The 288,358-nt window shown below is 44.2% G+C and overlaps 5 protein-coding genes across 10 annotated transcripts; 2 read left to right on the top strand and 3 right to left on the bottom strand.

The window, feature by feature from the left end:
- Positions 1-22,139: 22,139 nt before the first annotated feature.
- Positions 22,140-60,473, top strand: SPHK1 (sphingosine kinase 1). The gene is made up of 5 exons (XM_033139409.1): positions 22,140-22,813; positions 52,274-52,423; positions 53,800-53,894; positions 56,110-56,225; positions 59,274-60,473. Exons 1-5 carry the CDS (start codon positions 22,369-22,371, stop codon positions 60,106-60,108), a joined length of 1,641 nt encoding a protein of 546 aa, XP_032995300.1. The 5' UTR covers positions 22,140-22,368; the 3' UTR covers positions 60,109-60,473.
- A 2,610-nt stretch (positions 60,474-63,083) lies between these two features.
- On the bottom strand, positions 63,084-120,994 carry UBE2O (ubiquitin conjugating enzyme E2 O). Of its 3 annotated transcripts, none has more exons than XM_033139407.1 (19): positions 120,578-120,994; positions 95,942-96,001; positions 93,418-93,528; positions 92,032-92,129; positions 90,441-90,504; positions 88,299-88,442; positions 87,555-87,664; positions 86,899-87,049; positions 84,390-84,431; positions 81,184-81,692; positions 79,378-79,532; positions 78,305-78,417; positions 77,505-77,633; positions 76,447-76,536; positions 71,594-72,260; positions 70,484-70,620; positions 69,508-69,711; positions 68,628-68,685; positions 63,084-63,136 (listed from the first exon to the last, which is right to left on the bottom strand). In XM_033139407.1, exons 1-19 carry the CDS (start codon positions 120,977-120,979, stop codon positions 63,099-63,101), a joined length of 3,282 nt encoding a protein of 1,093 aa, XP_032995298.1. In that variant the 5' UTR covers positions 120,980-120,994; the 3' UTR covers positions 63,084-63,098. The 3 variants fall into 3 exon arrangements, with proteins under 3 accessions (XP_032995298.1, XP_032995296.1, XP_032995297.1); XM_033139405.1 differs by lacking the exon at positions 63,084-63,136 and adding an exon at positions 64,088-67,571; XM_033139406.1 differs by lacking the exons at positions 63,084-63,136; positions 84,390-84,431 and adding an exon at positions 64,088-67,571.
- A 939-nt stretch (positions 120,995-121,933) lies between these two features.
- On the top strand, positions 121,934-138,387 carry AANAT (aralkylamine N-acetyltransferase). 2 transcript variants are annotated; one of them, XM_033139410.1, is made up of 5 exons: positions 121,934-121,989; positions 128,105-128,180; positions 133,009-133,277; positions 134,599-134,753; positions 136,956-138,387. In XM_033139410.1, exons 3-5 carry the CDS (start codon positions 133,121-133,123, stop codon positions 137,259-137,261), a joined length of 618 nt encoding a protein of 205 aa, XP_032995301.1. In that variant the 5' UTR covers positions 121,934-121,989; positions 128,105-128,180; positions 133,009-133,120; the 3' UTR covers positions 137,262-138,387. The 2 variants fall into 2 exon arrangements, with proteins under 2 accessions (XP_032995301.1, XP_032995302.1); XM_033139411.1 differs by lacking the exon at positions 121,934-121,989 and adding an exon at positions 122,330-122,348.
- A 1,734-nt stretch (positions 138,388-140,121) lies between these two features.
- On the bottom strand, positions 140,122-164,246 carry RHBDF2 (rhomboid 5 homolog 2). The gene is made up of 17 exons (XM_033139412.1): positions 164,082-164,246; positions 162,627-162,757; positions 161,392-161,584; positions 160,733-160,945; positions 159,033-159,161; positions 156,251-156,381; positions 155,552-155,758; positions 155,081-155,192; positions 153,588-153,662; positions 153,042-153,203; positions 152,264-152,373; positions 152,070-152,133; positions 150,500-150,594; positions 149,904-149,979; positions 149,594-149,694; positions 148,622-148,775; positions 140,122-141,885 (listed from the first exon to the last, which is right to left on the bottom strand). Exons 1-17 carry the CDS (start codon positions 164,220-164,222, stop codon positions 141,466-141,468), a joined length of 2,514 nt encoding a protein of 837 aa, XP_032995303.1. The 5' UTR covers positions 164,223-164,246; the 3' UTR covers positions 140,122-141,465.
- Positions 164,247-219,470: 55,224 nt separating this feature from the next.
- CYGB (cytoglobin) lies at positions 219,471-271,730 on the bottom strand. Of its 3 annotated transcripts, none has more exons than XM_033139414.1 (4): positions 271,339-271,584; positions 248,434-248,665; positions 246,522-246,653; positions 219,471-222,111 (listed from the first exon to the last, which is right to left on the bottom strand). In XM_033139414.1, exons 1-4 carry the CDS (start codon positions 271,479-271,481, stop codon positions 222,037-222,039), a joined length of 582 nt encoding a protein of 193 aa, XP_032995305.1. In that variant the 5' UTR covers positions 271,482-271,584; the 3' UTR covers positions 219,471-222,036. The 3 variants fall into 3 exon arrangements, with proteins under 3 accessions (XP_032995305.1, XP_032995304.1, XP_032995306.1); XM_033139413.1 differs by having other exon boundaries at positions 246,490-246,653; XM_033139415.1 differs by lacking the exon at positions 219,471-222,111 and adding an exon at positions 246,323-246,392 and having other exon boundaries at positions 246,490-246,653; positions 271,339-271,730.
- Positions 271,731-288,358: the final 16,628 nt, after the last annotated feature.

Raw genomic sequence — 288,358 nt, forward strand, 5'->3', positions numbered from 1 at the left:
AAAGAATCTGAAACACATTCATGTTTGTGCCAGAAGGCAAAGATGTCAGAGAGAGCAGGAACAGTTCTTCCTTCTAAGGATCAGGGGTCAGGGAGGTGAGGCAGGGCTTGTTCCAGCAAAGTTCCAGCAAAGTTGCTCTTCAGGAGCAAAGCAACTAAACTAACTAAAACACTAATGGACTGTTTGAATTCTTCCCCCCCCCCAAATTCTAAGAAAATGTGCTCTCTCTGTACTCATGCAATACAACATTATTTCTATAAACCTAAATACGAGTTTAAATTAATAAAGCAGGGGCAACCATTTTACTCTCCTTTAATTGCATATCATAGTAATTTGACAAGTTGTATTTGCAGTGGGATGGCCAAAGCAAGGTCTGGTGCCTTTTCTGTCTTTAAGTACTGTATTTAAATAAAATATGTCAAGAGGGGGGAAATGTTGCATAGACTAATGGAACTAAGGCGTAACATTACTATTCATATTATTGGTGGAATTCAGTGTTGTATTAAGGTGTTCAATCCATCGGTGCAAGCATTTCAACTTGCCCAATGGAACTATATTCCTTCCATGTGCTCTCCTGGGGGTTCTCCCGACCCCACAGAACCAGTTTGAGGGACACAGAGGAGGACTTGTGCTGGCTCCTGCTAGCACAACTATAATACAGCCCATTATTATTATTAAATGTCTTTAAACTTTTTAACAGACAGAGCCAGGAAACATTTTCTTTTCTCTCTCTCTTTTTTAAAGACATTAAATATTCATTTCTGAAAAATTAAAAGGACACCACAAAAGAATCCAAAAGAGAACAAGAACATACCTTTTATCCAAATTGTGGGGAATCAACTCTTTATCTCTTGCAAAGCCACTTCTGGTCACAACTTAAGAAAGCTAGGCAAACACCATTAATATGTGGCCTAAATCTGTGACAGAAATCATAGATAGAGCCACTGCATACTTGACGATTCTTGCTTTGTAAAAGCACAGAGAAGAGAATGTGGGTCAGTAATTTAGAAAAGGAAAAGCATAGCATGAAGGCTATGAAACTTTATTGACTGGAAAGGCAATACATTGAAAATTCAGAGTTACATTTTGTTTTAAAGCATATTTGGTGGCCTGATTTTAGAAAAAGGACATAAAGTTGTCAGATCTTTTGAACAAGTAGATACAGACCCCCTTAGTTTTTTATTTGCTCCTCATTGCACTGTCTTACATAGTTACCCTAATGCTCACAACTGAGGCTTTATAGGTCCAGCATCTATGAATACAGTGGTACCTCAGGTTACATACGCTTCAGGTTACCCAGAAATAATGCTTCAGGTTAAGAACTTTGCTTCAGGATAAGAACAGAAACCGTGCTCTGGCGGCACAGCGGCAGTGGGAGGTCCCATTAGCTAAAGTGGTGCTTCAGGTTAAGAACAGTTTTAGGTTAAGAACGGACCTCCAGAACGAATTAAGTTCTTAACCCGAGGTACCACTGTACTTGTAATGGACTTAACTTGTTTGGTGTTCTGATTCTTCTGACCTGAAAATGACTCTTAAGCCATAATAAGATTACATGGTGAAACTAGAGCAAAAAAAAATTATTGGCATCAGATCTGAGGCATCACTGAGAAAGAATAGTCCGTCGAAAAAGCAGAAAAGCCTCCTTAATGCCAATTAATAAGCTGAGTGAAGGAGAAGTAAATTATTACTACAGAAGTAAATTATGAAGTCAGAATTCTCCAGCACATACACTTAATTAAAGTTACTTGGGGGGGGGGGGGAAATGAAGTGTATAGTTAAACTAGGAAACTCCGTCCCACAGGAGGCAGTGATAGCCACCAACTTGGATGGTTTTAAAAGAGGGTTAGGTAAATCCTTGGAGGAGAGAGTGCTATTGATGGTTACTAAACATAGTCCTCCAAACACAGTTGAAGGCAACAATGCTTTTGAATATCAGTTGGTGGGAGCCACTTGTGCCCCAGTCCTGCCTGCTGGTTTCTCCCTGTTCAGCCCCTGTAAGAATAGGATGCAGGACTAGATGGGCCATTGACCTGATCTAGCATGCTCTTCTTATGTTCTTATGAAGTGGTATTATCTTAGCTTTCAAATATGGAGTTTCAGAAGGACTCATGGCTGCAAGGCCATAGATACAGCCTCAGCACCTCCTGCTCTCTGTCATTTCCCTGAAGGCAGCAGCTTAAACTGATCTTTTAGATTAGAAGGAAAAGGTCATCAACAATGCTTGAGATGTAACGGTTTTAAAGGACCCCTCAAAGCTAAATTTCAAGTGCAAAATCTGAGCGCCTGAAATTCACAATGTTCAATTCAACTCGTGAAACGATGTTTTTTTTTTAATGATGCCTCATTTCTGCTGTGCTGCTTATCTAAGTATGGTCGCAGTACTGCAAGTTTATGAACTTTGGAGACAGTTCGGTTCCTTTTGCAATATGGAACAAAGAACTTGGTTACTTTCATGGGAATACCATTGTGTTGCCTGAGAAAGGAAAGAAAGAACAGGATGCCAAATGTAGAAAGACCTTTGTACCAAATGCTGTGACAAAAGGGAAACCAAGATCCATAGAGAAATTATGTCTAAAACTGGTTACTAGCTGCTTAACATCCAATAAGAAAGGTGACTCTGCAACAGGCGCAGAGGAAGCCTCTTGACCGCCCAGGGTGGCAGCGCGAAAGCACCCCGCTGGGGGCGGGTCGTTGTGACGTGACAACGCACATGGGATGCACTGCGCATGCCCGGAATTTCCGGCCCGGCACTGCTGTTCCTGCGGCAACCGGGCGAGCCGCTGAGCGAGCGGCGGCTCGTGGGGCTGCCCCATCTGTCCGTCCATAAAGCGGCATGGACGGGGCAGCCCCATGAGCCGCCGCTTGCTCGGCGGCTCGTTCAGTCACCATGGGAGCAGCAGCGCCGGCCCTGATGAACTGCACATGCTCTGAAATCCGGGCATGTGCAGTTCATTTGGACCGGCACTGCTGCTCCTGTGGCAAGTGGGCGAGCCGCTGAGCGAGCGGTGGCTTGTGGGGCTGCCCCGCCTGTCTGTAAAGCAGCATGGACGGGGTGCTGAGTGGCAGGGCTCGGTTTGGATAGGGGCCGCCGAGTGTCACCCCCTCCCCTGGAACCCGGGGCGCACCGCCCCTTACGCCCCTCCCTTCCTACGCCACTGCTCTGCAAGCAATAAAATGGATGGCTTGTCCTGGATCTGCTCCTGTCAACATCTACAAGGGTCAGACTAGGAATAGAGAAGGTCCCCCTGATCCTATTTTAATATGCTCCTGAGGGTGAAAAAGCATTCTATGTACATTTTGAGCTTTAGTCCGTAGTAGGAACTTACAGTTTATCTTAGGTGGTGTACGTGTTTTCCATTTCGTCCTCACAAAAGCCTTGCTAAGTAGAATAGGCTAAGCAATAGTGACTGGCCCCAGGCAACCTAGTGTAAGCATGATGTCTGAACAGGGATATATGCCTAGCTCTCCTGGTTTAAGGGATTGTCCACACTTCCACTTGCCCTGTGCTGAGAAACCATCTCAGTTGGCTGGGAAAGCCACAGTACTGTGTCAAAAGTTTGTTTCCATTACAGGAAAGTGTGATCAGATGCCTGGTTATTGTGTTGTCTTTCTTTTAATGATGCCACCTGCTGGACTCCAAGTATAAACGCTGCTCTACTGAGATGTGTTTTACGCTAAAATTTACATCCTTTTAAGAAGACAGTTGTGTCGAGCAATTTTATGAAACCCTGCCTCTTGTTTTAAAAATACTTTAAAAGGAAATAAAAAATAAAAAATTCCCTCCAGTAGCACCTTAGAGACCAACTAAGTTTGTTCTTGGTATGAGCTTTCGTGTGCATGCACACTTCAGAAGTGTGCATGCACACGAAAGCTCATACCAAGAACAAACTTAGTTGGTCTCTAAGGTGCTACTGGAAGGAATTTTTTATTATTATTTTGTTTTGACTATGGCAGACCATCACGGCTACCTACCTTTAAAAGGAAATGTTATGGCAGCTGGGAAATCACCCATGCTGATCCCTCACAGGGGCATCTAAAGTCTTGTGTAGGGACAGATTATCGCAGGGGAAGGGACCAAATATAGCACAGAATAGGAGAGGCAGGAATCTAGTACCAAAGGGGGCCCTAATGACATTTTTGCAGCATCAAGTGGCTGATATTGGAATTTATGAATATTCTAAATCGAATTTTATATATTCTAAAAGGACAATGCATTATAAGCTTACAAAATGTTAAGGTTATGTGACTGAGTCATTAATGTGATCTGATGCATATTGTGCAAATCCAGTCATTGGTAATAACCTGAGCGATTTTCTAGGCATGGATCCGAGTGGTTTTGCCTTAGCACTTTCCTCTGGAAAACCTGCTCTTTAGTGCTAAATTGGAACAAACAGCAATCTGCAGAAAACCTAATTGCCGTTTGTTCCAGTTCAGTGTTAAACTGTAGGTTGCTCTGTGCTAAGCAACGGGACAAGCAGAGGTGTGGATAAGCCCTAAAAATTATTACGAGTTTGTGGGGTCTGAGACACCCTAAATTCCTGGGTCCAATAAAAGTTAGAATTAACCAAGGTTTGGGGAGTTAAACTGTGTCAAGCACTGAACCTCTGGATTCAGGGCTTATGCTAAAAATACAAGCCAGGCTACCCTGGTGATCGCTGAGTATGAGTCGTTAGGAAAACAAAGCCTGAGAATGGCTGAGTTGTTACGCAAGCAAAGAGGCAGGGAGATGGGCGATTAACAAAGTAACTACTCTGTGCTGGACAGCTGAGGGGTGTGAGCCCCTCCTTCATGTAGAGAGGTAGTTAGCAGGAGACAAAAGGCCAGAGTATTTAGGATGGTGGTTGGCAGTGATGTGCTGGCAAGAAAACTGTGACAAGCTGTAAAAAGGAGACGGAGAGCATACCTGATTTCTGTTTCAGATCCAAGGCTGCTGCACCCATGGGAGAAGCAAGAGACCCTCTTGGAGTGTAATACTGGGAATGTCTCCATTGTAGGCTCAAGTTGTTTACAGTATATGTGTCAATAAACCATATATCATAAAGACACCACAGTCTCCGCTGTGCCTCATTTCCAAAGGAAGGCATTTTTCAGAATAGGCTAAAAACACACACCTGTAGGCTTTGGGGTCTTTGCTGCTTTGATTCCTACTGACAAGCAGTTAAATTATCCAGGTTCAGAAGTTGCATTGAAAATATTGTTTACCAGTACCTCTTATGAGAAGACTCTGCTAATTCACTTCCATGGGAGCAATATAACACAATATGGCATTTAATGCAGAATCTAGCTGATGTAAGAGGGATCTTGCAATCTAGGATTTTGTTTAAAGTATGGTTCTGTCCTCCAAGGATTCTGAGGGCAAAGGGAATGTGAAGACATGTTGGTAGGTCTTGAATGGAAGCAGAGAGAATTCTGAGATCAAGGGATTGGACTGAAACAATTTTCAGACCCTTACCCTAGAAGTGGGTCAACTAGGTGATTTTACCGTATACAAATGTTAAATTTGCATAATCTCCAATCACAGAGTGGGAATTTTGCAATTACAGGGTTTAGACTTGAGTGGATTTTCAATTCCAGAGCCTCTCCTCTTAAATTGTGTCACATCTCACATGGCTTACTTAAAAGAAATGCCCCTTTTCATCCTTTTCTCCCTATTTTTGGGAGGTGTTACATTCATGCATGATCTGCCTGATTTGAGCGATTCATTCCATCCCTGTTATTCCTTCATGTGTTTATTTATTCCACAGTGGCATGAAAATCTCAACTCCTTGTAGCTGTTGATCTGTTTTAGAATGTCTCAACAAACGTAACTGATTTGTAAAAATGTTACATGGAAAAAAATATGAGAGAGACATTACACCTATGTAAATCAAGAAAATCTTGAATAAAAATATTTAAAAATAAATAAATAAACCATATACTGTATCATTTTTTTTGAAAAAGCTGATGGGATCAGCTGCCCAGATTTGCCAGCTGCCTTGAAGGAGGAAACCACATGTTTAATAACTTGTTCTAATGTAGCCAGGCATCCCACACTGATTGGAGCTTTAGGGCAACAAGCAATGATAACCCTTGTAGCCAGCATGAATTGCTGTGCTCTCAGCTTGTCAGCTCACAGCAGTTGCCTTCGCATCTAGATCCTTCGGCATTTTGAACAGAGAAGCTTTCTGTGCCTGCATGCTACAATAGCTGCAAATGCTCTCATTAAAATACCCTAGTGTTATTTCACCCTGTACCAGAGCCCTCTCCTCTTGCTTTCCTTGTGCATAAGATGCTGTAATTAAATAATCCCTGTAACTTGTAATTTCTGATCTTCAAATAAAAAATGGGAGAGAAAGTTATTTATAGGACCACAAATGAGAAACAAGACTAGAAAGATTTTAGGCATGGCCTCTTTTGAACATCTGCCTTTCCTCCAGATGCACACAAGATCACATCCTGTTGAAAGATGCAACAGCCCCAATTTTTTTTTCAGGTCCATTAAGCTCTGTTCTTTATCAGCACTGCAGGCAATTTCATTCTCACATGACATCTTAATGCCCAGCTAGCTACCTCAACTTGCAGGCATCTTCCTCAAGGGGGCAGCAGCTCTCTCCAAAATAAGGCTGTGTATATGTTGCCAGCATAAAATGCAGGAAGGTGGTTCTTTTTCTTAATTTGGATGGAAGCTAATTTGGGGTGGGGTGGGGGGAACGGGACGACGACACACACATCAAAATGCAATATTTATTAAGAAACAAAGGATAGATATGGATTCTGGCTTATCATTTTTTTGTGTACACTGCTTCCCAAACAAGTGGTGAGAACACACTGGATGCAGAGTAAATGTGAGTGTGTAAACAGCTGGAGTACTTAGTAAGGCTAAATCAAGATGGGAATTGCTATTTTGGGGGAGTGACTCAAGTACATACCGGAATTTGCATTTGTAAAATGCTCGGTGCATTTTGTTGAACGCCTTATTCAGGGGCAGAAAGCAATTTTCCTAGTAATGCAAAATCAAGAGAGACTTTGTGTTCTTATGCCCTTGCAGCAGGTCTTCACTGGCAACTGTTGTACATTGTATTATTTGGTTGGATTTCATATATATTTGCCCCAGTTCCATTTCTTTGTGTTTGGGGCTGCTGCCTCCACATTTCTCTCTCCTTGGCAGCCCCACCTTGCTAGAGGGCTTCCCTTAGAGGTGGCACGCAGAGAAGAGCCTCAGAGAGCGATCTTAGAGTGCAGTACATGTAGGTTTATAGCAGGAGGGGGAAACAGTCCTTTAAATGTAGGTGTCTCAAGCTGTATAAGGCTTTTGGGGTCAAAACCAGCACTTGAAATTGGGCTGATAAAGCAAATTGGCAGTCAGAGAGAGAGAGAGAGAGAAGAGGTGTGTGTGAGAGAGAGGGGGGTGGGGGGAAGGAAGGAAGGAAGGAAGGAAGGAAAGAGAAAGAAAGAAAGAAAGAAAGAAAGAAAGAAAGAAAGAAAGAAAGAAAGAAAGAAAGAAAGAAAGAACCCACTAATAACCTCTTCTGGCTCAGCCCAAGGAACATTCCCCGACACTACCCAGTCTGTTCTAGGTAGGTGTGCCAGGTACACCATGCTTGCAACCATCCCAACCAGAAAATGGGAGTTAACACATACTCCTGGTCACACTATACATGTGGAAAGACACATGTAAACACGTGATATTAATGGAAGTGTGTTTCCTAAGCTCTCACACATGCAGCCACACCATTCCACAAAAAACTTGCTTTATGCACTTATACCAGTGGGAAATCAGCAGCAGGCAAAACAGAGAGTGGTTGATAAGTATTCATAGTATGCACAAAAATAGACATGGAGGCTATACAGATACAATGTGACAACTCACTTGATTAGTTTTGTAGAGAAGGAAGTCAGGCAGAGAAACAGACAGAGGCAACGAGAGGGAATTGTTGTTGCCAAATAAGAAGATGGGAGCATTCTAAGGACGTGGTAAGTTCTAAGGGAGGCCTAGATCCCATGAGGCAAACTTGGAATGTAAACGACATGAGGTTTTGACCATGTGCAGGGTAAGACAGAACATCAAAAGGAGCATCTTGTTGTTTCCAGCAACTGGTATTCAGACCACTTCCAACAATGAAGGTAGAAGATAGTCATCATGGCTAAGTGCCACTGAGAGCCTTACACTCCACAAATGTGTCCAATCCTCTTTTAAAGTCATCTCAGTTGGTGTCCATCCTTACCTCTTGTGGGAGCAAATTCCACAGTTTAACTATGTGCTATGTGAAGAAGTACTTTCTTTTGTCTGTGCAAGGCAGTATAACTGGCACAGAGTCCCATAATTTTTGCAGAGAACAGAAAGAAGTGTGTGCAACTGTGCATGGCGTCTTGAGGACTGTATCACATCCTCATTATGCCTTCTTCAGGCTGTTTGTTTGGAAAACTGACATGAGGAGGGGGTGGTAAAAGCTGTACTGCTGAGAAGTATCACAAAAGGAGACAGTCACTGGAAACGCTGAGGCAGAGTTACCACTTCTTAAAGGAGCATTGTAAGCCTTAATCACAGAGTAATTTGCGAATCACCACATTCGGCAGGGAACATTGTGGCTAGCGATAATTGTCTTGCTCAGTATGCTATACCTACTGCGTCCAAAGCTCTGAACCCTTAAGTAACCTTGTAATAATCTCAAATAATTTACTAGCAAGGACTTCCTGTTATTATTAGCTGCTTTGTTTCATTACTCAGGACATCATGACTTGGGAGCACTTAATCATAGCAAAAATAGCCAAATTGAAGAAAGTGCAAAAGCTTTTCCTCAACCGTAGTAGTATCTGATAGAATTAAACATGTTTAAACCCCCACTGTTGGACTTTACATACAGCTCCAATCACAAAGTTTTCTATACCACACTTTTAAATTGGTGAACACATAAATGTGTGTATTCATTGCTGAAACACTTGTATTTCATTAGCAGCACAAGTTTGGTCTTGCCAGTGAAGTGAAGAGGGCACAAGAAATAAATATTTTGCAAAAAGATCGAACCAAGGCTTTTCATATGTTTTGGGTTTGATCTTTTGAAGGAACCACTACAGACCACTTGAAAACTGCTGAGGATCTTGGCTTAATTATTTTTTTCCTGGCTTTTGCCGCTATTGTAATGCACTGTGTTAGGTGCGGCATGATTTTTAATGGTATTTTATTTCTTTGTTTCTTTTAATGCACAACAATTTTAATTCCACAGAATTCAAATTGCAATACAATAAAACACAATATAATAAATAAAAGGCACAATAAAACAATTAAAATCCATATGAATATTTAATGTGCTGGATGTGACATCTCCCACCTTCAACCAGAAACACACAGAGAGGATCCTCTGAATGTAGTTCACAACTCCCAGTTTGGGAACTGTGCCACAGGAAATGTGTGCTCCTACTACTTCTCCTGCCACCATTTCTCAAAATCCTACAGGAAGATTAGTCAGACTAATCTTTCGGGACAACCCAAAGCACATTTATTCAGAGGTAAGCCCCAAGGCGATACAAGTTTGGTTTGGACTGAAAATTTCAGTTATCCCTGCGATCGTTCCTTCTTCCCTGACACACTTTGGTTATGATTCTGCTCATTGCCCTACTCTGATATTAACGCTCATGATTTCAAAAATCTATCCAGGTGGTTGTACCTCATTATTAAGCCTCACTTCTATATCACACCCAGTTGTGAGGATGAGATGAGGAAAGAGAAGCATTCTGCCCAGCAGACATTCTTTCAGAATGTTCCAGAAACTGTATGCAAACAGCGCCCAAGTAACCGAGGCTTGGCATCATGTGGCTACACGGAGCTGCTTCTTCACTAATAGCTGTTACGGGCAGGTAATGCACTTTATTTATGTTTCTGGTACATATCACCGCCACATGCAGCCTCTATGTGGTGCTGACTCGTGGTCCAAGCTGGAAAGAATGAATTCCCAAGAAGCAGCCTAAGTCATGAGGAGAAGGTTCTGCAGGCCCCAGCTTTTAACTGGGCAACTTATAGACTATTTGACCACATGGGGAAAAAGCAGGGTGTCAAATTATTTGTGGCAAGGGTGGGGAACCTCCACCCTGTGGGTCTGAGGCAGCCTGCAGGGCCTACACCTCCAGCATGCGGCCTGCTCTTCTCACCTGACCAGACCACTCCGCACACGGCAGTTAGGTTCAAAACAGGCTTCCACTGGGGACAAAGGAGAGTCTGTTTTCAAACCTAATTGCCATGTGAGGGGCCACTGGGCTTTTGTTTTGAGGTGGAGGGGGGATCCTAGTGACCATAATATAAGGAGAGGAATCTGAGCCACCTCGTTTTAATTTCTAAATACAGACTAGGGTGTATTGGTGCCAAACGGTCATTATTATCCAACACAGCAGTTTCAGAACGGCCATGGCAAAGAAGACAACGTTGTTCATCTCTACAAATCACTTTAACCTCTTTAGGTACACTTCAGGATTTTTCTTTTGTTGAAAGCATAGTCTTTGCCCCCCAATCTCAAACAAAGATTTTTTTTTATAAAAAAATTGAAGTGACAGAAATCAGTTTTGGGCATACAAAACTGACTTCTGTCACTTCAGTTTAAAAAGATGGAACAATCCCCCTTTCCTCTTCCCATGCACTGTTCCAGGAGTTCTCATTTTTTTGGGTGGGGGGACATGGGGAGGTGCAGGAGTGGGTGGTAGCCCTGAATCAGGAGCTGGAGTCAGGGGACGGTCAGCAATAAAACACCTGGTGTCAGTGAAGTCAACTCTTTATTCAAATAAGACAAAACAGTGCAGGCCTAGAGGTCACAACAAGCCTTCCCTGTAGATCTTGCCCCTCTGAGGCAGTTGCAAGGATGAAGGTTCCCACCTTCCAACTTCTATCTAAGGCTCTTCCAGTTCCTTCCTTGTCTCTTTGCTCTGAACTCTTCATTTTTCTTGGTGTTCTGGGAGACCAGTGGGCAGGGGATCTGGTTACAGTGGGAGGGGGAGATTCCCTGGCTTCTTTTGCAGCCTGCCTCCACTCTTCCTCTTGACCCCCTCTGCTGCCGCCTCTAAGCCTAGACTGCTCTCTGCCACAGACGCTTCCCGCTCACTAAACCCCGTGGCCTCTTCAGCTTCCAACACCTCCTCCTTCCAGTCAGCTCCCTCTTCTCCCTCTGACCATGCATCATTGTCCCACCACCAATCCCCTGGCTCTGAGCCTTCACTGGGGATTCCCTTGGGGGTTCCCCAGCTGGTGCCTCCCACCACTTCTCAGCATCCTGCCAGTCCAGGACACCCTGTTGCACAAGTGGAAGTCCTTGCTTGGGGCTTCCGCTGACAGGACTCATTAGGTGAATCCCATCCAAAGCTTTTTAACTTATGGACGCAGGTTCCAAAATATTAGATAAGACATACCGGTTATGAAAAGGCAGCCCCTGCAAAAGGTCAACAAACCTTTTCTGCAGAAATTTGGCTGGTGTGCATGTGCGGCAATGAGAAAAGCCGAACTGCTGCCAATTACGTACAAGAGGAGTGCTGATTGTACTGCCAATCAGTACAAGAGGAGCTATGGGGAGTAAAGGCAAAAATTATCAGAACGAAAAAGGTCAAAGGTCAGAGACTTTTTATGTTCAATATCCAACAAGGTATAATAAATGACTTGGCACAGATCCACCCCCCCCCCCAGTGTATAAGTTCTTCTATTTCTGTTGCTTCCCTAAGAATACTGCTTTTCCTCCTCACATAGCATAGAAAATGTCAGATTCAAAAATATTGATATTTTCTTCACATTTTAGTAATAGACTCTGCATAGAAGATGACATCATTTTAGTAACAAGATCTTTATAGCAATAGCTAGCAAACTAAACACTGTTCTCAGCTGAAATCTGTATCTCTTACTAAAGTGCCTTCATGTTTACACTGAATGGGGGATATTTTGTCTTCATCTGTTTGCCACTAGAAGCTGAATTAAAGATTAACAAATGTTATTTCTGATGAGGCCTTGGAGACTTCATAGCTAGCAACAATCTTCCCCAGCTTGGCCACACCTCTGAATCAGCTCTCCAGGAGCTGGCTTCCTGGGTCATATTACAATTAAATCGTATTACAATTTCCTTTTTCTTGCTTATAATGTAACTTAAGTTCCAATTACCTTACTTTTCCGTGTATAAGACTAGGTTATTTTTACTGAAAAATTATGTTTGAAATAGACAGTTGTCTTATACATGGGTAGTGCCTGGGGGGGGATGTGAAATTGGCTGATGTCACGAGCTGGAGATGGTCTACAGCGTGCTATTGGTGTCTGAGGCAAGAGGTGGTGTTGATTGGGTGTTGTTGTGGCAATTGGGCAGGCAATAGGCTGCTTCTGTCAGCAAAGGGACAGATGTTAGAGGTTGTTGTGACGTGCGTGCATGTGTGTTAACGTTGGCCAGGCTGGTGAGTAATTTTTTGCAATTTCCCTCTTTAAAAAAGCTCAACAACTCTGGGCATTTCCCACTCATTTTCTTAATTTTTAGCCCCCCAAAATAGTGGGCATATTATACACGGGTGCGTGTTGTACACGGAAAAGTACAGTAATTATCCCGCCTCTCACTTGTTTCCACATAAGACTTCAAAAGGGCTGACTCTACCATTAGACAGAATGAGGGCAATGGACTCAGGAAGCAGATGATAGGGAAACTCGGCCCTCCAGATGTTTTGGGACTACAACTCCCATGATCCCTAACTAACAGGACCAGTGGTCAGGGATGATGGGAATTGTAGTCCCAAAACATCTGGAGGGCCGAGTTTGCCTATGCCTGCTCCTTGGCATATCTTTCTGGAGGAGGGCAGAGCAGTGTGTGACCTCCACACACCATGCATCTTCTAAACTAGCCTTGTTGCCCTCACGTAAAGTGGATGATGGTATCCCATTGCAGGCGATCAATGGGATGACTATATTCTACTTCCAATGTTGGGGAAATCAGAAGTGCTGTTGAACTCTGGTCCAGCTTGTGGGCTTCTTCCCACAGCCCTTGTCCCCAAAATTATACTTTTTTTTAAAAAAAAGGAAAGAAAGAAATGCAACCAAATTGTAAAATGTTCAGTGCAATTTTCCTAGTAAGGCAGCACCAAGAGAGACCTTACAGAGCAAGATGCATTCCATTCATCCAAACAGAAGAACTACCCACTAACATCCTGGATTGAGCTCCAGTCTGTTGGCTCTTATTCATCCTTTGCTTAGGCCAGGTACAATTGCAACAGATCCACTGCTACTCCTGCAGTGGCGAACCCTGGGGTCTCAAATTTCAGCAGCACTCTGTGTGACGCCAAAATTCATTGCCCCCTGCTTCTTGTGCTCCATTGTAAATCAGAGTTGCTGCACCCCCAAGACTCCACGCCCAGTGCAGTTCCAAGCCGGTTGTGCTCCCATGAATCCAACTCTGTACTCCTGCTTGATCTGTAGAAAAGTAGAGTTGTGTGTCATCAGTAGACTGATGGCAACACAAGTTGAATAAGCTCCCTTCTGGTGATTTGGGTTGTATGTTCAATTGGCCTTGCCTTATTCCAGTTGAAGGATGAATCAAATTCCTTTGACTTCAAGGACAAAAGAAAATTCTTTACCGTTTGACCATCACATTCCCTTAAGACATATGATAATAATACACATTTGTCAAAAGGATGATGGGAGAGCAAGCATCTCTATTACATTTACAGAGAAACTGGATGCCCTGGGAAAAAATTAGTTTACTTTGGGATACTGCTTCTTCTTCTTCTTCCTTCAGCAGTGCTATTTTTTAGGAGAAGAGGTGCCAGAACTAATCACAAACGCCTCCCTTGTTCTCTTAGAATGACATTGGTGCCTACCTGAGAGGCGCTGGAACTAAGGTCCAGCAAGTTCAGGCTGAAAAAAGCCCTGTCCTTCAGTCACATGATCCTGCAATTATCCCTCAACTATCAGTTCATCATGCTAGGCTTGCTCCTTGGTTCAAGAGACATAGCAATCCAGAACCTCTTATAGACCGTGCCATGCAGTTGTCATTCACTTTCCTTTGACTCTAAAGTAACTGATACCTTTAACCTAGGCCACTTACAATGCGGGTGCTTTCACAAGTGCTGCTAAGAAATTGTTTTAATGTAAACAATGTAAAGTAAGAGTATTTAACATGGGTTAGGAAGCAAGACAGAGAAATTTTAAACCAAATGCACATTTGAGCCAACAAAGGTTTTGCATTTGGAATGGAGATGTGGAAAAGCAAAAAGACAAATTTCAGCCTCTCTTGTGAAAGCAACCGCAATCTTCAGCTCAAGAATTGCATGTCCTGGCCTTGTTCTTCTAGTGTGTCACAGCTCTGCCCAGCTGGCTCACTTAATATGATTGCATAATCTGCTGTCCCTGAGAATCTTGCCCCTGGCTGGACAATAACAAACATGAGTCATAAACATGAACCAAGATATGTCACCAGGGGCAGGAGGAGAAAAGGGAGGGAGAAGGAGGAGAGGAGATGAGAAGGAGTTGTGCAGAATTGCTGGGCCATGTGAGAGATTAAGCAGCCTCCTCTGAGGCAGAAAGAGGGAAGAGGGAAAAGAAAACTATGAATGGCACATATCTCAGGATCTGAGTTAGACCTTGTAGCCCTTTCATTCAGCAGGACCAGTATTGCTCCAGAAACAGGGCCCTTGGATAAGAACTTGAGATTCTTTTTTTTAATAGATAAAAAGAAAACATGAAGGGGGAACAAATGAGCAGTACCACATTCTGAACCATCATTGGTATGAACTTTGGTAATATGAATCTCCTAATAACAGATATTGGTTGAATGGCTCACTTGAGTTTAAAAAGAAAGCCTGGTGTGTCCCCCACCCCAAGTCTCATGTCTTAAGCAAAACGCACCAATTCCTTGCTTAGGCAGAAAGCAATGTTGTTTATGGGCAGAATTTGTTCAGCAGGGAAGGGGTTTAAAGGCAGATTTGTGCACCTGAACTTATTCCAATCAGTCCTATCTTCGGTTTCCTAAAAAAAACACAAAACAACTGGGAATGGTGGTGGCAAGAGAATAGAAGGTTTCTGGAGGCAGCAAATGTGCTTTGAGAACAAAAGAGTAATTTATGTTGGTTAATGCATAGTGTTGCTTTGCTCACTGTTGTGTAGGATAATGATGAACTGTTGCAAGTTATACCTAATGAGATGTTTTCCAACTCCATATTTAATAAATGAAATGGTGTAACCAGGATTGTATCATGCCCACTGCATGACCCACATCCCTAGCATGCTGAGAGAACATTGTGGACTGAAGTGCACTACTTATTTAGTGAAAGCTCCTTGCACCACAGTAATTGAGAATATTGCATGATTCACGGCTACTCCCCAGTACACTCACATGCCTACAGTCCTGTGTAGGATTGTGGGGTGCTCAGTGTGTAAAGTTGGGGTTGCTTGTGGAAACAAAATTCTCCCCAGGACTCTCTTTTAGGTCATGAAACACTGAAAATCACCACCACCATTTGTTACAGGGTTACTTCCTTTTTAATATAGAAGAAACTCTTCCATGGGACCTCTAAATACTCTAAATACACACAACAGGGAACCCTTTGTTAACTAAGGAGGATTCAAAAATGCTGAGTAGGGGCCAAGGGGCAGAGTGAGTGGTTGGAACTTGAGTGTAAAATTAATCCCAAAGATCAGGGGTCCCCAACTTTTGGGGGCCCAGGAGCACGTTTGGAAACCTAAGGGACTGTCATTGATGCCACAACATACCAGTTTCACAGAAGAAAAGTTGACAACGCTCGAGTCAGAACCTCTCTCCAAAACAGCCAAAAAACTCTTCCCAAACAGCCAAACAACAAAACTCAGGAAAATGCCCCAGACTGAGCAAAAGAAAAAGCAGGCAAAATTTATGGGAGTTGTAGTGCAACAATACCTGGACTGCAGCATAAAAATATAAGTAGGTTTGTCAGGGAAGGCAAGAGTTTGCACACTTTCAAAAGATAGGGAAAGAACAATAAAACAGAAAGGTTCAAAAAGCCACAGCCAACTTCACACACAGGGCCGGCGCATCCATTTAGGCGAACTAGGCAATTGCCTAGCGCACCAAAATGGAGGGGGCGCTGTCAGGCTTGGCCAGGGGGGCGGGATGGGCTAGCAGCAGCTTCTCCGCTGTAGCGGAGAGGTGCTGCTTGCCCCCTACACCACCCCCGGTTCCCGCTAAAGCAGGCATTGGCAGGGGGCGGGTCAGGCGAGCAGCAGCTTCTCTGCTACAGCGGAGAAACTGCTGCTTGCCTCTCCACCACCCCCACCTCCCGCTAAAGCAGGCTTTGGCGGGGCGGGCGCCAGAAGGTGGTCTCGCCTAGGGCGCAAGAAGCCCTAGCACCGGTCCTGTTCACACACACACTTAGCTTGATGATCTAGCTGTCGAGTATGGAGTCTGATTTCAGATTATAGGAATTCAATCCTAGCCCATCTTTAGAAGAAAAACTGCTGCTGGCACAATGGTATCTGGCCCTGGTATCTTCAGCAAACAAAGGAGAAATCAGGGTGAGGAGGGAGGGGTTTTTCTCCTTCCCATAAGCATATTTAAGTATTCCTCCCAGAGGCAATGTTCCGAGCTTTCTCCTCTCCAGGGAAGGAACTTGCTGGGCAATTTCACCCCAATTATAGTGAAACCAGAACCGGGGAAGGAAACAAAATATGATTATTTTGGAGCAAAATGTTTCAGGCTATCACTTCTTGTGGTTACAGGGTGACACATTAGCTGGGCAATCAAGGGGAAGGATAAAACTATCTTACCGTACTTAACTCAGGGGAGATTTGGAAAGGTGTCAGCTAAATGGCAGACAGCTAATTTATGTGATAGAGAAACATGAGTAAGTGAGGTGTCAGGCTTCAAGCAGCAATAATGAAGAAAGAGTCCTCATAAGTCACAACCAAAGTTTGGTTCTTCCAGCTAACCTCTTACCCCCTGGAATGCTGTCCACAAAATTGAATTTGTGAAATGTCCCTCAGTGAATCGGTGTGCAGCATTATATGCTGTGCCATGAGGCAAGTCACAGAATAAAATTTTGCCACAGTATATATTATTTTTAAACAGGGATGCATGCAATCCTTCCTGGGCAATGTTTGCCAATGCTGTGTGTATAAAGGGAAGCCAAACTTAGGTCATTGCTGTGTGGGATGGAAAACCTCCACAAATAGCAGCAATTGACCCAAGGCTTTGCCTGACAATTAGTGGCTTCGGAAGAGCCAAAATAGGCTCTGAAATGTCATACCACCTAGTTGAAATGTATTCAAGTTTTTTCAAAAGCTGCTCTCCCACAGATCATAGCAGTGGCACCGATATGTGGATGTTTTCTCGCTGGACACCTTAGGCCAGATATCTTTTAAGTAAGAACATGGTTTTGCAGCCTAAAAATCAGGGATAGACAAAATGGCTCCCTCCAGATGTTTTGGGTTGCAACTTTTCTTATCATCCTTGGCCATTGACCATGCTGCTTGAAGTTGGTGGGAGTTGGTGTTCAACAATATTAAGATGACCATGGGTTTCCCCCATCCCTGGATTGCAGGACTGAAACCTAAGCTGGTTTCAAGCTGTTTCTGGCATATAGGACAGAAAAGAGGTAATTCCCTTAGCTGCAACAACCACCACCATACCAACAACAACAATAATATCCATCTAACATATTAGTATGAAGTAAGACTAGACAGGGCAGACTGGAAAATATATATAAAATGAGCAGAGTTTCCCTTCTTGCCCCCCGCCCCCCTGCCAAACAAATAGCTACAATATTTTTAGAACCGGAGAGAAATCTGATACAAGATCCAGTTTCAAGATATAAAGTAAATCCTTTGAGTAAGAAAACACGTGCATTCAAGGGGTTTTATGAGAGTTTATAAATCCTGGTTTAAGACTCCTTAGAGATCAGCCTTATCCCTTATTCAAAAAGCCAACATGTTGCACAGTCTGTTCCAAGCGACACATCTGATCAGATAGAGGAGCAGAAATTATGCATTGCTCATTCCTCCCTTCCACTGTTTTATTAAAACGCAACCAATGGTAGAACTACTCCCATTGATTTTCTTCTTAATGTTCCTATAATCTTCTCTAAACTGCTTGTCTTTATTACATCCATTGAGTTCATGTAGTGCTGGATTAGCTACCATACAAATATATAATGTCAACACCATACTGTATAGCTATCGGGAAAGCAAACACAAGCACACCCAGTAAAAGGACCCATTAAGATTCTTCGCTGCTTAGTACAAGGAGTGTGGTGACCACGTTCTCAATGTGTGGGTGCAGGAAATTTAAAGTACTGGTAGCTTGCCCAACAGAAGAAGCAGATGGACCATGTTATTTATAATGTGGCAGATTTCACGTGCAAGATCGGTAGCACATTCACCCTCAGTGAACCTTTCTTAATATGCGAACTGAGATATTTCAGAGACTCCATAGAGTCTTCATATACTGTGCAAAGTGAAAAGGATAGCCCTGTTAGGATAGTGTGCCCCTTATGGATCTTGCTACCTCTAGCACCTGCCCTGCCGTTGGGTCTGCCTCTGTGAACGGTTGTATGGCAAAAGCAGAGTAGAGTACTGCTTGAATGTTTCACAACTTATGATCTCACGGCCAGTGACAATGAAAAGGCTTCTTACTAATCTACCATGGATTTTAATAACCATTCAAAGAAACACAACCAAGTAAGTGCAGGTGAAGGGGAGCAGATAGCTAAAATACAGACAACTCAGTATTTGAAAAGTTCAGTATCTTTCCAGAGCTAAGAGATGCGAACAATATGTTTACAATTTTCATTTGGTGGGTGTGGTCTAGTGGGTGATCCTGCTCTTCCACTTCTAACAGCAGCCTCATATGCAGAAATTCAACAGATAAAGCTTTTCTTAGCATGCAGCTAAATAGTGGGGAAAGTACCTATCCACCATCAAAGTAACCAAGAATCCAGTTTCATTGTAGCATACAAACTTCCATGCTTAGAGTCCACTTCAGCAGCATAAGGTTTTGGATACTCCACAATTATTGGGATCCCATTTGGGATTTAAATTTTTTTTCCAAAAGTTTGTCATTAAAAATATGTTCACCTTTAAGGCTCCATAAGACTCTTCCTTCTTTTTTGCTGCAAAGACTAACATAGCTACCTAGTCAGAGGCCAGACAACTGAAGCCATGGCACAAGGCAGAAAAGGAGAAACCAGGAGGAGCAATCGATTTCAGAGCAAGCCAGAACTGGAGAGCAAGTAAGGGCTAGAGGAGAAACCAAGAAGCATAGTCAAATCACAGGTCAGACCCAGAAAACAAAACTGAGAAGCAGGGCAGAAGCAGTCAAGACCAAAGAACAAACCAAGTCTAGAGGGGCACACCATTTCTAATGATCACAACACTGGTGTGTAAGCATTCGTGTAAACAGGGGAGTGGGAATGCACTGCCAATCTTCCCAGCACGTCATCTTTATTTTTGCTTTCTTAAACCGGTGCTCAAACATTTTACCAGCTTTGTTTCCCCACCCAAGTGCCTCCTGTTTAGGAAAAAAAAAACATTTTTGGTATAATTTATGCATTTCTAAAAGCTGGAATTGTTGTCATCCCCCACCCAGCCACCCCAACATTGAATTTACATAAAATATTTGATTTGGCTGACTTTGTATCTTCCTTTTCCAAATTAGGTACCACAAGTAGAGAAGACTCCCTGCTGCAAACTGCATTGTGGCGGTTCACCACATGGGGGAGCTGCATGCATCTCCTGTGGCTCCTGACACTATCCCTCTAGTCTAGTTACTGGTAGTTGCCATAAAAAAAAACAGCAGCTGCTTGACACACTACAAAATTCTAACACAGAAACATATATTATATGTAGGTATTTATAAAACCAGTTCTGCCCCAATTTTTGGCCCTCAAGGGGCTCCCCAAGGCACCTGACAACATCAGTTTCTGAATAAGGCTAAAGGTAAAGGTACCCTGGCCTGACCGTTAGGTCCAGTCGCGAACAACTCTGTGGTTGTGGCACTCATCTCACTTTACTGGCCAAGGGAGCCAGCGTACAGCTTCTAGGTCATGTAGCCATCATGACTATGCCGCTTCTGGCGAACCAGAGCAGTGCACGGAAACGCTGTTTACCTTCCCGCCGGAGTGGTACCTATTTATCTACTTGCACTTTGACGCACTTTCGAACTGCTAGGTTGGCAGAAGCAGGGACCGAGCAATGGGAGCTTACCCCATCGTGGGGATTTGAACAGCTGACCTTCTGATCGGCAAGCCCAAGCTCAGTGGTTTAGACCACTGAATAAACATAACTAATAAAGCTCCATGGTTGGTTGCAACTCTAGGCATGTTTGCTAAGGACTGAGTCACATTAATCTCAGTGGGTCTAACTTCCTTTTTTTTAGTGTTATCATCACCTGCCACCTTTTACAAACTGGCCCTATTCTGCAGGGGTGGCTAGGGCGGTGCCACACTGTGCTCCCCCAATGGTGATGTCACTGCTGCTTTCTGGGATGGAGTGGAGCTGCTGCGAGTTCCAATCCTGTTGGTGCACCTGCACAGCCCTGACCTCACTTCCACTCTGCTCCATCCTGTCCCTGTAATCTGCAGTAATGCCGCTGTTGGGAGGCCTGCTGCCTGGCACTGCCACATCACTGCCTTCACAGGTGTCCTTTGGACACTTATCTCTCAGCCATACTTGGCCATGCTGCAAGGATAGGTAAGGACATGATGTTATAGCCTGTGCTTGGCACAAGGTGGGAAAGGAATCTGGAGCCAAACCCAGTCAAACATTAGGTTGTTCTTTTTGTCCCATGGGGCCATTCCATTGTCACGGGTGGGACACTTTGACCATGTTTTTTGGTATTCGCACATGTGTAACAATGTAAATATACATAAAAATTAACAACCAAAATTTAAACTATGTTCTTAATAAGATACTGAACATTTTACTAATTTATTATTATTTTTACGGATATTTTTGACAATTTTATTAAATGTTAAAAGTGTTGTCACGGGTGGGACAAAAAAAGGACATGGAGCTTGAGATAAGTTTGATTTATGGAAAAACTCTGTAAGTTGGGAGGTGAATCAATGATAAACTCAGCATATCTGTTTAAATCAATGTTTATTGGTTACAACTATGCAATCAGGAATTAAGTTTAAGAAATTTAACGATACAAAATTAAGGAAAAAATGCTGTCACGGGTGGGACAATCATCAGAAAACTTTTAACTTGAACACTTCTGTGAAGACTACATGGGTGGACTTTTGAAAAGAAGGTCCATAAAATAAACTTCTTTTGTCTTTAGCTTTTAAAAAAATGGTTAGACTGAACGTTTGGAATCTTCCTCACCAAAGTCCAGTGCTCATCTAGCATTCTTATCAGGCTCATTTTTCACGGAATGGCCCCATGGCTGATTCTGTGCAAAGGTTTCACCTCTTCCATGGCTCTGCAGCTGCCATGCCAACAGAGGCCATGCCATCAGAGGTACAGATGGGTGGGAGATTTTACAGACAGTGGGGCTTCTGTGAGAGCTGCCACATTGCTCAAGGGTTCAGCTCAGTGGGACTTGCCTCCCATTTTAACTGTGCAAAGGATCAAGCAGGGAGAACCCCCCGCCCCCTGCCCTTAAACAGCTTCCAGGCAGGCAGAAATCCAGCATTGAAACTTTTCTCACCCCCGCATCTCCACACCAGGGAAATACTCCGCCTGTGGCGCCTGGAAAAAGGAGACCAGCCCTATTCACCCAAGTGTTTGTAGGACATGATCACTACCGTTCTCACATGGCCGAGTAAGAAACAGTGGTGCTTGTTACCGTGGGCAGAGCAGAGCTTTCTTATTGGGCAAAGTCGGTGCCTGTCAAATGAAATGAAAAGCGCAGGTGGAAGCAATCCCCATTGCTTGACCGTGGAGTTTGGCCCTTGGATTCCTGTTCCCGGCAAAAAAAAAAAAAAAAAATCGTTTTATCTGCTTTGTAGGACCCGCCCCGCGTCCCTACATAGCGCTAGCTGTTGCCTAGCCTCTTAACCGCGTAGGACTGCACTTGGGTGTCCCGGGACAAAAGAGAAGTGGTAGGGCTTGTTACGGATTAATTCTCACGGGACTGAGTTTTGAGCAAGCACGTGCTAGACCGGTTCCTTGAGGTTCCCGAGCCGCAGCTCGGAAGAGCAAGCTCTTAAAAAAATATGTCCCTGCTTAACAACTTTATTTGATTATTGTGCGTTTGGAGCTTTTATGAATGAACTTGAAGTTGGTGTCGTTCCGCAGAGTCGCCGCCGGGTGGCAGCAGAGAGCAGAGCGCCCGAGCGCCGGTGTGGAAGCCAGCCCTCCGCCGCTCATTGATAAGCCAGGCAGCGAAGCCGCGCCGCCTGCGTTGCGCCCGGGCTCCCGGAGCAGCAGCGCCCTCCGTACGCGCCGGATCGTCCCCTCTCCATGAGGCTGCGGCGATGGAGCGAGGCTTGTCGGACTCCGGGGAGACCTTGCGCAGCAGCGGGCCTCCCCGCGAAGTTGTGCTCTCGGGGATTTTCTCGCTCGCCCCGGTGGCGCCCAAGTCGAGCTGCGCCCTGAGCCTCACCAGCAGCGCGGAGCTGCTCGTCCGCCGGCTGGACACGTCGGAGCCCAGCGGCTCCATCACGTCGCTCAGCCTCTCGGACTGCATCGGCTGCTACGCTTTCCAGAGGAAAGGCGCCCCGGAGCCGGCGGCCGCCTACTTCACCGTCTTCTGCTACCCCTTCAAGAAGGGCTGGTGGGTGTCCGGAGAGTCCCGGCACAGGGTGGCCAAGACTTTCCGCGTCTTGGATTCCCAGGAAGCCGAAGAGAACCGAAGCATCGCCGAGACGTGGGCTCGGAAGATCATGGAGCTGTCCGCGCCGTCCACCGTCAGCCTGCAAGGTGAGTGAGTGCCCCGCCCGGAAAGTAGCGGCTTCTCTACCGCGGGATGGAGGGAGGAGGTGAGCCGGCAAGCGCAGGCTCCGGTTTCACCTGCGCTCCAGGAGGGCGTCGCTGCGCGCTCCCGTGTATGTTTACTCGGAAGCAAGCCCCACTGTGTGTGTAGGAACCTCGACCTTGGTGGTTAGATCCCACCCAGTCAAGGCTGTGGTGGTCACTGTAGGGGGTTGGACTAGATGGCCTTTGAGGTCCCTTCCAGTTGTATGACCTCGAGGAGGAACTCCTCCCACGCCTGGCCCTCAGTTTTCAGTCTGGTGAAATGGGCATAGCAGGGGCTTGCCTTTTCCCTATGTTGTAAATCGCTTTCCAGATTTATCAGTTGTCTATAAAATGGTTAAAAATAAAAACCCAAAACTCTCCTTTACCTTTACCATGTGAGCCACAAATGCCTGAAACAGGCATAGTTCCCTCTGAAAGGGTCATTTCATTTTTGAGAAGCTCCTACTCAGAAAGCAATTATTCATGGGAAAGCATTTATATGTAGGTATTAACAAGTGCAGTCACTATTCTGCTTGTCTTGTGTAACAATCACTCCTATGTGCATTTAGTGGTGGGTGTGTGCACATGCACTTTGGGAAACAGTCACCAATTTATGCCGGCATGTTGTACATGCAGCAAAACGAACATAGGTCTGCAAGTCAGTTTGCAAGCGTAGACTTGCACATTGTAGATTTATTCCTGTGCATAACTTAAATGCTTTTCATACAGGAAATTCGTAACATGTGAAGTGTGCTGTGTAGTGTGGCTTTTTACTTGCTTACTCAGAAGCAAAAAGCTCACAGAATTAAATGGGACTTGAGCTGCAAACCTTAGCACAATTACTGGGGAGTAAACCCCATTAAACTCAGTGGGGTTTATTTCTGTAAACATGCCTAGGATTGCATGTCTACTCGGGAACATTGCTAGGTGCATGGGCACAGGCCTATCACTCAAATCTATATTAAGTTTGCATATGTTGTTGTTGTTGTTGTTCAGTCGTTCAGTCGTGTCCGACTCTTTGTGACCCCGTGGACCGGAGCACGCCTATCCTTCACTGCCTCTCGCAGTTTGGCCAAACTCATGTTAGTAGCTTCGAGAACACTGTCCAACCATCTCATCCTCTGTCGTCCCCTTCTCCTTGTGCCCTCCATCTTTCCCAACATCAGGGTCTTTTCTAGGGAGTCTTCTCTTCTCATGAGGTGGCCAAAGTACTGGAGCCTCAACTTCAGGATCTGTCCTTCTAGTGAGCACTCAGGGCTGATTTCTTTGAGAATGGATAGGTTTGATCTTCTTGCAGTCCATGGGACTCTCAAGAGTCTCCTCCAGCACCATAATTCAAAAGCATCAATTCTTCGGCGATCAGCCTTCTTGATGGTCCAGCTCTCACTTCCGTACATTACTACTGGGAAAACCATAGCTTTAACTATACGGACCTTTGTCGGCAAGGTGATGTCTTTGCTTTTTAAGATGCTGTCTAGGTTTGTCATTGCTTTTCTCCCAAGAAGCAGGCGTCTTCTAATTTCGTGACTGCTGTCACCATCTGCAGTGATCATGGAACCCAAGAAAGTGAAATCTCTCACTGCCTCCATTTCTTCCCCTTTTATTTGCCAGGAGGTGATGGGACCAGTGGCCATGATCTTAGTTTTTTGGATGTTGAGCTTCAGACCATATTTTGCGCTCTCCTCTTTCACCCTCATTAAAAGGTTCTTTAATTCCTCCTCACTTTCTGCCATCAAGGTAGTATCATCAGCATATCTGAGGTTGTTGATATTTTTTCCGGCAATCTTAATTCCGGTTTGGGATTCATCCAGTCCAGCCTTTCGCATGATGAATTCTGCATATAAGTTAAATAAGCAGGGAGACAATATACAGCCTTGTCGTACTCCTTTCCCAATTTTGAACCAATCAGTTGACAGAACTCTATTAGCCTTTGCCCTGCTTCATTTTGAACTCCAAGGCCAAACTTGCCAGTTGTTCCTTTTATCTCTTGACTCCCTACTTTAGCATTCTAATCCCCTATAATGAGAATAACATCCTTCTTTGGTGTCATTTCTATAAGGTGTTGTAAGTCTTCATAGAATTGGTCAATTTCAGTTTCTTCAGCACTGGTAGTTGGTGCATAAATTTGGATTACTGTGATGTTAAAAGGTCTGCCTTGGATTCGTATCGAGATCATTCTATCATTTTTGAAATTGCATCCCAGTACAGCTTTCGCCACTCTTTTGTTGACTATGAGGGCCACTCCATTTCTTTTACGGGATTCCTGCCCACAGTAGTAGATATGATAGTCATTCGAACTGAATTCGCCCATTCCTGTCCATTTTAGTTCACTGATGCCTAGGATGTCAATGTTTATTCTTGCCATCTCATTTTTTACCACATCCAGCTTTCCAAGGTTCATGGTTCTTACATTCCAGGTTCCTATGCAATACTTTTCTTTACAGCATTGGACTTTCCTTTCGCTTCCAGGCATATCCGCAGCTGAGCGTCCTTTCGGCTTTGGCCCAGCCGCTTCATCAGCTCTGGATCTACTTGTACTTGTCCTCCGCTCTTCCCCAGTAGCATGTTGGACGCCTTCCGACCTGAGGGGCTCATCTTCCAGCGTCATATCTTTTATATGCCTGTTGTCTTTGTCCATGGAGTTTTCTTGGCAGGGATACTGGAGTGGGTTGCCAGTTCCTCCTCCAGGTGGATCACGTTTGGTCCAAACTCTTCACTATGACCTGTCCATCTTGACCTGTCCATAGCTTCCCTGAGTAATTCAAGCCCCTTCGCCGCGACAAGGCAGTGATCCATGAAGGGGTTGCATATGTTACTTTATGTGTATACTGTAGATGCCTCTGAGACATAATGACAGTGGTGCCTGGCTGGGTCTCACCAGCACTGCACTTCGCAGTTGAACTTAGCGTAGGGTTACATCAGGGAAGAAGAACCTGTGGTCCTCTGCATGTTGCTGAACTACAACTCCCATCATCCTGACCATTGATCATGCTGGCTGATGGGGGTTGGAGTCTGGCAGCATCTGGAGGGCAACAGGTTAGCCATTCCTATGTTAGAGTTAGATGGGTTAGAAATAAATGTTGGTCTCATTATGAAGGCTCTTTAAAATTCTCTCGCACTCAAATGCTCAGAGGACATACACAGCTTCCCCCTCCAGCTTGTCCTCACTCACTGAATGATCAAACTGATGGGTATGAGAGGGTGATTTGCATCCCTATTAGCAGGCTGAACTCAGTTGAGCAGAGGGGATTACCTTCCAGGGGTGTGTCTACTAAATAATAATTCAAAAAGTAAAAAATTGGCCGCCACCGCCAAAATTAATAGGATCTTGAGGGCCAGAAATATTTGCTTGTTGGATCTGTGTGATCAAACCCCTGAAATGGGGGGTTAGTCACTCCTGCTTTTTTAGAAGCTTAACCCTCAAACCTGCAAACAGAGGATTTACTGTACTGACCTCCAGAGGTGGCACAAAAGGGGTGGGAGTGAGGAGGACTCTCTGACCACTAGCTTGCCCCCTTCACCATTGTTGGGTCCTTGTGGCTACTTGATTATAATTTAATCATCAACTGCAAATTGAAATAGCACCAATTAAAATTACAATTATCTGAAAGTTCATTCCATTAAAAACAACAACACACAACTACAGGTAACTCACAAGTTACACCAATTTAACTTGTGCTCATTCAGCTTTATGCACTTGGCAAAAACTATAAATAAATAAAAAGGGGGTGGGATTTCGGGAAAATGTCTTTGGCATTCACACGTGAACCCAGTGGGTTTTGACTATATGCGATTTTGGCTTTATGCACGATCTGCAGAATGTAACTCCCACAAAAGTGGAAAGTTGTCTATACACTATTATTGCTCTTTTAGAAAACAAACTGGTGGCGCAAAGCTCAGTTCCTCCACCCTCCCCCACAACAGTTTTTCTGATACAGTCACTGTGGAACTAGTCTAGTATTGCTCTGAAACAAATTGTGTGTGGACTGCAGTTGCAGAAGGTGATAACAAAAAGGAAATTTTCTTGTGCTTTTTAAAGAACATAAGTGAATTGCTGGATCAGCCTTAAGCCTATCTGTCTGGTCTCTGGTTTCCAAGAGCAGCCAAGTACATTTTTGAAGTTTCAGCATCTCCCATGGCATTTCTTATTTCTTCTTGCACAATATTTGCACCTGTGTTCCAAATCTAGTTGCACAGATCATTATGGAAAACCAACTGGTTATGTCACCCTGATATTTTTTTTTATCAGCAAAGTTGTCAGCTCAGATAATTTACTTAATTCTCCATATAGCAAAAATTGTGATAAAAGATCTTCAGCTTTCTTGTTTCTAGGCCTCATAAGGGAAAGATAGTTGCATGTATAACCCAAATTAAAGCCCCATATTTTAAAAGCAAAGTCACATAGGGATATTTACCTTCCTGCTAGAAGATATAGAAACTTACAGAAACATGTTGAAAAAGTTGGTGTGAAACACTTCACTGCGTGGGAAAGGAGATGGAAATCTCCTAGTTCATATTGCTAAACATTTGGTGAAAACCACAAGGACAAGTGTGCTGCTGAGTCTCTGTGAAAATGAATGAACTGTGGATGAAAGTGGGAGGACTAAGAGGGTGGGAAGTCTTTATCAGAGACAGGAAAGGGACATATGTGCTATGAGTAGGAGCACTTGGTTCAAATTCTGACCAATACAGTGGAAATCTTAGCAGAAGTGTCCCAGGTAAAGGTAAAGGTAAAGGTAAAGGTAAAGGTAAAGGTACCCCTGACCATTAGGTCCAGTTGCGGACGACTCTGGGGTTGCGGCACTCATCTGGCCGAGGGAGCTGGCGTACAGCTTCCGGGTCCCGGGTCATGTGGCCAGCATGACTAAGCCACTTCTGGCGAACCAGAGCAGCGCACGGAAATGCCGGTTACCTTCCCGCCGGAGCGGTACCTATTTATCTACTTGCACTTGGTACCACTGAGCGAATAGCTAGATGGTCTGCAGCACAGGACTGTGTGTTGCAATCAATGTCTCAAAGAGGCATGTTTCTCAACAGTCAACTCCCAAATCATCAGTTTCTGCCTGTGCAATAGGTTGTGCCGACTCCCAGCTCCAAACCAGTTTGACAAGGCAAGCCTGAGTATCCCGTGCGCCTGTTGACAAGGTGACAGGTGCCTCTTCCAAAGTTGTTGTGACACGCTCCCAAGTGACTGCACAATTCATTTGCACACACACCCTAAGTGATGATTTTTAAAAATCCATGTGAGCACCAAGAGCTGGCTGTGGCTAGATACAGGAGCGTTCAGTTGTGTGCAAAACAACTTCATATTTGTTTATTTAAGAGCTTCATATCAGGTCTCTGCAAGGATCAGAGGTTTTGCAGGTTTTTATATTGTTTTGGAAAGCTCCTTGACCAAGGGAAACAGTGGAATAAGACTATGGTGCCCCATGGGAAGCCAGGCTCTCTTAAGAACTATTGTTACTGTTTCATTCCTAGGTTACTCAAACATTGGTTTGCTTTTTGCTATTTTTCTGCATCATTGTCCAGCCTGTTGAATAATAAAAGTGGGACTTGTTTGGTGATCTGAGTCATCTCAGAAGCCTGTTGAAACATACTTTCCCAGAAATCAGCTGAATTTATTTCCCAAGACCATTATTGCTCTTAAGGTTGTAACAATGGCTATTTTTTGTTGTCAGCTGTCTTGGCAAATCCATTTCTTATAGTATATTCATTACATCTCGCAGTACATTCAATACAATAAAGGACATAGTATTCAGTATAATGCTAGCTCCTTTATTTCCCCCTTTGAAAACTCTGGCTTAGAAAAAAGAACTGGAATACTACATATCACAAAGCTGGCTAAACTTAGCCAGGAGGCAGTTAAAAGCACAGAGCTACCCTGGGCTATTTCCCCGACTACAACAACTTGTCCCTCCATAAACATGTCATTGCTGTTACTCAGTTACGAGACTATTCCAGGGATTGCCAACTTCACCACAGCTTGACTGGGCCTTACCATGTGTCAGTACTTGAATGATGGAAAGAGAGAGAAAGAGAGAAGCATTCTTAGAGAAATCCTCAAGACCAGTTCCAGAACTCCTTCCCAATCATGCTTCCCAGTAGCTGTCTAAAACCAGTTTTTTTGGGTGGAGGGCAGCACAAAAGGTACCGTAAATAAATGCCTGTGCCTTCCCTGCCTCTTCCCCTAATAAAGTGAACCGGCTTAGTCAGTTCTGGCAAGGTGTGGGCTAGGCCCATGTAAAACTGCACTCTGATGCCCACATACAAGCCCCCCCCCGCCTTAACCAAAGCTGCTCTATCCATAGCCCCCGCCCCATGAGCCAGGCTTGAGACTTGATACCAGAGTAAAACAGACTCAGGTTTATCTTGCAGGCCCCCTAAGTGGCCCAGTGTTCTTATAGTTGTACACGGGGACATTTTGCCTTCTCTATAAAACACTGGGTCATTTAGGGGTTATGTGTGGCAGCAGTCATGATGGAAGATGGGTGTATCTTGGATTGCTGATCCTGTTGGCGTTTCTGACAGTTTCTCAGTGAACTTCCTTGCTGAGCGAGCCTTTGAACCAAGGTCTCACCAGTCCTTGTCCAATACCCTAACCACTCTAAGCCATGTTAGTTCTCAAATGATCCCTTCCAGTGTGGTGCCTTCTAAAATCTTTATCTCAGTTGGATTAACTCTGTCTTGGATTTGTGTTGGTTTTCTGTATCTGATGTTGTTTTAAACTGCTTTTAATCTCTCTCTCTCTCTCTCTCTCTCTCTCTCTCTCTCTCTCTCTCACACACACACACACACACACACACACACACACACACACACAGATATTTTGTATATGCAGTTTTAACTATTTTAACACACACCACTATTTTTATATGTTACATTCTAAGTTGCTTCTGCATACCTCATAGGAAGCGATTCACAAATGAAAATATTAACCTCAATACAGTCATACCTCACGTTACGGCCAATGTGGGTTACGTCTTTTCAGGTTGCACTCTGCGCCGAACCCGGAAGTACCGGAATGGGTTACTTCCGGGTTTCAGTGCATGTGTAGAAGCACTAAATCTGTGGGAGCTGCCACATTGCTCAAAGGGCCTCAGTACCATTCAGCTCAGTGGGACATGCCTCCCATTTTAACTGTGCAAAGGATCAAGCAGGGAGAGCCCCCCTTTTGCCCTTAAACAGCTTCCAGGTAGGCAGAAATCCAGCATTTAGCGCAAAGCGCTAAATCACGCTTTGCGCATGTGCAGAAGCGCCAAATTGCATTATGCATGCACGCAGATGCAGCAGCATGGGTTGCAAACGCTGCGGGTTGCGAACGCGCCTCCCGTACAGATCGCATTTGCAACCCAAGCGTCCACTGTAATCGTAATAATAATGATAATCTCATAGCCAGAACTCACATGATCAGAGGTTGGGTCAAAGCCTATGAGGTTGGGTCATTCAACCATCTTCCTAGCTGCATGGAACCTGCTCCTGTAAAAAGCAGCTGCCATTTGGCTTGGGTTACATTTAGCAGGCCCCTTGTTGGCTGTTTCAGAAGAATATAAATGGACTCTTTGTCTGGAGGCAGGAGGGTGCTCTGATAAGATAATCATTCTGTGTAACCTGACTCACAAGCAGGAACATATCCCACCGTTCTGAAAAAAAATTCACGTGGATTGTGTGGACCAGCTCAATCTTTTTCTTAGGCATGCACCTGCAAAGGTGGGAAAAGTTACACGGCTTATTTAAGAAAACACCTGTTTCACAGTCAGTAAGGGAACACTACTTTAGTAAATTGAAAGGTTTTAATCCTGATTGACATTGCAGATCTAGTGGAGACCAGATCCTCACACTGCAAGCTGAATATACTACCCTGTGTGTATGTGTGCACATAAAGCCATACATACTTTTTTAAAGCTCTAATTGTAGGAAATGTTGACTGTCCCCTCTTGAAGCCAAAATAACTCAGTGACTTGTGAATTCTCAGGAGTGAGTCTTTCACTTTAGTTAAATCCTGTGTTGAATATGTTAGTCAGAGATGAATATGTTGGCCAGAGCTCCTATTCATCAGCACAGCTAGTCATCCATGGATCTACCATGTGACATCAGTGCATGCTACAGAGCTAGGCCGGAGGAATTTGGAAACCATGTGACCGCTTTGAGCAGCACGTCTGGCTGGGTCTTCCGTGTGGTGACTCAACACTCCCCCCCCCATCATTAGCGCTAAATGCACAAGAGGTGGGAGCAGCAACACAGTTGGCCTTGGAGAGTGAAAAGCATTCCTCCTATACAATTTCTGTTCTCCCTCTGCGTCCTAGGCAGGAGGGAAAGTAGAGCAATTATACCACACAGCTCCTCTCTCTGTGAGAGATCTCCCGGTGGGGGATGCTAAGAGAGAGTGACACTGGGAGCGATGGCAGCTGACTCTGTGGCCAGAATGTTGCTTTGTAATTCAGTTCGTGAACTGACAGATGAGGAGAAGTGGCGGGGAGAGATAGCCAGAAGACGCTTCTTCTTGGTTTGGTCATTTTGCCTAGAGAGAAATGGAGACCTGGCCTATAAGGAGCTTCCGCCCCAACCCCCCGCTGTTTAGCAGCTTGTCTATCTAAGGCCTCCAGAAACCTTCCTGTCCCAGGCAGATTTAATCTTATCTGTAGGAGCATATGTTCTCCCCTGCCCCACCTGCTCCTCCAAAAGTGGTTTGCGCTTTCTCCTCTGACCAAACTTCTCTGCGTTTTGGTCTGAAACCCTTTTGGGTACTTCTCAAAAACAGGCGAGTGGCTGTGCCAGAATTAATCAGGCCAACAATCCACATAGGTTTGCATTTGTGTAAATGGAATTGGTGTGAAGAGTGTCATCTAGGAGCAGGCAAAGTGTCTCCACTCCCTACTTTAGACATAGCCAGGATTTTTAAAAGATTGATGGACATCCTAGAACTCTGGAGCCCTATGCAGAATGGAGTTCCCTTCTTTTGAAGCCTTCCACTTTCTCTGAAATCTGTAGGTCAGGGACAAAATATCAAGAGCGTCACTGTATTTTGTAATTTGCTACACCATCTCTTGCTCTTGGCATGGGATCACAGAGTGCACTTCAATAAAACAGCCACAGGTACCATTGAGCATGGTGGTCACACCCATGTCAACAAAGGCGATGGCTGAACAAGTGTCTTGTTTTACTTTTCCAACATCTGTTGGCATACTTTGTTCTAGGTATTTTACAGAACTCCCAACTGAGGTCAGACATGCCTTTCGCTACTGAACTTTCAGCACCTATTCAAGACACTTACTGTATTTTAATTCCAGCGGCATTTTAATTGATGTTTGATTTTATTAGTTTCAACTGATTTTGTTATTTTTGTCTTGGATCTTTGTAAACTGCTTAGAAACTAATGTAGGTCAGCGGTATATAAATTGTTTTTTTTTTTTAAAAAAAAAAACAAAATAATGTATTTATTTATCCTACATTTATATCTCAACTTTCCTGTCATGGCACCTAGGGCAGGATGCAGGTTGTTCCCAGATCTGCTAGCCCACAGGACGGTGGTGGCCTCATGTGCCCTCAGACCAGACCCTGGGACATGTACAAGAAAGTGTGATCAGAGCCGGTGGCGGCAAACACAGATGGCCTGTATAAGCTGTCAGGCATATCTAAATGCACTGACTGCATGTCCTACTCTGTGGTGTAGCCAAGCAGGCAAAGTCCAGCTTAGGTAGGCATGGTTTAGGCAGGAAACAAGGCAAGGCTCAGGCAGTACTCTGGGGGACACAGAGCTCTGATGTTGCTACAAGATCAGGGCCGGCTTACCTATAGGTGCTAGGGGTGCAGGGCACCTGGGCACCAGGCTCTCAGGGGCGCCAGGCCGAGAGTCCAGGGGCAGGATTTGGAGTCTGGGGATTGAAGAGCCAAGCCAGCCGACAACCGCTGCCAAGTGTAGCAGAGCCCGTCGGAGCACCACAGGCTTTTCTGTTGTGGGTGCTGAGGGAGCCGTATGGCTCTGCCCTCCTGCGCGCCTGGGATTGGTGGGCCATCGAGAGGCCCGCCCAGTGCACGCATGCTGCTCACACGAGGTGTCCAGCATCCCTCCGAAGCCTCTGTGGGGGTTGCTCTCCTCCCGCAGTGGCATGGGAGAGAGTTGTGCGCCCGCCACCCATATGGCTGGATTGTGCACAGCTTCCCTCCCAAGCCTCTGCAGGGATTGCTCTCCTCCCTCCACCCGCAGCGGCATGGGAGAGAGTTGCGTGCCCCCCAAATGAGCTCAACAGCTCTGAGCTGCCCCCTAAACAACTTTGGCCTGCCCCCCCCAATTGGGGGCGCTGGGCAGTTTTTTTGCACCCTGGTGCTGCATATGCTAAAGACAGCCCAAGATGCGGCTTTATCCAGGTTGCCCTGGGTCTTTTGCAGTGGAGTTCTTTGAGTCAGAGGATGGCAGTGCCACTTACTTTTTGGGGTGGGGGTTGAGACCAGCCCTGCAGGTTCATCTGATAGCAGGGTGGCTCTGGGCCCCCTTCCCGCTTCCCAGTCAGATTCGTCACCTGCATCACCCAACGAAGAGGAATCTGACTCCTGGTCCCTGAGAGTGCCTTACAGAACATACGGTAGCTCCTGAAAAGTGCAGACACATTGCATCGTACCCTCTCACATCCTTCATTATTACTGGGGGGGGGGAACCCTTTATTGAAAAGATAAACCAACCTTCTTATGAAAACTTTGGAACAGAAGTGTTCCATCATGTGTCTTCCTGGCCCTGGTCCCAGCTCTCTAATCTTCCAAGATGTTCTTAAAATTGCTTCGAAGCAAAGAACAAAGGATGAAAGGAAATTGGGCAGTTCTACAGAAGTTGGTGTTACTGGCAAGCTGGGCAGCGGCGACAGGGGAAGGCAGGCCATCTTAACCTCAGAGCACAAAGAACAGGTCAACGCATAGTTTCTGTTCGCCGTAGATCAGATGGTGCAAGGTTATTTAGCACGAGAACACAGATTTGGATACTTGTAGATGTGTGACAGCCATGGCAGCCAGCCTATAGTAGCTTGACAGAATGCAGTGCCATCATTCAAATAAACTTGCATGGGGACAAAGCCACCGGAACTCTTCATGGTGTCCTCACAGGTCACTTCTAGTTTATTCCTAGACCTGGCCAAAGGTAGAATGGGTGACAAACAGGTCATGGTTATTTCCTGCTAGCCTTAAAGTACGTATGTCTTGGCTTATAGGCTTGCTTTTATGAGTTGTGCCACTTGTAAGCCAACATGATTGTGCCACATGCATTTTAATTCAAACTGGGTAGCTTGCAAAGGCACATGTTTGTTTACACTTTAATTCCATATTCTCTTCTTTCAGAGTTTTATCCAATATGGCTTTGGCTTACTGCATATATCTTTGAACTGCTAATTTAAGATTCATTGAGATGTGCCAGTTATTAATTAATGCTTGGTTGCAGTGATTAAAAATAAAATTAAAAAGGCTAAAATTACTGCCTCTGAAGAGGCACTTTCAGCACCCACTTGGCCTTGTGCTGGGGTGTGTGTTGTGTAAAATTGATTCCCGAGGCTAAAAGGCAAGTGTTCACTTCTTTAAAGGAGCCCTCCTCCCAGTTACAGCCAAATACTGCCATTGGTAAGAATCTTCCTTTACTGAATTTCAAATACTTTCCTCTCTATCGTCTTGCAGATGAATCCCTCCCAATTTATTTAGCAATGTCCCCCAGAACTTGATGCTTTCATTCAAATGTGGACCAGGTTTAGCTGGTCCCTTAGGTTAAAAAAACAAACAAACAAAAAACCCCAAGTCATCAGAGGGTGATACCTTAATTGTTGTTGTTGTTCAGTCGTGTCTGACTCTTCGTGACCCCATGGACCAGAGCACGCCAGGCACACCTATCTTTCACTGCCTCCCGCAGTTTGGCCAAACTCATGTTAGTCGCTTCGAGAACACTGTCCAACCATCTTATCCTCTGTCGTCCCCTTCTCCTTGTGCTCTCAGTCTTTCCCAACATCAGGGTCTTTTCCAGGGAGTCTTCTCTTCTCATGAGGTGGCCAAAGTACTGGAGCTTCAACTTCAGGATCTGTCCTTCCAGTGAGCACTCAGGACTGATTTCTTTAAGGATGGATTTTGTTGTTGTTGTTCAGTCGTTCAGTCGTGTCCGACTCTTCGTGACCCCATGGACCAGAGCACACCAGGCACGCCTATCCTTCACTGCCTCTCGCAGTTTGGCCAAACTCATGTTAGTCGCTTCGAGAACACTGTCCAACCATCTTGTCCTCTGTCGTTCCCTTCTCCTTGTGCTCTGTCTTTCCCAACATCAGGGTCTTTTCCAGGGAGTCTTCTCTTCTCATGAGGTGGCCAAAGTACTGGAGTCTCAACTTCAGGATCTGTCCTTCTAGTGAGCACTCAGGGCTGATTTCTTTGAGAATGGATAGGTTTGATCTTCTTGCAGTCCATGGGACTCTCAAGAGTCTCCTCCAGCACCATAATTCAAAAGCATCAATCCTTCGGCGATCAGTTTTCTTTATTACCTTAATTAGGACCAACTAAAATGTCACAAAGTAGCAAGCAAGTTTTCAAGATCTTAAATTTGACTGTATCTTAACCGGCACAGCATCTAGCAGCTGTAAAAGAATACTGTAGGTATTACGCCGGCTTAATTATTATTATTTATTAAATTTCTATCTCACCCTTCATCCGAGGAGCACAGGGTGGTTCACAATATAAAAACACAAAAATGCATAACATAGGAAAAAAACCAAAACAATACCATCCCCAACAGTTTAAAAGGCCATAGATTGTTTAATTAGCCAGATGATGATGTGAGATGAAGAATACTTTTGCCTGGAAAAACAGACATGTGGAACAGTTGAAGGAGTTGGGAGACTGAGAGGGGATATAATAGCCATCTTCAAATATCTAAAGGGCTGTCGCATGAAGGATGGGGTGAGTTTGTTATCTCCTACTCTGGAGGCTAGGACCCGAACCAGTGGATTCAAGTTACGAGAAAGGAGATTTCAACTAATCATTGGGAAGAACTTTCTGACAGTAACATCCGGTTGACAGTGGAACAGATTCCCATGAGAGGTGGTGGACTCTCTCCTTCCTTGGAGGTTTTTAAGCAGAGGTTGAATGGCCATCTGTCATGGATGATCTAGTTGAGATTCCTGCATTGTAGGGGGTTGGAGTGTATGACCCTTGGGGTCCCTTCCAACTCTACAATTCTGTGATCTACAATTCTACAATTCTTTGACAACCACCCATTAAAGAACCTTGCCCAAGAAGGGGAGATTGGCAGCTGGCTAGTAATTAGACTTTCTGAATCCAGGGCACGCTTCTAAAGGAGTGGTCTTATCACTGCCACCTTCAAGCAGGCAGGGACCACCCCCTCTTGTAAAGAGGCATAAATAACCTCCCTAGCCTAGCCAGCTATCTCCTCCTTGCTAGTTTTTATCAGCCAAGAGGGGCAAGGGTCCAGAACGCGAGCGGACATTAGACTTTTCCTCTGTGATCATCAGGCAAACTACAGTATAGAAATTGATTAGACAGGAGTACTTTGGTTGAAGTCCAATGTCATGTCCATTGGACTATGTCCAAAAATTCCTGTTTCACTCATTAGGCCATTCATCAACTGCAGCAGCCCTAATAAGCTGTAAAACTAGAATTTGAGACCCAAATAATATCTGCTTGTAAGGCATGTGGGGAACTGCTTTGCGGTGTGTGTATTGTGGTGCACAACAGTGCTTGCATTTCTAACAAGCTACATGTGCTGGCTCACATGAGCTAAAGGGGAAGCTGCGCATGTGTGCTTATTGCACTCCAGGTATTTTGAGCGGGAAATGGTCTCTAAAAAACAAGGAAGTAAATGCCACTCTGTACATTGGTGCATAGCCAGTTGGTGAGTTGGAAGATGGCACTGCCCTTCCCACTCTGTTATTGCTGCAGCTTACCTGGATGGGCTGGGCAGGGCAGCATTGTGGTGAGGCTGGGGCTGTGCAGGTTCACCAGTGGGAAGAAGGCATGTTGACTCTCAGCTTATGATTCCCAGTACCTTTCACACAGATAGGCAGAAGATCAGTAAGATATACAGCAGAGTGTACTCAAGATCCACGCCAAAGCACTTTGTAAATGATCAAAGTCCTTCACTTCCAGTGTGGGATTTTTTTTAGCACCAATCTTGTTTGGGGGTGTTTTGTACAGATGAACATCATTATAAGATTGCTTCCGTGTTACAAATAGGGAATATGTAGAAAAGATGGAAATAAAACAGTTCAGAATTATAAAGTAGCAATGGTCTGAAGGAGTTTTTCACATAATGTTCCCCCCCTCCCCCCCTCTCTCGTATGCATGTTATAATTCAGTGCGATGCCCTTTGCATAGACAAGTTGTATATATATCACAACTTTACACCTTTGGTGTGTTCAGAGAGATAAGAACAGTGTCATAGGATCACTGCAAGCATACGGTTTCTTTCAAAAATGGAACCAAAGTTTATTCTATAATTCCATAATTAAAGGCAGCATACTAGGCCCATGGGAAGTATCCTTTTAAAGACTGGCACCCAAGGCCATCAGGCTAGTGCTATTTCAATAGCATAAGCATTATCTGTTGAATGAGCTTTCTAATGGTAATGCCACTACAAATAAGCACCAGTCTTGCTCTACACAGAAGTGTCTTCAGGTATAGGTATCAGAATAACTTATGGACCGAGTGACCATGGATTCAGCAGCTCCCATAAACACAGCATTGCTTTATCCAGTTGCCATGATTGAGTGAGTCACTGCTATTAAGCAGCCACAGTTGCTCGATTCATACTGTATATTGTCTCTTAGCATGCTTTCACATGGATAATTAAGACAGCTTGCATGTAGAAGGAGACAATTTGAGTGAACTGGGGCAAGGCTTTGTGAGATACTAAGAGCATGCCCAGACAGGACCTTTCCATGCTTCTAGCAGTGCACGGCTGCCTGGCTCTACCACTAGGTAGAGTATGGAGGCTGCCTCAGGTGGCAGATTCTAGGGGGTGGGGATCAAGCTGAGGTAGTGGAGGATAGAGCTCTGTGTGCGTGCCACACTGTTTATCCCATGTCCGCTAAACTAGCCTGTTGGCCTCTGATGCAGTGGAAGACCACTCAGTCTGCCAGGCTTTTATACATGGAAGGGAGTTAGGGTGACACCCTATTCTTTGCCATAGGCAGGAAAATGTATTGTGCTAGCCCTGTAGAGTAGGGCTGTGGAAGATACCTGTAATGGTGAAGAAAGTGAAACACTGCAGAGAGAATACTTGGGTTGTTCCCTCTGGTACTATTGTTCCTGAGATACTTGCCACGTAGACAGTATAGTCCAAGATCTGTACAGCCCAAGGCACTCCACTTGGCTATGCTGCTATAAAAGCCACCATGACTTGCACTAATCACCAGCTTCCTCTTCTGGAGAAATGGGAAGGGTGAAATGTGAAAAGATGACACAGCAAGAATGTCAGCCTCCCACGAGTTGGCAAGTCTCTTGCATCACTCCATGCTGATTCACAGCTGTCTGGCCATAGCACAAACATCTGGCAAAAAAATTTGCAGCATGGTTCATTTTCTAGATGGGGCTTTGTGGTTTTCAAAATAAGCAAGCTTCACCTTCTGAATGTATCCAGACAATTGATTGGGCACCTTGGTTACTTGGATCAAAGTCTTCGGAGGTTTCATAAAAACCTAAAGAATTATCAAGTGATACAAAAGGAATCCATGGCTCAGTGTGAAGCTGCTAGTTTTAGAAAATCCTATTTATTATAGATCATTAGTACATTGCTCTGTTTTATTTAGGGATGTTATAAATAAATGTGCCAAGGCATTCTGGTTTTGGGGCTAGGTGTGCCGTTTGGGTGCCTGGGTAAGGGGAATTGCTCAGGGATTTGGGACCAGGAGCTTGAAAATTCTGACCTGGTTCAGATGTTCATATTCTGATCCTTTAAAACTTTCATTTGGGGAATTAGGACTGTGGTTCAGGATCCTCCTGTCTCTCCTGCAAATGTCAACTCTCCTCTCCCTTCCCCATTTTCTCTAACTTTAGTTTATCATGCTATCCAAATTGGATGAATCATGGTCAGTACTAATCAGGATTGCCTTCAACCTATGGTCTGGAAGGAATGTGCTAACCATAGTTTTAATAATGGTCAGAGGAAACCAGGAAAGGGAAGAGCAAATCAACAGACAAGTGTGGAAGGAGGGTCCACCGCAAAATCCCATCCCATGTTTTGGAACAATGGAAAGTGACATTTGAAACAAGCCTGTCTCTAAGTTGTTGGTTGCTTGCCAGTTTGCCAGCTCATATCCAGTCTTCCTCTGAAGGGCCCACATCTTTGTACAGTATATTTTTTCTCTGTGGTACATCCCTTGCTCAATAATTGGCAGAAAGCACAGAAGGGCATCAGAAGGCATTCTGTGGCACTGTCCCTACCATATTCACATGGCTCCTAGAGTTGACATGAGAGTGGAAGAAGAATTGGCATGCCTCTTAATCATTCATTTTTCTTCTATTGACTGTTGGAGGGTAGGTGGGGAAGGAAACAGTCTGTGACAGATAATGTGTCAACAGAAGTCAATAAATATATTGTGTGGGAGACATAAATATTGTGTGTGTGTGTGTGTGTGTTGCTGTTCTGAAATGGGGAGAGGAACAGCCACAAAACTTCACATGGAATTGATCACAACAGGCCTATACTCATAGTACTCATCCACTGTTGCAATGATAAATAATGACGCGTCAAACAGAAGGGTGAGAATGGAGGGAAGGCCTCGAGCCACGCCTGAGGCTCCCATTTATTGAAAACTTCACAGCTAAGTTAACCATTAACATACACAAACTCCAAAGACCAAATAAGGAATGGTGTGCCTTCTAATACCAAATATGGAAAGCCCCTCCTTTTGGCACACCCTTTTTCTCCCTTCATTGAGTACGTGACTTGATGCATGCTTACAGCTCTCTCACTCACCCCCTCCTCTAAACACCTCATGATCCCCCAGTACTTTTCCACCTATTCCTTTGTTCTCCTGCTCTACCTAAACATGTGTTTCCCAAATTGGTGCCCACAATGCCCACAGAGCCAAATGGTATGCCAAATGAAGGCTCTGTAGCTTGGCTAGTTAAGTGTGGTATGCCAACACTGTATATTAATTATTCTATCTTGACAGGGGCGTGGTATGCCAGCGCCTGGCTAAACTATAATTCCCACAATCCACACTTTTGCTTGACCTATATTTTAATCATGTCTTGTGTACCAATTAATTCCCGCAGGTCCAAGAGCTTTTCTTGTTGTCCACGGCTGTGCTTTGTGAAAATCCAACCTCGCCTGCTAAATTGAAGTTTTGTTAAGCAAAATCTCTTTAGATTTTCTGTGCATCTGATAAGACCTGATTTAGCAGGTAAGGTCAGATTTCCACAAGGCACAGCTGTGGAACAATCAGAAGAACTCGGAGCCAAGGGAATTAATTGGTGCATGATATGATCAAAATACAGGTCAGGCGAAAGTGCGGATGAGCCCACAGTGAAATTTATTGATAAAGGAATGGATCTAGTCTTAGTCATCCTGCTATTTGAAACAATGGGATTTAAGTTGGTCAAGACTAACAGTGGGTTACTCCAGGGATAGCTAACCCATGGCTTTCGAGATGTAGTCAGACTCCAACTCTCATCAGCCAGTATGGGTATTGGTCAGGAAAGATGGGAACTGGAGTCCATGAGTGAAGATGAGGGGGGGAATCATTCTCCAACAGAATTTAATGGGCAGGCATTGTGTTTTGAACTGAATAAACTTGTCAGTGAACTAAACAAAGCGAATGGAGAACATTTTATCCTCTTGCATGATGAGAGGATGACTCCTATAAAAAGGTTGTGTGGCAAGCTTACAGTGAACACAAGAAAGCAGTTGTAACACAGCACGAAGCTGAACTGTGTGGCTCACTCACAGTACCAGTATCAGAGTTCAAAAAATGACTACTCAGTAGAGTGGGTTTCAGCCCCATGTTGGGCAGAAAGACTTTTGCATTGCAGGGGATTGGACTAGATGATGCTCATCATCCCTTCCAACTCTAACTTCTATGATTCTATAGAAAGCTCTTAAAAGACACAAATTTCATTGAAGAGACATGTTCTAGTAAGCAAGTGGCTCTGTTCTTAAAGCGAACATCTCCTATGCCAGTGTGGTGTAGTGGTTAAGAGCTGTAGACTTGTAATCTGGGGAACCGGGTTTGCGTCTCCGCTCCTCCACATGCAGCTGCTGGGTGACCTTGGGCTAGTCACACTTCTTTGAAGTCTCTCAGCCCCACTCACCTCATAGAGTGTTTGTTGTGGGGGAGGAAGGGAAAGGAGAATGTTAGCCACGTTGAGACTCCTTCAGGTAGTGATAGTGGGATATCAAATCCAAAACTCTACTCTTGTTCTTCTATGATATCTCACCGAATTGTTTAATAGGTGCTGTTTTATCAGATATGTATTTGTGAAATTAGGGCAATACGTGCTGTGCACAATATTTATGGGCACAGACACAAGTACAACCCCATGCCCCTACGCACATTGGCTGGTAGCATGTACATACTAACCAGTCTGTAGCACAAAAATGTAGTTTTTCTCAATGTGGAATCATCATTGTTTGTCCTCAGAATGCTGCTTTTGATCTAGATGGATTCTAGATCCTGCTGTCCACAAGGATGGGTGTGTTGATGCTTGCTTGAAAACCCATCCCTTGATGAGCTTAGATGTGCCTTTTCCTCCCTGCACACACCCCACATCAATGAAGGAGGAAGTGGTGATTGTGAATTGGTCTGCACCCACGCACCATGCCATTGTGGAAGTGTGGATAGACACACCCCATTGCCAGGACTGCCTACATCCGTTTCCACCTATTTCCAAATGAACACACTGTGAGGTTACAAATCTACAATGAGCTTTTATTTTCAGAATGAAACCAGTTTCTCAAGAAGCACTTGTCAGAGGCAAAAAAAAAGATATGCAGTAGTTCTAGATTGTGGTGTGGACTTAGTAGAAAAACAAGCACAGTACTCGGTCTCCAGTGATTCCAGAATAAAATGTTAGGTGTATACAACCATTCTGATTACAGCAACCAGGCTTCTGTAGTCAGAACAATATTGTGTTTGTTTGGATGGGGGGGCATATGAAATTGAAACACTGAGTAAAGGAGAAGCTTTAATTCTGTCTTGTCTCTTCTGGCTAGTGTGGATGTGAATCTTTCATTTTTTATTTCTCTTCGTTTCTCAGTTTCCCAATCTTAAATTCAGTTCTCCACGTTTGTTTGTTTTTTCAAAAAAAAAAACCTCATGGAAGATTCAGCAGCATTTTAGCATAAAGTTCTTCTATTACAGTATACAGATTTTTGCAAGCCATTTTAAACCTAATGTAAAGCGTTTTTGTTTGTTATTTTCACTAAGATACTAATTTTTATGCACGTTTGCCCCCAAATACCTGTTTTTCTACACCCTGTTTGACTGGAGAACTGCACCACAAAGTTTGGTTAAGTGCAAACTTCAAAGGATAGCTGTGTTTTGGTTTGCATATTGCTTTGAAAAGTGCAAATTAGGTAATTTCTCCTTCAAATGCACACAAAACCAAATTTATCCCTAGTCTTGGAACTATCTAACACTATATCTAGCCTTTGCCTACTCTTCCTTCCCAGTAGCGTATAATCCTTAGGGACAGGCTGTTGTCATTTCAGAGCTTCCTGAGCTGCAGAACATGGTTTGCTTTCATGATGTCTGTGTGCTGCCCCACCCTCCTCTCAGACATGACCAAGCAAATATTTCTGGCAGCATCAGCATTTTCTCCTGCTCTGTGGTCGAGTCAGCAAAATCTTAACTTGATTCAGGGAGCTGGTAAGACCTAAAGTTGTATTACCATTTTCTGGAAAGCACTTTTTCTGCAAGATGCAAAGGAAGTAAGAGCAAAAAGAATCTGACAGTCTAGACATGTGAGGGGTCAGTCATCAGAGCTGTCATTCACTGGGTCATTTCCCTCCACCTCTAACAAGATTTATCCAAGGCAGTGTACCAAAAGCGGGCCATGTGGGTTGGGGCAGAAGGTCATCTAGGCCAGGCACGTCCAACAGGTAGATTGTGATCTACCGGTAGATCACTGGATGTCTGTGGTAGATCACTGGTAGATCACTGGCTCCCCCCAAAGAAGCTCAACAACTTTGGTTCCCCTAAAAAAGCTCATTTTTTTGCCCTGCACCCCCAAAAAACAAGGCTTTCCTTTTCCCTAAAAAAAGCTCAACAACTACTTTGATCTGAAATCCTAAAAAATGGGCCTTCCTCCTCCCCCAAAAAGCTCAACAACTTTAACCCCCCAAAAGGGGATAGATCACTGCCAGTTTTTAACTCTGTAAGTAGATCGCAGTTTCTTGGGAGTTGGCCACCCCGATCTAGGCAATGCAAGATCACAGGGAATGTAACTTCAGCATCCCTCAGAGATGACTGTCCAGCCTCTGCTTAAATGCCTCCAGGGAAGGAGGACCCATCTCCTCCAGAGGCAGTCTGCCCCATTGTCAACTAGCTTTTCCTGTTAGGAATGTTCTGCTAAAGTTATCCTGAATTCTGCTTCTATGCAGTTCCCTCCCCTCCAATAAAGAATTTAATTCTATTTCTGCCCTCTGGAGCAACAGAGAACAAGCCAGCTCCATCTTCTGTATGACCTCCCTTCAGATGGACCTATTGTTCCAACTTTCATGCAGAAATAGGCAATCTCTGAAGCTTCATTTCCTAATTGGCATAGCCAAGAGATATTATCTAGGTGGGACCGCTTTCATTCATTCGTTCCATCCTGCTTTGAACTCTGTTATATCACTTGATGTTGCAGACTCTGCCAGTTTCCCATTGGGTCGTGGTAGTGCTCTCTTCTTTCCTCACTACAATTGCCTCTTTATTTACCCTCCCCTTTGCCTTGAATGTGTGCCTTTGACTCCTGGCAGATGTATAACAAGGGATTGTGTGTGCTTGGTGTTAAAACTAAAATTCTGTTCCCAGACATTCTAAATTCTGAAGCCTGTAAATCACGCCAATTTGCATCTTCTGTGACTTAATTTTTTTAAAATAAAAAATATTATTCCAGCTATGAAACTCCACCCCAACTACTTGAAATCTTACTCCCCTTCCAACACTTCAGCAGGCATTGCCTGCTTACATTCAGGTATATCTTTGTGTCCACAAGGGCTGGAACTACCCTCCTCAAAATGACAGATTCTCAGGAAGCGCAATGCAACGGATGCCCCATTCTGTGCTTTTCCGGTGGCTGCGTTCATGTTGCAATTCTGTGGGAACCCAAAAAAAGAAAGAAAAAAAGCCCAGAATGTGACACTCGGTGCAAAATTCGGCTTCCTGAGAATTACAGCTTTCATTGCGAAAAAGGAAGTTTCTTTTTTAAGAACTGGCTGAGAGCAGACGCAGGTGGAATTGGCTTCGGTTTGTCAGGTGGAGAGTGTGAGTGCTTAATGAGTTTCCAGTTTTTGCTGCTGCTTTTTATCTGCTTTACACTCCTCGGTTTGTTGGCTCCTGCTGGTGCAGCCTGAGTTAATAGAAGTGTATGTGGGACCTGTGTTGATGGTTGTACACCACTGGTAGTATTTTGGGCAGGGCAGGGAACAGGGAGAGAGTGATGGTGGGCCTCTGGTGAGCTTGTTAAGGGGAACGGAAATTAGGCAGCTTTCTGCTATCTTCCCTTTCAGTTCATCCTCCAGTCTGAGAGATCCTGGTTGGCATGCCAGCAACCTGCCAGGTCCCTTGGTAGTGTTTCTGAATGTCAGGACCCGTGGCCAGGAAAACAAATGTCTGCCATCCAGGATTTGATTTGGGAGGAACACCCTGACCTGGCTAGTATGACTGAGACCTGTTTGGATTAACCCAACTTGGGTTTATTGCTGAAGCAACAGCAACTCTGGCTCAGTGAGCAGGTGGAGTTGAAATAATCTCTTGTGGTATCATCCCTCTTTTTTGCTCAGCCGTCTTCCCGTTTTGAGTGTCTAGTGCAGTGGTTCTCAACCTTGGGTCCCCTGATGTTTTTTGCCTACAACTCCCATCAACCCTAGCTAGCAAGACTAGTGGTCAGGGATGATGGGAATTGTAGTCCAATAACATCTGGGGACCCAAGGTTGAGAAAGGCTGGTCTAGTGGGTTATCAGGAGAGGCAAGGAGTTCTGCTGGTAGGGTTCCATTCATGCCACTATCTAAGAGTCTCTCTGCTGAGCTGCTGGTCTCAAGGGTGGCCCAGATATATTTTCTGGGGGATTCCAATGTACATCTCTGATGGTGAAGAAAACTCCTTTCTTTGCCACCAAGCATATCTACACAGTGTCACCCAGCAGAGGTCCCCCGCCCCCAGAAGCAGGAGGCCTTCAACAATCTGGGCTGCAAAAGGGGTTGGTGGAACCTGCGGTAGCCCAGTGTAACTATTTGCCAAACACATCACCGATGAATTCACCCTGATTTGAGACTGAACTTGTCTTGGTTTCCCTAGTGCAGCCTTTCTCAACCTTGGGTCCCCAGATGTTGTTGGACTACAACTCCCATCATCCCTGGCCACTGGTCCTGCTACCTAGGGATGATGGGAGTTGTAGTCCAACAGCATCTTGGGACCCAAAGTTGAGAAAGGCTGCCCTAGTGGATGAGGGACCTGTGAGTCTGTTGGTCCTTTTGGTTACCAATGGTGTTCAGCACCATCAATTATGGCAGGCATAGGCAAACTCGACCCTCCAGATGTTTTGGGACTACAACTCCCATCATCCCTACTTAACAGGACCAGTGGTCAGGGATGATGGAGATTGTAGTCTCAAAACATCTGGATGGCCGAGTTTGCCTATGCCTGAATTATGGTATCCTTTTGGGACTCCTTGGTGGACTTGGGCCATTGGACCATCTGTCTCCCAGTGGGTTAAATGCATAGAGATACGAAATAACATGGCAATAGGGTTGATCTACAGAACCCTGCAGCATGTTACCCAAAGTGTGTGTTTCTCCTCCAGCTGCCACCTTCTGGCATCATACTGTTGGAAAGGAGCAAAACCAGTCAGCCCCTGCACCTCAACCAGATGTTCCAGACAGTGGGATAAGAGTGTCGGGGGAGGGATCAAGAGGGAAGCATTCCCCCTCTCTATCTGTAGAAAAAGATTGATTCTGCCAGCTAAATCCATCTCCTTTCCATAATCAGGGCCAGAAGCCAGATTGAAAAGCATCAAGGAAAGAGCTGATACCATACTTCCCACCCCCTCTTCCTCACTTTTAAGACAACAGTAGACTCTGCTTTATTTCTCTCGCAGCCTTTAAAATAGCTTTTTAAAAAAGCTTTGGATTTATGGAATGAATGAATCACACCAAACCCAGGAACAAGGGAAATAATTGCAGTATGAACAAAGTTCCTATGGCATTCCAACAAATACAGGTGTTTCCTGGCTCTCCTTGCCCATGACTGTGACCCCAGGAATGCCTGCATGCTTCTAAATTCATCACTGCAAGGTTATTGTTCATCTAGGCTAAATGCAAAACCTGAAGGCCCTTAACCGAAGGCGCAGCCACCTTCTTGCTCTGCGCTTCAGGCAGTGTTCTCATTTTGCCGCAGAAACGATTGCTCACATCCCAGCACTCCCTGAGCAGCTTCTGCCAGTCTGAGTTACTTTTCTTTTTGTTATCGCCCTAAACACTCCCCAATTTGTCAGCTACGTATTACCTGCACTGCCGCCTCCTTGACCTTGATAATCTGTGGGCCCTAGGAGATAAATATGTCCTGACATTGTGAACTATGATCCTTGTGGTGGTTGGGGAGGGGGCGGGCTGAATTCTCTCTCCCCAGTTTTGCATGGGAAGAAAAGGATTGAGGAAAATGGAGTGCATGGTATTCTTCTTGAGGGGTTAGCAAGATTTCACACTCTCGAAAATGCAGCTTGAAAAACGTGATGATAGGCAGTGGAAGCTTAATCCCAGGGCTAGTCGCGCCGTTTCATGGAGAGGTTTGTGGCTGGCTGTTATACAAAGCTTATACTTATTTAGCTGAGGAAGAACTGGGTCAAAAGCAGTGTTCTGGTTTTGCTTCCCACCTGCCTGCTGAAGTAAATGCATTCAGCACCAAGGGCAGAGGAGGTCCTGAAGTCATAGATGCTGGCTACTTTAATGGGAGCTAATGGAACCAGCAGAATCTCTGCACTAGCTTTTAAAAATCATTGTTTCTAGTCCTCCCTGTTAAGCTACTTCAGGAGAAAAACAGGTTTAGGGGACATGGGAGAGGAGAGGGAAGGACTGCTTTGGATCAAACTCATCCTGTTTCCTTTGTACTGAAGGGAACAGGATGGAATAAAGTAACCACAATGTAATTGCGCAAATTACAAAAGTTATGTAATTTTGCCTAAGTAGACAGCGAGACGAATAAGTTCATTTTTGGTGGAAGATGAACTGCAGTGCCATTGAAACAGTGCTGTGTGGAATGGGAAATGATGTCTTCTTCCATCCTGGTGAGGCCTATTGCCTCAATTGTGATGGTAGAACAAGAGCCATGAGGTGTAGCTACTGATATCCGTATCCTCCATGTATTTGTCTTGTCTTTTAAAGCCATCCAAGTTGTTGGGTATCACTACGCCTTTTATGACATCCTTTTAACTAAGAAGCAGAACCTCCCAAATTGAATAAAGACCCAGTCAGGAAAATGAGTAAACTTGGATCTTTTTTGCCAGTTCTGTCTGTAGTTTGGCTTCCCCTTGGGACATGATAGTAGCTTCATTCGTAGCAATATGTATCAGGAAGATAAATGGGCTGGACTCTTAAGCTTTTGGTGTGGGGTAGGCAGGCAGGAAGAGGGAAAGGATGCGAAGCCATAAGCATCACTCTTCCGATTCTGAATCATTCATGTAGCTCAGTTTCTCAGCATTGCATTAAAATAACAGAAGCGGAGCCTGGGATGGCCCCGTTTTGCAGGGTAGCAGTCAAAAAGATCTAGCTAGCAGCCAACATGTTGGAAACTAATTGGCACGCATGGTTAATTGGGTCTGATGATACTTTCTGAAAGCAGCTGTAGTCAGTGTAGCCCTTAGCGTAGTTTCTGTGCCTGCTGCAGATGGGGGAAGGTGGTGATACTGCCTTTCTTTTGGGAACTGATATAATTAACTGCGCTATAGATGAACAGGTAGTGAGGTTGGCTCCTGGTTCTTGTTGAAGAACAATGCCACACCTGCCTGACATTAAACCAGCCTGTGCATTCAGACTTGGTCGGTAGTATTATTAGCTGTGCCAAAGATATTCTTTGAAATGAAAACAAAATAATAGTAATAAAAATCCATGCAGTAGCACCTTAGAGACCAACTAAGTTTGTTCTTGGTATGAGCTTTCGTGTGCATGCACACATGAAAGCTCATACCAAGAACAAACTTAGTTGTCTCCAAGGTGCTACTGGGAGGATTTTTATTTTTATTTGACTATGGCAGACCAACACGGCTTCCTACCTGTAACTGGAACTCTGAAATGAAGCATGAGAGCTCAAAGCACTGATGGTACATTTTAAAGCACAGCTTTTATTTCCTTACGTTGGCGTTGCCCCTACGAAACCTTTGATATGGTTTCCGAGAGTCCCTCTGCTCTCCTTCCCCACATGTTCAGTACCTAAGCTGTGTGCACATCATCGGCTTTAAACAGAGCTAGGTCATTTATTTTCCCAATTCAAAGCTGGCTTGGGTGAAAGGACTTCAAAACATAGCGTTTCCTAAGAAACAGTAAGTTAGATACAGGATAAATATGGATTGTGGCCAATGTTATGTGTACACTGCTTTCCAAACCAGCAGCGATAACTCACTGGATGCAGAGTAAACAACAGTCTATCCTGTTTGGGGTCTCATCTACCCGAGACATTTTGCTTGAGCCACTGCTGTTCACCAAGGGTGGCATTTCACAATTGAAACACACTACTTCAAAGGCATTTGAATTTGGAGTTACTTCCACCAGCCCCATCCGCCTCTTTTAATTTATGTTTTAGAGAACTTCGTGACTAACACCATCTCTCATCACAGCCCATTCTAACACCCAGCAAAAATATTTTAATTTTCCTACTTAACTTCCTTTCCTGCTTGCCAATCATGCATCATGTGAGACCCACAATACGCAACAGGAAGGGGGAGAGAGAATAGGGTGTGTTTGTGCAGGAATTATAATTATTTTTGCATCATTTGTGCTGAGTTATCTGCCGGCTCTGATTGCTGAGCCAGTCTACAGAACAGTGAGACTGGAAAGTTGATAACTGGGCAGACTACATTGTGAGAAGTCCTCTTTATGCTAGAGCAGGGGTGGCCAACTTCCAAGAGACTGTGATCTACTCAGTTAAAAACTGGCAGTGATCTACCCGGTTCAGGTCAAAGTTGTTGAGCTTCTTTAGGGAAGAGGAAAGCGACGTTGAGCTTTTTTTAAGGGAGGAAAGCCCTGTTTTTGGTGGTTCAGGTCATTTTAGAGGTGCAGGGCAAAGACATTGAGATATTTTTTAGGGGAGCCAGAGTTTTTTTAGCTTCTTTGGGGAGAGCCACTGATCTACTGGTGATCTACCACAGACGTCAAGTGATCTACCGGTAGATCACAATCTACCTGTTGGACATGCCTGTGCTAGAGCATACAGAGTGGAAGAGGAAGAGGAAGGCAAGGTTCTTTTGGTTCATTCGAGGCGTAATGTGCATGGTGAACTTGAAGAGCATGGCAAGTTGCCCACTGCAAGGAGTAATGAACATTGAAGGTATTTCCTCACACTTAGGAGAAAGACACTACCCCCCCCCCACCATTCTGCATAAAAAGTCTTCAGGTCAACTCAGAACAATTAAGTGGAAAACAACAACAACACCTCATCAAAATAACTAAAAGCAGCCGAAAATCTGCTTGAGAGTATGGCTTAGGTCCAGTATTTTTTTTATATAAAAAATGTGTTAAGTATTTTCCAATATGTACAATTGTGTTACAGCCTTTATTCCTTTTTTTAAAATAAATAAAGCAAAATCCTAACAAGTCCTTTCCCACCTGGGAATAGGTAGTTAGAAATTATATTTCTAAGCTGGGGAGCCAAGAGATTGATTTACCACCCAGTGGGACTCTAACCCTGCCCTAGCCATCTGTTTTGGTGGGTGAGCAGGAGGCGATTTGCACCAGTTGCAAGGGGTTACAGACCTGATACTTAAGATGAAAATCTGTAGACCAGTGCAAATAATAATTAAAAGATTATTTATTTAACATCTGTAATACTCTCCCCTCCCTTGGTTGGCAACAGCACCCACCTGACTGCTAGGCAATAGGCATTGGTCGGAAGGAAAAGGGACCAAGGAGTTTCTTCACCCCCTCTCTCAGAACTCTGCTTAATAACAGGCTGCATGCACACCATAAATTTAAATCACATTCCCCCTTCCAGAACAAAGAATCCAGGGAATTGTAGTTTGGTAAGGGTGGAGGGAACCATAGCTCTGTGAGGGGATAGACTGAAGTTCCCATGATCCTTTAGGGGGTGCTTAAAATGTATGTTGTGTAGACATGCATACCTGCATCTTTCAGTCTTCATCTATTTGCTAGGATTTGCTGGCATTGCATGCTGCTGAGTGACTGTTCCTTTCGTAGGAAAATTGGTTGCTGGATGCAAAGCACTGTTGCACTAATGTACAGCTTGCAGGCTTCCCAAATGCATCTGTTTGGGCACTGTGAGAATAGGATGCTGGTCTAGACGGGCCATTCGCCTGATTCAACAGGCTCGTCTTAGGTTATTTTGTTCTTGCAACCTCTCCTTAGTGGGAGTTAACTGAACACACCACCAAAACTTTGAGAAATTGATTCCCACCTCCACCCTCAAAGGAAGAGGCCTGATGTATGGCAGGGCAAGCGGTGGGCAGAATCTATTGGTCAATCTTCCTTTGCAAACCATCCATAGGTTGCTGTCTCTCAGTTGCTGAAATAAAGTTGACAGGGAACCCAGTAGTGGATTTCTTCTGCGAAAGGTTTGTGTGAGCGCCATTTTGGTGCAGACCACAACTCCCAATTATGTCAGGAAAGGAGGTCTGTAGTATTTTCTCCCCCAAAGGAAACCAAAGCTGAGCCTTGCTATCCTTGAAACATCTTTGCACATGGGAAGGTTGGGAGTGTGCAACAGGGAGAAGAGTTTTGCCTCCATTCCTGATGGTTGCATCTGCTTCTCCATTTAATTTCATTTATTCATTGTTTAAACTCTGGAACTCAGCTTGAGTGGTCAAGCAAATAAAAATATGTGGATTTTTTTTTTTAAAAAAATGTATAAGGCCAGAATAAGAAAAGTAGAGGCAGAAGCCTTAGTCCATGATGCTACACCCTTGTGCAAATTAATTGAAACAAACAATGTAGTTTCATTTTTTAATGGTATAAAACTCATATAATTGTACAAAGCTCACATATACGTACATTAGGAACCAATATGACCGCTACTATTTTTAAGCAGCATTTGAACACGGTTTGGCATGGAGTCTACTAGTTTTGAACAGTCACTGTTGATTTTCGGATCCCTGTACCACACTTGAATCAGCACCTGAATGAGCTTCTCCAGAGTCGTACAGTGTACAGCACGGAGGCAACTTTTGCATATAGCCCACAAATTCTCAATGCGATTTATGTCCGGGGAATTCCCTGGCCAATCAAGTACCTGTATTTGCTACAAAATAGAAAATTCTTTCCAGTAGCACCTTAGAGACCAACTGAGTTTGTTCTTGGTATGAGCTTTCGTGTGCATGCACACTTCTTCAGATACCTGCATGCACACGAAAGCTCATACCAAGAACAAACTCAGTTGGTCTCTAAGGTGCTACTGGAAAGAATTTTCTATTTTGTTTTGACTATGGCAGACCAACACAGCTACCCACCTGTAACTGTATTTGCTACTTTGTCATGAATTTTTACACCACTTTCAATGTGTGACAGGGGAGAGCCAGTGTGGTGTAGTGGTTAAGAGCGGTAGACTCGTAATCTGGGGAACCGGGTTCGTGTCTCCGCTCCTCTGCATGCAGCTGCTGGGTGACCTTGGGCTAGTCACACTTCTCTGAAGTCTCTCAGCCCCACTCACCTCAGTGTTTGTTGAGGGGGGGGGAGGAAGGGAAAGGAGAATGTTAGCCGCTTTGAGACTCCTTCGGGTAGTGATAAAGTGGGATATCAAACCCAAACTCCTCCTCCTCCTCTTCTTCTTCTTCTGCAATATCCCAGTACCATCAGGATACGTCTTTTCCAGCACTGGAATAACTTCCTTTTGTAGAACCTCAGTATATTGTGGTGAGCACATCATTTCTTCTATTGGCTGCAGGCTTCCGACACCATAATGATCAACTTACTTTTTGTGTTTGTTGTGAGTACAGGATTTTGAGTAAGATAGAAAACATGCTTTGTTTCAATTGATTTGCACAAGGGTGTAATTCCTGATCTCCCCACCTCTGTTGTCTCTGTGCAGAAGCCACCTTTGGGCTGCTCTCCCGGCCCTGCCAGGTGATGGTGTTGCTGAATCCACGCAGCGGGTCCGGCCAGGCACTGCAGCTATTCAAGTCCCAAGTGCAGCCGATGCTGACGGAAGCCAACATAGGATTCAGCATGTTTATAACCGGTAAGTCTTGTGCCTGAACAAGGCCACCATGAAAACTGCAGTCTCTCTCTGGAATGACAGAAGCCAATGCATGTCCTAAGATGGCTGGAGCCCCACAAAAGTGGTTGTGCTCAAACCTCTATGTACAGTTCTGCTCTGACACCCACACCCACACCTGTGATATTGCTGGCACTGCCAAACTGCAGGACACTCCTTTGCTCAACTGTCCGGGTAGCTAAAATTCTAAGGCAGTCTTCCCCAATCTGGTTGGACTCCCAACTCTTGCCATCCCCTGCCAGCCTGGCTGATGATTGGGATCTGGAGAGCACCAGGTTGGGGAAGGCTGATTTAGGAGCATCACAGCCTGCCCTGTTTAATTACAGTGCTGCCTACGTGTGAACAGAACAGTTAAAAATGCAGATATAGGCTTGACAAGGCTCTAATCTTGCATTTTTTGCAGGGAAAGGAAACCCAAATAACTCCTACCTCCAGCCCAACTCAGGTTGACCCTTTTCTGCAGTGCTGCTTTGTGAGTGTGGCTGTGATTTCACTGATTTCAAAGTGCAGCAAACTTTCCTGTAAAGGTCTGGCTGATCCTGTTCACCCCATTCCAAGAAGAGATGTGGGGAGAGAACAACTCCTTGTTACACACATTTTTTGAGATGCCCATCCCCTTCAGTTTGTAACCTAATTTGATGAAACATTGCTTCAAACCAGCTTGCCATTTCCATCAAATAGGACTGGCACAGGTAGCATTCCATTTGACATCAAATGATGGCCAGGGAGGACATATTTTGCCACCTCTTGGAGATAGGATTGTTCTGCCTCACCTGTAGTGTGAAGTACGGTCCTTCCACCAACTATTTGTTTTGCTTTTCTCAATTTTGTGTGTGAGGGGGGGAGGGGGGAGACAAATGTCATTCCCAGAAGGCTGACATTTGTGTCAGCAGAGCATGGAAACGGCGTTTACCTTCCCGCTGGAGTGGATCCTATTTATCTACTTGCAACTCTGGGGTTGCGGTGCTCACCTCGCTTTATTGGCCGAGGGAGCCAGCATACAGCTTCTGGGTCATGTGGCCAGCATGACTAAGCTGCTTCTGGAGAACCAGAGCAGAGCATGGAAACGCCATTTACCTTCCCGCTGGAGTGGATCCTATTTATCTACTTGCACTTTGATGTGCTTTCAAACTGCTAGGTTGACAGGAGCAGGGACCAAGCAACGGGAGCTCACCCTGTCACGGGGATTCAAACCACCGACCTTCTGATCGGCAAGCCCTAGGCTCTGTGGTTTAACCCTCAGTCACCCACGCCCCAATAGGAACCCTTAGAGAATGCAAAACTATATCCCCCTGGGACATAACATAAAAGTCATACATGCTCATTGTCTTTGTTGCTAGAGAAGAACAACCACGCTTGGGATCTGGTGAGGAAGACGGACTTATCCATGTACAGCGCCTTGGTCATTATGGCTGGGGATGGCTTGCTATATGAGGTAAGGGGGGCAAGTAGGATCCAGCTAACTATGGGCTCCCTTGCCTGTTGTGTCATAGCACCACAGTGTGCCTCCCATCACCAAGGACTGGATGCTGCCCAAGGTGGGCCCATGTTTAATAGTTGTAAAGGATTGTGCTACTTATTCCGATGAGAACCTTCTGGTCCACTGCAGTGCAAAGTGTCTGGGAAGGGGACTAGAAGCGGGTGGGAACTGGGAAAGGTTGCAAATCCAGTCTTGGACAGTGGAAGTCTGCAGGTCACGGTTACCCCGCTGTCTTGCAGTTGTTGAAATGTCCTCCTCCTGCTGCACAGTGGGAAACTGGTATGGGAACCCAATTCCATATTGACTCTGGTAAGTGTATGGCAGCACTGGCCAGAAAGGATTTAAACTGGAAGCAGGTTGTAAAGATAAATGAGGGAAGGCCTCTGATTTATGTTTGCAAATTTCATATGGGTAGTTTTTAAAATGTGGAAACTAATGCCTAACATTCACTTCAATTCACATTAAATATTTGCATGTCTCCCCTCCCCCACTAAGGTTTGCACCTTTGGTACTGGACCAGTTTGATTTGGATTCATGTTGCATGGCAGCAATCAAATGATAAAACCATAGTAAACTTTCAACCCTTTCCTTAAAGAGAGTTGTGGAAAATTTCTGTATGGTTGCAGGTTGTGCTGCACAAGGCAAAATCTAGTAGTTTCTGCTCCAGAAACTGATAGAAATACCCACTCCCCCCATTTTTCTTAAAGGGTCTTCCCAGTCTTCATGACTATGGAAAGAGATTTGAGAACAATAAGTAGCCTGCTAATGGCTAAGCGATCCAAAAGTTGCAATGTTCAACAGAAGTGCAGCTTAAATGCAGGTTCTGATGCAGAACTCTAAGATGCTCCTGTGTTCTTGTTTTGTGAATGTGGAGTGTATATGGTTTCCAATGGCGGGTTCAATCCAAGCATTTGACTACAGGGTCATTCCATATCAAGAGATCCAACTTCTTTACTTCATGACATCCAATTTTCTTAATATTTTGTATGCAAGCTTGTTGAATGATCAAAACTAAGTTGAGATATGTCAAATTTTGTTACATATGTATTTTGTTGCAATGTTCATGAAATGAAGTACTAACAATAATTCTTTCAAAATGTGCGTTCTATAAAGCAACAAGAAGCTATCACTCTGTTTTAGAACACATTTTTTTAAAAGAAAAGCCTGGCAAGCTTTTCAGATACCTTTTAATTACATAACTTTCTAAAAGAAATGCCTGAAGTAACTGATATTATAGTTTGAAGTCTTGTTTCTTCTGTTATATTTTACTCCAAGAAGACCCATTTATCCTAAATAGAAGCCAATAAGCCAGACATGTATGTACAAAATATTTTCCCCCAGTGTGATCCCATGATGAAATATTGCAGGTAGATCTTAGAAATATGAAATAAGCATTTTTTTAAAAAAAATCCATAATCCTATTCTTTAATCACTTTTTAAAAATTTGTAACCTTGTGAAATATCATATTTAAGCCCATGAACTTCTGAAGAGATTAGTGTTCTTGGTTTTGACATTTCTGTGTAGTCTGGCCAAAATTGTCATTTTTTTTTAAATTTCAGGCCCTCATAACTCAAAAATGGGATGAGATAAAAAGCTAAATTTTTAGATTTAAATTTAGTTTTGATCATTCAACAAGAGTACAAAACATTCAGATAAATGGATGACATGACGTAAAAAATTTGGATCACTTGATATGGAATGACCCTACAGTGAATTGAAAGCTTGACTATTTGAACTGGTAGAAGTTAGAGCATTCTGTCATTGGAAAGCTGGTCATACCTGACAAAAGTTTGGGGATAGAACTCTCACCTGTAGCATATGCTTTATTAATATCCTCTCATTTCAAATACTGCCTGGAGCACACACCTCTAATAACACAACCCTGTGCATGTCCAAGCAGAATCGAGTCCCATTGAATTCAGTGGGATGTACCCTTAGAAAGGTGTGTATAAACCAGCAGGTTTTGTGTGCAGATTTTCAGAGTTTGAATTGCAGTACCTCTGTGTACATAACCTAAGGCCTGACCCCACCACCCCTAAGACTGGAGTTTTAAACGGACTGGCCACTTCTGTGCTGACCAAGCCAAGTCAGAGGTGGAAAAAACAACCTTGTCCCCTTGTCTCTTTCCTTTCCAGTAAGCCTTTTTTCTACCATGTGTACTTTCTGTAGGTGATAAATGGACTGATGGAGCGCCCCGACTGGGAATCTGCTATCCAGAAGCCTCTTTGTATCCTCCCAGGGGGTTCTGGCAATGCCCTGGCTGCTTCTCTCAATCACTACACAAGGTAAGGCATCACTGGCGGTTGGACCTGTGGCAGCTCTGCATGTGTTTCCAGGCCGGCCCTACCATCAGACAGGGGGAGGTGGTTGTCTCAAGTGAATGCTGTGGGTCAAGGAGAAGCAGTGGCAAGGTGCTGGAGGAGGACAGGGTCAAGTGTGCCACATGGCTTGCCCTACATCTGCTCAACCAGCCCGACGTCCTCAGGTGAAATGGAGGATTCTGTTTCCTCTCCAATGCTGGGGGCAGATTCAGCCGCCAGTTTCACTGGCTTTGGCGCTAACAAATTGTGGAGTTTGGGTGTGTGCACCATCCAGCTTCACGCAGCAGAACGTATTGGGCTGGCCATGTACCCATAATTGCGTGTGTGAAGTTTGGGTCCTGGGACTGCTCCATCCTAGGAACCTCAGGCCTTGGGGTGAGGGTGCGTGAAACTACTTCACACCCATTTGGCTTATGGCACATGCTGAACTGGTGGTGTGCAGGTGCCACTACTAACAGAATCCTATTCGCGCACACCTGGCTTTAGTTGGCGAAAAGCAGGAAATTGTGTGTGTACGTGTGTGTGTGTGTAGTGGCACCAGCACATGGCTGATTTCTAGCAGCTACCACAGTTATGTTGAGTTCCAAGCAATGTTGGGAGTTTCCAGAACAGCCCCGCCACTTTCTCTCTTAATGCTGAATTCTCTTTCTTTTGTCAATCTAAAATTTATGATGTTTAAAAAGGCGCAGGAGCCCCAATTCAGTTCCCACATTGGAGGAAACATGAAAGGTGGGTCATAGGGGCAACATGATTTCAAAGGCTACATAGGGTGAGAGCGAGCAAAGGGCATCTCCCGGTCTCATCCAAAAAGCCAGCCCACATTCCCCACTGAGTGCTCAGGGCTGTATGTGAGCACCGAGGGGTTAAATAAAAACAGATCCTGCATGAAGGCTAAGTTGTGTGGTGCAACGGTAAGCTGCAAAGTTGCAGATGTCCTTTTGTAGGCTTCTATTCTGCAAGCCAGAGAGAAAGGCAGGGAGACATTCATGAAACTCTATGGGAACCATCGCCCTGCCTAGTCTTTTGCCAATTCTGAGATTCTACTGGGCCTTGCAGCTGGACCAAGATTGGTACCCGCACCTGCCCTGTTTATTGCACATCTTTCTGCTTAGTGGGGCTGGCAAGGCAGCTGCACTTGACAGACTTCCCTTGACAGCCAATGGTGTCTTGTAATCTCCTACCACTGCTGTCAAGGGGGGGGGGGGATGTGCATAACTCACAAAAGAAGCTTAATTACAAGTCCTCAGCTCAGGTTTCGATCCACTCCCTGCAATCACAACCAGCATCCCCCAGCCCTGGCCTCTGCCCCTTCCACAGCTGGCTACCTTTCCCATCTGCTCTGTGACTAATCCTCATTTCTTAGTGGGCTTCATCTTGAGGAGGGAGGGGAGGGGCAATGAGGTGGGTCAAGGGTGTCGCTAATGGTCTACTTTTCTCTCCCTGTCCTGCTGGCTCAGCCACCTGGCTCCTGCACCCCAACTAATGCTGCTGTGTAATTCTCAGAGAAATAGGGCTTTGAGATCATATCTGGGCCCAATCCAAGAGAGGAAAGCGAGTCATGCTTAGACTTTGCTCAGGCACTGACACAGGGGTAACCAAGCTGGTGCCTTCCAGATTTTGCAAGAAACACTTCAGGTCCACCATCTTGCTTGCTCTTCTTAAAAGTTATGAAGGGTGAGCAAAGCCACACTATTTATCTTACTGCAGAGACATCTACAGCCCCTTTGGGGATGATGGATTAAATGGCAGCAGGGGGAATTACAGGGTGTATAGCTCGATTCTCATAGAAAATGCCCTGTGTTAAATTCCTGACCTCTCCAGGCAAAACTGGGGAAGGCACCTACTTTGAAACCTTGCAGTCAGTCTATTGTCTATTGTCAATGCAGAAAATACTGAGCTAAACAGTCCAAACCTCTGATACCCTCTGTACGGAAACCTAGTTTTCTCCTGCCACAAAACGGCAACACTGACCTCTCCCTCCCTATCGGTTTTAAGTAGATGTCTTGAATCAGATGCCTGGAAGATGTTTAAGCACTTGATAATGGATATAAATGTTCAGTTATAAAACCTAGCACTGTAGAAACTTATTTGGGGCATTCTTTTTTTACCCTGATCTTCCACCAATGTGGTTCCCAGAGCCGCATTCATGAAATTGTCCTTTTATACTGCAAGCCTGCTGGTAGGGGCTAAGGGGGAAACCAGCAAACCCAGGCAGTAGTACTTAATGTTACGAAGTCCATATAATGAACGGCTTGAATGGAAATGCTTCAGGGTCAAGAACAGGTCAAGGGGAGCTAGTTTCTCCACAGAGCCAATGCCCTTGGCCCTGCTTCCTAACTCTCCCACTGCTGCCTCTAGGTGTCTTTGCCCAAAAGTGCATCAGCTGAGAAGCTATAATGGGACACCCACAAATCCATACTTGCGTGGGGAGCACTTTTGATGATTCATGTTGGTGGGGAGAGTCTAGTGCCCTCTGGTCACTCTGGCTAGTCTCAGCTGATGAAACCTGACAGCTGCAATATGGTGCTGCTCCCTTGTCCATCTGCTTTTTTACGCGGCTGCAAGGGGCGGGTGGGACAAGGGGCCGCCTACAGAATGCTTATCACGAACACCTTGAGAGAACAGAACCCTGATACTGTGCTTCCTGTGTGATGACCTAGCAGCTGAAACAAAACTGCCACTGTATGGTTGACTCCCACACCAGAGGTCACCTCCTCTGGCCATTCCAGCACGGGAGGCGGCGGCTCAGGGGTGGCATTGGGCTTACCTGTATGATTGTACTGGCAACACACAAGGACACCAAAGCAGGAGTCCGAAAACTGTTTTGTCCCAGCCCCCACCCTGTGGAAGAGGAGGGTAAATTGGGCCTTTGACTTTCAGGAGAGGAGACCTTTTGTGCAACCACTTATTTATTTGACCATATTCCAGTTCCAACTAGTTTCTGCACTACTCTTGGGCTGGCCCCTTCCGTGCCACTGTTTTCATGCGCTCCCTTTCTTTCTCCTGCTGCAGCAAGGGCCACTTCAACAAGGAGGAGCTGCTCATGAACTGCACTTACTTCCTCTGCAAAGGCCTGCACGCCCCCATGGACCTCATGTCCCTCCACACGGCCTCAGGCAAGCGACTCTTCTCCTTCCTGAGCTTTGGCTGGGGCTTCATCTCCGACGTGGACATTGCCAGCGAGAGGTACCGCAAGCTGGGAGGCGCCCGCTTCACCGTGGGCACGTTCCAGCTCCTGACGACGCTACAGGTCTACAAGGGCCGCCTCTCCTACCTGCCCTGTGATGACCAGAGCTCCAGCCCTGGCTCTTCGCCCTCCGCGGTGGGACACAGCTCCCCGTCGGCGCTGCGTTCCGAACAGTTCTCCTTCAGCAGCAAGAAGTCCCTGTACAGCTTCTTCCCGTCGGTCTCTTCGTGCACCAGCAGCAGGAGCTGTGTCCTCGAGGACTCCTTGCTGGTACCCTTTGAGGAGCCCATTCCTGAGCACTGGACTGTAGCCCCAGAGGAGGAGTTTGTCTCCATCATTTGCCTCCAACACTCCCACCTGGGAGCAGACCTTCTGTTGGCCCCCCAAGCCAAGCTGTACGACGATGCCATCCACCTCTTCTACGTCACGGCAGGGGTCTCCCGGCTTTCCATGGTCAAGTTTTTCATGGCCATGGATAAAGGGACGCACCTGGCTCTCAACAACCCCCATCTCCATTATGTGCCTGTCAAAGCTTTTCGGCTCGAGCCCCTGGTACGCAAGGGCTCCATGACTGTGGATGGGGAAGTGCTGCCCTGTGAACCCGTGCAAGGTCAAATGCACAGGCGGCTTGCCCGCGTTATTAGCAGCACAGGGAGTTGAAGGGGCGGGGTGGGAGGATCCCCAATGCTGCACATCAACACTATCTCTGGCAGGGATATTTCTCAGGGGAAACTTGGCTTGCAAAGCATTTTTTTGAAACTACAACACGAGTAATGGTGGAGCCTGTCCTCTGGTGGGCATAAGACACTCTTCCCTGCAGCTTCAATGTCTTCCTGCTCTGCACTGCCCAGAGGAGGTGGTGAAGCAGGTCTCCAAACCATAGCTCTGTTTTGCCTCTCCATCCAATATCAAACCTTCTATGCACACCAACTGCGACTGAAGCAGAGAACCTGCCGTCATCCCAATGCAGCGGCTACATGAATAAAAATGCCTCAGTCCAATGCCACTTTGGGGGCCACTTTTAATCCTCCTGTAATTTTTTTTAATAAGCTCACTTTCACACACACCCAAAATTGTAAGTAGCAGCAGATTATATTCTTAAGGAGAGATGGAATAAAGATTTATCTTTTTTTCCAAAAGAAGAAAAGCACTATCCTTTAAAAATTAAGGTTAAAATGATGCCAGCAGTAATCTTGATGCTAAGTTTTAGGTTGTTCTCTTGCAAAGGAAAGCACACCTTAACAAATCCTTTAGTCTTGCCTGCAAATGATGGGTGGGTAGGTAACACTGTACTAATGAGAAAGCTGCTACCTTTCTCCCATAGTGGGTACACCAACAAACTGACATGCTTGCCACTTTCCTACCATACTATGGCAAACTAGCACCTTAATTTGGACTAAACTGGCACCTCTGCTATTCTCAAGGTATCCAGTATATCATCTTGCAGACGCATGCTAGGATGGTAAAAATTTAAGAAATTTATTGTCAAAAATGGCTGAAATGATTCCTGTCCATATTTTCATAGTTATTCATTAGGTAAATGCAGACAAAATCAAAGTGGTCCATGAAGGGTCCTAACAGAAAAGGGTGATTTTTGTCAGAGGTACCCACACATGCAGGTGGAACCAACATTACTATACTTGCACACCAACTTAATGGTGAAAGTTAAGATTAATAGTACAACTGCTTTCAAAGCTGGTGTGTTCTCTCTCTCTCTCTCTCTCTCTCACACACACACACACACACACTCCTACCCAAAAAAGGAGACAGAAAGATTTATTGTTAGCTTTCAACTTGTGGTCCTAGTGCTAGCTGGGGCAGGTGGGAGTTATGAGTCCAACATCAGCTGGTGGGCCACAGGTTAACTATGTTTGCTAAAAAGCAAGCAGCAATACAGATCTCATGATGCAGCAGTCATACCTTGGGTGAAGTAGTCAGATGGGCAGTGAACCTGATTTAATAACTCTCAGAGCAGCTGTGAGAACCATCCCTTAAATATTTAGTATCAAATTGGTGGAATTGACACAAAAACAGTTATCAATGTTTTGCTACCGACTTCTGGGCACAGCAGTTTTAAGACTGAAATTGAACAAACTGGACATGTCCAGTGGAGGGGGCAACTGAGAGCTCAGGAGACCAAGTCCTTATACAAAAAAAGGTTGATGGCATTGGACAGGTTTATAGAAGAGAAAAATAAAGGACTACAATAGCCATCTTAAAATATTTGCAGGGCTGGCACATAAGATGATGGAGCAAGTTTTCTGTACTTGCAGAAGGTAGGACTGAAACCACATGCCCTGAATTTCAAGAAAGCGGCTTTGGACTAAACATTAGAGAACCACCTGATTATAAGCTATCTGACACCTATCAGGGATGCTGTAGTAGCAGGAAGTGGGCCCACACGGCCTTTGAGATCCCTTCGAGCTCTATGATGCTATGAAATCACATTTGAGTTTATACAGAATGTGTTTACATTAGTACATTACCATATTTGTTGTTTTTATCCTACTATTAGCTTTGATTGTACAGTGGTACCTTGGTTTATGAACTTAATCCATTCTGGAAGTCCATTCTTAAACCAAAGCGTTCTTAAACCAAGGTGTGCTTTCCCATAGCAGCGGGTGTCTCAATTTACAAATGGAACACACTCAACAGGAAGCGAAACATGTTCTGCTTCCAAGGCAAAGTTCACAAACCAAAACACCTACTTTTGCAGTGTTCTTAATCTAAGCTGTTCTTAAACCAAGGTACCACTGTAATAAAGAGACATTAAGCCAAGGTTTCATACATAAAGCTGTATGCTGTACAGCTTTTAAAAGGTTTGTTATAATTGAAGCCAGTGTATGGTCCTTGTGACAAGAGCCACAAATGGACCTCAACATTTTAACAAACCAGTCTGAATGCCTGGATTTTTCTGCAAAGGCAATGGCCTGGTCTCCCACCCTGCCCTATATTAAAACTGCTGGAGATTCTGCCCTTATGGTGATGGGGCCCAGGGTCTGGAAGCCTCTGCAACATATATTAGATATTGGATATAAGACATTGCCTTGAAGCCAGGCTGGTGCACATGATAGCACAGAATCCCAGGGGACACGGAGCATAAAAGATTATGCAGAGGCCAGATGTACAGCAGTATGTGCAGTCTCCACTCATACATTCTGCCTCTACAAAGAAAAAAAGGGTGATCAGATTGCAGAGCGTACATGGGTGGGTGGGTGGGTTGGGGTTTGCAATCTTACCACACCAGGCAACAGCGGAACGAATCTTCAGTGGACTGAAGGATGGAGATTGTGATGAAACTTATTGAAAGGTGGGGAAGAAGAGACACTCTTTCTTACCCGTATCGCTTATATGAAAACCCTTAAAAAACCATAGTCAAACTGGCATTGTTTTGTTAAAAAAAAACCCAGTTAAGACTGCAGCAGTTCTTACTTGAAAGCAATGAATGATGACTAGCTAGTTCAATTTACATGGACAAAAGTAAACATGATGCATACATAGCACAGTGCTGAGTGGCATGTTTACTGGAGCAAAGGAACTGGCTTATTTTCTTTGCTGGAACGCCTAGTTCTTTCACCCCAGATAACAATTTCATATGTTTGTGTCTGACCTGTATAACCACAGGAGTCATGTGGTTTGAATGATCCTCTTTACCTTGATTGCACTATCTGCCTCCTGACTCGTATTCCTGGAAGAGAACAGAAACTAGATGATCATAAAATGTGTAAAGAAAGAAAGAAAGAAAGAAAGAAAGAAAGAAAGAAAACCCTTCCAGATATTAGTTTTACATGGTCATGAATCGCTCCTACTAGGGTCAGCGAGTACCACCACAGATTTTTAGTCAACTGATATTTAATAATGCTGTTTACATTTGATGACCTTCCCAAATAACATTTTACTTTCTGCTCCAATGTGGGCCAGGGAGGCTGAGCGAGGACACAACATGGAATACTGAGAGTTGGACATTAGGATTTACATGTGTACAGGACTTGCTGTGTCCTGACATTCCTCTCATCAACTGGGCAACTTAAGATTACAGTTTCTATGGTTGAAGAGCTGAGGTGTGTGCCTGGGTTTTCAGAAAGGAGACCTATGAGAAGTTCAGACTAAGTCATTGTCACCATTCTTAAATGTACGTACACACAGATGTTGCTAACGATTTTCATGTTTTCTTTGGTAAGGCCCACCGCTGAGGGTTGCTGGTAGAACACACTTCCAGCTACATGACTGCACAGGTGGATGTGTCATTAGTGTGCAAAGTAACACTGAAACCACAGAATGCAGTGAATACAGTCGCTGCCTGAGTCACAACACATGATTTTGAGGGCTTCCTCAAAAATAATCAAGGAGCATAACACTGAAACACATACCTTAATAGGACAAGCAAGAATCAGACACCAGATATGCTTAAAAGGTCTCAAAGGGAAGGATTCCAGGGAAATATTGCCAGTGGGAGACACAGGTAGAGAGTGACTCACAAGCTTTAGGACTGGTCCCTCTTCCCTAGACTACATATAATAGATGGACTGGCAAAGAAGCTTCCTCCTTTCCCAGCCTACATCCCTCTTAGTTGCAAATGAGAATTCTAGTTTTATACAAATCTCGCCAGATGGACAGAGACACAGCAAGCACAACCGAACCTATTCACAGCGTCAGAACGTAATGGCAAGCCACTTTCTCTCTTTTATTACTACATCTTAGTTAGCCAAACAAAGTTTGCAAGTAAAAAAAGATTAATCACACAATACTTTATACATATATTGTAAGCAACCAAGCATTCACAGCTGCAAAAGTAACACACCTCTAAGCATTGCCCCAATATGACAGCTCCATCAGTTTTAAATACTGTACAGAAAGGCTAGAAATTCTTTTTTTTGTAATATTTCTTTCCCCACCCTCCCCAGCACTTAAACAGATAAGGTTTTAAATTTATACATCACAATCATGTAGCCCATCTCAAGACTAACAATGTGCCTCATGCTTTGGCTTCTTGGGGTGTTTTAAGCATTTGCCTCTTGGAAATTTCTTTTCACTCTTTTATTACGTACATACACCAAAAAGAAGTTATAGCTGCACGGTGTGTGCTCACCAGCAGCTGCATAACCTAGAGCTTCACATTATTCAAAAGCTTATAGAAAAAGAAAGTGTAAACTTCTGTGCATGCCTCTGGTGGGGCCCGACAGCAAGGATAAGGTTCAGTGCTGGATGGATGCAAAAGATGGCAGCAGATCCCGAGGAGGAAAGAGTAAGCAAGATCTTCCCATGATACAGCTTCACACAAAGCTCTCAGTTGCACTTTGAAAAAAGAGGGAGTCCCCTTGAAGCTCAGCTCTCTGCAGTCCATAGCACCATTTGCCTCCTCTTCTGTGGCTCCTCCCACCTTGCTCCCCTACTCAAAATGGAAGAGTAGCCACTTCTCAAAACAGGGTGGGCAGCTAGGTGACTGGTGGATTGGGAAAACTTGCTTGTTTTCTTTAGTGTGTCATCATAATAAAATATGTGGCTCATTCCTCTCTCTCTTGGGGAGAAGAGGGGCCGCGACCACATCTGCATGAGGAATGTGATGACACATAGAAACATAGACAGATCCCACCCCCCTCACTGTCTGCCCTTTCACACAATTAACAGAGTGTCTGGCAATGCAAGCAAAAAAGAAAAAAGGAGAAATCCTTTCCTGTCCCCGTCCTCAAAGGGTACTATGTCAACTTATTTCTTCTGCTGCTCTTTTACCAGCATGGCCACCAAAAATCGCATACTGCAGCCTCCCAACTGGAGAACCGCTACCTCTCAAATCTTAATCTGCAACACTAGAACAACTACCTAATATCCGAGTAAACACAAAATTCGTGTCACCCTGTTCAGCCTCTTCAACTAGATTATTCAAGTGGGAGGGTGAAAGAGGGGCACCCATGTCATGATCAGAGGAAAGGAAACAGAAGGGTGACTGTGACGCCTTGCAAAGATGGGAGTACGCTGAACAAGGAACAGAATGTAACCTCATCTAGGATGCAAAAATATGAATGTATCACCAGTCGTGATCCATAAAAGATACAGGGTTGGGCCTGCTGCAACTCCTGTTCTGTCACAGGACCACCGGGTCATGCCACAGCCGGCAGGGAGGTGGTGGTGGTGGTTGCACACAGCCTAGGATCAGGGGATAGGAAATAACAGTGACTTACAATAAAGGCTGCAATTGTAACTTAAGGATGCTGGACTAGGGACACCCATTGTCTATATTAGCGTGGAGGCTTGTTGCTATAAGGTTGGTATAAGTCCATGGAGATACAATGTTGGGCAGAGCTGCCACTTTGCAAACACCTAAGTGAAAGGCGAAACTGGAAAATGTGGGCTGCACCATGCAATTGTTCCAGCGCCATCCTGAGGTACCTTGGTGTACAGAGTTGAGTTGGTAGCAGAGTGTTCATGTATCCAGGAGAGTAGCAGGCTATGCTATATGCACTATTCCCCTCTCAAGGCAAAGTGGAAAGAGATATGCTGTTCAGAAGAAACTGTACATTTTAAGTAAGACAGCAGGTAATCCTCAGAAAGCCAGAGAGGAGGTTCTGAGTGTGGACCACATCAAGCACAGCTCACCTAGCACTTAGCTTCTGTCTCAAAGTGGCCCATACAGTCAGGAAAAAAAACCAAACACCTTATATTCACCACTGTGGCCCTGTTGCAGCAAAAGTCCAAGCCTACACCAATTTCCGGGGAATTTATCTCCTCAGCTCATAGCAGCAAACCAAATCAAGAAAGCGCTCAGGACTGGCACAGAGCTGAAAATGTGGGCTATTCAGGGCTTTCTAACTGACCGACTTTAGTGACATTATGTCTGAAGGTAGAGAGGAGCACTGCATCTTCCTCACATGATATAAAACCACAGCACTGCATCTTCCTCGCAAGATATAAAATCAAGGCTCTCCCCAGGCTTAAATCAAAAGCGTTCTCGACCATCAAGATCACCCATAGCACCCAAGAGGATCACCCAGGGAAGAGGGAGTGCCTTTGCACCAATAGGAGTTGAGAAGATCCAACGCCAGCTTCGCACAAGGTCTGGCATGGAAAGGTCACAGCTCCTTATTCTCTCAGGATCAACCTGGAAACAGGAGCATGGTGTGGGTGTGTGCATGTGGGTGTCGCTGTGCAGAGTTGCTCAACCACCCTGTGCACCTGGAATGTGGGAGGGGGGAAAGAGAGAGGGAGAGCCTAAAATGAGTTATGGAAGCTTCTGCTTTCTCTATAACAAACCAAGCCGAGGAGGAATGGGTGCACTGAGAGTCTATTTATTGTTAACAACTGTTGCTAGCTGCTTCCTCCTGGCTTCCCCTTCTTTTCTGTGCGTCTGTCTGCCCCTAACCTGATGTTTCATTTGTCTTCTGTCCACTCTGGGATGTTGGCCTCTACTAAGGCAGCCCGGTACTGCTGCAAGACTCCGCGGATGCTCTTTATAAACCCCTTGGACAGTGGGAAGAGGGGGAAGCCGATGTCAGGGTAGCCGCTCCTCTCCGGAAGAAAGCTCCTGTAGCTCTTTCTCCTTTTCTTTGGTTTCACACTAGGCTGAGCAGCAGAGTCTTGGGCAGCTTTACCCTCCTCTGTTGGGTCTCTGGCAAAGTGTGTTTCCCTGGCCTGGCCCATGCTCTCCAAGTCCGAATATTGACGGGCGTCGCTGGCAGCAAGCGTCGACATCGCACAACCAGAGTCTTCCAGCTCCTCCTTGCCGTCAGGCAACTGGCTAACTGCGGTGGTGGCAGCGGCAGCCCCTAACTCTAGCTCTCCCAGAGGCCCCATGCCATCTAGAGGGCTCTCCGCCAAAACACCACAGGCTGAATGCACAAAGGAAGGCTCTCCCAGGCCGGCATGGTCATGACTCCTTTCCACCAGCTCATTGGTCTCCACCCAGGACTCGATGCGGTGGACCAGGCGCCAACCGTTGCAGCAGAAGTGCTCAAAGATCTCCTGCTCAAAGACTTCCACCGGCTTGCGCAGCAGCTGCATCATCGACTGAACGACCCGGATCAGAGCCATCTCGTTGTAGCAGCGGCTGTTTTCGTAGCCCTCTTGCAAACCGCGGTCACTGTCAAAGCCAGCCTCATTGTAATAAGGCTCGTTGACTAGGATAAGCCCTGGTGTGAGAAAATGGAAGGGGAGGAAGAAGAGGGAGCAGGGAGAATAAAGAATTTAGAAGGTTGCAATGATGTGGGAAATGCACACGGCTGCCTTAGAGCAAACTATGGGACATGGCCGGAAAAGGAAAAAAAGGCAAGGAGTTAAATGTACCAGGAAGACGAAAGCACTATTTAGAATTTAAGGGAGGGGTGGAAGTAACCTCAGTTTTGAAAAAAAAACCAAACTAAAACCCTATTTATTCAGGCTTTGAAGCCCAACAATTACTCCAAATTTAAGGTGGTTTTAACACCCATTTCAGAATTGTAACCCAGAATTACTAGGCTCCTTATGTAATGAAGCTGAAACCCCCATCATGCAAAGTTTTGATAAAAATTAAAGCACAATTCTACAGGGTGACAGCACTTTTGGAAAGTTTTCTTTTAAGAAAAAAAACACCTCTATGGGGTTTGGCTGCCTTAATTACTATTCTAACTGAAAGTCTTCCTAGCTTCTGGAGAAAATGGTTATAGTCCAGGCACACCAATTATGTTAAATTATATTAGGGGACAGATAGCCCAACAATTTCTCATGAGAAGAATGCACTTCTTAATGTCTTCTACCTGAGGCCCATTGTCCCCTGAAGAGTACATCCTACACACAAAGATACTCATGTAGCTGCTCCAACCTGCCCCTGGACATGCCAGGTTGGGTGCTGAATCATATGCAACTGTGGCCCTTCCCTTGGAGCAAGTAGAGAGCGACCGTGATGCAAAATCCACCTATGCAAAAATAAACACTGCATGGGCTTTTAACGACCAGCCAAGCTCAAGGAGTTACTTGCAACTCCTTCTGCGAGCTGGCAGCTGTCTAGGTGGTGGTTGTGGTTTTCCTTTCAGGACATGAAATAGAAAGTAAATGCGTACGAGCGCCCACAATTATAGGGTAATGAAATTAGCCTACAAAGTCAGCTAGTTGTGGAAGAAATAGGTTATTCTACCTATTTTCTCATATTCCCTTGCTGAAGGATACTCTTGGGCCCCACCTTTCTCCCCTGCTCCAACACTGGAATTTACCTTGGATTGAGATGAGTACTTGGAGAAGGCTGGATTTACTGGTCCACCTCTCTGTGCCCTGGAACAGACAAACAAAAAAACAAGCCAATGTATTTAGTGTTATTTATTTTAAAGCTTCACGTGAGAACAATGAGTTCAATATCATGTGGATGGGCTGGGCATTCTATGTAATTATGGGTGTAACATCTGCATTATGTTAGAGGCAGCTTCCAGGACCTGCGCTGATGCTCAGCACCGTGGTGACGCCACACATGGCAGAGCGTCGCCTTCTAAGTTATGTGGTAAGGGTTGCCTGTAGCATTGCTGGGTCCAAATGAAGGCCAAATGAAGGCCAATGCAGCTGCAGAACTGGACACAGTCGCGACAAGGTATATAAGATCTGGTGGAGTGATTGTGTTTTGAGCCACAACAGATTTCAGTAGTGAGGTCAGCAGGGAAAGAGCTCCAAAGTGTGTTGTGAAGAAAGAAAGCCTTTTCTGACGAAAGCTTCTTGTGTCATTTTGCTACGTGCTGTTCCGCTTCCTTCATAAACTTAGGAACACTTCTCTTGAGCCATGGCTGTGACTATGGAAGCCCTTCCAGCAGAAAGGTATGGAGCCCATAGCTAAACCATTGGTTTAACACTCGCAAGCAACAGATAAGGGGCACATATATACTTCTGAGATATGTGCATGGGCAGCGAACTGTAGTTTAGAGTAGTATCTTCAAACTGCTAGCACGGCACCCTAACCTTGTCTTTTGAGAGGAAAAAATGAAGGAAATGTAGAGGAGGAGGAGGAGGAGGAGGAGGAGGAGGAGGAGGAATCTGAGGCAATTTATACAATGGTACTTGGAGGAGCCAGACCAACATCAATACGGAAATAGTTTGAAGTTGTATTACCTTGCCTATCCAGGTCCCCAAAAGGCTTACGCAGACTTTTCCATTGTCATACAAGTTGGGGTTCAGTCTCCCACTACACTGGGAGAGGTAACGGAAGAGAGGGGGGACAGCCGGGTAGATATTGGGAAGCTGGATGTCAAATAAAAAGAGGCCATCCTCATATGGTGTGCGCGTAGGTCCTTTGACGAGTGCCGAAAAGAGATCCTGTGAAGAGATCACAAGCCAAAGCATAATTCCATGAAGAAAAACCAACTTCAACTTCCGGGGAGCCTCTGCAGTTTTAACTAGGGAAATAGCTACATTACATTACATGGGCTGCATGCCAGATAACAGCACTGTGTTGGTAAAGCTATTGAACTTCCCCCCCTGCTCCCTCACTTGTTCCATTTATGAAAATATCAGAGCAAAAGTACTTAACAGTTATTTTACTTGCTGGTGTAAGAGAATGCAACATTGAAAGCATTTATTTGCTATTGCCGTGGCCAAAGAGAATGTCAGATTTCTTTTGCTGTGATAGATAACCCATCTCATTACTTACGGGGGCTATTTCAATCAATTTTGCAGGTCCTTAAGGAAGGTTTCTGGAATATATTGTCGTTTTTCTGCTCTTTATTCTTTTTTATGGCATTCAGTTATGTTTGAATGAATGCAAAGTTTCTATACTGTACTCTATGCAAAAGTGTGAGATGAGCACACAGGACACGGTAATGGGATTATTCACAACTGCTGTATAAGCCGAGGAAGTCAGAAGCAGAGATGCTAGTGACCGAGGGCTGCAGGAGGAAAATGAAATCCCTTTCTATCTGCCTGAAGGCTGGCCAACGATACGGTTCCTTCAACTAGGACGCATCTTAGACGATGGAGTCATTTTTTGGATCCTGGCTTGTGTTTCAATGGTGACAGCTCTAACAAGGACAAGGAGTACCAAAACACTCTTGGTGGGGTGACAAACACACACTGGGTTGTGTGAACTTACCATTCTGTCTTCAAAGGTTTTGACCATGATACCATCTGGCAACGAGGTTGCTAGCAGGGCCATTTCTTTCCTCACTGTGCTGAAAAACTTCTTGGCTTCTGGAGGCTGGAATTCCATTTTCTTAAAGGCATGGCTATCTAATGGGACAATGAAAAAACCAAGGCAGTGGGTTAAAAGAACCTCCCACCCCACACAACCATGCAATTATCCTTAAGGAGATTATGTTGCTTTTGCCTAATACTGGTCAGAAATTGCTTAAAATATGATGCTAGTTGGTGAAGGAGAAAGATATGGCTCTTATATTCTACCCTTCTATTCATGGTCAAAAAAGCTAGCAGGTGTTTCCTTCATACCTTTCCTCCCAGGCCAAATAAAAAGCTCAGCCATGAAAACACCTCTCAGAGACAAAGAAAAACAATCCATGGCCAGTTATCACACCAAGATACAACGTAAAAAGTCACTACTACCTGACTTTTACTAAACTAATTTTTACTCAATATATAATTATTCGTGAAAAACAGCAATGATAAAATACAATGCAAATTTGTAAAATGCAGGTAATTGCAACTATCTGACTTCTAGAAGACACCTGAAGGCAACCATGTTTAGGTTTGTTGTTTTATCGTGTTTTTAATATTCTGTTGGGAGCTGCCCAGAGTAGCTGGGGAAACCCAGCCAGATGGGCAAGGTATAAATAAATTGTTGTTGTAGCTGCCAAACAATGGGATAAAATGGCTTCTAAGTACAGTGGTACCTCGGTTACAAACGCTTCGGGTTACAAATGTTACCCATTAGCTAAAGTGGTACCTCAGGTTAAGACGTTTCAGGTTAAGAATGGACCTCCAGAACAAATTAAGTTCTTAACCCGAGGTACCAATGTACAGTAACAAAATGCAATGTGTTTTGAAAGTGTTGTTGTTTATTTGCAACAGGCCATTAAGTGCAAGAGACTGAATGCAAGTTGCGGCACATGCTGAAGTATAGACACAAATTCTGCAAAGTTTACCTTTATCTCATCTTTAAATACAGGCTTCTATAAAATGAAAGAGGGATGCTGCTGCTTTATTGTCCAGCACTGCCTTCCCTGAAACACGGTTGCCTGCCACTCACCTGGGGCACACTCCAGTACGGAGAAGACTTCCCCCTTGGCACTGGTGAATGTAACGCCAGGCTTGCCTCCATTCTGCTGGCAAAGCACAGGAGTCTCGCTAGGCCACTCTGATGTCACTGGGGTCTGCGTCTGCGCCTCTCTCTCTTCCTTCTTTTCTGCCTCTGCCATGGCCTCCATCTTTTCTTCTTCCACAATTGCTACGTTGTCCAGGGTCTTCTTCAGATTCTCCTGCAGCTTCTTGATATCGTCCAGGAACTTCTTCTCGCGGGTGGGCTTCTCGGGTTCGACCGTTGGAGAAGTTGGGTAGCCTGTCAACAGCTGCTCAACGGTCATGTTCTTCAGGCTCTCCAAGATCTTGATGGCTTCCTTCAACTCCCGGAAGCTCTTTGGGGTCCCTTCCTTGCCTGATTTATCAGCTGCCAAGTCGGCCACTGCCATTGCCACAGCACCTTGAACTTGCTCTTCTACCTTTTTCACTTCTTCCACAGGTGGCTCCTCGGGCTCAGCTTCCTCTGCTTTGGAGTGGTCATCTTCCATGAGGCCATTGTCTGTCTCCCAGCTGTCACTCTCATCTTCCCACTCATCTGAGGAGGCGCCACTCGTGCTGCCATCTATGGAATCAAGGTCTGTTTCTTCATCCATCTCGGATTCTATGTTATACAAATGCTAGAAGCCAGAGAGAGAGAGAGAGAGAGAGAGAGAGAGAGAGAGAGAGAGAGAGATCCATTAATTAAGAACAGGGTTGTCATCCCACCAGCAAAAGGGGATGAGCTACAGAAGCATTTCTTTACTCTAAGGACACATCGGAAGCAGACGCTGGGGGAGAATTTAGTTTGGTTTGCATTTTAATGTGAGTCTACCTGATGCTCACTTCCTAAAATAACACACGAACCAAAGCACAGCTATCCTACACTTTCTGAATGTTGTGATGCACTTCTCCAACCAAAAATAAATAAATAAATAAGAGGACAAAGTATATATTAGGGAAAGTGTGTGCAAAATACTTACATTAGTGAAAATAATGTACAAAAATGTTTTCTATTATAAGGGGAAGCTGCACCCCAAAACACAGCGCCAGATTCAACTAACCGGAAGCGTGAACAAGGACTTCTGCCACTGCAATGGGGCTTCCCCCTCCCGCAATTCGGCTCTATGGGGAATTTGGGAGAATCCCCAAAGAAGCGCTCAGGGGGAGGAGAGGGGAAATTGATGGAACAATCTGCTTAGTGCTCTGTGGAAACCTCCCACATATTTTAGGCAAAAACATGTATAATTTTCATGCGGACTTCAAAAAAATTTGCACGCATACTGATGTGGAAATGAGGAGAACTGCGATTGAAAGAAAAAACAAAATGGACAGATTTGCCCATCACTAGGAAAACTCTCACTGGACTGACTTTCAGGTGGATCCTACATGCCTCGACTGCAGATCTTATGCAATACCCGTCTACAGGATTCTGAATCAGCACTTTACCCTCAAAAAGTAGGGCACCCTGGGTTAACTGGAGCAGTTTATAAAAAGGCTACAGTGAGCTTGAAGATCTGCAGCAGACTAGAGAGCAGCATGCATTAACTCTGCTAGACGGAAGATCCCAGGATACTGAACTCCTCTTAACAAGTCTATTTACTCCATGCTGCCATTTATCACATTTCTCCCTTGACATTTTTGATAAGCTGCTTGATGTTTTTGCCGGAACAGGACCGAACCCTCCACTTTCAAAGTGACAACCTGTGAACTACATGGAAATGCGTATCACTTTCCTCCTGCACAGAGCTGTTCTTGTGATCCAAAAAATCCTCAAGTTGCTGCACTCCACAGCGCTCTGTTTCCACAGTGTGCCCCTCCGGATCTCTGTTGTGTATATTAGGGAAGTGACTTTTCAGAATAAGGCCCTCTTGTCCTCCACCACCCAGCCCAATTTTCTTTCTGCTCAAACTGCAGGGGGATTTAACAAAGATGTCTTGGAGGTTGCATGAGATGTACAGATACCCTTCTGCATATGGGCTTCAGTACACCTTTTCACAGATCCCTGTCATGATGGAGGAAAAAAAATATAAATATAGAAGCATTGGTAGCTGCAGTAGTAGTTTCCTGGGGAACCGCCGTTTGCTGTACACCTTAATCTACAACCACAAATCAAATTAACAGGTTTTTAAAAGCGGTATAAACTTTTATTATAGGTTGGGTGCAGAATTGTACAGAGACAGTTGTCCTTTGTGGAAGTGTACGCCAGACCTGTGATCTGATCGCATGTGACAGGAGTGGGAAGGGAGACAGCAGAGGGCTTTGTATCCCACTTCCATAGTTCAGGCACTGGACCATTCTGCTGCAATTAAAGGAGAACTGCTGGTTCAGAAAACAAAAGCCTCGAATGCCAAGCATTTATGCACACGAACAGGCTTCTGAGGCAAAAGCAAACCACTGCGGGTGCTGGCTATAGCAGAGACACAGCAGTTATCTGGAAATGAAGAGACCAGGCATGAGCTAAAAAGCTTTCAGTACTGCGGTCTCCTCTAACGTTGCTTTGGGACAAATTTAGCTGTAATGCCTCTCCCAGAGGATCTTTCTCCACCTAGAAACACCAGCTTATTCAAGGATGTTACACACACTCTGATCATCAGTTTTCTAGAAGCAGGAGAACTGGAAATGGGGGCAGGGAGCATGACTGCTGCACTGCAGATGCTCAAGCTAGTGAAATCCTTGGGGTAGTCAACAGTGTGCCCTCCAGATAAATGTTGGACTCAAACTCCCATAATCCTGGGCCACTGGTCATGCTGGCTGAGGCTGATGGGAGATGGAGTCTAACAGCACCTGAAAGTTGCCATGTTGCCTGCCCCATAAGCTTATTCCCAAACCGTTCTATTTCATCTGCTGCTCTTCCCTTTCTCTAATTCAACTAAGGGTATTATTTTACAATCGTTCATGCGTGTGGAGACATGCTAGGGCTGTGCTTTTCCATGAATCCCGGGCTTCCTTGAAAGCTCACCAGGAGTTCTGTCAATGAGATCCACTGTGTACAAGTGTTTGTAACATAGCTATTGGAAAAGTGTTTAGGGCATGAACTGAATGCACCCTACAATGTGTGACAATGTAGGCCAACAGTCCTTAACCAGGACCCCACTTCAACTGCGTGCATACCCTAGCACCTCCTCGCAATGAAAAGAATCTTCTGCAATATGTAGAGGTTCCTTGACATGCAAGTAAATATGAAAAATTAGAAAGCTGTTGAACTAGAGCAATGGGTTTCTCCTTTGGGGTTTATTTTGGAAAAATGTGCCTACCTGCACTTCATATTGCCCTCTATGCAAGCGTTGAGAGGGCTACATGCATGCTACACCTACTTTAACTCAGCAATTACCTTCAGGAGAATCAATGGCACAGATGCCATAGTTGAGGTTTTATTTTATACCTTCCATCCCATCAAGGTGGCTCCACAGAGCCCTCAAAGCAGCTAATCATAGGAGAAAATGAAAACGATGGCTTGGATCCAAATAGCCCTTTGCGCGCCATCCAAACAGGTCCTGCAAAGCTGCAGGAGTTGCTTCTGGAAGGACACAAAAGGGTCTGCACACCCAGGATGGTGAGAGCGGGGAAGCCCTATAGCATGAGTGGAACTCTGCTCGCAATTCCTTGGAGTGGGAGCATCTCCAGATGTTGGTGAACTCCATATCCCATCAGGCGCAGCCAGCATGACCACTCATCACCAGGGGCAATGGGAGCTGTGGTCCATCACCATTTGGATGGCCACATGCTCCTCTTCCCTGACTTAAGTTAAAAGCCAGCAGATAGAGTACAAGTCAGCAGCATCAGAAATCCCAAAAATCCATCTAGCAGTTCCAGCTGCTGCAACCTAAAGTTCCACATAACTTGTTAATCTACAGGTCTCAACATGCAAAGGCCCACTGAAACAAAAGAAGTCTTCATTGACCTTCTGAAAACGTGTGAGGTGTATGTCAGAGATGTGTGAGCAAGAAAAGGATGGGCTAAGGACAAAGGGGGAAATGCAGATTGCAGGCAGGAGCTACTAGCAAAACTCCTTTTGTATAAAATTTCCCTGCAAAGGCATTCAAAGGATCCTGGCCTTTGCAGAGAACGAAAACGGAAGCAGCAAGTTTAGACTGCAGAATGAAGAGACATCAGTAGTGCCACAAGTGGGTTTCATCAACAGCTTGCATCCAGAGCAGCAATCACCAACCTTTTAGGACCAGGGGGCACATTTTTAATTCTCTGAGTGTGCAGAGGGCTCCAGTCACAAAATAGCTGCTTTTGGGGTGGGTGTGGGGTGGCATAACACAAAATGGCTGCCACAAGCTGCATGGCTTAACCCAAAATTAGAGAGAAAGCCACTCCTGACAAGCTTATGCTTAACATGGGAAGTCAGCTATGTCCTGCTTGTGAGATCACACAATATTGATTTTACACACACAAATATAGATGCTGCCAATGTTTAATAGCAACAAGAAATGTTCCTCAGTACCAGGAAAAATATACAAAGTGGCCACACCATACTCACTCTCATGTCACAGGAATTGCTTAGAAGGTTTTGCCCTATAGCTTTCTTTCCAGGTGTGCTAGAAACTAGTTGTTTTTTTTAAATGAAAGCTCAGTCTTGGGCATCAGCCCAAGTGCACAAATAATAACCTTCATGGGCACCATGGTGCCCACAGTCACTGACTTGGTGACCCCTGACTTAGAGCAATCTATTTCCAAGGTTCAACAAATTCAAAGCAAATCTAAGAGCTGATGAAAAAGAAGAAACAAGCACTCCCAGTTTCAGATGAAATGCCCCCTCCTTGCTATAAAGGCATGGGGCCCAATGAACAACAGCCCCACCAAGTAGAAGCAGCTTACCTGTGGCAGAACGATTGTCCTGGAGTTATCAGCCCACACAACTTCCACTTTGCTGCTGAAATCCACACGGGCCACCTGACCCACAGAGGGCTATGGAAACAAAACACAACAAGCCTTAGAGCCAGCTGAACTCCACCTTCTAGAATATCAGCAATTAGCAACTACTTTCTCCAAGTGAGTGGAGCATGTAAGCAAGGAGGAGGATTGAAACAGAGTGAGCCAAGAGAAATTGCAATGATTCCTGCTGCTGCAATTGTACGGAGGGGGATGTCACGTGCAGGACATTTCCCAAACAAATCCACCTCAAAGACAGTGAACTGTACATTAAAACAACCTCAGTGCTAATCTCCAGTCTCTCTGAAGAATCCATTTCTAAAGTATTTGACAGGCCTGCCATCTTGCGGTGGATTGAGGAACTGGCGTTTGAGCCTTTCAAACCTTTTCCCCCTCGGCAGATGGCGTCTTTATGTGGTTTTCTCACAGAGATGATCCACGCTGAACCTGCCGTTGTATATATGCTGAACATGTTCACAATAGGCTGTCTCTGTCACTCTGTCAGCAATCTCCAATACGATGCTGGAGACAAGCCTTTAAAAAGCCCAATTAAAATTGTACCCAGAGCCGAGTAAGTGATATGTCGGTGTTCATAAGCTGCTTAGAAGTTTCAGGTCTGCAGATTTCTCTACACAGCTTCATTACTGAAGAAGGCAATTAGGAAGAGGCATGATGGCCTTTTAGGCCATTAATTCATGCATGTATCATCTCTCCACTCAAATTATGTAAGCTTTCCGCTTCTGCGGCTGATAGATTCCGATGACCTCATTGTTACGTTCTGGTTAGCTATTGCATCTGCTACAAGGGGAGGACCTTAGTTCTATGTATGTGCCGAAAGAGAAGAGCCTCCCTTCTAGAAAGTGTGCAAGGATGCATGTTTATTAGGAACACTAAGCAGGACAAGACGGCCTATCCCTTTTCAGTCCAAACCAAGGCACAGAGGAATCTGGCAACTGCATTTCCCCCTCCCGCAGTATTAGGCCCCAAGGACATGCAAGACCTACCTCATTTTCACCAACTGAAGCACCATCCTCAGCATTGCCAATGCGGATCACAAAATCAGTAGTGCGGAAGCGGAAGTCTGGGTGATCAGCGATGTCATACACACTGACATCCTCCTCCTCCCCAATCAGCTGGCAAAGAACACACCATGTTTTAAGACGAACCCTCGTTCAGATTTTCCATTTCCTAAATGCTCCCAAGAACGACATCCTGAAACTCAAGACATTCTGCATGTGTTGCTGCTGGGTTGAGATATCTGGTACAAGGCCTCATGCATATATAATCTTTAAAAGAGCTCTGAAGATTTGACTAAAACAGGTAGGCACCCACAACTTTTACCACACTGTGGTGGAAGATTCAGAACAGGAAACCTCTATGTGCATTTCCAAAGTGGCAGAGTCATGTGAAAGGAGGACTGTACAGTCCTGTCCACCTGCACCAAGCTCTAACCTTCTACAATACACTCATTCGGGGCTCCTGTTCTCCCGCACATGGCACCAAAACAGAGGATGAGAATAAATCAATCCGCCCAAGTTAATATTTAACATAAAGGAGGATCCAGTAAGAGGATCTTAGAGTATGAAAAACACACATTCTATTTTTTACTTAAGTTCTGACACCTAACCTTGATCTGGCATTGAAAAAAAATAAAATCCACATTAGGGTTTATTAGGGAAAAGATTGGAAAGAAAAAAAGTCAGCACAGTATCTATCACTTTTAAATACAGCTTTTCCAGGATACTGAAGTGTACAATGAATAAAAGTAATAAGGGCACACAAGACGAGGACCTTTGCTTCTTACCTCAACATCATCTCCACTAGGCCTCAACTTGAACCATTTCACCACACAGGTGCGGCCAACATGGTCACCTGACTGCACCACTCCATACATCCCAGGATCCTGAGAACCCTGTGCTATTTAGGATTGAAGAAAGAAGACTCCAATAAGAGAGAGCAGCATACTGAAGCGTCAAAACCTCTTTTTCTAGAGGCTTAGGCAAACAACAGTGGGAAAAGGACTAATATTCCACAAGGATTAGAATCATAGGATTGCAGAATTGGAAGGCACCCCAAGGGCCGCTCAGTCCAACCGTCTGCAATGCAAGAATCTCAACTAGATCATCCATGACAGATGACCATCCAACCTCTGCTTAAAAGCCTCCAAAGGAAGGAGAGTCCACCACCTCTTGTGGGAGTCTGTTATGGACTGGAAGTCTCTTAATAGATAAGCAGAAAGAATATTCAAACACTTACTTGCGCTACTCAGGTCATACTCAACATAGAATTAAGTGGATTGTTCCCCTCTCCTCCACCTGTGCACCCACTAAATCTGGTCTGAGGGTTCCCCCAACTCTCTGGAGCAGATTTGGGGATAGCATGGGGCACACATTGGGGAGGAGAGGGGGGAAATCACACTGCGCTAGTGCTAATCCTATTTAAATGAATACAGCCCCTTTTCCTTTCATCTACGGTCCACTAATTAAAATACTGTATGGAGACAGATTTTAGACACAAACTGAAGAGTGGATTATTCTCTTTGGAGAAATTCTATCTGCCAAATATAATAGGAACAGTTGCCATATCGGAGGACTGCCTGTATGTTTTTTTTAAAACACCAGGATAGATCAATTTACAATATGGTGAATAGGCAAAAACACCTTTCACTACTGCCCAAATACAAAGGGGTACCACATTATCCGATCTATTACTTTAACAATTGTGAGGGTCAAAGTTCATCAACAAAGTAAGATTCTCAGGAAAAATTCTAAAAGTGGACAATGCTGGTGTTATTATATTCAATGTTATTGGCAGTCTAAAGATCCAGACTCAAAACACAATTGTAAAGGTGAAAACAATGCGCATCACACCAATTACCTCTTTTGTCCACCACAAAATCCCCAGGGCAAAACTCGTTGTTGTCCAAGTGATGGACAGGAAACAGCTCATTGGAACGAATGGTTTTCTCCACTGTGCCATCCTGCCACATCACATCAGCTGAAGTCATCGTGGTCACCACTTCCACAGCAACCCTGTGACCAAAAAAGGCAGCGAATTACAGAAGACGCCTCCTACAGCAAGCGGAGTCAGACAAAATGGGGCCTTCTGATCGTACCAATAGCAATCACATCAGATTAAACTAGTTCCTTTCAACTATGTGCTTCAGCAGCTTCTGTTCTCATCAAGCACCATCCATTGTTCTATTGAACTGGGAAGAACAAGCGGCCCAAAATGTCTCAAGAATGATCTTGGCCAGCTGCTGCAGAAAACATCATGGGTACCATTTGATTCTTTGATTTCTAAAAAAGCTTTTATATCTATTTTTAGGCTTGAAGGACATGATTCAAGATGAACTTGCAATTTTATCTAATTGTCTGGAAGCAATGGGTAGTGACTAACAGATAACCTAGTTGTCAGTACTGTATGTACTTGATTTTAAACCACCTTATAGTCACTTGTAAACTTAAAATGGTGAGGCATGCCTATTGCCTCGCAGCTTAATTTCCCCCTCTTTTTAATGGTGGTAAAAGAGGTTGGACTGACATCTTACAGCTGAATGGGCATGATACTGCAGCTCATATACAGTACTTCTTAAAGCAGGAATGGAGAACCCTAGGCCCATGGTTTAAACGTAGTCCCCCAAGCCTCTCTATTTGCCCTTCCTTGGGACTCTTCACAGGCCTCTCTATCTCCCCTCCTCAGCCACATCCAGTACTGGCCCTTGACTCTGTTTGCCTGGATGGAATGCACCAACCAATGGGGATAATGCTTTTTCCTTCCCTTGATGGAGGATACATAGGAGTGTGGAGTGTATGTGTAGAGACTAGTGTCCTGTATAAAGAATAAGTGCTACCTTTCTTCATTGCTCTGCCCTCCTTGACTCCATTTTTGAGATGCAGGGATCTGGAGCAGAGCTCCCTCGCCCCACCCCCACCTCATCCTCATCTTCCACCCCTGCCAGCTGATGCCCTCTGCTTCATGCCTTCCATTAGCAGCGGCCCGGACAATGATACCGAGGCAGAGCTCCGAGTCACCGGCTGCAAGCTCATTCAGACCCCCGGGATCCTCCTGAGCCCCCTTTAGCATATTTATTGTGGCCTCTTTCTCTCTCCTGCCTGGTGGACTCGACTACCCACCCCGCTTGCTCCCCTCATTGGCCAAGGTGTGGATGAAGAAGCTGGAGCAGCTGCTGGTGGACGGGCTGTGGCACTGCTGGACTTCCCAGTTGGCATCTACACCAAGTGCAGCAGAAACGCCAGAATGGAGAAAATTCTCCTCTTTCCAAAAGTGTTTTTTTAATTCCCACATATATCGGAAGGCAGCCATTTATAAGGCTGCAGTAGAAACTGGGGTTTTGGGTTACTTGGTCCCAGAGAATGGGAAAAGGCAGTCAGACTGGTGTCTTTAATTGGGTTAATTTTATTCATTCTATAGAAATCTGTGAGGTCTGAATTCGAACACTTGCCTCATACTGGGCATCCATGGAGTCATCGCAGTTTGCTCTTTGCATTTCTCTTGAAACACAACCAAGGTGAACGTTCTACACAGGCCGTCAAACTAAAAACCCATCCTGATGAGGTTGCACAAATCCTTGTGCCACGGGCATTTTAAATACGCACTCACATTTGACTGTGAAAACTCAGAACTGGCAGGATTTAATGGCATGTTTAAGGGCAGCCTTACCTGTCGCCTGGCTTAAACTCCCGGGAAACCTTGGTTTTCTTCTTCTTATGCTTCCTCTTGAGGTTTTTGATGGAGAGTGGGATACTCTTCTTGCGCCCTGCGCCACTGCCACTTTGGGAAGAGGCTGTGGAGCTGGCAGAGGAGGTCACGGAGCTGGTGTCATCTGTGTCGTCTGCTGCTTCATCGTCAGCATCCTGTTCTATTGACTGGAGCTTGTAGTCTGAGGAGCCATCATTCCGTTTCAGAACAAATGGTGGTTGCAACTGCAGCCCAGCTGCTTCGCAAGGGACGCCTTTTCCTGTTCCATCAAGGTGCTCTTCCTTTACTTCTTGTAAGCTTACAGCATCATGGGCAGAGTCCTCTAGTTCACCTTTTAAGCCGGCTTTAGGTTCTTCAGATGGTTGGTCACCAGCTGCAGCAGATTCTGCTTCAGGGAGGTCAAGGGCACCCTGCGAGTCTGGGGATATCGACATGATCTTCACTATCTGCTTCTTCAACAATCTCCTCACCTACAGAAAATAAATGATGGTCAACAGATGCAGCCCAAGAGGTAGGAAGAGTTTTGCCAGAGCTAATCATGCTGCTGAGTTGAGCAGATGAACGGTTTTGTATTCTATGCAATCCTTGGACTCTATTTTCCTTTAGCATTTTGGCCCTTGAGTGAAGACTGCTTTGACTGGAAGACTGATGGGCAAGTCTTCCTTGCTAGCCTAGAGTTCTCTACAGGAGTAGTGACCACTCTATTGAGAAGCAACAAGCAACTGGGTTGCATCCAGCAAACGTGTCCCATTAGCACAACGACTTCTGCCTGTACAACTGGCTCAATTCAAAGGACTTCCTTGCCCAGAGCAGATATTGGGGGTGGGGCACATGGGGGAGAGGAGAGGGAGAGGAAGTCCTTTTGCATAGGTAGAGGGGTCCTTGTACCAACATTACTAAAACCCACAGTGGTTATGAATGGCTGACCCAGGAAACACCCCTGGCAAGTCATTTCTAGGTTTCTCCATCAGAGTGACTCAGTTCTGGATGTTGTCAAGCAAGTCCAGCCCACTAAGAAGAGCAATGAAGACAAGCCAGCATGACAACATCATGTCACTTCCAGGTATCCAAGGTGATGCGGATAAAAGCACAAGTAGCCAAAGGCCACAGAGGCCTTAAGAGGCCAGCAAAATACAGTAAGAGGAGAGTGTGGAGGAAGAGACTTTAAAAGTTCATTAGCTGTAAATGCACTGGCAAGGTGAAACACAACAGTTCTTGAGACGTTCTTAAGAAGGCCTTATTAATATACTATGTTGTCCAACTGGGACTCAGTTGCCCAGCCTTCTTTACAACGCACCTCTCTCACCAGGTTTTTTTTAAAATAGCACCATTACTATGGTTTTCTGTTCAAACTTATTTCTTAAGTATGTTTACTGGCATTTAGCAGAATTTTCACTGCAAAAAGTGGCAGGAACGAGTCTCCGAAGTTGTGAAGCTATCCTTGCTTTCTAGGAGGAAGGTTAACTTTTTCTTGGAGGACTTCATATCCCCAACACTACATCTAGCTTCATAACAATAAATCTAAAGCCATTAAAACTTAATGTTAAGTCATGGAGGGAATACAAAGATTCAGCTATGATTAAATATAAAACTAAAACCTTTTTCATTATTCAAAGCCAGCAGAGCACCATCCCCAACAACGATACTCCCCACCAGATTCTGTTCTCTTTCCACCCAAGAGCCACTCACCCCAACAGAAAGTTTAGTAATCAATTTATACATTTTAAAAATCCCCACAAACTCCTGTCACTCTAGTTTAGGGACTGAGAACCTCCAGCCTGTGGGCAATTTCCCCCAAATTGCATTCACTTGCCCCACATTATATGCGCAATCAGGTGTGCGGCAGGTATAGACATGGCTGGATTGGAAAAGCAACCAACTTTCCCAATGGGGAACTGCAGCTGATCCCTGCAGAAAGCAGGATTGAAGTCACTGCCCATCAGCTAATCTGTGGTGGCAAGGATCAATAGGGAAATATAAATTCTTGGGCTCATTACAGTCTACAATGTGTCATAACTGACACAAGGCAATTCAGAGTATTGTAATGTCAAACATACCAACACTGAGAGAAAAGTGAGGTTCCCAACTGTGTTTCCCTCATATTTGCAAATACAAAAGGTGAGGGGAAAGAGAAGAGGACGTGTAGGGGAGAATCAGCAAGCGGAATACTTAAAACTTTTTTCTGCACCGTCAGTTCTCCCCTGTAAATGTGCAACCCAGACGTTACTAACTGGTTCCCACATATATCCTGCCAAGTTTCAAAACCAGAAGTAAGTCCTGATGGAGAGAAGATTCCCTAGGAGGTACTTGCACAAGAGAACTTCCAGGTTTGGGAGGCAGTTATGCTCCCTTCCCTCCCTACTTTTTACCTATAAGTGTCCTCATGCCTGCAATCCTCTCACTGCAGCAAATAAGAGCTTAGGAACCTGGATGGTAATGTTTAGTTGCACTAACTGGAGTGGATACCATTTCTGTTGCCCCCATTGAGTTCTGTAACAAAGGAAATAAGCAGCATCTAAGGCAGCCATGAGAGGAGAAAACATGCCAATAATTCCAGACACTGCCATTGTCAAGGGCAGGCCATGCTCCTGTCCCCAGGTGATAATATGTTATCTACTTCTATAGCAAAAAGCAAAACACTGCAGTCAGGGGAGCAAGACCTGCCAACACCCCTTCTGGCTGGTGACCTCAACCTCCTCTGTCAGGATGTGGGGAAATAAGTGTAGCCGTGAATATTATACAGGTTTCAATTAAAACATGCACTTTCCTCCTGGCATATCTCTATCATGCAGACGGACATGAATCTTATTATTATTAATTTAGAAGATTATCAAAATTATACAAAATGACGTTAGAATTGGCTAAGCTGTTTTTTAAAAAAAGGTTAAGATAACCTTTCGCTGGAGGGGGAATTATGGCACTTAAAAAGAATGACACCTACAAATAGACCCTTCTTAAGCACTGTGGGTTTATCTAGAAAGAGATCAACAAATGTCAAAATCTGCTGATGAGTTTACATGGAAAAATAAGCTATTTAGAATATTAACAGCCTTTTAGGAGGAAGGTGGCATTTGCATGCTGAAATTGGAGACACTTAGCTACCATACAGGAGGAAGAAGTTCAAGGCTTTTTAAAAATAGATATAGAACAAGTGTTTAGTACAGTACCTTTTCAGGCTTTACGTTGGATACGAAACAAGGACAGGCCACCTGCAATATTAAACACCACAGTTTTGGTATTATTGATGAAAGCATGGGAATATTTAAAGAGGAAAATTGTGTCCAAAGAAACGATTCACAGTTTGATTGCATCTTATTCATATTTTAACCCAAAGGGGAGATTTAGAAAATTTTGGTTCCGTTTTCTTAGAAGTAAATGCTGGTTTTGTAGGGGGGAAAATACCACTATAGTGACACATGAAACCACTTACGCAGGCTGCTAACTAGCGAGCCAAGCAGACAGACAACCATGTTTCGTGACCTCAAAAAGATCACAAAACCAGGGGGTTAATTGAGCCTAAACCACTATTAATGCCTGTAGACTGTACTTGGTTGGATCTGCAAGCAGGATTAAGGAATGTAGTCCCCACAATTCTCATTAAAGAAATACTGTACTGAGAGACACAGACCTACCTGCTACTAACAGAGCTAAGCAAATTACACTAAGAACAGCTATAGTAAATTGTCCATAAACTAAAACTACAAGGGCAGAAATGAAACTTAGCACGTTATTACAACAAGACACTGGAAGACACTAATAAGCTGTCCTATCCTAGTTAAAGAAGAGCACTCTTTAGAAATATGTGAATTTCCACATTCTGTTCATTATTAACAAATATGTTGAACTCTTTTTCACTGTAAAAAGTAGCTGCTAGAATGGTATACATCTGATAATGGAAAGATACCAAAACCCTCAATATATTTGAATGGCTATTGAAGTGAAGGGATTTAGCAATTGTAAGTATTAAGAAGCTACAGTACATCACAGGCTAGGCAGGGGGGGGGGAAATAAATTCACTGAAACGTAAGTAGAGCAGAAAGGTACAAAAGTACTTCAAAAAGGAAGGAGGCAGCTATACACTTGGTAGAAGCAATATAAACATGCATGGGAGGGACAGAAACCATGATAAATGCATGTTCTTACTTGACCTAAGAGAGATGCTTGTTAAATTCAATCGATACACACAACTTTCTCTGAGCTAGCTACATTTTCCCTCACTGTGCATTGAAGTGAATGAATAATCTCAGAAAAAAATCCCATGTAGGTAATAAGCAACATGGGTGGAAGTTGTAGAGAGCCGCTGTGAAAATGCTTTTTAAAAAACGTTTTGAAAAATATATTGAATTTGCCATAAGCTCGCCATTGCCATCTAGTGTCACATTTGTATAATGCACTTAAAACACACGTAAAACGTTCTGTTTGCAGCTGTATAGCTAAGTCCCTGCTACACAAATAACACCAAGCCAAACCATGCCTTAGTGGGAATGTGCAGACTCTCAGAGAAGCAATTGTGGGTGCTTTTCAAATTCTCTGCTCCTGCTGTGCTGTTCTGAGCCAAGCAACGGTTTGGCTCCATCTTTTTGTCTGCACCCAAGGCTGGTGGTTTGTTTTGCTCTAGACAAGCATGAGCCCAGGTTTGGACAACACACTAAGCCAATATAATTGGTTTAGCTCAGAACAATAGCAAACAGGACCAGAAGAGGAGCAAAGCAGCTGGGACGTCTCCAGGAGCCTGTGCATTCATGCTAAGTCATGGTTTGGATAAATATTACATGAGAACATGTCTCAGAATGGTGGAATGAATATGTTGGATGGTTAAAACTAAAAAGAGAGAGATTTTTTTCTACTTGAAATCACTGAAAGAATTTAAACAACCACCTGCAATGTAGATTCTAAACAAATCTCCATCTCACATTTAGGATCACTGAAGGGGCCAATCAACAGAGATTTACTCTGAAGACAGCGCACCATCAGTGGAATGCATCAAAATTGGGTGGACATTCGTATGCCCCTGTTAACATATTTTTCACATAAATTGATTATAGGTTACAAATCACTTCTCAGTGACTGATCTTATCTAATGAATGCAACAGTTGCCAAATGAAGGCAAACTCATCCTGTAACAACTCTCTCTCTCTAGATCATTCAGCTCAACAAGTTCACATTTTCTCTGATCATCAAGTATATCTTTTGAGCCACAGTGCTACTGGCAATTTGCTTTCTTAACTGTGGGATCACACAGTTTCATTGGAGCCACTGTCTCCTTCCTGACATATATTTTAGGGAAACATGGACACCAGTAATGGAATTATGGTTAAGACTAAGCAGGTACTTCACTTAATTGGTGTTCTTCTGGCACCTGAAGATGGTTAAGAATATTGGTTAAGCAGGGAACCTACTCAAGCCCTAATTGCAATCAACACTGGTGCAAGTATTTCTCTTACGTGTGGGTAAAGGAAAACGTGCTCTTAATACAGAGGAGGCTGCAGAAGGAGTACAAGGGTGTGTAGTTCCCAAAAGCTCACTACCATTATCTTAATCACATCAGTGGATTATCATCTTAACAAGACTGTCAAAACAGTCTAGAGAAATTCTGAATAAAAGAACTTTCCAACGAAGTTTGATGTTCTGTGAAGCAGTTTGATGTTATCAGCCGAACGATGGCAGCATACATACCTTTTTGGCAACAGATCCATCTCCCAGAACACAGTTTCTCTCTGGGCACTCGCATGTGATTTTTGCTGGCTCCACTTTCTCAGGAAACACATAAAGACACCTTTCTCCAAGTTGCCGCTCAGCATGGTCAAAGCACCCCAGGCGCTTTACCCTGTCAAAAACAAGGTGACCGTGATACCACCTTACTGCTGGCTGATACAATTTCCCCCTAAGTCCTAGCACTGGCTGAGACCTCTACAGGGGCTTTCATGTACTTACAAGATAACTTTTTTTTGGTGGTGGTGGGGAACTGTTTAGGAGAGAATGACAGTACTTCCTCATTTTACATAGGTTTAGGCTTAATTCAGCAGCGCAAAAGTATTTGTTAATGCAGGACAAAGGGGAATGAAGCATACTGTGAAGTTTGAATGTGGAGGAGGAAAATAAGCAGATTGTTAAAGTCCTTTTGCTCTGTAACAGCACACAAACAGCTGTGCACATGCCATTTCATATTATTAGATCATTCACCATCCCACCTCAAATGTTTGCACCAAATGCTATAGCAGTAACTCTGTTTTCATCCAAGTAAACTATTGCTCTTCTGGTAGCAACCTTCTGGCAGAAAGCAATTTAATGGGGGTAGTGCTTTTAGGGTATTAATATGAAGAACTCCTTACCTAGACAAGTTCTCTTGGGTGATTAAAGATGGTGGGGGACTTATACTATCTGTACCTCCAGGACAGAAACTTTTAGTGATCCAAGTCACTTTCAACTCCACCACCTGCACCTAAGGAAAACAAGGCAGAGGAGAAGAGAACGGTTTTAGAAAATTCCACTAGATTAAATGTCAAGTAGCATTTAGTTACTGAAGTTGTTAAGACACTCATACTTTGTTATCTTTTGTCCAACTCACAGAATGCCTTTAGTTTGTCTAGGACTATAATCTTGGTTTTGGTGCTGCATAACTGTATCAGACCCAAGTAGCTATGGCATGAAGAAGCAGCTATTTGCTTTTTGGAAACAAATCGAACAAACCTGCTTTTTATCAAGCTGGCATCACTTACCAAGGATTGTTCTGTTCATATACCAACCTTGATACAATCTAAAATGAAGGCTATTTTCATCCTACAGATCATTCATGGCCGGGCTTGAATGGGGACTCAAATCAAAGAACCAATCAGGAAGTGGAAGTGAAAATGGGATCATTTCTAGTTTAACCGAAGCACAAATGATAGGTGAGGTCCTCACTCACAAGCTGTACATAATTTTAAAACAAATATCGATCCTAAACGTTTGTAGAATTTTTTTCCAGGAATATTTTTTCATCATGTTTGGTTCAAAGGACACAACACAGCTTGTTCTGTTGAAAACTCCAGGCAAGGCAGTGATCCCTTAACACAATCAAGTTCACTGAGCCATACCTCTTCCACCACCACTCTGAACTTGCTCTTTGTGCTAAGAACAGGTTTCACTCCTGAAAGCCACTGCACATTCGAGAAGACTTTTGACGGGCCAATGAGAACTTGCCCAGGGTAAAAGCCATATGAATCATCGAAGAAGAGGCCCTGAAAAGAAGAAGCAATACAAGAAAGAAGTGCAAGTCAGAGCCAGGTATGGTTAAGCCCACATTTTGTCCCTGTGGAATGAGACTCCTGCGTTCCAGTCCAATGCTAGTCACTAACGAAATACTTAGGCGAACAGAACTTGTTCCAAGATTCCTTGGTCTTGAAGAGCTCTTTCTCTGCTATAGTCAACCACAACAGCAGTTTCTAAGGCAACTAGGGAAATCTTAGGTACGCAGGATAATAAATAGTGTAAGAAAATGTCATAAGGTACTAGAAAGGAACAGCTCCTAGTTTCATTTGAATTACTTCAGTACCAAGTAGCAGAATCTCAAAGGTGGAAAATCTACCATGAAAATATGATTGAATTATCTTCAGTGACTTCTGGAGTTCTTGCATTCAATTGCTCTATTTCCCTAGTTATAAAGGTGGAAACAATTGTTCTTAACATATGAAATTTCAAACAGGCAAGGTGGACATCTGAACAGTGTGAGAGCTGTATATTTTCTGACATCCGTAAAAACAACAATGTGATGATAATAATTTATTATTTATATGCCGCTCATCTGACTAGGTTGCCCTAGCCACTTTGGGAGGCTTCCAACCAATTAAAAACATTAAGCACAGTAAAGCATCAAACATTAAAAACTTCCCTATACAGAGCTGCATTCTTCTTAAAGTCAGATAGTTGTTTATTTCCTTGACATTTGACGGGAGGCCGTTCCATTGGGGAGGGGGTACCACTACTGAGAAGGCCCTCCGCTTGGCTCCCTGTAACCTCACTTCTCGTAATGAGGGAACCGCCACAAGGCGCTCAGAGCACTTACTGACATTTTCTACTGATATCCAAACCATCTTTGCAAATTGCTAAATTCTTTGCTATAACATTTTCCTTTCGGTAAGGCGTTTCACAGCTCAGTAATCCTCAAATTAAATACAGACTTTGCTTTGGGGGCACTGTGACTCAGCCTCCACATTTTAGGCAGAATTTGCTGATTCGGGGGTTCTAAGTGTGGGCTTTTTCTTTTATACCTTCCCCTTCCCATATACTTCTCAAAAGTACTTTTACCCATCTTCTGTAACTTTTCCCATTCTCCTTTCACACTTACGCTACAGTGTGGTTAGGGGGCTGGGCTGTGGAGGCTGTGGTACTGAGGCCCACCATTTGAGGGTAAGCTGATCTGTTGATTTAGTCTGTGTTTGTGCTCTATATGGGGCTACTTTTGAAGGTGACTCGGAGGCTATAACTAATCCAGAATGCGGCCGCCAGACTGGTGACTTGGAGCGGCCACCAGGACCATATTACAGTACACTGGTCCTGAAAGAGCCACATTGAATTGTGCTCCGAAATGTACTTGGAGCCAAAATGTTGGTGCTGACCTTTAAAGCCCTAAACGGCCTCAGCCCTGTATACCTGAAGGAGTGTCTCCAACCCCATTGTTCAGCCCATACCATGAGATCCAGCAACGAGGGCCTTCTGGCAGTTCCCTCACTGCGAGAAATGCGGTTAAGGGAACCAGGCAGGAGGTCCTTCTCAGCAGTAGAACCCACCCTGTGGAATGCCATCCCATCAAATATCAAAGAGATAAGTAACTATATAACTTTTAGAAGACACCTGAAGGAAGCGCTGTATCAGGAAGTTGTTTATGTATGATGTTTCATTGTATTTTTTATAATCTGTTGCAAGCCGCCCAGAGTGGCTGGGACAACCCAGTCAGATGGGCAGGGTATAAGTAAGTAAGTAAGTAAGTAATAATGATGATGATGATGCTGGTGTACAGAAATTTGTGTACAAAATAAATATTCTTATATGAAAACATGTACTTTCTCTCATATAAATGGAAGGCTGTCAATCACTGTGTGGGGGAACACTGCTCCTTACCTTCAAATTCCCAACACTGGATAATCCATCAGATAGATGTGAACCCCACAAGTAGGGCCCATATGATAAAATGTATCTCTACAAACTGAAAAATATTCTAACAAAAAGGGGGAACTTACTGAGTCACTGACATGTGGACAGACATCATATAGCTTTGCTGCATCCTCTGTGCTCATAGAACACCTAAGGAAAAGCAATAATTGTTAAAAACACAAACACATATTTTGCAAGAATCAGCACTACTTTCTTAATGGCAAATATGTGTTAGCATGCTCTTATATCTAGATTTAACAACACTAAGCCATGCAGTTGGAAGATATTGGATATCATTCCATTTTAAAAGTACTATTCAATGTGTTTAACCTGGAATAGATATAGGGATGCTTTAAAAGAAGTATTACAGGTCAGGGGCAAACTATCATATTCCCTACAACAATTTTGTAGGATTTGCACAGGGAGCCTATATTAGGGGTGAGGAAGCTGCAGTCTGCAAGGCCTAATTAGGCCCATCAGTCCCTTTTGCCCAAGCCTCACCTATCAGCCCTTTGTATGATGTAATATATGACATCAGATGTAGGACCAGTAAAGCTGTAGCTGGATCAAAAGGGGGCTTTGCCGATGCAAAGTGTCACATACTTTGACACCCCCCATTATCAGCTGATTGTCTGTGCTTGAAGAAAGCCCTGCATGGCCAAAGCTTCAACAATCAACTGGAATTGGCTGTGGAAGGGAGTCCCCCCCCCCACTTTGGGATCTCCCTAGTGCTGTCGAGGGGACTGCAGGAAGCAGCTTAGATTCAAAGTGATTCCTGCAATGCTTTGAATGCAAACTGCTTTCTGTGGAAACAAACAAACAAACAAACAAACAAACAAACAAACAGACAGACAAACAAAAAATCAGTTTAAAAAATTGAGCTTTTTTTCGTTCCAGAGAAGGCAGTTTGCCTTCAAGCCAACGGAGGAAGCATTTTGAAGGTGAACTGCTTTCTCCACAGAAGGCAAGATGCTCCATTTTTAGGAACACTTTGCCCCCCTGCAGAGACTCCAAAGGGGCTCCCTGTCACCAGCGATCAGCTGATGGACAGTTGCAGCAACCTGCTTTAAGCTTTGTCAGGTGTCAATCACGTATTGCCATTGTGACATCAGATGATTCACTGGTGGGTGGTTCTGCCTAGCTGTTGAAGTTGGGCTACACATGTGAAGAAGGGGGAGATACTGATCAGGTTCACTGACCAAATCAAGGTATTCATACCTGGCCTGTATCTTACCATGTCAAATTCAAGGTGCTAACATTAAAGGCTTTATGAGTTAAAGATGTGGGACCTGGGTATTTGTTGCAGCATCTCTCCTCATACCAAACTACCTCATTTGTTGCAGCATCTCTCCTCATACCAAACTACCTGATGCTTGTCTGCATGGCTGAGCGCACAGAACTGCCCAGTCCTGTGAGTGTTTACGCAGACGTTCTATCAAGTTTAATGGGACTTGTCCCATGAAGTCAATGTGCACAGGATGATAGCTGAAATTTGCCACCCTTCCCCAACCCGGCGCCCCCTCCAGTTGTTTTGGATGACAACTCCCATCAGCTCAAGCCAGTATAGCCGAAGAGAATTGAAATAATAATAATAAAAAACACATATGGGAAGGCTGGCTTACATTTACTCAACCAAGAAATTAAAGGCATGCTCTGTAACAGAAGCAACAGGCATACCTGGCACCATTGGAGAGCTTCAGGATGATTTGGTTCTTTAAATCATACACTTTTCCAAGCCACCAGTCATAGGCAATGCAGTCACCGTACATGAAAGGCTGAGGGGTAGAAGAAAGTTATGGTGCCTGCTTCCTTGGTTCATTTAGTCACAACTAGAGAACGTTGTTCAGCTCATGGAATAAAATCAACTGAAGTTCAGAATTAGGGGACATCCGGCATATAAAAGAATTTAACACTTGTACATTTCCCTGATTACTGAAATAGGTTTGTTCCACCACCCTACCGTACTACAAGATTGGGGAGATGGAAAAGTGTTACTGACAAATTTTATGGCAAAGGTGAACAGTAGCATATCAAGTAAACTGGGTAAACTCCAGGGTAATCTCACAATCACAGTTAAGTGATTGAGGAAGCACAACTGCCCTTCTTTCTTACAATCAATTCAGAATTGCATCTCTCTGCCTTGTTAAGAATACCAGCAGAAATACTTATCTTCGTTTTGGAAGGATTCAGACTATAGCCAAAACCATTTTGTAGACCCATTCCCTGCCCCCTTTGACAAAAACAGTAAAAAATGAAATAAAGGTAGGAAATATCTAGAATGAACAAATGAACTCAGAAGTTACAGGCAGCCAGTTCCTGTACATTTTTATGTACATACTTTGTTCCTTTAAAGATTTTACTAACACCATGTTTTAACTGTACTGCAGCTCAGGATCACGCTGTTGCCATGGGACTGCCTTGATCAAGTGATCACCCCAGCTAATCACTATGCAGAAGCTTCTCACCCCATTTGTTATAGACTAAGCCTTTGCTCAGTCTGACAGAAGCTAGCAACATATTCAAAAAATAACTAGTGTGGCAGTAATGCAAGTACTGCATCATTTACTTCAAATATTTATATACCACCATTCAATATTAACAGTTCCAGGGCAGCAGTTTACAGAGATTAACAATTAAAAACAATTAGAAAGCATGACAGCAGATAAGGAACTCCTCAAAAATTAAGTTTTTTTAAAGGGCTTTTACTTTGTCTTTATAGTACCAGACAAATTAGGTTTGCTTGGCCCCAGGAAAGGCATCCCAGAGTCGGGATACTACAACCAAAAAGGTCATAATCCATATAAGAGAACCCAGGGAAGTGCCTTACAACTAACATCTTAATGCGCAGACAAGTTTATGTGGTAGTAAGCAGTCCTTCAGGTATCTGAATTGCATCTCATGTAGGGCTTAGAAGCATTACTCTCTCCAGAGAAGACTCTAGTCTTGTTAAAAGAAACCACTCACATTAGGGGATGTAACATCATCCCTGCCTGTTCCTGATTAAATCTGTTAAGTTGTTAGCTTTCCTGCTGTGTGAGGATAAGTAGTTTTAAACATGCTCACCCAGATATTCTGAAGATCTTTGCTGTTGACGGGATAAAGGATACAGTTGGTCCCTACCAGTTTTACGGCACACTCTATATTCACATCAATTACTGTTCCACACTGGCTGTCCTGGAAAGGTGAACAAAAGGTTTTTTAAACAGCAGGACACACAAGTTGTGCAGAAACAGACAGCCCTGAAAGTTTCACCTGCTATTTATCAGTAGAACACAAATTCAAGACCCAAGAAAAAAGCAAGTAACAGAGTTCCTATTATGCCTTCTTTCTTGAGAGAATTGTCAACTCTGCATTCTTTGCCTGCTTGACCTCCTGTCAACTTTCTTTGGAACCTAGTTTATATAGGTTCCTTTCCCTGTAAGTTGGGGACCCCTGGAGATCATCAGATAGTTTGCTTGCTTAACTAGATAGCAACTGCCTAGTAAGTAAGCTCTCAGACCAAGTTTGGTCTCTTCATTTTACCCACAAGCCGAACGAAAGTAATGTGGTAATTTCTGTAGAAAGTCGGCATTCTCTCAACCTCACTATATTGCTATGTGGGGATAAGACTAATGTAACAATATTCAGGTATCACACTCTTTCAAACACTTGAAATATGCTGTAGAAATGTCAGATATTTTGCCCGCTATCTGCAGAACAAGTATCAGAGCAAAGTATTAATTAATAAATAAGCCTTGTTTATTGTGTCGCTTTGAGCTTGTAAAGAAAAGCTGGGTAAAAATGCTCCGGATCAATGCTCAATTGTGCCTGCTTACTGTTTGGCTCGCTGAGGAAGAGGATATGAACCCAGATGCATCATTAACTCATAACTCAACTAATTCTTAGTCAACTGGCAGCTGCTGTAATAACGTATTTTTATTTATTAATGAGCATAGTCCATTACAAAATGCAGCTGATGGCTGAGTTCTGTAGCTGTTCCCAAACATCAGGGTCTATTAATGGAAACACACATAGACACACACACTTTGGAGAGTTGGCGCTTTATAATATATGAATTAGCTCACCAACCATATGATGACGCTTTTCTCCCTTCCTCCACCCACTGCTGAAACACATTTTAAAAATGGCTCTCATTGCTAAATAGGTGTCTTTGTTCATCCAGAAGGAGGACTCCAAAGGGGAAGAGTACAACCTTTATGATCTAGTGTGGCCCAGAAAGTCTTTGGACATTACATGCACGTGGGGTGGGGTGCGGAATGCTCTGAGTTTCTGGGAAATGGGTAGACTCCCAATGCTGGGCTTTTAACTTGTAATACAGGTCAACTGGCATATTAACATGCATTAACTTGTAATACAAGTCAGGACAGTGATTCAGAAAAGTACAAGCTTTTTTGTTATATGTATGCCACTCTCATTTTGATGATGCTACCAACATAATGCTTTGTATTTTGTTTCTTTAAAAGGTAATATACTCGTCGTTCCCTATATAGAATATCTTGCAGCCACTGAGAACACAATGAATACACACAAAAGTGCTAACTGCAACATAACCATGAGTTGGGGGGCTTTAAATCAGCTGGGGTTCAGAAATTCTCTTGATCACCAAAAGCAGTTGAAAGAAACATCAAAAAGGGTTCCAGGAAGAGTGTTTCCAATGTTAGCTACTACACATCACTTGTTTCGGCAAGTACAGACATACCCAAGCATCCTAGCACATGCATTGTTCTCTTCTTCATCTGAACACTGTGTTGCATGTCTTTAAAATAAATTATGATGGAAGGCAAGAATATTTAACTTCATACGTCTGAACTGGGGTGACAAAACAAGGCGGAGAGTGTTGAATCCAACAGTTCTTCAACAGTTCACAAAGCATCTCCACCATGAGAATAACAAATACTGGTTAGTGTTTGGTACCCTCAGCATTCATGCAAGGCAACTAAATGTGAAACTGAACTATGCAAATTAGCTACAAAGTGCATTGTGTCGCTCGGTGTCACCCCTAACTGCCCCCACCCAATCCAGTTGCATTTTCAATATTGAGTTTGTTATTGAGTTAAGAATCCATCAAACCCCCGACTCAGGATTTCATGCTTACATCTTGCCATGGAAAAGAGAACAAGAGTGTTTTACTAAATCCTGAATAAGTCTACTGATCGGACACAAACTGAAAGTGTATCATTAAATCTACCTTTTCATTTTATAGCTACATTTGTTCCAGGACTCTGAGTAATGGTGCAAACTGATCTATGCAGAAATCAACATCTGAGCCACAGCGTCGTTTGGAAAGGCTTACTTACAGCAATGCACCTCCAATGCTGACACTGCTATTCTGGCCAAAAGGTTCAACGCACAAGATGCATATTAATATGGCTGGCTTTGGCTGCAGCTTTTGCTGTAATGTGTTAAGACACTGCATTTGATTCTATAGAATGCCATGTGTGAAACACAGCAAATGTATTTTACAATACAGTCCGATGACATTCAAAGCCAAATATTTCCTATGTTGCAGATTCAGACTATGCAAAATTTACTACTGAAACACTAGGCACTGGTTTCTCGTGTCTATACACAAAACAGAAGCACCTACCCGTGAGCCCATGTGCCTGACGACATCCCGAGGTACCACTGACCGGTCTTCAAGCTTCAGCTGAGAGGGAGGTGGTGGGGAAAAGGCAAAAGAGAGAGAGAAGATAATTAAGATGGATCTTCACTATACCTTCATATGTACAACCTGATTTCTAATCAAGTGGACTACCAGGTTGGTATTTTTAAATTTTTTACACATATGTGTGTGTACACACACATTTTGTACCAATATAAGCTGTAGCTGCACAATGAAGTAATTATCTGTACATTCATACAATGCTGCTCATGTTCATAATTCCATTTTAGTGATGGACATGACAACAAGACAAGACTATATGGGGTTTTATTTTGTTATTCCATCACTTAATTTTGCTTACTTGTACCCCACCTTTCTTCCAAGAAGCTCAGACTTGCATAAATAGGTTCTCTGAACTTCTCCCATCCAGGTACTAGTATTGTTAGCATCAAAAATGGAACTTTGGGCTGCTCTTTGTATCTGGGATGAGTATCACTACATAGCATTTACTACTAGAAATGTAGTAGAAATCTTGCTCTCTATCTGATTCCTTAGAAAGAAACTACATGGGCCATTCTGATTAGCAGAGAGAAATATGTTTTACCTCTGCCCAGAGCAGAGACATTTCAAATCACAGAGGAATGTGGATCACACAACAAGTAGTAATTGACAGTGCTAGTTTGGAGCGTGTGGGTTAAGAGGAAGATTCTAGGACTCCTGCATATAAAATGGTATGCATGCTTGCTTGATCAGATGTGCCTCTATCTTCAGATTATTTTTGGAGCAATGCCATTTCCACAACATATTGTGCCAAATCTAAAATAATGATGATGATGATGATGATGATGATGAGGCACTACAGTCATGCATGCACAGAAAAATAAGATATAGGTGTTTTATTCAAAATATGCTGTGCAATTTAAATATTATCGATCTGCCAAATGAACAAGCAGATCAAAGCAAAGGGTACTTGCTTGTGGCCAAGTCATTCTGTCTAAGAAAAGGCTATCAGTTGTGATGGCAAATAAAGAGCATTTTTAAACCACTCGTCCTCCCACTGAGCTTGCACTCAATGACAATCAACACTATGACACAGCATCTGTATTATGAACACCTGCAGAAATGTGAAATAGCAGCTCTATAGATAAATGCTCACCTCACTAAACTTGATCATGCCTGCCACACAACCGTTTCTTTACAACAGTCTCATGCTTCTGCCCCAGTCAGCACATTCAGTTGCCTCCCTTCCAACACCGTCTTATGTATCCTCCTTTTCAGCTCACTAAAAATCTATAGCTAGAAGGGCTCCATTCTCACCTTGGCAGCGCAATGCTTGTCTGCAATATTTTCTTAGTTTGTCTAACAACCATAACAACAACAACAGCAGGGTATTATTTAGCATGAGAGAAACACAAGCTCTCATTGCATTCAACAGCATTCTCAAGCCTTCTTGGCAGTTTAGAGATAATCAGCTGCCTGGTTTTGAGAAACACATAGGTGTCACTGAAAGCTTTATGCATCTCAGAAAGCACCAGGATTAACTGTATACTGCAAAACTATGTTGATAGTGGATCTCTAGCTGTACAGTCAGCAGAATGAGGTTCACCAGCAGCACAGCAGATAATTGGATTGGGTTTTCTCAGCCTCTACCCTGAAAACCTATGTCTTTAATGAAATGGTGGGATGAAAATAAAGGGGTCATTTAGGCTTCCTTGAGATATTGAAGAGAACTTGCCCCATAAAGCTTATCCACTCCATTTCAGCCAGCAGGAAAATCTGGAGAAGGATCTCCAATACAGATTGGAGAGTATGGGATAGAACTGTCCAAGTTACAATCTATTTATAACTTTAAAAGCAATAACCATAACCTTGAATTGTGCCCACATATAAATAGTTTGTAGATGAAGATCACAAAGAAGCAGAGTAATATGTTTCCGCTAGCCAAGGAATCTGAACCTGTGTCTCCAGGTCCAATGCTCCTATAGCTACAAAACACTATCTCATAGGATACATTTTTTTGTGAGGTTTCCTTAATGTACCACCATGTACACTTGCACAACATATCAAGCAAAGATATCCACAAGATTGGGCTCAGTTCAATGTGCACAGCATTGCACCCTGAGGTTGTGCTAAATATTTCAAGGCAGCAATAGTTATTTGGTTAGATGCTGAATTCAAAATCACACTTGACTCTGAGGCATGCAAGAAATAATCTATATTTCACTAAGTCTTAACATCAAGCATTGAAGATGACACTTCCCTGAAATCCAGTTGCATTGTGTGTACCCAAGACATGCATTTAATTTCCCTGATAAACAGAAGAGCCACTCCCGTCGCTCACAATGCAGAAGGAGTGTGTGAAAGCTACTGGGACAATGCAGCACAACTGCATCACTGCCGGAAAACTCGGCTGCAATTTCTATTCACTGAGTTTTAACTCCCTCTCCTTTACAGTGATGCATGAGCTGTGGTGGAGGGATGGGGTTGGGAAGAGACATTTTCGAAGATATGCATAAGCCAAGCTGAGCTGTACACAGCACACCTGCCGCACTGAATACACACTGAATACCCCAGCAGCCACATTGCTCTGTATTCTAGAGATGCAATTCTCCACAAGGAAACTGGCTGAGGATAGATGAGAACATTTTGCAACCAAAATGGCTCACACGCCTTCATGCAGAAAAGCTGCATTTACTTTCAGTGTCAAGACAAGAGTCAAGTACAATATAAATAGTGAAATATCAGAGAATGGAACAATAAAGGGACTGAAAGCTGTAAAAACTGCTTGTTGTACAATTCTGATTCCAGACAAAATTCCCAGGACTCCCAAACAAAACTGAATTGCCTGAGGTGAGATATAGCTGAAACTTCATGTTTCTAGTGCTTTTTCCAATTTTAGTACTTTTTTAGCAAGACCACAGGAGCGGCTATCTACAATAGCTTCAGATGAAGATGCCAGCTATATAGGTTGAGGTAAAAGGTACCTTGCCAGCTATATATCTATATACCAATATCTTCCTTTAAAATCACCATCATTCACACACACACACACACACACACACACACTTTTATATCTTTTCTAGTCCACTTAAAGCAGTCAAGGCATATTGTTCTATGCTTAAAGATTACACACATAACAAAACTGGTCCAAGAGGCCTCTGTACTGGGAGATTATTTTTTAATTCCTGGAAGGGCTACAAATACTGTATGTTGTTCTGTAGAAGATGTGCTAGTGGAAATAAGAGAAGTATAAACTCTTGGAAAAGTAAACAGATGAAAATTCATATAGGAAATATTTTTTTCTTCATATTTACAGTACTGTATATGGCAACCTCTAGCCTTGCTTTCCTACTACAGTCAAAACTGTCTGTAGAAATATGATATGGGTCAGATCAGCATCATCATTTCAGCATTTTTCTTTAAATCAAGTTTCTAGTCCTTATGGTTATCCAGCCTAGCTTAAAAGTTCATTGGTAACACAGTAGGCGAGGTCACAGGGAGAGGCTATTTATGCATCTGGTAGCTGGGGCAAGATTATCAGCTCCATGCTTCTCTTCCTTCTTTCCTGGTTAGCAAAATTATGCAAACATTTTAAAAACACTTAAATCTATATGTATGTGTAAAAGAATGGGGCTTTACTGCCCTGAACTGCCTATGTATTATATAGAATGCATATTTTTGCTTGTTTATACTATGGGAATATATGTCTTGCTTGCAAGTAAGTAGGATCATAGGGGTAACTTGGAGTCCTAGCAAGTGCCCCACGCCTTTTAACATCAAGACGAAGGTATCCACCACAGCTGATGCACAGAGCTGCACATCTCTTGCTCCTGTAGACATTAGGGAGACTCCTTTCTTGTACTTGTTCAGATGCCTGCCAAAAACTTCAGTTATACTGTATGTTTGTTGATTTTAACGTAACTGTTTTTGTACAAGAGATTTAAAAATATTTTTAAAGCAAGTTATAAATTTTATTTTAAGAAATTATAATAGTTTGAAGTCAAAATGATGTTGCAAATTTTATTTACCAAGGTACCAAACCCATCCCTGCCTTGCACATATTGCACCCGCCTGTCCATGGATGCAGTCTGAGAAACTAATCAATAGCCACTCTATAAAGTGCATTTTGATACAGATGATGGGCCAGTTACCACTGAGGGGAAAGCCCTTTGCTTCTTACAAATCAGTAATGTGCTGGGAAATTTCTCCTCAATTAGGAAACAAGGCGGAGCTATGTGGTTTCACTCTGCAATCCAGATTTCTGTGACTGGAAGATCCAAAATCCACACTGCAGATTGGCCATTCTTTACCATTAGGTCACTGATGTGCCATAGACTGTGTAATTAACACAAATGGTTATTTTGGAATCTGCTGGACCTAACATCCAGTAAAAGTCTAGTGCAAGTTTGACTGGGTTCCAAATACAATTCACCAGCAACTCTACCTCTAATATTGATGACAGAAGCAGTATTAAGACAGTCAGTGTCCCTTCTGAACGACATAGTACTTAATAGTAGAGAAATCTGATTTATGAAGCATCTGTCAACTACAAATGTTATACGATCCTGTACCAAAATAGTAAAGATTACTCATATAAAGGCAAGGAAAAAAGCAGTACTGGCAATCTGGGGCGTATCCATGTAATTTTCTTTGTTATTATATTTGTACTCTCCTATAAGGTCCTGGAATAAACGGAATGCTAATTTATGAGCATCAGACACTCTCTACAACAACATATGGCCTAAAAATAGTGCGAGAAATGGTTACGATTGAAGTTTTACTTGTTTATTTACAACAATTATATGCTTCCCAAAATAAGTGCTCTCTGGGTGACTTACAGTTATCAAGGGGGAGGGGGGGGGAGAGAAACCAACCACAAAACATTAACACAACAAGGTTAACTCAATTCTAAGAAGATTAGTAAATTAGAAGAGATCTTTAAAAATCTTAAAATGCCTGGAAGGGGGTGGATTCCTTTATCTGGTGCTGAAATTAGGAGGAATTAGGTGAGCCTCCCTGGGAAGACTATTCCATAGCTATAGCACCATCACTGAAATAGCTTTCCACATAGTGGGCACCTATCATGCTTCACTTTGCAGGGGCACTTAGAGAACGGTGTCAGATGATGATCTCAAAGACTGGATAAGGAAAAATGGGAGGAGATGACCTTTCAAGTACCTTAGTCCCAAGGTGTTATGGGCTTTCACAGTGAAAACCAACACTTTGAATTGGCCTTAGAAATGGTCTGGAAGCCAGCACAGATGATGAAGCACTGACATAATACGTTCAATTGTCCAGTGCCTGTTAACCATCAAGCTGCCTCTTCCCAGGCTTACTGGTTCTGGACTGTTTCAAAGGAAACTCCACGTAACACACTATGGTGATCCAAACAAGCTACTAAAATGCGTTCCAAGCCACAGAGGCCTCTTGATCCCCTGCTTATCAAAGCTGGATCCATGAACACACCTAAATAGTGCACCTGATCATTTTAAGAGGAGTGCCACCACCTCCAGAACAGGATGACCACCACTCAACTAAGCAGTGCCTCTATATTGTCTGGAATGGGACTCATAGATAATTGGCCATCATCTGCTGATAAGTTCAAGAAAATAATCCCTCTCAGAGCACAGAATGATTGGGACCAAAAAGTCTCTTGGAGATTCATGCACTATTATTTTGCTTTTTTTTTAGTAAATTTCCCCAGCGTTGTATTGTACTGGATAGCAGCACCAGATTTCCTTTTCTATCTTGAGAAAAATGTCTTTACCGCTCTCACATCACCACAATGCCTCTTTCTACAGCAATTCCTGCACCGCAGGGCCAGAGAATAGCCACGTATTTTAACTAAAATTCCTAAGCATACATGCTCATATACAACCACCTCCACTAGTCCAATAATTTAAATATTCTTCTAAAGCATCTGCCAGGAAGTATTATTTGACTACTGCATTTATGTTAATGAATTCTTCAGATTCATTCAAAGCAAAGCACATTCCCTCTTCGAGGCAATGCCACCCCCTTCTCCCTTGTCATTCGCCAATGCATATTCATTTCTCATTACCCAAGAGCTATGCACGTTTGAGCTGCAGACAGACATATATGCTATGTCAGGTTTATCCTGTTAGGTACTTAATGGTGTCACACTTCACTGGCTTTCCCCCCACTTCCAGTTACTCTTGAAGGGTGGAAATGCACAAGAGAAAGGAGGCAGCAACACAGAACAGAGAATGCTTACGGTGCTAAGTTCCTAAACATAATTTATAGCAATGTGAAAGCCTGGGAATAAACCAGATTTTTTTTTGGGGGGGGGAGTTCCCCATTTTTGTATCCCCCCCAATTTGTTTTCCCCAAATGGCTGCCTCTTCTGCTTGCTATTGCATGCTCTTAAAGGCTAGAAGAAACTACAAATGAGACTACTCTGGCTACCAAGCCTGGCTTTGAAGAACCAACGCAGGCACCTGAGGTATCTTTGCATCAAGTGGTGAAAAGTGGAATAAGACACCCTTCCCCAACCTGGTGCTCCCCCATATGTTTTGGACTACAACTCCCATTCTCCCCAGCCAGTGGGGATGCTCACAGAAGATGCTTCGACTGGTTCAATGCCACTAGGAACACCAATTGCAAATCTACCATTGCTTTTAAATACATTATGTAAAAAATAAACTGAAAATGAAAGTATACTGTTCTCAACTGTCAGTCATCATAGGTATGGCAGAAATTGTGGTGATGAAAACATGGAAAACCCAAAGCCTTTAAGAAAAGAAAAAAGAAAATATTTCCTTGTACTGTACAGTGGAACCTTGGTTTTCGAATGTAATCCGTTCTGGAAGATTGTTTAGACTTGCAAAACGTTCGAAAACCAAAAACTGAAAGCGGAAGTCTCAATACAATAGGGAAACTCAAAACGGAAGCCGCATGGCACGTTTGGCTTCTGAAAATTGTTCGAAAACCGAAGCAGTTACTTCTGGGTTTTCGGTGTTCGAAAGCCGAAACGTTCAACTTCCGAAACGCTCGAAAACCGAGGTTCCACTGTACTTAGGCTAAGAAATATTGAATATTGACAAACGCACAAGATTCCTGTTTTCTATTGAAGGCGAGACTATCCAAGTGTACTTTTTTTTAAGCCGTTGAAACAATGTCTTCATGTAAATCTAATTTAGTAGACCGGATCACTGGGGTGGTGAACTTTTATAGCCAGCATGACTATTAGGAAAGAACTGCCTCCTGTTTTAAAGTGCAGCATGTAGCCTACTGTGGGGAATTGTAACAGTACTTTCCTTACTCTGCAGGCAGTGCATCTACCCAACTGATTCTAAGTATCAGGTTGCTAGTGGGGTGCACTACACTGCGCAAAGCTTTACATACTTAAAACAATGGGACCGTGAGAAAGTCAATCAGAAAGTACTGTACAGCAGACACTTCAGCAGCATTCTCCTTTCTGTATGCTACCCTTTGTTGCCAAAGCCCAGTATAGGGGGGGAAAAAAGGCTGGAAAACTTAAGAGGAATCTTATGAGATATTTTCTTTTTCTAAGTGGAGCGAATTTATGTTCACTGCATTACAGATGTTGTAACCAAACAATGAGCTTGCTAACTTCCCAAACCCACACTACAGCTCCTTTCCTTCCTCATTCAGGTGAATTCATTTCAGCTATGGCAAATTATGGTCTGTTTGCCCAAACTGAGGAAACTGGCATTTGAGGGGAAAGGGGGAACATGAACAGACAGAAAGCTTTGACCACATAGTTAAACCATGGTTTCTGCATGACACCTGAATCAGTCTACTCCTGGCCTGTCCAACCGGCCAATCACGATATACCGTTCAATCGTAGGATGTCCCTGGTCGTTCCTGGTCAATTGTGGTATCCTGACCACCCCCCTCCAAGAAGAAGAAGAAGAAGAAGAAACAGCTCCGGTCAATCTAATGGGTAGATCACTGCCAGTTTCTTTTTCTTTTGTAGTAGGAGTAGATGGCAGTCTCTTGGAAGTTGGATGTGTCTGGTCTACTCTAACATGTTAATAACTGCAATAGATTCAACACACACATACTATCAGATCAATCAAACCATATCCTTTATCACCTGAGGATAAGAGAGCAACAGCTTACTATTTGCATAGTGCACACAGCTTTTCCATCATTCAAACGTGTAATTATCTCTATTGTATTAATACCTCTGTGTCAAAGGACATCCATCTCCTGCTCTCGGCTTTTTTTTTGCCAAACCAAATATATCTCCCATCTTGAGGTTTTAGGGTTGTGTGTGTGTGTGTGTGTGTGTTTTAAGTGCTTTTGTTGCAGCTTTTCCGTTAACTTCCTTGAACAGGAGAGATAAATTGCATGTTTTATTCCAGGTCAGTTCCACCAACGCCTTAATATTTACTTAGCACCTATTATTAGAAGGCCTGACTTGCTACAAACCTGCGTTCTTTGTAGCTGCATCATTTTTTGTCATTTGGTCATTGTGCAATCCCCCAGGTCGCCTCCCAACACTCCCCTGCCAATTCTGCTGCTAGCTGATGAGCCCACAGGAGACGGCAGAAGTGCTTATTACTAGTCCCCAACTACATGACCTTACACTCTGCACTATCAAATTCCATCCAATTTCTAATTTTCTATTCTGAGGTCATGCATTACTTTCCTAATCCTTATTTGTATTGACTATGCCTATTGATTGCCAGTCATCAGCAAAATTTGGCAAACAGTTATCATACCTCTTAAGACATTAGAAACAATGAAACTGCATTTAGGCTAGACTGTCGCAATTGTTTCACTTTTAAAAACATGAGTTTAATCAATCAGATCTACTTTGCTTCCTTTTGTGTACTGTTTCAAACTCAGGCTCATAAAACAAATATTTTTTTTATTACCAATTAGTTTCATTTAAATACAAAAACAATGTCTATTCTGCTTTATCTGTCCCCAATAACTTTTGAAAGTTACAAAATGTTAGTATGCAACAAAACTAAGCTTCTCTTGTTCTTAGCTTTTCATAAATATAAAGAATTTAATGAGATCTATCAATGTGACTGAAATATACATTTTTAAAACCCATATGTCAGGGAATTGCCATCGGCAGGGCGGGAGGTCTTGTTGTAAGGTGTCCTGACACCTCCTCAGTAGTGAAACCTCTTCAAGTGGGAAAAGCAGCACCTCCTCCAGCGGGGAGGGGCAGGCTAGAAGCAGCCAGGCGAGACAAGGGCTTGGAGATGCTGCTGAGAGCCCCAGCACGCCTCATGAGTTTCACTCAGAGGGGAGCACGCCACTTCCGTCGTCCCAGTTGCGCAGAGGGGTCAAAAGGAGATTGGGGAGGCGGCGCTTTGGGGTGCCGAAATTCTTATGTTGGGGTCACAGCCGGAAACCGGCACTCCCGGATTCTGCGAGTGACTAGGACGGCCATGTTTTCATGTTCTCTGTACTGTAAATAGTCTGCACCAATAAACTGTTGAAAGACAGTTGAGACTCATGCCTGATTACTCGTGAGCAGCCCTAATGCAGACCTGACACCATAATTTTAATCTCTGCACATTTCAAGTCAAGTTCAAAACACACAATATTAACATCACCCAGGCCTCAATCACAGGGCCAAACTGGAGAAGAGGTTAGCAGATTCATGATGTGGCCTCCCTTATTTTTTGAAGATAAACTTAGCTAGGAAAACTGGATGAGAGAAAGAGGGGTGTGTGTGTGTTAATCTTTCCCTTTGAACTGTTTCCTTAATGTTAACCTCCCATGATGTGGAGGGTACATGTACCTGTATTTGCTGTGGAGCAAATAACTGCTGCTGAGAAAGGGATTTTAAGTGGGAAATGGCACCGGCATAAAGGGTTAAACCCTATCCCTTCAGGAATGCAGCCTTGATTTGATCCCCTCCCTCCCTCCCTCCCTTTTGGGTTGACTGACTACCAACATTTCCCCTAGTTTGGCTCTCACTGGGATGGGAAAGCCATGCATGCACTGCACCCGTTCAACTGCACCAGGGAACATCAGAAGAGCCACTGGCCCTTCTAGACCAGCATCCTGTTCTCATGGAGGCCAACCAGCTGCCTGTGGGAAACCCGCAAGCACTCACCCCTCCTGTGGTTTCCAGTAACTGGTATTCAGAAATCTAAGAAAGAATTAAATATGAGCCTATATGACATTTACATGCTATTTCTACTGGCGTCTTTAGTTCAACTGGCAAGAGTATGCTGTACCACATTCTTCTTCCCAGAAATATGCAGCACGTTGAGGACGGAATTTAGGTGCGGGAGTGAAGCAACTTGTGGTGCAAACACATGGTCTATAGTCTAATATACCTGAGTCTTGAAAAGGTTATGTCTGCAACTCTCTCATCGGGCATCTTTTAAACTGAAACTGCCAACTTTTACTGGCTGCCACTGCATCTCTGCCTGTTAACAAGTTCTTTGGGTGACATTAGCAGTGGATTACGTTGGTTCCTATACCCTCCAATCACCCTGGTTGATTTCTGCATATTGTATGGTTGTGAAAGGTACAGGAGAAGGCCCAGCTGAAGGTTTTCAGGTCAACTGGCAATTATCCTTTAAATAGGGAATTCAGCAACTAAACCAAGCATAGCCGCCCTAAAATCTCCCGCCTACCTTTCTTCCATGAAGTCTCTGCTGTGCCTACAAAAACTGCCTGCCAGAAATCCAGCTGCTGTGTACATCAAAAACATTTCCTGCTCTCCCACACTCTGCTCAAAACTATTTTTACTTACCGGTAAACCCTGTGATTTTTTGCGCTCATCTCCTTTAACACCTAACTTTTAACATCTTGGCCTACCTGAACTGTAAACTCTCCAAGGCCTAGTCTCTGAGTCGCAAGCTTTTATAGTTCTAGAGGCTAATATTAGATAGAAACCATTGCATAGACAGAAATAATTGCACAGCAGAATAAGCAAGTCTGTTGACCAACACTGGTAAAAAAAAATGCCCTTTTCAAATTATTTAACTGATTTTTGGTGAAGGTTTTTGCTTGTACCACTGCTATTTTTCTAGAATAAGAAGTTATAATAGCAATGTTGCCCATCAGAGAGGTGCTGGAACTGAGTTCCAGTGAGTTATGACTGAAAAGAGCTAAAACAAAACCAGAATGAAAGAAGAAAAATGCCGTTTTATTAAAAACTACAACCATGTTACAACACTCAGAGGTAAAAGGTGCATTCTAGATGTCCCCCACCCTTTACCTAAAACAACTCATTTTATAAAGCCTGCAATAGAAACTGAAATCTCTCCAGAAAAATCAGCCCAGCGACGTCTATGGGAGGAAAGCTTGCAATATCAGTCAAGAGGCCAGAGTCCCTCATCAAATACTTATCTCATTCAAAACAAGCAATTTCTTATAATTTCTACCCTGAATTTTGCAAAGATCACACAAATACTTTCCCTACCCTGCCAAGTTTCAAAACAAACTGCTGAGCCATTTTGAACTATAAGCCATAGAATCTACTGCCCTTCGCCCAATTTTTCATTGCGCCACTCAACCTTAACACAGGGCTATGATTATGACTTGAAGTTAATAATATTCTTAATAAATCAAAACAGAGGCATTTAATTTTTCTGCTCCTGTACCTACCCCCAGTACTACATATTTTTTTATATAAAATGCATTATAGCAGCTGAATTTCCATTTTAATTTCTCATGGACACAGTTTTGTACAATGCATCTACAGCAAAAAGAAACCATAGATGCTAAGGTGATAGAAGGGGGACACGGTCACTTCACAAATCCAGACTACTGAATTTTCCCACTTCTGCTCTACATCTAAACATACATTGCGCTAAGTTTTCTCCCTCATCTTCCTTTTCACATGTACAATTTAGTTGCATTTTCTGAAAGCAGAGATGTCAGTACATAAGCTCTCAAGGTTCGATTTTAGGCATGGTTATGATTTGCTGAATGTTTCCTATTAAAAATGTATAAAATGTATAAGTATACAACTGGTCAACGTGGTAGTAAAGAACTGGATTCAAAGACCTCATTTATTACTCAATAATGCAGAATAGATCAGCCCCATTCCACTTCTCCTATTACTACATTGAATTGCAACTCATTACCAAACTTAAAACCATGGAGACCTGGCCTGAACAAAGACATTGGATTCTTATCTTATTATACATGACAAAGCTATTTTTTGCCATCTCACCCCTTACTTTTTCCTGTAAGACCAATTGCAGTCGTTAACAGTCATCAACAGATTTTCCACACCTATCAGCCAATCACCCATTCCCACCACCCTTCTGAGTAATACCCCTCCCCACTCTCTCACTATATATAAGGGTCTGGTTACTTCTGTTTCAGTGTATCTGAAGAAATGTGCATGCACATGCAAGAACAAACTTAGTTGGTCTCTAAGGTGCTGGAAGGGATTTTTTAATTTTGTTTCGACTATGGCAGACCAACACGGCTACCTACCTGTAACTTCTATTACTACAATTACTAAAGTATTCCTGGCTATTAAAAAAATAGCATTTGTGAAGTAAAAGAATTATCAAATCAAAAACAGGACTACTTCTGAACTGCACAGAACGAAGTAGAATCAGCCCTTTAGCCTGGAAGTGAAAATGGGCAGCTGACAAATTAGCTTGCTTATCTAGATGGCTCCACAGATGTTCTGTAATACAGGTAGCCATTGTGCAAACATAAAAGCAATCCATTACGGCTGCAGTCATTATAATCCTCTCAAAAGGTCTTTGTTCTAAACATACCCATATTCTAATACTAGAAAGGTCTTTGAGGGCTAAGGAGTGGGCCAACACCACCATGCTCAAGCCACAATTTTTATAATGCATAATGCACTTTTAAACAGACATCCTGACAGCTTATTAAGTATGAGTCTTAGCCTGTATACTGGCTGCAAACAAGTGGTTTATTTTTTTTTAAAAAATGCTGCTAGTTATCAAATTACTTTGGCAATTGCTCAGCTACAGCTCCAGGCTTCTACAGACTCCAGGTAATTGTTAGTGGTTAGAGCTAAGCGCTTTCTTAGTAGTTAGCCCTTCTCATGAATGCGCCCCAAACCATAGCAAAATGTAGCATAGGCCCACTGGGTATGCCAAGGACCAGGACAACAACTTAGATGGCTCCATCACTACTTCTTACTCTGGGATTGCCACCCTTTATTCACCCATTTTTAAAATGGGGAATCCAGACTCTATTGTTGGGAATCCAGTGGTTTGACTTACAGTATCTTGTTTTTTTCTGAAGAAGTGTGCATGCACACGAAAGCTCATACCAAGAACAAACTTAGTTGGTCTCTAAGGTGCTACTGGAAAAATTTTTTTTATTTTGTTTTGTTTTTTCAGAATTCATTTGCAGTAGGGGTGGTGTTTGTTTGCAAAACAAATCAATTGCATTACCAGTCGCCCCTGGTGAAGAGGCAAGGCACTATTGTGTAATTGGGACTGCTATATTTATAGGGAAATATATCCACAGCTTTCTTCTTTCCTTCCCCCTTCCATTTTATCATTATTTGTGATGATTGAGCAGATTAGTGATATCAATTGTCTTAGTGGCAGTATCTGCTCAGCTGATAAAGAGGGTATAATTATTTCCTCTAATATTTTCTCGCAACAAAATAGCACTATTTTGCTATTAAAAAGTGAAAAGAGAAAAGAATGTAGTATGATCAGTATTTAAATCTTTCCCCTGTGGGGACAAACAGAGACTGATGCTAGGGCAATATGGGAGGGGGGACTTTTCTTGACTAATCTGGCAGCAATCAAAAGGAAGGAAATATGGACAGAATCTGAAACAGGAAACTTTTCATTAATACTGGAAATTACTTTTGAGTGTCACTTATAAGTAAACATTGTAGATGGATCTTTGCTATGGAGTAGAGCACAGTGCTATACTAAGTGTAGTGTGGAGTCTCAGTTTTAATAACATTTATAGCAAACTATAAAAGAACAATGCTGCACTAAAGTATGGAACCACCCTTAAAAAAAAGCAGACACTGCAATTCTCTTTTTCAGATAAATGGTGTTACCCTTCAGAATAGCAAGGGCACATGCTGCAAAGAGACAAATTCCTGCTCTTCCAGTAGCTGTATTTTTGGTACAAAAATTCTTATTGCATTATGGTGACGAAAATACTGCTTTGCTCCTCATCTTCTGCCTACTCCAAACAGTGCCTTGGGAAAATAACTGGAAGCCCCAAATCTCTCAACTGAGCAATGATCACATACCTTTATCTTACTGCAAGAATGTTATCTTTTCACCAGATTTAACATCAGCAGCTACTTTTAAAATTATTTACACATACAGTACTATTATGAAAGCTGAAGAAGTGATACTGTTTCACAGCATAAAACAGTAACTGCTAAAACCACATTGTTTCCAATAAACTCAAAACAGGAATCCAAGGCAGAACATTAAAAAGCAATAAAAAACATCTGTTTGCAGGTGTCCTCTGAAGTAAATGCTACAGAAAAAAGCATGAATAAGTTGCCCTTCATTCCAAACACCTTCCATTAAACACGTTTTTTAAAAAATATATCCAATACTTTTGCGCATTTTACAATATGGTAAGTTGCAGTTTAGATTACAAGACCAATATTAGAAAGCTACCATTTACAGCTGCTCAGTCTTAAAGCACAGTATCTCAACCAGGTCATTCACCTGTACAACAGATTAAGAATGATTACTTCTGATCTGACACTATATGATAAGACTAGAACCCTATTAAAATACATTTTATTCCACTGAAACACATGCAATAAAGTGCTTGCTTCTGTCCTTGGAAAAACCAAACATGTAAAGCACTTTAATTGTTTAATAATCTTCTATTATCACAACTTTTGGTTATACAGCGAAATCCAATGTTAGGCAGAGTAAACCCATTGAAATAATGGGACTTTAACTTACACCCATTAATTTTAATTGGTTTTAAGTTTTGTAAGTTATACTAAGGTGTAGTTTAATGCCAGACTTTTGAAAACATACACATTTGAGTTTTAAACATTATAATGATACGTTCATTCCTGGTTTTTGTCTCTTAGTCACACTGCTGTAGCCTAATCTCTGCCCCAAACAAGGAACCATACTGTACATTAGTTCTTGTCTGTATGGCTTATTCTGAATGCAGTGTGTTTTTTTTATGTGTTTGTGATACAAAATACATACCCTAGAGAAGAACTGTACCTGGAGATGAAGATATTCTGTTAGAGGAAGATGGACAATGCAAAAAATCTCCTCATGCTAATAATTCTGAATTCAAAGCATTTAAATGGAAAAAGGGGTAAAGCTATTCCAGACACATTAACAGCTGCCATCCAAATTACTTAACTTACTTGCTGTATACACATCTGTGCTTCAATTCTGATTCACAAAACAACCAAAACAACTGAAATAATGACTTGAGGAAAAAGAATTCAACAACAGAGAGGGCAAGGACTGAGATAGATTTTCCCAAACTGGGTGCTGTCAGCCTTAGAGCCTGCAAAATCCCTCACATAAATAGTCAAAACTATTTATATCAAAACTCAAGAAGGGGAAGAAGCTTTTCTCTATGCACTCATCATTTACTACCTCAGTTTCTTACATTCATAGATATGAGGTAATGCTTTGTAGAAACACACATTGAAAATAATGTGTTTAATTCAGTTATAACAAAAACGTTTTTAAGAGTGACACAAGAACAAAAGTAAAATATTTACTCTAGACAACTGATCAAAATAGTTTGCTACTAAGGCAAAATGCATATTTTCAAGAGGAGATGAAAATTAAGTGTCCCTATCTCCTTAGAAGGGACGCGGGTGGTGCTGTGGGTTAAACCAGAGCCTGGGGTTTGCCGATCAGAAGGTCAGCGGTTCAAATCCACGCAACGGGGTGAGGTCCCGTTGCTCAGTCCCTGCTCCTGCCAACCTAGCAGTTCAAAAGGACGTCAAAGTGCAAGTAGATAAATAGGTACCGCTCTGGCGGGAAGGTAAACGGTGTTTCCGTGTGCTGCTCTGGTTCGCCAGAAGCGGCTTAGTCATACTGCCCACATGACCCGGAAGCTGTATGCCAGCTCCCTCGGCCAATAAAGTGAGATGAGCACCGCAACCCTAGAGTCGTCTGCAACTGGACCTAATGGTCAGGGGTCCTTTTACCTTTACCTATCTCCTTAGAAGTGCTTTGTATATAGAACTTGTGCATTTTGGAGCAGTGAGGAAGCTCATTTACACCCTAAGTATTTTGAATACAGTACTTGCATAGCTACTGCTTAACTTCCCATTATAGTTTAAACATGTCTTTTTATTTTCTTGTTTTATCATCAGGTTATTGCTTTTTTAAAAATAATGTGCAATTAAATCTCTTGAGCAGCACTTCTTTGAAAAGTTATGGGATTAAAAAAAATGCAATGATCATCTTATCTCTCCTACAACACTGCAGCAGATTAGTTGATGCAGTTTGCGTTACAACTGCCTGCAGACAAAACAGAGACAATGACTCCTCATCCTAAAGGCATCTGGAGAGCAAGGAATACATACATTTGCTACATAGTAAGGTAAAAGACTTCCCTCAGGAAATATCAGTATACTTGGTGTTTTCACTACTTTCTGTATATTTTAAGACATTTCAATTTTAAGAATTCTATGTTTAAAAAAAATTCCCCCAAATCATTACTCTAACCATCCTTCCTGTTGCCCAAATGAATTCTACATATTATAACAAATGCAGCCATAACAAACTTTGTTTACAGTTTGCATATAAGTCAAATGTATCACATAACATCCCAGGAACCATTTAGGTAATGACTTAATCACTTGTCATTTTATTGGAGTAGAAGATATTTCTATTTCATTAACGGTACTTCATTTTGAACAGGGTATTAAAGAGATCTATTACTCGTTATGTATCCATGAAACCCTTACATAGAATGATCTAGAACTATAAGGTGAATAGAATTTGGTATGCTAATGAGACTTAGCTCTGTTTTCTACTTTTCATCAGACCCAGGTCTGAGAGTGGACATATTTGGGAATGTAATAAACTTTGGGGGCACCACACACACATGCTCTGCAACTATGCACACATCTTGCACTCTCACTCCCCCACCTCCAACACTTAGGCTTGAAAGTAGTCTTCTGTTGACTACACTTTCCCTCACCTTTTGCAATTAAGCTCAAAAACTAAACCCAACAGACTCTTTAAAATCTAATTGGGGAGTGATCTTCCTGGACAGTGCAACCAAGGAAAGGGCTAACTTTGTGCATTAAATCATCTCCTGTTGGAGCCAAATTTCAGGCATAATTGCTGAGGGCAAGAGGCGATGAGCCAATAGGTTTATTCCAAGCCTAGCAGCAGCTTCGCAAAAAAATTCATTAGGATGGGCACAGCTGGGGTGGGGACGATTTATATTTTCATCCCCAGTGGTGATTCCCCCCCCCAAATGCCCCCACATTGCAATTAGCCTAATATTCAGGACTAATATTAAAGAAGGGGAGGGAGTCACTGTGGGTGCCAGGACAGTTCTGACAGGAACACATACACCCACAAGCGCTATGTTAGTAGTTCCAAGGGTAGGCTGAGGAGGAACAAATCCAGATATAATGACAGGGAGACTTGGGGCTACCTCCCTTCATTCTCACAACAACCCTGTGAAGTAAGCTAGATAGAGCATGAACCATTTACTCAAAGTCACCCAGTGAGCTTCAAAAATGAACTGGTAGTTGAACTCTGATCTTGCTGACCCGAGTCAAAATTCTAACTACTACAATAAATTCTGGCCTTACTAAACTTGGAATACTTAGCTCTCACCTATGGCTCCTGGAAGCTGTCAGCATGTGACAGTGGCCACACCCTGGGAATGGCATTGACTGGCCAGCTAAACCAGGTGAGGGTAGCTGATGTGTCTCAAGCCCTCAGTGAGTTTGGGACTTCCCCTGTGAGACTCCAGCAGATTGAGCGGACAAGACCAATAGTGGGTTCAATGGTCAAGAAGGCGGTTTCTACATGTCCTGTAGAGGGAAGTGAGGGCAAATGGGGCTCGTCAATTTGGGAAGGCAGCCTATTTGGGAAGGAAGACTCTGATCCTAAACCTCCACTGTCTTGTGGGAAAAGGCTGAGGAGTAAATCCTACACAAATCAATAGTGGAGTCCCCAAGAGAGTTTTATGCCTCGTTCCAGCAACTCCTGCAGCCAAACTGGTGCCAAATGTATCGATCTGCTTTCCTTTGGACCACATTAGTGAGGTCGAGGATGGGGCTTGGTGTCTGGGCAGCCTAGGACCTCCATACACACTGCCAGGCTTGCACCCTGGGGAGGTCACTTCAGTGCAGCTAACACAGCGGTTTGACTTCACACTCAGAGGTGCACTCCACTGTCACTTGAGACGGATGGATGCTAACAACACAGAGTAACATTAGCTAACAAAATCCACACTAGCTAATGAACTTGGGTGTAAGGACTATCCAAAAAGATGAGATTCCAATCACTGCTCTGAGACAGGCTGCTGGAATTATTATTCAAGGAGACACTTAAAAATAAAGATTTCAAAAGCACAAGGCCCAAGTTTATACACTGAAATAAAATTAATCACAGACTTTAACCTCCAGAGCAAACTAAGGAAAGTAAATGGCGAGTAACCTCGCAATATATACAACAGTAATGGAGCAGGTTATCCATTCAATTCGACAGACCTACAGCAATTCCAGTAAGCCTTTTGCTTTCCTTCAGTCTCAAACCACTGTGAATGCCAGGTGGTTCCTAAGTAATCCCCCAAGAGAGTAAAATAAATGTCAAGAAGCAAGAGGTTTGCTAGATGTGGTTTCTTAGGTGGGTAACATAGAATAATGCTTCAGAACATTAAAAACCTAAGCTAATGCATCTTTCTGTTAATCTTTCTGATATCCTCTACATACTGAGAGATTTGAAATATATATTGACAATTATGACTCACATTAATGTTTGTAATGAATAAATGCTGATTGCCCTGAGAAAAGTTGAGAGCTCGGGATGCTATTTTAGCTGAAATGCACAACAAACTCAAAGGGGAAAAATAATACCAGCAGCATTTATTTTATTCTGTTGTACACCACCTTTCAACCCAAGTGTCACAGGGTGGTGAGCAATAAAATACAAGAAAACACGTGAGACTTCCCAAAGTCATTTGCTGAGCTGCAAGGGTATCATGAAAGGCTCAGGATTATTCTAACTGCCACAAACTTAAACAATCAGCACACAGGGTTCAGGGACAAGAAAGAGTTCAATGTTCTTGGCGTGAAATGAATTAAGAAACACTCATGAACATAGACATGTTTCTAGAAACAGAGAACACATCCACAGGACTCTATGTACCTCTCCACTGGCCTACATATTTGAACTGTTAGTAAGCAAACTCATCACCTACCTCTCCATCTATGAGGCTTCCCCAAACCACAATTTTCCTGCATTTTCTGCATGATATGCTTATACAATTCTGGTAGAACATAAGTTAGACCAAAGCTAGGGGCAGGTGGAGGAAGGGTGACAGCATTTTATACAGTTTCATCCAAAGCCCATGAAATTGTATAGTTTCGAGTCTTTTAGATTTATTAGAATACATTTTAAGACTTAAGAAGATAGTCTGTATAAGCTAAGACAACCTCCTGGTTAAAGACATCTTATTCAATAGAGTATGAGTTTTAATCAATTCACTTTGTATGTATGTACATAAATCCCACAGAATTGCTCTCCGGAAAGGGGTGCATGAACGAATCACAGCAAGTAGATGGAGAGGGTGTGTGTGTGTTTGTGAAATAAATACTTTCAACACCAATTCTTTTAAAAATCTAGTATTTGAAAAACTGAAGTGTGTACGATATTAAACATGAAACAGAACATAAAGAATACAAGTGGTGGAATTCAACATCAAGCTGTGCATTGCAGCTTGCCAGATGGAATGACCCCCCTCTCCCTCCTTGTGCACTGTTCTAAGGGCTCTTTTGACACACATACCCCAGCCAATTTCAAAGGGACACAAAGCAGGAGAAGGGGGAAAACCCTTACAGGGCTCCTTAGGTGAATCCAGCCCAAGGTTTGCAGGCTTTAGTATTGTGTACCTTTTACAGCAGGGGCAACTAACTTTTTCTGACCTGAGGATTATATACATCCTTGGCCAACTGTGGGGGGACACACACACATGCCAACAGGGATGCCACCAAACCTTCCTCCTCAGCTGATTTGTGCAGATTAACTGGGAAGGGGGCATTGACTTGATGAATGGGGAGGTGGCAATTTGTATCTCCCCAGCTCATCATATCAGTCATCTGATGAATGTAAGTCGCCGGACCCAGCTCATCACATGTTGAACCCGATACCTGTATCTGGAGGGGGCAATCTGCATTACCATCAGGGTGCTGAGCTGGGAAGAGAATACTGCATCTCCTTTGTTTTTTGTTTTCTTTTTGCTTCTTCCAGCACCAAAATCAGTTGGGCATTCAGTGCCAGATCAGGCCCCCTGGTTGGGAGTTAGTCACTTCTGTTTTACAGTATCATTCTTTAAGCAACAGTACATCTACCATTAGGTAAATACCACGTCAAGAGGAGGATACATCTCCAAATAAAATTCTGGACAATTGGCATCTGTACATTACCATGAGCAGTATTTACTTGCAAAATAAATAAAAGGAGCCCAAAATATTTCCAAATTAAACAGGAACACTGTTTTTATTTATCATACTCGTCAACTGAACACATGTTGCAACTGTAGTATAATGGAGAAACCAACCTACAAAGCAAGTTAGATAGCAACTAACCAACCTATGACCTATTCTTACATGCACTTACACAACCATAGCTTAAAATAAGCCTGAACTATGCGAAGCAAACCAAAGAAAAAGAACTTAGAAGAGATTTTTCAGTAATCTCATTTATGAGTCAGCAGGCAAGGGTAAGAAATCAATGGAACAAACCATAGGGGGAGAAAGAATGTGTATGCAACTTCTGGTGATGGATAGAAATTAATACCAATAACCCAGTAAGTCCTACAAACTGACATGAAATCAATAAAGTTTTCATTTTAAGAAAATTCGAAAAAAGAAATGGCTAAAGATATATTATTAATTCCAACTTATTGCAGTAATTGTATCTAGTTCTCCAAAATGCTGAGGATTTGCAAGTTTTACACAAAGCCACCACTAACAGCCTAGAAAGTATCTTTATTTTGCCAAGATACCTAACTGTTAATATGCAGAAACAAGTACCGAATTGGCCCGAATATAAGCCACCACTCCCAATTCTGACCATGTTAAAATGTGGCTTATATTCGTGACCTTACGATATAACTGCCAGAACAGCTGCCCTAGGTCTGCGGACCTGCCTTGCCTTCCAAGGCCGGAATGGAGAGCGTAGCCCCACCCAGGATACTATCACGAGGGCCGTGGGGATGCAGGACAAAGGCGCCTCTCCTGACCGCGGCTCCCAAGCCTCCCCTGAACCACTGGAAAGAAAGGGGAAGGCCGCCAGCAAAGCAGTACAGCCCCCCCCCCCCGGAAGCAGCCCAGAAGCATGTGGGCATAGTACCCGTAGGATTTTCCTCTACATTTGCTATTTACGGGTGTGAATGCCTGTGGAATTTTAAGGGAGTGGCTTATATTCGGGTATTGTCTCCCCCCCTTGAATTTTAAAGTTGCGGCTTATTTGTGGGTACGGCTTACATTTGGACCAATACAGCACCACCTCTTTTCTGTTTCTACTAATGCAGCTGCTATTTTACAATATGTGTATTCCTCACCCTAACAGACTTGAGACAAATGAAAATGAAAGAATTGGGTTGGGCTCTTTGCATTATTTGAAGTGTTATGATTGGATTAATGAGCGATAATTTTACAAAACTGCTCAGTAACACTTCATAACAAAGCAATGAACCACAACCTATGTATTATGTCCATTATTTCAGATATGGCTTCCTAAACTGCACCACCTAATTCCCAGAGGGGGAGGAGGAGGAGAAAAATGTGTAATGGGAAATGATTGTTTATATAGTCACCTGGCTTGCATGGGGCAGTACAAACCTGGTTGAAAGTATACACACAGATCTGGAAACATTTCCTGTGACACCGATTTATTGTGACAAAGACAGGAAACTCCAAAAATTACTGGCTAGTTGGTATACATTGTGAGATATGCTGGTGAGTTTTGATCCACTCCACCTCTACTTAGAGAGAAGTAAGAAATTCATGGTTGGTCTGAATCTGAGAAAGGGATTGGTCAAAGTTTTTTAAGCCTCTTATCTATGGAAAAAACAGGATGTTCACTCATGCAATTGTAATCCTATGGATTTTAAGCTATCTGAAACCTAAAATAAAATGTAAATTAAATTCACCCATTTGACACTCAAAGAATATACATTTTGGCATAAATACTGAGTAGTGGATTGCAGTGCTTATTTACTTATTACATTATATCCCACCCATCCTGTAAAAAACTAAAGGTGAAATTTATGGTTCTCATCCTCCCCTATTTTATTCTAATCTGTTGAAACAGGACAGTCACCATAACATAGCTCAGGCCAAGAACACTCAGTGAAGTTCTTGGCTATGTGGTGATTTGAACCAGCATCGCTATCATTTTATTATTTATAACCCACCCATCCGACTGAGTTTCCCCAGCCACTCTGGGCAGCTTCCAACATACTGTATATACCGGTAAAAACAAAATAAAACATTTAACATTTAACTATTTGCCTATCACCACACCACACTTATGGGCTTTATAGGCTGCCAAGGCTGCTGGAATTCCATGTAAAGTTGAATTTCTAGGACAGTATCACGTTGGGTGGGTGGGTCTGAATATATGGGAGCTATATATAAATTTAGAAAGGCTCTGTAATGAAGTCTACACGTACTATTTTGCAAATTCCATGATTTCTCACTGTGGGAATAAGGAAAACTAGATAGAATGCAAAATTCTGATGAAGAACCTAGAAATCACACGAAAAGGCTTCCAAGTTTATTGCTGCAAAGGAGAAAGCTCATACTGTATTTGAGATATGTGTCCATTTAGGTAGCAACAGAAGCCTTTCACTTTTAGGTTGTAGCTTTGAAGGTCTCCCCCGCCCCCAAGTGACGTTGTTATCTGCTCTGTACGAACTTAATGGACTGTGTTGCAGGGTTGGGGGTGGGGTGACTAAAAGTGACTTAAAACATGCCAATTTTAAAATTAATGCACCACTTCCTTTGAGAGGCACACATAATTTCCATATCAAAGGCACTGCTACTTAGAATTGCTTATAGTACTTCCACCCATCATAGCATGCAGTTCCTCTGTTACTTTATCACAAGCTTTTTGACCCATGAAACATTCATTTATAAGTCCTCTTGGTATTACTTTAGTGTCCATCCCTTCCCGCTAATCTCGTGCCTCATATGTATCACCACTCAATGAAATTTGAGAAGTAGTTACGAGTTCACTAGACATAAGGCCCTTGTCAACATTCCAAATAACATGTAGTTACTAGCATACAGATGCACTTGTGAGGGAAAATGTAGAGTCATGAACTCACTCAGGTCTGCAACCCCATGGGCATAAACAGGAACCTTTTTTTTAGGCCTCAACTTTGCGCTCTTTATGTAAGTTACACAGCACAAACACTTACCCATTTCCTATGTAAACAGGGGGTTGGGGAGGTTGCAGGGGTTTTTGCCCCTATGAATTCCTAGCCTTCAACATCTCACACTTGCAACATTCCCTTTGCTTATGCCACAAAGCAATGTCTAGTACAGTGTAGCAAAAAACTGAAAACAACCATATTAGTATAAAATATTTGTTTAGAGTTCAACAACAGATTGTGGAGAACAATATTAATATGTATTCTCATTATGTTTTAGCAAATAGCATTACAGAAACCTAAATTAATCCAAATGATTGCTAATGAAATGCACATTAAGTCATAATTATGCCCAGTAGCTTTCTGTACACCCCAAACAAGCTCCATCCCCACATATATTTGTAATCCTACAGCTTTACTGTATCCTCTGCTTAAAAAAAACAAACCAAACTGAATTTTATGCAGTTCCTCAGAACAAGAAACCCTCAGCAGATATCACTGCAGTTAGTCAGAGAGGCCACAATTAAGCTCAAGAACTAAGATTTCCAATAGATCACCTGAATTCCCACCCAATACATAATTGCAGGTAGATGCCCAGATCAGGAACAAGCAGAACTGAGATCCTATCTCTTGGGGAATATATCCACTATTGCGGAATATAAACCCAATATTTTCAGGAGCTACAAGCAAAGACAGAAGAATGTGGTTCTCTCTTTCCTTTGTGGTGCAGAGAGCATAATGGGTGGGAGAGAGGAGGCCTAACAAATAGAAAACCCGTTTGGTCCACAAGCTGCTGCGCATCCTTAACTGGTGCAAGGTGGGCCCCTGCAAGGCGTGATTGAGACACGAGGCCACGACGCAACCCCCGAGTCAGAGACCATGCCCAACGTTCGGGGGTGGGGGGCACCCCAAATACTACACCTACCCACCCACATGGCCTGGAGGCTCACACCCCACGGAAGCCCTGCCATTCCTTCAGAGTCCTGCCTAAGGAGCCCCCTCCCCAGCTACTATTCCCCTCCCTCCCTCGCCGCCGTGTATGCAGATGAGATGCAGATGAGATGCAAACGAGGCCCAGGGCGGCGGCGGCGGCGGCTTCTCCTCGGTTACCTTGGTCTCCTTGACGTGCTGCTTAATGCCCTCCGGGTACCACTGGACGCGCACGTAGCCGCGGCGGAGGGGGCTTCCTCGGCTCTCCTCCCCGCCGCAGGGGCCCCCGGACTCGGAGCCCCCCGAGCTGCCCGCTCCGCCTCCCCCGGGGCCGCCGCCGCCACTGCTCCCTCCGCCACCGCCGCCTCCTGCTCCGGGGCCTCGCCCCCCGTCGTCGTCCTCAGAGTCCGAGTCCTCGCCATGCATGACGCGGACGAGGCCGAAGCGCACCGAGCCCCGGTAGCGGCCTGACACCAGGTCGTGGGTGAAGAGCAGCCGCTGGGAGCCGGCCGTGGCGGCGGCGGGGAGGGCGGCCGTCGCCGGGGCTGCCGGCGGGGCAGCGGGAGCAGGCGGCTCCGCCATGGTGGTGGCTTGGCCGGCTGAGGCGGGGAGAAGGAAGGGAGGGGGAGAAGGAGGGAAGGAGGAGGAGGAGGAGAAGGAGAAGAAGAAAATGTGGAGGAGGAGGAGGAGGGAAGAGGAGGAAGAGGAAGAGGAAGGGATGGCGGCGGCGGCAGCAGCAGCAACGGCGGCCGCTTGGCCCACACAGCGCAGTCACCGTTCGGCGAGGGCGGGGCTACAACGGCCAGGCCCCGCCCCACTCTCCAAATAGAGGCAGGAGAGGGGCGGGGCGGAGGCCGAGCGCGGAGTGCGCCGGTGGGAGGGGCACTTGCGTGAGGGAGCGAGAAGGAGAAAAACGGTGGGGGAGGGGGGGAATAACCAGGGCAGGGGGGTGGGAAGGGTTTGAAGGAGGGCAAGGCCGGTGAGGTGTTGGGGGGACTTTGGCATAGGGACATAAGGAGGAAAGCGGGGGTGAAAGGTGAGGTGGGTGGGGAGCTGAGGGACGGAGAAAATGTGGACGGACGGACCAGGACACTGTCCACCCCTCCACAAAGAAAGGGGCCCGAGTTGAAGATGGAGGGAGGGTCAACAGATAAAACGGAAATAGTGGGGAGGTTGGGGGAGAGCATAGGAACCAACTCCTATAAAATATTTGAGAGGGCCAGTGTGGTGTAGTGGTTAAGAGCGGTAGACTCCTAATCTGGTGAACCGGGTTCGCGTTTCCGCTCCTCCACATGCAGCTGCTGGGTGACCTTGGGCTAGTCACACTTCTCTGAAGTCTCTCAGCCCCACTCATCTCACAAAGTGTTTGTTGTGGGGGAGGAAGGGAAAAGGAGAATGTTAGCCGCTTTGAGACTCCTTCGGGTAGTGATAAAGTGGGATATCAAATCCAAACTCCTCTTCTTCTCCTCAGTTAATGGACATTGCCATTCAAATAGGGTGTGAGTGCCACGTTATGTGATTATGAGGGGCGGGGCATACCCCCCATATTTTATTCACGTTGGCACCCCTGGGAGAGTGAAGAAGACACCAAGGTGGGGAGGGAAGCCCAGCCGGACTGAGCTGCTCAGATTTAGGGATGATCCGACTGTCGCCTTTTGGTTTTTCTTTTTCTTCTCCTCCTGTCATCGTCGGGTAGACTCATAGTGGACGAGCAGGATGGCAAAAGTGAGGAGGCAGGAGGGCCAGCGGGAACAAAGGGCGGTGGGGAAGGAGACCAGGAGAAGAAGATGGGGAAGGAAAAGAGGCTGGTGAAAAGAGAGAGAAGGCCCAAAAGAGACAGGATGAGAGATTGTAGTGCACAAAAGTAGGGGGGATTGAAGAAAGGGAGAAAAGTGGTTGAAGGAAAAAGTGGATCAGATGCAGCAGGAGGGAGTTAGTTGGAGACATGGAGGTAAGGATGAGAGGAACTTGTTTCTTTACTTAATAGGTACCATCTAGTGAACTCTTAATGACAGTGTTGTTTCTGCACAAGGGAAGGTCTTAAAGATCCTAGCAACAACCTGAGCGTCGGAACATCTTGTACCCACATAACCTTTCCGGCCACAGATTGCTGCCAGTTTAGATGAAAACAAGTCAAGGGAATCCATTGATGGCATGGAAGCTTAGAGGTAGGGAGGTCAACAAGGGAGTTGCTGGAGTTAACACCTCTCTTACCAGCAGGAAACTAGCGCTAGTCCTCATGAGGGAGGTTGAGGATAAAAGCCAGATAATTGAACTGGTTGGAGCATAGTGACAAATCTGGCCAGTGCAACTCTGTTGTTTGCAGAGCTAATGGGGATTACTCACACTAATAAATGGGTGTATTGCAGTCGTTTGAGTGTTTTATCATTTATGTCTTCCTTTTAAAAAGCAAAGTCCACTTGGTATATGAATGGCAGCAACAGCCATGCTTAAAATTAGTAAACTTTCAGCCCAGCAGCAAGATTGTAGTATAGATGGGGGGAGGGGGTACAAGACAATTTTTAAGACTCTTGGCAATCCACTTCTGAAGTTAGGAAGACAACCCATGTTTCGTACAGTATGGTACACAGGCGGTCTCTAAAGAAGATAGGAGTTTTTTGTTGCTAGGATACACACAGCTCAGGAAATTCCCAGGCGCTCAGCTTCATGGTGTACATTCTATGTTTACAGCAGCATTCTGCAATGTCCCATACTCTCATAAGATTGTACTCATGTTGAAAATCTTATACTCATGTTGATGGAATTTTGATGTACCTGTGTGGAATGTACGGTAATTACCCTGGGCTGGATGAAGGGACTTGAGTTCCTTATACAGAAGAATACTCTCCATCTTTAATCATAATGTACAGGTTCTCCATCTTTAATCATAATGTACAGGTTCTCCTTTTGCCAACACTTACTAAATGGGGTGGGGGCATGCAGACACACATGAGATTTCTCACTCCTGTTTCTTCCTCATGAAATCTCCTGCATACTTTTCTTATCCAATTAACTTGCCAAGTACTTGATTTCAATTTCCCCACTGCTTGGATCACAGCCACAATGAGGGAGAGGCCACCATGTCCAAGTTACTGGGCTTTTCTTTTTAAGAGTACAAACAGTAGGATAATACTGAGGCTTAGTTGATGTGTTACCTGTGATAATTTGGAAGATTGGTCTAGATCACTGTTCTTCAACCTTTGGTCACCAGATGTTGTTGGACTACAACTTCCATCATTCCCAGCTTAGCCAGTTGCCAGGAATGATGGGCATTGTGGTTCAACACCTGGGGACACATTGAAGAACAATGGCCTATCATTGGTGTGACTCAGCATAAGACAGTTCCTTATTTATCCCCTATTTGTTACCCATATGAAGCTTTCCTGGGCAAGATCAATATCACATTTTCATCGCACCCAGAACCTGCAATCTCACGGTACTAGGAGAGAATTTCTAGGTTCTAGGAGAGTAATTCTAGGAGAGAATTAACAGTACTGTAAATCAAGTTCAAAGTGATAAATAACTCTCAAAACGTTTGAATCATGCTTGTACATTTTTATGAGCATTTTTTCCTGCTTTGAGACACTTCAGCCAAACAATCAGGAGGCGAAACAAGAGGATGGATAAAATTACTCTAAAACGTTAAGCAAATATGTTACTTGCCAAAGCAGATTTGGAGTTCCTGAACCTCAGGTGCACCAAACTTGACCTGCCTGCCTACATTTCTGCTTATCTTATGAATGACTCTTGCTCCATCTTGTGGACATTTTGTTCAACTGGAAGCACTTTATAACGACTTCCACACCAGTTAGTGAGGGGAAATGATTCATGATGTTTACAGAAGGGGAAAAGTGACCAGGATACTTATCTATATTCCCTTGGAGTAAACATGGGAAATACTCAGTCACTTACATGTTTGGTGGTATCCGAGGAATAGGACTCTACTGGACAAAGCTGCTGCCTCATGTTCCCATGTTGCATTCCTCTATGCTGTTCAGACTCCAGAGGTGTCCTCAGGCCTGTGATCCTGGAGTTATTCTTTTTAAAAAATGCCCTTCAAATGCTTGGAAACAGTTTTTTTCTGGAAGCAAATGACAAAAAAGGAACACTAAACTTGCACTATATTCCGCTGCAGTTCCAGAAGCAGCTTTAATGTAGTGTGAAGGCTCAAATATAATGCAGAACTTAGCCATTAGGGAAGTCTTGAAAATGCAATAAACTGTGATGTGAATGCAGCCTGCCTCTCTCTCCCAGGTGGAAACTTGTGTGGCACTCATAGGTTTCTGAGATTTTGTGGTGAGGGAGCAAACTCAGGCTTTGAGTGGGGGGGATTAGACCCACTATGAGAAGATGGAATATGACCCGGGGGAACTCAGGATAGCTCAGTCGGTAGAGCATGAGACTCTTAATCTGAGGGTCATGGGTTCAAGCTCCACTTTGGGCAAACTATTCCTGCTCTACAATTCTATGGTTCTATGCCTTAGCACAGGCATAGGCAAACTCGGCCCTCAGATGTTTTGGGACTACAACTCCCATCCCTAGCTAACAGGACCAGTGGTCAGGGATGATGGGAGTTGTAGTCCCAAAACATTTGGAGGGCAGAGTTTACCTATGCCTGCCTTAGCATGTATGCAGGTTGATGATGATGTTCTTGTCTGGGGTGTGGGGGCGAGGGTGGTCAGACTGCATTAAGACATTTTGTAGTTGTTCCTGTGCTAGGTGAGCAGCCAAGCGTATAGTTTGGGAGTTGGGTATGTTGTTGCCATGATCAGTAGTGTACACAGGAGCAGGGCTGTTGCAGTAGCAGGAAGCTGACAGGCCAAGCAACAGGAAATAGGGTTAGACAGCATCAGTTTATCCTATTCCTGCTATTCTCTCCTAACTGGGATTTTTCTGGTTGTTGTGTCTATAGCCCCAGCAGGCCTTTCTTGATGTAGTACTGTTGACTGCCCAGTTAGCAAACAGGAAAACATACTCAGTACATCACTTTATGGCAGCTGTGGTGACTGGTACTTGAGATGCTGACATCAAGAAGCAGGTTTCTCTTATCACCATCATTTTATTTGCATGGCTCTTGTCAAGATCACAGCCATAGCAGCTTACAGCATTTCAAATGAACAGTCATAACAAGAAAAAGAAAGACACATAGGGTTGCATTCAATTAAGTTCTACTCAGGCAAGACCAGTTGGAATTAATGGGCTTGAGTCATCTGCCATCATTAATTTGAGTGGGTCTGTCTTGAGCAGATTAATGCAACCCGTAATAAGGACACTTACAAATAATGTAAGTAACTACATAATAATTAAAAAACAGTACCATCATAAACACAATAAGCAAAACAAATTTAGCAGCTTAAAACAAAGCTGGAGTGCGAATGAAGCCTAAGGCAGAAATAAAAATAGTAAAGTATAAGGCCAAAATGATCTTAGTTCCACGAAGGTTCTCCACTATTTACTTGCATTATTAGATGGCAGCCACACTCTTCACTTGTGGCAGCCTCCTCCCTGCTGTCACCAGCATCTCTTCTCTCAGTTCATTACTGGAGAGGTCAAGATCGCTCCTCCTCCTTCAAGCGCCACATACACTTGCAGTTTTGATATTGCTTCGTCTGCTCCTCTTTCAAGTGCTTTTTTCTCTCTGCATTGCCTTCTAGACAGAATGCTTTGTGAAGCTCCAGGAGAGGTGGGGCAAAGCTCTGTGGAGGTGGGAAAAGATGACTCAGCAGGCTCTGCAATCTCAGGCACAAACTCTACATGCCTGGTTCCCACTAGCTATTAAAGAATTCTAGAGAATGGGAAGCTCGGTGTGATCCACCCATATCCCAATGGATGCAATGTTCTGTAAACGCATGCCACTCTGTTTTTCTCCTTGATGTGTTTTGAAAAGATTAATTTCCTCCCAATTTCTTAAAATGTCAGTTTGGTGTATTTCATGTTTCCCAACAGATGGCGCTCTTTGACAATATAGCTTTGACTAGAGTAGATAGTACAGCACACAGTAAATTGTGCTAAACCCAGATATGTTAACAACTGCATTTTCAAGTTTCTGATATAATGTCCAAACTAACATTGCAATAAATATATTGAGCCTCAATCCATGAAGTACAGAGACAGCTGCTTAAAGCATCCTGCTATTTCTTGAAATATGTTGTTGGCATTTTTCTGTCTCGAGAGACAGTGGAAGAGGGCACCATCAGGGATAAAGTCAAACCATTGGAGAGTTACAGCACTTGCTGTGGCTGAAGAGTCCAATACGGGAGAGACATGTTTTATTGCAGCTGGGGTAGATGAAGGTGTCCGGTTTTGCTGTTATTGATGCACCATGGCATTTATTCTCTCTGTGCTCCTCTCTGCAGTCATTTATCCTCTGGTTACTGCTGTAGAAACACACCCTGTCTGTCTCCAGGCACTGTGGTCATTTGCACTGTGGTTGTTCCTGATTTGTACATTCAAAGGTCTAGATGTCTTTGCATGCAGAGTTTATCACACGGGCATGAAATGACGTAGATGACTCCTCCTCTATCGTAAGCCAAAAAAATCAGAAATGGAAGTGTTGCATTTTTTAGATTGTTTTGTCATGGCAATCATTTCTGCTTGCCAAATGGAACAATCCCCACCCCTTGTCTCTGGTTTTGTCCATAGCACCCAAAGGAATGTTTTACAATAAACGCATTGAATTACAATAAAGCGCAATGCTATCAGCAAGCGCTGGAGCCTGGTCCCCCCCCCCTTTTTAGTTCCCTTTCCCTCTTTGCTTATTTATTATTGAATAGTACCCTCTTTAAAATGTTCTGCAGATGGTTGTGTTTCACTTCTTGCCACCTAATAGCAGAGGAAGAAATGCACAGCAACATGAATTTGGGAAAGCAGTGTAACACTTGGCTCCCTAGGACTCTTACAAACAGTAAATTATCCAATTATGGCTGGCACTCCAGAAGCTGCAGTTTTTCTGGTATCTGGAAAAACTTTATCCTATCTGGTTCTTATTTTCTGGAGATGCCCTTTTTGAATTTTGTTAATGTGACCCAGAGGGGATCATGGAAGTTACAGGCTGGCTGCTGGTTAGCTTGGGAATGCTGGTGGAAAGCATTATTAAAGGTAGAATGATGTCCTTTGTTAACCTAATCATAGCAATATTTAGGCATTACATTTGGAAAAGAACTCCCCCCCCCCTTTTAAAGCAACTCCACAATATAACCATTTGCTGATGTGGCAGCTCTGGAGAATTAAGCTATGGGACACTGCAGCTCAAGGGCAAATCCAGGAGGGCAATTGCGTTTACAGTAATATTGACAGAGCTTTATTCACATTCAAGGAAGATACCATGATAGAGTTTATTGATCCAGTAAAAGCATGCAATGTGTTTCTGCTTCACCTGTTTTCTGTCAGCACCAATCGCCTGACGATTCACCTGTGGCTTGTACAATGCCCTTTGTATCTAGCAATCAGCTAAAACACTTTATCCCTCAGCAGAAAACCATGCCAAGAAAATAAAGCCTGCGGGGATCCTTTTGTTGCCATGTCACCTCCAAGTCCTTTTGCAAGTGTCTGTCACATGAGGGTTTAGAAACGTCTTAAGAGTACCATCACGTGCTTTAGAAATAACAAATATATAAGCTGCAGTTCCCGAAGTCTGTGCAGAATAAAAGCTAGAAGCGCATCAGGAGTCCCTACAGCCCACATTATCTGCTCTCTTCTTTCTGGCAGCAACTCTGCAAGAACCTCAGTCTGCTCTCCAGAGGGGGCCACGCGTTGGAATCTTGAAAGAAAACTTAATGCATAGGTAAGATCAGTTATTTCGGTTCTAACATCTGTGATGCTGGCTACCAAAGCTTTTACTTACTTACTTTATTTATTAAATTTATATACAGCCCTTCAGCCAATGATTTTTTTTTTTTTTTTTTTGGAATAGCTGTCACTTTGAACAATATCACAGAGTAATTGGAGGGCACAGTCCCCTCCACAGTTCTGTGTGTTTCATTTATTGCTAATCTGGAAACTGTGTCCCCACCCCAATTTTGGTTTGTATGTTTTAGCAAAAATCATAGCCATTTTAATTTTAATTTTACTATTACAGTATTTGTTACTATTAGACACAGTCTTGTTCATGGTTCCATGCAAATTTTATATACAATATAGGCACACATTATGTATGGAACGTAAGCTGAGTTAGCAGAGTCCAAGGCCGCAGCTTGCAATCCTAAACACTGCAGGTGGAATTCAGAGTTGCTCTCTTCCAAGCGTCCTGTCCGCACAAGGATTTCAGCTTGCCAGTTAGAATGACCTTCCTTCCCCCCCCCCCCCACTTCTGTGCTGTTTCTGGGGTTTTCCCAAGCCAGCCTGGGGTGGAGGTTGGAGAGTGGGGACCCCATTGCGCAAGCAGAAGTCCTTGTGCAGGGCGTCTCTGATGGGGCTGGGTTAGGTGAATTCCACCCTGTAGGTTTAAGATTGAGGTTTTAGTCTTGCTTTTAACTGATTGTTGGATTAACAGTTACCTAATATAAATATTACATAATGTCAAAGCAAATTATAGACAGGGATATTTGATGAAGGTTGCAGTTTAGGCAAATGATTTGTGGCCCTAATAATAATAATAATTGAGAAACACATTTTCTGATTCGTTATTCCCCAAACGAAAATGCTACCAGCACTGAAAACCTTCTGCAAGGGGGCACTTTTAATTGAAATCTGTATTTTTGGATCAGCAGCTAATCTTTTCTTACATATTTATTAATGCTTTCAAGTCTGGGGAAAAGGAAGCATGAAGGAATTCCCAGATCTCAACTTGTGGCTTGTAATCAGAAAGCACCCTCACATTTTCCAGTAGAACTAAATTAGCTACTCCAATGCAGATAGTTTGCGGTTAAATATACTAGGCATGTACATTCTGAGAGTGCATACGAGAGCCTATTCTGTGCACATAAATATGGATTGTACATATCTCTATCTAAAGATACAGCATATAATCTAGGGCATGATTATGAATGAGAGATGTCAATACCCATGGTGCCACATATGGTGTTGGCTTGAAAGACTGTTATAATTAAGTCAGGGACAGTCTGTTCTTTCTATTTGTGCCTTGGATAAAGGTCCGTGCTTCTGCTTGAATCACTTCCCCTTGTGTGAAAAGAGCATTTAGGCCCATTGGCTGCATCCAGTAGCACTTTCTGCACTTTTATAGATTGCAGCATCCAGTTAGCCCTGTAGGTTGCCTAAGAATTTCCCAGATCCCATCCTATGGGGTCTTCAGTACAGCTGGGGAGAAATCCTAAGCCTTGCATGGAAGTTACTGCTAAGGTTAAATTCAAATTCAGTCACTCTGCATTTAAAAAACATAATGCCTCAGAAATATTGTAGTTTGCTGGTGAAAATAAAGTCCCTCTTACTATTCAGCATCTGATGCTAGACAGAAAGGCTCCAGATTTTTGTCACCTACGGGGCTGCACCTATGCACCAGCACTTTCTCTCCCTGTGTATCTCCCCCCCCCAAAACCCCAAAATCTGCTCTGGAGGATTGGGGGGCAGAAAAGGTTAGGGGGGGTCACAGAGGTGTGTGCAGGGAGAAAAATTCCTGTTGCACAGGCAGAAGTGCTTACGTTAATGGGGCAATTTCATTGTATGCAACCCATAGTATGCTGCTGAAATCAGTTTCATGCTGAAGACCCCAAACCTAGCAGCCTTTTCCACCAACAGATACCCTCAGCTGAGTTCACAGCTCAGAAGGTGGACAGGTTATGGAGTGTGCAATAAGCCTATTTATTAAGGAAGACTTGAACCAGCCAAACTGGGCAGATTTGACCAAATTTGGAGTTACCCTCATCACTGCTGTCACTTCCTATTGGCTCTTATTTTGCCAACAACCACATACATTCTGTCCCTAGAAAGATAGCTGAGAGGGTTGCATAAGACGTCACTTGCCACGTCTATGCACTAAGCTCAAGGAGCTGTCATAATGAATGGGCTAATCTCCTTCACCTGACCTGTCCCTCAGTTCCCTTTCACTCTGCACAGCACATTGAGAAACAGCACACTGAGATGTCATACATTGAGCACAGGCACGTATATGGCATTCTCATTGTTCCCTAGGTGTTTGGGGGTCATCACCTCTGCAATGAAGCTGCGTCAAAAGCTCCCGCATGGGCACTCACAGGGCCGTAGGAGCACAAACCCTCACAATCCCAGGAAATGGCAGCACTCAAACAGCCCTGCCCACCCTTTTCAGTTCACCCACAGCTGCTAGTGCTGCAATTATTTTGTTTGGCTTTTACTTCAGATCCCATTAGCCACATTGCTAGCCTGCAATTAGATAGGAAAGTGAACACCCGTTAATTATCAGTAATGATGCAGCTATGCATCATTATTCTCTTTGCATGGAAACTTGGGAACTACATATCCATATGCCTCAGACAACTGGTCCATCTATCTCAGTGTTTTTCAACCTTTTTTGGGCAAAGGCACACTTGTTTCATGAAAAAAATCACAAGGCACACCACCATTAGAAAATGTTAAAAAAAAATTAACTCTGTGCCTATATTGACTATATATAAAGTAATTTTCCCACGGCACACCAGGCAACATCTCGCGGCACACTAGTGTGCCACGGAACAGTGGTTGAAAAACACTGATCTATCTCAATATTCTCTACACTGACTGACAGCAGTTCCCCAGGGTTTCAGACACCTTCTACTTGAAGATGCCAAGGGCATTTTGCATGCAAAACAGATGCCCTGCCACTGAGCTGTGGCCCTTCTCTGCAACAAATTGTGCTAGGCATATATCCCAAGTTGAGCAAAACTTCATGGAGGAAGCCTAACATGACGATTGGAGCCCGCGTTTGGTCTGACATCGTTAACACTTTCAGACCACAGGCCCCAAACCTGGCAGATTTTGCCCAAAATAGACATCATGAATCATGCATGCTCCTTGATGCCTCCAACTCGGTTCACAGCTTGGCAAGTGCTAGGTCTATAATGATTGCCCCAAATAGGCAATATGAATAAATCGTAAGATGCACCAGCTTGGTTTGGCTGCTGCTTTCCTGTAGATATTATAGCTCATTAGACATCTGCCCAAACCCACACAGGCCATTTGGTGTAAAATGTATGAGAAATATGCTTTGGGGATATAGCTGTTGATTTCAAAACTTGAAAGAATAAACAAGAGGTATCCTTGTGCATTAAAAAAAAATCAATTTTCGGAAGGACCCAGGCTTGCTAGATTAAAAAAAAATGGTAGAAACTGGGGAATCTCTTGAATTACAGTGTCTGGAATAAAGGGTGCTCCATGTAGCTTTTGGAGCCATCATAGTTGACCAGGGATGAGGAACCTGTGACACTTCAGATGTAGCTGGGACCACCACTTCCATCATTCCTGACCATTGATCAAGCCAGTGAGGGATGATGGGAGTTGGAGACTAACAACAGGTGGAGGGTCACAGGTTCTGTATCCCTACTGTAAAGTAATGGAAAAGGAAAAGACTTCTGTTCTCCCAGGATATTGGGTTGCATCCAATGGTGGTGCTCAGCTGATGGTAAAGCTTTGGTCAAAAATCCCCCCCTCCTTCCTAGATCTCTGGAGACTCCCCCAAACCTCTGGAGCATATTTAGTGGGTTGAGGGCTGCTAGGGAGAGAAGGAATCACCCAAAATATGTTCCTCCCCCATTCCTCTGTAAGGGGCACTTAAAACACCAGCCCAAAATGAAGGCAATACTTGGTGTTTATAGAAGCATAGGACATTCACAACAGAACAGGGCAACCAGGCAGGGAGCATCATTTCCCAACCCGAACTGGAACGTTTCACTGGCTCTCTTTGTCATTGGCTGGTGGGTTTAAGAAAGCTGATTTCTCAGTAAAGGGATTGTCTGCAGCAGCCTTTCCGCAAGAGCACCTGATTAACTTGCCCTTTCAAAAGATTAAGGTTCCCATCCTGGCTACCTCTTAAGAGCACTCTGTTGTACCTTTATTTTCCTTTGAAAGAAGAAACCCTCGTTCCCACAATTGCTTTCTTCTTCCAAAGGGAAAATAACTCTGGTCTCACATCTTTTGATTTGGCTGGCTAATTAACAATCACAGGAAAGCTTTCCAAAAGGCAGAAGATTGGTTTGACAGCATTAAGAGTCTGATTCTGTGCGGAGACCCAGCATGCTCTGCCCGACTCTGAGCTCTGTCTTGTGCCCCTGCAATCCGAGGCACCCAGCACCTAGCAGGAAGCAATCCGTATCTGTCAGGATTAGGTCCTAAGAGCGCTTTTGAGTCATCCAATCCAGCTCCTTGGTGACCTCAGAATAACTATTCCTTCACAGCCCACGTCAGTGTATTAACCCTGCCTATCTTGCCACTTAACCTTGCCAGCAAGCCTCCAAGCTATAAAAGCCACTTCTGATTCCGTCCCCCTGTCATTACTGCTCTAATGCACAGCATCTGGGCGTTTGCTGGATTTCTGCTTTTGTGAGCCGGAAATTAGCGAGGACCCACCCCTGCGACCTGACGGACCTTCCGTTTCCACAGCACTGGTGATGATGATGATGAGGACTAAGGTGCCTGAAGTCTCAGCAGATGTGTGTGCCTATATAAAGAGATGCAAGCGACTTAACTTGATATGCATTTTGCAGGTATTTTCAGCTGCTGGCTGACTGCTCTGGAGGTGGTGGACTGAAATAGCAGCGCGGCTACTCCAAAAGCGGGCAGAGCATTTACGGAAGGCACAGGAATAAACTAGAGAAGATGTCTGTGATCAGCGCCCTGCCGTTTCTTAAGCCCATCCACCTCAAACCTCCGCGGAGCTCCCCTGGGCGCCAACGCAGGCACACTCTGCCTGCCAGTGAGTTCCGGTGCCTCACCCCCGAGGATGCCATCAGTGTGTTCGAAATAGAGAGAGAAGGTAAGGCGCCAATTGATTTGTCTCCTATGTTTTCTGAACCGCCCTCCATCTCATCCCCCAAATAAATAAAAGGCACTTAAGTACTTATGAAGCACTGAGTTACTAAGGTCCTTTATTGAGGGCAGAGTAGGAGAGGAAAGAAAAGGCAGGGGGTGGAAGGGAAAACATCCATGCAAATGGGTTACACCACCCTGGGGCAGCCAACTTGCTTAACATGAGCAATTTTAACACCAAGGCACAGCAAGAGAGGGGCTGGAATGTCAGCCTTCTTGTGCCTCTCAGGCATGCGGCATTATGGGAAACATCCAGATATGGCTTACAGCCCCCAAGTGGTCAACGTGGTCAGTGTAAGATTAAATGCAGGAAGAAAGTAAAAAATGGACGTGTACAGTGTAGGAAGAATCACATTCCTAACCTCTCAGGTGAAAGAGTAATGGAAGCATTGAGATCATTGATAAAGTGGAGCATCAGTAGCACACTAAAGATCAGTCAGAAGCATTAGGGAAGTGGAGGCTGAGTGAATGTGCTCCTTATAGGCCACCTGGTCAAAAACTTTACAGATGGAAATTAATGTTTTCCACATCTGAATTTCAGTGGCAAGATCTGAACACTGGTGGTTAAATTCAGGTATCTTTATTCGTACTTGGGTGGCTAAATAAATCCCGTTATGGACATTTGAGTTTTGCAGCCAAATCTGAATATTCTGGAACTGAGTTTTTTTTAAAAAACAAACAAAAAACAACAACGAAGGAAGACAAAGGAAATAAATGTATTTGAATATGATGGTGTACTAAGTGCAAGGTCCGACTGGCAGCTGCTGAAAGAGAAATACTTGTTAGCATCAAAGGTATCCTAATAAGACAATAGATTTGTCCCACTGAGGTATGACTCAGCTCATCCTGCAATGGGAAGCTGAAGGTAGGCTCCTGAAGTTTACAAAATGGGAAGCTGAAGGTAGGCTACTGAAGTTTAGCTTAGAATGGGCTACCTTTCTCCTCTACCTGATGAAGAATTCTAATAAAAGATGCCACCAAGACATTTCACCACCAGTGGGAAGGGTGAAATGTCTGTCTTGCCCACCCCCAGGAACCTCAGCTTTCACGTATTGAACAGAAGCAAACAGAAGTCAAATAGGAATCAAATTACCCTGAAAACTGCAGTCCACTAGATTCAGAAATTCATTTCCAACCTCCCACCTAGTTCCATTTTTGAACCTTTGTTCTCAGGGCAGGTCTAACATCTCTCCAGCAACCAGGAAACTGCAGCCTGGATCTAGACAGCAGCATGACATTAACCCTTCTCTCTCTGTTGTCCTCTACAGCATTCATTTCAGTGTCGGGAGACTGCCCCCTCCACCTAGATGAGATTCGCCACTTTCTGAACTTGTGTCCGGAGCTGTCGCTCGGCTGGTTTGAAGAAGGCCGACTTGTTGCTTTCATTATTGGCTCTCTCTGGGATCAGGAACGACTCAGCCAGGTAGGAAACGGAAATCCTTTTAAATGCATCACTTTCCCATTATGTAACTGAAGGAGAGAGAACGTAGACAGACTCCGGCATATACGCACATCACCTGCTTATACTGATGGAGAGTACAGTGGTACCTTTGTTCTCAAACTTGATCTGTTCCAGAAGTCCATTCCAAAGCGTTCCAAAACCAAGGCACACTTTCTCATAGAAAGTAGTACAAAATGGATTAATCTGTTCCTGACTTTTAAAAACAACCCCTAAAACAGCAATTTAACATGAATTTTATTATCTAACAAGACCATTTCTGGGTTAGGGTTAGGGTTAATTTTAGGATTGGGTTAGTGATAGGGGAAGGATTAGAATTAGGGTTAGGTTCAGTGTTGTTTTATATTTTCTTGTGATTTTGATTCATTTGTGGTTGGTTTGCTTTTTTCAATTTGTTGTGTTGCTGCTTTTTCATGAGTTGCAAGTTTGTTGGCTTTGTGGTTTTCTGGATAGTTTCAGTTTTAATTTTAAATGCTCAGCTATGGAATGTGAAGCCTCCGCTTCACAGCTGAGAGATCCCCGCCTCGTCTTTGTGCTTGCACACGAGTAGGAGCTTGGATGGGGCTGCTCAGCTGGGGAGATGCAGGCTCTGTCACACTTTCCATTGAGGGGTTCACGGCTGGGGGCTCCTTTAAACTTCTCCCCTCAAGGAAAAAGTTTAAAGGAGCCTTCACGTCAGCATCAGAGCCCCTGCACCACTTGAAGGCAGCCAAGCAGAATAGTTGCTGGGGTGGCGAAGGTGGAGGCAGACCAGCAGCTGCATCTGAGAGCCCCTAAATTGCTGCTGAGGCAGCTGTTGGGCTGTCTCTGCATTGCCACTGATGCCCCTTTAAGCCTCTCTATTGAGGTGAATGCAGCTACGCACCCCTCAATGGAAAAGTGTGACAAAGCCTGCACCTCTCCAGGTGAGCAGCCCCATCCAGCTCCTACTCCGTACAAGCAGGAGCTGGGGCACTCAAAACGGAACAGTTCAGATTCCAAAAAAAGTTCGCAAACCAGAACACCTACTTCTGGGTTTGCAGCGTTCAAATTCCAAGTTGTTCGTGAACTAAGCTGTTCGAAAACCAAGGTACCACTGTAGTACATATGGCTTGGGAACTCTTCTCCTACTCTTCACATGCTTTGGGTGAATGGGCTAGTATCATGCTTGCCCCACACTTTAACATCCCTTCACTCAGCTGCTGAAGTTCATTCAGTTTTCACAAGCCAGTATGCTGTCCCACTGTGGAACAAATGTAATGGCGCTCCAACAAAACAATTTTTCATTACCCAACAGTGTCTGCTTTAAAAGTCATCATTGTTGTTGTTATATTTATACCCTGCCTTTTCCCCCGATGGGACTCAAGAGGATTTGGGATTTTTGCAGGCATGAGACAGTATGGTACCCGTAAAAACAGATAAATGCATTAATAAGAAATCACGTTGTTCTCCTTGAGAAGACTATGGACCAGGAGTCTTGCCCTGGAGCGGCTCTAAGGCAGATGCTGGATTCAGTGTGAAATGAGCATTTCACTTTTAAACATTTTGAATACTGGAGAGGCTGCACAGCTCGCTTTAAATTGGGAGTGGGTGAACCTGTGGCCCTCTCATAGTTGTTGGACTCCGACTCCCAGCAGCCCCAGCTAGCATGGCCAAGGGTTAGAAATGATGAGGCTTGCAGTCAAAAATGCCATAGGTTCTGCACTCCTGCTGTTTCACCTCTCTCTCCCCCACATGAATCTCATCACATTAGCCTAAATCAGGTCAAGTACAACGTGATTGGAACCAGTGACTTTCCCAATGCCTGCCAGCCAAGAAACCATGATTCACCATCACCACCCTATAGAACAGGGGTGGCCAACTCCCAAGATACTGCAATCTACTCACAGAGTTAAAAACTGGCAGTGATCTACCCCCTTTTTTTGAGGCTCAGGTCAAAGTTGTTGATTTTTTCAGGAAGGAGGTAAAATGTTGAGCTTTTTTTTAGGGGAGCCACAGTTGTTCAGCTTCTTTGGGGGGAGCCAGTGATCTACTGGTAGATCACGATCTACCTGTTGGACATGCCTGCTATAGAAGAAAGTTGTCCCTTGTCTACTATAAGTAGCAGAGTCAGTCTGCACTAGGGCATTAACAGTGGGTGGACCACATCTCTAACAACCATCTTCTCTCTTTCTCCTTCCTCGGTAGGATGCTCTGACCCTGCACAAGCCTCATGGCTCTACAGTCCACATCCATATTCTGGCAGTCCACCGCACCTTCCGCCAGCAAGGCAAGGGCTCCATCTTGATGTGGCGCTACCTGCAGTACCTGTGCTGCCTGCCGTACGTGCGTCGAGCCACACTGATGTGTGAGGATTTTCTAATCCCCTTCTACTCCAAGTGTGGCTTCAAGGCATTGGGCCCCTGTGAGATCACGGTGGGCTCTCTGAACTTCATTGAGATGGACTATGCCGTTCGTGGCCATGCCTTTATGCGCAGAAACAGTGGTTGCTGAGGAGGTGCCTCCCATTCCCATCCACTTCTGGTTGGTGTTCTTAGAGGTGGAGAAGCCCAGTTTCCCAGTGATTCCCACCAATGGGTCAGGGGAGTCAGATGGGTGGGTCACAAAGTTGCCAAGTTCTCTTCTCTGGGATAAGGAACTTCCACATCAGTGGTGAATTAGGCAAGTGAGCCTACACACACATATTAGTTACTGATGGGTCCCTTTTTAAGAAGTTTGAGAACCACTGCAATACACAGATTGATATGTTCACAATGAATTAACCCAAGCAACTCCTATCATAGCCATTGCTGCAAAGGCAACACAAATCTTAATGCATAGTAGCATTTTAGTAGCCAGTAATAGGTGTCGTAGCATTGTACCCTCACAACTGCCTTTAAAACTGGTAGCTAAAATGTAGCCCAGTTGTCCTCTCATTTGTCTCTTAGCTGAATTTGTGCCCTGCAGCATTGATCATTGTATACATGGGGCAATGAAAGGCAGTAACTGCTCCTTCCTCAATTTAGCTATGAAGATGACAACAGCATGACATGGTGAAGTTGTAGCTGCTAAGCATTATTCTCATCAACTGAGGGAACAATTAAGTGACTGCTGTCGCCAGTACAATATAGGTCTGCAGGTTAGAATTTGGCAATTTTCAGAGTAAACATTGACTGTCAACGAGGGCCCCAGCTGCCTTTCTGCCTTATGACATTGGTTACCATCACCCAACAAAATGGTGTCAGAAGACAAATGCTGCATCTATAACTATGAAGCAAGTAACAATATTGGCATGTACAAATGCTTTCAGAAATCAAGCTTTCTGTTCTCAAAAGTGTGGTTTCTGTTGTAGCAGGCTGCTTGCTTTTTTGGCCCTATACCACCTCCTGGGGCTAACAGAGCAATTAGGAAAAACATTACCTGAGAAGTAGAATCATTCAGTTACACCTGCCATTTTGCGGAATTACTGTTTGCCTTTGGAAAGGAGCAGCCGTCGCTGACGAGATTGTTCTCTCTTTGCCTGCAGTGGAGAAACTCCATGTCTTCTTACACTGGCTGCTCTGTTGTTGTGAAATGCATGGAATCTGTGCTTGTATATTCTGTAAAAAATATGTATATAAATGTGGTCTATGTGCTAAAACCAGAGCATGCTTCTTTCTTAGCTGAGTTCCTGCCCAGATAAGTATTTGCCTGACAGATAAATCCAAGTCCCTGTTGACAAGGGGCAACCCACATTTGCTTTAGGGTGTTCTCTTTCCCTTGCTGGCTTTGACAAGAGCTGCTCACAGCACAGAGGTCCAGAACCCACTCCCTCCTCCTCCTCCTGCTGCTGCCCAGGTGCAATGAAGGTCTACAACTAGCAGGAGCAATAGATTTGTTAAGTACTCGCTGCACAGCCTCAAATTTAACTCATTGCAGTTAATGTACTTGCTTTGAAATGCAGCGACTTACTGCTGAAGCCAAGGCACTCGAAGTGTGCCCCAAGAATGAGTATGTCCCTATGCCCCTGGGTGGACTGTGTGTCGATATTAGCAGGTGCTCATATGTAAGAGCTGATGATCATTCAAGGTGGTGGGAGCGGAGAGGACTGTTCATGTACACAATGCTCATCACACCCACAGAGATAAATAGCATAGAGTGGGTGGGTGGGGGGTCCAGCTGCTAGCACCCAATATGCTTCCTGACCCCCCTCATCCTTTTGATGTTTGGCGAGTGGGTAGGCATTTGCCATGTTTCCTGTCCCTTGAAAGGTAAATTGGCTCCTTCAGCATGCACTGGAAATCTGCATATCAGGACATATCAAGTTTAAGGACAGAGTCCAACATGCATCTTTAGTAATTAATCTAGTCTGCACTGAATGTGAGGAAGGAATGCCCCCACCATGAAACAAGGCAGGCCTAGGGAAATAATGTTTGGAAGTTGGCAACAACCACCCATGACACAGTTTTCATAGTTGTGTGCATTGTAACTCTATGGCTACAACTAAAGTAGAAATGCTTTTTCAGTTTAGTTATGGTCCAGTGCAGATATGGACATTCTCTTGTGCTAGATTACCTACACATTACAGTTGCGGTGAAAGTAAAAACTGAGGAGGAACAAGTTTTGGATCCCAAAGTGATCTACTTAAGATGGGTTGCTTATATGCCTTTCTCATGGCCAGAGCAGGTGCCTGTTTCTTAAAAGCTCTGGGGTTGGGGAAGGGTTTCAAAAGTGAAATAAGTGTAATCTGCTTGAGGTTATACTAACTGTAAAATAGCTGGATTGAAATGTACCGGTATGTTATCTTGGTGTCCAAGGCATGTGGGTTAGCCCTGCACGTTGCTCAACACTTGTAGCTCGTTCCACTAAGCAAGAAAAAGCATTTGTTTTCTCCACACCCTCACAACGCTTTGCATGCCATTTTTCACTTTGTTGAGTCAACAAATAAATAACTTGGTGGTTTTTTTCCCTAATGGGGTCTTGCTTTTTATACACCCTTCCTTCACCACTCCCAATTATGTAAACAAATCAGGCAGTGAGAAGATGGTGGAATGTAATTTTGTGCAGGCAATGGGGCAGGTTTAAGACCTGGATGGGAGGTGGAGAGAAAGGTTGCAAGAAGATAAAAATACTTATATTGCGATCAGCTGAAGGTCTGAGGGACATCCAAGTGGTATACAGAATGTGGCTGGCAAGGGCATAGGGTAATGCTACTTGGGAAATGGTTGGTTAGACAATGTGAGCAACATAGGGAGGCTAGGGCTCTTCCAGACATTGGCTGAATGACAGCTGTAGACCTAGATATACCTGCAATGGGGCCTTACCCCATGGACCTCCTGTGCAATCTCATGAAAACGTGCTAAATCTAGAGAACTGCAAGGAATTACACATTTAATAAAAGGGAGGGTTTGGGGTTTCTTTAATACATTTTTTCTTTGTAAACGCGTTCTAAAAATAAAGTCAGTCACTGGAGCAACAACATTTTGTAGATTTACCAACGTCTATTACATGGGGCCACTTACAAGACAAGCTATTTCCATCCCTGGCTAAAAGGTTTACACAAGGCACTAAATAAATCACATTTTTTAAAAACACACACATTTGCTTTCGATAAATTTAAATTTAATTTATTTAGACCAAAAATATCTTCCTCCACCCTCCACACAACAATCTCATCTGTCCCTACAGCGTGAGCCTGGCCTCTTTATCAGAGTGAAGTTATCCTTCAAGTTTGCTACAGAAATTTAAATTCACTCTGTATAAATACTGGAGGAGGTACTAGGCACTTCTTCCAGATGGCACAAGGTTTCTTTAAAAGCATCAATGCTACTTGCCAGAAAGTGTTTGGTAGCCGAGATCGCAAATGTAAAGAAGGGGCAGGGGAGAAGAGAAATGCATATAAAATATCCCTTGGGCAAAAAAGACCAGGTTGTTTGTTTTCACAGTACAATTCACAGTACCACAAAAAGGCACTAAGGCAGGGAAGATTGCCACAAAGTCCAAGCACCATCTTGTGCCATAAGGCATTAGGAAAGGGGCCCCCAAAACCAGGAGTTGCATAAAAGGAGGAACTTCAAGTAGGAAACCATAGATACAGGCAGACGGTAAATACGAGCAGTTCAACAGGATGTTGCCTCATCACTAAAGTGCTCTTTTGAAGTGACTGCCTCTCAGGCCTCCATCCCACGAAGGACCTAGTCAGTCCTATGGATGAAGGATGGCATTGGCTGCTTTGGCCGCTCATCGAAAAGAACTTGGCCTAAGAGGCAGAGCTTGTAGATTCTCTACTACATTCCAAATGGTTGGTGGTTATCGCAACATCAGAACTTCAGCAAAGATTGCCATCCGCTGCAGGCACTGTAGTGGAGACGCCTCTCGTAAGAGACTCTGACCCAATTGAGACACCAGCAGGGTGATGTTGCTTCAAATCTATACCTCTCAATGATGGCTGCTTGGTGCCCAGAACTGTCACAGAGGAACATACAAGAGACAGGTTGGCTTATGACTTTATCCCTTGCATTTAGGAGTTTTGCAAAAGGTAACAGGTGTTCTGCTTCAGCACTTGGAACGTGAATGTTTCACAAGTGGTACAGGGAATGCTGGAGAAGTGCAAATGTTTTGCCTTTTTTTTTTACTGCTAGTGTTGCCTCTGTCTATTCCACTGCTGCTCAACATCCGACAGGTATCCCAAGTTTAAAATCCTCTCCTGCAAGCCCCATTCCACAGCCTCCCAGCTCCATCAATGCAAGACCTGGTTCAGATCATACTTCTCGCAGAACCTGTCGGTGAAAGGAAGGCAGGTGAGGTGCTCAATCCAGTGCCAGTTAATAGGGTACACATAGAGCCAGATCACCAGAGATGCGAAGAGCCCGACAAAGACCAGCATCGAGACGATGATCATGACTCTCTTGCGGTACTTGTCCATCGTGCCAAAGGTGATGTAGGGCAGGAAGGCGAAAGAGAGCAGCAGGCCGCTGAGGAAGCCAAAGATGTGTGCAATGTTGTCAATCCATGGCAGGAGGCCGCAGAGGAAGAGGAAGAGGACAATCCCAGAAAGGTTCAGGAAAGCCTTCATGGGCTTCTCGAGGACCTGCCAGCTCTGGAAAAGCTCCACAAAAAGGCAGGCTAACAAGCCGAACTGGGATCCTGCAGGGCCCACCTAGAAGAGGGAAGGAGAAAAAAGAAACTTAAAAATAAATCACACAAGATGCATTCTGCTATTAGGCCAGCCAGGCTTTCTCCTCTTCTCCACAACAGAGAACCCTGGAAAAGCAAATGGGCAGCAGAGTCCCGGAAGCTGTTAATACAGTGATTTATTGTGCTGCGTGGTAAACTTACCGTTATTCTCATTAAACCTTAACGGTTGGTTTGTTGATCAAGGGGAATGAGTATCGGTTCTGCTGCAAGAACTTTGAGGTTCAGATCTTTAAATCCCTCAGATCACAGTGCCAAGAGCAAGTTTTGGCCTCTACCATCAAATGTCTCAGGTGGGGCACATATTTGTACACACACAAAGCACCACATTCAGTGGGAGGAGAGCTTAAGAACTTGATGTTGCCAGTCAGGGTCGAGAACACTGAGCTAGAGCCAAGAGGACAAAATGGGATGAAAGCAACTCATAAGGGCAACAAGACGGGAGGCTGGGGATTGTAATAAGCTGTACTTATGACCCACCCCTTTGACCCCCCAAAGCAGGGATGGAGAAAATCTCAAGCTCTCCAGGGGTTGTTTGGATTCCTAGCTGCCATCAACTCCAGTGGTCAGGGATGATAAAAGTTGCAGTCCAACAACATATGGAGGCCCACAGGTTCCCTTGCCCTGAAAGGCAACAGCTTTGTGTTGTGTTAATTCCAGATAGCACAAGCTTAAATGTGTATTCTATGAGTTTAGTTATATTCTCTCCCTATTACATGAGTTTAGGGTGGAAGTCTTCATCCTGGTTTTGCACTATAATCACTGAAGATCTTCAGATGAAGGGTAGTACAGTATATAAATTTAATAAATAACAGAAGAAGAAGGAGGAGGAGGAGGAGGAGGAGGAGGAGGAGGAGGAGGAGGTGGTGGTTCTGTTTTGCATGGAAGGGCCCTTCTGTTCTGTCCTAAAAGATTTCTCAATCTGTGCTAAGGAAAACCCTTTGGGGGGGGCAAACATGCAAGTTCGGCACTTGGGATCAAAGGGCATGTTGATCATTTTGCAAAAGATTGCATGCTTTATTCTCAATCTGATATTTGAGTTTTTGTAGGGTTTAAAAATAATAATTAAAAACAGCATTTGGAATTCATGAGATACAGGTACGGCTGACAGTCCCTACCTAAACACCAGGCCCTTTGCACGAACGTTTACCAAAAAAAATATTGCCCAACCATGAGAGCTAAACATTTCCTGTAGCCTAAAACAAAGGAAGTTTAGATCTCAAATCTGCATCACCTACTACTTTCTTTCACATGGGCTTTGACTTCTGCCATCATTCAGCAGCTAATCCCCACTGTGCAAGCCACCTTCCCTGTCCTCAAACAGAACTGGACAGTCACGCTGAAACTTTCCTTCCATCACAGCAACACTTAGAAACACCAATTCAGCTCATAGGTCTTGAGTAGAGCACAGAACTGCCGAGTCAAAATAAAGCATACTTGGGGTTCTTTGCCATGTTTTTTTTTACCTTGGCTTAGGCCCTAGAACTCATACAGCAAAGGGGAAAGGCCCAAGCCATGTTAAAACAAGAAGGGAAATTAAAGGTTATTCAAGGTATTCAAGGTTTACCTATAAAACGGTACCACATAGAAAGACTGTAAATGGTCTGCATACTAAAGTACTATTAAAAAAAAACCAAAAAATGAACACCACCCAGACAAGTAATTATACCTCTTCAATTATACGCTGCTTTCCAGCTGGCAGATCATTCTTTTTTTGAAAAAAATATGAACTTAACAACATAGGGCAGCCCCTAAAACCACCAAAGGCTACCACCCTTGGTGCAACCACCAAGTCACACAGGTTGCATTAGCTCATCCCAGTTTCCAGGCAAATACCCTATCCAGGTGCCCCCACCCCCCAACAAGGCTGGTGTGCCTAAGGATGGAATGAAGCTGCAATGCTTGAGAATCATTTCAGAAGGGGAAGGCTCAGGAACTTGCAGTGACTCAGCAGCCGGCCGCAGCCGCTGCCCCACAAGGCTGTAGGTGGAGAAGCTGCTGATGCGATCCAAGGGATTAGATGGGTGATCTCCTTTAGAGCCTGTCAGGACACCAGATTAGCCACCTGCCTGTTCCATCAAATATAAAAGGGGGTGGGGTGGGCACCATCACGTGTGAACAAATAGGGCAGCCAACATGTGCTGCTCCAGCACATGGAAACCAGAGCTGCAACTGCTAAAGCATCACTTCACTCCCACTCAAGAGAATAAAACCAGGGAGGGTGTCCACAACAGCCAGCCAAAAAGAGGCGCCGACATCTCACTGTCAGCATCCGCCTTGCTGCAAGCTTCTCAGTTTCTCATATAACGGCCTTTTTTTTTTTGCCAGGAGAGCTGAATTGCGTACATGCGTAGAATATCTATTTAAGTCTTTCCAATGAAATTACCTACAAGACAATATTCTTTGTCACTTTGCAGGTGCAGAGGTTTCTGCCATCCCTCTTTCTTCCAAACAGGAAGTCTAAAGTTCTGATCCAAAGGACATTTATCTTCAAGTCAAGGTCCATTGGGATTTTTTTATTTTTTATTTTTTACAACCCCACACTTGTAAGCTTCTTTCCCCATCTTCTGGAGGACTGAAGTGCAATTAGTTCTCAAAAGCGTTGATAAGACACTATACAGTTAAAGGCTAATTCACACTAATTTTTGAAGAGTCACCATCAGTGTTATAGCATAGATGACTCCCCCCCACCTCACAACATCCAAGCGAGTGTCTTGTGAAAGAGCTCTCATAGTAATATAAGCACACATATATATCCCCGTGCAAAAAGGGGTGGTGGAAAGATTGCTACACTTGCTCTCAAGGAAATTCTATGCCTCTGAATTGTGCACATCAGACAGAGCTTTTGTTTTGCATTTAAGCAACAGAATTTCTTGGGGACACAAACTCAATAATCCTGGCCAGCAGCCCCCCCTCTGGTGTTATCCCCCACCTCTTAAGTTATTCTGGACTTCTGTAAACCTTGGAAGGGGGGTCTCCTAAGTCTGCTGATACCTTCCTTCCTGTGCATGGATAATGCCATTTGAATAGGCACTCAAATAATGAGTTTAGTCTTAGTATAGATAGCAGTGGTGGTGAATCTTTCCCATCCCAAGGGTTGCATTCCATAATGAACAACTTTCTGGGGGCCGCATGCTGGGGTGGGTGGGGCCAGAGGCAAAACTAACTGGAGCCACAGACGTGATGTACAGTAGAGTACATAAACACCCCTCTATCATCCCATCCGGGGTGGGATGCAGGTGGCGCTGTGGGTTAAACCACAGAGCCTAGGGCTTGCCGATCAGAAGTTCGGCGGTTCGAATCCCCGCGACGGGGTGAGCTCCCGCCTCCCGTTGCTTGGTCCCAGCTCCTGCCCACCTAGCAGTTCGAAAGTACATCAAAGTGCTAGTAGATAAATAGGTACCGCTCCAGTGGGAAGGTAAACTGCGTTTCCGTGCGCTGCTCTGGTTCGCCAGAAGCAGATTAGTCATGCTGGCCACATGACCCGGAAGCTGTACGCCGGCTCCCTCGGCCAATAAAGCGAGATGAGCGCCGCAACCCTAGAGTCGTCCACGACTGGACCTAATGGTCAGGGGTCCCTTTACTTTTCATCCCATCCAGTCAAGCAAGAGGCACCACCACAGTTCAGGAACGCATTTAAGTCAAAAGCACTCATGGAGGGTTTGGAGCAGGGAAGTGGAAGGGTGTGGCCTGAGGAGAGGGTGTGTGGCCTGGAAGAGCTTCATGGGGGACACAGTGAGGCGTCTTGAGGTTTACTAGCATCCCCTCTGGCCTGAGTTTTCCCAGCCTTGGTACACAGGGGCTGGTCACTGCCTGCAAAGGGAAGGCTCTTCCAGCTTGAACACCACACTGAACCAGATCACCTTTGCTACAGAGGAACATTACATTGGAGAGATGCTTTATTACCTGACATTGGTTTGAGAGACACTCTGGGAGCCTTTTCTGTTGAAGAGTATGCAAGAACACATACATACAAATCGCGTGGAAGGGAAATTTAAAGCTTGAGTAAAAGGATAGCTCCACCTTGCTGTCTATAGTTATTTATGACTCTTTGCAAAATCTCCTTTCTCATAACTTCCTAAGCAAGCAAGCAAGCAAAGAAACCAAAGAAGTGCCTCATTTTTCTCTCATGTGCCTGTGCGACGCCAGGAGTCAGCTGGCAGCTGGCCAGGCAGCTCACTCAGGGCCATGACATCACTCACCTGCAGTAATATCACCTACACGTGGGCCAAGAGGAGCAAAGGAGGTGGGAGGATAAAGCTAAGGGAAAGCAGCTCCTGAAATAATCCCTCCAAGGCGAGGGAACGCAACAGGAGGCCAATTTGCCAGATGCAGCTCACAGATTTCCCTTTTAAAACCCCATTAGCCAGTTTGCTCCACAGATGTTTCCATGGAAGACGACAAAAGTCCACCTTCATTCCTAATTGGGTGTTCAAGCAACACATGTGGTGGCAGAGGATGTGTGCGCTTTGTCCAATATCCCAGTCCTGCCTGATCTTCCTGCATCAAGGATGAAGGCTGAAAGGGGCATCTAAGCATGCTCAGGTGAACACAACTTAAAAGTGTGTTCCGATGCAGGATTTCCAACCACATAGAGGTTTCCAACAGGGGGCTTCATAGATAGAAGCCCTATTTAGACCTTCACAAATTGATGCAAACGCTGGGGCAAGGGCTTGCATGCACAACCCCACCGTTTCTTTGCATTTTCTTTTCCAGGGATTCAAAGGGCTGTCAGAAGCAACTCAAGTTGTCAGCTGCCTATCAAAAACGAGTGCAGAAGAGGCCATTGACTCCGTAACGGCCAAGAGAACTATGGGGAGGCCTACTCAAAAATGCTGAAATATCAAATGAAACAAGCCCTCTTGGGACTGCCCACCTCCAGATATCAAGTGGGGAGCATATATTTCAATGTTTCCCAATGCACAGGCCTTTCCCCCTGTACACAGAAAGCCAGGAACTTGCCTGAAACCCTAGAGAGCCACTGCCAGTTACTATAGACAATACCAAGCTAGACGTACAAATGGTCTGACTCAGTAAAAGGCAGCTTCCTATGTCCAGTTTAGTTTCAATTACACTTGAGATTCAAACCAAACATGGCATTAGCACACCACTTCCATACAGGTACTTCTCTTTTTCTGGGGTGGCAAGAAATGTGAGAGCATGTGTGACTTCAGGAACTAAAGGGATTCCTCGAGTAGAGTTTCCAATAGGCAGACACGGTTCAGGAGGGTGCAGCCACCTTATTTACACTGTTCACGGGGTGCCTTCCCTAGTCTTTGTTATCTCCCCGCCCCCACTCAGCAAATGCTTCCCTCTTCTCTTTCCCAAATCTTTTTAATACCTGAAAATCTGATGCCAAAATCACAATGGCACCGTGCGGATCACACACACACTGCTCATTTCTGCACTGTCAATTTCAGAGCTTGTTGTATAGAGGAAAGGCATTCTTGCCGGCTACTCGAACCCCCTTCCCTTTAAACATAGGGATGGGGAAAACCTGCAGCCTGCCAGATCTCCAAATCACCTGCAGTCTCCAAATCCCCATCACCCTTAGACAGCATTAGGATTGGTGAAACTCAGCTATTGTCCGAGTACTGCAAATTTAGCTGATGTTTTCACAAAACCGTTAACCTTTCAAAGACATGAGGAGTTTTGTAAAGGGTTATCTCTTGTATAAGTTGATGTACTTGTTGTTTTCCACAGTGAACCAGCGCGAGAGGGGGTGTGGAGAGTATCAGAGCCTAAAGAGTTAAGTGCTCTGCTGTGACGCACTGGTCACTGTGTGGGCAGTTCACATACGGGCTTTTGGTCTTTGTGTGTGCTGTTTTTCCTTGGTTTCGTTTTCACCGACCAGAGCAGTCATGGAACTGAGCACTCCGGAAGAAGATTTATTGTTTTTGTAAATAAACTCAGCTAGTTAAGAAGACAACGCTTCTGTGAATTATTGCTGTGCTGCCTTGGCAGTTACACACAAGCTTTTGCTGTGGCTTTGAACTCTGCTAATAGCCAGGAGTTGCCAGGCACAGAAAGCAATGCAACGCAACGCAACGCAAGCATGCCGGACCCTGGTAAACGCTACAGATTGTGGAACACCCAATTTCACAATCTAGCAAGCAAATGGTCAGGGATGATGGGAGTTGTAGTCCTACCACATCTGCAGGGCTGCAGGCTTTAGGTCTTCCGGCACTTCTAATCCCATGGGCATGCCCAGTTCTGAATATAGCTGGGGCACAAGAGGAAGTCACATGTAGACAAAATGCTGCCGTATGGAGTGCTCTTGTTCAATTGGTCCAGCTAGCCCATGGGTAGGCAAACTAAGGCCCAGGGGCCAGATCCGACCCAATCGCCTTCGAAATCCGGCCTGTGGATGGTCTGGGAATCAGCATGTTTTTACATGAGTAGAATGTGTCCTTTTATTTAAAATGCATCTCTGGGTTATCTGTGGGGCATAGGAATCCGTTCATTATTACTTTTTTTCAAAATCTAGTCCGGCCCCCCACAAGGTCTGAGGTGCAGTGGACCGGCCCCCTGTTGAAAAAGTTTGTGGACCCCTGAGCTAGCTAGCCAGAACCTGCTGATATCTCCCTCTTGAGAGTGCATCCATAAGGACTGCTGCTCAGATAAGGAGTTCACTATTTAGTCACTCTCCAAAAAAAGGGGGTTCTAACCTCCCCACTGCATGAAGGGAAGGTGGCACTTACCTCCGCTCTGTACGGAAGGAAGATGGCACTCGCCAGATTGCCCGTGATGCCACTGAGGATGAAAATGATGGAGATTCTATGCCAGCCTGCCAGCTTCTCCAAATCCCTGAGGACTGTCATCTGAAAGATCACCGATACCAGGCAGTGGATAACCCTACAGGGCAAAGACAGACGGATGCTTTGCATTCGAGCTCCTCGTGGCATCGCAACAGCATTCCTTCCTCCCTTCTTATCTGTGTTCACACCACCCCGAGCAAACTCACAAGTAACGTCCGTCATGCTAAACGGGCCTTTGGCAATTTGAGAAACACCCCTGGATTTGCGCAAGTGTCTGTGAGGTCAATACTCAAAAAGGGACAGTTTGCCATGACTCAGTCACAGAATCAAAGGTCAAATTTAGAAGGGGGGGGGGCAAAGGCAAGATAAAGTCCCGAGCAACAAACCCAAGACCATTAATCCAGGCCACAACCAGAAGAGCCCCATTTAAACTGTCTGGGTCAGACTGACAGAAACAGGTGTGTCAGTTGTAATAACAAAATAGGAATCCAGGAAGGAAGGGGTGTCATAGGAACAAAGTTAGAAGGTGGAATGTCTTTAGAGCCTGATATTCCTAATGCAAAAGAAATTCAGGCAGATTTCAATCTATTCCTTGCAGCTTGACAGGCAAGGCGGGGCCCAAAGGCACCTGAAACCAGTGAGCAGCTAGAGCGGTGTCTAACAAGGACTAGGGAGACCAGGGTTCAAATTCTTAATCATCCACAAAGTTCCCTTGTGCCAGCCACCATCTCTCTGCCTGACTGACCAATGCAGCAGAGCGTTGGGGAGAAAATAACTGCACAAGGTCTTGAAAAAATGTGTGGAATATAAAAGCTTTAATGAAAAGGCTTTGACAAGCAAAACAAAAAAACCCAGCTCAAGAGCCCCAAAGGCTCAGACCCAAGGCACTTCACTCCCCACAATCTTCTCACATACCCTGCATGTAGAAATAAAGACAACCAGAGTCTATAAATCTGATCAGGACTCTCTGGGTTCCGAAACGGCAAGAGGCCGCACACCTCATCCATGCAGTGTACCTGGGGGCAGGGGGGGAGAGAGGGAGGGAGAGAGCATTAAAAGCATGTAGACAAATGGAACCCTCTGAACCCAGTTTTACTGTGATGGCATTGATGCTCGTTGACCTTCTTACTGGACTTTCCTAGCATGTAAGTGGTCATATTAACTTCAAGCAGGGGCCGAACTTTAAGAAAGATTTCCCACCTACAAACCATGGGACATTACTTGCCTGTGAACAGAGAGTTGCTTCTTCATGAAAGTAGCCATGCATGAATTCGCAGTACTCTCGAGTAGTGATCTGACAACTAGTACCAAGAGAGAGAAATGTAGTTATAGTGGTTTAGTTCCTGTGGAAAGTCTCAGTTAATATCCCCTTAACAATCCAAAATAAGACTGTTTGCTTTCCCTTCTCAGTCTCTCCTACACAGGCCATTATGCCACACACCCCACAGCAGCCGTTTTGGATTTACCACACCCCATGGCAGCCATTTTGTGACTGGTGCCCATGCCACTTCCTCAAAATTCCAAATCTACTCACTGGCCAAAAAACATTGGTGACTCCTAAGTTAAAATTATTTCTTCTTTTACCTACCTAAACCTAAGGAGCTAGATCTCAGGATTCTGATGATACAAGCTTTCTAAAAACTCAGCGCTGGTGTTGCTTAGTGTTCTTTGTAATTCAGCATGTTAAGAAAGGATAATTTCCCCTTAACTGACCTAGTATTGCTAAGAATCAAAGGCAAGCTCCTACCCTAATAAGAGAAGCAGGCATGTCTGTAGCTGCTAACACCATCACTTAGGGCCGCCTGAGACATGAGTACTTACCTGCCTTTGGTTCCAAGACAGCATGGCCTTCCTTTAATGTCACAGTCCATATGTAACAACCCAGTGTGGTTACTTTTGGCCTGATCAGTACATATCTGTAAATAAAAGGTTTACTATTAGAAGAAAAGGCTTTAAGTAAATCCAAGTGTAATTTACCTTCAGAATACTTGCCAGTTTTATCACTTAACCACTACTGTCAGTTACTACAATGACCTACCAGGCGACAGACAGACTGGAACACAACCAAGAGGATATCCTAAACCAGAGATTAGGAGCCCATAATGCACCCAACAATGCAGGGTTCTAATTCCCATCACCCCTGACAACTGGCTAGGTTGTCTGGAGCTGATGGGAGTTGGAAACTAACAACATTTGGTGGGGGGGCAGAGGTGTCCCTGTCCTAAACCAACAGTCCTCTTAAAATTGTTTGCACATCTAGTATAAACTCAGGTTCAGGGATTCCAAGACCCCTAGCTGTGTTCTCATGACTAGTTCTCCAGCCAGATAACATTATTTTCCAACAGGCAATCACCAAGCGGAAAGATTTGCTAGGAGAAATTTGCTTATTTATTACATTGCTATGCCTTCCTTCATCTGAGGATCACAGGACGGTTCACAATAGAAAAAACACACCAAAAAAATGCATAACATAGCAACACACAATACCGCCCACCAACAGTATTTAGTTTGGTGTGGGTTATAACAGAGAGGAATAAAAGAGGTTTGAGCAGTACCATTTCATGATCAACCAAACCAGGATTCAGCAATCATGAGTCATCAGTCAAGTGGGGGGACAGGACGGGACATGAGAACACTGCAGTTTATCCTTCCGGCAGGTACTACCTAACTACAGTGAGTGTTCGTGCCTTATCTTCTGTCCAAAATTTAATTGACAGCAACTAGGTGGAACATGTCCATGTATTTAGGGGTGTGAATCGTGATATCACCAAGTCCTTGGCTGTGATTTTTTTTAAAAAGCTTACTAGAGGTCTATAATCCTACACAGAGAAAGATTTAGGATCTGTTTCACTGGAAGGCAGGAAGAAAATGGAAGAAAGGATTGGGGTTTGAGTGTGTGCATTTGCATGTATGTGCACATGTAAATACATTCCTTAAAACACACACACACACACACACTGCACAGCTACAGCCTCCCTCCCTCTTCATCCACCTTTGCATGGATCTGGAATTAAAGGGGGAATCTCAAACCTCAAACCTATGCCTTTCAATAAGACCATCTCTGTTAAAGTTCAGCCTTAGATGCCATGCAAAAGACTAGTGTACCCAATTCTTTCCTTGCTTGAGTTTGAGGGATGCATGCATGCAGCTGCATGCAGGAAGGCTCCAATGCCTTCCTCAGTGGACAGTCCCATTCATAAGGCAGTCTCCATGAAGCAGCTTGGACTTCGCATTAGATAACAAGGCAGGCAAAAACAAATCACTTCTGTGCCAACCCCCCCCCCCCCGCGCGCGTAAAAGTTTCTAAAAGGACATCCACCTGTTTGCACCGTACAAATATTTTGCAAGATAAATTAGTGCCCAAAAAATTAAGGAAGGAAGGAATATTTACCGGCCACTTGGTGATGTCATCGGGCCAGATGTGTGGCAGATTAGAAGCCGGTTCCTCACAAGTCCTGTTGGGGGACAGATAGCCAACAAGTCATGATGGGTTACCATACACGGCATCACCTCCCCCAGCTCCACTATAGCTCTAAACATATGTACCCCCTCTCTCTCTCCCCCCCTCCACATGCCTCTTCTTACCTGGGATCCTGAGCGCACACAGCTCCTGAAATCCTCTTCCGACTGGAATTGTTGAGGTCAAAAGCTGGTGAATTATAATCCGGCCACTTTACAAAAGTAGCCAGTGTTTCCTATGTGAGAAACAAAGAAATGGCTTTCTAAATTTCTCTCTCATACATACATACATACATACATAATTAGTGTTCATATCTCAAGCACACACTTTTATTTTTCAAAGGAGCAGAATCCCACCAGAGAGGCCTGCTCATACAAATGTTCTCCTTGACATAGGAAATATTTTCTTAGTGGCCGGGGACATCACTGAAAATGTGTTACCTCAGGCCCGCCTCTGCCAAAGTACACCAATTTTAAGACATAGAGGGCATTAAAAAACAACACCTGCTTGGTCGTTTTAATTTTTGTATGGATAAATCCTTGTTTTCTGACTGACGGTTGAATAAAGTTTTGATGATGATGATGAAAAAAGCAACATCTACGTTAAGGGGGCCTTCTATGAATGGTTTTGTAAATCTGAAGCAATCATTAACTGTGGGCTCTGGCTGGCCACATAAACTGCAATTTATCTAACATGTGAGCAAACAATACCGATGATAAGGGGCCATTTTCCGGCTCAAGTAGTGCCTCTCTGCCTTATCATCCAGAGAACTGAGACCTCTCATGGCATGACAGATAAGGCACCATTAATGCAGGGCCATCAAGCCACAGATTGAAATATTATGCCAACGTTTAAAGGAGCTAGTTGCCGCTACCAGAGAAACCCTGAGGCAATTTCACTCACTGAGCAGTCCACCTGCAGAGTCTGAACACAACCAGAGTTGTCATTCTGGACGCAGCAACCTGACTCGCGTTCTTGATCCCTCTCTTTCTGGATCAACTTCTCAATCTGTTGGTCCTTCCTCATGCAGGGAGAGTACTTGGCTCCCAGGTGGATCAAGTCAATCTGAAACGAAAAGGGTGTGGCGGGGAGAGTCACAATGGAAAAGAAGTTTGACAGACTAACTTCTCAACGCTGCTGCCACCACCCCGGCATCATGTCGGCCTCGTCCATATATCAAGGCAAGCCAAAGTTACTCTCGGTCACTTTGCTCCTCCCTACTAGCACACAGGAGAAACAATCCAACATCCCTGTTTTAGTGTTCTGTCCAAACCAGCAAATCATGCTTCATTTCACTCCAGACACGCTATGGTCTAGTGTAAGGCAAGCTTTATGGGGGTGTGGATGATTCATGCACAAAGGCACTTTGAAGAGCCATGCACTGAATTTCCTTTAAGAAGCATGATCTCAACAAGAACAAGGCAAATGAAACAGAAGCACAGCATTTACCGAGCTTGGGCCAATCCAGAAGTTCTCTTGCTGCATGTACTTCACACTCTCATAGACGCCTTTGTTTCGCAGCACCTGTAAACATAGCAGAGAAATTCCCCAGCTAAGAGATGTGGCAAGCACCCAGAGAGAAGGGCCAGATTGGACTCTCCCCACTCCGCCATCAGGGAAGGCAGGTGGGATTCCATGCCAAGCTAAAGGAGGCCTAACCCAAAGCTTTAGCTGAACTGCATTTGTGACCACAGAGTCAGACATTTGGCAGGATACATTCAATCCTTGCTTGTTTAGTGTCATGTTATTCTGTTTAGATACGGTGGCATTTCTAGTTGCAATTTTTTGCAAAGTTTTTGACTCCCAGATAGCCAGTGATTCCTACTCTATGGGCAACTTGAAAATTGTTGAGGATCTTGGCAGACCACTTAAAAGGTTTTTTCTGCCTGTGGCAGCAATTGTAGTGCACAGTGCTAGGTGCTGTATGACTTTAATTGCTTCTTATATTTCTTGCAGATCACATTTTATTATGTTACAATTTGAATTCCGTAGGGTTAAATCTGTAATACAATTAATTAAAAGAAGCAATGAAAACACAATTAAATAATGTAAATATGAATACGGAATGTGATGGATGTGCCGTCTCTTGTCTTCAAGCACAAATCCGTAAATACTTAGCCAACCACCTTAATGAAGCTCACAGGCCATGGTTTGGGGTGTGTGTGTCCAGAGAGCACTGCTATTTGTTTCTGCCTGATAAGAGGGCTGCCTTGGTAGACTCTGGAAATGCCAGTCACTCCAGAATGTGGCAGCACTTGACCTGTCGTTTGCAGTTAGTTTTAGAAAAGCTGTAACATCCCTGCTGAAAGCCCTACACTGGAAGCCAGACAGATTCGAGGTACAATCCACAGTGCTGTTTTTGACCTTTCAAGTCCTAAGAAGACTGGGTCCAGGGTACATTGCAGAATGCCAACAATTGCTCATTTGCTTGTCTAATATTTGGCTGTTAAGAGAGGCAGAGCACTCTAAGTGGTGACTCCTTCATTATGAATATACTTCCTTAAGAGGTCAATGTTATCTCAGATCTCAGACTCTTTATTGCAGGGTTGAGGACCTGGATCTGGCTAGTGGATCAGATTTTTAATTTTCCCAGCTGCCTCAGGCCAACATTGGTTGACTGACAGCTGTCAACATTCAACAAGGTCACTGTAACCACTAATTAGCTCACCAGTGGTTGCAGCGGCCTCCTTTGAAGGCAGGCTGGTGAGATACCTGGTTGCAGCAAAACATTTAGAGGAAGTGCTTTAGATGCAATTGGTTTCCTGCAAATGGAAAAAGTGAACCTCCTCAGCTGCATTAGGAACAGCCCTACAGGATCACACCAGAGGCTCCATCTAAATTATTTGCATTGTAGTGATCTGATGTTTTTAATTATTATTAGCCACTCTGAGGCTTTTTAAAGGACACAACTGTAGAATGCCATTCACATAATTAAGACTCACCAATGCTGTTGTCAGATGCTGGGCAAAGCCAATGGGAGCAATCCCATAGGTGCAAATGATCAGAAGGGTGATGATGATATGGACAAAGGTGATCCAGTAGGTGAAGTAGGGTCTATTCACGACATGGAAGAAAAGGTGGGAGAGGAGACAAACACCACAGGCCATGGTTATTCCTAGAAGAGCTTTCATTAATAAAATACTCTTAGCAATGTACACCTTGAAGGACTTTGCCTGAGATATGCAGATACACATCTAATCTGACATATAGAACTGAAAGAATGCACAGCAGCTAGGAAACAATGAGGTGATGCAGGTATGTTCCTTGTCATTTAAAAAAGGGAAAAAAGGAACCACTGTGGAACCAGGAGGCTTTTTGCAAGATGGTCAAAGCCTTGTTCAGACTCCTGCAAGCAGATGATGGGTTATAGTGATGGTGGCAGCATGCTTTAAGTGAGCAAGTCATGCTCCCACCTGTGGCTGTCCGTGAGCTCCAGCTGGGAGCGCACCATGCTGCTGATGCTCCGCCGGTACGTCCTGTTCAGCCACTTGCCCACCACTCCCAGCCCATAGTATCGCTTCTTGCGGTCGAAGGCAAAGTGTTTCACCCGGGAAGCAATCCGCTTGCCACGTTTTGGACCAGCCGCCGCTGCTGGCAGACCCCGAGAAGGTCCGGCCCGCCTGAAAGAGAAGAAAGGGCTTATGTGATTTGAAGTACGGAAGCAGCACAGATACCCAAACTGAACCATTCCTGGATACCAATGATTTAAAATGCTTCTGTCCCCACTGCCCCCCATAAATATAGAGGGTTGGTTTCTTCTCCTGTATTTTAGGAGAGCACCCATTTGCTCATGCATCAAATGTGGTTTTGTTTTGCCTCCCCTACATTGCCCATTCCCACCCCCCCTATCTTTTGTTTTTTTTTGGGGGGGGGTTGCTGTTTCTGATATGACAAAGCAGGCACCAGGCAAGCCTCTCTGGCAAGAGGATCCCACAATCAGGGGGGCCACCACCAAAGAGGCAGCTTCTTGGCTAGCCAACCATCGCACTGTAGGCATTGAGGATAAGCATTTGGCTTCACTTCCATGCAATGCTGCTGGTGGCAATCTCTTAGATATGGCTACAGGCTGAAGAGACTTGCAGAAATGCATTGCTATGAAGATCTTGGCTTACTGAAATGGCTGCTCAGCTTCAGGTGACTTGCCATCCTCTGGCTGAGGAAGCCCTCGGAAGTAAGTGGCAGAGAGGGGTGGGGACTCAAACACATCATCTGGCATGGAGCACATCTCATCATGAGCGTCAACCTGCAAGAAAGAGGTATAGAAATGTTGGGTTATGGTATATCCAACACTGCTTCTCTCAGAACAACAGACTTCTGCTTGTGCAATGGAACTTTCCCCCTCCTCGACTTCCGGCGAGAACGCCATTGCCGGCGGCTGGGAGCTGTTTCGGCTGCGAGACAGCTCCGGTTTTCCCGGGGGCTAGGAGTCCCGCAACCGCTCAGCGGGCTCCGGCAAGCCGCGGGAGGGGCGTCCCGCGGTTTGGGCACTCCGGCGGGTCCCATTGCGTCGCCCCATTCTCGGGCTTCCCTTGCAAAAGGGAGGCACGAGTGAATGGGTAACGGCGCGGGGCTGTGGAGGCTGCCCCCAACCGGGAAAACCAAGCGGCGGCCGCCGCTGGCATTTGAGCGCCCCGTTCTTCTTCATTTGGAATAAAAAATAAGAAGAAACCTGTAAGCTGTAAGTACGGAGTTCAATTGGAAGCTAAATTTGTTTAATTGGCTTTAGGGGAGAAACGTTAAAAAGGAAGCCCGTTTCTCTCCCTTGCGACAAAAGAACAGTAACATCGGCTCTGGCTATTGCTACTTTTGGCTGATACATTGTTTTTGATTTTGTGTTTGATCTACTAAGAAACCCCTGTCAGGGGTAGACTAAGTACTTTGAGGTATTTCTTCTGAGAGACTGTGAATTACAAGGTGAAAAATTCTTACACTCTGATCAGGGGGAAATGGTGGCTGTAATCTGAGACTTGAAGATGGAAAAGTACTGAACTTTGTCGTTCCCTGCCTACCTCTACCCTTTTCTGGTTTCGTTTTCACGATGCCTCCAGACTCAACAATGACTCTAGGACAAAGGAAAATTCTTCTGAAATTAGAACTTTTGCAACAGAATGTCACCGAAAGATTTTCTGAAATTGGAATTGCTTTTAAGAACTTTGCCAAAGAACTTAAAGAAACAATCAGAGAGCAATGCTCAGGAATTCTATCTGAAGTAGAGAAGACCCATCTCCAAGAAGAAGAAAAGCTCTGTCGACGTGAGAGGTCCAGGTCTGGCTATTGTGATGTTATAACGGCTTTCTGGGGTGGGAGCCCAGAAATGCTGGAACAACAATTTTGGAAATTACAATTACAATCTGACTGGAAGACTGAAGTGGAGATGCCTGGTGGTGTTGTATTACCTCCTTTGAAGAGTTTGGCAAAGATACTTTGGGACAATGTTTCAGTTTTTGGATATCAAGGAAAAGATGACATTCTGGACAATGGTCTGGGTAAAGTTTGGGGAAAAGCCTGGTGGGTGACTGTGATGAGAGGAGAGAAAATGGCAAGAAGGGGGGTAGGGTGAAAGAATATATATGATTAATCAGGAAGGCTCATCACGGTACCCCGACGTCAGAGAGTAAAAATTGATCTGGATTAGAGAAGAAATACTTAGGTTTTTTATGATATTGTACTGATTTAATATTTTGTAAGGTATGATTTAGAAGTAATAATAGCAGCAGTTTTATGGAATTAAGAGAAAGAAAAGGTCATAAGAAGTTAAGATTTGCAAATGATGTGGTATTTGTATTTAGAAGTTAAATGATATAAGATATTGAGATAAAGAATAAGAATAATGATGGTGAATGAATAGTTAAAAGAATTAGAAAAGTTACTAAAGTAAATTAGAACTGAACGCAGGAGAGAGAGCGGGGGAAGTCCCCCCCGATAAGATTTGGAGTTTAACCAATAGATGGTGTGTTCCTGTGTGTAAGGTATGTATTTGTTTTCTTTTATTTTGTTAATGTTGTTTGTAGTATTTGTTTTTTTTCTTTGAATGATTGTTATTATCTGTTTTTTTTTAGTTGCATTTGTCTTGTTTGATGTGGAAAACCAATAAATTTTTGTAAAAAAAAAAAAAGGAACTTTCCCCCTCCTCTACTTTTCCCCTGAAGCCCCCGCTCCCCACACACCCTCAAAATCTGTTCCAGTGTGTTGGAGGAGCCTCCAGAGCAGATTCTGAGGGCAGATGGGAGATGGGGAGGTCACACTGGATACAACCTGCTGTTTGTGGCTGGGGAGACCCAGCCAGATGGGCAGGGTACAAATAAATTATTATTATTATTATTATTATTATTATTATTATTAGTCATTGTCTAGTTGGCAAGAATAAGACTCAGTCTTGTTAAATGACCAACATAGATAGCTGCCCAACTGTATGAGAGCCACTGGAGCAATGCTGGCTGCAGCACCATGTCATGATCAGGCAATTACAGGAAACAACATGATCACATTCCAGACACTGGGCAATTAAGTCCACCTTAATGGACGATGGGAAGATTTGTGGCTAACAGCAACACATGGATCAATTGTTTAAATGTTACATTATTTTAGCTGGCTGGTTTCAGTGAATGCATTGTGGCTGCTCCATGGGGGGGGGGGGGGAAGCAGCATGTGAAAATGAAAGAAGAAAACATCTTTGGCATCCAATTAGGCAAGAGGGGAGGGATGGGGGGCGGGGAACTCAGTAAAACTAAGATCCTCCTATAGCCAACAGAGGGGCTTCATTGAGAAATGGTCGCAGTTATTTCCCCATGAGAGATTATGGTGGTGGTGGTACTCCTGAGACATCATCAAAGCTGGGGGGGGGGTGGATCTTGGGATGGGGTGGAGCAGGGGAGGCCATGGAACCATGCTTGCCTTACTGAAGAACGAAGAGTCAAACGTATCCATGCCATCTACCACGTCCTCATCCATGAAGCTGGGATACATAAAGCTCTGCTTGTTGCACCTCCGCTTCGGTGCCGAGGGCTCCAGAACCGAACGTCCCTTTTCAGAGAAATCAAATTGGAACAGTGAGTGAGCAAGTTCGAAACACTTTCAATTAATAGTCGAGAGGTCCTGGTGTTTGTTACTGTTGTGCTGCCCTTTTGAAGATGGAAGGGGCAAGGTGAAGAGTTCACGTTGAGACTCTTGAACTTACAAATATGGGTTAACTGAGAACGACACACAAGAGCAACATAGCTACACCAGCATCCTGTTCAGTCAAGACTGTTGGGATACAAGCCAATTGCACAAATATCGGGAGGGTAGCATTGCACAGAGAAAAACCAAGCACTAATATTGAATGGCTTCCAAGCCGGTTGTTCTCAGTCCTAGCCTGCCTCACTTCTTCTGAGCCATGCAACAGCATCACCTGGTGGTTCTTCTGATTTACTATCTTCTTATTGATGGTTTGTAAACTGCTTTTTCAATGTTAGTGTATGGGGGAAGGGGAAATGCTTCAAATAAGCAAATAAAATTTATTAATTAATGGCTCGGGTTGGCCGCTCACGGGACTATGTCACAATCCATAGCCGTGCATCTGTCAGGATTTCCAATGCTTTTCTAAGATTGCTTTGAAAAGATCCACCAGTTACAACAACACAGAACAGCAGCAGCAGCAACCAGCTTACTTTTGAAAGTTCAGAATCAAAAAGCATTGTCATCCCATGCCATCTGGAGTAGTCTATTTAAGTACTGAATTTAAAAGTAGAAAAAAGGTTTCCGAGATGCCAAGCAATGCCCCCACCCCAAGGACTAACAGTGCAATCCTAACCATGTCTACTCAGAAGTACGTCAAACTGAATTTAATGGAGCTTACTTCTAGGGAAGCAGGGTTAATTGCAGCCTTAGTGTCTAATGCCTCTCCGTGCACAAGCAGAACGGATTTATGCTTGTACTTTGGGCTTCCCCTCATGCTCTCAAAAATCTGCTCTGGAGGGTTGAAATTATAACAACCATTAAAAAAGAAAAGGGAGCTCCATAGTCTGAGTGGAAGTGCAGTTGCACAACACTGGATTCTGCCCAATGATCGCTGGTTCTTGGGTCTCACTGAAATTAGGATTTGGTATCAATTTAGCACATTTTGCCAGCTAAAAGTACAGTATTATCAATGACATTGTTTGCAAAGTAGGAGCTTGTGTTGCTCCTACAAAACAAGTTTTTCTTTTCTGCTCACGGTGATTACAATGGTACCATTCCACCCTTTAAAAAGCATGTGTTGGGGTGGGCCTATGACATACTTTCATATTGACATATATCATATTTTAATCCATACCACACACAAAAAAACCCAACCCACTCAACCCCAACTTTATCCCACATGGAGCTTCACAGCCATGAGATCACAAAGGAATAAGATTACATGGAAAGGAACTGGAGAATACTAGGATTTCTCTTTATTTTGTTTTTCACCCAAATTGAAACTTCTGAAGAAGGACAACACAAGCTCCCCGTGTTTTCAGAGATCTGGTTGTACTGTTGCGGAGAAGAGGGCTAAGGAAACAGCACCCTCACACACACAAAGCATCTTCTACAGCAGTAAAGAAAGAGGAGCGGAACAAAACAAAACAACTCACTCTGATTATAGCTGCAGCTGCCTTGAAACTCATATGGGCCACAGATTCCCTCTTCCTGCGGGGAAGGCGGGCGTAGCCGGACCGTACGCTGCCAAACGATGTCAAGGACATGACGCCCGGGGTCACTGGGGCCAGGGCAGGGTGTGGAGTGCGTGGGCGATCCACCTCATCTGGGTGCCGGAAGGGACGTCCTCGGGCCAGGGGATCAACAATCTGAAAGACCAAACAAGTGCCCAAACGGCTGCCATTATCCAGTTTCCCCCTCCATGGAAGTTAAAAGGCACACAGCAGCCCTGTGACTTGCCTCACCTACCTCCACAACTAATATACAACTAAACAAACAAAGGAAGGAAGACTGCTGGAGAATTTAGCCTTGTATTTCTGTCTCCTCTGATGGGCAGTGGAGTTGCAGCATCTCAGGCAGAGGTCTTTCAAAATCACCTCTAAACTTGGTCCTTTCAACTGGACATGCCATGCATGGAACCTGGGACCTCCTTCATGCAAGGCACATGCTCTACCAGCCCTCCTCCAGCAAGCTCTATATCCAAATTGGGATCTAAATCCAGCTTCCCCCTCCCCACGAGCAAATCCAGGAGTAGCTGATCCACTTGTGCTCTGAAGCACAAGGCAACCACCTCCACCATCAGGGGGTGACCAACCTTGGGCATTTTCTGTGGCTTTGGAGACTCTGTGCCTTGGAAGGAAGGCACTTCCTGGCTGGGCAGCTCCATTTCTCGGTAGGCAGGTTTGAGCTTCCCATACCGCAGGCTGCAGTGCTGCAGGCTTTTGCGCTGCCAATGCTGCCGCTTTCCGTCACAGTCACTGCTGACTCCAAACCACTGAGCTGCCCCCCTGGGTGTAGGAAACAGAAAAAAGGACAACACACATGAAGAAGCCCAGCAAAGTAACCCAGGTTAACATTGCCTAGAAGATGCCAAAAGCCTGCACCCAGTCTACCAAGATCTTTCCTCCAGAAACTCTCCACCCTTGCCTTCCAAAATTGCTGCCCTCTGGGTGGGTTTCCACATGGCAGCGACTCTGGGGGAGAGGTGGCTTCTTATTCCTCGGAAACCAAACCAGCTAACCTGTGGCTTGACACATGAATATCCAAGTTGCCATACCCCATGGGCCTGAACTGCTTTTGTCCCCTTCCCCAATCACATGCTCTAGTGCAAGGTTTCCCAAACTTGGGTCTCCAGCTGTTTTTGGACTACACTTCCCATCACCCCTGACCACTGGCCCTGCTAGCTAGGGATGATGGCAGTTGTAGTCCAAAAGCAGCTGGAGACCCAAGTTTAGGAAGCATTGCCTGAGTGGCAATCCTCCCCACTTCTGCAAAAGCTTTCAGCACTGCCTCATTTAAAATGTCTACTGTGAGCAGAGTATCAGCTGTATTATTAGCAACCTGTCTTTTTCTAGCAAGTGCACACCACAGAAACATACACGCACTGTAGGGAGTCATAACTGATTCCCAACACCTAGGCTTATATTTATGGTTTGTACATAAGATGGAAAGAGTGGGGAAATGACATTTGTTCGTCTCATTTTATGCAGTATAAGAAGGCACTGACAAAATACTTAAAATGCATCTGCTTCCATTTTCCTTGTGTGAAGCAGATCTCAAGTCTTCTGAACAAAGCAAGGCCCCAAAAGTAACACCTTATCTTGAAGAATTCTTCTTGTCAAAATAATTATCACCATGAGAAAATTTTTGGAGTCCACAACATAGCCTGTTGTGAAAGCACATGATTATCTCAGTACAGACTCTGCCTTCAAGGCAAGGGACAAGAGAACCAAGCAGTAACTCTGCTCAATGCCTTCAAAGGTAACAACCCCCCCCCACACCTTTCATGGCCATCACCCCCACCCAATGCGGGCCTAAGCATCTCCTTACTTGCGAATACTGTGGGACAGTGAAGTTTGCCTGTGCAAGCCAGGATGTCTTTCAAAGTTGCTGTCCTGCCTTTTCATCCCAGACTCTTGGAGGCTCACACTCTTCTGATAAACCGGGTTTTTCTTCAGAGGCTAGAAGAAATGTTGAAGTCAAAGAAAGATTGTAAGGAAGATATGATTCAGACACAGAACACCCAACTAATGAATGGGCAATATCCTGAGGTCTCTCCTTGTTATGCAGCTCCCATAACTAAAAATCACACTCCTCAACCAGGGAGGCAGAAAACCAGAAGAATCTTCTCGACTACAGTTGTACCTTGGAAGCCGAATACTTTGGCATTTGAACGCTTTGGCTCCCAAACGCCACGAACCCGGAAATGAGTGTTCTGGTTTGCGAACGTTCTTTTGGGACCTGAATGTCCGGCGTGGCTTCCTGCAGCCAATCGGAAGCTGCGCCTTGGTTTCCGAACGTTTTGGAAGTTGAATGGACTTCTGGAACGGATTCTGTTCGGCTTCCAAAGTACCACTGTACTTGGGTAGGGAGCCTGGATACGTGGCCAGGAGAGCACTAGATACATACAGGTATGTAGGTATGGAGGCAGGTCGATGTGTGAAATCACACACCTTTGTGGAGCATCATGCATGTTTGATTACAAAACTTCATTTTTTATTTAGTTTACAACTTTGGGGGGTGCGACTGTGGAGGAGAGAAAAGAAATGGACTTAAGGTATGGCTGAAGGTTCTACACTATTCGTAACATTCAGGAAGTGTCTTGATTGAATATTTGGAATAAAAAAGAACTTTGCTGGAACTTAGGGCAAAGTAGGGTTCATGAAGAATGTCTACTACTATTCAGGAAGGGACTCTTATTTTCCCCTACCTCAAAGGTGCTGTGTGTGTGTGTGTGTGTGTGTGTGTGTGAGTGAGAGAGAGAGAGAGAGAGAGAATATATATATCTGGGGCTCAAACACAGCATGGTGTGAAGCTGCATTTTTAAGAAAACTCAATTGGCCAGTAATCTCTGACGGTTATTTGGTTTGGGGAAGAATGTTCCTCCCCAAGTCATAATGTGTATCCATAAAATGCAAGAGCTATACTTGAACCCCATGGGTCCAATTTAGTCCCAGTCTGTGAAAGCCACTCCCCAAAAGAGTGGGGTCTTGCAACATGCCTGAGGCGGCACACAATATTTGGTGAACTTCCAGAAAAGGCAGTCTAGAGGTCTACAGAGAAGCCACAAAGGATGCTTCTCTAAGTGCCAATGCACTGGTTAAATATCCATGGTCACATTGGAGATTGTGACAGGACATGGGCAAAAGCAATTTGGCAGGTGTGGTGGAATCAGATTTAACTTCAAGATCCTGACAGCAACTAACAGACACCCCTCCATACTCAAGTAACCATGGACATGAAACAGGCTCGTAAGCATTTAGGGAAAACTGTAGTCATTCATACCACTGTTTGGCTGTTCGCATCCTCGGCTGCTTCCACGGGTGGAATTGTGATGGACAGGTTTGGGGGCTTCTTGCTCTGTAGGCGACTGCTGCTGCTGCTGGTACTGGAGCGGCTGGTCCCATTCTTGTCACTGTCCGCCATCTTGAATTGGATTATTTATACAGCCTGATGTGAGGAAAGAAAGAAAAGTCAGGGTCCTACAGAGCTCCTGGGCTGAAGCCCAAAAGAAGAAGCACAAGAAGCTGCTTTATACAGAGTCCGACTTTTCTCAATATTGTCTGCACTAACTAGCAGTGGCTCTCCAGGGCTTCAGGCAGGATCCTTCCCGGCTCTCGCTGGAGATGCCAGGGACTAAGCCTGGGAGAACCTTCTGCAAACAAAGCGGAAAAATTGCTTCCTCTAAAGTAATTTTTTATTTTAAAGGCGAATTAAATATTGATGCTATCAAGGGGACCACTCTGTCTTATGTCTACTTTAACGATTTATCAGAACCTCTAAAGAGCTGCATACTATAGTTGCTTAAGAAGGGACAGAAAACTTGGAATGCATCCAGGACCAACGCAGAAACACATGAGTCAGTGGGAGAACTCCAGCTCAGCTGCATATCAATATTTATTATTAATTCATTGCTACCATGCCTTCGTAAACTCCCAGTAATAAAACAACGAAGAGGCAACAAATAGGTATAGTGTCTGTGCTGGTTACAGTGCCACAGCTGGTAGTCAGGCTGAGTTCCATTTTCAGGAAAACTGTTTCCTCTCTTATTGGCTTTGTAGTTCCACCTCCTTCACACACACACACACACACACACACACACTTGTGACTAGCAAAATTAGACCCATGCACAGTAAATGTTGCAGGATAACTTATGTGAAACAAGAAAAGGCATGTGAAGTTCATCAATCAGTGGCATGCATTTGCATAAGAGGCTTTGCAGATCTTGTTTCTCTTGTAAAATTTAATTGCCCGGATGTAGGATTTTTCCGGGATATTTTTTTTTTTAGGGTGACGTTAGCATAGAGGATATGCATGGCCCTAGCCACAATAATACACAAGACGTGGCCATAATGTTTGATGTTAGTATGTGCCATGTTTCTTTTTTATTAGTGCTTTTGGGCTTGAAAGCCACGCCTCCAGGTTCCCCTCTGCCCCTGCAGGGATTAGAACTTCATTTGTACAGAGTACATTGGAATTCCCCCAGCTTCCAAGCCAGATGGGGCTGCATTGCATCACCGCATGAAACCCCATGGGCAAAAACAATCAACATTCTTCCTGTCGCCAAGCCCAGGGTAGGCACCATTTGCTTGAATACCTTTAAGAACTGGTGCTATTTCCCAATCAGCCTAAGTGTGCTTACACAAGGGAGCCCCTAGCGCCTTCTTTAATAATCCTGGCTTTATTTGGGATGGCCAATGATCTCATCCTCTGCAGGTGCAAGGCAGAACATACAGCCAATTCCGGGAGTCACAAGGGGCTTCCCACACAATGAGATGGGAAGACTCTGGATGGGATTCATGCTGCAGAGTGGGTCAAGCCAGGGTTAACGATACAGCTCTTAAGTGGGCTCACCCACTCTGCGATTGAAGCTATGTAGGTTAGTCTGTCTAAGCCCAGAGATCGGCCAACACTAGCATGAGAAGGGTTAAATCCTCCAGACAGGTAGCAAAAGGAGGCAACACACAAAAGTGACAACATCTTATTGGTACAAAGTAGATGGTGATCCAGCTATTGTAGGCTTCAGGTCAGTGATCTCTCTCTAAAGCTCCATTCCATTCAAACATCCTAACCAAATCAACTACTGTTTGGAGTTAACCAGAATTTAAAAACGCACACCATGCCATGGTTTGAGCTACCAAATATACAAGCAAGCAAACCATGGTTTAGAGCTGTTTGGTTTGCTTTATGTTTGCTATGACCAACATCCCTCAACCAGCAAATGCCCTGCTATTTCAGGAGCATTCTATAAAAAAAAACACAAATTTCTCACTGGTCGGTGTGCTGTTCCTTTCTCCAGGATTAGCCTCCCCAAAATTCGTATATGCCTCCCACTTTTCTTTCTTATTGGAACTGACTGCATTTGTGCCTTCAATATTTCACCTTTAAGAAACTCCCTTTTCCTGACACCAGGGGTAAGGTATTTCAGATATGCCATATGGACACAGCAAGCAGTAGGCAAGGCAGATGAGATCTCTTTAGTTGAAAGCTTAAGCATTAGGAAAACATACTCTAAAAGTCCCTTTCACGCTCCACAGTCAAAAGTATATTATATTTCCTCCAGACATGGAAAGTTCTTCTCAAATGAAATGAAATGAAATAAAAAATTCCTTCCAGTAGCACCTTAGAGACCAACTAAGTTTGTTCTTGGTATGAGCTTTCGTGAAGAAGTGTGCATGCACACGAAAGCTCATACCAAGAACAAACTTAGTTGGTCTCTAAAGTGCTACTGGAAGGATTTTTTTTATTTTATTTTGTTTTGACTATGGCAGACCAACACGGCTCCCTACCTGTAACTCAAATGAAATAAATAGCCACAAGGTGGCGGCAGCACACTTTCAAAGCTTTCTTGGCTAGCCTACAAACAAACCGCAGTCTTTACTGTGTGGGTATAGAAGGGGAAAAAATTGTAAACAGTGAAACTAAAAGGCCACGGAATACAAGACATACAGTCTGTGACATTTCTACTCAAAGTTCAAAAGCACACTGACCATTCACAACAGCCATAATGGTCACTGCACTTCTCTTGTATACTACTAAACGTTACATGGAAATGTCACAGGCAGAACCCTTTGCATTTCGTGACCTTTCAACCCAACTCTGTACCCTTTTCTCCTCCACGTTCATATTCATGGGCAGCCATCTCTCTCTGCCAAGCAAGGATATAGCCAACTTCACACATCTCACAAGGCGAGCCCACAAAACCTCATGACGTCAATAAATCTGCTAAGTATTTTTTAACATGCCGTACAACTCTCCTGACAGTATTTTTTTTCCTGCAAGAGACATTGTTACTTATTAAATTTCCATACCACCCTTCAACCAAAGTTTGCAGGCTGGTTTGCAATATAAAAAGCATAAGCCTTTCCCATATTACATGCTCCCTCTTCCACTACATAACATCCTCAAAATAATTCAGCTTTAGGCTAAAACAACTCTGAAAAGTCCAGTCTACATCCAGTAGCAATGTCACACAGGAACCAGTGTTAGAAACTGAGATGGGAAAGCTAGGAGCTAAATGGCACCTTAAAAATAGGCTATGGAGGCAACAACGGAAAGCCTAGGCGCGCTTTTTTATAACACGAATACAAAGCTGGAAATAAATGAACTGCAGCTAAAATGTTGTGTTCATTTTTCACATGGCCCTTCCCCTGTTCAACCCCCCCCCCCCCCGGGCAATATTCTTAAGAGGGTCTCTTCTCCAGTCTTCAGAGTAGCTGGAAGTGGGGAGGCAGAAAAAGGTACTCCTTTCCTTCTACTCTGCACTTTTAATCTTGAAATCTTAGGCGAACTACTGCGCCCAGAGCTCAGCAACTGCTCGTGCTAATGAAATTCGCTGTCGCAAAATATGCCTAGAACAATGGGAGTTTTGAACGCGGACAGGAACGTCCCTCCCTCCAGAAGCTGCACCAGAGACTTCTTGTCCCTTGAGCCAGCTCTACAGCAACAGTGGAGGAACCACCGGCCAAAGAGCCAAATGTGGTTGCTCCAGCCAACCCTTGGGACTCTCCCTAAGACCACACTCCTTATCCCAGGCCACACTCCTCACCATCCCTTGCCCATGTCTTCCTTAAGTGCTTTTACCAGGCTGGAAGGTATCCGAGCTATAATGATGTTTCTAGCTTGCTTGGGTGGAGGTATGTGTGTACAAACCTATGGCACTTGTACAGCTGGAATGTAACCTCCTGCACAAAAGGGAAGAGTCACATCCATTGCTCCAGCCATGGAGGAATGTTGCCCTCAGGGTGGAAAGGATTCCCAGCTGTTGATTCACAGTATGCAAGAGGGCAGGTGGTTACTCAGGCTTTACAATTTTTCTTTTACATAATCGTTATTTAACAAAGTTTCGAATATTTTACTTTAAGCTGCCCTAATAACATATTTGAAGGGTGCGGTATAAATACAGACAGAAAGAAAATGAAAGAAAGACTATGGCTATCTTGCAATAAGATTCCCCTTATGTTCCGAGGCTTGGAAAGAGCAGCAGCTTCTGTAGCAAAGTATCCCACTGGGAGCGCATTACAGATACCCTCCATATATTTCAAGGGAGATGATGAGACCATAAATGTTTAAGGAGGTCCCTCTCAGCAAGAAGAGCACTGTAATCAATAACCCAGGACCAGGAGCATCCAGGGGGAATGAGCATCCTATCCGGCAATTCTCAAAAGTGCTTGAGTGGGCAAGCAAAGAGAGCTCATGTCAATGGTGCACCAAGGGAACTGGCGCCTCGAGCTGCTTGTGTCATCCATAATATGCTTTATAGCCAGCGCCATCTCCGAACTTCGAGGGGAAAGGAAATGTTTATAGTCCATTCAACCCACAAACAGGAAAGCAACATCAGCAAACAACAGAGGTGCTATTTAGCTATAATGGTGGTCACTTACATACTTTTCAACAGATGACTGCAACTATGTGGAGAGCCTGTTATTTATTGTATCCACACAGTCAGCAATGTACCACATCTGGGCAAGCAACCAATCAGGAATGAGTGCAGAGATGTTTTATGAGATAGAATTTGTCTCAGGGTACAGTGAGATGCCTGCCAAACGGATAGACAATCTGATTCTGAAGTTGTCCTTTGATGGGACCACTGCATGGCCTATGCTGTCCACTGTGGTCACAGAAACAGGAGAGCAGGAAATGTCCACAGCTGCCATGCACAGGGACATAAAGAAACAGAACAGAACTGTCTGTCTGCCCCCCGCCTCCATGTGGCCCCCGGGCACTGACAACCCACGCTATGCCAGTTCAGAAAGCATTAGAGTGAAAAAAACTCTATGAGCAGGAATTCATGTGCAATTGTTATGGAAAGAGACTGTCGTGCTCAAAAACTAGAGGGTCTTTTAGAATGTGACATCACCCCCCTCTTGGGTTACTGAGGCCATCCTGGCATCTGTCATATTCTATTTAACATGGTTGCCCGACACTGGTCTGCACATAATGCTAAGCCATAGTTTATTAACCAGTGGTTTATTATGTGTGACCTCCATCCTGTGACTTATCCAAACTTTGCTTACTGCCAACAAAATATAGTCTGAAACTATGGTTTCTTATAAACCTTGGTTTGTTTTATCTATGGCTAGCATTACATGTGAATCCAGGACCCTTCCTTAATCATGGTTTCTTTGGCCACTAACTTTTCCAGGTGAGCCTAAAGGTCACCGAGCCTAAAGGACATATGGCAAGAATAGATGGAAAACACCAGCCAAACTTTGGAGAAACAAGTCATTGTTTGTTTGAAAGTGTGTGGGGCAGCTTGTGGTTAACTTTAACGAATTATGGCCTAGCATTATGAGGGCTCTGCCACATAGGAAGTGGTTGGCCCTGAAAGTTTCAGTCACTAATACGTAAGTCTGGACCGTGGCCTGTAAACAAAGACCACATAAAGGAATAGTTTACCAGGCAATGTCACCATTATTTAGTCACTGCAAGGACAAATCAGGAAGGAATGTTATCAGGTTACATTTGAATTTAAATTCAACTTAAATTACATTAAGCACTCCCAAACAACTTTTTTATTTAAAATATTCCATTTCCCAAACTTCCTTCTGCCAAGACTTGTCAGCCAATGGAAAATTTATAAGCTTTACACATCAAGCAAAGCCATTTGGCTTGGCTCTATAATTTGAAAACTTAGATCATTACTGCACTGTGGTAGCAGAAATCCTTCAAAGCTGCCCGATCATGTAACACACACACACAAGAGAAACACTGGTGCTCTTTATTCAGTTTGCTTACATGTTTATAGCTAACACCTTGGAATGGATCCATCAGGCAAAAGAGAGGCTCAAGCTGGATGGCAAATTTCCCCTTCAAAGTCTCTGTGGGGAGTTAGGGGAGAGATTTATTTTCCCTCAGGAAGGGAGACAGCACACCAGCCAGACGTGTCAGTCGCAATATTCAACACCTTGGAGCAGCAGAGGGAGAAGGAGAAGGAGGCACTGAAAGCAAAACAAGTACAGTGGCACCTCGGGCTAAGAACTTAATTCGTTCTGGAGGTCTGTTCTTAACCTGAAACTGTTCTTAACCTGAGGTACCACTTTAGCTAATGGGGCCTCCCGCTGCCACCGCGCCGTTGCCACATGATTTCTGTTGTCATCCTGAAGCAAAGTTCTTAACCCGAGGTACTATTTCTGAGTTAGCAGAGTCTGTAACCTGAAGCGTCTGTAACCCGAGGTACCACTGTAAGAGATCGTGCAACGGTTTATTGGAACAAGGTCAGCAACAGCGGAACAGATGTCCAATATGTCTTTTGCCATGTTACCAACATTGCTGACATATCTCAGCTGGTTTCCATAACAATGCAAGGTCCTGCCCAGCTTGCCGTGCCAAACCAAGACGGCTTTCACGATGCCAGCTTATAAAGATGCCACAGCTGAGTGGCTGGGCTGGTGGGAGAGAAGCAGACATGACTCACTGGCAAGCCTAAGGACAATGAGTGCCTGAGATTTTTTTTTTTACCTACAGGAGGAACGAAAGCTTCAAAAGAAGAAGAGGAGGACATTGAAAGTGGCAAGCGAGAAGAACGCAGCCAGTGACCAGCCATTTCATGACACAACATGCGCATGCAGTCAGCCAAAATGGGAGGGAGACTGCAAGCCTTGAAAATCTAGAAAGCACAAAGTTACCTGTAAGGTTAGGTAGTATCAAGAGGAAAGGAGAGATGGAGACACTTGGAGGTGGCACAGAGATAGCTCTCCAAATTTTTAACTATACTTGGAATACAACCTCCCCTTCCCTCCTCCTTTCAAATTAAATGAATCTCCTGTATCCTTCACCAAGCAATAGCTTGTGAAGGGGCAACTGAGAACAGTGATGTCCTCTTGGTGGAACACTTGATGGGATGGGGATAATAATAATAATAATAATAATAATAATAATAATAATAATAATAATACCACCCTGCCCGCCTGGCTGGGTTTTCCCAGCCACTCTGGGCAGCTCCCAACAGAATATTAAAAGCACGATAAAACATAAAATATTAAAAACTTCCCTAAACAGGGTTGCCTTCAGATATCTTCTAAAAGTCAGGTAGTTGTTTATTTCCTTGACATCTGATGAGAAGCGTTCCACAGGGCGGGGGCCACTACCGAGAAGGCCCTCTGCCTGGTTCCTTGTAACGTTGCTTCTCGCAGTGAGGGAACCGCCAGAAGGCCCTTGGAGCTGGACCTCAGTGTCTGGTGTCCGATGGGGTTGGAGACGCTCCTTCAGGTATGCTGGACTACAACTCCCATCACCCCACACCACTGGCCATGGTGGCTGAGGCTGATGGGATTTTGAGGCCAACAACATCTGGAGGGCTTTATGGGTAATCCAACATCTTTATGGGTAATCCAACTGTAGGGGGTGGCTCCTCAATCAAAGACAATGCAGAGGGATGTATGTGTAAAAATCCCCAACAGCTGCCTCAGAACTGTCAGAGACAGTGTCAGAAAAACAGTGGGCTGAGAGTTTCTAGTTTGGAACTAACTGAAACTGAGCCTTGGGGTGGGGTCGGCTTAAGTAGCTCTCTGGGGATCTGCTGCCTGATGTAGGAGTGACTGTATGTTTCTACGGTGTACATTTGCAACTAAAAAAAGAAGAAGAGAAGATCTTCCAAAGAGGAAAAATAAACCCTTTAGCGCTATCCCCGAAACTTCTCGTTGCACAAGGAAGCAGGGAGCATGCACCATATTATTAAAGACTTCAGTTGCTACCTAAGGAAAACCGAGTTAAACATATACTTTGTCTCTAAGTTCTTTTGGTTCAAGGCCCCCATCCATCTCTTTGTATTTGAGAGAACCCAAAAGCCCCAGCTGAGACTCTTTCAGGGGCTGTGCCACACTGTATGCAGCAAAGGCCCCGTTCTCCCCCCACCCCACCCCACCCCCTCTATAATGCAACAGGGACATGGATAAAACCATTCTTCCTGAAATCTAGTTCTGTTCCATTTTTTTCTGGCTTTTAAAGATGCTGGAGCATACTACTGCATGAGCCCCTTTCTATAGGCTGAAGTGGTACAGCCCGGATGCAGGTTTGCCACAGTTTTATCACTGCCATCAACTTCCCAGTTTTTGTTCTAATTACCAGCTTTATTCCTCCCTGTCCAACAGCATTCAGGGTTACAGCAACATGCCACAGCTAGCAGCCACTTCCCACCCTTCTCAAATATATCCTGTCAAGCAGGTGCCAAGCCAAGAATTGAATCAGCTCCAAAAACAAAAAAAAACAGGACAGGGGCCAATCCTAGGAATGGGAAGCAGGCAAATTCTGAAGAAAAATACTACCTACCCTCCTAGCCTCGCCCCAAGGAATACATGGGGAATCCCTGACTACTGGAGAAGTTTCATTCAACAAGTCCCAACACAGCTCTCTCCGAAGCCTACCCAGGCAGCACCTGTTTGCACTGTTCGGTAGCCAGAAGGCTTAAGGGCAATTACAGGGTGACATTCCTTACTCATGATGGCCCAAGGACAAGGATGTTTCACAGCATCACATTACCAGAAGCAGCAAAGGGAGAGCATATTATTTTGAGCTGGAAACACATAATAAGAGGGAACAAAACCAACAATTCTAGGAAACAGCCCGGGTGTCACCTCTATTCCCAGTGAAAGCTGCCGTTGAACAGAGCCCACTTCAATTATGGAGCTAAATTAGCTGGTAGATTTACATTACACCTGTGTGCATGCGCACATAACACAAATACGTTTGTGTATGCATGTGCAATAAAAAATATTACACATATGTACTCAATGAAGCCAAAGGGCCATGCAGTGCAAGAGACTTAGTCTCAAACAGGTCTGGGCAAAACTCAAAAGTGTGTATACGAGTACGACGAGCCCCACCCTCACAAATGCAGTAATAGGCAATGAAATAAATTAGCAGAACAAAGATAGGATGATTATCATGAGTTATTGCCATTGTGAATAATCTCTGTGTGCTTGTTTACATTTGGGCTTTATGCAGATGTGGCACAATGTTACTGAAGGATTTAAAAGAAGAAACCCAGGACCTTGATATTTGATACTATGGTTTTAAATAAATAAAAAACTGATCAAGGTGAACTCTCCAGAATTAAAACAAAGACTGTGCTGCTGCAAACCTCACGGTGATCACAAAATTTCATTGTGTAATTAAATGAAAGTTTGTTTTTGTTTTCAATATCCTTCTCCATTTTTTGGTACGGTACTCCGACTGCACTTTCCAATGGAGTACTGTACCAGGGCAGAGCAGAGCAGGGCAGGGGTGGGTGTGGGTGTGAGGAGGGGGTAGGAACACACTCTTGATTTCCAGCATAAAGAAAAAAATAGAGCTATGAATTATTGACTTCCTTGTCCTGTAAAAAGGGACAGCACAAACTAGGGGGGGACAGCATTTCATTCTCTGCTATCCAAAAGACAAAATATGTACCATATTAAAATACACACAGCAGGTGGCATTTCAAGAGAGATTTAGCAAAGCTCCTTTAAACAGGAAGATGTGACCAAGTAAAAATAATAAATATCATATATTCTTCATTTGGTTAAGCCTTGCCCTTCAAAACTCCCAAGAGAAATGCCAGACACTGAAGTAACTTTTGGGCTGGGTGCTTCACAACTGCCTCACAACAGACCTCTAAGCAGCCTTGCCCCCCCCAACAAGAGAAGATACTGTGCTTAACCCCCTAAAGCAGCCCAAGACATCAAGGCTAAAGCACAGGTTGCCACTATCCAATACTGGGCCCTCTGCTCAGGAGAGACGTGTGGCTCAGGCGCGCTGTAGGCCCCACGGTGAGTGCCACCCGGCATTTTGTGTGTCCCCCCCCAGTGGTGACACCCAGGGCAGCCCGCACTTACCGCACCCCCTTCCTCCGCCCCTGCCTCTGCCCAGACCACTTAATTTGGATCTCCTTCATCTTCTTACCTCAAGATCTTTCTCCAAACTCTGCTTTTCAAGAATACTGTGGTACCTCGGGTTACATACACTTCAGGTTACATACTCCGCTAACCCATAAATAGCGCTTCAGGTTAAGAACTTTGCTTCAGGATAAGAACAGAAATCGTGCTCTGGTGGTGCAGCGGCAGCGGAAGGCCCCATTAGCTAAAGTGGTGCTTCAGGTTAGGAACAGTTTCATGTTAAGAACGGACCTCCGGAACGAATTAAGTACCTAACCAGAGGTACCACTGTATGTTCCTTGATCAGATACAGTTTGTACAGTGAAGATCTCCCCCGTTTCCTTACAAAATGGAATCCTGATACGAAATGGTTCAGATTTATATTTTCAAAGCGTGATAGGGAAGCATAAGGGTTAAAAGGCCAAAAAAACAACAATCCTGGTTTTGCATGACTAGGGACTTTCCTTGAGAGATTGATTGTTTTACTTTGAAAAGCAGTTTCTAAAATCCTCTGGGGGAAAGGACACTGGGTGGCAGCCAACTTTAGTTGTACTCCGAGTCACAGCGCTGAAATCAACGGACATGACTTAGGTCCATTAGTTTTAATGCATTTACAACCCACTGCAAACAAAACAAGCAGCTAGCAACAATAACTCGGGGGAAAGCTTTAAGACACCTTTGACAACTTATTTGGAACATATTTGGATACCTCTTTTATTTCCAAGCCCATAGCAAAGTGGCTATTGTCTAGGTCCAATCACCAGGAGGTCTAAGTTTGCATATGAAACCAACACCTGAGAGTCACAAAAACCAAGTTCTGTAACAGTTGTTTGCAGCCAAGTGGAACATGCACGATCTAATCTGATTTTTCTTCCACATATAAAAATCAAGTTCAAAACTGGCTGCCACCTGTGGGACACATCAATGAGAGCTGTGCCACAGAATAAAAACACCTAATAATAACATGGCTCTTAGAATTTTTTTAGCAACAGAATATTAAGACCTCAACCTAGAAGTCTCTCTAATGAGCTAGGAAACTGTGTGGAAGTGAGTACACTATGAACCAGAAGACAGAAGTGAGGGAGGCTAGACCAGCAGTGATGAAGGTGAGTTTCATAGATAGGTTTTCAGCTAACCAAAATCATTTACACCAGGTATCTAATAATCCAAACACCATAGAAACAATAAAAAATATATCAAATCAAATCAGTCATTGTTTTAGAACCAGCTGCACAGAGTTGAATGTAGGGTCCCAAAATAAATTGTATGATCCCAGCAGACTCCAATTGGAGAAACTAGGATCCCAATGCCCCAATAAAACAAGATAAGGAAGTTCAGCTTACTATTGCTGTCAAAACCTGGTGTTATGATGGAGACCAGTGCCTCTTGCCAACAGAGGCAATAAATTTTAATCCTAGATTGCTACTCCTGGTGCCCAGAAATAATAATAGTAATAACAAAACTCTGCCTGTCTTGTCAGTTTTAAATTGATGGTCATGCCTGCTCATTGCTAGTACCGAGGTCCAAATTCTGGAGCTCCCATCTGGCACCAGGGGACTGAAGACTTGTTTGAACACATTGAGGCAGGTTCTATTGTCCCCTTTCAGCAACAGACATTCTTTCTTTGACAACTGGCAGGTTGCAAAACCATCTCCACAAAGAGGAAGAGCAAAGTTTATTTTTTTAACTCAGCGTATGTTTTGCATACAACCCACCCTTGCCTCAGTTTGCTTGCATGAATGTATGAACATATGACAAATGCTGGGGAAAGAGTTCACACTTTTTTATCGGACCAAATGAGAATGCCTCATTGTGGCTTCTCAGCATATATTCCTTGTAGCTTCTAAAACTAAAAAAAGAAAAAGAAAAAAACACTGAACTTGAAAACCCAAATGAAAAAGTAGGCAAGGTAATAAAGATATCCTTCAGAAAACAAGGTTTTGGGGGAGGACTTTGAGGAAAGAACTGGGTTTTACACATTCAGGGTTTAAACTGGAATATTTGGAACAAAGCTTTCACTTGAACCACATTAACCATGGGAGATTGGGAAACTTCGACTGAAGAAGAAGGTAGGATTCCTTCCTTACTGCCATCCCAAGTGTTGAAAATGAGGCAGAATTGTCACGTGTTATTCAAAAGCTGTTAGCATTTTGCTACCTGAAGTGGAGCAGCAAAAGTGTCCCATCCCTGCAAGCGAAGGTGTGCATTATCTGAAACCAAGCCAAGTTATTTTGGTACCCCAGACAGAAAATCCCACAAGTGTCTCTCCCCCGCCCTGACAGTAAAAACACAACACCACAACAAGATAGCCAACCATTTACTACTGCCTTTTCATGGCACCCAAAATCAGCCACCAGAAGCGGCCACCTTACTCTATCTAATGCCCCAACAAAGCTCTTTCCCTCTCCAGCATAGGTCATCGCAAAGCACAGTTAAATACAGTCAGCACAAAGAATTGACCTTTTAAAAAAAAAGTAACTGACAACAGCTATTTCTGGAAGAATGAAATGTAGGAAGTGAACTCACATGCATTCATCACTGTTGTGCAATATGCCTGCAGCTGGTTTCAAAGAACTGCTTCTTGCCCAGTCTCCTTTCCTATCAAGCGTCTCCTTGTCACCCAGGCGTCATCACCAAGGTCCTATTCCCGATGATAACAGACTATCTGGGCGGCGGCAAGGCAGCCTCATCAAAGAAGGCTTTCAAATGCATATAGTGGTTTCTTCTTTTTTTCCAGGAAAGGGGGGGACCCATTCATTTGCAAGTTTCAGTGTGGTTAAATTTGTGGTAGTGGTGTCAGCGCTAGTGTTTCAACACACTCCTCCTAAGACTGTGTATGTACACATTTCTGGACACAGCAGTGTAGAAAACACAGAGGTGGGCAGGAACCATCCAATAAGAGAGAGAAGCTTCCTACCACAGTGTTGCAAAAGAAATTGGCAAGACTGAGTGACATAAATCTTTCTGGGCTCATGGAAAGGCCAACAAGGAGGAATGGTGGAGAGAACACCAGTTTCCAATCACCCATTCCCACCACCCTTCTGAGTAATACCCCTCCTCACTCTCTCACTATATATAAGGGTCTGGTGACTTCTATTTCAGTGTATCTGAAGAAGTGTGCATGCACACAAAAGCTCATACCAAGAACAAACTTAGTTGGTCTCTAAGGTGCTACTGGAAGGATTTATATTTTATTTTATTTTTTTGTTTTGCCTCTTCTCCTTAGACTGAAGCAAGAAGCAAAATTCCAGTAACTATTCCATGGCAAGCTCAAGGATACGCCATGCCTGCATTGCTGGTAGTGGCTCAAAGACTGCCAAGCCATGGCAATTCCACTGTTGCCCCAGTCTGCAGTTTTAAAAGGACCATTTCTTATTACAGGAGGAAGAGAGAAACCAAATAGAAGAGGAGTGGGCAAGCCTCCTGGTCCGGAAAAATAGGAAAACTTTTAATAATATATTAAATTGCTCAGCACATTTCCAGAGGAAGAACCTTCCTCAGAGACACAATAATTCAGTTTGTTGTTATTCTGGTAAGGCAAAATTGCTCAGCTAATTGAATTTTTATGCCCCCAATGAAGGTTTGCACTGAAACATTAAGGTTCTCTATATTATTTTTTCAGTACCATTTTGAGGATTGCCACTCCCAGCTCTTATTAAAGAACAATACAGCCACAAAGAGGACTCTATTCTCAGTGAACTCAAATCCGATACTCCCAAGACAGGGATGGTTTTATGCTTCTGAAGAGAATCTTGTGACAATGTCAAGGTCTCACTAATTCCTCCTCATCGGTAGGTAATTATCGGTATATTTTACACACACAGAGTTTTAACTCGCATCAACTTTTAATTGTTTTTAAATGGTTTTCCTCTCTGTTTTCAGCTATTCCTATTTTTATCTGTAAGCCGCCTCGAGTCCCTGTTAGGGAAATATAAGTATCTAATAATGATAATGCTAATGCCCTACTAGAATGCTGCCTGTTCCAAAATGCAGCTAGCAGCAACATGTTTGCTTAGCCACTGCCATCGCCTCACCCCCTGCTTCTGCTTACTGCAAAAACAAGACACAGCAGGAAATAGCCAAGAGATAGGATGAGAAAGATGACAGAGACATGGGAGTGGGAAGAAAAAGGTCCGAAACAACCCAGGCAAGGCCAGAGTACAGCAGAAGGCTCAGGGGTGGGGGGTGGGGGCAAAAAATGAGACTGGCTTATGTCTAACTTTGCCCTAATCAACAGAAGCCATGCCCCCAAAGGACAGCACATAAATGGAACCAAGAGGGAGCAGGAGGGAACCACACCAGGACAAAAGAGCCATCAAAGCAATGGAGTCTTTGAGGGAATCCCAAACAGCAAGCACTAAAAAGAGACCATCCAGCACTGAGGTGGGGAACCTTTTTCAGACGAAGGACCACATGGCGGCAGTGAAGGCATATGCCAGTGATTTATGGGCTGTGGCTGCTGAGGAGGCCAGAGACCATCTTGGCTGTGAGTCCTGGAAGACTGGCTCCCTGCCTTGCAGGCCTTTCCCCACTGCCCTTGGAGGCCAGGGGCCTGACTGACTGCAGCTACAATAGCTGAGGTTGGGGTGTTGTTTGGATTTTTTTTGGGGGGGGGGGGCGACGACAACGGAGGAGTCTGTTGTTATTTTATTTTTGTATCTTTATTTTAGACCTTGTTTTGATTTATGTGGAAACTGTTCGGTTTGGTTGCGTATCTTTAAAAGTTTCATTTATTGTTTACAACTACTTTCGTTACGTTGTGGCCACGTATTTGTTTCATGTTGTAAGCCGCCTTGAGCATGGTTTGAACTGTGGAAAGGCAGCATGCAAATAAAAATTATGTATGTGGGGCCAGAGGCAGAAGAGGTCAGAGCTATAAATGCGAGCTTTACCTGGGCACTCAGTGGGGTAATTCCTTAACACACACTCTCTCATACGCCTCCATCCTCCACCCAGGAAAGCAAACAGCTTTCTCAGATTCCAAGGACCCATTCTAGCCAAGGAGGCTGCAAAGAAGGGCTGGAGAGGGGGCAAGGCTCAGAGGGGTTCATCATTTGACTTCTGAGGGCCACAGAGAGAGGCCTGGAGGGCAACAATTGCCCTCTGGACCTGAGGCTCCCCATTGCTTCCCTAAAACTGCTAAGAACCATAAAATTGTAGAGTTGGGAAGGGACCACCAGGGACATCTAGTCCAACCCCCTGCAATGCAATAATCTTTTGCCCAATGTGAGGCTTGAACTCGCAACCCTGAGATTAAGAGTTTCATGCTCTACTGACTGAGCTATCCAGCAGCTGCAGAACAAAAACCATCTTTTCTCCCTGGACTCCAACTATTTGTAACCTGGAAGGTTATACCGTCCTACCTACTTACATTTAATGTGGGTTGGGGGGGGGGGAGAACAAGCTCACGTCTTTGCTTCACATTAAGAAAGGTAACAGATCATGGACATGGTGAGTGAATCAGCCGAGGAAGAAATTTTAATGAAGCCCAGTGGTGTGCAATACAAAGAAATGTTTTCATGGGAATCTGCTGCCATGCCAGAGTATTTCCAGAAGTATTCTCTTACAGGACAGGTAGCACATTTTCAAGTTTAGACGTACCTGCATGTTTTCAATGTCAATTCTCAAGTTATTATCAAAGGGTCAAGTTCAAAATAATAAAGAAGACTATAAAGCTACAGGATACAATGAAAAAATTGATAGAGTTAGCTGAAATTCTAGATAAAAAATACACAACACCAGTGTTTTCTTCTTGCTGCGGCTTCAAACATCTTGGCACAAGTTACAAACATAACACAAAGATCACTAGAAATGGTTTCTGCAGAATGATTTGCACCACCAACAGCCAAAGCATGCAATCTAGCAGGATGGCTATTAGCTACGATGGTTCTGCTCTGCTTTCACACCCGGAGGTGATAATGCTTCTGCATTCCAATTGCTGGAAAACCACCAGAAGGGAGACTGCTCTTGTTCTTGAATCCTGCTTGCAGGTTTCCCACGGGCATCTAACTGGCCACTGTGAGAACAGGATGCTGGACTAGGTGAGTCCCTGTGGCCTGATCCAACAGGCTCTTATGATGTTCTAAACGAGGAGTTCCAACAGCAGATGCAGTTCGATAACATCAAACTGAGTTCCATAGCACCTGGAGGGCACCATGTTGGCGAACCCTGCTCTACCAGGGACGAGAAACTCACCGGAGGAGCTCACATCTTATGACTGCAGCAAGGCTAAACTGCTCCCCACAGCTTATGGCCTGTTCTGCACTCTGACTCTAAAGATAGGCAGTTGTAGAGTGCGGTGCATATGTGTCAAAAGACCTTTGCAAGGCATTTGCTTTTTAAATGCCCCGTCATAACCTATAGTGCAAAGAAGTCAGGAAGAATGCCATCACTACTAACCCCAGCCTAGGGAGAAAAGGGAAGTAGGGGGCTGCCTGTGTAGACACAAAACCAAGCGTGTTTGTGTTAGTAAAATGACCCATGTTTGACCATGTAAATTCCCACCAGCATGGGACTCGTCTGCAGCAGGTGACCCTTCCCTAGGGCAACCTCATGCTAAGTTGTGGTTTGCTGCACAGCGAGCAGTTTCACCCCATACAGCCCAGTCAGGCTGGGAAATGCAGAAGTCAGAGCGCTCGGGCGTAGGACATCAAAGTCCTACCAGGAAACTGCCTTCCTCTTCTCATTGTTAAGGGTGGTGCAGGGAAGAAGAAAAAACAGGTCACAACTAGTATGAGAAGCGCTGCAAGATGACCATTCTCCACTTTCTGAGCTACGTGTAAGAAAGAATCAGCATATTTGTAAAGTAACCAGAGCATTATTACATGGAGGATAAGGGGAGGGGGAGATAGAAAATTCTGAAACCTTGTGCTCCAAATCATGCACACACTAATTTAATCTGAAATCAGTATATCACCATTGGTAAAAACAAAAACAAAAACTTTTCACACAAGGAAATGTAAAGAGCAGCAGTATCTGTTGGGAAATCATGGTCCTCCAGGTGTTGTACTACAACTCCCATCATCCCTGACCCTTGGAGTCTAACACCTGGAGAGCGACAGGTCCCCCATCTGTGATCTAGGTTACATTGATACCATACATTTAAATGACATGGCTTCCTCTAAAGAATCCTGGGAACTGTAGTTTGTTGAGGGTGCTCTGGTAGAGATAAATTACAGTCCCCAAGATTCTTTAGAGGAAGCCATGTGCTTTCAAACTACCTTAAGTGTGCTTTAAACTTGACCCTAATCGAACTAGGAAGAATGTAGACATCAAATACAAAATTTGACCGGAGTTTCAGAGTATTCTAAACAATCCCAAAGAACCTTTGGGAGAGGAAAGAAAATGCTGCACCATAAAAATTGACCAGAATCTGGATTAGACTCTGCCATCAATTAATCACATATAAAAATAGTTTAGACAAAAATAGCACTCAGGCCCTGTGTTTTGTAGTGACACGTTGGTTCCATTTAACGACATTTTCTAGGACAGAAGAATTCCATACACATTCAGCAGCCACATTGGAACTAACACACACATGTTCAACAGAATGATAAAGCTGAAAACACAGCAATTTTCTCCCCCCTGCCCCAAAGCAGGACAAGCAGTATCATTCAGCACCAGTTCCAAGGATACAACTGATAAAACAACTATTACCGTCATAGTTCTTTTTTGCTTTCCTTTAGTTAAGTTCTCCCTATTGCTTCCTCAAAGCAGAAAAACCTCTGACTATGTTATGGCCTCAGACTGGCCAAGATCTCCTTTTTAAAATATGAACACACATAACTCTAGAAGGGCTTACAGCATATGTATCTTTGTGAGCTACAAGAGCAATTCCTCTTTATAAATCCCCATCACTTCTCATTGAAATGTGCACCCTTTGTAATGAATGAATTCATGTTCCATTAAAAGTTCCTACAAGGAGATCAATCTCAACATAAGGGGTGAGGTGTGAAAGTCACGTACACCAAAGTTCAAACACTGTGCAAGACACCCCTTCGTCATGCAACTCAGGCAACACAGAGATTCTTCTGCACTGGGCATCTATCCCTGAAGAGCATCCCTGGACTGATCTTAAGGCAAGGCTACTAACAGTGCGTTTGTGTCATGTCCTCACCATCCACCCTACTATCTGATACGTATTAGTAGAACCATAACTCAATATGGTGTGATACTCTCTTTGCCTTGTCCAACAGCGGCTCAAGGCAGAGTCAGAAATACTGGGTCCTGGTAGAGGAACATCTCACCTGCTCACACAGAGAGCACCACCTTTCCTTTTGTCAAGAAGCCCAGCTCCTCAATCTTACATGATGTAGACAACTCACTAGGCCGCAAAGAGACAAAATAAAACTGGGCATTTCTTGGTACAGTGTGCCACTTGTCAGAATCGCCTCTACTACATTTCCCTCCATCCCAATGCAACAAGTGGCCACTTTTATTTTTTAATTACATTTATATCCCACTTTGCCTCCAAGGAGCTCAAGATGGCACCAATGGTTCTCCCTCTCCCCCTTCTTGTTTTCCCCACAACCACCCAATGAGTTATCTGAGGCTAAGGAGCAGTGACTGGCCCAAGGTCATCCAGTGAGCTTTGTAGCCAAACAGAGATTTGGACCCACTCCCCCAGTCTCCCTAGCCCAACATCCAAACCACTATTTCCCAAAATTCTAGCCTTCCAGAAAAAGTGAATGAGCTTCAGAGAGACTGCTCAGAACATTCTGGGGTGTCACACTGGAGCTGGAGGAGGGAGGTGGGGTTGGAGAAATAGGTAGGGGGAGAAGGAGCCTGTGTGGCAAGCTTTAACCATTACAGAAAAAAAGAGTGGGCGCAGAGAAAAACGGGTCTGACAATGCTATTCTTCAAAGGGCATATTTTCCATGAAAACTGCACAACTTCATATAGCAGCTTTCACTTCCTGCCCAGATTTAAAAAGTAGGCTGTTCCAGCAGAGGCAACCAAATCAGAGCTGGTCGGATTTACAGATAGCACATGACAATGCTTAGCCCAGAGCTAATAAAATAAGGTCACACTCATGTCAGAGCCAATATAATAAGGTCACATTCATGCCAGCCTATGAATTACAGAGATAATCTCAAATAATCCCCCAGCACCAACAACCGCGTAATAAAAAAAGTGTTTGACTGCGCAAGTTATGCCCAGACAGTTGAGGACGAACATGCAGCACATGACCCCCAATGTTCCTGGCTCAGTGATATTTGGACTAGTGAGGAGAGGTGCCTGAACCACCAAAGAGCTCAGCTGCCAACTGCCAGAGGCAGTACAGGAACATAGGGGTCCTCCAGATATCCTTTTTATTGTGCATTTGTGACAGTTTGTGGTCTTGATGGTATCAGGGAGGTTAGACGCAATCCCGCTTCCAATACTGTTTGCACCTGCAAATGCTTTGGGGCGGACATACTGCTTTGTTTCCCATCAGTGCACATCCCAACAATTTCAACACAATCCCACAGCTCAACCTACTTTTGCCACACCGGTGCAAAGCTGGCCAAAGCGCCGGAGCATTAAAAACAGTCCCAGCAGTGACCTATTTAACTCCCGCAAAGGGGCACCCAACCCACAAACTGCGAAGAGCCCAATCGGATTACAGACATAGGCAGTTGCCTTACACCAAACCAGACCAGCAATCTGTCTAGCTTAGGGTTTCCCAAACTTGGGTCTCCAGCTGTTTTTTTTTACTACAATTCCCATCATCCCTGACCAGTGAGTCCTGCTAGCTAGGGATGATGGGAGTTGTAGACCAACAACAGCTGGAGACCCAAGTTTGGGTAACCCTGGCGTAGACAATATTGTCTACACTGACTGGCAATGGCTTCAGTCCTGACTGGAAATGCCAGGGACCTTTTGCACGGAAAGGGTTCTCTAGTGGACTAGGGTTGGCTCTGCAGCCAACTTTTACTTTTCTACACATCCAATAAGGAAGAAGAGCAAGGCCAGTCCCTTTGGCTTCAGGCTGCACCTGAACTCCAGCCACAACAGCAGAAATCTAATATGTCAAAAGTATCCAATATCACACTTGCTTCCGGGCCACCTGCCAATGCTTCTGGTTTGACAATTATGTTTCCTTCGCACAACATGTGTTCTTTCCTATTCTTGCTGCGTTGTCTCAGAACGGGACGGAATCAATAAAATTCAATGGCACGCTTTTGACTTGAGAAACACTTGTCGCTGTTGTTTACAGTGCAGTCCTATACGCATCCACTGAGAAGTCAATCCTATTGATTTCAATGGCTCTTACTCCCAGCTAAGTGTGCCCAGGACTGCCATCTTAATTCTTGCACGTTTTCTTAAACCAGTACAGTACAAAAGCCATACAGAGACCAAGGCTCTCTTTGTCCCGCTCTTTGCAACGAAGATGAAGCTGGTAAGCTTCAAGGCACACAACCATGCATACCACAGCTCACGCTGTGAGAAGATCTGTGCTGACCAGCTGCTCAGCAGCTGCAGTCTCAGAAGTTGGGCCAAGCCTGCGGCCAGAACTTTTGTGGCTTGGGGGCACATACATACTTCTTGGGGTGTGTGTGTCACCGAGTACTTCTTCATGCAGTTTAACTATGGAACTCTCTACTGCAGAGGCCGTGGTGGCCGCCACCTTTTATGGCTTAAAAAAAGGAATTCAACAAAGACTATCAGCAGCTGCTGGCCAGGATGGCTGTGGTCTACCTTCACTGTTGGAGCTCTTTGAATACCAGTTTCTGGGAACTGCAGGTGGGCAGCGGCTGCTGCGCTTAAGTCCTTATTGCATGCACAGCACAGACACCTGGTCTACCCCCGTGAAAACAGGATGCTGGACCAGATGGGCCATTCACCTGATCCAGCAGGGTTCTTCTTATGCTCTTATGGACATAGTGTGGGTGTGTGAGTGGGTGGGGGTGAACCCATGCAAAACAGCCGGAACTTTTCTAAGGATAGATTAACAGGTTTATATATATGAAAAAGTTGATGTTAATGTTAATGATGTACTAAATGTTAATACAGTCAAACCTCGGTTGTTGAATGTACCGGTAATCTGTTCCGGAAGACTGTTCGACTTCCGAAAAGTTCGACAACCGAGGCGCGGCTTCCGATTGGTTGCAAGAGCTTCCTGCACCCAAGCGGAAGCAGCATCAGACATTCAGGTTCCGAAAAACGTATGGAAACCGGAACATTTACTTCCAGGTTTTCGGCATTCAGGAGCCAAAATGTATGATGACAGAGGCATTCGGGAACCAGTGTAAGATAAAAATATCACATTTTACCCACTGTCCAGAAGACTGCGGGGAAAAGATGTATGCTACCGACTACTGCTTTTTCTTCTATCGCCACACAAGTAAACAGGCTGGACGCTTGCATTTTTAATAAATCCCTTAAAGTTCAAGAAAGGACCCTGAAATCTCCCTGAGGGGGCCAAGCCCTTACAAATCTCTCTGGGGTACAGTATTAGTTCAAAGTTGTTATAAATGCAGAACAAGGCCGCACATATCAACCATTAAACAAGGAGGTGTTCTAGACTTTCCTAATAACAAAGCCTGCAGTCCTAAGATTACTTACCTGGGAATAAGCCCCACCATTGTATTCAGTAGGACTTGTTTCTGAGCAGACCATGGTTAGGTTTGCACTGGAAGGTGTCTTGATGTCTATTGGAGAATCCCAGCCATTATGAATCTGCACCTCTCCTGTGTCCCTCCCTCCACCCAAGCCAACATCATTCAGTTTGTGAGGCCTAAGAAGAAAAATTGGACACTTTCAGATCAGAACAGGAGCCTCTCCTTTTTCAGTCTTTCAGATGCTAGCAGTAGAAGCAGGTAGACGTGGAAAGCTGGGACTAAGTTAGCTCTGTGCATGTAGGATGAATACACTGCAGGTTGTGGTGGCGAGTTTCTCTTGGACAGGAAAAGGGGAAGCTTACAGGAAGCATGGCAGAAGATAGGCCCAGAATTCTCTGAACACACTCAAGTAGATTTATTTGCAAGTTTTTTAGTCAGATGCATTTCAACTGCAATAACAGCTCTCAAAAAGAAATATAACTGAATATTGAACAAAAGCTTTTCAAATTCAGAATTCTCAGCATAGTACTTGTGCTTATTTAAGTTTGGAGGAACCCTTAAAATACTAAATACATTGTACATAAAATGGAAGCACATAGTTTCTTCTTAGCTACACCACTTTACATCCTTCTACCACTAACCCAACAGTAAAAATAACTAGGAATAATGTACCAAAAAAAATTTATTTTAGGAGACATTTTCCTCCATTATGGAGCAACATGCCTTCCTTTGCTCTCCCCCCGCCCCAAGCTAGTTTCACTTCTAGAAACAGAATACAGTTGTCACTGCCCCCCACCTGCAAAGTTGGGGGGTCAGGTTACACTGTGGATCATTTGCTTCCAGATATGAGACCAGCCATACATTATGGAAAAGCCATTACAAACGTTTCTGCTGTAATTATTCACACTCTTCTAAGCCGAGAGCAGAAGCAACCAAAGAGCATTTCCCCCCAAAACGCATCTGAACATACCATACCCTCTGTACCACTTGCTTACGAAGTTCACAGGATTCTTCCACCAGCCGCTGAACACAATTTAAAAACAAAGCTGTGCAGGGGGAAAGTTCCTGATCCGACAGGAGAATGTCAGAGAACACCCAACCCTTTGGAAAGCAAGAAGGCAGATGCAAGAGCCTGCCGGGGATTCAGGGTGGGAGTCCAGCAGCTGTTGCATGGCTCTGGGAAGAAGGAGAAGAAGAGGAAAAAGAAAGAGGGCAACCACATCCAAAACTTCTATTAGTACATGTTGTTCACAGAATCGCAAGGCTGTGAAACAGTTGGCAAGGCTAAGCAAGCATCAAGCCAGTTTCCCACATTTTTGCCTCCTAACAGAATGGCCCATAGAAGAAATCTTCACCATGCCTGCTTTGCAGCTTGAGGCTGAAGCAATGTTAGAAACTCAAGATATATAAGCTAGGCACCAAACATCACACAGGAATGTGTATTGTAATAAGCAAACACTAGACTTCTGCTCCCACTCTGCTCATGCATTTTTCTGAAAGAAAAACATCCACAGATTTCTTATACTCCTTTTTTTTTTTTTTTACACGTGTATTCTTCCAGGGCAGACAGAGTTTGTGTTGAAACTGGCCTACTGGCGAGCCAGTCTTAGAAACTTTAAGCTGGTGTAGATTCCCCCTCATCTCCTAAAAAATTTCCTGCGATCTGCTTTTCTACTGTGAAGACACAGATTTGATCATCAGATAGGCAATGTTTCCTTGGAAAGAACATACGACCCGAATACACAGATGTCCACAGCCTTGCAAGAAATGGGCATTTTGTCTCTGCCTGCTCCCAGGATATTCTTCTTGCACAATGACAGGTCTGTGCAGAGTCAGCTTCCTGTCACTAACAAGATGAGGCTGCCAGCACAGTGCCTGACTTCCCAGGACGGGAGGCGTTTTTGCGTTGGCACCGCACTGACAGACTTTCAGAAAAGCTGCAAAACCCAGTTAGGAAAGCAATATTGCAACACACATTAAACGGGTAGAATTCTATTGCACTATCAAGATTGGTGCTATCATGTTGGGTGTCTGGCAAACTGGGCTCCCCCCCCCCAACTCTGGTCATCTCGTCATTTGTTTCAGCTCCTGTCCCCTTTGCTGGGACCACAGATTCTGGCCAGATTGAAAAGATGGCATAACTGACTGAGTGCTGAAGGAAACACAGCAACTCATCTTTGAAGCCTGCTTATCAGACTGTGTTTAGCTGATGGCCTTTTCATTCTAAAAAAAAAACAAAAAACTTTTGAGTTGTTTTCATTAGTCAGTGTTTTGTGAAGTTTTTAATGTTTGATGTTTTATTGTATTTTTAATATTTTTTTGGAAGTCTCCCAGAGTGGCTGGGGAAACCCAGCCAGATGGGCAGGGTACAAATAAATTATTATTATTATTATTATTATTATTATTATTACTACTACTACTACTACTACTATTATTAGGCATTGATGGTAGTGTTCACTGGGGCTGTCTTGCTACTTTGTTGTCTTGATTGTGTTTCAACATGAAAGGTTTAGTTTTGCTCATTTTTGAAATGCGGTGAGCACAATCAAAGCACGGGGGGGGGGGGAGAACCATGAATGGCAATCTTACCCAACTATGGGCCCTCCAGATGTTCCAATACAATTGCCATAATCTTTGATTATTGGCCATGCTGGCTGGAACTGATGGGAGATAGAGTCATCGGGGGCAAGGGGAAGAACTGGAGCCTGACTGATCATGTCCTGAGCATTCTAGAAAAAGGGTGGGACAAAAATGTAATACATTTTTTGTTTTTGTTTTAATATACACTGTCTGCTACTAAGCTGGGGCTACAAAAACAAGGATATTGCATTTTTGGAGAGTTTTCTATATATACTCCTTTTTATGCATGTATGAAGAACAGCAGGAAATACTACACAAAACAGGAATTTTGTCAGCTTCATTCTTTCTTTGAGCTTTTGTGCACAAGATACTGATCTCATCTTAACAAACAGGAAAATGGAGGGGTCATTTTGCACCACAAGGCAGTTTTTTCTTCATTGGCCTTCTCCAAGCTACAAGGTATTCACATCATTTATAGGTAACATGCAAACACTACAGAGTAACGCAGGACATTTCTCCGAAAACAGTGGCAAACCCTGCCACTATCCTAATGAGATCCAAAAGCATTTAAGACACAGGTGGTGAACATCTGTGGCCTTCCAGATGTTGCTGGACTGTAACTTCCCTTGTCCCTGAACATAAGCTGAGGCTGATGGTGGTTCTCTATCCCCGCTTTAAGATACGGTATGTGTTGCATTGTCTTACCTCTTTGGTAAATACCCTACACACAACTTATTCCTCAATGCAATCACATAGAATAGGAAAACAGAGAACTAGCCAGCATGTTCATATGGTTTTAATACAAAGTGGGAAGTTAAGACTTTGCAAGAAAAGGGGGGTCATGGTTTGCACTTCCTAGGGTACATGGTGCAACAGAAAAAGTTATTTAAACCCTCTCTGATAACTCAGAATCAGTAGGCAAGAAAAACACAGCAGAATTTTTAAAAAGGCATTTTTGTGGCACACTGAGCACATCCTTCATACTAGAGTCCACTTTGTCAGATGCAAGAATTCTGCAGAATGTTGTTTGGGCCATTTAAAAATTAATACGGCAAACAGACCAATGATGTCTAAGTTACAAAGGAAAATTAAAAGGGGAGTGGTTTTCTAAAAATGAAGTAAAAGCATTAAAGTATTACTTACAGAACGCTCAAGACAAATGAGATCTAAAAGACAAGATGACTTTTCTACCAGTTTCACAACATGCCCAAGTAAACCGAAAGCAACAGTTTCCTACACAGCTCTGGGAAAAACAGTAAGGGCTTGGTTGATGAGTAGGTCAAAGCCTTGCCAAGCAGAAGCACTTATGATTCAGCATCATTTAATAGCCTAATATTAATTGCTCATTATAGGTTTCTATTTATACGGAACCCAATAGAAGCCTTTTGGTCATTAAGCAGTGGGTGTAAGCCACAAGCCTTATAATCAATGGAATTCACAGACAGCACCCATCAAAAGAGCTGTTTCACCAAATGGAAGAAACCATTGTAGCTGCTATACACAGCTTAGGCTCTGAAGCATTACTTTTAGTAAGAGCTCATGGATGATGGAAGCCACCGTTCTGCACTCTTCCCGGTCCTCATTCTTAAGAGTCATTTCTCAATCTTTTTGAGAGCTAAGGACCATTTTGTATGTGAGAGTTAGCAGGTAGTAGGCATTTATAATTAACTTTAAAACTGTTCAAATCACTTTTGAACAGCATTCTCTCAATCTTGCTAACAATCCAGTATTGGTCCTGCTAGCTAGATATGATGGGAGATGTAGTCCAAAAAGGAGCTGGAGACCCAAGTTTTGGAAACACTGGCCTAGTCCAACACATAGTATCATGAACATTCAGGACTTACAACTCCAGAGTAAATGCAGCCTATCCATCTAGGTTTCAGCTTCTACTAGGCACATCCCAGATACAGGCAAATGATCTGTTAAACACACACACATACACAAAACAGCAAGGCAGAGGTCCTGGCCAGATGGCAGGAAGGGAGTTTTCCGCTGCATCACAACCCACACTTTACTGCTATGAGTTCATTTTCCAAGCACTGTAGAATGAGAAAGCCATAATATCAAATCAGATGTAGTCATCTCACCAAGTTTCATTTAGTGATCTCGGGCATGACTCTCTCATCACACAAAAATGAACATTTACAGCCTTACAGCATCTCAGCACAAGATACTTCAGCAACGAGACATTACAGCAGCATCTTAATAATATATTTTAGGTTAATACTGGTTTTACTGCTGAAGATCAATGGTCCAAATGCAGATTTTATTTAAGTTCAGTGGCCTTGTCCAAAGGCTAAGAAATATTATTAGGTGGCATTGAAGATCAATGAACATATGGCAGGAAAGAATCTAGTAAGCGCTTTCTAGTAAGAAAGAAAACTATTGGGTTTCTTGGGATATTTAAGTGAAACTGCAATAAACAACAAGGATAAATGGTTTATTTTGAAACTCACAGATTTGCACCATTTGCCAAACTGCAGTTTCTGCTTTCAATAACGCATTTAGAAAATTCCCTGTAAGAGTTCTTGAAGCCCCCATTAAAAAGCTGTTTAAAACCCCAAGTCTATAAGCTCACATAAAAGAAGATGTAAACAACACAAGTAATTTAACAAGCTAAAGTAGCTGTATCTCCTCTGTAACTCTGGCTGGTATTCCAGCTGTGGCAATTCCTGAAGCACAAGAGCAAGACCACAGTATTACATGTATTGCTAACCTCAAGGCTCATAGCATCAGGGAGCGTTCCTCTGTACCAGGAAAAATATACAAGGTGGTCACAACACTCTCATTTCACAGATATCACTGAGAAGGTACCTGCACATTTTGTTCCCCAACTTTCTTTCTAGGAGGGCTAGAGACTGACTTTTGTAAATAAATGAAAGCTCTGATTGTGGGGCACCAGTGAAAGGCTTCATGTGTGCCACAGTATCAGCAGACACTTGGCTGGTGATACCTGTTTTAGAAACGAAAACAGTCTTGTACCACCTGAAAGGCCATAGCAATTTTTTGCAATAACCTTCCAGGGACCAGAGTCTACTTCAGATGTATGAAGCATAATTCTAACTTGTCAGACGTGTGTGATGGGAACGGAGAGGAATGAGGTCAAACCAAATGCTAAAAGATCAGATATAATTACATATAAGAAAATCAATTGCAGTGACCATTGACAAGGCAGTGTTTGCAGTAACACATAAAGTCTTGGCACTGACAACAGTGGTATGCAGCATGATAAACATCTGTAATTTTCAAGCAGCAGATAACAGAACTGATGAGTTGTAATTCACAGTCATTCCACCCTAGTGTAAAAACACACATTCACCACAAAGCAAGATATCCCTAACCCCAACTGGGCACAGTTTAGAATGCACCATCATCACAGAGGTATTTATTATGCTATCAGCCTAACGTACTAAGTTGTGCAGAACAGTCATACCTCCACTTACATATCCCTCCAGTTACGTAAACTTCGGGATACGTAAGTGGCAAACCTGGAAGTATATTTCCGGGTTTTTGCCGCATGCACATGTGCAGAAGTGCTCTACCGCCCCACGTGTATGCTCAGAGCAAGTCCCTCCGATTGCGGAAACCTCAGGATCCAACTAGAGCTCCGGATCCCGTCCACAACCGGAGGTACCACTGTATTTGCAATAGCATTATTTCTATACCATGACTGCCCTTTTCCACAAAAGACTTTCCCATGAGGTTGTAAATAATGCATCTGACAATCATGGCTATACATCTTCAGCTGCATACATGCCATACATATAAAGCACATTATCCCCAACCCCAAGAATCCTGGGAACTGTAGTTAGTGGGAGCTGTAGCTCTATATGTGGGGTAAACTACGATTCCCAGGATTCTTGGGGTATGTACTTTAAATGGATGCTGTATATGTACTTGCAGTGCAATAGCACCAACCCACTCTACTTAATAGTCTGTAATCCTATGCAGTTATCTGGCACTGGATGCAGCAGATAAGTGGTCAAATGTTCTTTTTGTACACTGAGAATGTGGGGCGGGGAGACAGGGAGTACCCCTGATTAGCACAGCTCTCTGCAATGCCACGTACAACATTAAGCAGAAAGGATCCTATGCACAAAGGGCTCTGCCATGCAATGGGAAACACTGGCTAATCAAGGCTCCCAATTGCAAGGAAAGGACCATACACACATACAGTTGGATGTGTCCTTGACCTTCTCATGAGTATACAACTTTGGGATTTTTGATAGGTCATGAGACTCTAATTTCAGGGTCATAGGTTCGAGCCCCACATTGGGGGAAAGATTCCTGCACTGCAGACTTTTTAAAAAGTCTGTACTTGAAAAAACGAATCTTCTGCAGGTAAGTAAATGCTGTTCTTATTTATCTCCATCTTGGTTCTGGTCTTTTGAACTGCTGCTTTTGCTGGAATCGGTAGCTCCTTGTGTTATGCATCTGATGATGTGGACCATAGTTCACAGAAACATGCTTCATAAAAAAGTAGGTTGCAATCATAAGTACACAGATCTGGGAATATGCCCCACTGCAGTCAATAGTGTTTACTTCTGAGGAGGCATAACTAGGATTGTAGACACAATGAGCCTTTAAAGCACCACAAGACTCTGCTAGGATTGCCTTGCTGTCCTCGCCCCTCCAAAATTAGGCCACAGATTTTTTGCTGTGTCTGCTGCAATGGACTAACATAGTTACCACTTGTGTTTTATCATGATGGTGGCCTAATGTATTTTGTGCTTCTGTTTTTATTTATTTTTTACTGCTAAAGGCCACATTGGCTTATTTTCCCTTTCTGCATGATGGTAGAAAGCAGGATACAGTATTTGGCTTTTTTTAAAACAACAACAACAACACTTTAACCAATCAGAAATAAAACAAACAAGGACACAACCAACACTGCAAACTCTCTGTACACTTACTTGGAAGTAAACCAGGCAGATATCAAGCCTACTTCTGAGTAAATAAACATGGCATACATTTTCATTGTGTTATCCATAACTAGAGGTTTCCTACTGCTCAAACTTACAGAAAAGTTGGGGGAAATTAAGAATTGGAGGAGAGATCTGCTGGTTTGTCACTGGAATAAAACTTTGGGGTTGGGTGGGCGGAAAGAGAAGCGAAGTGACAAGGAAGAGAGAAGGCCCAAGGCAAGTGCATGATGAAATGAGGGAAGTTCCAAGCTGCATCCATGCTGCCTTAGTAGTACCTCATAACCGGCGGTGAAACAGGCAGGCTGAGGAAGCAGACACAGCCTTGCAACATGGCCAGAAATACACACTGTCGGGACAGGGGCGGGTGTGCGGGGAGAGAGAAAGGGCAGGAAGCGCGGGAACAAAAAAGGCGAAGGAGGACCCAAGCAAGAAACCATTCACACCTACTCAAGAAACTATTTCAGCGAGGGCAGGGGAGGAAGCAAGTGACACAGGCGAGCGGAAAGGAGAAAGAGAAAGGAGGAGGTGGTGGAAAGAGCACCCCCGGCAGCAACAGACGGGGCAAAGAGAGAAAAAGCAAGCCGCGCAGACACTTACTTAGCGACGACCCCTAGGAACTTGCGCAGCCTTCGGCCGCCTCAGCGCCGTCGATGCGAGTCGACAGGCCGATCCCGCGCGCCCGCCTTCCTTCCACTCATCTGTTTCCGACCCTCCACCTCCAGCGCTCGCCGGTGGGAAAGGGCGCGGGCAGGCGGGCGGGCGGGTAGGTGGGTGGGGCGGAGAGCGGCGGGAGGGACCGGATTGCCCCGCTCGACTGTCAAACAAGGAAGCCGGCGGAAAGGAAGCGAGGCGTGCTCGCCCAACACGAGGGCAAAACCACCTCCCGGCCGGGCCGCCGGAGCGCCTCCCTCTGCTGCCTTCCCTCCCCGCCCAAGGAGCCGCAGAAGAGGAAGCTCCCGAGCCAGCGCGCCGCCCCTCGACGACGCTCTACCTGGGGAAGGAGCGGGGCGGAGGCGCCGAGGGGGCGGGGAGGGGCGGCGCCGCCCTTCGGCAGGTGAAAGGGCCCTGTAGCCTCGGGGAGCCGCCGCCGCTTTGCCAAAGGCCCCTCGCTGCCAATTCGGTTTGTCCCACTCCCCAGACGCGCCGCTGCCTCAGAACGACGCCCTTCGCTTCCATGCGCTTTTGCGCGCCAAACTCGGTACGGAATCGGGGCGTGGCTCCCGCGCGGTTACCTGCGAGTTTTCGGTAGAAAATCCTGTGCAGCTTTCCATTCCAGATGTTGTGGACTCCGTCTCCCCACCCTCATCCCGTCCTGCCGGGGAGCTATTCTCCAAAATATATCGAGGGAGTCTGTGTACACTTTAATTCTGATTAATTTATCCACACACACCACTCCCCCACCTGTTTTATTAATAGGCTTGTGGACTGGATTTGCACACACGAAGTGTGTCAGATCAGGTGTCTTCAACCTTTTCAGACCCAAGACTTACTTTTAACTCAAACATGCATTTGGGGGATCCATTTCTTAACCTTTTACCATATATGTGCATGGTGGTAGTGCTTCTGTCGTGACCTGCTTGGATCAGGCTGCAACCCACCAGTGGGTCCTGACCCACCCGTTGAAAACCACTGAGTTAGACCCAATTGCGTAAATTATGCAGCCACTGAAAGTAAAGTAATCATAATTAGCTTAATTTCAGATGGTCCCTTCTTAACTGTGATGGCGGATCCACACCATAGATTCAAAGTACATCTAATGCACATTTAAAGTATACGCCTTCCCCCAAAGAATCCTGGGAGCTGGATTTCCCTGTCACAAACTATAGTTCCCGGTACCCTTAAACTACAGTTCCCAGGATTCTTTGGTGAGAAGTCATGGGCTTTATATGTATGGTGTGGGATCTAGCCAGAAAATACACAGCGGGAAATGCTTCCAATAAGCTTGCATAGGGTGGTAGCTGTCTATCCAGGGAAGCAGAAGAAACAAAAGGGTGATGATTTGAGATTATGAGTGCCATTCCACTAGAAATGTGCAAAATTCCTGCCTGACCTCAGATACCCACGTGACACCAGATGGCGCTGTGGAGTTCTGTTTGTGCTTTTACTCGATTTCTTATACAAAGTTTGCTACGCGTTTAACTAAAATATGTCTTTGACGTTGTCTAGATCCAGTCAAAGACCCAGGTTGGCACACACTCACACCCACACATTTGCATACACACACAGGCTGGGATCATTAATGGATGCTTTGGATACCCTTTGCATGCTTCACCTGGGGCAAAAATGTTGACAAGGTTGAAAACCCATAAACAGGGCAAGCAAATAGCAGAAAGTTTGAGAGAAAGGAAAGTTTGCCGTTAGAATGTAACAACAGCCCCCATGCACTCCCTTTTTTGTTTATGTCTAAAGAGGACGCACAAAACTCGGAAGACAGACTTGCGTTAAGAAGGAAACATAATAAAAAAGGACTAACACTTATGATTTACAGTGGTACCTCAGTTTTTGAGTCTCGGAAGCTGAACGTGCCAGTTTTCAAATGCCAAAAACCTGGAAATAATTGCTTCCATTTTTGAACGCGCCTCGGAAGTCGTACGGCTTCCACTGCTCGTTTTTCAGTTTTTCCAATTGAACTTGCAGCCAGCCCTTTGCGCCTCAGTTTCCAAACATTTCGGAAGTCGAACGGTCTTCCAGAATGGATTATGTTTGCGAACCAAGGTACTACTGTATTTGATACCTTGTGTTTTCTGAGACAAGATGACTTCCTTACACAGAGAGGGAAAGACGGACAATTAAATTATAGAACTTGGAAATTATTTGTGTGCAAGCAGGACAAAAAAAAACTTTGTAAAAAAAAGAGAGAGACAGTAAATGGAATCTGCAAACAGTTGATAAACTGGACTTTAAAAGAACGACAATATTTTAATAAGGGCCAGTATCATTTATGTTTGAGCGTTCCCAAATTCTGCCTAAGGAGAAAGTTAGGAGTAATAATCTATAATGACTTAGACAAAACAACTGCTGCACTCAAGGACAAGGGGGATTAACCATTGCAATAGAATTGGAGGAGAGCAAAGGAATAAACTGACAAAAAGCAAAGATGACTGATGACACATGCCCAGGGCCGGATTTATGTTTGATGAGGCCCTAAACTGCTGAAGGTAATGGAGCCCTTTATATATCCAGCTGTCCTTTGTCAACAACAAATTGTTGCTGTTTTTTGTGTTGAATATATGCTATATGGTAATTTATGACTTGAGCCAGGCATCCTGGAGAGTGAAGTCAAATGGGCCTTAGAAAGCACTGCTAATAACAAGGCCAGTGGAAGTGATGATATTCCAGCTGAATTATTTAAAATTTTAAAGGATGATGCTGTTAAGGTGCTACACTCAATATGCCAGCAAATTTGGAAAACTCAGCAGTGGCCAGAGGACTGGAGAAGATCAGTCTACATCCCAATCCCAAAGAAGGGCAGTGCCAAAGAATGCTCCAACTACTGCACAATTGCGCTCATTTCACATGCTAGCAAGGTTATGTTTAAAATTCTACAAGGCAGGCTTAAGCAGTATGTGGACCGAGAACTCCCAGAAGTGCAAGCTGGATTTCAAAGGGGCAGAGGAACCAGAGACCAAATTGCAAACATGCGCTGGATTATGGAGAAAGCTAGAGAGTTCCAGAAAAAACATCTGCTTCATTGACTACACAAAAGCATTTGACTGTGTTGACCACAGCAAACTATGGCAAGTTCTTAAAGAAATGGGAGTGCTGGATCACCTCATTTGTTTCCTGAGAAATCTCTATGTGGGACAAGAAGCTACAGTTAGAACTGGATATGGAACAACTGATTGGTTCAAAATTGGAAAAAGAGTACAACAAGGCTGTATATTGTCTCCCTGCTTATTTAACTTATATGCAGAATTCATCATGCGAAAGGCTGGACTGGATGAATCCCAAACCGGAATTAAGATTGCCGGAAGAAATATCAACAACCTCAGATATGCTGATGACACAACCTTGATGGCAGAAAGTGAGGAGGAATTAAAGAACCTTCTAATGAGGGTGAAAGAGGAGAGTGCAAAATATGGTCTGAAGCTCAACATCAAAAAAACTAAGATAGGTAATGGCCACTGGCCCCATCACCTCCTGGCAAATAGAAGGGGAAGAAATGAAGGCAGTGAGAGATTTTACTTTCTTCGGCTTCATGATCACTGCAGATGGTGACAGCAGTCACAAAACTAAAAGATGCCTGCTTCTTGGGAGGAAAGCAATGACAAATCTAGACAGCATCTTAAAAAGCAGAGACATCACCTTGCTGACAAAGGTCCATATAGTTAAAGCTATGGTTTTCCCAGTAGTAATGTATGGAAGTGAGAGCTGGACCATAAAGAAGACTGATTGCCGAAGAATTGATGTTTTTGAATTATGGTGCTGGAGGAGACTCTTGAAAGTCCCATGGACTGCAAGAAGATCAAACTTATCCATCCTTAAAGAAATCAACCCTGAGTGCTCACTGGAAGGACAGATCCTGAAGTTGAGGCTCCAGTACTTTGGCCACCTCATGAGAAGAGAAGACTCCCTGGAAAAGACCCTGATGTTGGGAAAGATGGAGGGCACAAGGAGAAGGGGACGACAGAGGATGAGATGGTTGGACAATGTTCTCGAAGCGACTAGCATGAGTTTTGCCAAACTGCGGGAGGCAGTGGAGGATAGGGGTGCCTGGCGTGCTCTGGTCCATGGGGTCACGAAGAGTCGGACACAACTGAATGACTGAACAACAACAACAACAATTTATGGACGTAATAGGTATCTAAAGCCACTTGTACATGTTCCCATGCAACCAGTCCATGCAGAATGTAGGTACCCTATATATAGAAATGAGCAAACCAGTGATATTTTAGGGAGCAGGCTAGCAGGTGGGGCCCATTACGTATATCATAGGAGCCTACACAACACAAAACACTGTTAGTGTATGTATGTTCAGTACTGCACATGCCGGAGCATCCAAATGAACAAATCAGAAATAAAATTATTATACATCATCTAGCAAATTTACTGGAAAATGAAGAGGAAGAGGCCAACAGAGCAGTGGATAAAATTTACAGAGTGAAATCACCTTCTGCAAAAAGTAAGAGTTTACCAGGCAACTATCTAGTGATATTCAATTACAGAAATTTCAAGGATAATGTACTGCAAGCCCACTTTCAGAAGGGACTGGTAATTCAGGAACAAAGAACCATCATCTTAAAGGAAATCTTGGTAAGACTTTTTTTTTAAAAAAAGGAATGAATGCAAATTCTTGACAGAAGCTCTAAAGAAGAAAAAGGTTTCATTCCATTGGGAATACCCAGAGGCAGTGTCGGATTTACATATAAGCTAAACAAGCTATAGCTTAGGGCCCCACTCTCTTGGGGGCCACAAAAATTTTTAAAGGGAAAAAAACCTGGATGTACATTTCCAAAATATAAGATAAAAATAAAATAAAATAAAACCTACATGCAGCAACAGTGTTTTGTGTTGTGTAGGCTCCTATGATGTAAGTAAAGGAAATAAACAACAATGTGTGGAATTAGTGAAAGCCAGATCATTTGTGAGACAATATAAAAAAGACTTTGGACAATTAGTAGAACGTCAGCAAGAGGAGCTGGAAGAAGGAGAAAGAGGAAATGTAGTTTCTGCGGGTGAGGAAGTGGAAGTGCTGGACCAGTGTCTTGCCTTGGTAATGGATGAGAGCCAACAGCCTGAAACTCAATCCAGAAAAGTCTGAGGCACTGTTAGTGGGTGGTTCCCTAGACCAGATGAGTGGGAGATTGCCTGCTCTTGATGAGGTTACACTTCTCCTGGAGGATCAAGTTAGTAGCTTGGGGGTACTCCTGGATCCTTCGCTGTCGCTCAAGGCTCAGGTGGCCTCAGTGGCCCGGAGTGCCTTCTATCAGCCCAGCTACGTCCCTATCTGGACAGGGATAACATAACTAGTGTTGTCTATGCTCTGGTAACCTCAAGGTTTGTTTACTGTGATGTGTTATACGTTGGGCTGCCTCTGAAGATTGTTCAGAAACTTCAGCTAGTGCAGAATTCAGCGGCCAGGTTGCTCACTGGAGCAAGACTGTTGGAGCATATTACACTGATCCTGGTCTGACTGCACTGGCTACCAATTAAGTTTCTGGGCCCAATTCAAAGTGCTGGTTTTGACCTATAAAGCCTTAATCAGCTCAGGACCACAATACCTCAAGGACCTCCTCTTTCCATACGAACCTACTCGGACCCTGAGATCATCTTCTGAGGCCCTCTTGTGCCTCCTCCTCGAGAGGTCCAGAGGACGGCAACATGAGAACAGGCCTTCTCTGCAGTGGCTCCCCGTCTGTGGAATGCTCTCCCCAGGGAAGCTCACCTGGTGCCTTTGGGCACCAGGCAAAAACGTTCCTTTTTAAGCAGGCCTTCGGTTGATATGATTGACATCCTATACCATTTTCAAATGTGGCTTTTTGAGGAGAGGGTTATTGGGTTGTTTTTATTTTGATTTTATATATTGTGGTTTTTATGTTGATCTTTTCTGTGAACCGCCCTGAGACCTCCAGGTATAGGGCGGTATATAAATTTAATAAATAAATAAATAAATTAGAATAAGTGAAGAAGGAGAGTAGATAGGTAGAGACAGAGAGGAGTAAGGAGGAAAGGAGGAGGCGGGAGGGAAGAATTAGGGCCAAGAGTAAAACAAAAAATAGAGATATCACCAAGGACTTTATCAGATCACAACTCAATAATGGTAATCCTACATGGGGAGGTGAGATCATAATGTAGATGGAGATTGAATGAAGAAATATTAAGCAATATAGAAATAGAAGAGGAAGTTTAAAAAAATTAAGATTTTGAGTTCAGTTTCAATCAAGGGGTGGATGAGAAAGTGGTCTGTCAGTTCTCAGGGGCAGTGGTGGTGAGTGTCCCTCTGGTGGTGGTGGTGTGGCAGAGCAGGGTGGCACATCCTGTTTTGCCTCAATTGGGAAAATGGGATGTACCACCCCTGACCTCAGGATTCCAGAACTTACAACTGTCAGTTTTGAGGGAAGGTAGGCAAGAACCCACAGTCCAGGTGGGGCTTGGGAGCTCAGGGAGGAGGTGTGTGATTCCTTAGCTGGAGTAGGCTCAGGTGAGGGTCCCATGTCTTGTTAAACCCAGAAGATACAATAGGAAAGCCTTGCTGGGTCCTGGCCAGACTTGCTTCCTGGGCACTAGGCTATAGTTCTCCTGACACATGATTTGGACTGGAGCCACAGTGTGGAGATACACAGGGGCGTAGCAAGCCTCTGTGCTGCCCGGGGTGGCGGCGGCGCAGAGGCACCCCCCTGGGGGAGGGGCACGGCGAGTGCGTTGTGACGTCACGACAGACATGGATGCCGCTTCCCCCTTTCCAGGGCTTTTTTTCGGCGCGAGGGGCGGGCTAGCGAGGAGGGGGCGTCACGCGCCTGCTCTGCTTCCCTTTCCCCCCTCTCCCAGCGGTTTTTTTCGGTGGGGGGGTGGGCCAGCGAGGAGGGGGCGTCATGCCAGCGATAAGCGTGACGCCCCCTCATTGCTGGCCCGCCCCTCACGCCAAAAAATAGCCACTGGAAGGGGGAAAAGGCGACATGCCCCCGTGTCACCCCCCCCTGGAACCCGGGGCGGGCCGCCCTCCTTGCTACGCCCCTGGAGGTACAGCCTCAGAAGAGACCATGAAAACCACACCCAGCCTCCCACCCTTGATCTACAACCTGCTGCTTAACCAGCCTTATCAGGACCTGAAAGAGGCTTACAGTAATTCAGTCAACACTACAAAACAAACATCCTAGAATGAACAACTGTAAACAGATTCTGAAAGCAAAGAATCAGACCAAACATGAGGTCCAATAAAAGTTGTTTCATCTACTCTTCCTACGGAAACCAAAACGCCTTCCAAAGCTGAAAGTTCTTGATCGCTGGAAGAGAATCAGCCAGGCACCAACTCTTAGGAAGGGAGTGCTAGAAGGTGGGTAGACAGAATGCCCTAAGTTTCACTGCTCAGTGAGGACCACAGAGCACAACCCTAGATGTGCATCTGATGAACATTGTTTGGGAGACATCCTAATAATATTCCCCACAAATTCAGGGGGAAGGGGAGTTCTCTCCCATCTTGAGATTTGGTTTGATTCTAAATGTGATAATGGGGTCTCAGTAAGGCGAAAGTCAAACAGCTTGATAGGAGGTTGAATGAAAAAGCCAAGAGGTAGCAGGTAGTTTTGATATCACCTCTGAACTTGTTTGAACTGTTTGCACCCTCTTCTCCATGAGTGTGGATTTATACTTGACCCTCAACGCACCACCATTCTACTTTGTAAGTTGTTCTGCGGTGCTTTCCTAATGCTACTGCATTATTTCAATCTGGAGGGGCTCTCTTGCACTTTAGCGCTATAGAAGAAGAGCCAGTGTGGCCTAATGGTTAGAGCGCCAGGCAAGGATCTGGGAGACCAGGGTTCAAATTCCCTCTTGGCCATGAAGCTCACTGGGTGGTGATCTTGAGTCAGTTGCCGCCTCACAGGGTTATTGTGGGGGATTCAATGAGGTGGGGGAGAAAACTATGTACGGAGCAGCTTGGGGGGAAAGGTGGGGTGTAAATGCAATAAATAAATAAAGTGGGACAAGAAAACAACCCCAGAATATAGTATGAAAGGATTTGTATTAACGCAGGATTTCAGCAGTGACCTAAGGGAAATACCTCCCCCCCAAAAAAACCCCACTTTTGTAGCTGCAAATAATGACAGCAGGATTGCGTGTAACTGCCCCAATATCATCATGAACAAAAATCATGTCTAGAGGAACCCTGAATAAAATATCTGCCAGCTAAGAGGATCATCATTTCATTTTTCACTTATCCCCGCTTTGAACACCGGAGGGCAGTCTGAGTCCACTGTTGTTCTGGCTCAAGCCTTTGCAAATGTTGTTTTCCTACCCTCTCCAGCTATAATGACAGATGTTACATAAAGGCCCCGTAGTAGATAAACCATTTCTAGCTGATGTTTTGGTACAAAAATGAAAGTTCGTTTTTTTCCTGGAACATTTCCCCAAAATGTTTTCAGAATAAAAGGAGTCTGATGAGCCAGGAACCTATTTTCAGAGTCAGATCGCATTCACTCAGTTCTCCGATTCTCCTTCCAGGTTCGAAAAAAAAAATGGCAGCAAGAGTCAACCTGGCACCCTTACTGGACTCCAGCATCTGTCGGTCCCATAGGAGTTGCAATTCATCAATATCTGGAGCTCATCAACTTTGCTATCTCTGGCATTACTGTAGCACCCAGGCACTTGATAAGACTGCTAGGGCTTTGAGAGTCTCAGGGCCCTTTCTCCTGCCAACAGCATGGCAGTGTGGGGGCTGCAACAGGACTATGCCCTGAGCCTCGCAGGCTTGAATTGGCAGACTGCGATGCAGGAGGAGCAGGAAGAGGAAGAAATGGAGGAGGGGGCGGAATGGCAGGGAGCTGGGTTGGAGGAGGGGGGTCTCTACCCTTTCCACCCTGACTTCAGTCACTTTAGAAGGGAGGCCAGAGATGCCAGCTCTGCCTTCTGACCTCCTCAGGAGCAGAGAGACTTAGAGGTGACTGGAGAAGACTTTGATCAGCCGAGGGAGGAGACTGAAAAGGAGGAGGTCCAGGAAAGTGCAGCCTTGTCCATAAGGCAGATGGGAGCAGACCCACCCAATGTTGGTGGAGCTCACCCTTGCAAGCTTGACATTCCTGTAAGGTGAGAGAGTCTTGGGAGTGAGAACCCCACCTCTCACCCTTCAAAGCTGGCCCAGAGGAGTGGGAAGCTTGTTTGGGCATCTTGGTCATTTCTTGCCCTTCTCTGGACCTCCTGAACTGTGACTCCTGAGCGTCGCATTTGCTGCCAAGCCTGTGCCAACTTCCAGCATCTACTGAAGACTCTTTGTTCCAGCAGGCATAATAAGTGATTTAATAGTTTAAACCAATTTATATTGTACTCCCTTCCTTGTACACTGCTTAGCGACCACTGCAATGAAGCAATATGTAAGTTGTCTAAATAAATGGTAAGTTTGAGAGAGGGTAAGAGGATGAGAAAGAGTTATTTAAAATGTTGGACAATGTTTGTTTTAGTTTTAATATGTAGATAAGCAGCAGGTCTTTCCCATTGCTCTGTCCCAGCTTCTGCCAACCTAGCAGTTCGAAAGCACGGCAGTGCAAGTAGATATATATGTACTGCTGCAGCAGGAAGGTAAATGGCGTTTCCGTGCTCTCTGGTTTCCATCACAGTGTTCTGTTGCGCCAGAAGTGTTTTAGTCATGCTGGCCGCATGAGCCAGAAAGCTGTCTGTGGACAAACGTCGGCTCCATCAGCCTGAAAGCGAGATGAGCGCCGTAACCCCATAGTCACCTTTGACTGGACTTAACTGTCCAGGGGTCCTTTGCCTTTTTACCTTTTACCATCAAACAGCATATAAATTTAAATAAACTGTATTGGTTACAGATTATCTTGTTGGCACCGTGTGGTTTAGAAGAAGCCCTGGCAGCAAAGAGGCAGAGTTTGTGTTTTCCCCCTCTGAAAGTTGGCCTAAATTTGTATCTAAGCATAAACATTTGCCTGTGCAAATTTGTGTTACGAGCCTGTGCCCTAACTCTTTGAAGTACGTTGCATTGCCCATGAATGGGGACTTTCTGCATGCGACACACTGAGCTATGGATCCTTCCCTAAAGTGAAGTGTTGGACATTTGGTGAAGCTAACTTCTCCTTCTGCTGAACTCTGCACAAACCTGTTCAAAAACTGGTCTCATGCTCTACAGCCTTTCACGAAAGGCACCAGAGCAGCACAGAGGAGTGTTTGTCTTTGCCGCTCTCAAGCACACGCACACACTGTGGTAAGGAAGCATTAGTGATTACATTTGACTGCCCAGTGGGATATTTTTGTTTTACTGCTTTCCTAAAGCATAAACATGTGCCATGGACTATGGGAGTACAGTACTTTAGTTAAACAGGAAGACAACACGCTTCCCCCCGGCACATTTTGCTGGAGCATGGTTTAGATGTTCTGATCTTTATTCCCACATAAATGTCCGCCCAGTGAGACATTGTGCCTATAAATAGATCCCCTGGTCTGGTCCCAGAAATAGGCCCCGTAGGGATTTCAAAAGCAGGAGGCACGTTCTCAAGATCCAGGTTGCACTGGGAGATGAGGTCCAGAGGTCAACGGAAAAGAACGTGGGCAGCTCAAACGGATAAACAGATGGGCTGTGTTTAAGACCACATGCAAGCACACCCTAGTGGGCAGAAGGAAGGCCCGCTGTAAAAAAAAATGGGGCTGGCTCCCAGGGAAGTGTGCAGTAACTTTGGAGCCATAAGAGTACTTAAAGCTGTACCATTGGACTGCCCTTTGATCACAAAATACAAAAGCAGTAACAGCAATCGGGCAAACCCACTTGAGAACATAAGAGCCTGCTGGATCAGTCCAGTGGCCCATCTAGTCCAGCATCCTGTTCTCACAGTGGCCAACCAGATGCCTATAGAAAACCCACAAGCAGAATTCAAGCCAAAGAGCATTCTTCCCTCCTGAGGTTTCCAGCAACTGGCATTCAGAAGCACTGCTGCCTCCAACTGTGGAGATAGAGCATAGCCATAATGGTTGGTAGCCATCAACTGCCCTTTCCTTCATGAATTTGTCTAATCCGCTTTTAAAGCTATCCACGTTGGTGGCCATGACTGTTATGTATTCAGTGGCCTGTGTTTGCCTGAGCTTGAGTCTGGACTAAGGATTCTGAGCCCCTGTGTTCTGATTCGATACATGATATCCAATCACAGAACATTTCAGGATTTGGGCCTCTGCCATTGGCCCTTAAACTCTGACTTACGATTCGCAGCTTGGAAGTTTGGACAGCCAATCATGTTTGGAGTGGGAGTGGCCCAGGCCTTCAGAAATGTATATAAGCAGTAGTTGTCCAGTTCTGTTTGTTCAATGAAGGTTCCTGCTGTTATCACTGTGTCTTGCCTTGTGGGAACCCACCTACACTTCAATGACTGCCTCTTGGGGGAGCAGGTTCCATAGTTTCACTATGCACTGCGTGAAGAAGGATTTTCTTTCATCTGTTCTGAATCTTCCAACATTCCGCTTCGTTGATGTCCATGAGTTCTAGCGTTATGAGAAAGGGTGAAACCTTTATCCACTTTCTCCATGCTGCACATGATTTTATACACAGTGGCAGAGCTTCATCCTCCGGCACCAGGGGGGGGCGGAGAGCAGGCGGGGGCAGGGCTGGCACACGGCTGGCACACGTCCCAGGGGTGTGCCGCGCATCCTGGGGGTGTGGCATGTGTCCTGGGGACATGTGTCCTGGGGGTGTGGTGCGCCGCCTGCAGGGGTGTGGCACGTGTCCTGGGGGCGGGCACACCACCTGCAGGGCACTTCCGGGATCGCGCTGCTGGGGGTGGCGTGCTCCCCCTGCACTCTTCTTCCTCTGCCAGTGTTTATACACCTGTCATGTTGCCTCTTACTCGCCTTTTTCTTCGAAACTAAAAAGCCCGAAATGCTGCAACCTTCCTTCCCAAAGGGAGTTGCTCCATGCCCTTGATTATTTTGGTTGCCCTGAACCCTGACTAGGAAGCGGAGAGCAAGAGGAAGGGAAAACCACATAAAAGAGGGGTAGAATAGTGCCAAGTAGTGGATGGTGTAGGGTGTGTGTGTGTGTGTGTGTCCTCTTTGAAACAAACAACAATTTTAGACTTCAAAAAGCCGACTGATTTCCAGTCACATCGGATGCACATCAGAAAGCACATGGCGACATGTGTTCGATGAACCAAGCTGGAGACCTTCCATATGGCCTTGGCGCCACCGAGTCCATGCAGCCACTACAGGTTCTGCAGAGGCATCTCTCCCGCTTCAGATCATGGTGTCAGCATTCCTGTTCCCCAAGCAGGGAAGACATCTGCCAACGTCTGATCTGTGTAAGTGAAAGTATGAAACGGTCCTCGGAGGCGCTTTCATTTTTCAGGTGGCCAGTCTGCAAGTGATGCGTGTCTTCGGCTGCCATTTAAATATGCTTCCTAGGGGCAGGGGGGGACTTGCCTCGGAGCAAGCTTGCAATTCAGACTTGTGCTGTCAGCATTGGTTTCCAGCGCTTCTCAATCACTGGTCCGCAAAGTGGTCTAGTTTATGGAGCAAGGATAAATCCTCCTCTTGGAATTCCCTCTTTTAGTGTCTGGACTATGCAGAAAACTACCTCAAAGACTAGCTGCCTCATCTGAAATTGCCTCCTGCAAGAGGGCAAGCGCTACAATAGAATCAAAGAGCTGGAAGGGACCCTGAGGATCATCAATAATGTTTGATATGTTTTTAATATTCTGTTGGGAAACCCAGCCAGATCAATTAATTAATTAATTAATTAATTAATTGATCCAACCCCCTGCAATGCAGGGATATGCAACTGTCCCCATTCAGGGATCGAACCTTCAACCTTGGCGTTATCAGCACCACCCTCTAACCAACTGAGCTATCCAGGCTGACGATAAGATAGCAACAGACAGAAGTCTCCAACCTGTGCGATTCTGCAGCGCCTGACCTTGTGTATGAACAGCAATGCAACAAATCTGGGTGGACCTTCCAATTTCCCTTGGAATATGTTCAGTTGGGAAGAATGCACGTAGCTTCGGAGGCCAGGTGCTCACTACACGAGCCAATGCTAGAGAAGGAACATAGAGAGGAGTTTGCCCAGTATTAACAATGTGCTGCTGGTTTTTTACGTACAAGCAAGTTTCCAGAGAAAACGGTGCTTTGGGAGCAGCCAAAGGGAATGTTCCCCCTGCCCCGCCAGATGAGCTTAAAATCGTGAATATTACCCCCCCATCCAGACCCACCCCCTCCCCTCCTCCATTTGATTGCTTGGGAGATGTTCACTCTGGTGCACAGCCAGAACCTCAGCTGTGTTTTGTCAGCGAAGATTAAGATATTATTTATAACCAGCACAGTAGCTGAGCAAAGCACCAATCCAGCTGCTTGGAAGGCTTCTCACAGAGGGAGCCAGTAGGCCGGTGTGTGGGGAGACTGCTGCGGGAGAGAGGGGGATGTGCAAGGAGCCCTTTTCATAAGGGCAGAGATGGCTTCTGTCGTAGATGCAGGAGTATGTATGAGGAGCCTATCACTTTCTTGTGAGTCTCCACTTTATGGAATGGCTGGAAGTTTCAGGAGGAAGCAACAGCAGGCAGGGACCCAAACAAGGCGTGGCTTATTTGTAATGCATGCAGCACCAGTTCCCTAAAAGTAAAGAACTTCCAGATGACTCTATGATTCTATGACCTGTTCAAATGACCCGCTTATTGAGCCTTTGAGCCTTCATCCTGATTTGCCTGCAGGGACGTTAGCTGTGACTTGGCTATTTAAATGAGCATTTGTTCTGATTTGTTTGTGGAGAGATTAGACAATGTCGGCTTTTTCATTAGCATTAATGAGATTTGTTTGTGGGAAGGCTAGATAACACGGTATCGAGGCCAGTGTTATCGCACCCTTCCCTGTTCATTTTCCTGTCACTTTCCTTATTGCAAAAAGTCTGGTCTTTTGGGAAAGCAGGGTTGGTGCCTAAGACCTCCCAATTACATACCCTTCAACTTTTCTCTGATGAAAATGGGGAAGTCCTTAATAATAATAATAATAATAATAATAATACCCCACCCATCTGATTGGGTTGCCCCAGTCACTCTAGGTGGCCTTCCAACAAATATAAAAGCATAATAAAACATTAAAAGAAAATATTTATTTAGGGCGGCCTTCAGATGTCTTCTAAAGTCTGTCTACTTACTTATTTCCATGGCACAGGGGTCACATAACTCCATACGCTTCAACATTTCTCTGATGAAAATAGGGATATCCCCCATTTCTTTGATGAAAATACGGATGTCCTAAGGAAAAGCGGGACATTCTAGGATCAAATCAGAAACCAGGATGGCTTCTGTAAATCCGGGACTGACCCTGGAAAATAAGGGCACATGGAGGATCTGCGATCAACTTAAATTATGCAATCAGAATTTGCCAGTATGTGAATGAATCCCACTCGAAAAGAGTGACAGTCTGGAGGTATCCTGTATTCAGAGCCCCTAGCTGTTTCAAACAGTTTTTTAATGTTGTATTTTAAAATGTTGTAACCTGCCCTGAGACCTTAGGGTAAAGGGCAGGTAATAACTTAAAATAATATTAGCAATAATTGATAATAATAGCAAAATTCCACTGGATGGCTATATTCCAGCTATATTAGTGTGGCCCCAGCCAGTTCCTACCAACACAGCCAGTTCCTACCAACCACCAGAGATATGTCACAGCCAGTTCCTACCAACCACCAGAAGTCATTGACCAGGTATGTTGTTATAGCCACTGGTGCCTATTCAAGAGACACCTTCAACTTCTAGAACGAATGACCTTCTCCAATAACATCCAATTTAGATTTTGTCATCTGTGGAATAGGCCCTGCTTGTTTTCTGTCATGGGTGGTAGTGAGGAGAACAATCACACGAGACAGGGCATCCTCAGTGGTGGCACCCCTTTTTTGGAACTCCCACATCCCCCTCAGTATTGCAGTTCTCAGGCACAATATGAAAACTCCCCTACATGCCCTTTTCCGGACCTTTGGAGTATGATTAGTGGTCTTGGGTGTCTGTGTGCGTTGTCTTCTGCTTTTTTATTTAAAATTTAGGGTCTGTTTGATGTTTTGAATGTTCTTATTATTAATGTCTTGTTTTATTATGTCAGTTGGCATATGCTCCCTTGGGAGGAATGATGGGATAGAAAAAAGGCAAAATGGTTAGGTAGAAGAAGAAGAGTTTGGATTTGATATCCCGCTTTATCACTACCCGAAGGAGTCTCAAAGTGGCTAACATTCTCCTTTCCCTTCCTCGCCCACAACAAACACTCTGTGAGGTGAGTGGGGCTGAGAGACTTCAAAGAAGTGTGACTAGCCCAAGGTCACCCAGCAGCTGCATGTGGAGGAGTGGAGACATGAACCCGGTTCCCCAGATTACGAGTCTACCGCTCTTAACCACTACACCACACTGGCTCTCATAGGTATCATAATATTCTGTTTTAAATCATGCAGTGGAGACATTTTACCTGCAATTGTTTTTCTTTCTTTCTTTCTCTTCTTCTAATTAAACATTTCCTATCTATACTTCTGATCCAAAACAAAAGTTGCAACACTTTGTTTTTTGAGATTTCATCGGCAGTAATCCGGCAAGCATGCTTAAATGAATGTCTTTTGGTGCTAACAATTTATGCTAAATAATTGTTGTTTTAAAAAGGGATCCCTCGGTTTTGCTTTAGATGGCCACTCAGGTGAATCATATCTTCCCTTTCTCTACCTGCAGAACTATGTCAAGCCCACTGGGGTAGCTGGAAGATATACACATGGGGAAAGCGCTACATCTCCAATAGTGTGGAAAGCCAATTGCAATGCCTTTGTGTGTTACAGCAATGATTAGTAGCACAAGGAGACGCCAGTCTGGTAGCAGTTGAAAAGAGACAGGAAACAGACAGCAAGGGGCATTTTGCAAATAACTTTTCCCGCATGCAGGAGCTGCTTTGCCAGTTCATTTCCCTCACTGCCTTTTCTCAAATGAGAAATCTAAATTTGCCTGACAGATAGCTGTAGATAAACATTGTAATCACAGGTGCTAATGAAAATAGTTTGTGGCACTCAGAGCTCTTCTCGGCTTCAGGTTCGGACAAGCGTGCAGAGAGAAGCCACTGACACTTTCCATAAACATGCTGCCCCTTTACTCGAAGACAGGCAGAACAGAGGAACCATCACCAGGCCAAGGGAAAACCACGATGCACAAAAATCACCCAACCAAACATCCCGGCGGAAGCCATAAAAACCCATGCAGATTGGTGGGCAAAAGTTTTGGCTACCATATTTGATGCAGTTAACAACAGTGGTAAAGTTCCAAAAATATGGAAGGATGCAATCATTATCCCAATTTTTAAAAAGGGTGCACCAGAGGACCCAGGGAACTATAGGAGCATCAGTTTATTGTCCATAGTTGGGAAAATTTATGCCCGTTTTTTGTTAAATAAGCTCACCAAATGGGCAGATGACAGTAACCTGATTGGTCCAGAACAAGCAGGATTTAGACAGCACCAATCTACTACTGATCATGCGGTGGTTCTATATCATTTAATCCGTAAGTACTCTTCCCCAAATAGAGGCCAACTTTGTGCGGCCTTTATTGACCTGAAGGCTGCTTTTGATAGCATCCCTAGAGAACTACTATGGGAAAAACTGGCCAGATGGGGAATTGATAGAAGGCTTTTGTGGCTAATAACTCAACTGCATAACGGGTCAGCTGCCAGGGTTAGACTTACCCCTGCTGGCGACCTATCAAACTCTGTTCCTATTAACAGGGGAGTGCGTCAGGGATGCATACTTGCTCCTTTTCTTTTTAACCTTTTTATCTGTGATATGAGAATTCCCCTGATAGAATCTCAAGAAAATATTCATGCCCCTCATCTTGCTCAATATCGTTGCCCCCTTTTACTGTATGCCGATGATGCGGTGATTTTATCCTTTTCAAGAATTGGTTTAAGGAGAGCTCTAAAGATTTTTGGTCTATATTGTAAGTCTAATTCCCTTACAATAAACCATGTTAAATCTAAAGTTCTAATTTTCTCAAATAGCCGAAGAACATATAATTGGAAAATAGATGGGATAACCATTGAGCAGGTTTTTAAATTTCAGTATTTGGGTGTTTATTTACAGTATAATATGGGCTGGAAAACACATGTTACTTATACATCAAACAGAGCCAAGGCCTCTGCCTTTGCGCTTCTCCGCTTTTTCTTTTTAGATGGGGCATTCCACGTTCCATCTGCGCTAAAGGTTTTCAATGCTAAAGTGATTGCAACATTGGCGTACGCGATTCCTCTATGGGGACCCTTTGTTAACCTAACCCTTCTGGAGACAATCCAAAATCAGTTTTTGAGAAGGTTGTTAAAATTACCCAGATGCGTAAGCAATTCAGCTATACGACTAGAATTAAATGTACCATCACTAGGAACCATTTTATGGAAACGTATTTTAAGCTACTGGCTATCATTGTGGCATAGACTTCCTAATCTCCACCTGATCCAATGTCTTTGGAGAGATGGCTTCTCTAGTCCTTGGTTGAAAGCTATCCATAATAAACTCGTGGACATTGGGTTATCCCCATCCGATCTCCTGGAACTGGACTTAGTCTCAGCCAAAAGAGCTTTTTCTCAAAAGTTAGAGGAGACTGATTTTCAGCTTACCTCTCTGACAAGTCACGGAACTTGCTCACCATCTAACTTAGGCCTATTACCACCAAAGAAACTACCACACTACTTAACCAATCTCTCTGTTGTGAGGTATAGGTATGCCTTCTTAAAAGCCAGATTTAATGTTTTCCCATCAAATGTTTTGAGCAATAGACTTTCCAATGGTCAAATCTCCCTCCTTTGCGACTGTAATACTGGTTCCACAGAATCCTTACAGCATATATTTTTTTGCTGTCCAATTCATTCGGCAGCTCGGTCCAAATTTTTGGTTCCACTTTTGAAGAAAACCCAAGATGGAACTCAGGATGCTAAATTAATCTACTTATTAAATGATGAGGAACCAAATAGAACCCATATGGTTGCTAGGTTTTTGACTAATGTGCTATTTACAAAGAAGAGGAATGGTTCTCTTCCGATTTATGACAATGCAGAAAATAATTAAGACCTATTATTGGGGCGATAAAATAGCTGATAAATTAATTTTTAACAGATTTTTATTTTAATTTTAAAAAAACTAGTTCAGTTGGACTACTCAGATCTCAGTGTGATTTAGATGGAAGGGTGCAAATGGGTTGTTTTAAAATTGTTTTCGTACTGTATTGTTTAAGTTTGTTAAACTGTTTTACTCTGTGTGTATTATGATGAATGTGTTTTATGATGTGATATGGGCCACATGGCCGAAATAAACCTACCTACCTACCACCCAACCAAACAAGGTGGTGGTTTGAGAACATGGGGACAGTCTCTATGCTCCATCAGTCTTCCCGCGGCTCCTGAATTCCTGAATTCTCTGCTGGCTCAATTCCTGCCTTGGGAGGGGAATTTCAATTCGGTTCACATTCAAAAGCGAACCCACAAAATTAGCATTGTCTGAAACAGTACAGGAATGGGAAGGGCCATGTTTCAAAATTCACACTTCTCTGAATTTTGCAATGCAGTCATCCAGTCAAGTAATGTCCATGAAAATGTGTTTCCCAAGGTGTGCACAAAAAGTCAACTGTTAGTGTAAATGACATGCAAATATGCATTATGTTAGGGGGAATTGCTTTGCAAAAATGTGCCTGTTAGGAGAAGGCACACTAAAATGCTGGTGAATTTTAACCACTACACCACACTGGATCTCCTTGGGGTTTGATTCCTTGGATATATTTCTTCTGATTGCCTCCTGCTCTCCTGTGCCAATCCAAGAAGCCACAGATCTCTTGGGTGGGTTACGCAGACCCCCTGAGGTCTACAGGCCACCAACTGGGAACCACTGCTTTAGCTGATTGTTTGCGGTATGTTGTAGTGATATTTTTTAAAAAATTACAAATTATGGTCGCTGTACTATTGTATTTTTTTAATGAACCACTCTGAGCACAAATGTTTTGGTGGAAAATGTGACATATAAACAAGCTGCAGTTGTTATCTGCTTTGATTTGTTTGCTTTTCAGTATTGTTATGTTTTTGTACTACTGCGGTTTCTAATTGCAGCAAACGACTCTCAGCAATGTGAGATGCATGGGAAGAGCAGGGCAGATATAAATCTCCCAGATCAAATGAACCAATAAACATCCACCCAGAAGAATTGTCCACTTTGTCGAGCCTCCTGGGCCCAGACATTTCACAGTGTTAGTGTTGTGCTGCCCATGAGGAAGGAATACAGACAATAGCTTGGGTTGTGCAGGGTCAATGTAATGGCTAGCTATTAAGACTTCAGTCATCATTGACACCAGCTCCTCAGAGAAAGGACTGGAGAGAGAATTGAAGATAGATAATCTATCTCATCCCACATCATCATCTCACATCTATTTGTTTTTCCAGAATTCCTGTTTTTGCTTGTTTTTATATGCTTTTCTAAGGGGTGTGGGTGGCGCTGTAGTCTGAAGTCGGCGGTTTGAATCCCCATGACGGGGTGAGCTCCCATTGCTCGGTCCCAGCTCCTGCCAACCTAGCAGTTCAAAAGCACGTCAAAGTGCAAGTAGATAAATAGGTACCGCTCCAGTGGGAAGGTAAACGGGGTTTCCGTGCGCTGCTCTGGTTTGCCAGAAGCGGCTTAGTCATGCTACTTGCACTTTGACGTGCTTTTGAACTGCTAGGTGGGCAGGAGCAGAGACCAAGCAACGGGAGCTCACCCTGTTGAGGGGATTCGAACTGCCGACCTTCCGATTGGCAAGCCCTAGGCTCTGTGGTTTACCTCACAGCGCCACCTGTGTCCCTGGCCATTAGCTTAGGTGGATTTATATAAAAAAAAACCGATTAGGAAAAATTAATAGAGGGTAGGTCTATCCACAGCTTGTGTGTCATGAGGGCCAAGTGCTACCTCCATAAATTAGAGCAGTCTATCTTTGAGTGTCAGTCAAAGGTCAAGGCTGTTGCTTTCATGGTCCGTTTGTGAGTTTACCAGAGGCACGAAAACAGCCATGCTGGACTAGATACAGACCCTTCCTCTGCTTCAGGAGGGTGGGGGGATACGTTGCTACCTTCTTAAGGGGATTGGCATATAGGTTCAAGACTTAAAAAGTGGCTGTCATCTAAGCAGATCCTTCTATTGTCAAGTTTCCTGCTCCTCCCCTCCCTCTCCTCCTCAGCATCCTTGTCCTTCTGACAGTCAATTATTCCTGGCTGTCTCTTTGGAAACAAACAATGCAAAGGTGAAAGGAAAGAGGGGTAGCAGCCTAATCTAGCTGGAGCAGCTGAAGGACTAAATAATTACCTTCTGTCACTTTGCAGCTGCTTAAGCATTGATGGGGGGTGGGGGTGGGATTGCCAAAGTGGGTTGGGGGGGGGGCTGCCCCTTTAGGCTGCTGCATTGTGGATGTGACTTAATATTGCACACATAATGGTAAGGAAAGAGTTTAACCCTTTATTTTACAAATCCATCCAGCTTTGACTGCTAGGCAGCCTGGAGTAGTGGTCAGCTGTTTGCTACCCATGGCTTTGTTTCTATTTTACTTTATTTCAGAAAAATAGATTAAAAAATGGCTTGATGGGGGAAAAAATCTCTATTGTGCACAAAACAATGAAAAACATTTATCAATAACACAGAGATGAAATCATCGAAATTTTAAAGGAAATACGAAATTATGTATGTGGATGGGCTTGTTTAATTCAATTTAATTTAATTAATTAAAAAAAAAACACATTTTCAGCAGGTGTCTAAAGCAGTAGAAGAAGAAGAGAGTTTGGATTTGGTATCCCGCTTTTCACTACCCTAAGGAGTCTCAAAGCGGCTAACATTCTCCTTTCCCTTCCTCCCCCACAATAAACACTCTGTGAGGTGAGTGGGGCTGAGAGACTTCAGAGAAGTGTGACTAGCCCAAGGTCACCCAGCAGCTGCATGTGGAGGAGCGGAGACACGAACCCAGTTCCCCAGATTACGAGTCTACCGCTCTTAACCACTACACCACACTGGCTCTATATAATGGGGATAATGGGGAGCCTACCTAATGTCACCAGCCAGGGAGTTCCAAAGCATTAATGCTACCATACTGAAAGGTCAACACCTTATGAATGTGGGCTGAACATTACATGGCACTTGGCATGCCTACACTATGCAGTATTGCACTCCATAGCAGTGACCAGAGGAGAAATGACCACTGGAAGGAGCAATGCTATAGTGCAGCTGCAGCAGCACAACCAGACAATTTCATCTGCCCCAGCTGCAACAAAACATGTCTCTTCTGTTTCAGTCTCTACAGCCACAGCAGGCGCTGTAACTCTCCCAACAGTCCGACTGCCCTTGATGGTGCAATCTTCCATTGTCTCTTGAGGCCAACAATAATTGGCATGTATGGAGTAAACTGGTCCAAAGCTGGTTAACAGCTGGTAAAGAGTTCTTCTAGAAAGTTAAATATTATGACGAGGCTAGATGGGACCTGTAGCCAGGTTTCATCTTGCTCTCTGGGTGCCCCCTCCTCAACCATCAGCTATTCTCCAGGGAGAGGGAGAAGCTTTGACATTGTGCAATCGTGCTCCTTTCTCTGCAAGAAGATCCACTGCAAAGAATATATTGCCACGAAGTTGATCTTGAACTAAATGGGGTTTTGCCCCGCACTCTGCCCTGTGACTGGTTATGAAGAGAGACTGTTATGGGGCCAAACTGTGAAGAAGGGCTTTTTCATAGCTAAAGAGATGGCCAAGTACGCGTGATGAGTTGCCACAGAAACATAATAGTTGGCAATTGTTCTGGAAAGGGAACTTGCCTCTCCTTCTCCCCTTCCCTGGCTGGTGGGGATGTCATCAAGGTGTGAAAGGGAGTATGGTTTCTCAGCGAGGAACCAAAGCTATGGTATTGAAAGCACCCTCAGCTGATCTGAGAACAGGATCTGTTGGGAGTGTGTTGATGCCGTGAGCCTCCCATCTCATGCTATATATGTGTGTAAATAAGCCTTATATTACTGAAACGCCATCAATTTCCAGTTCATTCCAAAGAAACAAAACCCAAGGTTTATGCTGGAACCCTCTCATCTCTTAGCAATTAGGGTGTATGTAACAATATATTTCAAGGGCCCTGCAATAAGTTCGGGGGCACAGCCAGTTGTTGTAAGATGCATAAACTCTGCTGCTTCACTTCGGTTTTATGGCTGCAGAGGTATGGGTCCCCACTCTCTCCCCACAAGCATCTGTCAAGTCCAAGACAGAATGTCCATTATTGGGACCTTTGGACAAGCCTAATGTCAAGGGTTACCAACGACTTGCTTACATGGTGCACATTGTGTGCAAATTATATATGTTCCCCATTCTTCTTCCAAGGAGCTCACACATGTGGTCTCCCACCCAGGCATTGCTCAGGCCCACCCCCTTTAACTTCAGCAGCCCCCTTGCCTTCAGACCACAATGCGGATCACGACCAGCTGCATAAATTTATTGTGCAGTAAATAAAACATTCGCTTCTCGCTCCTTGCGCTCTGGCTGCCCTTGTGCTTTTTCTCAAAGTGCCACACCAGTGGCAGGGACTTCCCAATGTTTTCTGAGCCCTCGTATGTTTTACACCTGTGGAAACGTGATCACTTCCCCCCAGATAGGACACACATTGTGATTGCTTTGTGGCAAGGAAGGAGTCCCAGCATCTTTTGAAGGTTTTGAGACGTTTGTGACAACAAAAGGCTCTGTTCTCCAACTGCGTCGTGTTTTTTTTTTTTAAAAAAATCTTCCTTTCCTTTTCCTCTTCTTCAGGTCCTGCACAGGAGTGCTCAGCTAGCGATATTCAACACCACCACCAAAGAAAAGTGATAAAAGGGAAAGTGATGCTAATGCCCCTTCCGCCCATAGGAAGGAGGGGGAGTTGCAGGCAGGCAACACGAGCCCTGCACGTGCTCAGGGGATGGGGTCACCCCCTGGCACTAATTGGCCGAGCCCTGGATGCGGTGCCCGGGCGACCGGCTAACTGGCACGGTTGCTTTGGGCGTGCCTGCTGCACTTAAGCAGGACGCATCCAGGGCTCAGCCTCTTGCCCTTCTGCTCCCTTCGTCGCTTTTCCCCGGCCCACCCCCCCTTTAGTTTAGGCAGGATTGACGCTGCTATGGACTACGGTTGGTCGCCGTTGAGGGGCCTGGTAGGAATTTTTCCACTCGGCAAATTGGCTCCGCCTGGTGGTTTTCGCCTACCTCGTAGCAATTCGTCACAACTTTGGTTTGGCGGATTAGGCATTGGATCTTAGGATAGGTTGGAAAGGTGGGGGGGGGGAGGTTTGGCCATCACCTCCCCCCAAAAGGCTGAAGGGTACTTCGATAAAGGAGTTCGGTAGGGCATGGCCACTGTCCGGAGCCGTGGAAGGTGAGGGCCCCAAGCACGCCCCATGGCGGTGATCGCAGGGTGAGTCCCTAGCTGATGTGCAGCAGCAGGGGCTCACCCATCTGTGGTTAACCCTTCCTGGACTGCCAGCATGTCGTACTGGAGTCGGATATATTCGGCTGATCCAGTGCCTAAGCTAATACCGCTCAACATCCGTAACCAATAAAGTTGTGGCCATTTATTTGCCCATTTGAACCTTACATATGGTGTCCTGTGTCTTATTTTCAGGGGAGGGATCGGGTCCTTGACATGCAATTGCCACAGCAACTTCTTGCTACTTTATGAAACGTTTTCTTGGCTGAGCAACTGTTGGTTGCAATGGCTCATCTGACTTTCCAATCATTTGCCTGTAACAGGATAATGCTCTCGAAGGCTGAACAATTTGGTATGAATGTTCAGGACACAGTTGTATATTTCAGGTATGCCAGTTCATATTTCACACCCATTTTCATGGCAGGAATATCTATATATCTCTCACCCACTATATTTCTATATCTATATCATTTATATTTATATGAAATAGCTGCCTTGAATTGTTTAAATATTGAAATGAAAGTCAGATTGGAACCCTCTCTGCAGCGAATGCCATGACATCCGAATCACTCTGGGGCATTGTGGGGATCTAAAAATGGCAGGCATCTCTTAAGTCACCCACTACCAGACAGACAGGACTGGGGAGGATAGACAGGTGAAAGGTTCAAATTTGCAGGAGGGATCAGCACGGATGGGCCAGTGGAGCCCTGAGGTCTCAGAATAGAATTTGACCAGGCTTCATATACACCATACATTTAAAGCACTTTACCACCCAAGAATCCTGGGAACTGTAGTATGTTAAGGTTGCTGGGAACTGTAGATCTGTGAGGTGTAAACGACAGTTCTCGGGACTTATTTCAGAGGGGTGTGGTTTAAATGTGCTTTAAGGCACAGAGCCTGGGATGGAAGTTTATGACGTAGCACTCCATCTGAAGTGTGAATGCCTGCTCAGACATTATCTATAGAGTATGTATTTGGATTCCTTTGTTGAACATTCCTGTTATATTTGGTATTAAACATTTGTGACCTCCTGGCCCCCAGCCTGTTCTAAAGCCAGATAATACTAACACTAACAATAATAATTAATATAATATAATATAATATAATATAATATAATATAATTTAATATAATATAATATAATAATTAACTAGATGTTTCTAGTTTTGCTTGTTGAAAGGCTTATGGAGTGCTGGAGGTTTTGGCAAGCCCAGAAGGACTACTCTACTGTCTCAGCAGTAGCAGCAGCAGCAGCAGCAGCAGGTGAGGGGGACGGTGGAGAACACTCAAAATTACTGCCTGAGGCAGCCACTTTACTCTGCCTAATGGTAGGGCTGGTTCTGATTGCAATGCAATTAACTGGTGTGAGGCCTTTAAAAATGGCGCTACGCTACACAATTTTTTTGTTGTATACATATTTGTTTTAATTATTTGGAGTGTGTATATTCCCCCACCCATCCATGTGAGAGTCAGCTTGGGAGAGTAAGCACCTATTCAATGATAACAGCACAATGGCATCTATGTATTTAACATATGCCCCTTGATCAGGGCTGAGGGACCTGTGGCCCCCTAGGTGTTCAACAACAACTGCAACTCACATCAGCCCTAGCCAGCATGGCCAAAGGTCAGAGGTGATGGGAGTTGGAGCCCATCCGAAGAGTCATAGGCTCTCCCCTTGCCCTAGACTGTGCAGAAAAGACCAATTGGTCCAGGGTGGGGTGGGAAACTTGCATTAGAGCAAAGGACAAGAACATGAGAGTTGCCATGCTGGATCAGACATGTGGTGAAGTAAGTCCCATGCCCAAGAGTCCATCTCATTCCATTGTCTTTAAGGACAATTCGTGGAAGCCTTAAGTTGGGTGTGTTTTTCTCAAGCAGCAACAGAGAATCTGTAGTTGTCCAGAAGATGTTGGACTAAACTCCCATCAGCCCCAGCCAGAAATGGCCAGTGGCTAGAACTGCAGTCCAGAAATGTCTGGAGGACCACAGTTTCCCCATCTCCACTCTTAAGCATCAAAGCATTTGAAAATAATAATGTGCAAGGCTTGGTGTAGAATTAACAGTCACAATGAGTTAGCTGCTCACGCTTGGGTTCAACCCATTCCTTGGGATCCTTACCCTACTATATGATGTTGCACTATACAGTATAGGCAGACTCAACAAACACAGAATGGTGACACTTATAACAAGGAACACATGTATAAAGATTAAATAAAACCACAAGACAGCATATTGGCAGCTTACATTGTCATACAAATAATGCAGAGGGAAATTACAACAGGGATCCATCGGTATGTTGGAGAGTAAACAAGAGGATCTAGTACGATAAGGAGGAAAACGTTCACAAACCACTTTTCATAGCACCAAAAACCTATTTTATAAAATACACAGTTAAATCATAGGTATTAATATTTATTATTTTATACAGTGCCATTTGGGGGGCGGGGGTGAATGGCAGTTTTAACAGACAATTCAAATGATAAAACAGCTTCCTGACTCCCCCACCCCCAGGGATCCTACTGTTTAGAACAGGCTTGGAAGGGATGGAGTTGACTGGGTGAGAATCAGCAAAGAGCTACATCCAATTGTTCCCTTACCTTCTGCTTACATAAGCGAATACCTAGGCTGCCCTTCCACTGCTCTTAATTTTCTACCTCCGGTTTACAACAGGCAAGATGTTGTCCATACACAAGAGTTCTTTTGCTTTTTGCTTTTCATCCTTGCTTGGCTGTTTCTTTCTCACGTGTAATAAAATCTCTCTCGTCAAAAGTACATAGATAGATATGGATATATTAGACAGAGAGACAATCACTTTTTGTTTATGGAAAATATAACAGTCAGCCTTTTTTCTCATTGCCATTAAGAGAGAGAGAGAGAGAGAAGGCAAGAGATGTTATGGACTGAAATTCATGGGGTTGGAAAATTACATTCTGAATTATATTGCTTAAAAGGCTAACCAGTTACTGTGTATGTCTCTCTTCCAAAAACACTATCTTTTTCTGCTTTGAAAATTAACTTTAAAGTACATTTAGATTGTGGCATAGGATCATACTTTTAATTCTGGATCAGCTTCAAATCTCAACTGCAAAGGTCATAGCTTTTGAATAAGGCTATTTTTAAGGAAGTGGCCTGCTAATGCACTTTTGTCTTTATCTGATCATGTTGTTGTTGCTTAATATGTAAATATTAATAAAGTGGCTTGCTGGTAGGATTGCCAGCTTTTTCTCCCCCCCCCCCTTTTAACAACACCTGGTCTTGTGTCTTTAAAGAACAGACTGATTGGCAAACACGATCAGGGGACAATGTTCATCTCCATGCCATGAAGAAACATGTCACCTGCTGGTTTTTGCAGATCGACTTTCTACCGAAGGCACAGGAGCAATCAAGCCAGGTGCCATCCCCCCACCCCACCCCGAGTGAGATGTCAACCTTGATGGAATTCAGACATTGCACCATTCCAAATCTGATCAGCATGAATTAAAAGGAAAAGAATGAAATGTTGATTGTGGCGCTGGGCCAATCCTGGTGCTAATTCTGAAGCAGTTATCCTATGCACAAAGTTCATGAATAAATCCCATTCACTTCCATGGGAATTATTCAGCTATAACTGCCCACAGGGTCAAGGACTTAATATGTGACTATGGTTGTAATTCTATGCATATTTGATCCATACATGTGATTAAACCCTATAGAACTCAGAGGGCCTGAAGTCTGAGCTAAAAAGTATAGAATTGGCCAAAAATAATGATATTCTCTCTCTCTCTCTCTCTCTCTCTCTCTCACACACACACACACACACACACACACACACACCATGAGAGAATGTCTTAGGCCTTGTGAGATGTCTAGAAATGCATCTATCGACATATTCTTTTAATATATCTCATTTGGTTTTTGGTTACACTCGCTTTACGTATTCAAGCTTTGGCTAAATCTCGTCGGAAAGACTCTCCTGTAATCTCACGACTCTTGGAGTTGGATCTGTGAGGGGGAAGGAAACACTAGATAATACAAGACTCACGACAAAACAGTGAGCGTTGGAAACACTGTTGATATAATTCCAGAGAAACTCCAGCCTAGAGGAGTTAACAGCAGAGATAAGCAGGAATGATAGACAAGACTAGAATTTGACCCATAGTTAAGATTTTGCAGAATCTAGGCTATGTAATGCTGTGACCAAATGCATCTCCTAAGGACGTGGCTCTGAATGGATCATGCGGATACAATTCTGGACCTAGGTCCTGCAAGCACTTATGCACACGTCATCTAGTGTTCTGAACAAAACAAGGACACGGTTACTCATGAGTGGTGCGTGAGCACAAAAGTGCTTGCAAATGCTAGAGCTTTAAATTCTCACCTTAAGTACAAAAGATGGAAACAGACAGATTCAGTGCCATTTGATGGAATGTCCTCTGCAAGGCAGACAACAATTGTAAATCTCCAGAGCTATAAACGTGTATGAGCTTTTAACAGTCTTGATCTATTTAATATTTATTTTTTCCCCCTGGGGAAATTAAAGATATTCCCTCCCCGCCCCCCTGTCACAGTGTACATGATTTAAATTTGCCTGTCTATACTTCGGGGAGAGTGCTTATGCACAACCGGCCTTCTATAGCTTTGCTGGCCTGTGCTATAGAAATCATAAAGCACTTCCACTCACTAATATGTACACGGGATGTAATTAAAGGAGACAGATGTAGTTCTCTTGGGTGCTATCATGTTCCGGTGCCAGTTTTTTCCTCATGGAGACAGAGCATTTCAGGTCTGCGGGAGGGGCTCTGTCACTTTGCTGCTGCTCCTGCCGCTGCTGCCACCGCCGTCACCTGGGGGTTCCTGGGGGGGAAAGCAACAGAGACAACCCGCTAGCATGATTCAATTTTTTAGGTTTCCTATTGGTCAGGGAAGGTGATCAGATGCAATGTCCCTTCAAGCTAAGGCGCATAAAATAATTTCAACACCTAAACGCTCCATTAACACTTATAAATAAATGTTAATACCAAATCTCTCTCTGTGTGTCTGTCTGTGTATCTATATCCACACTCAATGCTAATAATCAATATAGGGCTGACAATATACTCTTACCATATGAAGAATCTATTATTGTGATTATTATCCATGTTATATCCATTTTTCATAAATTCAATCAACGGCGGCCATTAACTTCTAACATTTCCCCTCTTTTTTTCTTCCATCACATAGTCAAACCAACTCGATGAGTTGATGCATTTCTGCCACTTTCTAAACTTGAGCTAGCCAGTAATTTTGTTCTTCCAGTTTTGGGCTGCTAACATATGGGCAGGTTTTCAGTTCCATACCAATTCCTTAAGTTTAATTTGGCTGTGTAAATAAACCCCAGGAAATTATTAAAGGGTCCCAAGGTGTAACTATATATAATATAGTTGTGGCACCACACTTGTGGCAAAGGGTTGCCTGACAGAAAAACCTATTCTTTCATTCATTCCCACCCCCACCCCCTGGCCCGGCTTTTAAACTTAAATATAATCTAAAGTTACATTTCTTTTTGTTGGGTGGTTTTTAATGCTGCCTTAATTTAGTTAATATTATGTTTTTCATGGCTTTCACATAAGAATGTAAGAAAAGCCCTGCTGGATTGGATCAAAGATCCACATAGTCTAGCAGGCTATTCTGTGGTAAACTTTTCTTTTTTCTTAAACTGAAGGTTGGTATAAAACACTCTTAAAGCAAACAACATACTCTCCAATATTTTGCTGATGAAAATAGGAAATAATAATAATAATAATAATAATAATAATAATAATAATAATACTCCACCCCTCCTTCATAGATCACTGCCTTGTCGTGGTGAAGGGGCTTGAATAACTCAGGGAAGCTATGAGCTATGCCATGCAGGGCCACCCAAGATGGACAGGTCATAGTGGAGAGTTTTGACTAAATGTGATCCACCTGGAGAAGGAACCGGCAAGCCACTCCATTATTTCTGCCAAGAAAACTCCATGGACAAAGACAACAGGCATATAAAAGTTATGGCGCTGGAAGATGAGCCCCTCAGGTCGGAAGGCATCCAACATGCTACTGAGGAAGAGCGGAGGACAAGTACAAGTAGATTCAGAGCTGATGAAGCGGCTGGGCCAAAGCCGAAAGGTCGCTCAGTTGCGGATATGCCTGGAAGCGAAAGGAAATCAGCCCTGAGTGCTCACTGGAAGGACATATCCTGAAGTTGAGGCTCCAGTACTTTGGCCACCTCATGAGAAGAGAAGACTCCCTGGAAAAGAACCTGATGTTGGGAAAGATGGAGGGCACAAGGAGAAGGGGACGACAGAGGATGAGATGGTTGGACAGTGTTCTCAAAGCGACTAGCTTGAGTTTGGCCAAACTGCGGGAGGCAGTGGAGGATAGGCGTGCCTGGCGTGCTCTGGTCCATGGGGTCACGAAGAGTTGGACACAACTGAACGACTGAACAACAACAAACCCCACCCATCTGACTGGGTTGCCCCAGCCTTCAGATGTCTTCTAAAGGTTGTATAGTTACTTATCTCCTTGGGTCAGGGGTTGCATAACTCCATACCCTCCAACACTTCACCCATGAAAATAGTGGGTGACACCCTCCCCTTCAGATGTCAAAGCGGGACATTCTGAGCTCAAATAAGAAACCGGGACTTCTGTAAATCTGGGATTGTCCCTGGAAAATAGGGGCACTTAGAGGGTCTGAAACAATGGTCTACTGTTTTCAAAGAGAAATTTCCAAACTGCGAACTCAATCCATTAACAGCACAGTCCTACACATGTCTACTCAGAAGCAAGACCCAATATATCTGTGGTGTTTTTTTCTCCCAGATAAGTGGATAAAAGTTTGCAACTGTTTTCAGTGACCTTCTCTAGATTTAGCACAGCTCATGTCCTATTTTACTCCTTCATAGTGAAATGCAGAATGTTACAAGTTCATTTGGACGATTTGTAGCACGGAAAGGAATGGCTTTATCAACACATTATATATCTACAAATCATGAGGGCAAGTTTATTATTAGTTCAAGCAAGAATATTTCCTTTTGGAAGGGAACTGGTGTGTGTGTGTGGTGAGGAGGATGATTAAGGAACTCGCTGAGTCAATTAAAACTACAGGTTGATTGTTTTATTATATTTGGAGAATCTGGGATCCCTTGGGGGCTGTTGGCAAGAGATTTGCACAAGGGGAGAAATGGAATTTTCCATGCTCCATCTCTCTGTGAAATGAGAAGATTGATGCTGTGTAATTTCTGGTCATTAACCCGCTTTCTCTCTTCAGGAGGACAGAACAGGAAGTGCGTAGCTATCCACATGCCACAAAAAATAATAATCATGTCTTTAGTGACTCTTAAAAAAAATAGTAACAAAAAATTATGCTGAAAGCCATCCCTGGATACCCCCCCCCCCATTTCAAATATATGCTTGCTTCCTGGTCTATACCCTTTGATTACCTCCCCCCCCCACTTCTATTTAATCCATTTGCTGCCAAACATTGGGGAATTAATCTTAGTCCAAGCTGACAGTTTATATTAAGTGCTTCTCAGATAAACGATATTGCTCTGAGCAGATGAAGAAGAGACAGACGAGGCCAGTTCACATTCCTGCCCTAGTATCACTACAGAAAACCTTTCTTTCTTTCTTTCTTTCTTTCTTTCTTTCTTCTGCTCGGGGGGGGGGCAGCAGCTGAGGAGTTTTTCAGGGGGAAGCAGGCTGGCTTTTCCCGAGAGAAAGGCTTTGCACATGCATTTGTGAGTAACATGTAAAAAGGTAAAGGTAAAGGACCCCTGACAGTTAAGTCCAGTTGCGAACGACTCTGGGGTTGCGGCGCTGATCTTGCTTTACTGGCCGAGGGAGCCGGCGTTTGTCCGCAGACAGTTTTTCCAGGTCATGTGACCAGCAGGCTGGCTTTTCCCGAGAGAAAGGCTTTGCACATGCATTTGTGAGTAACATGTAAAAAGGTAAAGGTAAAGGACCCTTGACCGTTAGGTCCAGTCGCGGACGACTCTGGGGTTGCGGTGCTCATCTCGCTTTACTGCCACAGACAACTTCCAGGTCATGTGGCCAGCATGACTAAGCCACTTCTGGAGAACCGGAGCAGTGCATGGAAACGTTGTTGACCTTCCCACTGGAGCAGTACCTATTTATCTACTTGCACTTTGACGTGCTTTTGAACTGCTAGGTTGGCAGGAGCTGGGACTGAGCAATGGGAGCTCACCCCGTTGCGGGGATTCGAACCGCCGACCTTCCAATCGGCAAACCTAGTAGTTTGTCCGTAATTCCTCCCAACCATTCTTTTGTGTCCGCCACCGTACAGTTCTTGGCACATGTTCTGCAATCCAAACAAAGAACACAAATTGGTATATTTATGCAATGCCATTTGCATGCTTTGTTTAATTTGCAGAATTTGGGTTTGCAGGTCAAACAGAAATAGCTATTTTCAGTTTAGAATTCTAAGCACAAGTCTGAGGGCACTTAAATGTGACACTCTCTTACATGCCACAATCCCTCTATTATATGCAACCCATCCTGACTTTCACTTTTAAGTTTTGTTCTTACTTGTGTCTTCAGAGCAAAGCAAAATTGGTCCAGGATGACACACAGCAGAGGGCTGATCCCCAAAACCACCCATAACTGATGTGTCTATACTTGAGTCCTGGTGGAGTATTGATTTTAATATCATTAGCAGATCCTCCAAGTGTCCCTTTTCCCAGGGACAGTCCCAGATTTACAGAAGCCGTCCCGGTTTCTGATTTGACCCCAGATTCTCCTGCTTTTCCTTAGGATATCCCTATTTTCCTTGGAGAATTGTTGAAGGGTATGGTAGGACGTTCCTATTTTCATCAGAGAAATGTTGGAGGGTATGGAGCTATGCCCAAGCTAAGGAGATAAGTAACTATACCACTTTTATAAGACATCTGAAGGCATCCCTGTACAGGGAAGTTTTGAAAATATGTTTTATTATATTTTTATATAGCCACCCAGAGTGGCTGGGGCAACCTAGTTAGATGTGAGGGGTATAAATAATAAAATTGTTGTTGTTGTTGTTGAATAAAAGGTAAAGGGACCCCTGACCATTAGGTCCAGTCGTGTCTGACTCTGGGGTTGCGGCGCTCATCTTGCGTTATTGGCCAAGGGAGCCGGCGTACAGCTTCCGGGTCATGTGGCCAGCATGACTAAGCCGCTTCTGGTGAACCAGAGCAGCGCACGGAAACGCCGTTTACCTTCCCGCCGGAGCAGTACCTATTTATCTACTTGCACTTTGGCGTGCTTTCTAACTGCTAGGTGTGCTGGAGCTGGGACCGAGCAACGGGAGCTCACCCCGTTGCGGGGATTCGAACCGCCGACCTTCTGATCAGCAAGCCCTAGGCTCTGTGGTTTAACCCACAGCGCCACCCACATCCCTTGTTGTTGAATAGGACGTCCCTATTTTCATCAGAGAAATGTTGGAGGGCATGCAATAGGCTAACTATTTATTCTTCCCTTTAATTGGGATTCTCAGCTTATGCTGTACTTGACTGAGGAAAGATGATTAAAAATACAACTATCTTAGGGCTCCACCAGATTTTCTTTTTCATTCATGGTGATTTGCATATGATTCGCCCATGACGGCATAGGGACACATTTATATGCCATCCCATAGCCCAAGCAATCTCTCGGGGATGCCCTAGTGCGGAACCACCTGCATAAAACTATCCATTGGATTAGATGGTCTACAAATCCCCCTAATCCCGATAAACAGTGTAAATGCAAACTGGGTTTGTTTTATTAAACGAATTGGTGGTATCTATATGTTTAAATAAATAAATAAATCTAAAAGTGTTTTAGGAGTTATGAATATCAGGCACCGGTCCAAGTTCCAAAATGCCGTGCCTAATAATTAGATAATTCTGTGAACCATATGTGGTTCCAACCGAGATTGATGACTTGGATGAACATACTTGCTCTTGTCTCATGACTGGATATCACAGCAAAAGAAGGAGGAGGAGGAGGAGGAGGAGGAGGAGGAGGAGGAGGAGGAGGAGGAGGAGTGCTTTCATATATATGGGCTTCTATAGGTTTGGTTTGGTTTTTAAAGCAAAGAGCCCCATCAGAAATGGCAGGCTGCCCTTGGACAGTAAATCAATAACGGTACTGCAAACGAACACGACTACATAAAAGTGCTGTGGAGGGAGTGGGTGGAATGGAATGAACTACAACCTACGCAAAAAAATGAAGCAAAAGAGCTCAGTAAGGAATACATCACCCTGATCTTTTCTTCCAAAGGTGCCCAAACTTATTTCAAAAAGGGCCAGATTTGATGCATGAGGGCTTTTACCCCAGGACATATACTGCCATGGGGGCCAGGTTAGATCAACCGGCGGGCTGGATTAGGCCCTGAGATGGACTTTGGACATCCCTGTTTTATTCCCTGTAGCTTAAGGAGGCCCACTTTACGCCCTCTCTATTTATTGATCACTATTCAATCAGCTTAGCTTCCAGATGATTGGCTTTGCCAATCCAGAGCATGGATGCGCATCACTTGTCTGTGAATCCTCTTCAGCCCACTCTCTGTGGTTAGCAGCTCTGGGGGATGTGGTGATGCGCACTAGTTCATGCAGCACTGCTAGCCAATAGGCAGGATGTCATGTGTGGGCAGAATATGCCTGGTATGCAGAATTTTGTGGCGGAGATGATAACCACATGAAAACATGTGATGCGAATTGACCTGATCCTAGCTGGATTCAAACCAGTAGTTTATATGAGAACAATTTTCAAATTGCTAATACAGGCTCCCTGGAGCCTTCTTGTTCCCATCCATACAAAAGTCCTGCTGGCCACAGCCATTCGGGAGAGCTTTTGATGTTAATCTGCTTCCTCTTTGTGTTGAAACTATACACAGGATGTGGTGAGGACCCCAAGGATTGTGTCTGCATATTAAGCACATTCATGTATGGAAACGCTCCCCCTCCCCCAGCCTTATAGGGATAAATGAGAAATCAGGTTTAACTGGATAGTTACTAATGCTACACAGCTTTTTAAGCTTCCCTGATGGTTCCTTCAAGATGTTGTTGTTGACTCACTCACTTGTTTTGGCTGTACAATCTGTTATTTCATTTGCAGAAGACAAGATCAGGGACACATGGGGAAGGAGAACAAAACAAGCGATCACTTTTGAATTACTTTGAGCCACTAAATCTCCTCTCCTTGCAAAAAAACAAAAAAAAAACGATGGAGGGAATTCTGCTGCTGAAGAAATGTAACAAGAGATCAGATCCTATCTGGATGAGATAGGAATGACTGGAGTGTTTTGGGGGCGTGGCAGAGAACTCTTGACCAAAAGCTACCATCATCCTAGAGACTAACACTTAAGGCAGGCATAGGCAAACTTGGCCCTCCAGATGTTTTGGGACTACAACTCCCATCATCCCTGACCACTGGTCCTGTTAGCTAGGGATGATGGGAGTTGTAGTCCCAAAACATCTGGAGGGCCGAGTTTGCCTATGTCTGACTTAAGGTTATAGAGTCATTGACTTGAGAAAAGGGGCAAAATGGCCATACACCTCATGCTGCCTTCAAGTTCATCCGTAATAATCCTAAGAACACAGGAAGAGTTCTGCTGGACCAGACCAAAGGCTCATCTACTTCAGAGTTCTGTTCCCATGACTGTATCATATTGTTTCCTATACTGAAGGTATTTATTTCTGACAGATTTGTAAAACAGCAACTAGTTGCCAATGATTGCGTTCTCCTCCATGAATTTCTCTAAATTCCTTTTTAAGGCCACCCAAGTTGGTGGACATCACATCTTCCTGCAGGAGCGAGTTCCATAGTTTAACTGTGTGCTGGGCAAAGAAGTACTATCTGTTGTCTGTCTCAAATCTTCCAACATTCGGCTTTGTTTGATGGCCTGATTCAAGTATGATGAGAGATTGAGGGGGAGGGGGGAGATTTCTCTCTTTTATCAATATCTAGCTTTCCCTTCCTAAATTATAAAGGTCCAAATGTTGTTAACACTACCTCATAGGGGGAAAGAGATTCAACACGTGTTTCTGACCATTTTGAACAAAGAAAGGAACAAGATGGAAAACAGGATCTTTACAGCAACCTCTTGAGAAGCAGGAAAGAGCCTCATTCCTCTGAAAGGGCAAACGGGGTGGTGACAAAACTCCCTAGTTCATATTTGCACTTGGCTCCCTTTCTGAACACTCCCAAGACCTGTCGACAAATGGGTAAAGCCTGGGGTGTGAGTGAGCCGCACTAGGGCTGATTCCCACTCCTTGCATACGCTGTTCATCTGATCTTTGTTCCACAGGGATTTCTCTGGTACTTACTTGAATTTTGAGACATAAATTGCTTGCATGCCCATCTGTTACTGCCTACAAAATCCACCTCTGACATTCTGAGGCCTCTTTTTCATTTCTTCCCAGTGCCCTTCTGCAAGGGACAAGGCGCAAGGAAAGGTGAATCGGGTTCCTTTTTCTTTTCTTTTTCAGCTGAGGTGCTGATGAATAACATGTGAAAACAGATGGCGGTTGCCATGACTTGTCTAGTGGAGCTGGGAGGGGCAGAGGCTAATTTTGAAACCACAAAATTAGATTACTGCTTGATGCAAGGAGTTCTACGAGCATCAGAGGAGTAATCCTCGTTAGGACTGAACCCCAAAACCATAACCTCAGAGGGACTACAAAGTATAATCTGACTCCTTTCCCTGGATCTCCAGTTAAGTCTACAGCCTCTTGCTTTTCAGAAATATAGCCTAATATCAGTATTTCCCTCCTTCCTTTTTTCCTGCCCAATACACAGAAAGATATTGGGATGATTGGCACATACTGGTTTTTCTAATTTTTAAAAAATGGCTTTTCATTCAGTTGGGATTATTTAATACATTGCCATGACATTCAGGGCTCATCCACATTTTTGCTTATCTCTGCTTCCTAGGCATGGATATGAGAGGTTTTTAAATAATAATAATAATAATAATATTTATACCCTGCCCTGTGGGTGGCTCCCAACATAATATTAAAAACATGATAAAACACCAACCATTAAAAACTTCCCCAAAAAGGGCTGCCTTCAGATGTCTTCTAAAAGTCAGATTGTTGTTTATTTCCTTGACATCTGATGGGACGGTGTTCCACAGGGCGGGCACCACTACCGAGAAGGCCCTCTGCCTGGTTCCCTGTAACGTCGCTTCTCGCAAGGAGGGAACCACCAGAAGGCTCTCAGCACTGGACCTCAGTGAACACAGGTAAAAAGAATTTGCCCACTAAGAGTAAGGGCAGGAAGCAATGCCCTCACCCTGAACTGGCTTTGTGGCATCATCATGTAGCTTGATCTGGTAAGCTACATGCCAGTGCAGGAAGCATTGGCTGCCAGGCATTTATGGGGTGTGCATGCTATGACATCATTACACCAAGTGCATGAACCTTGACTGGCTGAGATTGTGTAAAAATGGCACTAAAGATCATGCCATCACTAATTGATCATGCAGCAAAGAGCCCTCAAACAAGAGCAAACAAATGAGGGGGAGGGGAAAACATGTTACTATTTTTTTTTAATGCTGCCAACCTTTTCATTGTTTGTTTAAAAGCAGCTGCAATGTGTGAAAATATCCCAACCAAAGGAACAGGGTTTTGAAAACCCATGCAAAGCGATATGGACAGCCTCTTTCAATTGATGCCAGACAGAGCCTGGAAATTAGCAATCCTGATGGCTGTCAACAAGCACAGTTTGTGTATGCGTATGCAGGGCTCTTTAAAAAGTTGATTACCTATTTAACTACTTATTTCTAACAAAATAAGATACTTCAGCATCTCAGTACAGGTGATGTTTTGAGGAATGTCTCAGCTAAGTAATTTGTCTCAGCGGGTAAATAATTTTAGTTGCATTGTTGGAATTGAGTCACAGCACTGAACACCTGTTCAGAGGTGACGGTTCTGACTGAAAGCTGATTTGGAAGCCACCTCTTCCATTCGTAAATTCATGGTGAGTTATCAATATTCAGCTCTGAAGATCAAGAACGGAAAAGCTATAATGGGGATCTGCTTATAATTTTCAGCAGTTAAGCACTTTGCACAATTAAAATGCTCTGTAATTAATAAATGCAGGCATTCTTCAAGTTCTCTGACAGGCAGTTTCATGGGGTACCAGACTTTTTGGCATTTTAATTCTAAAATTAAAATTGTAGTCGTTTGTTTAAGTGTTGTTGTTTTTTACTTACTACAGGGCTGTCCAGCTTCCAAGAGACTGCGATCTACAACCACTATAAAAAAAAAAACTGGCAGTGATCTACCCAAAGTTGTTGGACTTTTTTTAGGGATGCAAAGGATCCCAAGATCGATCAGGGGCATCCCACAACCCACCAGTAGATCACGATCAACCTGTTGGAAAGCCCTGACTTACTAGATCTATATATCACTTTTTAAGCTTAGACAGTTTTCAAAAAGTATACATTATACAGTATCAATTATTAACATATCTGAAAAACATAAATAAAAGTAGATGTAAAATCAAATCCAGCCACACAGGGAAAAATAAAAAAGCAGAACAAGCCATATCCTTAAAACTCCTAGTCTCTGAAGGTCTTGTGAAAGAAAAACATATTTTAATAATAATAATAATAATAATAATAATAATAATTAATAATACACACAAGGACATGACAGAGACCAGGGGCTTTTGCTGAAAAAGTATTGCACTTTGAAGAAGACAACCTAGTGAAATTGTTTTATGCATATCTCAGTGAATGGATCAAAATCAGTATTTTGAGTTGGGCTTAGAAATAAAACAGTAACCAGGGCAGATGTTGAATATGATTCTAGTACCTAGTGCCCATCAATAGTCAACCAGCTTATCAGGGAACAACAGGTGACCTATTGACCAATTTGTGAATCGTGAACTGCCTAGAATATGTTACAAAATCTGATAGAGTGGCAGAGGTTTTATAAGGGATACATAGAAAGTCGTTGGCAGACAAGTTGGGTCAGAAAGTGCTGCTGAGAGTTTTAAAACCCATTATGACATACCATTCTATAAGAGCTGCCAAACGCTAAATCTTCTCTCATCTCATCTAATGCTGCCATATGTCAACCGTCAATTTCAAAGATTGAGATCCGATATCTTTGGGCATCAAAGACACATAGGAAACGTGGGGAATATATGGAAAATATTTGAGGATTCAAAGAGTTGGAATCCATCTGTCTCGAGAGACAATGGAGTCCACCTCTGAGGGCAAAGCCAAACTGGTAAAGAATCACAGCACTTGCTGTGGCTGCAGAGATCGGTAACTCATAATTGCTGCCTCGCACATTATTTTTGCTGCATTAGCAGCACTGAAGTGATCTCTCTGGGATGCAAGCCTGGGCAGTGTGTATTGGGGTTCTGGGCTGCCCTGATGGCAACACACACACACACACACACACACACACCGGCCTAATGTGGTCCAAAAGAAAGCAGAACAATACATTTGGCACCAGCTTGGCTGCAGGAATTGCTGGAAGGAGGCATACAAGGCACTGTCCAACTGTCCACTCAGTCCAGATTTGTGTAAGGTTTACTCATTAGCCTTTTCTTCTCCCCAAGATTTCCCACAATTACAATTTCCAATTTAGCTAGGATTATGTGTGCATGGTTCCTACCTTGATCATGGCTGAACTGAATGAACAAAAATCCAACTTTGTTTTACGCAGTTAAAACACTAAAGAGAGTGTTCTCTAGCCTCCCGGGTGCTGTAATTTGCTTGAGTAATCACAGCCTATGGGTTCTTGGACAATCCAATTAGTTCAAGTCAAAGTGTGTTAGATTCACGCCAGGAGAACTATGCAAGGCATTAAGCAGAGTAAACATGGCATGATGCAATCTATGACTTATCTACTGAGCACAGAGTGAAACAGAAGAGATAAATGGGATCTGGTTTCCAAGAATTTTCATTTTGAAATGTCTGTTGCTTTTGATATGAGAAAGAGTGAGAGAAAAAGCTTAGGATCCAGATATTAGACCTGTATGGAACATGGAGCAGCTGTCTCTCTGTGTGTGCTAAGGGAGTACCACAACTTGAGCCAAGCTTTTTTCTTTGTTTCTGCTCTTCCCCCCTACTTTGAATTCCATTGGGTTTTTAAAAAATGCATTCCAGTTTTTCATTTTGACTTTTGTGTTTTCTTGATAAATCTGTGAATAAGTCATAAGTCTTTCAGACAGCTTTGGAAAGGGAGGAGAACAGAAAAGAGGACAGCCCTTAATTTTCACCATCTCATACACACACACACACACACACACGAATTTTAATTTTAATAATATAATATTTACAAACATGTTTTTGTACATGCATATGTTTTATCTTAGTGGTATCTTAGTGGCATGTGTTTTGCTTATTAGGTTGATACACAAGGGATGGCAGCTGTAGACATCTGGATTCTATTTAGTAACAATTAAGTCTGTAAAGTAATAAACCAGTATTATCATTTTTTAATAATGCGTTTTTGAAGGCTAGAATTTGCTGTAGCAACTTGGCCAGAAACAGAACAAACAAAATGATCAGGTCTGACAGGCTTACAATTATTTTTCTCCACCTTACTATTTATCTAATTCTGATGCCAATATGCCTAATTTTTGAGATTCCTTGACCTTGAGGTCTCTCAGGCACCAAGTTTAGGTAGTAACAGATAATGTTGTTGTTGCTATGTGTGCCTAACTGCTCAGCTGTGATGAATTCCTAAGTTTAATTTCAATGCTCTCATGTGGGAGCTGCCTAGCCACAAATAAACTGGCTAAACCGTACTACTGAAATGGACTTTGCAGTGCTTTGAAGACATCTCAGAAACTCCAACTGGCACAGCCACCAGGATGGTTTTTCGTCTGGTCTTGATAGCTTATGGGTAGAATTTGCAGATAGGGGAGTAGCTAACTCGTTTGGGGACAGCTTGAGGCAGCTGATCCAGTCATTTGGAGATGACACAGCCTGATTTTGTTCTGCCTTTCCACCAGGATGGTAACAGAGGGCAGAAGTTCTGGACCCATGACACCAGTTTTGTGCTAGTTGCATTTGGCTATATTAGAATGCTGATATAAACCTTGAAGGCCCTAAATGGTTTGGTACTGGATTATCCAAGCGACCATTTGCAACCATATTACCCTGCCCATAATCTAAGATCCTCATCTGAGGTCCTGCTTGTGTCCCCACCCCCCGTATAGTCAGTTAGGCTGGTGAGCAAATGGGGAAGGTCTTTTCATTAGTGGCGCAGTAATTGTGGAACTCTTCCAGTTCACATTTGTTCTGTCCTGTCATTCAAGAAGGTATCAAAAACTTTCAATTTTCTTATTTCCTTAAAGAATGTTTGTTATGTATTGAAGTTCTCACCTTGGCCACCAGGGGTGTGTGTATATAGTTTATTCTGCTGCGGTTTTCACTCAGGTCAGCTTATGCAAATGAGGGATTAGAAACTGACACTCAGGGATTGGTTAGCTGCAGAATGTTGTCATTGTTACGTTGTAGCTGAGCTCTATATAAGCTGGTGGCTGAGGCCTCCAGCTCAGTTCTGTTCCAGCCTGCAAATAAATAAGAGCTGTTTTGGAAATCGCTGTGTCGTCTGTTGTGTCCACCCACAACTTAACACTGGCGACGAGGATGGGATCATGGACATCAGAACACAGACAGCACACAGCCAGTCTCAGAGCAAGGGCAAATCACTGAGCTGAATCACCGAGCTGAATCACTGAGCTGAAACGCTGAGCGAAATCACTGAACAGAACCAACTCAGAGCTGCCCGTTCTGGCTAGAGCACTGTGTTCCATCCATCGCCCACCGCGTCGGCATCGGAATCATGGCTACACTAGTGCCTCTACCGCCGTTTGCCCCGGCCTCTGAATCATGGGACTCATATCTCGCTCGGTTCGAATGCTACCTTCAAGCAAACGAGCTAACAGAGGTATCAGAGGAGCGGAAGCGAGGCCTTTTCCTCAGCCTCTGCGGGCCCGAAGTGTTTGAGACGGCCAGAGTTTTAGTCGCTCCACTCGCAGTTCACAGAGCACCGTGGGACGCGCTACAAGAAAAGCTACACGGCCACTACGCGCCCAAGCCGTCCAAAATTGCGGCCCGCCACGCCTTTTACCACCGGAACCAAGCAGAGGGGGAGTCGATCAACGACTACGTCGCCGCTCTCCGAAAGGCCGCATTAACCTGCGAGTTCCGAGACTTAGACGATGCCATGATGGATCGGATCGTCTGCGGGGTCTGGGACAACCGTCTGCAACGGCGCCTCCTTGCCAAGCCAGACCTCACGCTGCAGAAGGCCATCGAGGAGGCTGCGGCCTCAGAAGCGGCTGAACTCTCCGCCCAGGAGATCCGCAAGGCCAGCAGCCCACGTCCTACAAAAAAGCCAATCGCCGTACACCATGAAGAGGCTAGCAGCGACGAGGCATCAACCAGCGAAGACGATGACGTGCACCAGACGAAGCGGGAACGCGGAAAGTTCAAACAGAAGTCCAAGGGCCAATCAGAATGCGCCGGCTGTGGAGGCGACCACCCCCGCGTCAAATGCCGATTCAGAGACGCCATCTGCCGGCAGTGCTCCAGAAAGGGTCACATCGCCAAGGTCTGCCGATCTACGCCATCAAACACAGCCTCTTCACCATCTCGCAAGTCCAAGTCGTCAACCCGGTCCGCAAACAGTAACTGTTTCGCTCTCACCAACTGTTGCTGCTCATCCGGAACCACGATTGGACAAACTGACTCGCCTACGCGACGCAAACTACACATCACGGTGCTCATCGAAGGAGCTCCGTGTGACATGGAGATCGACACCAGGTCTGCCCTGTCCGTTGTGTCCTGGAGCACTATCAAAAGACTTGTGCCCAGGCTTTCTAAGAGGCAGCTTGACCGACACCGTGTACACCTGAGGGACTACCAGGGAAACGACATTCCCGTGACGGGCGTCGGCCAGTTCCAGGTCAAGTTCAAAAATTTCTCGGGTCCACTCCGACTCGTGGTAGTTGAAGACCCGCGGCCCAGCCTCCTAGGGCTAGAATGGTTTGGCGCCCTCGGCCTGGAAGTCACCGGCATCAACTGCATCTCCAACGCGGAAGTGGAAAAGTTAACTAAAGAATTTGCCGAGGTTTTCGATGGCACTTTGGGCCAATATACAGGCACACCCATCTCCTTTAGCCTTGACCCACAAGTAGCTCCAATCAAGCTAAAGCCACGCCGGGTTCCGTTCACCCTCAAGGCTAAGGTGGATGAACAACTGGACAAATTAATCGCGCAAGGGGTTTTGGAGCCGGTCGACCATGCCAAGTGGGAAACGCCTATCGTCACACCTGTCAAGCCGGATGGGTCGGTGAGGATATGCGCAGACTACAAGTGCACGATCAACAAGGCGCTTCAGCAGCACGCTTATCCAGTTCCCGTCGTCCAACACCTGCTGCATTCTTTGGGCGAAGGCAAGGTCTTTGCTAAGCTGGACCTTGCCCAAGCCTATCAACAACTGCCTGTTGACGACGCCACCGCTGAAGCTCAGACGATCGTCACCCACCGAGGAGCGTTCCGATGCCGCCGACTACAGTTCGGGGTGAGCGTGGCTCCCGGCATCTTTCAAAGCCTCATGGAGTGCCTTCTGCAGGGACTGCCAGGAGTGGTACCATATTTCGATGATGTACTGGTATCCGCAGACTCAAATCAGCAGCTGTTCGAGCGCCTCCGCGCTGTGCTGACCAGGTTCCAGGAGGCCGGACTCAAGGTGAAGAAAGAAAAGTGTCTGATTGCCGTTCCACAGGTGGAGTTCCTGGGCTACCTCATCAACGCCTCTGGCCTTCACCCAACGGCATCCAAAATCCGGGCCATTCAGGAGGCCCCGATTCCAAAGAACAAGACTGAATTGCAGGCGTTCCTGGGGCTGCTGAACTTCTACAATATGTTCCTGCCCCACAAGGCAACGCTAGCTGAGCCTCTCCACCGCCTGCTCAGCACGAAGGCGCCATGGTCCTGGGGTCATCGGGAGACAGCGGCCTTCAACGCAGTCAAGTCCCTCCTCTCCTCAGACAGTGTGCTGGTACAGTACAGTGAAGCCAGACCACTGGTCCTCGCCTGTGACGCCACGCCCTTTGGCATCGGTGCAGTCCTCAGTCACCGGTTCCCGGATGGGAGGGAAGCACCGCTTGCTTACTTCTCTCGAACGCTGTCTCCGGCGGAACGGAATTACAGCCAGCTCGACAAGGAGGCACTGGCGCTTGTGGCTGGAGTGAAGAGGTTCCACGAATATCTCTACGGGAGAACCTTTGACCTCATCACTGACCACAAGCCGCTCCTGGGCCTCCTTGCAGGGGACAGACCAACTCCGCCGATCCTCTCGCCACGCATGCTGCGATGGACTGTTTTTCTGGCAGCATACAGCTATCGGCTCATTCATCGCCCGGGAAAGTCGCTGGGCCATGCTGATGCCCTCAGTCGTTGCCCCCTTCCGGCGTTGGTGGAAGATCCAGCTCCTGCTTCATCGGTACTCCTGCTTGAGGACCTCCCAGCTGCACCAGTGTCGGCTACCGATGTGGCCTCCGCATCTTCCCAGGACCGCACCATCAGACGTGTGCTCAACTGGGTGTGGAGGGGGTGGCCAGAAGGGCCATTCACATCTGAGTTCCAGCCATTTGCGACCAGACAGCATGAACTCTCGGCTCATCGCGGCTGCCTACTGTGGGGAGACCGAGTCGTGGTTCCCCAAAGACTCCGCCAACGCGTCCTTGAGGCTCTGCACATCGGCCACCCAGGGATCGTTAAAATGAAGGCGTTGGCTCGGTGTTACGTCTGGTGGCCTAACATGGATGAGGCCATCACCTCCTGGGTTGCCTCCTGTCAAGCATGTCAAGAATCGAGACCTGCACCACCAGCAGCTAAGGGCAACACCTGGGAGACGCCAAAGGCACCCTGGTCGAGAGTGCACATTGACCTTGCTGGCCCTTTTCACGGCCGGACCTTTATGGTAGTGGTGGACGCTTATTCGAAATGGCTGGAGGTGGCTCTGATGCCCTCCACCACTACCAAAGCCATAGTCCGGGTGCTGCGAGGCCTATTTGCAACGCATGGGTGTCCTGATGTCCTCGTCTCCGACAACGGGCCACAGTTCACATCAGGCGCTTTTGAAAGGTACCTCTTGGGGCTAGGCATCCGCCACGCCCTAACAGCTCCATTCCACCCGGCCAGCAATGGACAGGCAGAACGAATGGTGCGCTCAGCGAAAGAGGCACTGGCACGCCTGGACCAGAAGGACTGGCATGAGCGAGTTACGGAATACTTGCTCGTGCAACACATTACCCCGCATGCAGCCACAGGGCGGAGTCCAGCTGAACTGCTTATGGGCCGTCGCCTCAGATCTCCGCTCGACCGGTTGCATCCAGACTTCGGGGTAGCCGAGCCCCCGGGCGGTGCTAACGCACCAAGGTCTTTCATTCCCGGGGATAAGGTTTTTGCCAGAAACTACGTGGGGGACATTCCTTGGGTGCCGGCCACGATAGTGGGAGTCACTGGGCCCCGCTCATATCAGGTGGCACTTGGGGATGGGCGTTTGTGGTGCCGGCACATAGACCAACTGAGGCGCCGGGTTGGGACTTTGGACGATACCGCAGTACCCTCAACGGCAGCCTCAGCTCTAGAACCGACACCATTGGAAGGCGAGGCTCCATCTACACCCCCTTCACAAACTGCGGACATGGGGCCAAGCCGAGCCACTGCAGGGGTTTTGCCTGACTCCCTTGAGACGCCGACCACCGCCTTGCCTGAGTGTCCACCAAGTCCGATCGTGACAGGCCTTCCAACAGCAGCAGAGCCGGAGACCTCAGGCCCAACGACACCAGTGGTAGCACAGCAGTCGCAACGGGACTCGGGCAGCCAACCGGGCTCTGATACTGGCCCACGGCGGTCAGGTAGGGTTCCCAAACGCCCAGCGTATCTAAAAGACTATGTTACACACAATTTGCACACATAATGCTGCATCGTAAATTGAACTGTTATGCTATGTGTTTTAATGAATAGTGCTGTATATAATGGAACCACTATGCTTGTAACCTAATGCCTTATCTCGGTGGGGAGGGGTGTTATGTATTGAAGTTCTCACCTTGGCCACCAGGGGTGTGTGTATATAGTTTATTCTGCTGCGGTTTTCACTCAGGTCAGCTTATGCAAATGAGGGATTAGAAACTGACACTCAGGGATTGGTTAGCTGCAGAATGTTGTCATTGTTACGTTGTAGCTGAGCTCTATATAAGCTGGTGGCTGAGGCCTCCAGCTCAGTTCTGTTCCAGCCTGCAAATAAATAAGAGCTGTTTTGGAAATCGCTGTGTCGTCTGTTGTGTCCACCCACAACTTAACAATGTTGGTGATGTAATTCAGGACCTCTCTTGCCTGTATCTACTCCATGTTCCATACACTGCCTGAGGTTCTGTTGTTCTGCGTATGGCATTGTGAGGGCTGGGCCTGAAAAGCGATTAATAAATAACTAGAATTATAAATACCGTAAAGAATGTTCAAATGACTTGGTCATGGGGCCAATTGGGCAGGTCTTTCCCACAAACCAGCCCCCTCCTTCTAAAGGTAAAGGTAAAGGTAAAGGGACCCCTGACCATTAGGTCCAGTCGTGTCCGACTCTGGGGTTGCGGCACTCATCTTGCATTACTGGCTGAGGGAGCCGGCGTACAGCTTCCGGGTCATGTGGCCAGCATGACAAAGCCGCTTCTGGCGAACCAGAGCAGCGCACGGAAATGCCGTTTACCTTCCCACCGGAGCGGTACCTATTTATATACTTGCACTTTTGACGTGCTTTCGAACTGCTAGGTGGGCAGCAGCTGGGACTGAACAACGGGAGCTCACCCCATCGCAGGGATTCAAACCGCCGACCTTCTGATCAGCAAGCCCTAGGCTCTGTGGTTTAACCCACAGCGCCACCCGCATCCCCTCCTTCTAGTGCATTACTGATTCCATGGGAAAGACCTACACAGTTGTTCCCTTGAAATACAGCTGGGTCTCACATCTAATGGGTACCCAAATCTCAGCTACTCTTGGATTCTGGAACCCTGCTGAAAAGCTACAGGGGTTTTCTGGCAATACTCAACATTCTCCTTACTTAAAACTTAACATGTCAATAACTTCCCGGGTGATGGATGAAATGTCTCAGAGGTCCTACATGTTAAGATAAACTTAGTGTGTGAACATTTGAGGGAGCCTGCAGAGATCCTTGATGTCCTGTTGTTTCAAACCCTTCTATCCCTGCTGTGAGTTTGGATGGAATTATAACAGGTTTTCACTCCACAGTTTTTCTTGGAAACATCTCAGCAGTGCAAACAAATATTCCATGAGAATATGGCGTTGGTTCAGAAGCACACTGAGATTCCCAACTAAATCCCCATAATGTTTTGGGCTGAGATCCTATGCCCTTCTCTTAGTTCTTTATGGGTTCTTTTGATATAAGCCTGGATTGGATAGTCTTTGGAGGAGGTTCAGGAGTTGTTCTTGCATCTGAATATTGCAACTCTGCCTTTTAACTGGTGGCAGGGAACCCTAGAAAAGGACAGTCCCTATGTGCACTGGAGTCCATCGTTAGCTAAGCAAAGATGTTTAGAATTCCAGATGGCTTGCTGCCAGGGTTCAGGTTTTCTCAGAGAATGAGCAAGGGGAGCAGGACTATCTTCACACTGCCAGTGACTCTGAACAGCCAATAGACCCATATATCCCTGCTCTAACATTGAAGGTTCCCATACCAGCTGTCAGGGTTCCTGGCCAGCCCTCAGACATGTCCCACCATCTCTCCCATAGTCACAGGAGCAGAGGTGATGAGGAGCCCAGCAGAAGTTTCAGCGCCAACACCAAAGTGCCCCACTAGCTGCATGTGAAGCTACTCAGGAGTAAGAAAGGAATCACTTGTCTGGATAAGGGCCCCGGCCAAGAGCCAGGAAGGGGTGGAGCCTCCACTTCCCACTCTGAGCTGCTTCCTTGCAGAAACAACAGATCGCTTTCAAAACCCGGGGGAATGGACAGTTGAACACAGCTTTTCATTCTTTTCATATACAGGAATATAAAAATGGCAAAGTGAGGTCTTCTGCATCAGTATTCTGTTTGCTACGATGGTCACTTACACATTGCCAAAATAGAAGAAAGGCATTGCCAGAAAAAGAGGGGGGACAGAGATTTGCATAAATAGAATATAATACATGGCCAAAAAAAAGAGGACAAAGGAGGACAGAGATTTGCATAAAATTTGCATTTGCTAATGTGCAAATTTAGAAATAATTACTATAATTTGAATAGAAATGAGATGATAAATCTGTGTTGTTAAGAACATAGGAAGAGCTGTGCTGGAGGCAGACCAATGGCCTATCTAGTCTTAGCATCCTGTTTCTCACAGTGGCCAACAAGAGATCCATGGGAAGCCTCCGAGCAAGACAACAGTACTCCAGACCCCAGCACCAGGTATTCAGAGGCATGCTGCTTCTGATTCTGGAGGCAATACAAGGACATCATGACTGGTAGCCACTGGTAGCCTTGTCCTCCACAAATTTTTGATGAAGGAGCATTCAGGCATGTGAACCCTTGACCCATCTGCCATCCGCAGTGACATACCACCCAAATACAGATTTTCCTCTTCATAAGCTGTTTAAAATAAAAATAAAAACATCTTATGAAACAGCTGTCATTCAGTTGTCAAATTTACTTTAATAATCTCTTGAGGACTAGAATTTTACTTAGAATTAAAAGATGGCATTTACTTCCCTCAAGAAAATCAGTAGAACCTTCATAAATCCCCTGAAGACTGCATGCTCCATATCTTTGCCTGAAGTGGGAGAGGCAAAAATCTCTCATAAATATTCTCTCAGAACTGCTGGCTGAAATCAGTCGTGGTGTTAATGACTTAAGTTAGGAATTTCTGGCTCTTTGCCTCAGAGAGAAGAGAGCACTTCCAGATATCATTGCTTCATTTGTCACAGACTTCCATATCGTTCCGAATTGGAGCACATGCCCTATTCTGACTCCATGTCCTTCAGCTCACTAGACTATTTTATGTAAGCTAGCACTGGCCTCTCAGTGCCCTTGTCAGGCTGAAATTGTAAGGCTGCCTTTTTCTTCTTCTTCCTCTCTCTGTAGTTGCTCCCTGCTATGCCTAAGCTCCTCTAAGAGAACCATTTCCTTCCATGGATACAACACCGACGAATGCTCACTATATGAACGCTACTTTGCAATCTAGACACTGGATCTAAATTTTCAAGGTTGCCTTCAGATGACCCGTTTGTTCAGAATTCATCTTGATTTGTTTGCACAAAGTTTGCAGGGAGGTTAGATGACGCCGACTATTTATTGAGCATTCGGCCTGATTTGTTTCTACAGAGGTTATAAGGTGTTGCGTCAACACAAACTTTCCAGTGCATTTTCCCCATTACAGAACAAGTCCACTAACTTGCAGAAGTGTTTTTTTGTGTGTGCAAAATCCTTCCGAGCATTTTGGCCTGTAATGCATCCTTGATAGCATAACCATGAAAGCCACTTTGTTTCTGCACTAGCAAAAGGGGATGAGATCAGAGGATTCCAACCAGAATGATGGTATGCTTCCTTCTGACTTGAGCTGATCTTGAAGCAACCCAGGTCAGCGGAAACACTTCACACTTCCATTAGCTGATGCATTGGAAGCAAGCACCATGTTTCCATGCACTCAGTGTCAGCCTGCAAGGTCAGCCGGACTTAGGTCACTTTTTCAGTGGACAAAAGTGGAACAGTCCCCACACTCTTAGTTAATCTGCTGGAAGGACATTCTGTCAAACATTTGTCCTTCTGTTGCCTCTTTTGCTGCTAGAGATATAATTACAGTAAACGACCTTTCTTCCCTACTGCTTTATCCATCCAGATCAATATTTGTATGAATGTTGATGAGGATTTTTGGTAGGTTCCAGATTTGCATGCAAAGAGAGTTAAGATTCCTATTCTAGTGTGAAACAAATAGCTAGGTAGAAAAGGCTGACCTCAAAACACAGAAACGAATTGTCTGCGACCCTGAAAGGAGTGGTTTGGAGCCCAATTTTGTGCAGTTTATCAGATTATCCTTGTACCATGTAAACCCAAATTTACAGAGAAAAGCATTGAGATTGGTGTTGTTTGAGAGTAACGTCGTGTGGACTACACAAATTAAATGGGAATGCAAATAGCTGCAAATACACAGTAAATTCCAGTGTGGACGAGCCCTATATCATTTGCAACTTTCTTATCACATTCTTGGATTACTGCCTCTCTTTTAAAGCAAAAAAGATAGCAGCAATCAAAATACAACATATAATGTTCAGCACCCAGGATTAACATAATATATAATGGGTAAGAAGGGTTTCCTTTCTGACAGATAAATGACCCCCCCCCCCCAGAACTGCTTTTCATGTATATGCGATTTTATATCATTTTATCTTGTTTAGAGCTTTCAAATTTTGTAATTGGTGTTTCTGCCTTGGCACTGGTCATTGACCATAATAAAACGACTTGTACTTGGATGCCACTCAACTGTAAATAAAGCCATCCATGTGTGTGTGTGTGTGTGATTAAAATAGTTAATTAAGGTCAAGGTTAAATCAAGGTTTTTTTTTAATCAACATATGAATAAGAACAACTGCTAAAATATGTCAAAATATATATTATAAACTAAAATTACAGATTAAAATGCACCTTAGCTTTATGGGTTGTATTCAACACTCAACACAGTATGACTTAATATTAATATGCCTTTTCTCCTGGGTGGGACTGAAGCAAAAATATTTTGGGGCAAAGGTAGAGAGAAGCAAGGGTTCTTTATCTCCACAGAGGGGAAAAAAGCCCGTTGTTCTGTACATTCTCCCCAAGGTATTACTGCTTTGCACACATCTTTGTAGCATAACCTTGTAACATGTAAACTCAGAAGTAAGTCCTACTGTGTTGGGTGCTGTTTACTTCCAAGTAAGTGCAGAGAGGACTGCAGCCTTAATCTGGCTTTGGCTGTGAATAAGGAATTGCAGGATTGTTATTCAAGGCATAATAACCCAACTGATGTAGTAGACGTAGAAGCACTATTTTGGTATCTCCTGCATGTGGGACAATGTCCATGTGCATTCAAGGCATCCTTGCCTTTCCTATATAACTGTCGGAACAAGCAACACCTTACTGCCTTGTTGTCTTTTTAGACTTTGGACTCATCCGCACTTCCCCTTGTCCCTCCTCTTTCCCCATGGATAACCCACAGTTTACCACTGAATCACAACAAACGTCATCCAGGTTTTCTGCAGAACGATGTCTGTCCTGATTCGAGAGTAAAAAGCAGATTTCCTGTGGAAAACAGGGGGGGGGGCAAATGGAAAACCTCTCAGGCGCATGCTTGGACGAGCCCTTCCTTTAAAGCCTAGCAGTTGCTCATCCATATTATAGTACAATGAAATGCCTTGCATGCTCATTTTATTGTTCCTGGGGAGGGGAGATAGTGCTCCACTATTATTGCTAAGGGAATGGCAGTCTTGTGCGGCCATCTGGTTCTGTCAACAGGTAAACAGTCTGTTGGGTCGTTAGTTAGCAGCAATTGCTCTCTTACGGCACAATATCTACACAGATATTGGTGAAGGAAGTCTCCTGGCCTGTTATTTCCTTCCCTCGGAATCAGCCAAAGAATGACACACACCACCATTACAAACTTCGTCCCTAATTCCTGCAGCTGCTTTACATACTTGCCTGGCTAAACACCGAGTTTGCCTACTATGAGCTGCTGAGTCACTGCTGAGGCTGGGTTGCCTCTGGGAGAATATCCAGAGCCTTGGCAAATCCCTTTCTGCATCAATCTGTCTGACTAAGCCTTTGTTCTAACCCAGTATGAATCAAGATCGGAGAGGGAATCCCAGCACGCTCTTCTAATATCCCTGAGCTCTTTATGAAAATAGGCCAGAACTGACACTCTTCGCCACCTAGACAGAGAGCTGAGGTGAATCACAGGCTTCAACAATTATGCAAGCAAATCACCGCCAATGAAGAAGAACAAAAATATCTCTAGGCTTGGAGAGAGAGAGAGACGAGGATGGATGATTCAACAACGTGCAGGAGCTGCCTTATTATCTATGATTTACAGCCTAGGAGGGTTTTTGCTGTTGTTGAAAGGATGATTTAATTTTGAGCTAGGGATCTATCAGAGGAAAACTCAAGAATTTTAGAATCAACCTATGTATGATTTATATGCCTTCTTCATAATTAGAGACCAGAGACAGCACTTCCTCCTGGGTAGCCTGTGATCAGTGGAAGCCTTGCAAGATGTTTTAGTGGTACCATGTCTGAGTTTTGGAAGCTGTGGGATCAAACTGAAACCAAAGAGGGCTGTAGCTCACTGCTGGGACATCTGCCTTGCACGCAAAATGTCCTAAGTTCAATTCCCAGCGTCTCCGCATACGACTGGGAGAGATTCTGCCTGAAATCCTAGAGAGCTGCTGCCACTGAGTGCAGACAATACTGTGGTAGATGGACTCGGTTTGAGGCAGCTTCCTATTGTGGCAGCTTCCAAGAGGTAGCCATGCTGCTGATGAAGCAGACGGGAGCCCACAAATGTTTACGCTGCAATAAATCTGTTTGTCCTTAAGGTGCCACAAGACTCCTTCTTGTTTTATGGATTTGGACACCCTAGCGGCTTGCCATCAATAGTAAAATGGCGGAGTCTAAAAGCCACCGCTGCGCGACAGCTTCCCAGTCTGTTGATGAGCGTTCCCAGTGCTATACCAAGTACTGATTTCGTACAGCAGTGGAAAAGCCGAAGCACAGAGAACATATGGAAAGAGTCCCTCATTAAAACGGTTCAAATATCAGAAGGGACAATGAGGAAAACTGGCTAGCCTCCCTATGCGGACTGCCAAGGATGAAAGGTTAAACATTGTACTCCTCAGAGCATGTGCAGTTCACCGTCCTTGGGAGTGCATCAAAGCACTTCTGAATTCTTTAGATAACTGTATGCCTTATGGGTAGTCACTACCAGATTACATTCAATCTTCTGCAATTAGGTTGCTCACAGGCGAGTTAGACCACATTGTGAAATCGTCTCTGAACTACAAAGCAAAGTGTTTCCCCAACTTTACCCCCTTCCCCTTATTGCTCTGGCAGAATCCTCATCATTAAGACTACCGAGCCTAGGCTTACGAATCTACTGGGAGCGCAGAGAGGGGTGGCATGTAGTGAGAGCGCAAAGCCTCAGAGGAAACCCCAAGCCCTCCCCAGCCCTGTTTCCCTGGTCTGCTCACATGGTGGAGTTTGGATACTGCACCCAGCCCACCTCCTTGTACGCGGCAGTCACGTGAGTGCAGATGAGGCTCTTCATCTTGGCCCAGGCTCTCTGGACCTCTGGGGAGGTGAATTCATTGGCATACTCTTCAGCAAGCACTTCCAGCAAGACACCAGTGAGAATCTGGGAGGAGAAGAAGTGGCAGTAATACGTTAAGACAGAGTCCCCCATATTTCCCCCAACAAGAAACTAGTATCTATCTTTGTTGTGGCTCCCTGCCAGCATAATTCCAATTTCTTCATTGGGGTCTATGCTGTCCTTCCATATGTTGCTGACCAGGGCATCTTACCACATTTTAATTTCTTGATTGCTTATTACTTATTTGTTTTGATGATAATGCGTTTGTTTGTTTGTTTGTTTGTTTCCTTCCACATGCACGTTGCAAAGCGATGTACAAAATATAATAAAATAAGCAAATAGATGGTTCTGGCTCACTTCCCTTTGGTATCTCAAATACCTCCCACCTGGGTACCTCAAGTGAATTCATCTTAATCTATCCCACATCCATGTACAGTGGTACCTCGCTAGACGAATGCCTCGCTAGACGAAAAACTCGCTAGACGAAAGGCTAACGAAAGGGTGACTCGCAGGACGAATTTCCCCATTGTCGCGACTCGCAAAACGAAAACGTTTTGCGGTCCCCCCCGTAAAACCGTGCTTCCCCCGACTGTGCTTCACAAGACAAAATTTCCGCTATACGACAGCACTTGCAGAACGAATTAATTTCGTCTTGTGAGGCACCACTGTAAACAAAGTGGAAGGAACCACCTCTGAAGCCTGAAGATGACAGCAGGACAGTTCAAAACAGGCACAACTGGCATGAAAATAAGAATTTAAGTGTCCAAAGTCCATATGAACATTTAAAAAGGAAATAGTTAGTGGAGAGAAACCTTAATCAGATGCTGATGACCACAGAACATAATTATAAATTTCTTCCATGATTGGAACTAGAATGGAATTTTGGAACCCCAAAAGAATTAGATCAACAAACTGGGACTATCCCAAATTCTTATGCTTCTGAGAACCCAAAACAGACTTTATCAGTGAATTTGTCTCAGTTGTTTTTGATTTGTGTCTTCAGATGCAGTGTTGCACTATCTTGAGTCCTATTTTTATGTTTCTTCTACAAGTGTTTTTCTTCAGTTTTTATGTTTATATTTGATTATTGAATTTATTACATTTTTCTATATACCTTTACTGAGGCATGCTCTTTGCAATACAAGTACCATATTTTTCCATGTATAAGACTACCCCCCCCCCAAATAATAAGGCAATCAGATAAGGCATTATCATATAACCTTGCACACAGGAGATAAACAATGCACTCAGATTTCTGTGTAGACTGCCTCTTCTGTGATGTAGGCATGATGTATCTGGGGTGGTGGTCTTGGGCTACACCCCTTCTGTGATGTATGTATGATGTATGGAGGGGTGGTGATGTATGTATGATGTATGATGTATGGAGGGGTGGTGATGTATGTATTATGTATGGAGGGGTGGTGATATATGTATGATGTATGGAGGGGTGGTGATGTAAGTATGATGTATGGAGGGGTGCTCTCTTGAGCTCCAGGGCAGGAAATTTCAAAATGTCTATATAAGGGCAGGCACACCTTGGTTCTGGGTCCTCCTCCAATTTCCTATGTGTGAGGGGAGTATCCTGTTGCAACAGCTTTAATAAAGAACAGGCTTACTAGCTGCTTTGCTTCTCAATATTCTCTGGTTGGCCTCTGTTATTTTCTCCTACCAATGGAGAACCTACAATGGACTCTATAAGGGCTCTTGTGTACCCATAAGGGAATAAGGGCAGATATCTGTTTACAACAGATGCTTTTTATCTGCCCTATTTGAAGTATTTCCCTGTTATCTCTTAACGAACAAAGACTTGGCTTTATATCTTTACCTTAAAGTAGACTGGTTCAACTTTGTGCTTGACAGCATGCGCCTTGCCCACCAAGGCTAAAACGGAGGAGACCTTTTCTGGGTCGTAGATGTTCTCCACCACACTGTTAATAGCCCCCATGACCCGCCTGGCATGTTTACGCAGCTGCAGACTCCTCTCCATCTCTAGCGGGTCCTCCATGTGCTTGAATTGGCTGAAGTACTGCTTGGCAGATGGGAAGTTGACAAAAAATCTGCACGGGCGGAGTTAAAAAGAGAAAGAAAATGGGAAAGCTAAGTCAACCTAAGAGATATATGTTGGGTGTAACTGGCCCCCATCTGCACTGTATGCTTAAGGCACTATCATATCCATTTAAACAGTCATGGCTTCCCCTCAAAGAATCCTAGGAACTGTTGTCTATTAAGGGGACTGCCTGCATACCAGGGCAGTGCTGGTGCTGATCTCTTCTTTTTTATTATTATTATTTTTCAAAAACACATATAGCAGTAATTTTAATGCATATCACTTATTTCATTACCTTTTAGAACAAAGAAAAAGAGAACAAAGAAGAGGAAAACCTATACTAAGAATCCACAAGTACATGGGCTTATAACATCAAAATAAACCTAAACATTTAGCTCAATTTATATCTCTCTTTGTGTATGTGTGTCTCCTCCATAGAGAGACTTAAAATATAATTGACATAACCAAGGGAGGCAGTTACGAGTAATTCTATATAAATAAAAGATGTATTGGGATACAATTTTTATTTAAATCACTTATCATATGATTAATAAATGGCTACCTCAACAGCAGCTTTACCTCTTTGTACTTTTAAGTGATATGTGTGTCGTCCCCGTCCCCCCGATACCACTATAAATAAAAGCTTTTTATACTGTTCATCTAGAGTCATATTATGTGCATCCTTCCAATTCTGGGTAATAACCAAACATGCAGCAACAAACATGAAAATAACTAAGCCCTTTGGGCATAAATTACATGTTTGGTCAGAAAAGAAACACATCCCAGGTTCATAAGGGACACCAGGCCCCCAAATAATATTCATTTCTCATAAAAACCCATTTCTAGTATTTCGCCATCAGGGGTAAAACCACCATAGGTGCATAACTCTCTAGAAATATAACCTGATTTTGAGGCCAGTAGGAGTCAGGTGAAAAGAGAATTCAATAGGCGTTTTTAGAGACTCCTAGGAGTCACCTAACTCAGAGACTAACTCATTCGCAAGTGTGTGTTCATGTGTGCGTAATTATTTCTACTGCCATTGCATGAGATAAAAAGTTATAACAAACAAATTAGCATTATGACCCTTGTTCCATCCTTCTTCCAGAGGGTCCAAAGTCTTAATTATTTATTATATGACTCTGGGCTTTCTGGAAATGGCACCCGACTCTTTATAGCTGCTTTACGTATCACTATTTGGGTATAATTTCAGTGTGTTTTATCAAGCACTTGTTGCACATAGCAGAGTTATAGTCGCTGTAAGTCCGAAGCCAGTACATATGCAAAATTGCCCAGGATCCAGCATGAAAGAACCACAGCTCAGTATTTATTTAATCACATATTGGCAAACTTGGATTGCACATTTAAAGCTGATTGGGAGATTTTGTGCAACAAACCTGCTTCCCCGAAAGACTGGACTTGTTGCGATAAAGGAATTGATGGGGAAATGTGTTTGAAAGTGTGGGTAGAGCACTGGCTCCGATGCAAAGTCCTCCCCACACAAACAAATCAAGAGGAAATGCTCAATAAGCAGGTCACATTGAAGTGCCTATCATCTAACCATCTAATCACAATCAAGGCTGAATAAACAGGTCTACTCTGGAGGAGCCCTGTGTGTTGCATAAGAAGGCAACCCAGGAAATGTTAACCACTTGTCCCCTGAAACCTGCATTGTTTGCACATCAAACACCTACCTCAGCTCATTTCAGCCTGGCACAGACTGAAACAGGTGTCACACATCTCCCTTCCAATGTCACCTCAGCTCTCTGAGATCCTGGCTCACTGCTCCAGCCCCCTTGTACACACACACAACACTACCGAGAAGCAGACCCATTCCCCCTTTTATTCTGCTCTTCCCACTTGGCTGAATCTCACGCAGGAGGTTGCCAGGAAAACCGTGTGAAGCCGCGAATGGAATAACCATAGTCCTTGCTGCCTTCCCTAGACATCTGGGATTTATCAGCCAGCCTAAAATAGGTTTTGATGTGTGAAGAGTGTGTGGCAGCAAAAAAGGAAGAAAAAGTCTAGAGACTGAGGGGGGTGGGGTGGGGTGGGGAGGGGAGGAGGAAGTCATTTGTAAGATGAAACAAAAAGGGAACCACTTCTTTTCCGTCTTCTTTTCCCTCTTGTGTTTTCTTTAGCCTTTCTCAAATTAAATCCAAATGCCAAATCTATCAAGTTTGCTATTGACAGGGAAATGGGTGCATGCGTTAAGGGTCTGTTTGCTTTTGGGCTGCTTTTAAACTCCCAGGTGCTTCTGCATGGGGGCAAAGTGCTCAGTACAAGCCTGCCCAGTAAATAGCCTGGGAGACTTTGGTCAACAGGCAGTCTAGAAAAAAAATACACCGATTAATCATATCCTGCAAGCAAGGACTCCAGTTCAACAGCCTACCTCAGTTCCCTCAGGGAGCTAGGCAACCCTGATTCGGGGACCCCCAAAGTTGGCCATTATTCAGGGGAAACAGGTAACCAAGCAATGTAGACAGACTCCTTCACAAAATGAATGCCTAATTCATACCTTTCTGAGAACTGAAAGGGCATTAAAAGCATGAGCGGTGGGTGGGAAGATGCCTTTCTTCACTATTGAGGATGGGCATAAACAATTCTGGATTGAGGAAAAACTGCATCTTTGTGCTACAAATGGTTCACTGTATATATTCAGTTTATGAGAGGTGGTGGGTGGATGTGTTCTAAATGTCCACAAGTGAGACCTGGAACAAGATGCTGCAGCATGGGAGATGCTGACCGCTCCATTCCATTCCTGCTCTCTCCTTGCTCCCAGTTTTCCATTTCCCCCCTAAATAGCTAGCCAGCATTCTGTGTCTAGTGAGCATACATGGTCTCCATTGAGTTGCTTTGAGGGCTCCATCCTTATGAGTTACGTGAACTTTGTAGCACTCCCAAGCTTCCTCACACCCCTCCTCCCCTTGTGCTGGGGTTATTCTGGATACATAAGCACTCATGGCCTGAATGCTGGAAATTGAAGGAATGATCTGACCCCTTCAGAATCCTCGCTGTACAGGTATACTTTACAACAACAACAACAACAACAACAACAACAACAACAACAACAACAACAACAACAACTTTTAATGGCTTTTCATTCAATTGGGATTATTTAATACATTGCCATGACATTCAGGGCTCATCCACACTTTTGTTTATCTCTGCTTTCTAGGCATGGGTATGAGAGGTTTTTCATCATCATCATCGCCATCATCATTTATTTATACCCTGCCCATCTGGCTGGGTTGGACGGCTTTCAACAGAACATTAGAAACAGAATAAAATTTCAAAAATTAAAAACTTCCCGCAACAGGGCTGCCTTCAGATGTCTTCTAAAAGTCTGGAAAGTTGTTTATTTCCTTCACATCTGATGGGAGGGTGTTCCACAGGGTCAGTGCCACTACCAAGAAGGCCCTCTGCCTGGTTCCCTGTAAGTTGGCTTCTCGCAGTGAGGGAACCGCCAGAAGGCCCTTGGAGCTGGACCTCAGTGTCCAGGCTGAACAATGGGGATGGAGACACACCTACAGGTATACAGGACTGAGGCCGTTTAGGCAGGGGTGGAGCAAGGGGGTGGGGGTGGCCCGCCCTGGGTTCCAAGGGAGGGGGGTGACACTTTGGCTGGCCCCGCCCTGCCCCGCCCTGTCGGGTGGGTCCCGGACAGGGGCATGCTGCCTTTTCCCCTTTTCAGCGGCTTTTTTTCAGCACGAGGGGCAGGCCAGCGAGGAGGAAGCATCATACCAGCGACAAACATGACGCCCCCTCCTCGTGCTGAAAAAGAGCCACTGAAAGGGGGAAAAAGGGAAGCAGAGCAGGCACGTTCAAGCACCTGCTTTGCTTCCCCCTTTTCCCCCTCTCAGCGGCTTTTTTTCAGTGCGAGGGGCGGGCCAGCAAGGAGGGGGCGTCATGCCAGCAACAAGCATGATGCCCCCTCCTCACTGGCACGCCCCTCGCGCCGAAAATGAGCCGCTGGAAAGGGGAAAAGGGGGAAGCAAAGCAGGCACGTTCAAGTGCCTGCTTTGCTTCCCTTTTTCTCCCCTTTCAGAGGCGGGGGGAAAAGGGAAGCAAAGCAGGCGCTTAAACGTGCCTGCTTTGCTTCCCTTTTTCCCCCTGCGGAGCTGCGGCATGGAGGTGAGGGGCGGGCCAGCGAGGCGGGTTGTAATGCTAGCGACAAGCGTGACGCCCCTCCTCAGTGGCCCACCCCTCGCCTCCATGCCTCATCCGACGTGCCTCTGCCCCACTGTGTTTAGGGCTTTAAAGGTCAGCACCAACACTTTGAATTGTGCTCGGAAATGTACTGGGAGCCAATGCAGGTCTTTCAGGACCGGTGTTATGTGGTCTTGGCGGTCACTCCCAGTCCCCAGTCTAGCCACCGCATTCTGATTTCGCTCTTCTTGAAGCCCAGATATATCCGCATCAGCATGCTGAATGATGGCCATGTTTATTTCACCTTGGGATGGGTAGGAGGCTTTTTTAAAAAAAGAATAATCTCATGGTGGGAGAAAACAGCCACGTGAAATCAAGCTTCAGGAAAAAATATTATTGTATATTGCTGCAAGCTTTTGCAAATCTAATATTTGCTATGGCATAACATGCACGGTTTAAACTGATAAAAAGCAGATGCTGGAATACTGATTCCACTGAATTCTTTCTCTGATTAATTCCATTCTAAGCCTCTTCTTTTGTGTTTCAGGACATACATCTGGACAAACATAGACAATATGTCCTTTAAGACTATTCTGACTTCCTCTGGGCCCTTTCCTCTTTAAGCAGTTTGGGAATGTGATTTTTAGGCCCAGTCCATTGAGAAACTCTTTGACCAAGGCACTTTGAAATGAATGGGGCTTAAAGAAAAACTTTGCTGTTGCACAACAAGTGTGTGTGGGGGGGATTTGCTCAGGAGATGTAGATTTGTGGGCTGTGCTCCTAATCAACAGCAGAAGTTGGGAAATAATCTCATTAAGGTGCAAGATTGCCGCAAGCATTGGGAATGTGTTACAGGGTTCTCTTTTTGAATCAGATATTTGTTCAATGTGCTGGAGGAGTGAACTCATTATCTAATGTTTTGTCAGGGACTGCAGTTTGACATCACAATCATCTCTCCAGCATTATCCCAATGCTTCCAAGTTTATAAATGGGTGAACTATATTTGGCAATCTTATTTCTTCTGTCAGTGCATCTGGAACGATTTAGGATGGATCCCAACAAGTGTGTAACCTGGGGAAAATTTAATCCATGACGCTTTCAAAACAAAGGTCCATAAAAACATTTTCAAAAGCTGGAGGCATTTTATGATTCTGACCCATATGTGGAACAGGGCACTTGTTACTAAATAAAACATCTGAACCTATTAGCTTTAATAGATAGATACAGTACTTTTTTTCTTAAAAAAATGTTTAGGGGTACTCTCATCATGACTCAAGAAAATTACCATATTTTAGTTCAAATCGGGGGAGATAAATACAGTAAATGGACAAAAGTACAAAGATTCACAAAATGTTTAGGGGTATGTGTACCCCTGCATATTCCTAGAAAAAAGCACTGGATAGATAGATGATGATAGATAGATAGATAGATAGATAGATAGATAGATAGATAGATAGATAACAAGTTTCTAGCCCATAAAGGACTGTGAAGATAACTTTGGCAATGCCTGGTGAAATCATAGAGCCTGGGATATATGTATGCGCAGAGCTGGCTTTCTAGTGGTCAGGGGCAAGTCGCGATTTGCAAATTTCTTTGCTTCTTATCAAGGCTTGTTGAGACTTGTCCATGAATAAAATTTTGCAGAATAAAGAAATAGATGCACATTGGTTAATTAGATATCACAAAACTCAGCTCCCTTTTTGGCACAAAATCTGAGTAACGTTGGCACAGAACTGTTGCTTTGTTTATTGATTTATATTTAGCATCACAACCCTGCCTATATCAAGCTAACAGGACATGTGTGTCGTGAAAACCTTCTCAAGCTTCAGATACACTGCTGGGATAAGCCTCCAGGATGCTACAGTAGCTTCATTATTGGCAACTCTAAATCAAGGTAGTCAGAAAAAAAAGATCTAGAACTAATGGTAGATTTCCAGATGATTTCCAGCAGATTGCCAAGGATTTTTCCCCCCACAATGAATTGACAGCAGCAGCAAAATGACCCCCTCCAAAACAACACAAAACCCCTGAAATGATGTTAGTGTGCATTAAACAAATGCTTTTGTAAACCACCTTGTGAGGGCAATATGCCCCTTAAAGGAGGGCAAGTAATCCATTTAATAGGTTCCATTAACTATTCTAGAGGATCAGATTTTGGAAAGCACAGCATAGATTTTCCAGGTTATAGTGAGAAAACCCACTGACTTTTTGGGAGTTGGTGCCAGTCTAAGCACCCAGTGTCTCTTGTATTCCATGGGTTCTTCTGGCACTGCCTACATTTCTTACTTCTCCCACGGTTGCCAAGTTAAGGTGTACCCTTGTCATTTGTTTGAGCCACATTTACCTGTTCTGTTGGGTAGCTATCCAAGTGCATTGGGTACTTAAAATTGAAAAAGCACAGAGATGGTATCCATCTAATCCACCCACCCACCATCTTTCCTAGTATGAATGCATAAGCTTGCTCTACCTCTTGCTGTGTGATTTGTGGAAGTGAAATACCTAACTTGCCTTTTAATGCAGATTTTCTAGGGACCCGCTACCCAGTCTGAATATACGACAAAGTGCAATGGATTCTCCCTTGCATCCCCATCCTTCCTCTGTCTATGCATCTCTTATGTGAGCTCTCCTAAAGCCTGGCACCAAAGAAAAATGTGGACCGTCTAGCAACAGAAGGGATGTTTCTGTTTCTGCCAGAGTGCTAAGCCATTGCAGTTGACCTATTCTAGACAGATGCTCGTCCTTTTCAGAACACTGTTATCGTGATTTCAGCAGCCTGGGCTGCTTTGATTTATCAAAGGCTTTCAGAGATGCTCGTCTCAAAGAGCAGAGGCCACCGCTGTGCTCTGAAGTAATTACCAGCCTTACAGAATTTTGTCCTGTGTAGTCATTTCACCACCATAGGCAACACATTCCACTAGACAGCATAATGGCCCTCGGATGCACTCTGACTTCATTATACCTGTGGCCATTTCCAGAAGCCCAAGCATCCCTTGATTCATAAATCTAACTTTTCACTCTGTGGCTCTGTAATCCCTGCATTCTGACTATCTGTTTAGTGTTCAGGGATGTGAATTGTGCCTGAGGTGCAAGAGATGTTGCAGCAATTTCTGTAGCCTAGGCCAAAAATGATCTGATCTCATACTCAGAAATCCCCATCCCTGCTCCCCAAAGATTTTGCTGGAAGTCTGATTGCATTTTGCACATTCTCCCCTTTTCTGTCCAGTTTCTTTTGGGCAATATTTTTATGTGCTGGTTCTCGCAACTCGGTACAACAACCCGCCTGCAAAGACACAGAGTTGGAACAGATACTTCCTTTCGTGCTTCCTTTCTGGCCTCCAAGATAACCCCAGAGAAATCTCTGCTAGAGATCCCAAGACTCTGCACAGGAGTTACAGTTCCCAGAGCTCCTTAGATAAGACCCATGGGAGGAAATAAGCAGGGTTGAAATTTACTTACAATTACATATATAGTGCAGACGTTGGCTGAATCACAAGACAAGGAGATGGTAAAAAAATTCAAGCAAACCCTTGAAATACGTTCTCTGTGTGAGAGAGTTGCTCTCCTACAAAACAAGGGCTGTTCATCAATTTCACAAGTCAAGTATCACAACTCTTTTCAGATTTCTACTACTTCTTTCTAAATCAGCCAGTTTCATGTCAGGTGAATGATAGACAAATAAACCTTGCTAAAATACATAGATAGTGGGATGGTAGTAAAGTAAACTCTATTGTTTTTGGAGTTGTTGCTTTTTTGAAGTATGTCCTTGACTCTGCTAACTCATTCATCTCCAATTCCAATGTTTACTCCCCACCCTTCACAATACTTTGGACAAGCTTTTGGTGTTTTCTGTGTGTGGAGAGGGAAAGCTTTTCTGTTTAAATGTATAAACATTTTCTTTAAAAAAAAACAAACCAAAAAACCAAAAAAAACCTGCCAATCATTTTCTTTATTTCTCTTCACTGGAGGCATGCTCCTGGTTGGGGATGAGTGGCTTTGAGACTGCTGTAAGGGACAACCAATCAGTGCTTTGCACAGCCAGATGAGCAGGGGCGGGACGAGAAGGTGGCGTTGTCATACCAGCCAATCAACACTCTCTGCCATGGACTTCTGCGGGAAACAGGAAGAACTGTAGATGTTTTGCATTCTAGGGAAAAGGAGCAAGTACAGACCCACTGCAGGCTCACCACTCAACCTATTCATTTTTGTAATTTCTTCCCATATGCCTGATAAAAACAGATGACATGAGATCAACTTTGGCCTGTGAAAACCTGATCTAAAGCTGATTTTAGCTTTGTGAGAATCGGGTGTCACACTCATGACTGAATATAGTATCTTTAAAATATTCATTGCTTCCTTAGTGGTTTTCCTTCCTTTTCTGGAATGGTTTTGCAAACTTAAGGGAAAGATTAACCTCCTAATACACACTAAATTAAGTCAAAATTAATATAGGTTTGTCATGTTCCACTGTCATGAAAACTGCCTGGTATTTAAACACAAACTCCGCAAAGATTACATAATCAAAAAAATGCTGGGTACTTAACACTTAAAATACACACCAACTATTTTCATCCGTTGTCCATGTAAGGTTTCTCAGTCCTGTTTAGCATTTGCTTTTGCAAAATTAAATTTAAGATATTGAAATCCAAATTTGCTTGCTATATTGGCCAGGCAATTACTGTATTGTTTGGCATTCAATAATTATATGAGACACTGCAGGCTGTGATTTAGAGAAATTAGAAGCCATCCCTGTTAAGTTTGTGGAAGAATGGCTCCCATTCTTAACATGCCTTAGCTCTTGGAAAACATTTTGTAAACTGCCTCTAAAACTGACTTGCATACATTTGTATTAAGTATTAATGAAGTTTCTATTCTTAACGAAGAACACCCATCTTCATAGTATGTTTTATATGTTATATTTCTCCTAACCAGTGCTGAATACAAGAATTTTGTAACTTTATAGATCTCATTTTTTATTGTTTAACTATTTTGCACGTTTCCGCTTTTTCTTTTGTAACTTTATTACAAAACAACAACGCAAACCCCCAAATAGAGCAAAATTGAAATAAGAAAGAAAAAAACCCAGAAGCCATTCTAGAGCCCAAATAAGCCAACAAGTCATCTTCACTAGTAAACCTTTTTGGTCAGAGTTCAGTCAGATAAGTTTCTGTTGCTTTGCTTTCTGCAACAGTGAGATCCTTCTCAACCACGGGGCCCTTCAGTCAGATCCCAAGTACGAATCTGGCCTGTTTTGTCAGGGGTTAAATTATAGTGAGATGAAATTAATGCAAAATGCAGGGGTTTTCAGTTTCCCCAAGGGAGGAAGTGTTATGCTTTCTCACAGTGAAGGTTCTCCTACATAAAGCTACCAATTACACATTTCCTCATGGCTACATAGCAATGAAGTTCAGGGTTTATCGCTGCCAGGACAATCACAGCTTCCGAGTGAATGTGTGCACAAGTCAACCACTCGCGTGCAAGACTGTCATAGAGCACACACAGGTTGCATATTAATTCCTAGGTAGAAGTGCCTTCCATGTAAGGGTGTCTTTAATGCTTAAAGCAACAGTTACTACTCTGTGATCATGGGCAAGTCGCTGTCTTTCTCAGCTTAACCTACTTCTTATCCAAGGTTGAAGAGGTTTTAATGATGGGATAATGGATTGGATAACGGATTGTATAACTTGTCTCTCTCTCTCTTGCAGAGCAATTCATCCTGAGCCTCTGAGGTGCCACAGTATTTGCGGCATCTGTGTTGCTGCAACTTGAATAAAATTGTCACCATTCTCCAATTCGACTCAATTCAATTGCTGTGAGGATGGATGAGATAGTCCTAAAAAAATGCTGTTTAAATATCCTAGAATACTGATAATATACACAAAGAACTTTGCGTATCCCACAAGCATTGATTACTGAGGTCATATAATACAATCGCACAACCTTGCTGGGAGTTTTTGCCCACAATGGAAAGATTTGTATCCCAACTTTGCCATTTTAGGTACTGCCTGTGATTCTACTGTAGTTCTAAGACTCCAACTCCTTAGGCAGCTCTTCCACCAATGAGCTCCTCTTACAGTCACAGACCACAAGCTAGCATTGAAATCAATGGTCTTAAGTGCATCTAGCTCTGAGCTTGGATTGCAGCCAAAATGTTCTTCCTAATGTTTAATTTAAAACTACTGCCCTCTAATTCAAACCTGCTGACTGGAATATCTATTCCTTGTATGTGATGAACAGTTGTTCCCTCTCCATCTTCAGATTCTGAATGTTTTCTTAAGGCTGCAATGATCAGTTCATATGACGTTGCCTCTATGATAATGCCTGTATATGGTGTTCATCATCATAAGTGTGTGATAAGCCCCCTAAAGAATGAGCCCAGAGTGCTAGGCCCTTATTGGCTAAAGGAGTTTTGAGGTATAACTCAGGAAGGCATCTCTAGCTAACCAGGAGTGGCATGTAGCTAAGCAGATCAAGCTACATGGTGATGCCACAAAGCCAATTCAGGGTGAGGGCATTGCTTCCTGCCCTCACTCTGAGTGGGCAAATCCTTTTTACTTCTGTAAAATAAAAAAGTCCCATATTTTGGTTCATTCCTAATTGTAGTAGCCACCTGTCATGTATGGTTTAGATAAGACATCTGCACTGAAGGGTGTTGAACTAGAATAATAATAATAATAATAATAATAATAATAATAATAATAATAATATAACTTGTTATTTGTACCCCACCAATCTGGCTGGGTTTCCCCAGCCACTCTGGGCGGCTTCCAACAAAAGATTAAAAAATACATTAAAATGTCAGTTACAGGTAGGTAGCCGTGTCGGTCTGCCATAGTCAAAACAAAAATAAAATAAAATAAAAAATCCTTCCAGTAGCACCTTAGAGACCAACTAAGTTTGTTCTTGGTATGAGCTTTCGTGTGCACATGAAAGCTCATACCAAGAACAAACTTAGTTGGTCTCTAAGGTGCTACTGGAAGGAATTTTTTTTTTTACTTTGTTTTGATTAAAATGTCAGACATTAAAAACTTCCCTAAACAGGGCTGCCTTCAGATTACCCTTGGGGTCCCTTCCAACTTGGCAATTCTATTATTCTATTTAAGAGGGCACATCTGAGCCAGGATGGTATAGCAGATAGGATGTTGGACTGAAGAGTGGGGAGAACTGGGTTCAAATTTCCATTCAACCACAGGATTGTGCCTTACACCAGGTCAGACTATTGACCCATCTAGCTCAGAACTGTCTGCATTGATTGGCACCAGGGGTCTTTCTCAACCTTACCTGGAGCTTGAACCAAGGACACTTTCCATTTAAAGCAGATGCTCTGCCACGGAGCTACAGCCTTTAGGTAAGCCATGAAGCATACTAGACAATAATACACAGGGCAAATTCTTCAGCTGCTGATTCTATTTCCCAGGGACAGTCCCTATTTTCTGGAACCTGACCCTGGATTAACCATTGCCCATATTATGTCCTCATATCCCTTCTGCCATGCGGAGAAATGCTCTTAAAACGTTGTCACTGTCTGGATAATCATGGTTCCTTACGGACACCATGAAACTTCTGTTCCTTTAATAACTTTGGGTATGGGTTTGTTGCTGCTGCTTTTGGGGAATATTCCATAAGCCACTAGCCTTTAGAGGCTAGGAAAATGAGATATAAGTCAGGGAGCTATAGCCCAACAATATTTGAACAGACCTTGAGTAACTCTGCGGCTGGTAAGGATTTGAACCCAGGGCCTTAGCACAGCACCATGCTGCTTCGCTTGTGATCACTTATGGCATGCTCAAATGCAGATGATACAGCGAGTGACATGGACCACAAATTCTCCCAAAATTTGTACTTCAGTGGAGCTGTTGAATTATTTACTGGTGAGAGAGGCAAGCTGCAAAAGCCAGGCAAATACAATTCTGAGTACTGCTTTTCTTCTCGACATGCCTCCCCAACAGCCTCTCCACATGACCTAGTTCTCCAGGAGGGAAGCAATGATCAATTATCCAGCTGCAAAATGTGCAGGCATGAGACAAGTGAGGGAGCCAGCTGGGTGAGAGAGCCTCTTTCACACAGGTACTATTCGCTTCAAACCACATGCATCCTGCTTTGAGGGCACACATGCATTCACCAGAGTAGCTCCAAAGTTAAGGGGAAAGGGGAGGGGAGGTTAGGAAGGGATCTGGGAAGTGTTCCCTAATTAGGATTTATTTGTGCTCTTTCCTTTCACTCCCTCTCCTGCTCTCCTCCACCTCAGTCTCCTTCATTGGCCTCTTCCTGTCATACAGTGAGTTATTAGGACTGCATGGGTGTGTGAAAGGACCCTTTACAAAACCCCTCCAGCATCTGGGAGGAAAACAAACGGGATCTTAAAAAAAAACAAATAAGTGATAAATGATGTACACAAGACCAAAGCAGAAAAGAAAGCCAGAGGAGCCAGAGGCAGGTTTATTGTCCAATGGACTGGTTTCAAAAATTGCCACTTCAGGGGAACAAGGCAAGCATCCAAGTACGGTAGTTGGCTAAGCAGGACATCCCTTTGCGGAAGCTAAGCTGATTCTTCCTCAAAAGGGCTTCTTCTTCCATGTATTGAATCCTTCTGGCTTTAATAATGCTTTCTACCAATTACCCAGGACGCAAGGTTGGGCAACAGATCTATCTATACCTGAATCCTCTGTTTAAAAAATGTTGCTGTCTTGGCTCCTCTCCAGTCTGTGAAACATGGCTACATTTGACATATGTGTGAAGTGCCGCTGGGGCTGGATCTAGACACATCAAAAAAAAGTTTCAGGAAAACGCATTGTAAACCTCTTAACGCATATAACGTTGGCGAAAGATGGAACTCTACAGCGCCATCTGGTGTCGCAGTGTTATTAACACATTTAAGATGCTTTTTCTTTACTAAGGTAGCTGAGTCCCGGGTCTCCTTCAGGAGATGATGGTGCAGTTTAGTTGCAGAGAATGTACAGGGTTGCCATCGTGGGGGCAAGCAGAGCAGTTGCCCTCTGCTTCCCATTTACGCCACAGTACCAATTCCGTTTCTAGTTGATATAAAATAATTCCAACCAATGTCCTTATAAAATAATATATCATGCAGCTCTTTTGTGATTGAAAATTAGATCTATAAAAAGCAGGAGTTTGAAATGTTGCTGAAAGTATTCCAATGAATTCAAGAACATCAAGAGTCAAGACGCATTCTGTGAACTTGTTCACAGAATCACAGAATTGTAGAGTTGGAAAGGACCCTGAGGGTCATCAAGTCCAACCCCTGGCAATGCATAAACCTGCCATGAACAAGTAAATTGCTCCCACTTCACTCTACTGTGCTCCTCCTGGCTCATGCTGTGGGAAAACAAGCCATGATCCCTGGCTTAGCTTTATGTCTGAGCTAGGGTTTGTGATTTGTTTTGCTCCAAACAACCTTCAATCTGTAGTCAAAGTTTGTTGAGAGATAACAATAAGTGAGGGATCATGCTTCATTCCTTCCCAGAGCAAGTGGGGAGGGGAAATGACCCAGCTTGGATGATAAAATAGTAACTATGGTTTACTGTGGTGTGCTAACTAGGCCAGTGACTATAGGTATAATACCCTAGTCCAGTCCTTTCATAGTGTGAGTGATGGGTGGGAGCATTTCAAGGCAGTATGAAAAGAAAGAGAGTCAAGTAAAGAAAGTTTGGAAAGAGAAAGGGTGAGAGAGAAAAAGAAGACATTTTCTCAGAAGACATTTTCTGGAGGTGGGCAAAAGTGAAACACTGAAAGCAGTTTCAACAAACAATGAAAAGAATAGTGCCTGTTCTATAACTGCTACAAACTTACTACAGTGGTACCTTGGTTCTCGAATGGCTTAGTTGCCGAACAAATCGGCTCCCGAACACTACATTAACATGTTATAGGAAGCATTGGTTAATAAGACAACACCTGCTTATTGTTTATTTCCATTATTCTCTACAAGCTCTTTGATAAGAAGTGTCTCTGCTGCTTCCATGCCCAAGAAGTGGAATTACGAAGTAAGCCTGACTTCACACACTGAGTGTGCGACTCGGTACTCTCTATAAAGCCAGGGCCCTTAGCATTGCGGCATAAGCACTGATCCACTGGCAGAGATGAAGGTATGCCAGAAGGACCAGTTATTCCGCTGGAAATCCCCTGTGCTGGCACAGATGTTCTGCCGGCAACGTGCTGCTAGCGGAGTTGGAGGAAGTGATGCATACCGGGGGTGAGTGCAGACACATCTCATCCAAAACCTCTTCATTTCCTTGATGTGCCCACATAAAGTGCACAGCTCTACACCAGCCCTGGGTCTGGCATACTGTATTTAGTTCCCTCTCATTGTCTGTGCGAAGGAAGGAGAAAAAAACTGGCTCCAGTGACATCTCCCATCTTGCCAACAGTGAAACAGGAGGCCATCAATGCATGGTAGGATCATTTCACCCTACCTGTTTTCCCTTGCAAACAAACGGTGCTGTTTGGCAGCAGGCTTTTTGTTAAATTTCATGGAAAAATATATTGGTTACATTGCCAGATGTATTCTTTTCAGTCTGTAGACTGAATGGCCTTGCGGCACCATTCACACATCAATTCCTGCCTTCATCTATTTCGAAGGTGGTTTTTGAAGGCCACTGTAGTCTTCTAATTGTTTGCTCTGGCGTAATCCCTATCTGGCTTTACCTCAGAGCAACTAGTCTGAAGATATCAACCTACGTTTTCATCCAAGTATTAGTCTATCAAGACCATTCAGACTGAAATCCATGTGTTAATATGTTTTACAACAACAACAACAATTTATATGTTCAGTTTATAACCCCACCTTTCATCAGATTGATCTCAGAGCAGATTACAACATGAAACAAACAAGAAAAATATCAAATGCAACAATTAGAAGCATCCAACTACCCCCCCCCCAGCAAAAGTATGGAGCAGGGAATAAAATCTGGTACCTTAACTCAACACTAATGAAAAGCCTGGGCAAATGTTTTAAACTGGTGCCAGGAAGGATGTGAAAGGCAAGGGGACTGCTGCAGGTCTAAGTGTTTTATAGATAGTAGCCATGTCCAGTGCTATAGTATGGCATTTTCCTAATTGCAGCAGAGGCCAATGTAGCACCAACATTATAAAATGTTATAAAACATTATAAAACATTATAAACATTATAAAAACATTATAAACATTATAAAAAAGCCTTGCTGCATCATTCACACATCAATTCCTGCCTTCATCTATTATCCGGTGTGCACACATACAGACGATGCCACCAGAAGCAGGTTTCTTCACCCTGCTACCTGGCAGGGCCAGCTCAGTGTATACCTTGAGATGTTTTTGACTAGTTGTGAGGGCTGCATTGGAATCCCTGCCTGCTCAGCCTTCTTCAGCTAGATGAAAGAGCCCTTCAGTATCACAAACGACAGCATTTGATCAGCAGAGGTAATGGTTTCTCCCCACCCCAAACCAACCAGAAGATGGATCTTTTGCATTTGCCATTTGGCAAATATTCAGGTATAGCCTGATATTGTGCATGGCTCATCATATGTTCAGTCTGTGCTTCAGCCAAGGTTTGAAAGCCCTGAATTGTGAAGACACCTCAATACTTGGATAGTGGTCTGCTCTTGAATCACGTTGAATGCATTCGCAAGATCAAGATGCACACACAGAGCTTCCTGAAGAAACCATTAAAATGGTTGGCCTTAGTTGTGGAACACACACAACTTCAACTTTCTTAGAATTTTGTCACTTGGAATTAATGGGCCTCACTTTGTAACAATAACTATATTTGGAATTGGATTGTAGGTTTCTCAAACTTGAGAAAACGTATCTGTTTCTAGCAAGATTTATTATATTTTGAGCCATTTCCACTGTGATTTTCAGTGTCAAAGGTACAAGTCTTGCGAGGTAAGCTTGGCTGAGGAGTACTGGTTCAGCTCAAATGTTGTGGCTGAGCACCCAAACATCTCTCTGCTCTGTCACATTGCCGCATTTAGCACCTAGCCGTACATTGGAAAGCAGAAAATCCTTCTTTCCTGACTATTGGTTTCTAGTTAGGAATGGTTTTCCTGTTGACACAATGACCCAGAAATAACATTGCTGCTGTACTGTATGTAGGAGTTAGTTTTGTGAGAGGTAAAGGAGAAATTTTTTTTTTTAAAGCCCCTCTTCTATATCTGAGAAATCTAAACTAAGAGCAGATTATCCCCTGACGTAAATTTTCGTTCCTTCTCCTTTCCCCACTAAGTGATGTTTAGATCTGTTGAGCGGTATCACAAACAGCAGTTGATGATCACTTAATCTTTCTTAAAACGCTGTCGTGTGGACCCCTGCTTGGAAATTTCAGCTTGAGCGCTGTAAGAAACAAGGTACGCAACAATGCTTCTGTCTTCCAGCTCCATGGGTCATTCTTTTGTACCATTATTCCTTTTCTCCAACTTCCTCAGCTAAGTTGTAATAACATTTTGCAGCTGTTTTGTACAGGCACTGAACGAATCCACTGTCAGTTCTCTACAGGTATATCAACTGTTACCTGTACGTACATTATGAATCTAATTGCCATTGGTTTGGCATAACAGCAAAACCAAAGAGGTAGGGACACTGCAGCAATCTGCCATGTTCAATTTCTCATCATGCGGATATTGTTGTGCCACTGGTGTGGACACTAATCCCCAACCTTCCTGGTGTGTCATTTTATCTCCTTTCCTTTCCTTTGTGGGGGTATGCCTAAATAATTGGCACATGAATGTTCAAGCAATGGAGAGGGGAAACACAAGAGGCCAAATGATCTTCTGGGTACAGATATCTATCAACGCTGCATTCTGATACGCATTCCGATACACAAATAGCTCAACTAGTTACGTGTAACTACATGCAGCTAGAGCAGGATTGGGCCATATATGGGTTATGAATCACAAACAAGCAAAACAATATTTTTTTCCACGTTTGGCTCGTACTTTCCAGGGTGATCCAGGTGCATGTGTTTGCTTGTAGACCCACCTTTGATTTCCTTCCCATATGCGCTTATGATTCGAGGCAAAGCAGCAACACAGAATGGAAATTGCACAACCGGCACATATATCTGCACATCCACATGTGCCGGCTCACTCTATAAAGTGCCCTTGTTTGCATGATGGCTTTTTCAAAAGGAGGAAAAAGGGAAGTAGAAGTAATTCAGAAAAGCAAGAATATATAAGATACTACCAATACTTTCTCTAGGCAACCGAGAGTGTGAGGGTCTTCAAGGTACACACAAACGACCTCTCAAAATTCTCCACCCTAATTTGTGGGAAATGTTCAGGGGGAAATACTGGCTCAGATCAAGTATGGGGAGGAGAAAAAGAACAGAGGTTTCACACATTCCCAATCCCTAGCATTCCCTCCACTGTTCCTTTTGAAAGAGCCTTTAAGGGGAGCTCAGTGTTTTTGCTCTCCACAGGGCAGCTGCGTTTACTCTTTCTCGCTGCTCCTTGCACATGGCAAGCGGGGTAATCTGACATCTTTACTATGAGCATATGCTTCGGTTTTGCGCTCCACCACAAACCACACTTCTCGTGGCCAGAGGGGATCTGTATTGCTTCCTTTGCCGTCTGTCACACATGGATCTGCATTTAATGTCGACCTGTCATATTGAAATATAAAGTTGACCTGCTGCTGCTGTAACTGACTTCAGGTCAGTGAAAACCAGCTGCCTGATAAGAATCTAGGAATCCAGAATCTAGGAATTTGGAAATGGAATACTGGGTCTCAGTGGCGTAGCGAGGGCGGGGCGTTGGGGGCAGTGCGCCCCGGGTTCCAGTCAGGGGAGGGTGACACTGCACCGCCACCCCCCACGAGTGCGACTCCCAAGCCGCCACCCGGCAGCCCTTCTGCGCGAGCAGCCGCCGCACAGAAGGGGTGCCGGGTGGTGGCTTGGGAGCCTGGGCGGACTGCGCAGTGTGCATGTCCGCAGCAGCCTGCACAGACTGTGCATGTGCAGACATGCAAAGTCCGCCCGGGCTGCGCTCCGTAGCACATGCGTCATGATGCATACACTACGGAGCGAGGCCCTGCCCCCGAGGGTGCCGCTTGCTTGCCGCCCCCTGTAGCCAAGCGGCTTGGTACACCTCTGCTGGGTCTGCCCTACTGTTGCTAGGTTGCCCTAGCAGGATAGTGTTATGTATTTTATGACCTGTGGATCATAGGCCTGAATGGGTAGAGCATGAGACTCTTAATGTCAGGGTTGTGGGTTCGAGCCCCACATTGGGCAAAATATTCCTGCCTTACAAGAGTTGGAATAAATGACCCTCGCAGTCCCTCCCAACTTTACAATTCAATGATTCCATGTTTGAAAGATGGCTGTTATGCATACCCAGAAATGTGTGTAAATTAAAAAGCTGGAATGTTGTTTTCTGCTATCAGTATAGGATATATGTATGAATTGGCAAATATATACTTTATCTTCCTGTAATCTGAGTGTGATTGGTGTTTTCATAAGGAGGGAACCTGAGGCTGTGAGTCAGCAGCCCAGAACCTTGGACCCTGGACAACTGCACAGCAAGAGGGTTAAGAACGACGCTGCTAGACACACACACACACACACACACACACACACTCCATTTTGTCAAGATGCAGGGCCACCGCTGGCCCTCCTTGATCCTGTGGGTGGCTGCCCACCTGCTGCTGCTGCTTCCCTGTGCTGTCTCTTCCTCCCACCTCAGGAGTACTTTTTACACTCCTGCATCAGAACCTTGCCATGGGCTGCCCCAGTTCATTGCTATGGCAAATATGGATGACCAACACATTGCTTACTATGATAGCGATACACAAGAGGAAAAAGCTTGCAGTGCCCTGGATGCAAAAAGTGGAAAGGATGTTAAAAAAGAGAGAGTAGGATTTGTTTTTCTCAGGAAGAGCTCTACCCGAGAGGTTATCAGAGGGAAATGATTAAAAACTATTGATTAATGATTATTATAGACAGATAAAAGAGGATCTGCTCTACCTGATTGTTTTGTGGATAGGTTATAATAATATATAAGCGTCTTCACAGAAATTGGTACTTGTACAGCTGATGTGGAGGGAGATGGGAGATGAAATATTATTGTCGGCCCAATATGATTGGGTTTAATTTTATTGAATAATGAAATGAAAGTTGGAAAAGCTCATGTGTTTGGAGCAGCAATGGACGGAGGGAAAAAGAAGGAACATCTGGGGAGTGGGAAGTCAGCTTTTAAATTTGTATTAGATTTGTATTAATTTGATGACAATTTTTAATGGAAAATCAACAAAAATAATTGGCAAAAAGTGGAGGAGGATGATGCCCAGTACTGGAAAAGATATACCCAAATGTTATATGGCTGGCAGCAGTGGTTCAAAGCCAGCCTGGAGAATTTGTGGAATAGTTACAGCTATTCCACACTCTGCAGCTCATGTACGGCTGAGGCAAGATGGGAGCAAAAGAGTGTTTTGACAGTATGCCCATGATGGGGGGTGGGGGATTTCATCAGCTTAGACTAGGACACCCTCACCTGGACGGCAGATACAGATCACCAAAAGGTCCTTGGATACAGAGTTTGCCACTAACAAGTACAGGAAGGGCTACCTGGAGGAGACCTGCATTGAGTGGCTGCAGAAATACCAGGACTATGGGAAGGAGCTTCTGCTCAGGACAGAGCCCCCAGTGGGGAAGGTGACATGGCAGGCACTTCTGGGTGGTTGGAAATTCCTCATTTGCCAAACCCGTAAAGAGATTGACACCACCTGGAGGAAGGATGTGGAGGCCGTGGAGAACAGCACCTTTTCCAGGGACATTGCTCCCAATTCTGACGGGACCTACCATGCCTGGCTCAGCATTGACCCCTGGGTCAGAGACTGCTACCGGTGCCACATGGAGCATGCTGGCCTGCCGAAGCCACTGGTCTTGGCCTGGGAGAAACCTGCCAATGCGGGGCTCACTGTGGGAACTACTTTGGGGGTCTCGGCTGCTGTCCTAGTGATCATCATCATCACCAACAGGAATCAGAAGGCATCAACAAGTAGCCAGGGAATCTGAGAATTCCACCAGGGCATGGCATCAAGTTGGTGTGGGAAATGGGTCTGGAGGGTTTGCTGTAGGGGAGAAATTAGGCTTTCTTTCACCAGGGTGTTATATGTGTCACAGAGGCTACTACACAGGGTTGCTTGTAAGAGAGCAAGTGATAGGAAAAAGCACAGTGGCAAATTTTCAAGGCTGCGAGTTTTTTTTAAACAAAATATTAATATTAATATTAATATTAATAATTGGGTAGTTTTTCTATTTTATGAAGCTGTAGATTTTGTAAATGTTAGCTTTATTATTAGTAGTAGTATTAGTATTTATATACCGCCGTACACCCAGGGATCTCAGGGCAGGTCACAGAATAAAATCATCAGCATTTTATATAAGCATCATCAGTGCATTTAACATAAGATATTTAGCAGGCGAAACTTTTCATGTCATGGATATGAAGGAATATGCTTTGTATTTATTGTATTTATACAATGTATTTATTTTTATGATAAATAAGTAGAAAACGGTAATTTTGTGTGAATTCAAGGGAGCCATTTCTGGATACATGGGTATTTTGCTCCCTTTCAAGAGCTGAAAACAGCTGCTTGAATATGAGCCCTGAATGAGTGATGTTGGCTTTAGAGTGAGAAGGATGTTTTGGGATAAGTGTGTCTAAACTTGGTTTGGTTGGTTAGCATTCCAGCCACTATCAACACCGTGCAACATTCAGAAATAAAGTTATACCATAATACAGTACTCTGTAGAACTATGAACTCATCTGCAACAAGGGGCATTATTAAACTCAGAAGCACCTTCTAAATCTAACTTAGGTTCTCCTAATTTCATAGAAGCCGAAGATCTGTAAAGACAAAAAGTCTCAGCAGAAGATTTCAAAGAGAACTTGCCTAAAGGTTTGGGATGCAGTTCTGTTTTTATCTCATTTCATCAATTGCAATGACACCGTTTATCTCTGTAAAAGATTGTAGACCTTGGAGGGTTGTTGTTGTGTTTTTTTTAGCGGAGGACTATTCTACCATCTACTCCAGTTTCCTACAGAAAAACTCTGATAGGAAACTTTAAAGGAGGGGAAAGGTGAAAAGGAATCATCAGCACACATTTGAATAGATATGTGTAGCTGTCGGGCAAAGGTCTAAAATCTTCCTCGTTCTTCATCAAGCTAAAGTCAATTACAAGACTACTCCTTTAAGAAGTTCTGCAAATATTTCAAGCAGCTCAGAAGACAGTAGGGTTAGAGTGAATCGGTATGATAAATGGGTGAGAGGGACTATCTGTGGGGGCAGGTTCACTTACCTACACGTGATATGGCAGATCTATGATGGGGTCTCCCAATGTTTGCTTTTTTAAACTTAAAAGCAGACATGAGAGGCCTTGAATTAGATTGGAACACAGTGTTGCAAGAGGGGGGTTAATCATTTCCCCTGTATCACTTCCCCACTCCAAACCATTACAGGCCTCAAAGAGGAGAAAATATTGGTACCCCTGTTGTGTTTTGAAGAGGGAGTTCTAAGTCCAAGCCCAAAGAGGAATTTTCAAACAGCTCCAAAATTGCTTGTTGCTATTGCCCCCCATCTCTAACCCACATCTCAGGCCTGATTTCCCTTCTCACCTGCACTGATTCCCCCCCTTTGTGCATTTGTGACATGCCCAAGAGAGTCCTGGGCAGTTTCAGAATCACAAAACAAGGCCACATATGGAAATAACACTGAAGATACATTATAGCTGGGGGGGGGGGGGAAGCCACAAACCACAAGACACTTACCTGGAGGCTATTTACAAATTAGGGTTTCTCATTGAAGTGCATAGGAGTAAAATAAGCTAAATACAAATGAACGGTTTTAATGGTTAGGACAATCACAGTGGTGAGAACTCATGTCCGTTTTAAATCTATGCTTCTCGTCTTATCGTTCCACCTGGATAGCCCCATATAAACACACCTGCCTTTCGGATAGATTTCTGTGACTCTCACCATCCTCTGCTGTGTAACCATTCACAATATTGTGCAGCCACCTTGCACTCAAGTGTTCCTGGACCTGCCAGGATTTCTCTCCCTCCATCCCTCTGGACCAGCAACCTTCATGCCAGCCCCAGGAGACAAGTTCAACATTATCTTTTATACTGACATTGCACCCCAGCTGATGAGCAGATGGTACTGACAAGCTTCGGCAGCCCTGTTCGGGATTTATCTTGGCTCATAAGTTGCTTTATTTCACCCAGGAATCTGGTGTATGCTTAATTCCATTAGCAAAAAGCTAAATCAGAACCACAGAACAGAATCCCTTCCTTCAACCCCCCTCCCTCCCCTTCGCACCCACAAGGATAAGATGAGTTGTCTGGCTGAAATATTGATTCTCATCAACTACAGCAACAGAGGTATTCCTCCTGCTATTTCCCCTTCTCTGGTATCTTGAAATCAAAAAGGCAGTGAAATCATTCCCAGCCAGAGCTGATCAACTGGAGGGAAACAGTTCCTGCCTTCCAGCCCTTGATCGATTTTGCTTGGATTTTTTTTTTGTGTGTGTGTGTGTGTGTGCCATTGTAAATACCTGATCAGTAAGGAGACGCCAACATCCTCGCAGTTCACGTAGACTCTGCTCCATATCTCCTGAATCACCTTTTTCTCTGCGTCTGACATCTCTTCGTTTCTTTCCCATCTCTCAATCTCCATTTCTCCTTGGACTTTCTCCATGAAAAACAGCCAGCAAAATCTTCCAGGGAAGCCAGGAGGAAAGAGAGAGGTTTGTGAGAGTCTCTCTTTCTCTCCGTGTGTGTGTGTGTCCTTTTTGTGTGCGTGCGTGCGGGTGTGTATGTGTGTGTATCCAGCAAAAAGAGATAAGGTGTTCTGTTTGTGGGTGGTGTGGCTGATACTGTTCCTGGCTTCCTCTCTCTCTCTCTCTCTCTCTCTCTCTGTGTATGTGTGTCTGTCTATATAGAAACAGAGGTATGTAATAGGAGATAATCAGGGGGAGAGAGAGAGATTGTGTGTGATCAGATTTCAGATCTTCCAGTGCAGCCCCTTGCTGTGGTTCACTTCAGCTCAGCGTGTGTGTGTTTGTGTGTGTGTGCGTGTATGACCCTGAAGGGAAACTGACAAAAAGTAAAATATTCAAAGGCATTGCAAGACCAGCCTTTTTACCAATGTGTGAACGTGAGCTCACTTTTCTCTCCTCCCCCGCCCTCCCTCCCTCCCTCTCCCCCCTCCTCCTCAGTGTGTGTGTGTGTGTGTGTGTGTGTGTGAGAGAGAGAGAGAGAGAGAGAGAGAGAGGTGCTCTTGAGTGTCAAATTCTCCTGTTTTGAGTATTTTATGACTTGAGTTTTCTCTTTTTTCCCTCCTTCACCATTTGTAAACAGCTCAGAGAAAATGGAGCATCTGAAGTGAGCAGTTAAACTTATCCCAACAGCTGGCTTAGCTGAGATAGAGCTTTCTGATTCCCACCACCATATTCCTTAGGAGATTGTTTTGTTTTTTTTATCAACAGCAGCAAAAATCCTTGCTACCCTGTGTCTTTTTTGAAGGGGCTGGGGCTGGGAGAAGGAGCTATTAAATAAATGTTTATATTCCACAGAATCTGAATTATACCCGGCTTCCAAGGAAATGTTTCTAATTATAAAATATTCCCCTGCCTTCATCTGAACTGTGAATCAGATATCGGAGGAATAATCTGATTTTAAGCACTCGTGAGGAAAACATATTCACGGATTCACTTATTGATAATAATAATAATAATAATAGATTGGAAAGCATGGGTTTTTTCCCAGGCAAGGGTGGAAGAATGGGTTTAGAAGCAAGGGCAAACATTTCCGCTGTTTGGTGGTGGTGGAGATGCTGTGTAGATATTTTGGTTTAATTCAGCCTGCATGTGTGACATTTCAACTCATTTGAGGTAAAAATAGTGGTGTTCAGTCCCCTTGCAGGTGTGTAGGAACAGACAATACATCAGAAGTTGGAAAGAAATAGATAGAAAAGGTGCAAAAACAAAAACTCTGCCAAAAGGGATAGCTATGTTAGTCTTTTGCAGCAAAAACAACAGAGAGTCTTGTGGCACCTTAAAGAGAGTCAGTGTGGTTTAGTGTTGGAGTAGGTTCTGGGAGACCTGGGTTCAAATCCCCACTTGGTGACCTTGGGCAAGTCGCTCTCTCTCAGCCTAATTTACCTCACAGGGTTGTTGTGAGGATAAAATACGGATGTACACCATCTTGAGCTCCTTGGAGGAAAGGTGAGGTATAAATGTAGCCAACAAACAAACACTTAAAAATATTGTGGCATATTCTTTTGTGGATTACAGTCCACTTCATCAGATGCATAAAGCGTTATCCTGAGCAGCACTCAGAAGGAAAGAAAATGTAGGAAAGCGCTGTTGCAGAAAAATGCAGATGATGATTATATCATTAGGAGTAACCACTCCAATAATTTTAAGATCCAGTTAACTGTTGATAACACAGACATCCTGGCATTGGTAAACAGGTATATGCATCAATAAATGAGCCCATGCATGTTATTAATGGACTTCACTTCCACACAGCAGAGGAAGAGTACAGCTTTCTTCCCTCCACGTCACCAATTACAATGTCTGGGGTAAGAAGAACCTAGTGTGGAGTTCCAAGTCTGGAAATAATCTAGGCCTGTTGGATTATTCCAACAAGACTACTGGATGTCCACAAAACCACCACTGTCACCACTGGTCTGCATTATCTCCAGACTGGAATTTAGCCAGTTCACAGATTACTAGGAAGCACACAGTTTAAGGCTAAACATTACTATTAATCCTAAAATTATATTAAATTCAAACTCACTGTTCACAAAATGGAACAGGAATGGGAATTGCATAATCACTAGTGATTGTCACAATATTCAATGTGTACTTAGGGCATTCAAATATTCTTACCACACAGCAGTCAAAACAGAGATTAATGTCATCTGGAGGAAGGATTGCATTTCTCAGGTACAAAACACAGCAATTTAGGTTGCAATTCTATCCATACTTACCTGGGAGTAAGTCTCATTGAGTCCAGTGGGACTTACTTCTGAGTAGTGGGTTATGCTGTTTCGAAGGCCTGCTATCTTAGTAACTAGAAAGCCATTTTAAAGGAATAATATCATGCTGTGTGAAACAAATATGAATTTATTGAGCAAAAGACTGCCAGTGAAGGAAGTTCAGGAGTTGACTCTTCATATTTTGGATAATCTGGTGTTTGACTAAATATTAGTTGCATGGCTCTACAAGGAAAGGCAGGCAACATTCTGGAGTGGAAAGCAGGTTCAAATCCCTTCTCAAGACTAACAGGAAGATCTTGAAAGTGAAATAAAAAAAAATCCTTCCAGTAGCACCTTAGAGACCAACTAAGTTTGTTCTTGGTATGAGCTTTCGTGTGCATGCACACTTCTTCCGATACAGATATAGATGCATGTACACGAAAGCTCATACCAATAACAAACTTAGTTGGTCTCTAAGGTGCTACTGGAAGGATTTTTTTAAATTTTGTTTCGACTATGGCAGACCAACACAACTACCTACCTGTAACTAGGAAGATCTTGGGTCTCACCATCTCTCACCCTGTCCAATTTACTGGGCTGATGTGTGGACAAAATCTACATGTTCATTCCCAGTACCACCCTAAGCATGTTTACTCAAGAAGTTAAACCCTATTGAATTCAATCTTACTTTCTCCCATTGTGTACACTTTCTAATTCCCACCAGTATAACTCTGAATAAAATCACAAAACTTGCTAAATTAAAGGGGTGTGGGAATAATCCCATTAGCTTCCTTAGACGATGAATTTTACCCATAAAGTGAATGACCCAGGAAGTTCTTCTATCAAGATAAGTATCTTACAATAATACTATAACAGTTTTAAAAAAACAGAGGCAACCTATATCTATTGCTTATATTTAAAAATAAAAATAAACAAACCCAAGAATCCGGAAACCTAGATTGCACCATTTTACGTTTTTAGTAGCCACAATTCTAAGGAGGCACTACCAACCTTGAAACGTGTTCTCCAGCCCACTATGGCTATCTCAGCAATTATTTTATTTTACTTTCACAGAACGAAACTGTGGAACGCCTGCTTTTAAGATAAATACACTGGGGGAACCGCAATGCTCTTTGACACTAGACTTTTGGTGTCCATTTAGATTTGACAAGAACCTCCAAGCTATACAGCTTTTCATTCAAGGGGAGCACTACCCCAATACCCCACCCAGAACAGGCTGTCCCTCCAGTTGCTGGATTTGGAAACTACTGACCCACAGAAGCTCTGTCTTAGCAGGACCCAGTCTCAGTTTGTTGGTCTTCCTCTAGCCTCCAGGCTCTGGTCCAGCAGCTGCCCACCTTATCCTGATTCAGATGCAAAGATAAATCTGGGAATAATGTGTATATTGGTGAAACCACACTCCAAATCCCTGGCTGTCTCCTCTCAGTGGTTCTGCATAGATATTAAATAGCATCGGGACTGGAGGATGATGGAACCTGGCAGGACCCCACAGCAGGACTGCCAAGTGGTCAAGCCAAAGTCCTCCCAAGCTACTCTCTGGTAGAAGTCCAGCAAGTAGGAGTGGAACTACCGGGTTCCACTGAGTGGAAGCACTGAGTGCTCCCAACTCACAGAGACTCTCTCTAGGAGAACACCATGGTTATTGGTACCAATTATCTTCAAGAGGTTTTCCAAGATCAACAGCGTAGTTGTTTCCCCACCATGTAAGGTAAAGGAGCCCTGGATGGTTAAGTCCAGCCCAAGGTGACTATGGGGTGTGGCACTCATCTCGCTTTTCAGGTCAAGGGAGTCGGTGTTTGTCCACAGACAGCTTTCCGGGTCTTGTGGTCAGCATGACTAAACCGCTACTGGTGCACGGAGGACTGTGACGAGTGCCAGAGTGCACAGAAACGCCATTTACCTTCTCGCCACAACGGAACTTATTTATCTACTTGCACAGGTTTGCTTTCGAACTGCTAGGTTGGCAGAAGCACAGAGCAATGGCAGCTCACCCCATCGCAGGGATTCAAACTGCCGACCTTCCGATCGGCAAGCCCAAGAGGTTCGGTGGTTTAGACCACAGCGCCACCTGCATCCAAACTGTCTCCTACCAAAGGTCACCCATCAGGGTAACTAAAGCTGTTTCAGTTCTGTACTGAGGCATGAGGCCAGATTGGAATGGGCTCATCCAGCCGGACATCCCTGCAAGTGGTCAGCCACCACCCTCTCAATCACCTTGAATCAGCTAAAGGATATTTGCAACAGGGTGGCAGCTGTCCACAACCTTGGGGTCCAGGGAGGGCCCATTGATAACGGAATCAATCAATGAGAAACTAGATGGGGAAAGAACCTGGGGGAAACAGTATCTTTCAGAGAACCTTTCAGATCAACGCAGGTATCTGCACAAATCTCTGTGTTCAAACAACCACCAGCAAATGCAGGTGAGTCCTTGGTGAGTTTGAAAAATGAATGATGTGAGATATTCTCCCTGCACCACACACACACACACACACACACACACACACACACACAGCAAGACCAAGAAAGTCTTAAAGAATTAAAGTGACATCTTGGAAACACAAGGTTTAACAAATGAGTCTGTGGGATTACCCGGCCAGCAAAATTTGATCCAACGGAGGAAGAAATAGCACAAGAGGCTGGGCGTTCTATGAAAGCCCAGGCAAATCCAGGGTGGTAGGAAATAATTGAGGAAATCCTTCATGCAGTTGATTGCCATGACAATAGAGCAAAAGCATTTCTTATGCTCCAGAGGGCTGTGGGAAAACTTTTATTGCTCAAACTTTAATAGGAGGAATAGATGCCTTGCAATGGGAACTGAAGCAACTATATGGGGAGGAGGCGGAGAGAGAAAGTTGCACATACTCAGTGTAAGTTGCCTCTTACAATGAGGGGGTGGAGAGTGCCACCATTATTTGCCAACATTGCAGCAACAAAATGCATGCAAAATGAAGCACTAATTGTTTTGGATGGGTGCTCCTGCCAGTGCTCTCATGGCAACTGACAGACTTTCAAGAGACTTAATGAAACCAGAGATCACTTTTGAAAGAAATTTTCTCTTCACTTGGAGGATATTATTGCTGGCAAATATTACCAGTTGTACCTCTTTCCTCATGTCAAGCCACAATCAACAGTTGTTTGAACAAAAGTCCACTTGGGCCAATATTCAAAAATGCAAGTTGACACAAGCTATGAGATTGCAATAGATGATTTGCACAGAATGAGCCCTGTGACAACATTATTAGCAATTCTAAAAATCCACATTTAGGCGTTAACTTTATCAGGCCAACCAAAATGTTACAAGATAGCATGCGATGTTTCGAGTTCTCCTGAATTCTTTATCAGGATAGATGGTAAACAAAACAGGGCACTCCACCCATAGCTTCAACGTCAGCCAACTTTCCCCCTCACTCCTCTCTGTCGTTATGTTTACCATCCAGCCCAGGGAAGAAATCTGGAGAAGTCTAGAACTTGCAAACTATATTTTGTAACATTTTGGCAGGCTTGCTTAAGACATTGCTAACATGTGAATTTTGGAATTTTCCTTGTGGGCCAACTTGGCTACCTTTTCTTTTTGAGTTAACATTAGTAATGGTATCACTTGAAAAACAGGAGGGTCAACTGACACCTGTGATGGAACGGATCAATGACAGAGGATCTTGGCAAACAAAACATTGCAAATGATTTCTCAGTATTTTAGAAGGTGTTCACTAGTTACTGCCTTAGAAATTTGTGTTTAAAAAGTAAAAAGTATTAAGTATTAAGGGCACATATTGAACCCTAAAGTGATTTAATAAATCAGATTGCAAGTTGTGAACATAAGTTTGGCTCTCAAGGTGACTAAAGGAGAATCAGTTGGTAGCTGGGTGTTGCCGTACTTTCCTGAAAAGGATTAATATCTTTATGAATATCGTTCTCTTTCAAAATGGAAATTCAGTGGTACCTTGGTTTACAACCATAATCTGTTCCGGAGGTCCGGTTGTAAACCAAAACAGGTTGTAACTCAAGGTGTGCTTTCGCCAATGGGGCCTCCCCCCAAAAATTTGTTGTAATAAAAAAAAGAATGGGTTGTAATCCAAAAAAAGGGACACGCACTTCCAGGTTTGACGTGGTTGTAATCCAAAACGGTTGTAATCCAAAGTGGTTGCAAACCAAGGTACCACTGTAAGACAATTTCAAGTGAGACTAGTTTCTGCCGTGAGTATCAAAAAACATTTGAGATGAACACTTTATATTATTGGGCTCTACTTTACTCAACAAATATTGTGCAAATATACGTAGGTATGTCCACAGTAAGATCTGTTGATGTTCTAAACAGTCGCTTGGGCCAGAAAGCCAAAGGAGGAGATGTGAATGCCAAAGAAAGAGCATTTGGAGGGTAGGACTCTAACCAATGGATTCAAGTTACAAGAAAGGAGATTCCAACTAAACATCAGCAAGAACTTTCTGACAGCAAGAGCTGTTCAACAGTGGAACAGGCTCCCTCATGTGGTTGTGGACTCTCTTTCACGGGAGGATGGATGGCCATCTGTCATGGATGCTTTAGTTGAGATTCCTGCATTGCAGGAGATTGGACTAGATGACCCTCGGGATTCCTTGCAACTCTATGATTTTGCAACTCTATGAACATGGCATTATGACTGGCTGCCCATTCCTTTGTTAGGGAGTTTTGTTGCTGCCTCTTCACCGGAGCTAGTTGTTGGGAGATGGTTTCTCAATACACACAGATCTCCCTTTGGTGTTTTGAACAGGAAAGCCATTGGAAGAGGACACAGCCAAGCTAAAGGGAGCAGTTTGGAAGGAGACAGGGATCCTATTTTGTAATGAATCATAGAATTACAGGTTTGGAAGGAACCAGGAGGGTCATCTTGTCCAATCCCCTGCAATGCAGGAATCTTGTGCCGAACATGGGGCTTGAACTCACGACTCTGAGATTAAGAGTCTCATGCTCTACTGACTGAGCAACTGCATAAGGGGGAGAATAGAGCTGTGCTGAATATATATGGGTGGGTTTCCTAATAAATGGATAGATCCTATGCATTATCTCAGTGGCAGATCGGATGCCCTCTACAGATAGTTTTGTCCTTAGAAGGGGGTGGCAGTGGGCAGCCCCACTCTGTCCTTCACATTATTGTTAATCATGATGAGGGCCTCTTCCTGGGGAATCTGTCATGGGATAACAAATCTGTTGCCTTTTAAGAATATCTGAGGGTTGCCTCCATCTGTGCTCTACTTGGATATTTGTAAAGAAAGCCATTTTTTAAAAAGCACAGCAAGTCCTGAAGTCTGAGAGAAACAGTACCGTTCAAAATTTAAGCATTTCCAGGAAGGGGATCCACAGAATTTGGGCACAAACTTTAGAAATTACTGGAGGGAATGGAAAGGTTAGGCTCCATTTCCAGTTCAGAAAAACACTGAGAATTGAAACCCAAAATATTGTTTTACAAACTATTTTAAGAGGTTTTATTTGCATTCTTTGTAATGCCTCATAATAACCACAGCAGCATGGGCCATTGAATCCACAGTCCATTTCAATTTCGTTTTTTACAAGAACCCCATTGTGTGCAAAAGCCACACCTGGAAAGAACTACAGGTGCTTTTGGGGAACAACTGGATGTCCCTGGCAAAAAAGCAGAGTTTCCACAACTGCTAAGAACCCGTCGGTGGATGAAGGATATGAGACCATCAGAGTGATGGAAAGTTGGCTCTCTGTGTAGAGTTTTGGCGAGGAAGCGACGGATCAGCCGCCTGCCTGCCTGCTTGGTATGTGCTTGGCATAGCCTGGACGTGCGCTCCGCTAGGTACAAGGCACCAATGAGGCACACTGATAAATCAGCACCAGGATTTATTCATCTATAACCTTATTTTGAAGTAAATCCACAACTAGGTTTGTTTTGGTCCTGCTCGCTCCGTTCAGCAAACTGAATGTGGGATTGAGGAGGGGAGGGAGACAGTGGGCAAGAAGGGAAAGAGGCGAGAATATGTACCTGAGAATGTGCACACAGGTGTCCGTCTGTCAGACTTGGCAAGGAAAGGACAGATGCACTAATGCCCATTTCGACTCTGGTTCTTCATCCGCCTGTCCATCTTGTTAGTTTTCTTTCCCCTTGAATGCTTCCTCTCAGTTTTTGTTAACTTCCCCTTTGCTGCCTCGTTTATCTTATTTCCCTATTTGTCTCACTTGTTCCTTTCTATGGATTTTTAATTAAGGCCCCCTGCCTGTTTCTGTCACTCTCCATTCCCCTCGTCTCTCATCTCCATTTCCCTGTATTCCTCCCTCCGCCTCCCTGCCCGCTTTCCGTCTCTGGCTTCCATGTCTTGCCCCTTTTAAAAGCAACCCGAGCGCATTCTGCCAAGGTTGAGCCTAGAGTGGATTGGAAATGACAGGAGCCTGACCTGCTGCTTGTCAGGGAGCAAAGGGATCAGAGTCTTGTCAGTTTCAAACTGCTTTGGAAGCAGACAAGAGCGCCTTCCAGCTTTATCACTGTAGTAAAAGATCAAGCGCATTACAGGACAACCTCCATTTTCGCTCACTGCTGCAGAAGGTGCTGAAATGGGCTTGTGGGTGATTGCAGTCCAGCTGCATACCTGTAACAAGCTCCTTTTGCCAGGCTTTTGGGGCCATTCCAGACTGTCGCTGTTTTCAGGGGGAAATCGAGCACATGCCATCAAATCCAGGTTGCCGAATGAAGGCATTCATCCTGATTTCTTTGCAGTGGGATACCTGTCCACATCTAAGCATTAGTTAGCTCTTCTCCCCCATGTGAATTAGACTGGAGCAGTCCACACCGATGTGGATTTGAATTTGTATAAGAGGAGCAACTTTGGTTTTTCCCGTTCATGCCAATAGGCATCCCCTTGTGTGTTTGTCAGTATGCAATTTTTTCAGTTTTCTGGTTTTGTGCAAATCTGAGGGATCCATAGAGGGAAAAAATAAGCAGAAGGCTATGCTCCTCCATTGCGGAGGAAATAAGTTATGAGCGCAGTGGGAAAAGAAATGAAAGCAACTGTGCACAATTCTCAGTGCACAATTTTCCGATAGCTGCATAACAACTGGGGTGGAAATTTGGTGATATGGTTTGCTGGAGCTGCTTTCTGGCTTTGTGCAAATCTGAGGGATCAGAAGAAGAAAAACATAGAAGGCTACACACCTCACGCAGGAAGCATTTATAAGCATGGCTGGAAATGAAAGCATTGAGGAGGTGATGGGTGTGCCAAAGGGGCATAGCAGAAAGTGATGATCGACCCACCCACTCCAAAACACTGAAACAAATCATCTGTGCCCCCAAGTTGACATTTTGGAGTCTGATTTCCCACAATTTATTGGATTATCCCCATAGCCCTGATTTTACATGAGTGAAGCATTGAGCCTTAGGTGTTTGAGGGCAACGCCATGTGAACTATGCAAAGTAAATGGGAGCACAAAAGTTACAAACACACACCAAGCCCAAAGTTAGATGGTGTTGCATTAAAGCAAGTGTTATCCTACATTGCAATGCATTTTCCCATCACTTTCCTTATCACAAAAGTCTGATCTTTTGGGGAAGCAGGTTCATCGCAAAAGACCTCCCAGTAAACTATAATTTCGCAACCTAAATTTGCCAGTATGTAATTCAATCCCACCTGATAATAGTGACAGTCTGGAAACACCCTTTTTGAAAATGAGTCAGGTCAAATGATCAATAAACACATCTTCTGGAAGTGACCTTGAGCTCCGCTTTCGTTTCTTATCTCATGCTCTCCTTTCCCTCCTATGTTTCTTCACGGTTTGCTTGCTGCTCAGGTTGCTTTTAAACATGATGTCTCTGGTTAAAGGAGAGCTGCCATCTTTTTTGCTCTGGCTCATCTTCTGGGTCTTTAACCACTGTATGAAAAATTCAAGAGTTATACCCCTTTGCTGTATCCTCATGGCAGGAAAATCTGTACCTGTTAGATTTTTGCTAATCATATATCTGTTATAAAGGGACAGAGCCCTGTTCAGCAATCCTTATGTACGTATTTACATTTCTATACCGCCCTTCCTCTGAAAATCACAGGGCAGTTCACAACGTAAAAATACAAAATGAGAACACAAATTACATTATAAAAACAAGAACAACAACAAAAGCCAATAAACCCCCCATTCCCACAAACACATTTAAAAGGATGTAGAATGCTAATCAGCCAAAGGCCTGGTTAAAGAGGAACATTTTTGCCTGGCACCTAAAGATATGTCATGAAAGTGCCAGGAGAGCCTCCCTCAGAAAAGTCCCTGTTCTTGTGTTGCCACCCTCCAGACCTCTTGTGGAGGAGGCACACAAAGAAGGGCCTCCAATGGTGATTGCAGAGTCTGGGTCTGCAGAAAAATGCAATGGCTGTTTCTTCATGCGCCCATCTTTTATTTCTGGATTAGTAAATTGTGGGATCAGACACCACTATTCAAAGGGTTTTTGACCAGAGAATGGAAAGGAGTGCTTTCTGTTGCTGTTTCCTAGCAAGAAACGTCCACCAGCAAGAACAGACATTTACCCTATTTTACCTTTGTCCTGAGAAACCGGCTGGGTCTTAAGTTTCATTAAACGCTTCAAAGCACATAGAGCAAATAAACGTAATCAGAAAGTGAAAACAATACAACACCTTCCTTGTTTATTTTTTAATAGCTGTTCTCCTGTCTCTGATCCCATTTGAGTTTCACAGAACCCCTTTGTAAGGCAGAGTAAATACAAGGCAAAACAAACAGAAATTCATTTTAAGGAGTGCATCCCAGGTCAGCAGTGGCCAAACATCTTGTTCTTAAGTCACATAGGATCAACTGTGTTGACACGCCGACTTGCGCTGTATTAAGATAGCACACCGAGTTGACCTGAAAATCCAGCGCGGTTTCAAACTCTTTCCAAACTTTCTCCCCCCTTGTAAACAGCAAGCATATTCTGGGCTCTCTTTTTCGGGTGCCAGTCTCCCAGGGTGGTTTCTTGGTGAAGGTAAAGGGCAAGGAGAACAAACATCCCTATCTGAAAGGAAGAGGATGGAGGCAGGGACAGCAGGAGGGCAGCTGCAGGGATTTGGCATTTTCCTAATCTCTCTCTTCACAACGGTGTTGTCAGAAGATCATTTGCTATCCAGACCCCCATCCTTCTTCCAGCTTGACTGCAGTAAGACGATAAGCAATTTCCATTCCCAGGCTCTGTACCTTGGCAGAAAGCTGACACTTCTATCCCCCCATGCCCCTCCCCACTGAAACTTTACTTTTTAATGAATCGGGTCTGAACATGGCAGGGGTTGTTCTAAGAAGCCAGATGGCTAATATCATATTCATGTCATCTTGCATTTGGCCCTGGCTCTTGAAGCAAATACTGTCAAGGATCCTTCGCTCAGGTTCAAAGCCTGGCCTCACTTCATATTCAGATCATGCACCTGATGCTCCCATAAAGATCCATTGATTCATATCTTAAAAGAAAGAAAAAACCCTTCAGAAGCCATTAAGTCTGGCTTTCCGTGTGCAGTTTGGTCTCTCAAGGTCTAGTGCAGACAGCATTAGCTAGGCGGCTCACATTGTGCGCCTTTGAACTCGGGGTGCCTCTGTGTCAGTCAAGCCTGTTTGGAATTGATATGCTCTCTATCCAGGCTCAAAAGTGTTTCATAAAGTTAAGTTTACTGAATGTCAACAAGACAGAAATATAGACACCCTTCTCTCTCTAAAATGTCCAGCTGAGTGCAGAAGAGGGGATGGGCTTTATTTTCATTCTAACCCATCTCCAGCAACCCACCTCTGCTCCTCCAATACCTTGTACTTTTAGTTGCTGTGATTTTGATTGTTATTATTAAAACCATACATAATGAAAACGCACGATTGTCAGGAACCCAGGCACCACACAGCATGTGTGTATATTCCCAAATTCCCAAACCCTGCTATGGATTAGAACCAAGGAATAGATGAGATCATATATTCCCATTGAAACTTCAGTTTTTAATGTAAAGTCCACCCAAACTGACCCACAACCCAAATAAAACCAATAATTTGTCTCAGTGTGGGTGGATGGTGAGAGATTGAATGGGATCAATCCAAGTACCAGTACTTGATCGACTAGACCCTACTGATACCAGGAATACTTGAGGACAGATCTAGAAGAGAACGTGTCATCTACAGTGCCTAGCTGAAATCATCAAGGATCTACAGCCCATTTGATATTTGCCTCTCTCCGACCTTGGGTGGTCCTTATTTAAATATGGCCTCCTAAATGAAAACAGCTGCTTACCAGCAACAACAGATCATGCAACAGACACACAAATACATATACAGTAGACCCAGATGCAAACAGTGTCCTCACATGTACTCAGAAATCACAAATACAGCACCTAATAATGTTAGCCACAACATCAAACGGTTCATTCACTTGGTCACCTTCCAATACAGACTGTCAGCAATGCCTTTCTGCCTTCCATATAGGACAAACAAACCAGTACCTACATAAAGGACTAAAAGAGCACATATCTGACATCAGAAATGGTAATATTCAGAAGCCAGTAGGGGAACATGTCATCCTACCAGGTTGCTCTGCTTCTCCCCTTAAGGTGGTCATCCTTGAACTAAGGAACTTGAAAGAGCAGCTACAGCAAGAATCTTCTGAACTGCAACTCATCAAGAAGTTCACTTCTATTCATTTGGATCTGAATAAGGACAGTGGTTTTCTGTCCCACTACAAAGATTGATTTACTCAGCACTGCTAAATTTATTGCATTATCCTCAATTACTGCTACTGTAAAGAGTCGATGTGTTTATTTTTTTATGCATTCAGAGTCTAATTGGATGAGAAGGTAGCTGGTTCTTCTGAATCGAGAGAACTGGTGAGGTTCCTGGAAATAAGGAGCAGTGCAAGAGAAACTAGGAGGGCAGAACAGGATGCTGAGAAAGAAGGTACAGTGGGGGCAGAGGGATGCTGATCAAAAAGCCTATCTATACAAGTCAATCAAAAAACAAAGCTTGCAAGCATTTGTTCCTTTGGAAGCATGGGAAATGGAGTGAGCAGCATGTTTCTGCCTGTGATTTAATTTGAGCGCCCTATAAGCCACATCAACAGGAGTATCAATACTTTCCTGTCATGGGGCTGTAGATCGGCAGTGCAACAAAATACCAGATTATTGAGTGTTTTGTCCTTCCTCCAAAGAAAAGACTTGTTGGTTTTTCGTTCAGCTTCTTCTTCCAGGAGTGTTTGTTTTGGGGATGCAGGCAGCAACATGAGGGATACAATGTAGGTGTGGGAAGAGCAAGGATCCGGGGCCTTGTGGGGAATCACAACAGCAGGTGCCAGGCAAAAGGAAGAGGCAAGGAAAGGCAGTGAAACAGCGTCTAGAAGATCAGCTGGCTGGCACAGCACCAGAAGGATTTGCAGATTAAAATGTGCAAGGGGGGGTGGTATTAGAGGAGGGGAGAATAGAATGCATTGTGTAGTGTGGAGAGCAAAGCTGGTTTTTTTTTTTTTTTAAAGACTTGTGCTCACCCAAAGAGAAGAAACCACATATCCAAGTAGAGAGGGGACAAGACAGGTGCTGTAATAGATAATGGAGGATTTCCTAAAACACAGGCGGAGAAGCAAAACAAACAAACAAACAAACAAAACCCAGACCCAGAGGGTGGGGTTGGGGGATTCTCTTGTGCATGCAGAATAACTTCCCAGTGGATAACGTTGATAGAAAAGTGATTGCCAGATGACCTTAGGCTTGTTTGATTGGAACCCTCCTCTCACCTGGAAGTCTCACCTGTCCCTTATTCTGGAGCATCACCAGCTTACAGGACATGATGATGCTGTTATAGTAGCTCTGATTTCCTGAGATGTCAAACTCCCAGCTGCAGCCCTGTGAAGAACTGAGTATATTCCAGGCATGTTAGAAGAGCTGGGAAGGCGTTACCAGAATCTGGAGTCCGCACACAGAATAAAGAGGGGGAATGCAGAAGGCCATTTCCTTTCTCTGCTCATAATTCAGGAGGAGGACCTGTGGCAGATGCCATTCCGTGCATGCAGAAAGGTCTTGTGTTCAATATTTGGCATATTCGGGGAAAACTCCACAGGTGAAATTCCTAGGAAGTTGTAGCTAATATCAAGCGAGAGAGACTAATGTTCTCATTCCTTACAAGGCAGTTTCGTAGCCTCGCCTTGCACAAAAACAGCAGGAAAAGTCCCTAGACTCGGGCAGTCCACTGACAGACTGACTAGCCCACTTCTCTCCTAGAGGCTGGAGGCTTGTGTCCTTATTTGTGCCTTGCCCATTAATTACGTCTTATCCCACTCTAATCTTCTCTGAAAGCAGTCATGAGTGCCTGCAGGTGACCGGGTAGAAAGCAGCCCTCCCACAGTGGCTTTGCATGCCAATCTCCACCCCGCAGCACTGGTGAGTCAGAGTCAGGCGGAGGGCAGTGGAGCTATTCTGCCCTTATGCTCCCGCGATAGTGATGCCCCTGGTTTGGTAATGGGGGAGGAATCATGTGCACCACCATCTTGGTCATCAGCACCTTGGCATTTCTGCTGCGCCGGCGCTTCTTCAACAAAGTCGAACCGTATGTCCTTCCTCCCTTCTTGTACTGTAGAGAAGCTAGGGTAGTAGATGGTCAGATTTCAGGGAGAGCGTCTGTAGGAAGGATGCCTGCCTCATAGTGATATATGCCTGTCTTACGCTTTTGTTTTACCCTGATATTTGCTCTGTGACTACAAAGAGGACTGATTCACAAGTCTTTAAACTTTCCTTTCTACCTCTGTACCCTGTTTGTTGAGGCTGCAATCTTAGCCCCACTTAACGGGTGGAGTAAGCCCCACTGAAGTATGATTGCAGCTAAAATTATTCTATTTATTGCGGAGCTTCCCTCAAGCATAGAAGGATCGCATTGTACATTGCCCCTATTTGAAGGATCTCACTTACACGAGTAAAAAGGTCAGTGAGATGTGGGAATAATTCCACCAGAAAGGATATCTGTGTGGCTGTTATGTAACACATCTGAAACCGAATCCAGGTTCTACTGCCCTGGGGTGACTCAGTGGCAGGGGTCCTGTGAAAATTTGTCCCCAGCCCACCACACCCCGACTTTAAATTCATAGGACCAAGATCTTGAATTTCCTGGTGGGCATTCTAAACAAACTTTGGTCTGTTGGTTCAGGACTGTATTATCCATCACCGTTGGGTCCTTTGCATGAGAGTGTAGGTTATGCCTTAAATTTCATTTCAAAAACATGTGGAACAAAGAAGTTAGGAAGATACAGTAAGGTGAAGAGTTTGACTGCAAAGCATCTCTACACCCTTGTATGATTCAATTTTTCTTTGCTTATAAATAATGTGAATTGGACTGGGGGAGAAATAGCACCGTTTGAGCAAGACTGGATGTGGTACTCTATGGATGAAGACACTTAATCGCCCCATGCCTAAGATGGAATGTTCCGCAAGGCCTTTCCTCCTGTGCCAAAACATCAAGTAAAACCCTCCAGATCCCACTAAAGATAAGAAGGCCTTAGAGTTCTCTGTCAGACCAGAGGAACACATCCTAAAATGGGCCTCCACTTTTAAGTAGTTACCTTCCAAGATTCTTCAGCGGCTGGCAGACCTTGCCTTTTCAGTAAGAGATGGGGGGTTATTTATTTATTTGGCCTTGTTTAAATTGTATGTGTTTACTTTCAAACATATAATCTGCCTTTCCAACGTAATTTGAGCCCCTGGTCTTCATCATAGCTGTCAACTTCTCCCTTTTCTTGCGAGGAATCCTATTCGGAATAAGGGAATTTCCCTTTAAAAAAGAGAAAAGTTGACAGCTATGGTCTTCATGCCAGGAATAGTATATATTGCTTCCTCTTCAGGATCCCAACCACTATGTTCTATTGCCCACTCCCAATTTTCCATTTCCGCCCCCCTCCACTGGCAGAGGAAGGGAGGTGCAGGGGTGCGGTCAGCCATGGGTGTCATCCCTGAGGGGGGGTGACACGCCGCCCCCCGGGACGCTCACCACGCTGACCCCCTGGGATGCTCGCTGCCCTGCTCCCCTGGGACTCTTGCCCCCTGCTCCCTGGGATGCTCACTGCCCTGCCCCCTTGGGCAGATCGCCCCATCACCGGGTGCACAGCATGTGCACTGGTCTGGATGCTGGAGCAGCTAGCTCCACCTCTGCCCCCCTCCCTAGTCATAGAATCATAGAGTTTGAAGAGACCACAAGAGCCATCCAGTCCAACCCCCTGCCTAGCAGGAAACACCATCAAAGCATTCCTGACAGATGGCTGTCAAGCCTCTGCTTAAAGACCTCCAAAGAAGGAGACTCCACCACACTCCTTGGTAGCAAATTCCACTGCTGAACAGCTCTCACTGTCAGGAAGTTCTTCCTAATGTTTAGGTGGAATCTTCTTTCTTGTAGTTTGAATCCATTGCTCCGTGTCCGCTTCTCTGGAGCAGGAGAAAACAACCTTTCACCCTCCTGTATATGACATCCTTTTATATATTTGAACATGGCTATCATATCACCCCTTAACCTTCTCTTCTCCAGGCTAAATATACCCAGCTCCCAAAGCCATTCCTCATAAGGCATCGTTTCTAGGCCTTTGATCATTTTGGTTGCCCTCTTC

This window comes from Lacerta agilis, chromosome 2, assembly GCF_009819535.1.
Source record: "Lacerta agilis isolate rLacAgi1 chromosome 2, rLacAgi1.pri, whole genome shotgun sequence".
Lineage (NCBI taxonomy): Eukaryota > Metazoa > Chordata > Lepidosauria > Squamata > Lacertidae > Lacerta > Lacerta agilis.

Coding starts and splice junctions, on each gene's coding strand:
- CYGB (XM_033139415.1), bottom strand. CDS start 271,481: ATGGAGAAAGTCCAAGGAGAAATGGAGATTGAGAGATGGGAAAGAAAC. Junction 246,654..248,433: donor TTGAACCAGTCTACTTTAAG/GTAAAGATATAA, acceptor TTCTCCTCCCAG/ATTCTCACTGGTGTCTTGCT. Junction 246,393..246,489: donor CAGTATCCAAACTCCACCAT/GTGAGCAGACCA, acceptor CGCTCCCAGTAG/ATTCGTAAGCCTAGGCTCGG.
- AANAT (XM_033139410.1), top strand. CDS start 133,121: ATGTCTGTGATCAGCGCCCTGCCGTTTCTTAAGCCCATCCACCTCAAA. Junction 133,278..134,598: donor GTTCGAAATAGAGAGAGAAG/GTAAGGCGCCAA, acceptor TGTCCTCTACAG/CATTCATTTCAGTGTCGGGA. Junction 134,754..136,955: donor ATCAGGAACGACTCAGCCAG/GTAGGAAACGGA, acceptor CTTCCTCGGTAG/GATGCTCTGACCCTGCACAA.
- UBE2O (XM_033139405.1), bottom strand. CDS start 120,979: ATGGCGGAGCCGCCTGCTCCCGCTGCCCCGCCGGCAGCCCCGGCGACG. Junction 88,443..90,440: donor GTCCACATGTCAGTGACTCA/GTAAGTTCCCCC, acceptor TCTTCTTTTCAG/GGCCTCTTCTTCGATGATTC. Junction 79,533..81,183: donor GAGTTTAAGCCAGGCGACAG/GTAAGGCTGCCC, acceptor TTTTGGTCACAG/GGTTGCTGTGGAAGTGGTGA.
- SPHK1 (XM_033139409.1), top strand. CDS start 22,369: ATGGAGCGAGGCTTGTCGGACTCCGGGGAGACCTTGCGCAGCAGCGGG. Junction 22,814..52,273: donor GTCCACCGTCAGCCTGCAAG/GTGAGTGAGTGC, acceptor GTCTCTGTGCAG/AAGCCACCTTTGGGCTGCTC. Junction 56,226..59,273: donor TCTCTCAATCACTACACAAG/GTAAGGCATCAC, acceptor CTCCTGCTGCAG/CAAGGGCCACTTCAACAAGG.
- RHBDF2 (XM_033139412.1), bottom strand. CDS start 164,222: ATGGCGGACAGTGACAAGAATGGGACCAGCCGCTCCAGTACCAGCAGC. Junction 161,585..162,626: donor CTGTCCCACAGTATTCGCAA/GTAAGGAGATGC, acceptor TCCTACACCCAG/GGGGGCAGCTCAGTGGTTTG. Junction 160,946..161,391: donor AGCCACAGAAAATGCCCAAG/GTTGGTCACCCC, acceptor TTGGTCTTTCAG/ATTGTTGATCCCCTGGCCCG.